Source organism: Plectropomus leopardus, chromosome 23 (assembly GCF_008729295.1).
Source record: "Plectropomus leopardus isolate mb chromosome 23, YSFRI_Pleo_2.0, whole genome shotgun sequence".
NCBI classification, from domain to species: Eukaryota; Metazoa; Chordata; class Actinopteri; order Perciformes; family Serranidae; genus Plectropomus; species Plectropomus leopardus.
The window spans coordinates 10082585-10370942 of NC_056485.1; the positions used below are offsets into that span (position 1 = coordinate 10082585).

Consider the following 288358-nt stretch of genomic DNA (forward strand, 5'->3'; position numbering starts at 1 on the left):
AAATTGCCCCTTGTTTGATGAGCTGAAAATAAGTGTATCCCCAGAGAAAATGAAAGTGACCTTACAACGTAAACCTGCTGATAGGCTATATTCCATTGTATGCTTCACTGCCACAGTGACACGCATCCTTACACCTAAGGTGTCCCAAATCCCTCTAGGTGCTTGTATAGTCACCAGCGCAGTGTCTCTGTACACGCTGACCGATAAAGAGCCACTGTTATCTTCAGATAGCAGGCGCTGCGGCTGAATAATTTATGGAGGCATTCCAACACACTGACTCAGAAAACGACACACACTCACAGAGGGCAAAAGTGGTAAAAGGTTTTGACGCGTGTCTCTGGAGGTGTATGTGTGGGTTTGTGTCAGGTTGTATGTGTTCAGAAGTGTGTGTCTTCAAAGATGTGTGTCTATACATACAACTTTCTCCTAGCAGTATGTGCCGTGTGTTTGATTTTCTACTTTTTTCATGTTTTTTTCCTGCTCTCAAACTAGCTGCTACATTGGCCCCACTGCCACAGTCCATTTAACAAGTGGAAGAGGAAGCAAGTCTTAGACAGACCACGGAAATGTGAACTGATGGACTGTCCGCACTATTCATTTTCATTATGCTGAGTTGCCTTCTTCCAAGAGCTTTGTCAATTACCCATTTAAAAAGTGCTGAACCCTTATTCGTGCAATAATTAATACTGGTGCATAATTGAAGCATGGTAATGAACAAATGCTGTGATTGACACATAATTGCATCAGCAAGATTGTTAGACTGGTATCACAGCCCATTTTTCATTATCTTGTGTGACCTTTGTAACCAAAGCTGTTGATAGCTGTAATTTGAATAAACCAGTTGCATTCTGGGCCTGCAGGACTCTGTACATACAACCAGACTGGGAAGGAAGCTTCTCTTAGTGCAAGGTTACAGAAAGAAGTTCTAGAGATCTTTTCTTCTGCAAATCTGACACTGATCTTGGTTTTCTAAAGGCCGGTATCGGACGACTATCAGATTACTCGGGCCATGGTTCAAGAGGTGATTGTATCGATTTCAGGTCAGATTAACTAAATAAAGGAACAACTACTGTTTCCGCAAGGACGTAGTTATGGAGCTCTCGTGTTTCAAAACGAGAAAGAAAATAGATCCGGGATATACTGTGACTTCACCAAGATGAGCCTACATTTCCCATCTTTAAATACTGCATTGCAGTTTGTTTAATCCACAGGGCTGTTTCCCCTCATGCTTTCTTCTAATTTTAGCCGTCACTTTGGAGGACAAGGTCACGGTGGGTGTGTGAGAAATTGGGAAGGGAAAGTGTGTGTTGGAGAGAGACAGCCTCGATGAACATAGCTCAATGCTGCCTGGCCCTGCTGTGACTACCAACTGACCGGCTAACACTGAACTGTAGGGTGTCTGACCACCATGACATTGGAGCTGGGAAGGAGAGATGCCATCGAAAGCAGCATTTCAAGCTATTGCAACAGAGAATAATGAGCACTGATTTATGGTTCTGACTTGTGGCAGCATCTTTTTATAGGGTTCTGCAGTGGCTGTTGTTATTGTGTGTGTGTAAAGTTTCTCTGGGGCAGACTCGGATGAGGCAATAGTTTTTAAAGGTTTAGAAATGCTAAAATGCAATGTTTCCCATCTTTGTTTTATTTATGTATTTATGCCATTGTGACAAAACAAAGCAAAACAGACAAAAAATGAGACTGACAGGGCAGAAAAGTCGTCATGCTTAGATTGTAATTTAGAGATGCATGATATAGATTTTTTTCTAGGCCATACCAAAAGAAAGATAATTATCTACTTCTCATGACTGATGTGATAACTAATAATTTCACATGTTTGTGAAATTCTGACCAGTTCTGACTCTTCCTACCTTCCAACAGTAGACTGTGGAAAAGAGGGAGATTTCCTGGGGTACTGACAAATCGCCTGCCCTCAATACCCCTGTCCCCATATAACCCTTCACAACAGATGAACAAAAGGTGTTAAAGTCATAGTAAATGGTAAATAAATGAAAAATCGGCTATAATTTAATTAACGGAATAAAATATCACAGTAAAAACGCCCCATTGTCATCCAATAACTTTTGGCCCAATATATATTGTGCATCTCTAGTGTAATTGTAGCATACAGCCTATTCATATACAGCAAATCAATCAAAAACAAAAGCAACAAAACAAAAAATTCAAGAAAGAACTAATATAACTAATATACATGACACAAAAAAAGGTTTTCACTCTATGAAGACATGGAAAATCTTGTGAGGAAAAGAATAATACTTTCTGGCTTCCATCCACTTCTTTTATTGGACCATAGCTTCATACTGGACACACAGGAATTAAAACAGGCGTATTTCCAAGTACAGTAGATTTCATTACAACCTTTTATAATGATTACATGTAGGCCTAAATTAATGTTTTAATTTCCATAAGATTTAACATATACGTAGGAGTCTCCACTCAGCTGCTGTACCCCTAAGAATTAACATTACACCTGAGTAGTGAAGGCAATTAAAGAACTCTACTTATTAATGTAGTGGTGAACGTAAAAAAAAATAAATAAATAAAGGGGTTGAATTCATGTTATGTTGCTGATGCTGCTGGGCAGCAACCTCCTTTGCTACGGTTAATGGCTTCTGTAATGGGCTATTGCGTTATCCTTGCAAGGTTTTATGGAAATGCAGGGCTTGGTTGAAATGAGCCTGTTGTCTTGAATGTGTGTCTTCCATCATTTTATACTGAGACAGCAAGGTTGTTAATATTCCTAAAGCTTTTCCAAAATCTCCTGCAACACTGAGACAAAAAGGCTGGAGTCACGGTCGGGCTTCAAGGGACAGGGGAAGTAAAAGTATGGGAAGTTCTGTGAATTACATTGATCACATTGATGCAATCTGACTGCATTGAACCTCTTCATTTAACACTGCAAACACACATTTAATTAAATGTTTCGCATGTTGGCTCCCTGAAATAGGCGTTTGAAGTGTTGATGCAGAAATCATAGCATCCTGATATTTTTTGTTTTAAATGGTGGAGACTTCCATTCTTTCAGGAACATGATGGTGTTCAAAGATTGTGGACGTTTAGTATAAGATGTATCTCATTTTAAGAAGTTTGTCTATCATCTCTTTAAATTATGATGACATCAGATGCTAATTAATAAATGCTAACATCTGGAAACACAGTTAAAGCTAAGTCTGATGGGGCAAGCAGCTCAGTCTTTTGGACATATGGATATGTTGGGAACAATCTGTTGACTGAGCGAAATCACAACAATAAAATCCAAGTTGTAAAAAACAGGAATTATCCTAAACTAAACTGCATTGTGTATCCACTGGAACACCGCTTACAGCAGAAGTTGAAATCCAGTAAAAAGTCTGTTGGAATGTCAAATATTTCATTTGTTTGCGGCTTGTAAAGGGCATCTTATTTTAATGCAGAAACACAGCTGAGTATGTAAATCCAAATGCATTTTTAAAAAATGAGACATGGGCAAGGGGCACACTCAGAAAGGACCTGAGGTAAAACACATGACATGATAATGCTCATAATTATTCAGTAAAAGGGGAAGCTGTTTGTGTGTGGCCTCAGGCTGTGACAGTGTCTTTGTTTACATGTGTATGAAGAAATACTGCATGCAATGTGAAGTTGTTTTCTGAAACATTTCTTTTAAGATGATTAACTAAATGAAGGGATAACATTAATAAATGTAGAAGTAACTCAGTGGAAAGAATTCAGTGTTTGATATCTTTCCACAAAACAGCATTGCATGGTATATTGTAAAGTTCAAATTACCCCGTGGCTTTCATGAAGTCCTACTTTTCCGGTCTGGAAGGTTACACATGCCCCTGCCTACATATACTCTCAATACATTTCTGTTTATACAGAGAGTATTTACCATGGGACAAGAAAAAAAACCTGAAAATGTATCCACTGCTGCAAAGTTTTGCTGATGAAACTGAAGCATATACTCTACATTTACTACCACTTCAATCAAAATGAAAAAGGACTTCTTTTTAGCAGCAGTTTCTCGTTGAGTTGCATCGTATCACATCAAATTGATGTACTGATCTGAACTTACTGACTTAATCATCTTGCTTCCACAAATATTCCCCATCTTCCAATTACTGACAGGTTATTGTGGTAATTAGCAATTGCCATTTAATGTCATGTCATGTAATGTCATGTATTGCGCAGTCCTAAATATCAGTAATACATGTTTTTTTCTCATTTGTAATAGTTTTTTGATGAGATTTTTCTTAAACTTCCAAAAAACACATAGGATTCCTATAAAACTCAAAATAATGACCTTTTATCAATGAAAACACAACAGACTTTTATTTAAAGTATTTACATGGCATTGCCATGCATATGCATGTCTAATTGAATGCCTGTGAAATCTTATTAGAGATTTCTGAGTCTGTTTCTTATGCATCTTGGAGGTTTAGGTTTCTTGGTGCAGCTGCAGTTGTTGTGTTCATCCTTGCAGGTCCAAACAGAGATGAAGCTGGAAGATGTATTGTCTGACATGTTGGCAGCACTGGTTTTAATGGCCGTTTTGATTGGTGGTATTTCTTTTTCCACTGATGCATTTTTCATCTGCATCATCAAGTCTGCCTCTTTGCTCAGAGTCTCCTGCATCTTCTTGATGTCTGACTTTTTTTGAATGTAGGCTTTTCTCATGTTTTCCATCTCTTCCTTTTCCATCTCAAACGCCTTCCTCTGCTCAAAGATAGCATCTTTTTCAGCATCAAAAGCCTTTCTCCTCCTACATTTTTCCTTCAGTTCTTTATTGAAGGCTTTTCTCTCCTTTTCTATGTTGTTCTTCTCCAGCTGGAGGGCATCTCTCATCCTCTGCATACCTGCTTTTTCCTTAATGTAGGCCTTTCTCATCATTGCCATCTCTTCCTTCTCAATCTTGAAGGACTCCCTATCATCAGCCATAGCATCACATTCAGCTTCAAAAGCCCTCTTTTTCATGCGACGTTCCCTGAGTTCTTTGTTGAAGGTTTCTCTTTCTTTTTTCATGTTCTCTTTCTCCAACTCAAAAGACTCTCTCGTCCTCTGCATGTCTGACTTTTCTTGAATGTAGGCCTCTCTTGCCATAGCCATCTCTTCCTTTTCCATCTTGAAGTCCTTCCTTTCCTCACATATAGCATTTTTTTCGGCATTGAATGCCTTCCTTCTCTTACAGTGTGCCTTGAGTTCTTTCTTGAAGGCTTTTCTTTCATCTTTCATTTTGTCCTTCTCCAACTGAAAGGCATTCCTCATCTCAGTCATGTGAGCACTCTCTTTTTGAAAGGCCTCTCTCTCTCTGGTCAGTCTTTGCCTTTCCATCTCCAGAGCCTCCTTCATCTTTTTAATGTGTGTCTCGTCACACAAAAGTTTTTTGGCTTCTGCCTTCATCTGCCCCTCCAGCATGTCTTCCTCCAGAGCAAGTTTCAAACATCCTGCTGCTTCATGCAACAGAGACCTTTCATCTCCGCTGCTCTGGATGTGATGCAAAGCTTGGCTCTCCATCACTCTGATAATCTCAGGCTGGAGGTGATCATATTTTTTACTATCACTGGTAAAGAGACAGTTAGCCTTGTTGTCCAGAGGGATCTTGTCTCTCTGAAGGTGCTGGGCATTTTGTGCCAGAAACTCTCCGCCCTGTGCTTGCTGGTGTTGCCAAAGCACAGAAGGGGCATGGAGATTCATCTAGAAACACAAAAATACAACATCAACTTGTTGTGTACTGATAATCAGTAGTGTAATGATATAACACTCTAGATCGATGTATCAATTCAGTTATCAATGATCATGTGTTTTTGATAAATAGTGAAAATATTGATACATATCTGTCCATGTCACCATTTTCGTCCAATCACACAACGCTCCCTTAACGTTTAAACTAGTGTTGCACCATATACTGACATCAGAAAGGCATTGCGATACCCCGTTTTTAACAATGATACAATACCCAGTTTTATCAGCATTGTTTTTTTAAGATTAGCAGTGTTTAATAAGAGCCCTATTTCCTATGAACTGCATTGGTATATGACAGCGGCTACGCAGGCCAAGAGAGATAACACATCCAACGTAGCAAAACATCTCACCGAAAGACATGCCAACTTGTTCAAAAAGCAACGGGTAATAAATGTGATTGAAAAAATAAATAGTACCCAGATATGACAAACTAGTGTGATTCATTTTTTGACAAGCAAACTTTTTTCACCATTGCAATGTGAGGAGAATATTAAGGGTCTTTAAAGGCTGTTTGGTTAATTAGGCATTAACTTTTCAGTTAGCTTAACAATGTGACAAACATCTTTATACGCAAACAAAACAATGGTAACATTAACTTCACCTTAATTTGAAAGTTGCTAAAATTATATTCACAGTTATGCAGATCAACAATACCAGTTATACATGATCCATTTAAACTCAATCAGTACTGCTAATTGTAATCACTACATACATATTTTTGTCAGTAATTATTTCATAGGAGGCCTATTGAGTCTTGTAAATGTTTAATAAGTGATACCTGGTTGCAGATATATAGTCCATCAAAGAAATCACACAAACTCAACTATAGGGGAATCAGATTACTGCACACAATGTAAAAGCTTTCATAACACTATGGCCTTGATCTAACTATTTACAGTAATCTCATTTCTTATATTATAAATGTACTAATTTATCATCAAAACACACCAACAAATATGGAAAAAAAAGAAAAAAAATGTAACAGCACAAAAAACAATTGTATTGAGCTTGAAAATAAAAATAATAATGCCAATAACTGTATGTCTTGCTAGGATTATTAGCCTGCAGTAATGCACTAAAGTAGATGACTTAATACACCTCCTTTGCGTGGGACTGTGCTTTACTCAGCACATTTCTAGTTTTCTATTTATATGTTCAAGGTTTTTGCCATGGCATCATTTCAGTGCCTTTATCGATACAAGTATCATATCAAAGTCATAATTTGGTATCATGACATTAATGATACCAACATTAATTCAAAAAGTGCTAATGGCCTAGCACCAGGCAGAAAATGGCTAGTAGCCGAGAAAAAGACAATGAGGATATTTTATGTCTTTCCTCAAAATCAATCAATTAAATCAAAATGAAATCTTACTGCACATTTAGGCAAAAGTACTTACCACCATAAAAGGTGGGTCTTGTGAAAGTTCCATCGGAAGTTTCAGAGTAATAATTGCAAGTGCAATTGGTATTTTGCTTCTCAATGTCTCAGTGTGTTCAATCCTCTGCGATCTCTCAACTGAAATGACTGCTTTTACCACAGTTCTCTTGAGGTAACTCTACCAAGAGAGTTCTTAGTTCTAAGTTCTAAATTCTAAATTCTATGCATCATAGTACAAGAAGTTTCCCAGGATATCTCAGCACAACAAACTATACTTCATACTATCAGAGCTCAATTTCAATTTAAATCAACTCAAACAACCTTGATCACTGTTAAATGAGGGCCAAACATATATTTTGATATTATAGAAAAAAAAAAAAAATATCAATAATCAAGTCTATTTTGTAAATAAACACCTGTGCTTCTTCAGATGATAAAATACCACAGTTTAATCTCTTTGATACACTCTTCACTGCGTTACAACTATATGTCATCAGCTTCAGCTGTCAGTTTCAGCTGTACTTTGTCATGTCACAAATTAACAACAGTGTGTCTGTTCAGAACAAGGTGGTTTATGTACACAACTGTCATCAAAGAAAATGTTGGAAATTCTACCTACTCTTCAATCAATCCATTGGTTAAAAAAATCTGCATGTTATCTCTGGATTAGCTAAATTGGCACTGAGTGCACTCCACCTGGTTTTGTTGTGTCCACCAAAGCGTTTCATTTACAATGGAAGTGCAGCATATTTACACTATCTGACAAATGCCAGCAGTTTGATGAGGCACAGTGTGTCTATTCTGCACTAAGCGCTGCACTTTTGGCTTTTTTTTTTCTTGTTGCTAACAGATGAAAAATGTTCAGCTTTGAGTAAAATGGTGTTCTTATCACTGTCACTTTTTACCCAGCCCTCCAGTCACAGTGGAGGAGAGAGAAATGCCACAAGGACCAGCTGTCACATCCTACGTGTACAGGTGAAGAATAACAACAACAATGGTGAAGAAATGAGTACTGCTGGCCATAAAGACCAGTGAGTCCGTCCTCTCTCCTTACGTGCTTCAGCCTTCCCTTTATGGAAAGCAAGGGCCAGAGCATATTTGATCTCGTGGCACCATTTTTAATTCTGCAGATGTTCTGTAACATAACAGCCAGACGCAACCAAAGCGTCTCAGCTGAAAAACCAAAAACACCCCCAGCTGGGTGTTGTTGGATGAGCACATGGCTTTTAAATGGGGAAAAAACGCTTTGTTGGACACACGGCCTAATGAAAGTAACACAAATTGTTTGACCAATGAGAATTTGCTTGCACAAGAGCATATCAAACAACCAATATTCCAAATAAGCTCTAGTAATAGCTTTTTGTCTGTCTTTTTTGGAGGAAAAATGTAGTATTACTCAATCTCCTCCATACTCAACCAAGCCTTGATGTCTAATACCAACTCTGTACTTATAATATAATATGATATTACTCTAAATCCATTCCACATGAGGTGGCTGTCTGAATTGATTTCTGAATGCCTTACAGCAAATTGCTTCTGACATAATCAATAGGTGTCTGTATTAGAGGAACAATGAAGATTTAAGTGCACAAGGAATCCACAGACTCAGTCGTACGTCTCATACACAAACTGTATAGCACCTAGAAGTCTGCATTTAGCAGCTAATGTATGTAGACTATATTTCAGTATTCATTTTTTATGGATTGACTTGAGCAGGACAGATAATCATAACCAAGTGTGATTGGGTCGGAAGACTCTTTCAACCATCCCCCGACAACAACAACAACAACAACAACAGCAAGCTGTAAACGCAACATGTTAGCAAACAGTTCCCTTTTTATACATCCAGCATATACTGAATAACATGGCATTCACTTGTAGTCATAATAAATCTAATAGCAGTATTCACTTTTCGTTTTGCTGTGATCTTGTCTCAACCAACTCACAAGAAATCTGTCTGGCACTTAAGCTGCTAAATGCTGTCCAACCTTTGTCTGTCACCTGCATGGTGCTTGACCATTTGTGTGTATTGGTTTAATCAGAGATTTCTGCCAAAAAAAGGTGTATGCTTCATCTCGAAAGGAAAGTGAAAGTGAAACTGAGAAAAAACAGTCAAATTTTGGGTCATAAAACCAAAGTAGTGCGTTGATTTGAAGGGACCTTCCCGATTCGGTGATAATCTTTTGTGGATATTTTTCTACCAGTGGTCTCTTTCACAAACATGGAGTCATTCACCTAACTGTTAATAGCAAAATATTGATTTGTAGCGGCTTTGAGAAATCTGGTTTTAACACAGAAGTCCACTTTACCCAGTCTTGGAGTTAACCAGTGCTCAGCTAAGGTCTTCTTGAATATCAATAAGCAGCAATGGCTTCTGAAATGTAAATTATTCAATATACTGGGGACAAAGCTTTCAAGCCCTCTCCCTCAGGGTGTGGACATACCTCAGGATGTGCTCACCTAACAAGTGTTAACACAGGATGGGTATATCATGCCTTAACACTGCAACCAATCTGTTCGCTCGTTCCATGCAGGCGTGTGTCTCGGCCTGCTGGGAAAGGATGGCTCTATTCCCAGCTCCCTGTCCAAGACCCCCCTTTGTCTTCTAAGGCACAGCACAGTATATGCTCTGCTCATCTCAGGGGAAGCAATTAGATTTAGCTTTGCTGTCTCCCCTTAAGCATAGCCATCCATCACTGCACGGCAATTAATGTTATGCGCATTTAAACGTAAGCTTATGCCCATTTGGCCGAAGACCGAGGACAACTCATTTGCATAAGGTGTATGTAAATTTCTGACACTTACTGTATGTCGCAGCATAAATAAAAGAATTGCTTTGAGCAGTGCTGACAAAAATCCTGCTGCCAATGTATTCTGGAAGACATCAGCACTGTGGTGATAAATTCAGGGCAGTAAAGTCTAATGACTGTGCTGTGGAATGCATCATCTTTAACCAAACTCCTATGGACAGAGTTTTGGTAGTGGGGCAAAAAATGCTTAGCTATGCTGTGAAGTTAGACTGATTTGCCCTATCATTTTTCTTATCTTTAATAATATTTTAAGTATCTGTCTTGTTAATTAAAATGATAAAAAAGAATTTGGCACACACTGAGATCAGAGGAAAGGGTCAGTTTCAGGGGAGTGGTCCTGGGAGTTGTAGGGATATTTCAGATTCACAGATATTCCAGCAGAGTATACAAATGCTGCTGCACTTCAACTATTGTAACATTTGTTTTCCTTTGTTGCCATCCATCTGTTGAAGCTGTGACAGTGAAAACATTATCTTCTCCTGCCTTGTTTTTCCCTTATTTCTTTTTTCTTCTAAATGATTTTCTTTCCCGTTGCTTTACTCAGAGACTTTCTCCTTGCTTTGTTTGAATAATTGAAGTCGTATCAGGGTTAGTCTGATTCCCGTTCCATATAATTTAAGACATAAAACTTCATTTTGGCTTTTTTGGAAACTGATTAACAGCTGTCACAATGTGGTCACAAAATTGATGGCGAAAACATGGCAGCTGCTGATTCTTCTTGAGGGCTGGGAATGCTTTACGACAGCATGGATCATAAATTGTAATTACTTGTTACAACTCATTATTTCCCTCCCATCAGTGTGTCAAATGTTTAATTTGTCAGCTACCTACAAAACTAGTGACATTTCTATAAACCTCAGCTGTACTTCAGGTTGTATGTCTAAAAGTTAGTGTAAATTAGTGCATGTTAGCTAAGCTAAGAAGGTGAATATCAGCATCAGTAAACACCAATTAGTCACATCAGGACACGGGACCTCTGAGCATCCTGTGGTGTGTGGCCCCAGGGCGTTGGCTGCGGATCCTTTGAGTTTTTTTATTTTAATAAAACTTTTTTTATGAAACAAAAGCCATAAGGTCACACTCAAATGTTCTCTACAAAAGCAGTCATTTAAAAAAAAAAAAAAAAAGTAATACGTGTGTGTCCCTTTCAATTATTCATTGTACCCTATCTAAATTCACATAGTTTTGTGTGTCCATAAACGAAGCACAGGAAGAGCTCTCCACAAGTTATTTATTAATTTATTTTTGACTCAGCTGTAGTTTGTGATTCGCAGGTTCGATAACTGATCTGTTTCCGGTCAGAGCTGACTTTTAAATATGCTTTTTTGCTTGTTGTTTTATCTGTATTTTTATGCTAGTATGCTGCGCTCTTAAAGGTGCAGTACATAATTAAACTGTATATATTTTTCAAAAGCACTCCTAATGAATGGTCCAGCTCCAAAAATAGAAAATGTATTTGCAGAGGCCCATGTTTTAATCTTGGTGGGCCACCACAAATAAATGAATGTGTGGGGAACCCTGGACTCATTCATACTTGTTGGAATAGATGCATTTTAGTCTAAAACAGAAAAGCGTTGTGGTACTGATAAATTGAAACTTTAGATTTTTCTGATGTGAGACTGATCTGTTGCAGGGAGTAGACGTGTGTGTGTGTGTGTGTGTGTGTGTATGTGTGTGTGTGTGAGAGTGTGAGAGTGTGAGTGAGTGTGTTGAAGGCTTTCATATGTTTTAAGGGGCTCAAGGAGGACCATCAAAGAGATTCAATGTGAATGCAGAGCCACCAGCATCTTTGACTCCCCCCTCTTCCTCTGATACTTGAACAAAAACACACATGGTCCTCTAACTTGAAGCCAAAGCTGTAGTGTCTCCCAGCAATTCCCTCTCTCACCCATTCACTCTCTCTGCTTCACAGAGCGGTCCTCGCTCTCCTCCACCTCATCCTCCTCCCCCTCCCACCCCCTTTCACACTCTGTTGATCAGCTCAGGAAAGGGAAAGTGCTCGTGTGAAACCTGAGGATCACTTGCAGACTGAGGAGGCAGAGAGAGCGTGCACATCGTGTTTTATCCTGCAAGGTAAGATGATGCTCAGAGGGACAATTGATAGCAGTTACCTCTCACACTGGACATCAATTTCAGTGCATTGAAGGATATGAATTTGCGATTTGAGAGCACACCAAAAGCCCTCCATTTAGAGCAGCTGATGATTTGATGATATTTGTAACTTTTTTTCTTGAAATGGGACCATCAGGAAGAGTGTAATCATAGTTCTGAGTGAGGTGGGGTATCGCTAGGGCATGTTTTATTTAGTAATGTTATAAAATCTTGTTTGTTTTACACTGGGATGATTATCTTGAGAAAATCAGGATGTTTACTGGTTTAATTTGAAAGCCTATTCGTGTTAGTCAGCAAAGGATCATTGCAGACCAGTGTGCATTAAAAAAATCTACTTTGTATATTTACTATTACCATCTCTAGTTCTGGAATATCTTGAAGAATAACTTACATTCTTTAAACAGCTAAGGATACATAAGAGAAGCATTTTCGGGCTGTAAAAGGGCATGCTGAAATGTCTTGCATTTCATTATGCCCATGCATTACTGGGGGCAAAGAACACACTAGATTAGCATATGTTCTCAGGTGTATTGCCTGAACTCGACAGTTTGTTTGCGTGGCTGTAGCTATTTGTGTTTGAATGTTTACCAGAGGCTGTTAAGGGGTCATTTGAATTATGAGGCTAATAATAATCACCTCCTTGCTACAATTTAGAATAACATGTATTGTGAACTCACAGCCCTTTCAGAAGTACCCAATTATTAGGTGTGTATCTGTGCAGAATTTACTCAGGCAAAGCAAATAATGCCAAACTATATTTAAAAAATAGAGACGATCCAGCCATGTGCTCACCAACCAAGAGGAACCAGTTGAGGGAGGACCTACAGCACTTGCGTAAAGACCATGGCTTCTCCAAGAAAGTCCTGCTCAACTGCTGCCTGGTGCGGCGCATCATCACCTGGGCCTCCCCAAACCCAAAAGGTACAAAACTCAAGATTTGGAAGGATAAATGTTTGTCATCTTCATAGTCTAGTCAGAGTTGTTCTAGATTTTTTGTTGTTGCCAGGTCACCTACCTGATAAAATGAATTTGCTAAAGTTGAACAAGAAAGAGACTAAGATGAATTGCTTTGGTTTGTGATTACATCTGATGTCTTTTGTATCAGAAAAAGTAGGATGCCTTGATATTTAGAGTGAAGGACTATGGGTTAATTTTTGTATGAAACAAATAGTGGGCTTAGAAGCAGAATCAACTGTAGTTTTGTACTGGGATCTGATCTGTTTTTTTATTTTAGATTTGTAGTTTTTTGGAGCAAAAAAGGAGAACAGCTGTTTTTAGGCCTGTGTGTTTCCTTTTGTTTGAATAGCAGTACTGAAGTACTGAAATTTTGGTGGTGGTCAGTGCCTGGTGAATTTTGGCTTTCTGTTGCAATATTGCCCTCTCAGTATCCCGATTCTGCTTTTGCTTTGCTTAAACTGTAAACTGTTTTTAGAGGCTACATAAATAGTTATTCACATAATAATAGTAATTTATTATAATTATTATATTATAATAAAAATTATTATGATAATGGAAATTTCAAAGAGAAAGAAGAATGTAGTGTTGTGTTGTTCATTTATTCATCCCATACTCACATAATTATTTATCACATTATGTATTTAAAAATAATAAAAACAACAAAAAGTTGCCCAAAACATAATTTTTCAAGGGAAAAAACTTTGTTATTAAAACTGGAGCTCAAAGTCCAGGAAATCTTAGAAGTAGAATGTGCACTTAAAGATGACTGCACGAACTAATGTGTGTAAACGAATTACAGATATTTGAGATTAGATTTAACTGTAACTCTATACAGGGCAGAATGTACTTGTCCAAAAAACACTCAGGCTGTCAACACCATTGAAAACATATTAATGCGGTATTGATCAGTCATCCTTTCACCTTTAGAGGAACACCAGAATTTATGATTTTTTTGGGGTGACAAATGGTCAGAACGCGCTGCACCATAAGTCACACTAGACAGCTTCAGTGAATTAACGCTTTTTGAACCTGGATCAGTATTGATTACTGCTTGGGTTATATATTTACAATGGCCTTATAAAACAGGATTTATGGCAACATTTCCTTGCTACTGGAACAAGCAATTTATCAGGTTGAAAGGAAAAGTTGTCATTGGCAAAGGCCAGTACATCACATTTAGATATATCGGGGATAGAATTAGCCCTCCTTTCTTAAATAAGAAACAATTAAAATTTTGCTTTGTCTTAACATGCCTAATACCTTTTTTTGTAAAATAATATGTTATTTAATTCAATATTCATGCACATAAACTGCAGTTATGGACTTATCTCAGATGATGAAAATGGGAAGGATCTTACATTTGGCTTTTTTTCTGGCACTAAATGATTTATGCGCTTCATTTTTCTAAAAGTGTTGCTAATGAGAACTAAGCTTTTTTAGTTTTTTGTGTTGTTTTGAGCGTTTATTTGGCTGCAGTAAAAGTTATGAGATTGCACTTTCTTTCCTCATTTGTTCTGCTGTTTATTAGTGACACTTGCTTAGTTCCCTTGATTGTTTTATAGCTCAGTGACATGTCAGAGCATTACCATAAAAACCTGGAGCTTTTTGTAATTGGCAGGTGTTGTTCCACATTGATATGGCTTGTCAGATAAATGTGTTGTGTTTGGGTATGATTTAGGATGCTATTAAACAGTCATGAATGTCACCGTAGGGACTAAATGACATCTGCAGTGAGGATTTTACTGCAGGGGGAAAAACAACAACAGAAGTACTCCCAAACAGCTGTTCTTCATGAATAACAGAAGCATATTCACCCTTTGCAGAGAAAGAGGAAACTTTTCTTATTTTGTATTGATTAGATTGGTGTCAATGGGGCAGGTGCAGTCTCTAGATCACATAATCAGTGTAGTCTCTTCTTGTGCTTAGCCTTGGGTTGGCCTCTGTCTCTCTGTGTGTGTGCACCTGCACAGTTGTCATTTGAATCTATCCCTTTTATAACACGCGAGCTGACGGCCACAGCTGGAACCACACCGGGACCCAGGTGTTTCTGTCAGGCACATTTGAATTAGACAGAATGTTTGTTTAGACTTTCATTCTTTTCACTGCTCCTTTTTCATTGGAAACATGCTGCCTTCATCCCAGGGCTGGCTGCTTTTTCATACCGACTTAAGTTTTAGCTCAAGGTGGATTAAACAGGAGCACAGCGGTACAAAGAAGGACAATAACTTTTTTACAATAGCACTGCAGCAACTGAGTTTTCTCCCTTTATTTAGGTAAAAGATTGAACTTTCACTTGCCAAACCACTGAGCACTGCCGTCACCTTTTCTGTATTTAACACAGACATCAATAAAACTATGACTAATAGAGCACAAATTAACACAGTAATAATAATAATTTAACATCTACAATGGATTTAAGCCTTCTTTTCTATCATATTTCTGTTTATAGGTGTTCCCGTCATTAGGTGACGTTAAAACTAATAATATAATCCCCTTGTGTTTCCCAGAATAACCTCCCAGCATGCAGATGATCATACTAAAAACCTGCCAGGTGGCAATCACACCCTCCGGATGTTGGAGCAGTCTCCTGAAATTGAGCATGCTCACTAAAGCAGGTGTTTCTAGAAATACACACGCCCCATGTTGTGCCCAAAGGAGAGACTTCTGCTCTGACAGAGCATGATACAAATCCCTGCTGTCTCTTTAAAGGAAATAATGACATATAGCACTGTCTGTCCCAAAATGGTGATTGCCTGTTTTTGGATTATACTCAGCCAGTTGATAATTTATTAATAGGTGTTGTTTAACAAAGATTAAATAAAGAAATATGGCATTTTTACTTGATATGAATGACCAGAGCAGCACTTTATTTATATTATTCCTATGTATCATACTCAAAGACAACTATTTCATGTTTAAATTGAGTTTTATTGTCAGTTTATTGCAAATATATGGCAATATGATGCCAGAATTGGAATTTGATTTTATTTATGCTCTTATTGTAGATACCTTAGTATGTCTTCTACCTCTGCATTATGGTCAAAATCCATCACTGTATCTCATCTTTACTGCCAGGAGAGGGCAGCATGCTACAGAATAAATGAATAAATAACATGATACATTGTTTGCTGCATCGAGAGCAGTTCAGTAGCAGTGCCTTGAATAGAATGCATTTGTACCAATTTCAGTCTGAAGTCATTTAAAGTAATCATTTTATTTGTTTTTGATTTTATAACCCAGCATGTGTCACTAACATGTAGATCACGTGCTGCAGCAGTGCCTGAAAACCTAGAAAAAAGAAAGAAAGAAATAGTCAGTCTGCAGGCCATTTAAAAATGACAATGCATATTCTTAATAATGCAGCATGCTGCAGTTGTTAAAGTGGCATACATACAAGCATTGGCATAATATTAATATGAGCACAGTCCAATATATTCCAATACAACAATCCTGCGTGACAATACTCCCCCTGAATACATCACGTGCCTTTCAGCACTCAGGTAGTGATGCGCTCATAAATTCTGTGAATGTCTGCACTGCAGTAGTCATTCAGTGGCCCCAAATGCACTCAACTCAGCTGAGAAGTGTTGCTCTGCCGATAGTGGCATGGTGGCACAATTTTATCATGATAACATATATATATGAATATGGATAACTGACTTGCATTATGCTTTATAATTTGACATAAGACATAGTGTGAAGCATATCAGCAGCAGCAAATATCACTCATGGGATTTGCCAGCTTATTCTTTGTTCTCTTTGGCTGCAGGGATTTTTGATTAAATTATGAACACTAGTATATTCTTTTGGTCTCCCCTTTTTTTTTTTACAGTCAAAGATGAATGTATTTCATTCTACATGTATTTATTCCAACAGAATATATTGCTCTATAAAAAAAATCAACAGCATAATGTCATTCAATACCCACCTCAACCAGTACACCTCTCCACTCTCTGGCTTTACTCAGATCTGTGTCAGATAAACATAGCTTTAGAGCTTCTCCTTATATATATATATATATATCCACATGCATACCCTGTGACTCTCCATAGCCTTACCTGTGCAGTATCCCACCACCTTCAGACTGCCTTTCAGGGTCATGTCCTTTACAATAGCAGAGAAATGGCCTGGAAATCAATTTACTTATGTTTTGGCTGATCCAACAACATTGAATCCTTATGAGGAAGTTGTAAATTCAAGGTTGCATATGTTCCAAGTCCATATGACTCTGCGTCGGCAATAGCTGTGCCTGCGGGCATCATGTTTTCAGGATGTCTGTCAGTCCGTTCCATACTTTTGAATGTGGTAGCTCAAGAATGCCCTGAGAGAATTTCTTTCTCTTTTCTCCATTTGGACTCAACGATGAACTGATTAGATTTTGGTGGTTAAAGGCCAATGTCACTGTAACTTTCCGTCTGTCTCGTTCTAATGAATGTGATGTCTCCAAAGGGGCCTTTAAGCAATTTAATCAAATTTGGCACAAGTTTCCACCAGGACGCATGGATGTACTGATTTGTATTTGTTGGTCCAAAGTTAAAGGCCAAGGTCACTTTGACCTCACAAAACATGTTTTGGCCATAACTCAAGAATGCAGCCACTAATTATGACAGAATTTAACACAAATGTCTAAAAAAGAGATGAGGAAGTTATGACATTTTATATCCAAAAAGTCAAGGGTAAACTTCACTTTGACATCATGATTTTCTGCATAATACATACATATATAACTTAGGAACAGAAGGGGGAGACATTTGTCAAATATTGCATTAGTGACATGAATCTGCCCACCTTGAAACTGTGCTGATTGTATAGATGCTGCCGGGTTGTGTGAAGCATCCATGTGTAAGAATATGTTGCTTCTTTGCAGCAAAATATGAAGTGTTGTTAACATGGTTTCATATAAGTGCAGACAGACATTTATTTAAACTGTATCTGCAGCTTGACTGGTGGTGGTGTAAGATGTATTTGTGATAACTCACATCTAAAACCCACAGTCTCCCTTAACTGATTTGAATGTAATTGCTGAGAGTTTGCTCACAGTGTGATGCCATATCCAACAGTGCAACAACATGATGAGAAGCTTTATTAAAAGGACCCTTAAACCTTGAGACATAATACCAGTCACCATGATGGTCTATTTTAGAGGAAATGTTAAATAGCAGAAAGAGAGTCCTGGGGTGCGTGTCCCTAATGAGTGTAATTCTCTCCAATGATACAGCACACAGATTTCTTTTGAATTAGGAGTCACAAATTTGTCACTAGCTTTAGGTCATATGTCTGCTTTCAGTAAAGCAACTTGCTTTCCATTTTAATCTATTTTCCCACTTGGTCAAGAGTGCAGGCGTCTGTGGATGTAAGGTGGAAATGGGAAAAGGCAATGATGGATTAGAGGGGAAGTTGAGGCAGCATGCAGCCTCTCAGATCGGAGGAGAAGGGAAGAAGAGCGATTGCCTGGGGACCGCTGGCTGGCTTGGACTAGACATGTCCTACTGTTGTCATTCATTTGATTCATATGTTGTGAAAATGGTTGTTGGAGAATGAGGGGGAAGGATCCAGGGATACCTTTCCATGACATTAATCTTATTCACAGCGCAAGCTAGTGCCGGTGACAGCTGGAGAGAAAATATTTTATGTTGTTTACAACTAATGGGCTCAGAGATGACGAGAGCAGATTTTTTTTAAACGCAGGGGCCACATGTTTTATATTTCTGCATACTCGTAAGCTGCATATATTTCACCTGCAGAGCTTCTGCTGCATTAGCAGGTTAGTTCTATTCTGTTATGTTTTTTTATTATCCTATCCACACTTTGCTATCAGTGCATTTTTGTTTGTATTAAAGTTTTTCAGCACATAAAATAAGTTAATAATCATCACTGCTTTGTTATGACCAGCAGAAAGCTCTCTGCTGGTCATTGTGCAATGCATTTAATACTCTCTCAAACAATTCTATAAATGGCTCAAATATCACCCAGTTGAAGCACTTTCCATTATGTCACACAATAGTGAGCCTGGCGTTCTCTTTCGCAGACTTGGCTCTGACCCTCAACCCTCTGTTGATAAACAGGGATTTGCAGCTAACAGCCAGGGATTAGTCGGAGAATAGACGACCCCAGCGAACCATGTTGTTTGCAAAACACCTTAAAGGAGCCTGTTGACAGACAATAACACTCACACTCCATTCTGTCAATTGGATACAGCTAACTGAGATGCCAGGCGGTGCAGCATGTGACTGTGCGCTGGTCATCGCTGTAACCAAGCCGGGTCCTTTTGTTGAAGCTATACCGGGAACTCCTACACATCATTAAATATGCATTTGTTGCCACATGCAGGTGTTTTTTTTTACAGACTTTGTTTCTAAGAGGAAGCCACCTGTGAGCATATGTACTTCTTGAAAATTAAAAGAATTAGCTGGTCAACAGAAAATCACTTTAGAGTCATTAAACTATCTTAACTGGGGTTTAAAGTTCATCCTTAACCTTAGAAACAGCAGCTGAGTTAATGCACGACCATTTATTGGCTGTTTCAAGATAACATTATTTTCATCAGAAAAAAAAAACGACTGGTAAAAAAAGAACAGATCATCTTAATTGTCTTCCAACAGGTGACTTTACTCCCTGTTTAATGGAGTAGGAAACACACCATAGAGAATTAATGGCTCCTAATCTACCTACAGTCTACAACATTAGTCTTGAAAAGGTTAGTGTGAAGTTGTGAATGTCATTAATCATCAACTACTTCTGCATAACTTATCCAACACCTGGCTTCCTTCTTTTCCTCACACGTCCTCCTTTGTCCTCCTGTCTGCTAGTGATACAGGCATTTGCCGGTAACCTACTTCAGTCAAGTGTTTGTATTCTAGCAGTGGACCAGGCCCTCTATAAATAGGCCCTCCTGATTGATACCCGGTACAGTGAAACCTCGTAAGCCTTGGGCTGCTGCGGGGCAGAAATGACTTTCTTGTGTCTGTGTCACTCGGCTTTAACACACCTGTCCCTGTCACGGTCTAATTTATCTCCCCTGCCTGTTTGTCAGGCACCATCCAAGCAGCAGGCAAAGGTTCATAGTCAGGCCTGAAAGACCATGCAATTTTATTCATATCCCTCCACTGAGATAGTGTGCGATAAGCTGTGATGTATTTAATGCTCAACATGTAGGATAAGTATCTTCAAGCTATTGTTGTTGGGTATTTCTGGATATATTACCACTTTGAGTTGAAGCATTTCAAAGTAAACTGTTGCATTTGTACATTAGGCTAATTCACATTTATCTAATCAAAATGACACAATGCATGTCATATCTATACCAGCCCATTTTGATTCTGAAGTTGTCAAATACCGCCGCTTTCTCAGTGATATTGGCGGAAGATATTGACACCAAAAGCCACTTTTTGTGGGGGTATGATATGACACTGGTCAGGCAGACAGCACCTGGTACAGCAGTATGATGCACAGACGGGCGGGGTTAGTTGATAAACCAACCAGACAGAACCAGTCACATCTGGATGATCGGTGACTGGACACACGTTGGGTTGAAACGCTGCTGGTAACAACTTAATATAAGCCACAGTCCCTATAGCGTGGACGTAAGGGCTGGTGGATAGGTCCAACAAACCCCGGGTGTTTGCTTCCTGCATGAATCTAAAGATGAATCTTTTTCCTAAAGCTTCTAATGCCGAAACCTAAATAACCGTGCCTTTGTAGACTAATCCTAACCATGTGTTTTTGTTGCCGAAACATAACCATGTGCTTTTGTTGACATCCAAGTGTTGGTTGCGGCATCCCAGAACATCACCAGCAGATGCGGGGGAATACTTAGAGCGTCACATGTAGACATGGAAGTCCACAAAGCTGAGATATGTGATGACCTGGGATGAGAACGTGTTGTCTAAGCACAGTTCATGGCATTTTAACGCAGCTTTTTTAATTTATTGCCTTTGTATTTGTCTTTGCTAAAAAAAAAAAACCCTCAAACACAGACAAAATAACATTTCCTGTAGCAGGAACAGCTGATTGGCATAAATTGAGGTACTGTAGTTAGCATAACGAGAAATCAAGCTTTAATCAGCTGAAAATCAAAGGAAAGCAGTGTCATAATGCATTGTTTTCAAGCTGGCATAGTCAGATCCCAATTTAAAAAAGAAAGATTGGCCAAATGCCCATGCTTAAGGTTTTTATTGCTGACTTACTCATTACAAACCTACTTTAATACTGCAGACTGACTTGCACTTCTATAATGAAACATTACTTTGACTCTAACACAGCATTTGACAAACATGTCACACGACATGTTAGTGACAAGTATAGCACAAAGTGTGGGCACTGTCCCAGATGGCTGCATCAACCTGTCACTGTGGGAAGAAACAGAAATAAGATTGATGTCCTACTGGGAGCATCCCAGTGAAACTGCCACCTGACAGTGTTTTTGTCTGCAGATTAGTCCCAAACGACAGGGTGCTTAGACTGTGTCTCAGGAGTATACAAAAGACAAATTTTGTCAATTACATGCCATTTTGTGTTGTTGCAAACAGATTGTAATGTTGGAGCAGTTTTGATAGTTTTACTGCAAATGTGATAGGCATGCTGTTTAGTTGGCATTTCACTGAGTAATATATCTTTAACGGAGTGTGCTTACTGTAGCACTTTTTAAGTAGGTCCTCAGGTTTTAGTTTTTGCCTTAAAAATAATTGTTTCTACCAACGTTTGCTGAAGCTCTAATGGTAGCTCTTTCTTTTAAGAATACATTTTTGCTCTGTTCTCATGAGTCAGACCAAGATGAATAAATGATGGTGTTTGCAACCTCATTAGGAAGGCAAATTACAACCTAGGTAATAGATGAGATGGGCTGGCCTGAGTGTACAGTATATCCTTACTCTCTGATGTACATAGGCTTTACTGTTGCCAGACTTCATTGGTAAAAAAAAAAAAAAAAAAGCAAATTCCCACAAACTGCGCAGGAATGACAAAAAGAAATGCAGTTAAAATATAAAATAAAATTCTGGGCAGCTTTGAGAGAGAGCAAGTCCTGCCTTCAAGGGGGTTTTCATGGTATTGCTATTTGAATTCTCTCACAGTTTTATGTGCCATTTTCCTGCAGTTGAGCCAGTGAGACTAGTAAACAGTTTTAGATATTGTTGAAGCGGAAGCAACATCTTAAGCCCAGAAATGCAGTCCAATGTAGCCAAAAGAGACATTTGTGAGCAGATACATGGTGAAAGGTGGAAACAGGAAGAGAGACATTTGAGACAATGGAGAAGTCACGAGAGAAAGGAAAGAATAATTAAGAGGAGAAACAGTTGGAGGAATAGAAAGGGACAGTGCACGTACAGGAATAGAGACAGAAACAGATGGCTGAAGGTGGAAGCTCTGTCCGAAATGCCAGAGAAAAGTTATTTTTTGCAGCTTGAATTTGGCAGCATGCAACAGAATGAAAACCTGCTCCTTTGAGACACGAGCAGAAATCTGTTGAACAAAGTGGAGCCTGCTGCAGCTGGACTGATAAACCTGGAAATATTTGACTGTAACTAAACCACTACAACACCCCTTATATTTGTGTTTACTGAAACATTACATTTCAGTCATAAAGTGTTTCTATTACACAAATTCAGCACAATGCAGATGCTTCCTCATATCCATACTTACAATGACAATGTAAAGATGCTGATGTTTAGAAGGTATAATGTTTGTCATGATCACCCTAGATTAGCATGTCAACATGCTAACATTATCTAGGTAGCAGTAAACACAGTACAGCTAGGGCTGATGGGAAGGTAGAGTTATGTTAGTATTTTATGTAAAATATTTTTAGAAGCAATTCTGCAAAAATCTTGACATTTATAGAGAACTGCTCCACATTAATACTCTATTTGCTTAAAATTATGAAATTTAAAAGAGAAAAAAGAAAGAGAAATGTGTGCTCAATTTGTTCATTGTTGAAGAAAAGAAAATAATAATGACTGATAAATTAATTTGTCTTTGGGTGCAATTTTTAAGTTAGTTTGACTGTGTCTTTAACAAACTTCAATGTGTTCTTTAGGGGCGGTCAATTTACTAAAAGTCTCCAATAATACTGAATTTGGCTCCAGTGGGATTTTAAGAAGATGCTGAATATATCATCCAAAGGCTTCTGTGCAGCACTGTCAGTTTAAGTTGCTTTTTGGGACCGACATCTGTCACAAAAATGGGAAATATTAGGAAATATTTCACATCTTTAAATATAAATATTTGTCCATTTGGGTGACAACACTATCTAAAGTAGAGGGTTTGAAAGACGAGTTGCAGTTGGAAGGAGAAGAGACATGTCTCATTTCAGGACCAAACTTTTCATTTTCCAGATACAAATGGTATCATGTATTACAGGATTGTAGTTGTATAGTTACTTACTTAGAGGTATTGGATTCAGGACAATGGTGCTTAGAAAGAAAGGTGAGCAATCCTCTCTTTTTATGTTCAGTCAATAGGCTTGCTGGTGTGAGTCATCACACCACACCAGTTCTTAATATTTGTTGCTCAGTTGTAACAGAGGAAATTAGTTGTGCAGGTATTTGACAATAAAGTCTTGGACTGATTAACATTTTGACCTGATGGCAGAACTGGATGGAGAGTGATTATTAAAATTTAGACTGAGGGGAACATGAATGTCTGGACTGTCTGGCAAAACATCACGTAATTGTTGATATTTCACTAGGTTTCTCAGTTTCTAGGAAACTCATGGTGGCGCAAGAGGAAAGGTCAGGAGATGATCAAAGTCATTAAGATTAGTAAGTGAACCAGAGTACTGAATTGTATTCAGTTCAACATTTTTGTGCCAAACCATCAAAGAGATACTGACATATTTCACTGGAAAAAATTAACCTGCTAGTGGCAGAAGGGTTTGAATTGCCAGTTGCTCAGAAGCGATCTGATCGGATTTCAGCCATCTTGAAATCTTGAATTGAAAAATTATTCTGAAATTCGATTAGACCATTTAATCCAATCTTAGCTTTGATCCCGATCAAACCTTCAGTATGTTTTGTTAATTCTTTTTAGTAGGATAGGAATTCCTTTGATCAAAAGAATCAGAAGTATCCCGATCCTAGCAGAAGGGTGAATTTCAGGAACAAAATGTCATGATTTTTTTTTAATTGGTTGAATATATACCATTCTTTCTGTTTGCACTTGATTTCTTTAACTGTTAAAGAAGTCACATAAAGTAGACATTAGCCTACCTAATACGCCTTTCAGTGCAGTAAAGTAATAGAGAAGAAGGATTTTGCCCATAATCCCCCAAATAAGTGTCAATAACAAACAAAAATTATTAAATTTTAACTTTCATGTACCAATTTGTCCAAAAGCTATGGCACTAACATTGCTAAAAGGGGTTTTAAAGAAAAACTTGATTATTTTTAGGTAGGGTGCTCAAAGAAATAATATTTTGGTGCCAGTGTGGAAATTAGAGAACAAATTGGCAGGATTGCTTAAAAACTCCAAACAATACTGAGCCCCATCTGTGAAATCCTGTTAAATGCACCTGATCAGTTTTCCTTTCAGTGCCTTTTGTCTCGATTGACCTTGGTGACCTTGACCTTGGTGAAGCTGTTCAACTGAAATTGGTGTCTTATTAGTTCACTGATAGCATAGACTCAATCCAGAGCATTCTTTTAAAATAGCACCTCAAGGTTTTTCTCACTTTCACGGAGAACAAGGTTGGGAATTTCTCACCCATGCAGCTACACATTAAGGGCAACCTCTATTTGCTGCTCCACTAATGGCACCAGTCCCATTTGTTCTCACTTGAGGGAGAAACCAGAAGTATCAGTGCTCCCAGTGGACAGGGCCTATCCTTCTTAAGTAACTGTTGTAGTTTGTTCTTGTCGGTCCATCGGCAGACGCGCACCCCACAGAAATTGGGTCAACAAACCACACCAGGCCTCCTGCAAGAAACCAAACAAAATGAGGTCATGGAAAAGCGAAGACTCTCAGCTGGCCTGCAGAGCTTTTTAGCATGGCACAATATACGCTTTGTTATGACAGTTAACTTTGTTTTAACACTAACTGAGTCACTGGCCAGAATAAATTGTCTGCTTGAGTTCTTGCTGTGTGTTTGTTTGACATTATGGGACTGCTTAAGTAACAGCACCTATTTTGGAGTAATAGTGCTAGGACATTACACTCAGACTGTTGTGCACTGGCCTGGATTGGTGCACAGATATATCTTTAAATTATTTAAGGATTGTTATATCATTGCATAGATCAGTAACATTTAGTCCATCATTCACACATGCAAACTCATGCAAACAGTGCTTGTTTACAAAGAAACATGGACTCTTTTCCAGGAATCACTTGTTGAGAGAATGGCACCTTTTTGTAAAACAGAGGACATTAGCCCACCACATAATCCCCTTGTGATGCATTTCCTCATACTTCTAGGAGTGCTTACTGGCAATCCACTTCCACTGATGAATTTCAAACATTATAGCCTTCCAATAATTACAGTGGTAATGATCATTTGTACTGCATGGTAGTGGGTGTAATTTGCCTATTCCCATGGCAGCAGCTGAGTTGTTTTATTTTTCTCATCTTCAGGGCAGTCATTCAGTAAATAGCTTTTTGCAAGAGAGAATAGTGCTGTGCCCCCCGGTGTTAAAAGGTTCAAGGAAAGCCTCATGTGTAGCTGCAGAATAAGTGAATTAAAAGTTTGTCAATTGGGTAACTATGTCATTTTTCTTTTAATGCAGTAGATCTGTCTTGTCTTTTTTCCTTTGTACAGTCTTCACAAGTCTTGAAGTGTCATTTTAGCTGTGGAATAATCTTACTTTCTGGAACACCTTATTGTTGATACATTTATGAAATTACATCTATATACGCTGACACAACTATGGAATACATTTCACATCTTCAAAACAGAAGAAACCAGAGCTGCTACCTGTGAGACATTTTTTAGGGAAAATGTCCCAGCTTGGGTTGCAGACTAAGGTAATTCTCCCTCAGCAGTGGGAGGTTGGTACTTTGATTTGCTCTGCTCTGTGTTTTTGCTTCGAGCTGGTTAATAATATAGGCGACTGTACGCCAAATTCTAATTGTTCCCTGAGGACTCTGAATGACTTTACTAGTGATGTAATGGTGACTGTGATTTGAATATTGAGCGAGGCTATTTCATGCCGCTCCTACTGTACACATCAGGTTCCTCATTTGATTACTGTAATAATGTGGAGCATACTTGGAACATATTTCCCTTGCAAATTCCATTTTGGATGTCATGCAGAATGTAAAGTATTTTCCCGGCCTCTGGGACATGAGTTCAACATGGCTGTGAGTCACTGTAAAAATGAAGTTTGAAAATTAACATTGGCTGAGCACAAATACTGCTAATGAAATCATTAAGATTAATTAACATGTTTTGGTCAGTAATGACAAAGATTTAAAAAGTTTTGTGATTATAAAAAGAACTTTAATCATCCCCTTAAGGTACCCTCTGCCCTGTTAGAAGGAGTTCCAATTAAATGGGCCTCATGAGATAACTGTGGGGAATATACCAAACAATTAGCTCCTTCTCTTTGATCCCATGCAATTGTGCAAGCACATGTAGGCTTTTTTGTTAATACATTTGTATTTTATATCATAGTTAATTAATCCACCTTTTATGCATTTATCAAATATTAACATCTACCAGATGGTTTGGCATAAAACGGCCAATATATTGAAATTACATTGAACTAATTTGACAGTTTTAGTCACTTTTTGAGCTGCTCCTTGAAAGGTGGAGATTGTAATCATCAGTGAGAGACTCTCAGTTGTCTGGGATTGCTTCAATTCCTGCAGTTGTTTTTTTCTGTGCAGTGCACTTTCAGGGACATATTGGTCCCCAGACTTTGCTGCAGAGTGAGTACTCTTGACATTCAGGCTACTTTTTGGTAAAGAGAGCTGCTGACATGCAGGCAGCAGCCCAAAGCAGGAGAGAGGACAGACCTTCTGCTTATAAGTGGTGAATTTACAGCTCACAGCAACTTAATATAAAAGAGTATCTGGCTTTTGTTAGATATCTAGTGTAGGCAAAAAATGTTGCACTCTTAGAATCAGTCATTAGCACAGTCATTTAACATCCCACTGAGCCTGCCCCCAAGCATTAAAACTATGTATGGAAAACAAAACGAGTATCATAAGCTGCAGCTGTTGTCGACCCTGGCTTGTTTTGGGAGACAGGCATCAGTCTTGTTTAGTTGTGGATCTATGTTCTGCTGTGTAATTCTGCATATCCTCCTTTTTAAGTGCTCCCTCAGTTGATACAGTCTCTGCATGGTCCATAACAACAGCAGTTAGTGGACCTTTGTGGGTTAGCACTGAATCATGGAAAATAAGGCAGCGACACGGCAGTAAACCCAGTCTCCCGCCTCATATTTTTTCTCACCTCCATCAAAGCTCAGGGCTACCTCTGCCACATTATTAGCAAGCCAAGTAAAGGTGGCCTTGGTGAATTTGCTCCAGCACACGCTCTTATCAATGATTTAGTGTGTTAGGATTAATGTTCACACCCCATCCAAATGTTCAGTCCATTCTTTGGTTCAGTGATTTCAGGTTTGTGGGGGAAAAAAATCTATTTTAAAGGACTTCAAATGGGGAAAAAAGGCAAATAATAGAGACAAAATTTTCCTGACTGTGCTCGAGGTGATATAAACACTGAACATGTACATTGGTCTTTACTAGCTTTCATCAGCGTGTTTACAAGGACTCTATCCCCTTATTGGCTCTGTTAAGCCTCACATTCAGTGCTCCTGAGAGATTGAGTAAAGGCCGATTGGCTTCGACTCAGAAAGATTTACATAACCGACTCCCCTATGATTACCATATTCGACAAGAGTTGCGCTATTATTTGAATATGTATCAAAGAAACTACGTTTAAAACAAGCATATTCAAATCGTGAGAGGATGAGACATTTGTGTTTCTCAGAGGAAAAGGTGTTTGATTCATAAACAGACTGATCTGCATGCAGAGTGCCCAGCTAGCATATCAAGATCGATGCCCTAGAAAAGATGCGATTTTATTCAAACCCAAGATTTGCATCTAATTCCACACTGTCAACAACATTTTGAGGCTTTCCAGGCTGGAAATGGAAATATGGAGCTGTGTCCCCTTGTGTCACAATTCATCACAATGTGAGTAATGGGCAAAACAAAGGCATCATTTCTTTGTGTCAATATGCAAGTCTTAAATTAGCCAGATTTAGGGGTCAGTCAGACATGGCATGAATTTTTCTAACATTGAAAGTGTTCTGTAATTCAGTTGATTGTGTCTGAATTTTCTTGTATTTTGGCATATTGTTTAATTATGTCTAGATGCTATTCATCATTGAAATAAAGGGCATTTTATATGTACATTTTATTCACTAAAATAGTATTTTACATTATGTGAGCATGTATTGCAGCTTGAAAATGAATTGCCATATTACCTTAATAGACTGTGTATAGACTGATAGACTGAATAGACTGATATTTTCCATGTGTGGCCAATAAATGTATGGAACAGTAGATTCAGCCAGTGTGTCCTAACAGAAAAGGTTTTGTTTAAAGAGGTGAGCCAATAAAAAATCTGATGTTCTGAGACATTACCTTAACATTCAATACTGGGTCTGTTTCAAATAGAAGCAACAGTCTACAGTATAAAACCATAATTTAAATGTCATCTACATTTCCCTGGTGCCATACTCTGCCCCCTTTTCCCTATTCAGTCACCTCCCAGAATAGAGGTTGAGATTCATGATGTCTGTGACTTTAGTGTGTCACCATATTTAAAGACCCGGCTGGCCTGTAACAGTAAATATGGAGGACTGACGCTCTCCAGATGATTATTGCTTTTGCTCTCAGTGAAAATGAACACTGACCCCTTTACTCAAACAAAGTGAGTGATGAGGTTGAGGAATTCATTACTGTTCCTGGACTTCATGAGTTCATTACTCAGATATATTGTGATTTCCTTCTTTTTTCCTTTTATCATTTTTTTCTCTTTGCCATTCATATCAGTCTCTCAGTGTCAGAAATATACTCAGGTAGATCTTAAATGTCACCAGAAATCCCACAACGTCCTGAAAATCTAAGGGATCAGGGCAAAATCTGCAACCAAGTTCCTCTGAGTTAGTAAAGATGAGAAACATTAAAAGATGGCATTAGTCATCTTATCGCTCTTGGTATGAGCTGTTATCTGAGGTTTTCCTTTACGCCTATGTTCACCTTCTCACTTACTGTGAAGCCTTGTGCTTTTCTGATCTAGTCCTCTTTCTCTGCTGTTAGGAAGTCTCTTTCCTTCCAATGCAATGTACAGTTTATAATTGTAAAAGCATGTGCTTTCTTGCTGCATGCATTGCTTGATCTCTAACTAGATTCCCTGCAGGATTATGGACTGTTTGGTTTCGGTTTCCAACAGAGAAAATGAAATTCAAAACATGAAAGGAATCAATATTGCACACTCAATAAACATATCATTCAAACAGGACCAAATGCAGGAACCAAAACACAGTAAATCTCACTTCCTGATGTGTTTTGACGGCTTAAATACCACTGTCATTCCCATTTTACATGCACAATAAAAAAAATTACGTGCTTGGGTTATGGGCCAAAAAACAGTGAATATCAGTTTGAATGTCAGTACTAGGCAATTGTTGAAGCATTTGACTCTAATGTGAGTGTGATTGGATCTGGATTCATTGTATGTATACATACATGTATTTGTATGTGGCAGTGTAGGACACTGCTATAGAGCCAGTTGGGATTCAAAACTTTGTATTTCCTATGTGGAATGAGAAGAAATTTAGGGATGCAGATTATTTACATTTTTTTTCAGAATAAAGTCATCAGAAAATCCCGAAATACTGTCTTAGGGACAGCAGTGTCATATTCAGATTAATTATGCTCTGTCTCAGAGTGTGGTGAAATATTATATATTGCATATATTGTATTGTATATATTCCAGTAGCGCTCCTAATGAATAGTCCAGCTCCAAAAATAACAAATCAACACGTGGGGGCAGGCGATTTAATGGTTGCGGCCCCCCACTAATAAATGGATGTGTGGAAAACTGTTTTTCTTTTGTGTGTTTGTTTTATTTGGATTTTAGGGAAAATCCTGCATTATATGCTTTCAAAGATCTAAAACTTACTATCATACAGACAAAGGAAACTGCACATTTCAGAATCTAGAACAAGACAATGTTTGGCATTTTAGCTTGAAATCTGACTAAGATGATTTATTTGGCATTCCAAGAATAACCTTAGTTTTGCCTCTTATGGCCCCTGTTTGTTTAATAATGTAGAGTTCCTGGTGGATGAAATGGGCTTTGGTGCATTGGGACAAACACCATTATATGTAAATCACGTGAAGCTGAATGATTTCACAGGCTCTTGGTTTCTTTAAGAATGCAGCTGCATTCATTGTCCTTTGAAACGTTTCTAGTGTGCTAACAAGACACCTCATATGTTAAAGAGTGCTCCCCAAACGACTAAACGTTGCTCTCTGTTGGGTGAAACTTTGCAGCGTTGGCATCACCAATCACTGATGCTCTCAGTCAGGTCACCTGCATGCATTAGCAAGCTATGGGGGTCCCATGAATTAACTTCTTTGCCCTCACGTTATAAGATAGAGTGCAGGCCTTTCTGTTTGATAAGCCCACCAATTACACAGAAGGTCACCTGCTCTGCTAACAAATGTCGGCAGCGCTTGCTTTGGTGCAGAGCCAGAGGTGAATAACTGCCTTAATGACGGCGCTTGAGACGCACCAGTATTTGTCTCTGTCCACTCTTAAAGCCTTGACACAACCAGCTGACGGTTGACTGTCGGTTACTTTTAGGCCGTTGGTAAACATCAGTTACCATACTCGCTGCAGTATGTCACGCACCATTGGTCCTCATCTGCTTTATTCCTGCTTATTCTGTATGATGAATCAGCTTCAGATATGGTGTAGCCTGTTGGTAAATAAAATCACTCTGACTGGCAGTTCAGTTAAACATGCGTGAAGAAAAACGAAAGTGAGGAAAGTAAACAAAAAGCTAAAGTCAAGAGGTACTGAGATTAAAACAAACTTTTTATATAAAGCAAGTCTGTTTTTCTTTAGCCATTGAGGTCTTTAGTAGAAACGTTACTGGCTCATGGTAAATTGTCCTTTCAGCATTGTATTGTGTTGTTAATTTGCAGACTGGCTAGCTAGAGTCAAAACCGCCTTCTGGTTTCCCTTTTTAAATGGTGATTACAGACTACTGCTGTCTGCTAGAGAGTTATTTCCTCTCATGCAGGTGCAGAACATACATGCCAGTTTGTTGTCTGTTGAAGTCTATGGTATGTTCTTGTGCAACTTTTTGGCCAAAACATGAGGCGACGAAATAGTCAGCTTCGTTGCTGCTAGCCCTTTGACAGTTTGGTGTGTCTGGGCCTTTACATGTGGTATGGGCAATCTATAACGTCTTTGAATTCGCACACTCCAGGAGTTTTAAAGTCCCATGGTGGTAGTCTAACATGCACACTGTTTGCAGAGCTAGTAAGCATGAAGGACATTGTTTAAAGGTGGTATAATGAGGTGTTGGACCTCCATAAGGATTTGAGAAATGCCTCGAACAAAATTCAAAGCACCTATCATAACTGGTTTGTGTTTGAACGTATATCAAAAGAAATGGCTGAACAGGATCACAGGTGAATGTTGCTGCAATGTCACTGCAAACTTAAGCCTTAGGGATCGGCTCCCACATCTGAGGAATTCAACAAAATAAGTGTTCGTGGTTGAGGTTTGGGGCATGTAACCTTTTCAGATTGGTATTAGATGTTGGCTACACTGAAATGATAATGTGTGTAACAAAAAATCTAATCTCACCAGTACATCAGAATTGAGCATTAGGGCTTGCAGTGTGGAAGCAGCTTTTGTCAGCAGGCATTAATACAAAACCTAATACCCCTTGAAAAAGAGCTAGAAGTCAATTTAACCATTTCAGAGACAAAAAATAAAATTCAAGCAGGAAGAATTTAAGCATTCATGTTTGAAGTGAAACTTGGCCAAGCTCATTCTCTTCAGGGCGAAAGTTTCTCAGAAAATACGAGTTTTCCATTACAGACCCCTTCTCAGCTGTATGTGAATGGACATACAAAGCGAGTCACCCTTATCAGTGTCTTGTTCGAGAGCCTTCATCTCCCCAAATAGCTCCAGCAAGATACCAGGGTGTAGATAAAACGTCGCCTGTGCATCCGAGGAGTAATGACAGAGATATACAGTGCTGTGTTCTTACCAGGAGGAAAGTGAGATTGCATTTCGGGTTTGTGCTGTTGTAAGTATCCCATCAGCAGATTTATAATGAAGGGGATTATATCAGTTTTCTGTAATGACCTTTTCAAAACAAGCCCCGCCTGGTTCTAAAGACTGGTAATGAATGCCAATGAAGAGTGACTGCAGTGGGCATCCTGATAAGCATTTAGACAGAGCGCAATTTCAAACCCGCCATATGTTCAAAACGACGATCCATTATTCTGAGTATCCGCACACTGTATCTGAGTGGTTCTTAAAGTGCATACATAGCAGGGGAATGGGTTTGAATGTGAGGAGGCATCCCATATGCTGTTCAGCAGCGCCCTGAGGGAGCAGTTGTGCTAACATTAGTACACTGATGTCATAAGCAATTCATTACTGTCCTCAGATATCGACCCGGCTCTTATCTGCAGCGACACCCGCATTGTCACTACCGCTAATGTTATGATTCAGAAAAGCATGGAATTGTTTTACTTGGCTCAAATGGATCTTACCAGCAGCTTTTCCCTCAATGAACGCTGATGGCCTCTTTCATCACTTTGTGTGGGGCACATTTCAGTGGGTTGTTGGGGTTTGAAGGTGACGTGCTGAACATAGAAGTGTCCAAGTATGTTTTCACATGCGCTTCATACCCTGTGCTATAGGACATGTGTAACACCAGATCAGAATTACACAATATGGGGTCATATTCAAATATTTGAACATCAGTAACTTTGGTTTAATTTCTAGTATTTGTTTGCAAATTAATGGATAGACCACTGATCCTTTAGAGCTGCTTTTATTATTTTGCTTTATGTTTGTATCAAAATTGAAACTACCGATCAATCATCAAGAAAATTCAAAACATATTTTCAACCACAATTGACAAACGTTTGCTGATCCCAGCCTCCTAAAGGTCTAGTGTGTAGGATTTAGGGGCATCCATGGCAGAAATGGTATACAATATTTTGAACTATGCTGTCATTAGTTTATAATCACCTGAAACTAAGAACAGTTGTGTTTTCATTTCTTTTATACCGTTTATATCTACATATGATAAATAAATCAAATACTGGCAGTAGACCATACATATTTTCACACCAGCCCCTGTAGATCCACTTGCCTGGCACATGGAAGAAGTTGTAGTTGTGCCATGTCACCACTAGATGCCACTAAATCCGACATACCAGACCTTTAAATGTAAAAAATTTAAACCAGTCATCATTTAATTGTGTTGTCGTTTGTTTTTAAATCTTGACCTCAAAAAAAGTGCTGATTTTCTTTGTTATATATAATATGAAACTGAGTATGTTTAAATTTTAGACTTTGGGGTGAAAAAAACAAGCAATATGGACTTATCACCTTGGTCTCAAGGAAATTATGACCTTTTTTTTAATATTTCATCATAATCATAATCAGGAAAAATCAGTAATTAACAGCTATATTTTGTATATTTATTTTTTTCTTCTCATATCTAAAGAAGAGTTATATAATGCAAATCAATTGAAAATACATAAACATGGTAATTTATCTTTAATTATTGGTTGTTCGAATTCAAAACACAAGCTAGTCTCCTTCTGCTGAGGTAGTCCTGGCCAGGAGAGTGATTATCCATCACTACTCCTTGATTGGTTGTTGGTACTTTACATATTTATATAGTATGGAGCCCAGACAGGCTCATACATAAATCCTCTTTTTCCTTCAATGCGATTCCAGCCTCCATCTTAATTCCCAGAATGCTAACTTGATCTGCTGAGCAAGATGCAGCATTAATCTTGTGTTTCATGGAGCACTTTATCATCACTAGGGTCAAAGATCCCCGCAGACATTGTTGTTGTCTTTTTTTTCCTCCTCCTCCTAATATGCTCTTAACAAATCGGCTAACCTTTTTCCTAATGACAGCTTAGCAAAATCGATCAACCTTTTTCCTAATGACAGCATCTGTGTGCTCTATCTCTCCATAAAGGTTGCTATAGCAGCCGTTTGGCTTGATAGCTTTAGAGTGCCTTGCATCTCCTGAGGCAGGGCTCGTCTCTTTGTTCCCTTTTGGTTACACAATTCAGACCTACTGTTTAAAGCCTGAAACCTTTACCTGTACATTTCTGACAGTAAGAAACCCCAACCAATTCTTCAGATGACTTGTTTTCCAACAATTTAGCATTTTTTAGACTTTGCTCGCCTTTAAGCAAAACTGTAAACTTCATGTGGTAAAGATAGCTGCATTGCACCCATCGCCTGATTTTATTGCGTTGACTCTGAAAGAAAGTACAAGCCAGACATAAAGTAAAAAACCCCACAGCTCTTTACACAAGGATTTTAAAAAAAGCTGTGCTTAATGTTGATAAAATATTACAGTCATTTTGGCCAGGTGCTGAAAAATATGTTTAATTTCATTTCGCTGCAAATGGAGGTTTTTACTGCATCTGTTGATATGGATTCAGAAATCGTTCCAAAAGCACATTTTGCCCATTTTCCAAGGTTTCTCTTTGATTTATTTATTATTTTCTTCTATGACTGCTGCCTCTCTGCTGTGAGAATGTCCCATTTTACTGTCATTGTGCGTGTTTGGCAGTGATGCATCATATTACCTTCTCATCTTTGAGTCTCATGAAATTGTGTATTCAGTAAGCAGTTCTGGGCCAAGAGCCCAGACTTAACTGTTCTATCTGAAATTGAATGCATCAACCTTAGTCTACAGTATATATCTACCATTTCCAGTTATTTCTCTCCGTACTCTTAAAATCAACTGCAGTAGGAATGTTTATGCAGGCAGTCTCTGTGGATTCATTCCTACAGAAAACGGTAAACAGAATTGTTATTGCGGTTATAGTCCCAGCTTTCTATGTACTCAGCAGAATGTCCTAGTGACTCATGTTGAAGAGCTTTTGTTTTATTGCTTCTTTTCAATGTTAATTTGCAATGCTCATTTGTGACAAAGGTATTAGTTTGCCATTTTAAGTATTTAAACTAGCAATTAAACAAAAAGTTGTTTTTTGTCAATAAATTGACAGAATTTGGCAATCAGTTAACCCTTACAGTCATCAACAAGTAAGTCACTGAATATTCTCAGTTTTGAGCTCCTAAACTGTGAGGATTTTCTGTTTTCTTTTCTTACAGTTCTGAACCATTGTGATCAACAATATGTTTGCTATTTTTTATAATTATTAATTAATTAATGTAATTTTACTGTAATTATTAGACTCAACAATTAATAATTCTATCATGAAAATATCACAAAATATCATATAACATTGATAGTGAAAAAAAATGTTAGTTGCAGCCCTAATTCAATGAAAATTGTAAAGCTTTAAAATTTAACCAGTTTCAAGGTTGTTGTGTGTGTACACAGTAGTCGAGTGGCAGAATAACAATATGAACCATATAGATAATTGAACTAAATGAGCTATATAGATAATTGATTAAGCATTAAAGCTCTATATTTAAATAGCATTTCAGTCTTCAAACCTGAAACTGAAAGGCTAAAAACCTAAAACCAACAGAATGTACTGGACCAATAAAAGCTCCCATTTGAGGATGACATATTTTGGGTTTTTGGACAGAACAAAACATCCAAAGATCAAGGAAAGTATGATGAGCATTTTTTCAGCTATTTTCTTACATTTCATAGACTAAACAGTTAATTAAGAAAATAACCAGCATATTAATCAAAAATTAAAATAATTGTCAGTTGCAGGTCAAATTATCTTCAAACAATGAATTTTTGCTTTGTATTCTTTAGCAAAGTTAGTGTTGAGGAGTTCTCCATTCACACATGTAAAAAGTTGTGAAGAAATTCACATTCTCTAGATCTAAACTCATATGTTAACTTGTAGGTTTGAGATTGTTTAGAGAATTAGAAAAAAAAAATAAAATAAAAAGCAAAGTGGGTGATTAACTCTTTGTTGTACATCCAGTGGCTGTTTGACATGTCTTCCCTCAGAGGTTCTCTAACTGTGCTGCTGGCATATTGGCATTTTCTGTGTTTACCACAGCCCAGCCAAGCTGGCTGTTGGTTCTGAATTCTGCAGATATTGCTCATCTACGGGCGTGCTGGTTTTCAGCGATACGTTCAGGTACTTGGAGGACATTCCACTCAGTGCTTGTCTAATGAGCCTGCAGATACTATTGCGCCTGCAGGGTTTGACAAGGCAGAGTTTTGTAGCCGTGCTGTTAATGAGTTTTCTTGTGTCGTGGGTTTAATGGAAACAACAGTTTAATCGTCTCCATTCATTTTTCATGTCTGCTTCTCCCATGGAGCAAATAACAGAAGTGCTGTGTGATAGAAAATGAATAAATGTTAAGTGGAAAGTAGAATCAATCCCCTTAAAATAAAGCACATTTAATAATTCACAAGTCTCCAGCAATATATCCAGCTAACTTGTATTAGCTGATCAATGGGAGTAAGTAAAACATTTAACTGCCTTATATCCATGCAGTACCTGCACAAGCTATTCGCATGCTCAGTCCTTTAGGTGCATGACCCTTTATTAGGGACAATAAACCCCAAAAAACATACACATTTAATTAATTTAGACACATCCTTTGGTACTTACAGTACAATCCTGTAAGAGGCTGTGGATGGCCAGCTGACAACAGACAATGTCCTGCTCCACTCCAACAACTCTCAGAACCCTTTTCTGGATATTGTCAAGCTTAGTAAGGTGAGTAGGTGGAGCACTTATCCTGCTGCAGTGAAGCACACTCCACTGCAGACGGGTTCTTTTTTAGATTTAGGCTCTGCTCCTGATGTTCAATTTAGTGGCCACATTCCCCGAAGCTTGCAGTTTTTGACCTGCCCTGATGGAGACGTATCGCACACTTTCATTTTAAAGATTCCAAGGTGCTTTTTTTTCCATTTGTATCTGCAGATGTGCTTTGTGTCACAGGAGAGCCAGTGTTCTTGTAACTTTCTGATTTCCATCTTGCGCTTTGTTTATTTAATGGCAGACATTTTACTGCTGTTTAGCATGCATACGTTTTCCAGAGGAAGTCTGCGGTAGTAAATCGCGCCGCAATGTTTGATGACAAGCTGCTCTCTGTAGTTTTACAGCCGATCAAGCTGCTTCCACACAGGAGGGGGAGAAAGCTCTCGGTGGTAATAGTGGCTCCAACCCTCGGGCACATGCAGTCACTGTTTTCTAGATGGATCAATAAATCTGTCAACTTCCCCCCTGAGTGGAGACTATTTCATGTTACTCCTGCATTGCTGCAGGGTTCAACATAACAAAGCTCATGTTCCATCAAAGTCTGGAAAGAAAGAAAAGTTTCTTTGGGACTTTATATTCTAGATGATGGGTAAGGCTTCAAAGAGGTTGTAGGGCCAAATCGACATTGTTAATAATATATGGTGCACTACTTTGTTTTTAGTCTTCTTTGCCAGAACAGAGGTGAAATCACTCCAGACATCACCCAGCAAACTCTTCTGGTAAATCCCAGGTGTGTCTGGAAGAGTTTATCCAAATCATTCTGCATCAAGTCTACAAATACTTACAATATACTTTTAGGCTTTAGCAATTACACTTTGGTTTGATTGCTTTCTTTTATTCAAATGAGTATCTTGTTGATTGGAAAAATCATAGGTAAATCAATGTACATCACATGTATGGCTTCTTAACAAAAAATATTACATTTTTTTGTTATAATTTGTGCCTTAACATAACCCTTCTTGTAGTATAAATCCTCTTTGTGCTGCAGATATACCTTGTACATATTTCTATTACACTGCAAAGGCGATAGCTTATGTTTTTTTTTTTGCATGTACACGTCTGTCAGTCTTATTTCCTTGAATGTGATATCTCAACACCTGGAGGGAATCAACATTTAACACAAATGTCCACTTGGGCTAAAGGAAGAATTGCCTGGATTTTGGTGGTCAAAGGTCAAAGTCACTGTGACTTTCTGTGTCTCATTCTCATGAACTTTATATCTCAAGGACACTGTGAGGGAATTTCTTCAAATTTGGCTCAAGTGTCCACTTTGAGTCACGGATGACTGGTCTGGCATTTGGTGGTCAAAGGTTAAGGTCACTGTGAGCTTATACCTGTCTCATTTTCAAGAGCATAATATTTCAAAAACACCTTGCACCTTCTTACAATTTGGCACAAAGGTCCACTTGGACCCAAGAATGCACTGATTAGAATTTGGTCAAAGTTCTAAAAAATATGTGTTCGGCCATAACTCAAGAATATATATGCTAATTATGACCAAATTTCACACAAATGTATAAGTGATGTATAAATTGATGACATGATGATATTATATATCCATAAAGTCAAAGGTAATCTTCACTGTGACGTCATAATGTTCTACAAAAACGTTTCTCTGGCCATAACTCAACATGATAACTGAGAAGGGGAGGCTCTGTGTGTGTGTTTGTGTGTGTGTGTGTGCGCGTGTGTGTGTAAATCTCCTTTGCTGCCGGGGGAGAGATGTGTGTGTATAGCATCCATGTTTTTACAGACATGATTGTCAGCTGTAAATAAAACTTGACTGGTTCATGGAGGCATACTGCTGCTCTACTACTCTAGTTTCTTTAAACTTGCTTGCACATCCCTCAAGATTTCAACATTTGTATTTGCACTGACCCCAGCTATCATATCACTTTATGTTTTGCCTTGACCATACTCATTAAGGTAAACATGAATCATGTTATGAGATTTTCCTGACTCTATATGGACTTGGAATGTGGTGATTTGCTCCATTCATCACACTTCACGCTCAACAGAGGGGCTGGGGAGGCCTTGAGAGTATAGACCTGCAGTACAAAATATGACTTTTAGTTAAATGATGAGTTTGCCAGCAACACAGTTCAACTGAATGATGTTGTTTTGGTCAAGGTTTGTCTGCCAATCACTCATGTAAGCTGCAGACCATCTGTTCACCTCAGAAATAGTGTGATAGCAAACCTCATTGTGCTCAGTTTGTCATGGACAGTCGTGTGACCTGTTAATACTCTGCTCCCAGGTGGCTGTATGGGAATCACTTCAGGGGCGTGTTTGTTTATGGGAAACACAGATAAAAAAGGAAACGAGGGGCTAGATGACAGGTGATGGAGTTGCACACATGTTGAAATTAAATGTCTGCAGGGGGTCAGTGGGTGCGCAGGGCTTGTGAAAAAGCTTACCAAATGCAAGTCTGTAAGTGTGCATGCACAGAAACAGACACAAACGTACACATGGAGATGGCACATGTTGTTGGTCTGTAAAGTTGTCTGAAGAGACAACTGTTGCATACATTCCCTTAGAAGAAAGAGATTGGGGATAACATTTGATAGTAGCTTAAGAAGCTTCGCAAAAATTTAGTTTAAAAGAAAGCAACATTTTTCTCTGGTAATGTGAGTGGTGAAGTGAATATACTGAAAAATATGAACAATAAGACCTAAGTCATGACCATTACAATCTCCGAAAGCATTGGCTATGGTGTAATGATGATACAGCCTCTGGGGACGACGACCAGTATTTCAAAAGCTTCCAGTATAGGCAGTGAAAATCTTGGCAACATCCTCCTCTGTGTGCTGGTCATTGTTTGCAGTTCGGCTTGCAACTTGAGACAGGTCCAGATAACATTTCAATCGATTTCAGCATATGAATGCAGATAAATTAGTAAAAAGCTCATGGAAAGCTTAATCTTAAGTAGACAGGCGATGGATCAGAGGTTACATTCTGCATACATATGTATTTGGTTATATAAGGTTGTTTCAAAAGAAATGAGCTGGACACAGAGTTTTTAGCCAGTTCATTAAGGTAAAGATCATTAGATTGTTGGCGTGATAAAACATGCTTTTATTAACAGCCATTAAAATAAACGGTCGCCGTCTGGAACTAAGAAGCCTGCTTTTGTAGCCTGTTAAAGAAGCATCTCCTGTTCTCTGAGCACCTGCTAGACAATTTTAAAAGTCATTGTCTGTTTCAATATCTCTGTCATGTCCTTTGCCAAAGTCTATGAAAGCAAGTAATTTCACAAAGGCACTGCTACACCACACAGATACTTTGTAAATTATTCACCTAATTGAGACACTGTACTAGTTCTCTGCGCCGCTCTGACCCAGTAAGAAGTTTCACACTATATTTCAAGTCCTTGAAATCTTTATTTTTCTCCAAGCACACTTTTTATTCCTGCCTGTGGATCCTCACCGCTCATTTCTGTGTGTGCGCTGGCATAACACGCCGACAAGAACTCCAAGGTCAGAGTCTGCAAACACTCTACACAGAGCGGGATTCACCAAAATAGACCTGCCTCTCTGTCAAGTGACCTGTGGAATATCAACTCAGAGCAAATGTGCACCTGATCTTATTTATTACCTGTCAGCCTGACAGATATGCAATAAGGAGAAAAAATGATCAAATAAGTGTTGTCTTAAGCAAATTCACTGCAGTCATACGAGTGGAGATGGTTAAAGGTTTGAGATAATGACAGGCGTTTCAGATGGGAGAGCTTGGCATTGATAGATGAGCGCAATTGAGGTACAGTGTGGGCTAATTAGTGGAGAAGATGATGCACTTGGCTGGTCCTAATGTCATCACAGATGCTGGGCGTAGCCTGTCAGTCATTATTAGTTCTGACCTTGACATTTGGTCGAGGGAAATCTTTCCAACCTGGGCTCCACAGCTTTTCTAACTAGCTGTCTTCTGTCTCTTGATTTTTTTTTTTATTTTTACAATGTGCTTGTCACTACCTCCATCACTTCTCTCTCAAGATCCCATGATGTGCCATTAACGCCATCCATTACTGCCACTCATTGTTTTAACCTTCAATTACACATGATGCAGCAGGCCCATAATGTACTGTCACTGCTGATTCATTGGTGGACACTTTCCCCTTAATTCTCCTTTATTTCTCTCCTCCTCCTCCTCCTGCCTGAGCGCCTTCTATCTCTCCTCTTCTTCTCCTCCTCCTCCTCTTCTCGGGCCAATCAGGCCACACCTCCATGGCAACCGTCAGTGAGTGTAAAACATCCACAGATGGTGCTGAGTAGAGCGAGCAGCAGGCACACTACGAGATCAAGTGTAGGAGTGTGTGTTTGTTTGTGTGTCTGAGAGAGACAGACACAGAGGGACTCGCTGGATAACCACTGTTTTGTGAAGCCAAGAGTAATTCTCTAGTAACACAAGAGGAAGAGTTGGTGCGTGTTTGCCTCAGAGGAGTTGCAGGGAAAAGTCTGAAGAGAAGGAGTGTGTGGAGGAAGGAAAAAAAAAAGAGACAAGACCCCTATCGTCCCCAGAGAGCAGGAGGTAAACTGCCGGTAAGCAAATATTAATGACCTGACAAAAAAGCGCACAACATCAGACAGCCTTACCCCGGAGCGGCGCAAAAGAGGAGCCTGGACAAGCCCCCCTTCACTGCTCTCCACTCACTCATGATCATCACTTCCCCCACACGCAGACACAAGGGCCACGCTGACACAACCAGAGAAGTGGAGGAGAGAAGAGGACACTCGCTCTGTCGTGGGACTTTGTCAAAGTGAAAAGTCTTTCTTGGATTTTTTTTTCTTTTTTTTTTTTCCAAACACTGAAGCCAGTGTTCTCCCTTTGTGCTGACCTTTCCAAGCCCCCCCTCCCCTCTCCGGAGCAAAGATGAGCTGCAGGAAAAGATGCAAGCGGGAAATCTTCAAGTTCGCTCAGTACCTGTTCAGACTTGTCACGGGCACCCTTAACACCGGTAAGGCTCCTGGTGGACTTTTGACAGGTGGATTTCCAACCCAAGTGTTTACATTTACGGCGATTCTCTTAAATCTACCGAGGTTTTGGTGTTATCCACTTGGCAGTTTGGTCAAACCTCTCCACTTGATTCACGTATTGATCAAAATAGTTAATTTCAAAGTTAACAGCTGACACATGGGGCTGTGGATACTTTCATACTATTAGTGCCTCAAAGTATTTAGGTTTTGTGTACATTTACGCCAGCAAACCTTGCTCGAGCTTTGTGAGGATTTCCAGAGTGGGCTTGGATTTATTACCTGCTCTGCATCATAATTTGTGTGCAAATGGCAAAGATCACCAGAGTCTGACTCAAAGTCATTTGTTCTGTCAGTTTAGTCTTGCAGTCATCATGCTATAACAACCAGAACAATTTTGACAAGGCATAGGGCAATTTCATGTCACGATTACCCTGGCCAAAATAAATACAATTCACATATTATCCTGATAATCATTGAAATATGCTGAAAAAAAAATGAATTCTGCTAAAACATACTGGAAATACTTAACCTAACATTTTGTTAAATATTTGTATTGCATCACAGAAAAGTCACATCTCATTTAAGAGAACGTCCTTTTTAGTGAAAAACAGTCTTAAAAAGCTAAGTTTTCAGTTATCTGAAATGGTATCATATTTTTCATCCTGAAATATTTTGATAATTGATTAAGATCTTTTGCATTTTTTGAGGTTGTTGCATAAGCAGACTGTTTTTGTGAGTATCTTGTTGTTGGTTGTCCAGCAGTCTCATTGGGTGATGCTAGAAATGTTAACCACGATTATCCTGAAAATGGAAATTCACCCGGATCGAGTTACTGTGAGTGTTTATTATCGGGATTCACAACAAAATCGTGCATCATCCCATCCCTAATATTGACCAAAGTATATACAGTCTGAAATCATCCCCCAAAAGCAGAAGTTGTTGCATACTTGGTACAGACACAACATTACTCATCACTATTTCTATATCCGTATCATGCTGCAAAGCCTAATAGATTGTAGTTTCCCTTTTGTCCTGCGCACACACACCAAGAGCTCTTCTAATAAGACAGATAGAATCAATGGTATTAACAAGATCAAATCTGGGATTATAGTGGATTACCAGCAGATTACTCCATGAGGAGTTCAATACAGGACAAAAGGTCAGCAGCAGTGCCATACGCTGATATCAGGTGCATATTACTTTGAACTGGTGCTAAGAGTTATTTACATGTGTCATTAGAACTGCGTTGCGTTTGCTTATCCTTGGATGATATAGTGCGCTGTGTACCTTTTTTACACTGGTGAGCTCTGCAGAGCTGGTGAGCTCTGCTCTTCGTGGCTCCTGATTTGTTCTTGCACTAACTGAGCTTCGAGCTGTCAAGTAAGTTGTTGATTATCACACTGCAAGGGTGAGATGGCGCAAAGCCCCAGAGAGGTGCTATATGAACATGTAAATGAATTCCAACATGCTTGAGAACATGGGAGACTTGCAGTGGCTCCTTCCTAGCTGTCAAATGTATGGCAAAAAGGGGGTATTTTCACATATAGTAGAGAATATTTTCATACAGCCTTGACCTACTTCCTTCGGTCTCCTTGACCTTAGAGACAGAGAGAACAAGTAGGGAAGGCAGCTATAGATGAGTGTCTCTGTCATGGGGATGCTCTATTAAAGATGGGTTTGGCTTCATGTTTCCAATCATGCCAATAAATATAGGTTTGTGTAGCTTGAAGCAATCCATCTACTGTATCTGCTCAAAGGAGTGCACTGATGGTTTCCATAGCTACCAGTAGGTCATTTAGGTCACATTGCAATTCACGTTTGGTGAAAACATGATGAATATATACAGTAGTAATTTCCTTTAGTGTCCGCAAAGGTTTGGTTGATAAAAATGGCCTTGCTTTATACTGAGCTATAGGTTACAGTGTCTGTTTGGGTGCAAAAATGTGGCCTTTAAAATCAGTGTCAGTACTTATTAATTATTGATCATGTTAAATACAAAGCTGGACATATTTCCCTGTGGACAGAGCTCGATTACTCTACGTGTGCTGAGTTGGAGAAACGTTTTTATTGACCAGTTTGTCTGAAGAATATTAGTTTAGTTGCTATTTTCTGAATCTGAGGACAAAAAACAACTGAACCGCTTGACTAATAGCCTATTTTCTGTCCTTGGAAACCATAAAGTGATGATCTCTAAAGCCACGGTGGTTAGACAGGCCAATCAACTGTCAGCATTTCAAACAAACTATGATGTTTGTGTATAAATCCAGTTTATCTTTAATAAGGATCCCTAACAGTTGCTACCCCAGTAACGACTACTCCTTGTGAGGGCCACACAATATGCAAAAACAAGACAAGAGATTAAATTATCCTATTTTAGATCATTTACAACAGCAACAAGATTAAATAAAACAAAAACAAGAGACAGCAGTAGTTATCTAACACAGTTTAGCCCTGATCAAACCAAGAAGTGCTGCAACATTTGTGGCCGGAAAAAAAAAGATCATGAAACTATCGCCACATGACATAATCCGTAGCTTTCTTGATGTCCAACAGCTAATTCGCTATCAAGCCTATTTATCGGCACAGAATCCAGCATTACACTCGCCAAAGACAGTCAACTAGCTGCTCATGCAACTCTGCATGCATTCGCCAAATAACATTTGAATAATAGGGTAAAGTTTCATTGGAATCAAATACCATTAATATAAATCTTTCATCTACATTTGCCATCATCCCACAGTTCCTACCACATTAGGAAGTATTGGTGTAGTATTCTGCCGCCTCATGCTTGATTTGATTGACTCCAGACCTTGTACTGAAAAGTTGAAAATATTTTAACTTTTATGCACGTCTAAATACCATTAGAAAAACATGACGCACAGTGCAAAAGAGAAGCAAATGCCAGGTGCACTATAAATGCCATAAGAAAAGAATGGTTTTGTTGGAAATGATGCGTCTTGATGTAATCGGGGCCATTGAGACACATCATACTATTACAACCTCTGTGACAAAAAAGAGGAAGACATTACACGTATACAATTCTGAAACCCATTATCATGTCATTCATTAGACGATTTCCGCTTGAGTGCATCCATTTCTCTATAAACCCACTGTATTAACTTATCTTACACAGCCTGTGCTGCAGATTAATATAAATGGAGTTTGACCACAGCGATGCCGGCTCTGCCATATTTGGGTGACCAGGGGAAGAGAATAATAGATGGAGTCAGTTAGCAGACCATGGGGTTTTAATTGAGATGTTCATTGTCCTAGAACAGCCTCACAGTCATTGCTTCATTGATCACTGAGATGCCAAGGCCAGCAAAAACACAGTGTAAGGTTGAGGGTAATGTGCAAGATGTAACAGAACGGGCCTGAGAAGACAGAGGTGTACCTCACATCTATAATATCAGAAATGATTTTTGTCTACATAAGTTTTCTCTCAGTATAGATTTATGGACAAGAAGTATGTTAAAGGTCCAATTTAGACATAACATTAAGATAAATATTAAGTAAATAAATAGTATTTTGATTAAGATTCATTTATAAGTAATGTATTTTTGACTATATAAATACATGACTAATTAATTTCTATCTTTGATAAGGATATTTTATCAATAATGACTTTATATTTTTTGTATGACAAAGATAAAAGGTAATAATTATTATATTTTAGGAAACTTAGAGTATAAAGCTTTACAACAATAAGAAAGCTGGTTAATGATAATTCAATGATTTATGGAGAAGGGGTGGGATTATTAAGTTTGTACTTCTTCTCACTCCTTTTCGAATATGTAAACCAAGTCATTTAGTCTTCTTTGTATGATCATTTGTCTCTCTCTCTCTCTTTTTTTTTTTTTTTTACATGTTTGAAATAATTTTCCAAATCATTATCCTTCATCAGTATTCCTCACACTTATGCAACAATATAATCCAAAAATGTATCTGATGTCTTTACTGGGGACAGGACAGCAACTGTATTTGAGATAAAGTGGAGACAGTAGACCATACTTTGTATTCATGCCACCATTGTTGCCCAGTAGGCCTTGACTTTTCCAGCTGTAGGGGTGGAAAAGATGGGAAACAAATCACAAATGCACATTCTTCCAGGTTATGACTCCAAACAGCTATGTCAGCATATATTCAATAAATTGAAAAAGCAGGAACTTGTTTGCTGCTCACACCAGCAGCAATCGTCATCTATTCCAACATTTCTAACACAGCCTGTGTGACGGACGAGCAGAGAGAGCTACCAGTCTACGAGCTTATCCATCAGGATCATTCCGACTTCCTTAAGCTGCTGCTTTCTTCTAAGTGACACGTTTTCAATGTTGTGCAGTGAGACGGCTTGAAATATGTCTTTTCCACCTCTATGAAGGCGAATTGCGTTGTGTTACACCATTTGTTCTGGATCACAGCGACACTTTTTTAAATATTTTACCACATCTTCATTGATTGCTTCCTGGCTGAGTGTTTGCCTGTCAGGCATCTCAGCTTTTGTAATGCATCATCGTCTTTTTCTCATCAGGACATACCCATAACTGATTCCAAGAATATTATGAGCACATACCCTTTCAACTTGCAAATTACTTCTTAGAACAGGACTGGTAAAAGTTTGATTGGCCTCTCTCTCTGCTGTCAAAGCTTTGATGAGCCTCTGAGCATTTTAACCTTCTCGTATTGATTTCTAGTAGTTCTTTTCTTCACTGGTGATGAATATTTTCTTGGCCGTGTTCTTCACAATGGAACAATGCTGAACGACCGTAATATCTTTGAACTTTCAAATGAATATATATCGGGTGCGCAGGGATGTAGTAAATGCCAAACAAGCATTTCTTTCTTTCCTCTCAAGGTGCTTTCATTTTTATTGCTAAATCAACTTAATGAGATGTTGGGGTTTGTTTCTCAACAGTGCCAATTATGTCATTTTAGTGTTTGTTTGTTGGATTGTATGTACTCCAGTTCATTATCAGAAAATCCATTCCTTAGTTGGGAAGCTTAACTGGGTCAGGATTTCATTGGTAGTAGGGTAAGCAGAGAGACACCTACATCCTTTCCCTTAGAATTTTTGCCAGCTTTGTCCAGCTTTTCTTTAGTACTCAAAGGTCAGCGTAGAGATGTTATTGTCTGAGCTTGTCCTGGGTCAGCCCAAGGTCTACTTTCAAAACAGTCTCAGTTCTAAATGGTTCCTTTCAGTCTGAAAGAGCTGTGGCTTGAGTTCAAGGTCCTTCCAGACAATGCAGTCAGAAAACGAAGAATAAAATCTGTCTGAGAAATTACTTTTGCACTAAACCTTTTCATGTGCTGCTGAGAATAATTTGTGGAATATTTATGTTGCAGACTTTTTAAGCTTCTGTAGTGCCACAGTAATTATAAGTTCAAAGACGGTCTTATCTAGCGCCAAAGAAACCAGAATCAAAGTACTCCTGCAAAGAAAAAGTCTGTTCTTTGTGAGTTAAGATGTGGAGGTGGATGCTGTTTTATGCACTCTGGCACCTTATGCATATTGAAAATACAGAAAAAAAATTCCCAGTGTGAATAACTGTATTTTTACTATGAATTAGAAAATGTTTTGGGGGCCACATGGCACCCTATATGATGGCCAGATTTGGCCCGCGGGCCGTAAATTGAGTATCACTGCTTTACAGCGTGCACTTGGTCGCACATGTGTGGGGGCCTGCCAATGACGCGAGGACCCGTCTTTGTTTCCCTCTCTTTGGTTTCCTGATGGCTATTAGCAGGTCATGTTCCACCTGTCCCACGAGGACAGCATGTTCAAAGCCCATAATCCCTGACCAAACACTGAATATTTGATACCCGCAGGCAGGTTGGGTTGGCATCACGTCTGTGGTGTCCCCAGTCTGAATGGCAGGAGAAAAGTCGCTGTGTAACACTGCTTGTTTTGACTGTGTTGGCTGTGGTTTAGAGTAGAATGTGTAGTTGTAATGTATAGTGTAAAGTGGGCTACGGCTTTAATATAGACAGTGATAAACCATTGCACATTTAGACATTAACTATGTGTTTGAAGTCCTTAGCTGCTTCGCTAATAGAGAAACCTAATAACCTTTGCATTGCAGATTAACTACCAGCCTTTGTGCCACTTCTCTAGTAATTTGCTAAAGTTTATGGACCTTTGCCACTTCTGCAGAGCTCACAGACATATTAAAGTGGTACAAAATTACTAAGAAAGCATCTAGTATATCATTTAGATTTTCGTTCTGCAGCTGGTTTATAGCTTTTCTCTTAAATTTAACAGAGTCCAAAAGCAGTTAATGTTTTATGTTCTTCAATAAAATAGTACGCTTTCTTGTTGTAGGAGAACATCTCTCCCATGATGTTTGGACAGGGACAGCAATAACAGATGGCCAACCATGTTGCATAATGTTTCCTTTCACACCCAGTGAGCTAACATGGCATCTGCTTGATTCACCTGACAAACATCAAATTTCAGAGTGTGACACACACAGATGCCTATCTTCATGCCGTGCAAGATGATTGCTCACTCAGAGTTGTTTACTATCCCATGATGCGTTCAACTCTATACAGAGAATATGATCTCAAAATGATCTGTACTGCAAGTTAAGTCTAACTGTTTCCTAATGCTCTACCTGGTAAGTGAGATTCTTACAGCAATCTTTGATGCTGAAATCCAAGAAGCCAAATAGACTGCAAGCAAAAGCAGGCAATAGATGATTGAAGATATCACCTTCAAATGCAGAGACAAAACTTGAAAAATGGTACCTTGAAAACACCACCATCCAAAGGGAGGTGTTTGTTTAACAGAACTTCCTCCAGGAATACTTTGAATAAAGCAGTTTTAGGTACATCTTGTATATCATTTAGGACTGGATTTTCATGTTGGTTTCACAAATATGTGAGGAGAGACAGAATCCACACTGTGTGGCTTCTGTCACTACAGAGCAGAGCTGTGGACTGACTGATGACTTGGAGTCGAGTCAGACTCAAGTCATAAATTTGATCACTTTAGACTCAACTTCAGTCCAGAAAGACTGGCAACTCTTGGATGTAACACCAGTAACTGATAACTTCACCTGGACTTGAGCCTTTTGACTTAAAATACGTAATACCTTTACCTAAATTCCCCAGATCAACTTGATTTGTACCCAATCCATCAGCATCAAGTCAAGTTGCAAGAGAGAACAATGAAGAGCTAATGTTGTGTTTTTGAGCACCAGTTGGAAAAAATATACCAAAATTGATTTTGTTCACATACAAAATCTATACAATGGTCAACAAAAAACTGATTGCTGTGAAAAAAATATGCAGATCAAAAATTGCAGATGAAGATTCAACAACTTCCAATTTCTTTGCCATTTGAAGATGCACAAACAACAGTGAGCAGAGGCTTGTTATTGAGCTAATGCTTAGCTAACATTGTAACAAACAAACAAATTTGAACTAACAAATGCAAATTTTAAAAAGCATTTATAGTATATATTTTTATTTAATAATGACATTGAATTAGTTGAAGAGCACATAATGACTTGTTTAGGACTCAAAACTCTTGGACCACTTCACAACACTTCCCTTGGACCTGCCAGTCTTGACTTTGGACTTGAGTGCAAAGACTACAGACTCACCTGTGACTTGCAAAACAATTACTTGGTCTCACCTCTGCTACAGAACATACAGTAGCTTAACAACATGTCTTGCACTGACGTGAAGCAACAGATTAAGATGTTTTACTGATCCAGAACATCAAAGCATCTCTGCTAAGCTTCTTGCATAATGGAAAAAAATAAGTATCAGTGTCATCTGGTAATGGCTTTCTTTTAACCTTTCACCATGACCCCTTTCCCAGGGTTCACTGCCTTTGGCAAGGGCAGAAAGGAGACATTTGACTGTGATATCTGTATCCATATCAGCTTCTTGGCAGGCCCAGCTCACTGTCTCTTTGTTTCACAGCGTCGCTGGTTTCTGGTTTCTGCTCGTGTGTTGTCGCACAGATTCGTTGGCTCGTTGGGCCAGTACACACGGTGCTTAGCTACATCACAAGCATTATCGGAGCTTGCTTTTGATGTTGTACCCCTGCTAAATCCCAGGCTGGTCCACTCAGATTTCCCTTTTCCTGACTCAAAATGAGTGACGGCTTGTCAGAGACTGTTCAAATAGTGTGAGACAATTTAGCCCAAAAGAGGAGAGCGAGGAGTGTACTCACTGTTGGGGAAAATGATGTTCGTTGTACACCTCTGAATGAAAGTGTTCTCTCACCTTTCTGTTGTTGAGGTGAGGTTTTGGGAAGTGTTTGCACATGAATAATGTGTGAGTTCCTGCAAGGTTAAAGCAACCCTTCCTCCATTATCACCTCTGCACTAGAATTCCCCCAAGGTCAATGCGGGCATTTAATCACCTTTGCTGCTGTGGTTGCAGAGAAATCCCTCTGTCACCCACCATCCCTGCAAGTACCTCAATATTAATTACTACTTATAAAGTGAATAATTAGGTAATGATGAGCTTGTTATAGAAATGTCGCACGCATAGTTTAAAGAGTGATTAAAGCTTTGTATATCAGGGGACTTTAGTGCACTACATGCTAGCATCCACAAATCTCTTTAAGTTTCCTGGATTTGATTCCCCTCATTTTTTTGTTTTTGCATTCTATGTTAGCCTGTGATAAGTGTGCCACTGTCCATTTAAATTTACCCTTGCCAGCGCATGAAATCAGTTCTCCCATTTGTGCTTATGTTTGTAAATGAGTGCCCTTCTGAGTGGAAAGAATGGCGAGGATATTTTTAGCTTTTTTTTAAGCATGGTTGAGTTACAAAGCTGCTTTGTATGAGGTATTGCTGTATTGAATCCAGCAGAAATTTGCCTTGATGGGTTGATATCAGTGATAAAAGAAAAACAAAGTTATTGGTACACTGTTTTCATGATGAAGTTAGATATTAGTCAGAAGAAAAAGGTAACCTCTGTGGACCAAAGCTAAAAAGCCCAAAAGAACTGCCAAAACAAGACTGTGCCCTTTAAGATCGTGGACGAGGCCATTAAGAGGAGTCTTCATTTGTTTGGTTTGGATTGTTTTCTTTACTCACATTGTTATCACCTTAGAGGATTGTTCTATTACCCCAGTGCTTTTGCTATCTGCTCCAACTCTCCCTCAAGTGATCATTACTATTGTTAACTTAAATTAAAAAGTTCCCCCCTCTGTTATGTCTTCTTTTTACTCGCTCTTCCTCTGTTAATATAATCCTGCTTGTCATTTCAACACTTTGTAATCGCTTCTTTTTAAGTTCCCGTGAAGGTTTCTTTGTTTTAATTGTGGCCCACTGTTGGTTGCAGGGGCTGTGTTTTTACAAAAATTCAACCCTCTGCCCCAGACACTGTGCAATACGAGAGACAATGTCCTCTCCATGCTCTGTTAGCTGGCAATTACAGGGACTGCAGCTTTGCTCCCTGCCAACAGAAGGAGAATCAATACACCTTTAAAGGGTCGAAGTGGAGAGGTAAACAAGAGGAACTTCATTAATATGCTCTTAAATATTCCCACATTTCAGCATGCAAAACCTGTTTTTTTAGCATTGTAGGTAATGTCCAAGAATGTGCTGTAAGTAAAAGTAGAAGCTCTCGTATTAAACACACCATGTTTTATTGAGACTTTTCTTGCTGCAGTCCCTCAGGAATCTGAGCTTTTGTATTTTTTTCTTTTTCATATTTCATTTTCCTTGGGCGCTGTGCAGATCCACTGATGAAAAGGGCTGTTCTCAAATGGTTTCCATGTCTTCTTTGATTGGTTCGAGATTGAAATTTCAAACAGATCATTCTCCCCTCACGGAAAGCGGAGGTTTGCGCGAAATGTCAAACGGTTGGATAAACTGAGGCAATGGAAAAAATGGACAAGAGGCAAGATGTAATTGACAGCCCATGCTTGAAAACTGAAGTTTTTGACATTTTTGGTTATGGAGTTATGTGCTGGCTCTTTTCTGTGTAATTCAGGGCCAGATTTGTGGTCAGGATGTGAAGTTTTCTTCTAATTATCACATAAAGGGCTGTTACTGTTCAGTGCGTTTTAGCAGCTTTGGACAAGTATTGATAATCTCGTACAAAAGCTATTATTTTCTGGGGAGTTTTGTAGCAGCAACGGAGTTAAATGCACTGCATCAGGAAAACAAAATGTGTGTTTGAGCATTGTATATCAAGGCAGGTAGCGTAAAAAGGGTTTTTCTTTTTAATTACACCCCCGTTAGCTTCTGTCGCTGTGGAGCAGGTTGTTTCTCGCATTGGAGTCTCATTGAGTAAGAGTCAGCTCTTCATGTGCTCAGCTTACCATGAAGAGCATCACATACACTTTCACACACTGAGAGAGAGTATGTGCAACTTGCAGTCCTTGCTGTTGCAAATACCACAGTGATAATTGGCATCTGAGGCACTGCGGAGTGAAACAGCTGCAGTATGTTGTCAAACAGGCTGATATGAGTCAAATTGTATGATATTTTGCTCAAACATTTCCTTGTTGTACTATCTTTCCACCTCAGGATACATTTTTGCATAATTCCTATTTAATTTGGTGCCTGTAATCTGGTCTGAGCTGCTGCAGAGGTCAGGCAAAGAAAATGAAGTTGCTCCATTGTGTTGTGGTTGTGCTGTCACGTTGTACCCAGCTCAGGTTTTTGGGCGTTGCGGGGTGCAGAGGATAAAGTGCCGTTGTGTGACCGGAATGTTACTGCCCATCCTTAGCACTCAATCCATATATAAGCTCCAAGTCAAGGACGCTACAACCTAGCCACACAGTACAGCCGGGTCTGCAGGAGTCATGACCAAGATTAAGCCCAGATACATTTCCCCCCCATCAACTCCCACCTCACACCTCTGCTGTAAACCGATGTAATCACTCACTCTGTGCCAAGCAGCTCGTTGTGGACGGCCATGCAGAAAATGGAGCTCCATCGCCATCATTCTGCAGACAGATCCACCCTTGGTCCCATTACTTACCTGGCTAACTCTGTGTCAACAGCGGGCAGGTGTAAACAAGAGGGATGTTTCCCATCTGACATCACTGTTAGTGTGCAATGATGGAGCTCGAAATGCCTCCATTAAAAGGCACAAATTAATTGATGAATTAGCTGGAGCGAGCTAAATATGTCGTGGTTTAACCTTTTTCTGCTTAATTGGTACCTTTAAGGTTAATGTAGTGTCAGTATGCAAGTTTATATGTGTCTTAACATGAGAGCACTGAGTTAACTCTTTATCTTGTTCTTCAATAACACTTAAGATTACAGTGGGGCAAATAAAGATATCCTGACTTTTAGTCCCTCGTATGGATCAAGCTCCAAATACCCTTAATCATACATTTCTCATAATGACACCAAATAGCATCTTTGATTAAATTCTCCCTGCTTGATAATAAATGCCCCAGTCTTTAAGACTCTATACAACAGTTTTATGGTGTAGGTTTTTCTGACAAATATTTAAAGTCCTAAGCCTAATGCGAACCAATCTATGTTTATATGGACAACAACTAACAGTTATAATAATATTACAAATAACTTGTGAGCAAAACATCACCATGCAATATGTGAATAAAACTTTATTACCATCAACTAAACTTTTACTTTCATCTGCCATGTTTCTGCATTTATGACATCAACTCAGTAACTCATGTACCAAAGTATTTGCCAATTTTCTAAGTTGTTGTTTTGACTTAAGGGGGCGTTTATGAGAATTTTCCCAGTGGGGAAGTCATTTTTCTGAATATTCTGTCACCACTCAGACTAAAAAGCTCCTTCAGAGATATTTAGTGGGTTAAATGGGGTGTTTTGCTCAGGCTTCCTGTAACAATTTTACTTAAAGCTCCCCTGTGAGAGAAAAAGGCAAATTCCTGTAACTGTATTTCCTTTTTTGTTGAACTTTATTCCCCTCTATATATTTTATTTATTTTGGAAGAAAATAAACCAGTTGCCTGAGAGCAGTGACTCATTCAATCCTTTTCTATCCAGTTACACAGCTCAAAATCAGCATTTGCATGCTTATAATCATCAAATTTTGGACAGGTCTCCCTCCTCTGCACGGCTCTCAGAATTATCTCAGCTTGAATAATTAAATTATATTCCAAATGGCCATTTTCCATCAATCAGACTTCTAGTAAATGTATTTGACCTTAAAATGATAATGTTACATGTTGCAACTCATGATTTTGCCTGGAAAGCTACCTTGAATCTGTGCAGTGTTGAACTGGAGGAGAAGCTCCCACAAAATCCTTGCGTTATGCATTAGTTCAATCATTTTGCTGATTTGCGACCAATAGTGTCTTTGGCATTGATTAATGGCCAATTCCAATCAGTTCCTTTTGCTGCAACTTTGGCTCAACTTCCTTGAAGAGTGCAGCACAGATCACATTTTGAAGACAGGTTGCTGATCTGTTTCCTCTAGGAATGACACTGCAAAGCACTTCCAACAGATTAAATGCTTGCAGCTCATCGTGTGAATGAAGCAAAAAGCCGAGGGTGTGATGTATGACACACTGAGCAACAGAGCATCCTCCGAGGCAGCAAGGTGTCATTTTGAACGTCTCTTCAGTCTCCTGCGTTTTCCACGCACCACTGAGACTGTTGCAAATTCAATTTAAATGCAAAGCAACAGAGGAAAAAGTATTTGTGTTTGCCATTTACAGTACTTCGGCTTCAGCAATCACAGAGCTTTGGCCAATAAGGTTAAGGGTTTCTCCTCGTGGCCCCCGCACGGATCACACTGACCATTCTATTGGCTCTGACAGTCTGCTTGATACATTAGATTTGTGCCTAATGAGGATGGATCACCTTTTTGTGTTTGTCTCTCCTTTCTGGTGCTTTGCCCTATTTTTCCTCATGCTGTCGTTTTTTTCTTTCTCTGTAATTTAACTGTGGCCCCCGAAGGAAATCTGTGCCTGTTCCTCTGATCTGTTATTCTATTTAAACTGATTATAGTGTAACATATATGAACAGATGTACACTTAGCTTTATCAAATAGTAAAACTGTATTATTGTCTGCGAATTAGTGCTATTTATTTTCCAGATAATTGGTTGAATGGATTCAGTGATGGCAGAAATTTGTTTGATGGATTAGAGCTGATTGAAATGGTCTCATGCTTTTACCGTAAGGATTTTTATAGGTCTCTATAGAAGGAGAAGCTCGGGGACAAAGCAAACGGGTATATATCTGTGGCTTATTCCATGACAATAGCCTTGCTTTCGTGTTGGTGGGCATTCAGATAAAAAATCTATGAAAAATGTGCTTCATGTATTGGTGAGATAAATGCTATCCAGGAGTACTAATTTCAGTAATAGATCCTGAAAGGATATTCAGATGCTCAAGAACTGCACAACACTTTAATGAAGGTTTTTATGATGTTCATTAAAACAAGGCAAACAGAACCTTCACAGCAAAAACAGTGCAGTAGTAGACTTCCTCCTGGACTCTCTTGTTGTTCAGCTTGGGGATTTCTGTCTTGTAGCGTTCAGTTGTAATCTCTTACAAACAATAGAAAAACAGCTTCCTGTTTGTGGGGAAAGAGAAAAAGTGTAATCTGAGCTTTGCTTGAGTAAATAGAGTGGAGTCAGTGGAATGGAGATGGAAACACTGAGGGAGTAAATAGAGATGCAGACAAAGCAATATTTACTTCCTGTATTTCCATTCTTGTCCTTTGTGAAAAGTATCACTTGATGCCAGGGAATGAGCTGAAAAAGCAATTCTCTGAGGTGGCAGTTTTACTGGAGAAGCCAAGCATTCTTTCATGCCAACGTCAACTGACAAGAAAGAAAGAAACCAAAAAACAGTACTTTTAATTAGTTTTAATCTCTTTAAAGTGCCTCTCTTGGCAATTCTAATAAAGACAATACACTTGAAATATCCTTGTTAAATGAAAATTGCACCTTAATATAGCCACAGTGTAAAAATATCTATTCGAGCCCAGTATGTTGAGTCATGCACAAAAACTGGACCAAATTATGTGAAGAGATACAATCTTAAACATAATCTTGTGATGCTTTGACAGACAGAAATACAGAAATATGCAAGGTCACATTACATTTCCAGATCTATGTGGTCGATGCCCCATTTGCAGTGCATCATTTACATGGAAATAGTTCCTAAGTGTCCCCATCTTGAGATTAAACTGTTTATCTACTGAGGCAGATGATAAGTTTGAACTCAGACTTCTGCCTCTGCAAAATTCAGAGCTTTGGCATAAACAGGCCTGCAGGGTCAGTTCAAGAGAGCTGCCTTATAATCATGTTATGTGACTGTGACTACTCACAACTCCAAATCACAGTTAAGAGGCTAATGAAATATTGTCCTATATTCATTTGCAGTAAATCAGTCCTCTCTCGAGGTTTAATGAACATTTATGAATTTCTGTCATATCATAGAACAAACTATTGGCCAACCACTATAAGAGTCAAATCTGGATACATTTTTTTTAAAAAAACATCTCCATCAACAGACTTTAGGACCTATGCACATTCTTTTCTTGCACAGAAATTTTGCTGATCCACATACACACTCAGTGAAGGAACTGAAGCACACGAGTTAGATGGTATCACAAAGCAATTAATGGAGATTAGTTTTTGGCTCTAGTTAGAAAATAGTATAGTCAAAATAACCAATACCAATACTCTGTCGCCTCTTGAAATTAATTTGTATATAAACTGTACTGTTAATAAATCCAAATCTTTTGACTCCTGTTGTCTTAATATCGCATAATTGTTACAATTGTAATGTGTTGCGAAGTGAGGTTAAAGCGTTTTTGCGTGTCAGTAAACAATGTGCAGGCCGAACTCATCATGAGTTAATTTTTTCCTCAGCAGCAGTTTGAGGAGTTTAACTCACAGGGGTGGACTGATTATTCGAGAAAGCAAACTTTTAGACCAAACAAATTGAACGCTTAAGTTTTACTTTCATTGTGTCTTATGCTCTGTGCCTAGAATACACTCTGCACTTTAAAGTTTGATGTAGTAAATTGCTGAATGGTATATGTATTCCAATAGCACCTCTATTGGATAAGACAGAGTCAGTGTGAAAGGGGGAGAGAGAGGGGGCAACATGCAGCAAAAGGGCCAACGCTGGAATCGAACTCGCGGCCGCTGCAGCAAGGACATAGCCTCTGTGGCTATTTATATCTATATATCTATGTATTATTCCAATGAAATAAATATGTGGGGTCAGGTGTTTTAAATGTGGTTGGTCACCTGAAATAAATGAACGTTGGAAACCCTGCATTAAGCTTTTCCACCATGTTTTGACACCAAAAAAGCAAACGTTTAACTGGCTTCTTTACTAAATCATTTGATAACATTAAGTCTTTGGAAAGAGGGGATAATCATCAAACAAACTCCATGACATTACCATTAAGTCTATTTTTTTACAGTAAATGGCTGGGTATATGCATCAGGCTTAGTGAAATGAAACAGAGGATGAATGACGTTGATGTTCCCATGACAAAAATGAAGGTCATACGAAGCCCTTTATGAGTAATTGCATAATTTTTGTGAATACTCACCATTGCAAGTATGCATGTGCTGATAGCAGCATGTGTAGATTTCCTTATTAGCCTCATATAAAATATATATAACCCCTGCTTTGATGTTGGGGGGGGGGTATGTGGTCTACTGTGGTGTTTGTATTCTGCCATTAAAGAGAAATTTAAAAGACATTTGAATTAGGTTTGAGCAGTGGGGTATCAGCCAAGCAGCAAATAGGGTACTTTTTCAAACCAAGTGTATTCCTCATTACTATCACATCACAGCATGTAGTTTTACCAATCTATCTTTGAGATTACATTTCACTTACGATGCAATGTATTATAAGTTCCCTTTTTTGAATATAGAACAGCCTGCCGCAGGCAACTTGCGTACTTGAGTATTGCATACATTTATGCATGTGTCCCTATGTAACTATCTGCCTAGCGGCAATAATATCAGGATTGGGAAAATGTGTAACGGCAATGTCTTATTGTGAAATTCTTAATGGGTAAAGTGGAATCACGATTCAATTAAATTACTTGATAACCGCTTTTAACTTCTCCCACCTCAGATTGGCCTTTCATGAATTTTTACTAGAGTGCTGCTTTAACTTTTCATTGGCTTTCTGATTTACAGTCTGTCATTTCACTTAGGCTGTCTGATGAGCTATGACTTAATACGTAAAGGGCAAATACGGTTTGCCAGTGTTCTCTCAGTGGCTGCCAATGGAACAGTGTACTTCACAATGTGCGGATGGAAAGTGCCATCAAAGACAAGGCCCTCTCTGGGAGGCTGATATTGTCTGTCATTCAGGGATAGCGGTGTGGGGTTTCAGTGTGGTACAGTAGGAGGCTAGATTTCTCTGCCATGTTTCACACTGGTATTGTCTGTGTAATCAGACACTCATGGGCTTTGATAAGGTATTATGAAAAGGATTCATCACAAGTAACCTCTTGTTCTTAAATCTCTGTTATTATCTGATTTTATACTACACCACATAGATTTGGATCTTAGCAAAGTATTATCTACTGGTAAAAGAGATTTGCAAATTTTGTTTGTTGCAGTTTCATGATTTCACTTAAATGTCATTTCTGGGTAATAAGGACTATCATATTTCAGAAACACTATTTTATGGATTATTACACCTGCATTCATTTTTTTGGCCACTTTGGAGGTAACACAATATGCTTAAAAAGTCCAAATTGTGCTTTTTTGGTTAATGTTTGTAAAATACATTTTCTCATACTTTTTGCCTGAATATTTCTATATTCACTGTGTGTCTGAAACGATCCGTTTTAGCAGCTGTCTCTATAAGTCCCCCTCCTCCTGAAAAAGCCAAGTCTGCTACTAGCTTTGTATCAAGACAATGTGGGAGGTATGTGAACATGAACTGCGTTAAATTACCTAATTTTCTGGTATTTCGCTGCCTCTTGGGGCTGTTGCTGAAACTATTGGCTGTACCTCAATATTTTCATATTGCCCACCAACTGCCACCACCATGTACTCAAAAAGTATGCAGTTGATCAAGACACACACCAGCCCCTCTCTCTGTCACTCAAACTTGGACTGAAATCCAATCAAGTAGTAATGCTGATCAATTATAAATCAAGATTGTGCCCATTTCTTGCATCAAATGTTTTCAGAACTGTATTTTAACGCCCCGTTTCACCATAATGGTGTGAGGTTGTGAACAGGAAAGGGCCACTTAACTGTAATACTAGATTCGTCCAGCCACTACGGTTTCATACAAACCATTCAACATTGAGTCAGTCACATAGCATACTGGTAGTTGTAGGTTTATTACTTTCTTGAGCAAAAACCTCTACTGCACGGACAGCCTGGTTTTATGTGAGGGCCTTCATTATATCGGTGAAAAACATCTTTAATGCCAATGGAAATTAACCCACAACAGTATTTCAAAATGCATCACATTACTTATCATCATTTCTCAACAAATGCTTACATATATTTAGAAAACTACAAAGGTCAGTACCCATTTACTTTCACACAATTCATCAGAACAAAAGACACAGAGCATTTGAGGCCTAGAATGAAGTGTGTCCTAACATGTCACCTTGACAAAGCCATGGGGGAGAGTAATTAGGATCCCTTGAGGTAAATTTACCCTTGTAGCTGCAGGATAGCAGAGGTTAAATGTGAACCGTTTTACATCTGTTCTTTGTTCTGTTTCTATTCATTCTTCTTCCCTCTAAAGCTTTACATTTCAGTTTGTCTCATCTCTCCTTGTATCTGGAGCTAGTTTGTGAAAGTGATGGCGTCAAGCTAAATGATAGTACCTCCAGGTTCATGTGTAATGGAGGACCCCATTACACATGAAAAATGGGCTTTGTTCTGTAATGGCTGGCTAAATCCAGAGCCTGGAGCAACCACAGGGAAAATGCTCTAAAGATGGAAGAAACAGCAGAGGTGATGATTTCTCAGCTAAAGATGCTACGTGATATTTTGTGGCAAGGTTTTCTGAGAATGTATTTGTAGGTGCTGCGACACTGAAGAATACATTCACAGCATGTCGTTTTTTATTGGAGAAAGACGTCGACGGGATGTGTGAAATTCCATTTAGCTTGACACAGATGGGCTTGTTATAGATTGTTCACGGTGATGCAGTGTTGTTTGAGAGGATAGTATCGGCATATTGAATGATGCTTTCAGGAGGTTATGCTGATTAAGAGATTTGCTCGGCCGAATGAAGGTGTTAATTCTGGATCATGGAGAGTAAATAAAGCTTTTGCAGGAGAGGACCTATTGATGTTTGTTTTCTTAGTGTTTAAACTGGGAAACCTACTGTTTGATGTGTTCTGGCTGCATGATAAAAATATCTTCAGCACACATTTGAAACTCACATTCCCACCTGCAAAATTAATTTGCTTGATTATAAAAGAAATAAACATTTTTTTCCCTGTAAAGCTTGGTGAGTCACATCTGAAATACTACGCTTTAAAGCAACAACACCCAGCTACACTTCAAACCAAGGGGACTCATTATCGACTGTTAAGTGTTGCACGGTGTCCAGTAGCACACACAGGAAAACTCACTTTCCGCAGCAAGCAAACTTGCACAAAAAGACGAGGAGGGAGCACTCGACACGTCGTATGGAGATCACATTTCCCATCAGACTCCTTCCCTGCCCCACACTAAGCCAATAGCCCTCAAGTGACAACCAGACAAATTGGTCTTGAAGAAGCCCAGAGGCAATCAGAGTACACTACTCGCCCACAATTACTCGTCCTTTTAACAAAAGATCAATGTGCTCAGCAAATCTGACCGTTCCAAGCTGGGACATACTAAAATAGACTCTAGTTTGGTGAGTAAATGTCTGGAATAATGAAAAGGACAAAAAAATTTGGATATGATAAGGCAGTCAGAGCCTTCACCTTGAATATCATCTGGTTATGTTCATGAAAGCTGTAGGTAAAGTGTAATTTCACCTATTTTGCTCATTACCAAAAACTAGCAGTTCTCATTTCAGTCCCTGATGAATAAAAATAAGAAAGAAACACCAATTACATACATAAGCGGATTAGCTGAATTTGGGCAGTTAGACAATTAAAGCAGACCATATATGCAGTTTTAGTCCCATAATGACTGACCGAGACAAGAGTAGAAGAACATTACTTTGCTGCAGCTTCACTAAGCAGTCACCTCACGTGCTGCGGCTCTGATTGCCTACCACTGTTTTATAACCCTTGCATGGGCATAACCTATGCTAATACTGTTTGCCCCCGCTTTGCAAGTCTGATTAGTCAACCATAGTACGGTAATGGGCTATCAAAATAAATGATTAGAGGGGCACTGCAAGTTTATTTACATTGATGTTCTGTTGTGTAAACATACAGCACACGCATATTTGTTGACTTGTATTGAATTTTTATGAAATCCAAGGTTTTTCTTTCCTTAGTTAACCCAGAACTGCCAGGGTTTTCTCTCCATAGCAGGTGGTCACTGAGACTTTAGAGCGCAAGTTTGAGATTGTAAGTGGGCTATGTGACTATGGTGAGGGTGCTAGTGGTGCTAGTGCATCTGCTTTGACAGAACAGTACAAAAAAATACTTGTACATTTGAAGGGGACTTGTGCATGTGTGGGCTGTCACGATGCATCTGCGTGGCGCCATCAACACTGGAAATGTTAGGCTTTGTGAATACAGATACAATTTGTTTCATGAGGTTCAAGAGCAAATTTAGACAAAAACTTCCTTTTATATTAATGAGAGAGTAATGCATTCAGTTTGGGGATGTCAGGATGAAGAGGCTGTGCCATAATTGCGGTTGCGTAACGTCAAAGTTTCATAAGGGAAAGAGTGGATGAAGCTATGATATCTAGTGTCCTGATTCTTGTCCTGAGTCATGTTGTTTGTGTGTGCGGTGAAATCTCCTCTTGTGAGTCACATAACTCGTGTGTGAGCCGGTTTGTTTTGTGTGTGAGAGTCGTACCACTCACCCAAAGTGTTGAGAAGAGGAGCTGTGAAAAGTGTCAAAAGGGAACTCACATTCTAGCCTTAAATGTTAGTCAAAAAGCGCCTTATATCGGCAGTGCTGTAGCATATGGAATATCTTCAAAATGACCAAGAGTAGGAGTTTCACAGAATAGTACACTAGTTGACTTATGGGCAAAAATCACTTGTTCACACTGCATTATTGTCGACTAATCTTTCATCTGTGGTTCAGTGATAAAGCAGTGACATTGCATGTACAGTGCATTTGCAGTTGACTGGGGGCTGTTGATAGACAAGACACAGGAAGCTTTTGCTTGTCTTGTTGAGCTGCGGCTTTTACTAATGCTAATAGCTAATGTACTTAGCTGGACCAAACAGTTTATACTCACAGGAGTAGTTCTCAACATGTTACAGTTTACTTTGGTTATTTTGCTGGAATATCATTTTACAAACTAGAGGACTATGGGAGGGGCCGTCCTCTCTTTCTCTCTCTCTCTCAATTCAATTTAAATTCAGATAGCTTTTTTTTAAAGATATTTTTTGGGCTTTTTTGCCTCTATTGGATAAGACAGAGTCAGTGTGAAAGGGGGAGAGAGAGGGGGCAACATGCAGCAAAAGGGCCGAGGCTGGAATCGAACTTGCGGCCGCTGCAGCAAGGACATAGTCTCTGTGGCTATTTATATCTATATATCTATGTATTTTTTTTCTCTGTCTGTCTGTCAGTCCATTGATGTAGATAGATGGATATCAACAGAGAAACAATTAACAACATAATAATTAAAAATCAGTAATGAACTAAAGTAATAGTAGTAATATCTACTAATAGTAATAATATCTAATAATGTAATAAGTATGAATACAACATTATATATGATAATATAAAATAAATAATAATATATTGAGAAATAATATATATCTTTCTATGTCTCTCTTCCTCTCTCTCATTACAAATGTTACACTATAAATACTAACTGGATATAGTTGATAATAAATATATTACAATATTATTATTACATCTAATAATACATTCCCTGATTTATCATAATGAAAACTGTAAAACCGTGATATTGTGCCATCAAAATCTCATACCGTGACCTCCCTAGTTTGGCCGTTCAGTCAGTCAGTGAGTCAGTCGGGCTCACTCTGCAGTTGAACCCATACCCATCTATTTAGTAGGTTAGATTTATGTGTAAGATCATTGAAAGTACCTCTGCTGATCTCTTATTCACAACCTCAGCATGACTCCACTCATCCGACACACAGCAAGCTACGCATACAAAACACACAGGCTTCATGTTCTCTGTCAAGGCAGTTGTGTTGTCATTGTTATTTTATATTTTCCCCTCCATTGTTTTGTGAAAGCAAACAAGAACATGTACAGTAGGGAAACGTGGCCTTCGCCTTTTTACACTTACTCTTTACACAGTGCACAACTTCACCCTTGAATCACCAGTGATTTGTGTTGTATCAGGAATTTATTGGGTTTAAATTCAATTCCCCTCTTCTGGCAAACAGAGGAACATGAATAATTGATGTGGAAGCCATGTCTGAGGGCAGGAATAAAGGGGAGCGTGTTCTTGGTTGGGCTTGAAGGTTTACGATACTACAGGCAATAACGGAGATCTTGCTATGAAAAGATCTCTCTGAGATGGGAATTTCGGTCCTTACTGTGAAATAGTTTGGCTCTGTTAAAACTCAGCTCTATAAAGTTAGATTAAATATGTTTCAGAGACACAAAACTATAGCGTCAAATTCAGGTATTAAAGATTTTAACCCTTTAAAATTGGATCCCTTGGGGGTGGCCACAAAGGTAGTTGTTTACATGATCCAGTTTAAAAGGATCTAAAATAAAGCTAAGGCTTTCATGTCATCACTTCATTACTCTATGTTTTGTTACTTTACATACGGTGCATACATAGTATTTCATTGTAATTACAGGGAAATTTCCCTGTAATGGCTGCGGGAGATCGTTTTTGGCAATGAGCAAAATGGGGGAATATGTGCTTATAATTGTGGCAATACAGTATTTCTAGAAGCAGGCAACTCTGCAAAGTGTTGCAGCGACACTGTTGCCTGTGTAAATGCCACAAGTGTACAAGATGCTGCAGTTTGGCAAGCACATGCAGTGTGTTCAGGCATTATTACACATACAAACATGCTAATTATAAAGTTGTTATCCCAAATATGTGGCACACATTTTTCCATGATTTTAAAAATGCTAAAATGCCTGCCATGCCATCATGAACCTTATCTGCTCAGTTCTTCCATGTCCCCAGGTGAATTTGGTCAATTTCTGTTGCTGAGCTATGAAGATGGGAAATGAAATTCATCGATTGCCTATTGACCCCCAGCTCAGATACAGAGCAGCGCTGTGACGCCACAGCTTGACCACAAAATGGGATTTTATGATGCCTGCAGAGGCTGCCCTGTGTGATGCAGACTTTAACCTTTTCTGTGCTGTCTCAGCACAAACAGGCGATTGAGAGATTATGAAACGTTTATCACAGTTAGGAATGCGAGTAACTGTAGTGCTTTACTGTCAGCATAGCTATAGTGTAGCATGGCTGCAGCTGGTGGGGATTCAGTGCTTTCCTCAAGGATATTTCAGCATTGCAGACACCTGCCATAACAGGGACCCCTCCAGTTGAGTGGCTATCTGCTTACAGCTCTAATATACTAGAATAATGTTATCGAACTAAAAATTCAAATTGCCGTTGTCAAACTGTGTTGCGAGCAAATGTCTCTGTACTCACTGTGACTTGAGGTCTGTGTTTCTATTTCCTGACACCCCACACCAGATGGGGGGAGCTTGCAGATTGCGGTTTTAAGTATGAAATATGAGGAGACACTCTGTCTTGCTTGTAAGCCTGTGCGCTCATGTAAATACACAAATTGTCTCACAAATTCAGCAAGACTACCCTGACGTAATTCATCCTAGAAATGAGCAGAGGAAGGAGAAACAAAGGAAATTAAATGGAAATACACTGTTCGAGGGAAACAAGTGAAAAGACTTAAGTATACTGTTGACTATATGCAGGCTATGCTTTATCTGCATATTTGATTAATTTAGCACACACAGCAGCATTCTAAGTCAGTCAATACTCTGACTTTGTATAGCTTAGGTTTTTAATAGTTTAATTGAAAAAAATATTCAAACGATCATTAGCTGAAGCCTCTTGAACTCTTTTGGTGTAAAGAATATCGACACAGGTGTCCGGCATCCATGAACTCAAACATGCAGTTTCTTCCTGTGTCTAAACTTTGGTTGTTGCCTGTCCCTCTGGTTGTTCCTAGAGAGCAGGGAAGATGATTGGCTCTGTGCACAGACCATGGTAGAGTCTTACACAGAGCTGCACTGTGTCCTCCACCAGAGATAGATGACATGGTGCAGCAGCCACTAACTGCATTAAAAGACCCCCATTTCGCCTTTTCCCTCTTCCCTAGAGCACATACAAGTCTGAGCTCTAGGTGGAAAACTCACCTTGGGTTGGTGTGTATTCTTGTGTGTAAGTGATGTTCCTCGACATCAGTGTGTACGCCTTTATGCTGCTGCTCACTGCCGCAGGAAATTTTGCCTAACTTAATTTTCCTCTTCCCTGAAAATGAACATATTAACACTTGAACGCCCTTTGCTTGTACCACTGTGACGAATGCAGGCTGAACAGCACTCCTTGCAATTTGAGGTGGCCTCACATGAAAACTGCAATGAGGCTTGTAAACCTGCAGAGTGAGTTACCATGGCCTAATTGACTCCTGCAAACAGAGTAATCGAAATTACTTGCATAATTGCAGAGAAACAGGCTGCTCTCTAACAACGTGTTTGGATGTAAAACTGAGAGCATGAAAAGCAAGTGTGATCTCACCCTGCTCTGGTGTGTAGCTCGGAAAATGAATCCCTCCCTCAGGTGAGGGGAGAAATGCAGGAATGTATTCACCTGCTGTATTTGTCATATAGTCGGTGGGTGGAAGAAGACAAGGAATACAGTGAATCTGAAGCAGAGTACACTGAAGACATCCCTGCTTGTGTCAGTCTGTGTGTGTGTGTGTGTGTGTGTGTGTATGTGTGTTTTTTTGCATTAATTTGATGGCACCACATAGGCAGACCGCACGATTTAGAAACTGCACCAGCCTGACAAGCATCAGTGGAAGGGAATATGGCAGGGGGAGAGATTGGCATGCCATGAAGAAAAACAGTTGACTCAGTGGACAGATTATTAGAAAACTGGCCCCTGGGCACAGGCATGGAGAAGACCTACACCCCTCCTACACAGGAGCAAGACCCCCTGACTGAAAGAGTTGCAAAACTGTGTCCTGTTAGTTTTGCATCTCTTTGTATTTGTTTTACATCTACATGTTGTTTTGCATAGTTGATTTATGTCTATTTTGGGTCATTTTGTATGTTTTAAATGTGGGTTGGCATCTCTTTAGTCATTTTGTGTGTCATTGCGGTCTTTTTGTAGCTATATGTAGAGATTTTGTGTTTGAATATTGTTGTTTTGTGTCTCTTCAAAGTCATTTTACAAGTGTTTAAAATAATGTTCGTGTCTTTGTAGTTAATTCTAGTCTCTTTGTAAACATGTTAATGTCTTTGTAATTATTTTGAGTCTTAATACTGCTTTGTGTCTCTTTGTAGTCATTTTGTCTAAATATTGTTGTTTTCTGTCTCTTCAGTCATTTTGCAAATATTTGTAGCCATTTTTGTCCCTTTGTAGACATTACGAGTCTCTGTGGTCATTTTGTGTGTCTTTCAGTTACATTTATCAGTGAATTAGATTTCCCAGCTGCTGGTGTTGGCTAAAAAAACTGCAGGAAAACTTCTGTGTTGTGTTCAAGCTGGAGAGATTGTCTTTCTGTCTGTCTTTCTGTCTGTCAGTCTGCCTGCGTTTTGATTTAATGTTACTGTAACGCCAGTACGCTGTGCAGCTGTAATGTGAAGGAAAAAGTCAACAAAGATTGGACTGGATATGGTTGGCAACGTTAAAAGACTCTTGACAGGAAAAAACACCCAGACATTCCTCCTTTTTAACCAAGCTCTCTCACTTAACAAGAAATGCTAACCAGTCAGTTACAATGGAGGGTCTGACCTAAGGGCCCCAGATCCCTTGGGCCCCTGGGTCTGTGCCCAGTAGGCTTGTTCAGTAATCTATCTATGCTTGACTTTTACAACCCTGGTCATTTTCATAATCCCTCTCAATACACGCTCCCTCACATCCACATATGGTTTGTCAATGAGCCATTACTGCATCACTTAAAAACGGGCCCAAACTCATAATAACACACCTTTAACAACCATAGCTGCCAGCATCAATATGGAAATGCTGTTGTCCACCAGACTTTTCTCTTCTTCAAATGATTTCTGCATCGTTAACTGCCATGCCTTAGGGAGACATTGAGTGTTTTATGTTCACCTTTTAACAAGCTGAAACGTCTCAGGAAGGGGTGCACCGTCAGAGCTCAGTATTTACCATGCAATGCATAATTCAGTCAGACATTTCTGCATGTCAGGTTAACTCCATGTAATTTTTATGAGTGGGAACTCAACCTTGTTCTGTGAGGTACACCATAGATCCGCTGGTTCTGGAAATAACTTGGATAGTGTGAAAGGTCAGTTGCTATAGTATCATGTGGGAGTGGATTTAAAGGTTATGGAGTTATCTTGACTTTTTCTATGGCTGATGAGAGTGACTGTGTGTACAGTAGCAGTTACACAGCAGAGGATTTCTGCGTTATTAATTCATAGATTTGTGCACTCAGTTATGCATGGCTTAAATTGTATGGCATGCTCACATACGTAGGCGGTTTATCTACTGTATCATCTTACACACTGTAGTGAAGTCTGTGGTGTTGTAACTAAGTCAAGCATAATGAAAAGTAATTGGATTTTCATCCTTTTGTAGTTACCTAATTGCCTAAAATGTGTACACCGAATTGTTACTTTTTTTTGAGCACATCTCTCCTATTACATTAACTGCCCCCTATCATTTTCCATTAAGTAGCTTTTGGGCTGAAAAGATCATCTTATTACACTCCAATAGTGTCTTATTCTTTATCAACTTGTTCCAACTCTTCATTCAAGCTGCAGCACATGATGTTGTTGCTGAGTAAAATATTCAAGACTTGCTATTTTTTATGCCTGCACCAATCCATCAAATAGAAATATGCAAGATGTCTTGTGCATCATTATACGCACATTTCAAGTTCAGCCTGACACATTCGGTATCATTGGGATAGCCACCAGAATTTAAAAGAAGTCCTGTGGGTTCCAACAGTGTTTTGCTACACAGTGCAAGTTTGTATTACATTATTTCTTACTGTGGGGGTTGTGACCCTCAAGCAGTGGCAAGATTTAAGTTTAAGGTTAGTGAATATCTGTTTTATTTAATAATTTTTTTTGGACTTTTGTCAATCTTCTTGTATGCTTTACTGTTGTGAGACACTGAGTAGTTTTTTCTCTTCCGGCATCTAAAAATGAGTCAAATGAACAGAGCATCACAGTGGCTGGGTATTAAATGTCAGTGACCATACAGTATAGTGCCAATTTTAGACCGTTTTTCTATCTTTCTATCCATGTATACATCCATCCATCCATCGAACAGACCCACAAGCATTAAAGCAAGCAAATATATTCCAGCTGGAAACCCAAAATACAAGTATGAACCTGAATATTAGCATAATATATGGAAAATATTCATATTTTTTTAAGTAGAATATTGAATAAATATCCATTTAAGTATCAATATCAAAACTTAGGGATTTTAGAGGCTCTAATATTGAAAAAAAATTCAAGTGATACTCAGCCCTAACATCACTCATTGCTTATACATGACCTTTGACAAGGGAGTAGACTCTGCTTTGCTTGGAAGGGTCAGAAGCCAAAATCGTCAGGAATAAGAGGAATCTGCCATTTTTCTAATTATTGCCCTCTCCACATCCACCTCCATCAGTGCTGAGATACCTACGGTGTACTTGCTTGGGAAGCATTTCTCTTTTCTTTGTCTCAGCATGTGAAGAGACACCAACAGCAATAATCACAGTGTGTGTGCCCTGCCATCGGTGAGAAGTGTATGCAACTGAATTAGCCTGGCCGGGTATGTACTGTAGCATTCACTTGGAAGAAGATCCGTGTCCAGCAGTGCTTCTGCCATTGCAGAGAAGACACATTAGTTTCACGACAATGGAACATAAAGGCATCAGAAAGTAAGAGAAGAAGAGAGCATTAGCGGTGCAGTCTTCCAGCATGCATATACTATACATCTTGGTCCTTACTGTAAATTAAAGTGCATGCCTCTGTGAGTTGAACACTTTGTGTGAGGTTGGTTGATACTTTAGACAGCTTGTAGGTCAGACATATTGATCAGCTCCTAGTTTCAGATCAAAGATTCACCGCAGACAATCCACAAGCAGGTGCAAGCAGACTTAAGTGATTTGGAGAGGCATGAAACAGACACAATCTTGTATCCCCTCCCAATCTACGAGGATTAATGACCAAAAGCTTTTGGCTTGAGTTCAGCTTTTAAATTAGATAGTAAACACATCTATTCAAGGAATGCTACTCTAATCTCATTTTCCACAGCTGCTATTCACATTTTAATCATTTGCTTGCCTTCCTACAGTATCTCCGATAAGACTGATAATACCGAAGTAAATCGACTGTTTCCACCATGCGTCATCATCACTTTTTCTCAGCCCCACAAAGTGAACTGAGTGGCATAACACAATGAAACGAATGCTGCAGCTTCCCAGCACTGACACGTAATCTGGCCTTGATGTGGGAAACATAGCCGCTGGCACAGATACTGTTTGGTTTCGGGCTGCAATTCTGTGTGTGAAGATGGCTTGAAACATGTCTCGCCATTTACTCTGGGAAAAGGGTTCCCCCTCTCTCTGGTTTATTAATAGAGAGCTGATGCATGTCAGGCGGGGCTTGACTGACGCCACAGTGTTAGCATCATTGACACGGTTAGTGTTTCACTCGTCACTGTATGATGATGGCCTGTCATCAGAACCAGCCTAATAGATTTTAGATGAGAACGTGGCCCGAGGCGGTTGATGAATGTGTCATTCATGGGACTGTTTGTGACCGCAGCACAGCCAAGGGCTGCTCAAGGTCTGTCCATCCAAGGATATACAATTGCAATTCCCAGCTGGTATTTAAACTTGTTTTTGAATGTTACAGCAAAAACACCAATAGACCATACGCTCTCACAGGTGCGACTCATAAAGCAACTCCAACTTGACATGTTAAAAGCATCACCTACCACTACACTGAATTATTTATTTATGACAAACTGTTGCATATACAACTTAGTGTGTTGTGAATAGACTTTAAATCACTTAACATCTGAAGGACCATAAGTGGATGTTTTGTAATGTACTCAAATACATTGCATGGTGTCTTGGCACACTGTTTGTGAAGCACTTAACCCACTAAACCCCCACCTTGACTCTCCTAAACCTAACCTTTGTAACTTTATGTTAATTACGTATCTGTAATGTCAATCGTGGGGTGCATATTTGTAGGATTTCATACACTTTAACACCATAAAGTTGTGGAACTAGAAAAAAAGTGTTCAGAGTTGAAACAGCAGAGATAGAGATATTGTGACTATTAAGCCTCAGTTATGCTTTCCACACAGATTTGGATGCACACACTCGTTGAAGGTGTAGGGGGTAGTGTATCGAAAAATCTACAGCATAGTGTTTTCATTTTTTTTCGCACAACCATCTCCCCGTATGTAGAAAATGTCAAATATGCAGCTAAAACCCCAACACAAGCGACCCCTCGTCTGAACTTAAACTGCAGATACTCGTGAACCTCATGGATTTGTCAAGCATACAGTTAAGCATTAGCCCTGCCTTGCCAAATGCAGTAAACTACATTTCCCATATTGCAGCCAATAATAACTTTACTATAGACTCTCCCTGCTGGTAAATGCATATTTCTCAAACTTCTCTAGTCTGATATTCATGTATTTCTTTAATAAAACAAAGACCAAGCTGAGATCTTAGCTTAGTAACCCTGATGATGTCATCATAGTTACTAAGCTCCTAAAGAGCAGAATAACACAGGACATAAAAGACACAATACCACTGCTTTTGCAGGCTGTACTTCTACTAGTTGCATATTTGCATAATGCCAAGATACTAGCTAATGCTTTCAATCAATCAAGAAGAACATCTTATTGGTAATTGTTTTTGCTTGTTTTTTTTTTTTGTTGTTGTTGTCCAGTGGAGCTTAAGAACCATAAAAGCCTCATTACCAATTCTTCATGCGCAGAAACCACTGCTATGCTGATTCTCCTACATGAACTTACATTCAATGTAAATTGAATGAAATTTAGCTGAACAAGACATGTGACTGAAACAAAGTAGGCTGATTAAACTGAATATGCTTTAGTGCTGAGTATAATTTCTCATGCAGAGGACTAAACTGCTCCGGCGCTCTCTCAAGCGGAGCACAATATAGTGTGTATAGATTGGGTGTTGAACGATAATGTACAGTACACAACATTGCTGAAATAAAATGGAATGAGGAGTAATGCTTATTGCTGTTGGGATTTGGGAGTGCTCACATTCAAAGGAGCATTAAATTATGTTTTCATCTCGCTTCTGGGTTGCTTATTTAGCGATATTTGTGCCCCCAAATGACTGCGGCACGGACTGTACCACAGAAGGTTTTTATTGGGTTCATCTTCACACTTCAGGATGAGTTTCATAGCTTTTTTATTCAGAGATGAATCGGGTGTGAGGTGTTATGATTCAGTGAGTGAACGCTGCTCATTACACTGCTGTAATGCAATATCCACTGTGTTAAGACATGATGAAGGGGTTCGGTGAGGGAAAACAAAACCAGAATTTTGATGTCCTTGCCACCATCTGTGCAAATTCATCATTTTGATTCTGATATGCCTTGGCTTGACCTGATGCATTTTGTACCTGGTTGAATAGGAAAGGACTAGTCTTGGAGCTCTACTGTAATTTTTAGTTGTCAGTTTGGACACTTTTCGATGTCCTGCATGGCTGGGTGAGCACTGATCTGTAACAGTGGGCTCATATCACATGGACAGCAGCTACGTGTCACAGTGTAATAAAAGAATGTGACACAGGCCGAGCCTACAGGGTGCACAATGGCAGCAGGTGGGGCCGCGCTAATGACAGATCAACTCGAGCAGGTGCTACTGAGACTTGTGCCAAACTCTGACTACTTGGCCTGCGTTCATGTTGGACAGCCTCATATAACTACTGATGCAGGATGTGAGATAGTTAAAAATCTGGGTTGTCTCATCTGCAGTCATACTGCTGGAAAGAGAAGTTATTTGTTTCACTGTTTCTCTGTTATACTGAAAATGCTGGATGCACTTCATGGTGTGTCAGAACAACTTGATTATGACTCTGGCCAGCTCTTTTATTATGGCTTGAGGAAAGTTCTGTCCTTGGATGCGTCACTAAACAGTTTGCTGAGTCATACACCTCGTTCTGTTCACAGACAGTAATCGTTAAGAAGAAAAAGGTGAAGAAAAGAGAAGAAAATGTATACTTGTGTAAGCACATATGTTAAAGGTCCCATATGATGCTTGTTTTTAGGTTCATACTTGTTTTAGTTTTTTTTTTACTAGAACGTGTTTACATGCTTTAATGCACACAAAAAAAACATTTTCTTTCATACTGTTGGCCTGAATATATCTGTAGTCACACTCTGTCTGAAACATTTTAGTGCCTGTCTCTTTAACATCCCCTCCTGGAAAGCCTTCCCGATCTTCCACATTGGCGCTCTCGGCATCTGTGCATTGTCAATGCAGCCAAGTAGTGACTATAACATCACTGTAGCGACACACTTGACCTTTATATAGTATAGCTGTGACATCACAGAAGTCTTTGCAGCTTGTTTAAAGACAAAGTTATACTTTCACAGTATTTAAAAAACCTGTGCCTTTTTGATAATAAAAAAGACATGGGAATCTGACTTTTTACGACATGGGACCTGTAATACAGAAAAGAGAATAGTTATTTGTGTCTTCAAAACGAATGGTGCACATCAAAGCCCCACAAAATCAAGCTTGCCAAGGATTCTTCATTATTATTGTATTTCAGATTTCCTCAAATAGCTGTGCTACCTCATTGGACATTATGGGCAAGGGAGATATTTTATTAGCTAAGATATAGTGCCAAACACAGTGGATTCACTTGGGCTCAATAAACATGAGAGTGGCTGAGCTGCCATGCTTGGCCCAGTTGCGGCTTTTGTTTTTGTGCCACCATTTGAAGGGAAATAACCTTTTCACCGGACCATATTTGTGTGTGATTGATGGCAGTTGGATTCAGCGCGCACCACGCGGGCCGATACCCACTGATTCAGACCATCTGGGCAGGTAGTGTAGCCTGGTGTCACTGCAACAACATATTATGGTTAAACCAGGCTCAGGATGATAGTAGCTTTGCAGATGCAGATGGAGATGTAGTGGTGACTGTTCTGTAAAAATATAATGCTGAGTGGGAATATACTGACAGACATTTTTATTGTTGCATCATTATTGCTGTGATTTTTTTTTTGGCTTGCAGCCCAGCCATCCTTCATATATAACTATACTGCACAGAAGCTTGTATGTCTCTCACTCATCATCCCTGACTGCTGCAGTGTGGCTTCGAAAATCTGCCTCTTGACAACCTCTGCGCCCACTGCGTGCCTTATGTCCTCTAAAGACCGTTCTTAATTGATCCCTAATTAGAAACAGCAGGCTGCAGATTCTTTCCAAAGTGAGCATCTGGATGTAGAGCTTTCCCTTGCCAACTGCTGCTTAAATACTCTTGTTTTGGACAGACAAGTGAGCCTTAAAAACTGCTTTTATGTCAGTCTTTTTGAGGGTGCACTGCGGTCTGTGACTGCTTTTCTGCACGTCCATTATTAGCATTCAAAATGTGCTTAGAGCATAATGGAGGATAACCGCAAAGGCATCTTTCTGTTTTTCCAATATCTTCTAGCAGACAGTGCCATTTCCTGTATTGTTGCTTCCAGCATCTTACTGCCTATGTAGGGAAAAAAGCTGTGTTATTCATTAACAGTTTTCACATTTTGTCTCATGTTGATGACTTGCTACTGAAAAGGTTAATGTGACCCATTCTCCCACACTGTCTTTATTTCATTTCTTCTCCAAAGTGTGCTGCTTTGCTTGCAGTTCTTTGAGACACTCAAGAAAATGTTGCAGTAATAGTAGTATTAGTAGTAGTTTTCCTCAACTCTCAGTAGCCATTAAACAAACTGGATCAGTGATTTTTGCATTTGGAGTCCAACCCCAAAGCTGACAGAAAAATTCTAATGTGGGAAATAAAAGATTGATAGTTTGTTTTAGAAAGAGTCCTGACACCTTGCAGTGTGCTTTTGGCAGGCTGTGTGTTACGTCATGGAAAGAAAAGGCACGTCTGCTCTGTGTTATTTACATTGTTCGTTTTCTCAAGGGCCCCTAATCTTTGTTGTAAAATCTACGTTGCATGTTCAAAGGCAGAGTGGTTTTGCTCTAAATACTGTTTAGATGGGAAAAATGGGATCACAGCAAGCTTTTAGCAAGGCAACACGAGTCTGTTCACAACTCAGAATTAAAGTGGATATGTATTTGGAGACATAGAAGGCTGTAGTAATGCTGCTTTGGTTTGTCAAGATAAATCAATTGCACCCTCTGCTGTCCAAAATGTGAGCACTTGCTGCAATTATAATGCAATTTACTTTCTTTGTTTTTTCTTGCATGCAAGGCTTCTAAACAATGCATTTTAATAATGTAATGGGAGAATGTATTTTTCAAATCAGATCTAGAAAAATACAATAGCTTTAAATATGTGGCATCTGATCACCTGTTTTATTCAAGTACACCCTCAATTTGATAATATTTTTTGAAACTAGATCATTTTTTGCATCCAGTTAGGGGTGTACTGTTAATAATAAAATTAAATGATTAATGAGTGCAGCAAACTGTATTGAGTTGAAGGGATATGAGTTTAGATATGTGCAGTGCAATATTGAAATATGTCATAACCACCTTTTTCCTGGTGTGTGCTTTATTGTACTGATGATATGTGAAGAGAAAGGCATGTACACATTAATATCCAGAACTGATTTAATAACCAAGCAAAAATCTGCTCTTATTTGGTCATTTGTCTGGCTTAGTTTTTTTTTCTAGTTTGAATTAAGGGAGGACAGTATGGAGGGCATGCCGGGGTAATGGGTTGGCAGCCATAAGCTGGACATCAATGTCAACTTGCTTCAGGAGAATAATGTGACACAAATGAATCAAACCTTGTGTGTAAGCACCTGGTACTTAATTTATCAATGGAGAGGAGCTACTCCTGTCTCAAAAGGACGCTCCTACACTAGTTTTATTGATCAAATCATGTCGGCTCTTTCGCTTGTATGTATCAATCTATAAGCACTGATGTATCATCGAGATACAGTAACTTATGATGTGAAGCAGGGAAATAAGCTTTCCCATGCAGATTTTCCATGATTATTGATTTATTTATTGATTTATGTATTCATATATTGACAACATCACATGGATAAGTTTACAATGATTGTCAGCTGAATAGATATAGCTGTAAAATCTTCCGGTGTTTATTGATAAACTGCCTGATCCTATCAGGATCATGTTGAGATTTCTTTCATATGCAAAAGCTCAGAGATATACAGTACAATTCACATTGTTTTGCTGCCACTTAGTGGACATTATAAATAGTGTACCTCTAGAGATTTTACTATTCATCCCTATGGAGAAACTGGACCATTGCAGAAACAATTACTTATTCATAGTTTTACATTAACATACACAGTCAACAAATGAATATGAAAAACATTTAGTATACCAGTAAAATAAAACATTCACAATATGAAAAAAAGTAAAACTACTTACAGTCAGTGCACATAATACACATAATTTATATATATGATGTCTGGAAAAGGAGAACATAAGCTCATTATTAGTTAATTAAATTACTGAATTATTATATCTTGATTATAACCTTCTGCCTATAGTGCATGGTTTGGACTATCATAAATTAAAGTTACTTGTGTGATGATTTGTACTTCAGCAGCTGCAGAAAATGCAAATAGTAAAGGACAAAATGCAAAATGCAATTCAGTTTAGGGCTGCAAGTGCTGATTTTTTACAGGACTGTCTGATCTGTTAATTATTTTCTTGATTAATCATCGAGTTTAAAAATTCACAAAATAGTGAAAAAATGGCCTTTTACACTGTAGTTTGTCACGCCAGCAGTCCAAAACCCCCAAATTTGAACTGACTATTATATGAGATGCAAAAAGTCAAACACGTGAAGGTTTCTCTCTTCTTTTTTTCATAAAAAATATTTAAACAATTAATCCATGATCAAAGTTGTTGATAACTTTCCTGTCAATCGACTAAATAGTAAATCTCCTAATATTTCAGCTCTTGCTCATAAAGATATACACAGCTAAGAGATGTGGAAAAAATCTAATACCTCTGTCAATTTTGCAACAATATGGTTGACTAGTGGTGCTTTTCTGAATATTTACGCAGTGAAATTTTTAATAAGTAATAATCAGTAATGCGGTTATAATGACTACGTGGATAAAGGCAAATAATGGAATAGATTAAACAGTCTGGTAAATTAAGAAAATGACATAATTTTACTGTAATGCAACCTTTCAAAACGGGAAAAGACAACATTTTCAAAACTAGCGAAAATCTGAGACCATATCTAGTATCATGTCACAATATTAACATATTGACATATACTCCTACACAGAAGACAATATAAATGTAATTCTGTGTCACTGATTCAGTTTAGGATTAATCTTTATGCTTTACTCTAAATTTACATGCTCCTTGTACACTGGACTCACTCAAAGTATTTGTGATAATGATAGTGTTATTTACTTGGGATTAGTTAAGAACATGTTTGAATTAGGAATGTGTTGCATGTCACCACTTGTCAACATTTACAGCCCTGTAGTAGTGTCACTCATGCCACTGCCTTAGACCAATTTTAATGTAAGTATAGAGATTGTATCTATGTATGTATCAATCTGCCAATGTCTCTCCTTTCACTGATGTACTGTGGTCACTGCTGCACTCACTGATGAGATTTGATAGAAACATCTAGTGAATAGGTGATAGAACAGGTAAACTGATAAAGCAATTCATTGTTGTGGTAAATTGCACCTATGTACTGAGACTAAAAGATCTTGCAGTGCCTCTAAAGGTGTTTAAAATGGCTTTGCACTCTTTTCCATGTATTACTCTGCTACCTCAGCTTATAAGAAAGTGGACAATGACTTTATAAAAGGTTTGTTTCAAGAGTATAAATATCACCAATGTCTTATGTAAGCCACTTGTTCTGGTCTTCAACTAGAGTCACCTTTGGGCACCTAAACTTGTCTGATTCATCGCTCTGCTTTTGCATCCACTGCTGTTCACAAGCTTCCTGTGGCGATATCTAGACTACAATTATTTTTGTCTTTGCAAATCGTTAGTTCAAAAGACACTGAGGGCAACTACAGGCCAGTCAGACCATATCTGAGTCACAAACACCCACAGAGTACCAGAGGTCCTTCTAACGAAGCGCTGTATATGGCATTACATTGATTAACAGCAAAAATAGGAGGAAGAAATGTTGTGGGGTGGTAGAAAAAAAAGACTTGAATCCCACCACTTAGGATAATGGACAGCCATCTCAAGTATGTAGGTGATCTGTGGTCAGCAGAGCACCTACATACTTGAGATGTAAATTATTTACATTTTCAAGCCTGTTCACTTGATGTGTTGAACATTGGTCCTTGAAATGACCAGGCCTAATTGCTATTGGCGTGTGATTATATTGATGTTCTCTATGCACTCAAACTCAACTTCATTTCAATTATAAAACACTTGTGCTGCTGTTGCAATTTCTTTCTCACATCCCATACAGTTAATCAGATTGTTTTCCTGAAGTGGTGTTGAATAATCCTCAGTATGTGTGGAGACGATTTACCCCAGAGACATTTGATTATTCCACTCTATTCTCTAGAGTGCCTAATTTAATGAAAACTCATTACTTCTCCAACATAATTAGGCCCCCCTTTGAAAAGCCATGCTCAGCTGATTTGGTCCGATCCTCAAACAGGGGATACATTCTTAAGAGTTCATGCTAAGTGGCAATGCTTTTGTAACCTCCTCACATTGCCACTTCTATACACTTCTGTAAACTTCATTTAATTTGGATCTCTAACAGGGATTCCCTTTTATGTGCATATGTCCATGCACATGACTGGATGAAGATGCTGTGTATATATATATATATATATATATATTATCTATTGTTTCTTTACACCTACAACATAATTTTAATTTACTGTCCAACATGATATTGAACACGTCTGCAACATAACTTTCTGTCAAAGTTGTCTTCCTCAGCTCTTGGAATCTGCAGCATTGTATAGGTACACATCTTTTGAGCAAAGTTTTACTATGAATTTTGTCTCCAGAAACATAAATTTAGGATTATTAAGGCTATTATTGGTTGGATTAATCAGATTAATCATTGAATTGTGAAGAGATGTAATGACTTGTTCATTCTCAGTTTACTGGATGAATTTTAGTCACTTTGGTGTTCCCCTGACTTTTCATCTAGCGTTGCATCCGGTCAAATTTTGAGTGCTGTATCCAGTTGTAACATAAACCAGAACTGAAGATTTCTCTTGGATGAAAGGTGAAATGTCTTCAAGAAACTCAAGCAAGTCCAGTTGCCTACAACAAAGCACTTAAAAGTCCTAGTCTTTACTTTTTTTAACTAATGACATTCCCGTGAGCCTCAGCTTTACTTTGTGTTTAGTGCTAATAGCAGCAGTGGCATACTAATACACTAAACTAATATGTTCAACTAGCGTATACCACAGCTCAAATGATATTTTACAAATTAATGTCTCTACTGGTGAGCTTTAGAAAAAAGTCATGTTTTAAAATTAATTCTAACTCAAGTGAATGGTTAAGCCCACAGCACAACCATAACGACGTGGCAAACGATTTCGTTGGGATCACTTTCAGAGCTGTTCGATGAATGATAGAAACATTTTACTTAAGCTGCCAACACAGCTGAAGTGCACAGCACTTGCTTGGTGCCAATGTTTACCAAGGTGCCAAAGTTCTCAACCAGGGATCCAGGAACCCCAGCTGGCCCTTGAGGGAGATCCATGGGGTCCACAGAAAAAAGAATAGTTTATATTTAGTTCACTATAGAGGTGAGCTGAATGCAAGTAACAGTCATAAGAAAGACTATTCTGATTATAGGTTTCACTTCCTTCACAGTTATCTCCTCAACTGTGTTTTTTTAATTTAGTAATTTCTGGTGTTATTCATATCTAACAACCAAAATCTTTTCCAATGGAGGTCCCTGAAGTGAAATCTCATCAAATGTGGACTCATGATCAATTTAGGGGTCCTTGACACAAAAAGGCTGAGAACCACAGGTTTACAGAGCATTGTTCATCTTTGTGTGTGCTCACATTACTATCATTATTGTTAACTTTACCTTCACTATTATAATCATTGTTCTTTGTGTACATGGCCCTGTAGTCTTGTTTGTTTGACCTAACTACTTAGAGTCACCATGTGATCAGGTATAGGAAAGGTTCATATTTCAATAAATGTTTTTATCTATCACTACTGAGCCTTGTCTGCTTGTCTGACCTCAGTAATAGCATAGAAATTGTTGGCTGGTGTGAAGACAGATGTCCCAAAGTAAGACAAATAGCATATAAAGTAAACAGCTTACTGAGGTCAGGAGTCATATAGCTTCAGTCATTAGACTGAATCAAAACCAAGGTAACATGTTACAGCTAGAAAGCAGCAGTGTGCAGGCAAACAGAGGGCATTTTTTTCAAGATGGTTGTTAGTATGATAAGGTGGGAGTCGTGCTGAAGTAAGTGGACAGGTTGCTGGTCAGACTTTTTTTGGTGAACCCAATTACAAAAGAAATAGGGTGCACAGTGGTGATTGCAGGGTCCTTCAGGATGACCACGGTCACTCCTTTTTGTGTGTTTGTGTTTACACAGTTTATGTTTGTACACAGTCAACAGAGCCTGGCCTACAGTATGCACCTTCAGCCTGACATACGTGGAAGGCGTCAGAGCAACAAAGTACATGTGGCCAACAGGAAGCAGGTTAATGGAGTGGTTACAAATTGACACTTGATTGCTGTGGTTGGCTTTTGAATTGGACTGCCGTCACACTGTTCATGAAATGAATTGCTCGTGGGTGGCACAGGGAGCGGAAGTATTTTTTCTTCTAATTTACTCTTTTGATGTGTCACATCAGTCGAGTATCTCTGTGGCAGTTTTACCTCTGAGCAAAAGGACGGAAAAGGGAAAAGATATGGGCCCTAACATGATTCTGACCTTCAGACCTTCACCATAATCCTGAGGATCTTTCTCAAAGGATCAGCTCTGAAGAGGCAATCACACTTTCATAGGTTGTATCATAATGAGATGGGAACTAACTCTGTGTGTGTTTATTGAGACTGAATCAATTTTGCATAAGTACACATTCTTTCTTACTTAAAATACAGTGTTGCTGGATTTTTCCGGAGGGTGTAGGGGTCGAACTGTCATGCTTATTTCTTTTTATTGTGCATTTTCTCTTTGTTGTGTATATGACTGCCAGCATTTACGTCATAGATCAGGGAGTTTACATTTTTCAGCCCTGCCAGGATTTCTTCAGCTGTTTTTGGGATTGTTTTGGCCTGAAATGGCTGATTTCAGCTTTCCAAAAAAAAAAATGTGTTGCATGTTGTAATGTTTAAATGCATTTTTGCAATGAAATTGTAGGGGAAAGTAAAAATTGAAAAAAATAGCCATGATGTCTCCAATTCTGTGATGTCATTTGGAATCTGTGTGGTCGAGATGTCGGTGGTATCAAGTTCCTCGCCCGAACACCTGTCCAATCATTCAGAGCAGGACTATTGAAGGAGAAAACACTGATTAGCACACACAGCTGTCAATCATGTCGTCAATCCCCTTTTTATAACATCAAATAACCAATTTAAACCAAATTTATCAGAAAAACGAGCACTTGAACAAACATCAGGGTGACGAGGAATGCTCAATATGACAGAAATCATCTTTGGGGGGAAAAAAAAACGAATTTATCTTTGAATCTATAGGTACTTTGAGTTTTTAATTTGGCCCTTGACCCATTCACTAACATGGAGGAGGCAGGGATTATGACCTATACGGCAGCCAGGGGTGCTTGAGATGATTTGACTTCACTTTTTGGGAGATGTTATGTCGTCCATCTTTATATAAAGTCTATGTTATGAGCCTGAAGTGTTGTTTGCAGCTCTACAATGTAGTAGTACAATGTAGAGTTGTGGTGACTGGACAAATTGCAAGGTTGCACAGAATTTATTGGTACTATCTGAATTTGCATTAATTACTGCCGTGGTAACATCCTGGAGGGCCTGATTATTGTTGAGTCAAACTAAAATGTCATTTGGGACGTCACAGGAAGCCTGTCGCAAAACTTCATCTCGTGATTTGAAGATGTTTCCATTACAGTGGATGGATCTAATAATGTTGACATTACCACAAGAATGTCCCTCTTTCATTAATCTGTTTATACAATGGCTAGTCAGCATTAGAAGGCAGAAGAGGCACTCACTGACAAAGCTCATCAGTGATTGCTTGTACATAATTTAAATATTTACACCAGCCACTGGCAGGTAGCATGAGCTCTCAGCTCGTGCTCAGTTTCGTGGACGCAGCATGGTTTTTTCCTCCTTTCCCCAGCAGGAGATGTAGTTAAAAGGCAGCTAGTAAGGACTAATGGTTATCTCTTCAGCATGAGCTCTCTCGCCTTATTCCAATCTCTCCCTCCCCGTGTGAGCAGAGATCTGCTGAAAAGGGCGGCAGTACCACTCTCCCCAGCACGCTACTGGCTCCCTTTCCGAGCGCTCAATTAATCTAGGTGCTCAACTGGTACAAAGTAGCTTTTGCAGAGCAGAGATCAGCCAGCAAGCTCTCACTTCAGAGCAGGAAAACAGAGGAAGGGAGGGGGGCTGCGCGTCAAAATTCAAAACTCAACGGAGGCACGCATGTTTTACTCCCACTCCTATTGCTTTTCATGCTGCCCACCTAACCGACGTGAATATAAAGGGAAGTTTGGAGCGGAGACTTCATTTTTTCATGTAAGGCTTGCCGTCATCTCTTTGTGTTGTTTTTCTACATTTTCACTCTCAAGCCATCGTAGTGTGGGAGTGAAAGTCTGTGAAATCTAGCAGGACTTCCAGATCACTAAGCGAGAAAGTCTGGAGGGCATCATGGGGGCTTTAATGGTCATCTTCTCTCTTCAGCCGAAACAGAGGCGCAAGACGACAGGTAGGCTTGATCAGATACGGAGGATACGGTTTAATTTAATACATTTTTAATGAATAACCAGCTGAAGTAATTGCCTAAGAAGAAAATCACTTTTCTTTTGTCTTTGCCTTGTGCTTTATCTTATTGTCAAAATACTCAGAGATAGATCCGTCTTCTTGGGTTTGAGAATGTCCTGCATCAGTCCCTGTGTGTTTTGGAATTCAGTGTCCAGAAAGTTCATTAATTTGCTGTTTTCTCTGTAATCCCATCTGAATTTATGTTGCCACACCAGCAGTCCGTGAAATTGACTCGAAATCGCCCGCCCTTTGGTAAACATTTCAGTCCGAACTCCACAAACTTGCTTGACTTTTTCCCTTTGCTTTTCCCAATATTGATTTTTACAGTGGCAGCACGCACACACACACACGCAGCATGCCACATCGACTCTCTGCCAACGCAGTCGCAAGAGCTTATGTTACATCTCTGTCTCCCTGCAATAATGTGCTGATCAGCATCACCGTCACAGCTTGTCACTGTAACAAAAGACAAGGAAGTCCGGTCTTTATTAAAAAACAATGAAATATTTAGTGGGTGGCCAGCGGACAATAACCGTCAGAGGTTATATTTAGTGGTGTAGTGGGAGACAGACAGAATGGATGACACTTTAAGTCCAGTAAGCCATATTTCATTGGGATATTGTGAGAGAGCTTGAAAGCAAAATGAATGAGGGACTCTTTGTAAGTCTCTCAAGCAATAGATCACAGAGCAGGCACTTGTGTGCACTGTAAGCACATTTCACAGGGACCTAGAAAGAAGAACATGGGATCCAGATACACACACAATAAATGATGGATGGTACTATGTATTGTTTGCAGCTAAAATCAAGCTGGTAAAGGGACATTTTAAAACAGATTGCTCTTGAGAATTATAGGACAATACAGCAGTTGGTTGATTGTTGCCCAAGAATGGTTGTTAGTCATCAGAAAATTGACTGTAGCTACGCCTGTCAAAATTTCTGCTCTCACACAAAGCATATGCAGCTTACAATGATAAGAGCGGCAAATTAACCAGACAAAGATTTTTTGTTTTTTGAAAGAAGGGTCCTTGATTTGAGGCAGAGAAAGACAAAAAGAAAGATTTCTTTTTTCGACTTGTTGGATTTCAGTGGCTGAATCGACATCTGTTGCTGCAGATTTTTTAGCAGCTGTCGCTATCTTGCTAATAACCTAACATTAGCTTTATTGCTGTGTTTCAACTCGAGTCCCCCCCATACTTAACACTGCATGGGTTTTTTAATTACAGATTTGTGCAAAAATTAAGCAATATTTTCAAAGTGTCAACAAAACACAATTGCAAGATGTCTGCATGTCCATTGAATAATTCAGATTACTTTTTAGTTAAAATAAAAACTCTCTGCCGGAGATTCACTGATACTTCTAAATAGTGTCTTTTTTTTTTTTTTTTTTACAAACTTCTCACGTTCTCAAGTTACTTGCTGTCTACTCAGAAATGCCATGCAACCCTCCGGTTGGGAACCACTGATATACACAGTGTACTTTATAGAAGTGTACTAAAGGAAGTTTCGACTTGAGACACAGCACATGAATTGGTTGAAAATGCTGTCTTCAGCTGACTTTTTAAAATTTCCAGCAAGCTTGTTTGAAAAGGCAGACTGTTATTTCATCCCAACATAACCCAGTTTGCAAAAGTTTAGATTCACACATCAAACTGTATGTTTTACTTTCAGGAGGAGAATGAGCTATTAGTATTCAAACTAACAATACGTATGGCTAAAGCAGCACTATTCAACCTCATGATATAGATTCAATAAAGAGCTTTAGGGCTATTTGTATGTACCCTGTAGTCCCATAAAATGTGGTTGGCAAAGAAGAAACTTCTTGGCCTTGGTTGAAATGCTGTACCTGCTGTAGCCTAGCATGGTAGTATTTGTTGACATATATTAGAGCAGATAAGTACACTGTTTAATCCTATTTTTCCTTTGGAAAAGCTATTCCATGCATTCCATGCATGCATGCATATTGCTTCAGCATGTTAAAAAATACAACGCTTGAAAAGGCCTGCTGTTCCTAGTTACAGGCCTTTTTCAGATAATTGAGCCTTTACTCAACCCTTCGAGGGAAGAGTTGAGTAAAGGCTCAATAATCTGAAAAACTGATTAGTTAGCTGTGGATTAATTGAAAGACAAGTCAATTGAAAAAAAACAAGCAAAGCCTAACATTGGTGGTTCCAGTTTTCACTTTTCACTTTTTTCATTTCAAGATGGATATTTTTAAGTATTGAACTTTGGGCTTGTTGAAATTTTGATGGAGATTTCTCACAGAAAGTACCTAAAAATTAATGAATAATCAAAAAACCTGTTAGCAAGCCTTTTTAGTGTTTGCATTTTAAAACTCTTAACACTTACACTCTCAACAAGGGTCAACTTAAATTAGTTTGTTGCCCAAACCCAGCTCAAAGTAGCTTAATTAAAATTTCTGCAAAATCTTTTGTCACATCATGTAACAGACTGATTCACACTTTGAAGTGCTCTTTAAATGAGGACGAAATAATAAAACATGCACTGTCTGAGAGACCTCAGCGCTACTCCACTACCCACTCTAATACCCTGCATTAATTCTCATAGCTGCACTTATCTACATGACAAGAGATGATGGTCCAATAAGCACCCACAGGAACTTTGCCCTCCAGCTCCTTTTCAAACTCGCGCAGCTCGGCTTTGAGTGTTCCTGCAGTGTTCCAAATGTCCCCAGGACAAGAGACGTGCCAGCCCCATTATGGTGGCTCTCGCTGATGTGTTTGGCCTTGTCGAGCTTTCTGTCAATATTATTTTAAATGTCTTGCCTGTTTGTGTTGTCGGGAGCTGTTCTGAGTACAGTTTGTGTGGGAGTGAAATAGGTACACTCAGAAGCTGTTCAATTGGAAGCAGCAAAACATTAACTGTGACTCAGCTACCAACTGGAAAATTAATGTTGATGCTGTTTCTGGTGGCTCTCAGTCACTGAGAGGAGTACAAAGCCTTGATGAAATCGTTTCCTGGGTTTTAGAGTAAAAGCAAAACTGTATATTGACATGAAGATGAACAAATAAGTAATGTAAACTAAGTTAAAACATGCTGAGGTGTGTTTTCTTGAGCTTTTTTTGTCGTGACATCAACACAAGGCGTGACGGAGATGTCCACTGTGGTTCTTGTTGCTGGCCCAGTCTCCTTCCAGGCCTTCTGGTGTTTACAGAACAGAGTGGAGACTTGAGCCGACCACAGGGAGAGCAGCTGTCATGTTTGGGAGTAGCCACGCCACCAATCACCATGCTCGCTGATCATATAAAAAACACATTCAGAGCTGACGTCCTTACTCTTAAAATAAGTCACCTGTGAGCTCTAGATGCCCTAGTTGACTAGAGTGGCAACAAAGAAATGTATAAACGTGTAGATTCAGTTGATGGGTGTAGTTCAATAGAGAGAAAATAGTTCCAACATGAAACTGCCCACATTAAGGTACGTGTATTATTTTGAGTTCTGGATCATGATTTTTTTAGAAAGACATTGCTGCTGGGTTTTCCGATATATTTTTTTCTTGGCACAACACAGGCCAAGTGCCAAATCTTTGACAAATATTTTTCGGTTTCAGTTTAGAAAGCCCAAGAGTAATAGTTTCCGCTGCACAAAATGTATTCAGACTCTTCGCCAGTCACATAATTACAGTAAAAATGATCCATATGCCCAAATCACTTCAAATTGATCTCATCAAATTTTCCCGACCCATCTGTCACATGCAGCATTTTTCACAGAGCTACTTTTCTTTCTCAGAAGCGTCGGGTTGGATGTCACAATGTGACCAAGATTTGAGAGAACATTTGGTATGCACATGGTTCTTTAGCACTCCCATCTCACCTCAGGTGCAAGTCTATCGATCCATGTCACACTATTAACTCCAAGCCAATGAAAAGTCCTCTCAGGATTCTGGTGAATGCCCAGTGGTCATTAATATATGGTACATGATGTTCAGAGCATAATTGTCTTTTATGAATTACTCTGAGCTGCTATAGAGTGCAGAGCGGCTCTTTGTTCAGGATCAGGCATATCTTGCATTTTAAAAAGGCATATGGATTAATATATGGTCTCCCACTGGGAGCCAATAGATTTTTTTCTCTAAACTGTTGAAAAATGTCATCGGTGATATTAAGGCCTATGGCATGTAAAATCAGATATCCCATATTCTCTGATATGCAAATGTGCAAAGACCCATGAGGAAATGAAGAGTGGTCACCTCTGCAGCTTCTGCCTCTAACTAGCCTTTCTTTGTTATCAGCAACATGTAATCTCAGACCTTTTCAAAGTCACTGTGTCATTATTCTGTACTGGTTTTTCACTTCTTTAAATTAGCATTTAAATTGAAAAAGAAGCCACATCAGTTGGCTTTTTCAGCTGCAAGCTTGTTTTTTGATTTTCAGTCGTGGCATGGCACTCAGTGTAGCAGTTTGTTCTATGAAATTAATCACTCTATTCCCGAAGGGCGCGCTGACCAGAATTAAGAGGGCTCTCTTAGAGCTGGATTAATGACCAGCATCCTGTTCGGAGAAGCTCCGCAGGTGCAGAGAAGTGGGCTTAGTCATGTACAGACAGTGATGCGGCTCACTGGGGGTCATACTGACATCTGCAGAGCACACACAGTTATTTAGTCACCCCAGGGTGCAGTCCTGGTTTGCTTTTACACCTCCTTTCCCTCAATAATGTGGACAGGTTCTAGCTGTAGAACATTTCTGTCATGGACCTCCATCAGGCAACAGATCCTTTTACTAAAGCTAGAGGCAGTATGCTGTATATTTAAAAATATGCAAAAATACAAGTGAAAATAGAAACATGTTTTTTTTTTCTGTAAATGAATGAATATACGATGCAAAGTAAGTATACAATAACAAGTTCAAGCCTCAAATCCAATCTGGGAATATTCGTAACCCTGAAGAAGCACAAATTATACATCTAAAGTGAAGACAAGGGAAGCATAATTAATTACTATTAGGGGAATATGAAGTAAATTGTTGAATGAATTGTTGAATGAAATGAAGTCAATTATTTCCCACAAATTGAGTCAATTTTTCCATAATACTTCTCAGTAAACAGTTTAGTGTTACACACATTTGGCAAATTTATTTTAATCTGCTCTCTACTTGCACTAAAGCATTTTGGCCTCTTAATCAGCCAGTTTCCTACCCCATGTTCAGAACTTTGAGTTGTTCAGTCTTTTGCTTTCCACTTGATGGCAGCAAAATCAAATAAACAAGCTTTTTGCAGTCAGAGGAGGTGAAAGAGAAAGTGCATTTTAATTGCTGACTGAAATGCAATGCATTTCATAATACATTTTTGCAAAGTATGGTAAGAGAAAAACCTGGATCATTAATCTGGATAACTTCAAGCTGTCATTTATCAAACCTCATTAGTTTTCTCAGATTATTTGAAGCTCTTAGCAAGATTTCACTCTTCATCTTGGGCCTGTCTTTCACAGCAGAACCCTGAACGCCCTTCAATATTGCTGTCTACTAAAACAAAGAGCATGTTTGAGTTTATTGGATGTGAGTATTGTCTATTGGGTTATCTTCTTCTTTCTGAGAAAATGTCCCTCAAAACAAATTTGACTGCAAACTCATTGCACTGCCATCCATTACTGGGAATTCAACAAGACCCAGATCACATTAATTTGCAATTAACCATTTTATTTGAAGGTTACAGGCCACTGGGGCCTTCCTGTGTAATTTCTCCAAACAAATGGAAGACATTAATTTGTTTTAATGCCACATTGCAGCGTTGCGCTTTCTCTAGAGATAGGGGTTCAATTGTAATTGAATTTAAGTAAACATAAGGACATGAGAGGAGGTTTTACTTGCAGGCCCACCAATCACAGTTGCAATAACTTGGAATTTAAAGACAGCCTATTATGCTGATTTTCAGGTTCATACTTGTATTTTCGGTTTACCAGAACATGTTTATATGCTTGTGCCTGATATACTTAATGCTGAGAAAAAAAAAAAAAAACAACTTTATGGTCCTCATGCTGTCTGTGCTAGAACACCTGTATTTCCTGCTCCATTCAAGCCCCCCGCTTACTCTGATTGGTCAACATTTGCAGGTCTTGCCGTATCTCAGCGTCTTGATTTTTGCTTGGTCCTGCCCTATTGTGCTGTAATTGGCTAGTTCTAAGTGCTGTGATTGGCTGACACTCATCACATTGATGCATAAAAGGATAGTAGTAGCCAATCATAGCACACTGTGGTACAAGGTGAATCAAGCTTGGTAAAAAAAAATAAAAATAAAAAAGGCTTGCATCTCTATACCATCTTTGCAGCTGGGGAATGGCAAACCGAATATAACGGCACAATGAAAAATCACCAATAAAAGCTTCTTAACCGAAATCGCCACAACCAGACATGTTCCAGCGGTAATATGATCCAAAATTAGGGAGATATTAACAAAATTGGCAACCAAGATGAAATGTTTTCCCGATCATAACATGTAGCAGTGTAGGCTACGTAATGTAAACACTTGCAGTAGCATGACTGAAGCAGAGGACCATATAAAGGAATCTGTCTGTTATTTTCGACAGTAAAAAATAAAATTAGACGCAACTGAATAATTGAATATATATTTATGAATATCTGAGAACTTCTTACCCACATGGAATACTTTTAAATACGCTTGCCATTTGAAACGTTGGCAACATTTTAAATGAACATCAGACATTGTAAAATTATATTTTTATATGACAGCAAATAAAGACAAGCATGACAGGTCCCTTTTGAATAAGCCTAGATGTAGAGATGGGCTATTGAAATGACTAATGGCTCATATAGTGAATACTTGAGGAATTGTCCACAACCAGGAAATTCTAGTGGATTTTGTGGTTTGTGCTGATGATACACACTAGTAACGTAGTCTCCATAGACAAGAAGGCCTCTTGAAAATCAGCTGAGTGAATTGTGTAAAGGAAGAAGTGCTTTCAGCTGCAGGCTGAGTTTTAGTGCATCCATAAGTTGAATATATTAAAAAGGGTTCGGCCTCGCAGTGCTCTGTATTTTTAGTATTGTCAGCAATTCCCATGAAAAGAAAGACCAACAATGCATTAGCCTGTCTCTCAATTCTTTCCTACTTAACCAGTTTGTTTATGGCTCTGAGTCCCAGTTTGTTCCTGAAGATGTAAATTGGGTCATGCATGTATACTCTCAATTTAAAAGAACACTGAATAATTTCCTGAAACAGCTTGGCACTATAGTTTATAGGGAATTTTAATTAGACAGGAGGAAATAGTGCATTTGGGACTAATCTCAACTGCGGTTTGATACAAAAAGGGTGCTCTGTTGAGTACAGGTTCAGGTTCATGTTGTTGGCATCGAGTAAAAAAAGAAACCCTCAGTGCCCATGTTTAACAGGGTGCAACAGGGTGGATCATTTTCTTAGTTTTTTGTAATTCTCTTTTCATTGGTTTTGTGTGAACATACAAAACAAAATACACAACCAAATTAACATGAAGACCTTTCAATAATGTAAAAAGGGAAATCAAATACACAAATAAATAGAATAAACGTATTAATAGGTGGGGGGAAAGAAAAAAGGGGGTAATTAAATAAATAAAAACAATAAAATAAAATAGACGTAGAAAAAAAGTAGAGAGGCTGGATGGATCATTATCATCATTTTTGGACAATAAAGATGAAGTAGGAATAAGAGATAATAGACTTTTGCTATAATAGCAATCCTATATAGTTTGTAAGTAATGCATAGATGTAGAAAAATTAAAAAATATCAATTGCCTTACCGTTTAAAAAGATAGGAAAGTCATCTAGGGACAGCATAAGCAATATGGTATCTGGTTTTGTTTTCAAATATGAATATGCAATAAACTCTTATCCACTTTACATTGTTTGCATATTATCATGATAATAATCACAATTCCCAGTGGCTAACAATGAATTACCAACTTATTTTAATTTTGAACTCTGTTCAAGTGACAGTTTTATAACCCAATGCATTTCTCATGCAGCAGTTTGCATGTGCTGCAGATGTTTTCAGCCATCTACAGTACAGTGCATGCTCCCAGCTTTAACCAACACATCACAATGCTCCACACTGCCAATTACCTTCATCACCAATCACACACTGATTGATAGAGCATACTGTGTGCTGATGATATGCACAAACCTTGATTATTTTCATTACCATTAGCCAAGGGCCTTGATTACACCCTATGCAAAGTTGTGAGGTGATTGGAGTGCAAATGTTGGAGAGTGCAGAAAGTGTCTATGAGATCAGGTCATGCTCTGATATTAGTGATGAATAGAAACGCAACTCAGGAAAAAAATTAATTAAAACAAACCTGGAGTTTCTTTTCTTTTGCCCACAAGCCTTCTATCACACCTTATCACCCTTACAACCCATGTTCTCTGGAGGCGTACTACGCAGTTGCCTGCCCTGTCATGTCCAGAGCGTCTAACTTACACACAAACACACACTCTCTTGGGGCCTGGGAGTTATATTTGGCTCTTGTTCAGCTGCCACAAATAAAGAAAAGTGACTGATAGTGGGATAAATGAGCTGCCCAATAGCATGCACAGCACAGAGGTTGTTTCCATGGTAAATCGCTGTCCGAACAATTCCCTTTGAGTTGACGGGCTGTGAACATGAATAGAGGATCATCTTCATGTGTTTTCAAACCAGGCTGTGGTGGATGCAGTGCGCTGCATGAAAGAAATATTTACTCTTTTTGGCTTATTTTGAAAATTTGATAAAAGCTTGAATCTCCTTTCATCTGCCTTTTGCATCTAGATGTAATAACTTTATATGGCCTATTTTGGAGACACATCCAGGTCACACTGTAAAACACTGAGATGTCTGTTTTACAATCGCGAGGATGAGATACAGTGAACGAAACAGTAATTCCTAAATTTAAAGGTGGACTGAAAGCTATCTGATTATTTTATATGTTGACATATAAATATACCCTGTGATGTTTATTACTGGATGTTAAAAAATACAAAACAACAATCCTCTGACAGAATCAGGAGACACCGGGTGAATTATTTTCCTTTGTCTCCAGCAGCCACCTGCTGCTGACCGCAGCCACATTTCATCTCCCTAACCTCTGAGTCCTTTCTTTTCTGTCGTGTTGTCTTTCTCTCTGACCTCTCCCTTGTCATCTCTCCCTTAAGGTTTCCTGCTTTATTTTAAGTCCAGGTGATGGTGAGGTCACACATGTGTGGTATTTCTCGGGCTGACATTTTGCACTGATCAGTCTGTCCACAGCATCTTTTTTGAGCCATAGCTCAATCACACCTGTTATTAGTTCCTTAACAGAGTAAATATCAAAAAAGGTGGAAAAAAATGAAAATCTTTTCACATCATTGGTTTGGGGGAGATGGCAATGTGTTTTTCCTGCAGCAAATGTGCCCTGATTTGCGGTTGTTATTCAGACGGAAATTAGTGTTTGTGATAAGCTGTGTTTCTTGCTATATTTAACCTGTCTTTTGTTCTCTTGGGATTTATGGATAATCTAGGGGTTATTCTATCTTCACACATTGTCTGTTTGTCTGATGACATTTTATTTTGAAATGTATATTGAGAATTGTGGATGTATAGTACATAGAGTGAACATCTAATTCTTACATATTGTTCCCACTAATGAGTACATTTATTTTGTATGCCACTTTAGGATTTTCCTTTAAGGACAAGTGGTCTCCCGTTAAATCAAGAGTGAAGCATAAGGTTCTGGTTTATTGTCAGGCAAGAAAAGAGAAAAAAAAAAAAGCTATACAGAAAGACATTCCAGTATTGAATCCGAGCATATAAAATAGAGGAAGGTGAAGAGTCTACAGCAATGCTAATAGCTCACACTTACACTTACTTGCACATAATATTCTATTTTTTTCTCTTTTTCCAAAAAAAAGACAATATTCCTACTAAGCTGTTCACATGGTTAATATAAAATAATATTCCACTAATACTCCTGTTTACATGCAGTCCTGAATACTTCGATCAGTGTACCCTTACATAATTTTATTACGTCAAAATATGGAACAGCGGAATGGCTGGAGCTGCTTGTCATTTTGCTTCTTTGCATCAAAATAATTTTTTTTTGCTTCAACTTTTCTATCCAGTGTTGTTGGACCATGTGAGCACAGTTTCTCTCTTTCATTCCTCCAACAACCCTCTTGAAAAAGTTGGCATTGAGATATTTGTGCATATCCAAAAACCTGTTAATATCAAAGTCTTTGATAATGCACAAAAGTAGGTGTGTTTCTCCTTCTGACCAGAAATGTGTGCTTTTCTTTTGGGCATGCATCTCTACCCAGGCCTTGTAAGCTGTTGGTAAGTTGGTTTGTGTACATTCTGTCTAATACAATGTACAATGGGCTGTCTGCATTTCCAAATATTGCTCCTAAAACCTGATATGGGCATATCCCACGTCTTATTTGGGAAATGCCAAATTAGGAATAAGTTCTTATTTGGACAGTTGAAACAGAACATGCTTTGCATGACCTGTATCAAATTCAGAATATTGTCACAGTTGGAATAATAGTGGAATAAAACTGTGAAACCCAAACTACAGCTCATAGAAATGTTATTAGGTTTGCAGGTTTTTGGACATGTCAAAGATTTGACCTGATGAAGGTGCTAAAAAGGCTCCAGAGGATCATATAAATGTGTGTGCTTATTTCCACGGCAGTTCAACAAACAGTGTAGAAAATTTTCCCTCCAAATTACAAGTGGCTGGTTACAACAAGTCACAACAGTTAAAGGTCAATCAATGGTTGCATGAGAGGAAAAGTCAGGGGAGCACCAAAGTCAGTAAGGTTCATCTTCCAGGTACCATTCATATCTTGACAAAATTTCATGGCAATGCCCCAGATAGTGGAGATATTTCAGTCTGGACCAAAAATACCCCGTTTAGCTCACATTTTTTGTCAGATGATATATTATAAATTGTAGAATTATAGTGTGTTGGTGATGGTAAGGGTTTTCCATCTTTCCTTCTTGCTATGGTGAACAAAAAAATGTAAAAAATTGTCTTTTGTGCTTTTGACCTTTACACACTCCCAAGCAGTACTCTGTGTGCCCCGGCAACAGATGAACACCATCTCCTTTTTTTAGCATTCTGTCCATCATTTCTCTTTCTCTCTGTTACAATGATCAGTTTCATCCCTCCTCTCTCCTCATTGCCTCTTTTTTTCCATTCTCTCCTCACGCCTCCTCGTCTCTATCCTCGCCACTCGGTCTCCCCCCTCCTTCCTCTCTCTATTTCACACACTTCTTGTCCCCCTCCCTCCCTCTCTGACTTGTACCGGTCTCTCATCACACCCTGAGATGCAGGGCTTTTAAGTGGAGTTTAATGGCCTGCAGACAGTGCTGCACGCTGAGCTCTGTGTCTCTGGCCATGGGCACACTGTGACCTGTCCGACATGTTGACTATGAACTTGGAGGGGCTGGAAATGATTGCTGTGCTGGTGGTTGTCGTCCTCTTTGTGAAGGTTCTGGAGCGCTTTGGTTTGTTAGCAGCTGGCTATGATGGTAAGGAAACAACAAACTCCTTTCATGTTGTTTTTTTCTTCTTTTAGTGTGACTCAACCACTTGTTGTTGCCAAAGTTTAAAACCAAAGAGTGTAGTCTGTTGGGACTGTGTGCTGACTGTGAGTTTGTTTAAAGCATCAGCAGTGGAAGTTTTCATCTGTTGTTTTTGTGTTACATTTGTGTTAAGACAAAGTGCCTCTTAAGATGTTCAGTCTTGATTCAGGGCTCTCAACTTCGTCTGTTCCTGATTAAAAAGTAATAGCCATCAACTAAAAAAAAAGTTTGACCCCTTTTACATGCTCCAAGTTGTGCGCAGCCTTAAAAATAGATGTGTTTATTAAAATGTCATCCATTTTTAGTTATGGAGACATTCTTATTTTCTTAATTCTGCAGCAGTCCGCCATGTTCTTTTAATTAAAGAAATTGCTTCTCTGCATACATGATTCACCTGACTTTGCGAATGTGATCAACAGTCATGATGACTCATGCGGGCCAAACATTATCATCTGACATTATGCATTTAAGCCTTTGTTTTTGACTTTTTACTGTATCTTAATATCATCTCAAGCTTTAATTTGACATCCAATAGTCTGTAGCATCTTGACACTTTGTTTCCACATTGATGGTTAGTTTATTAAATCTGAATTGAATTAGATTGGATGTGAAAGCTTGCATCATCTGTGGGTTGGCTAACATGTTTATTCAAATGAGAGGAAGACGGTTGAGGACTGAATTTGATTCTGCAGAAGGTGAAGCCTCGAGAACCTGGATGATAACCAGCGAGAGCTGGACAGTGGCATGATTGTTGAGTAATATGTTGCTTTTTCAGGAATTATCCTTTTGAAACTGGAGTGTCAATGAGACAGCTGTAAGGGAAGTTCTGTGTCATTGCTTTAAAGTTTGCACAAAATTCTGTCACTTTCAAGAAGTGTAGCAGTGATTTAGGTTCACATAGGTGCCTCAAATCGATATCAGTTAATAAAAAAGGCGACCTCTAATTCCTGATCAAACTATGTTTTTGTTTGCACTTTCTTTTCCATGTTTTTTCGTGCAGCTCAGCAGAGAACAATGGTTGAAGCTGTGCCCACTAGAGATTTGAGAGTGTGCCATACAATAACATGCCGATTCTTTCCCTCATATGTGTGAATGTAATATTCAGTTGTCAGGTCTCTCTGGTACTGACGACCACCTGTTATTTATATGCTGGACTCACTGCACAAGCTGCCAAGCTGTTTGCCTTATGGCTGGGCTTTCACAAGTGAGACTAAATGAAACGACTTTCAACCAGCCAGAGTAAAATAAGTTATTTAGATGATTAAGAATTGAAAGATATGTTTGCTGTTACTTACGTGAAGTGATGACTGTGCTTTTGTATTATTATTTTTTTTAATTATGCTGTTTTCTCTTTCTGTTTTCTGGTGAACAATTCCAAACAATGTTTTTGTATGAACGCCCACCAAAACATGCAAACAGCAACAAATAATATTCACACTTGGGATTGTGAAAATCCCAATAAAACCACTTTCCTCCATATTTGTCCCTACACTGTTTGTGTGAGGACAAACTTAGATGTGCCATTTGGTGTGATATGAAATGCATTAATCTGTACATATTTTAGATAAGAAATTATGTTTTAAAAACATTTTAGATTGACGGTTGAAAACAGAATATATTTCAGTTCAGTCGATACAGGCACCAGATCTTTTACAATGCCAAAAATTTACTCAGATGACACATGAGAAAAAATATTGGTTAAATCTTTAATTGCCTTTACAATTCATTAATCAATGCAACATTTTTTGATTGATGTTTGTCATTTGGCAATTTTGCCTCCTAATTTTTTAAAGCAGTCCATTATAATCACTCACTTGATTAAGCGTGCAGACTATTTTATAAATGAATATGTCACACCCTTGTTGGAACCATTGATCATTTTGAACTTGTATTAGAATATTTTAAAGAGAAAAGGACTCATTTTCGTAGTGTTTTCTCAAAAGTCATAAGCGTAGTGATGCAAAAAGGCATCCACATGCCACCCTATTTGTAGTTAAATTTTGCAAGGTTAAGATAACATAAGATGATTGTTTATTGCATTATGTCAGCAGCAAAGGGATATTAAAGCAAGGCATGTACAAGATAAATAAAGCAAAAAGAACATTATAAATAGTACAAACAAGATGCAAAACTCATCAATAAAAAATTAAATATTTACACCAATTGCACATCAATATATGTAGGATGATTGCCTTTTCAGAGGTTCAACTGAACATGTGATTCTCTTCATTTTATTGTAATAATAATAGATTTTTTCCAAAAACTAGTCCAACAGTCAAATTTATCGGGTGGCTCATTACTCTGTGGCTCTCTCTCTGGCTTTTGGTTAAAAATAGACCTGCAACACAGCCGGACGCAAATGGCTCTTTCAAATCTCTGTGCCACTCTTTAGTGGCGTGACAGTGAGTGACAGTGGTGTGCCATCAGCGTGCGGGGACGCGACAGCTGACAAGAGCAGTCTTTGATATTACAGGGTTTTTTTGCCAATTATTCCCTGGCCGAAGGTGTGCCGTTCATCAGCCAGGACGGGATGTAACAAGTGTGTCCAATTACAAATGGGCTAAACGGCACTGTGCAAATTGTCACGTGTAGTTTCAACTTTTTCCACTTGTAGGAGGGAAATTATTTTATTTTTTTCACTATGCTCACTGATTGCTAATTATTACATAGTGACTATTTGCTCTGTAACTGTACATTTTAGTCCACTTACAGCAAATATTTGGTGGAACAAAGCAATGCTTACATCCAATTATAAAATGCAGTTCACTCTCGATGCCACCAGCCTCACCTGTTACTCCACTGATTCAAGCAATTTGGGCCCCATGCTATTTGTTATGTTTATAGAGCTACAGCATATCTTGAGGCATGGCTGTGACACATTATCTGCCCATTGTTACAGGTTTTTCTCTAAATCCTTTCTGTCTTTAGGGATCAGGCTATACATTCTGTGTGCCTGAGGATGTGTTTTTTTCAAGCAGTGTACGGTACGTTGGTGTGATACAAAGCTGTGACTCAACATGGCAAATGTTTTTTATGTTGTTAAGTAGAGAACTGGACGTGAACAATAATATAAATGGATCCAGCCTGCTCAGAGAGACATGAGAGATGATTTGAAAGCGGTGCACGCCTTCAACAATTCTCCTAATTTCCACATTCCCCCTTTATCACAAAAAGCACATGGTTTGGATGCATAGAGGAACTAAATATTTTTCAGTGTGAATGAACAATTGTAGTTTGCATTATAATAGTATTGCTAAGAACATGTCTTGAATGAATGAATGAGATACTGGAGAAAGAGAAATGTGTAGCACTGAAGCGGAAAGAAATCACATAAAGGGGCTTAACATTTGGCATGCTGTGCCATGGCGTGGCTTTTAGACATGTTTTTTATTACATCCTCTTACTTTTTCAAATAACAATAGTTGTGTGAGCCAGAGAACCTGACAAAATTATAAAACACAAAGCTGTGAACCTTTCTTCTATCATCACACCAAAAATGCATGTTTTCTATTATTTTTACAAACATCTATGAGTGTTGGAGCACATTAAAAGGTCATTAGTATAAGCTTATAAGTATAAAAAAGTATTTTTAAAAAATGTCGTGCTTTGAGCTTATGGGCTGATTTTTTAGGTTGGCGATGAAGAAAAGGAAAATAAAAAATATACTATGGCTCTTGATAGCAATGCAGACGTTGTCTGTCATTGCAGCACATGTGAGAGTTAGCAGGTGTGCCAGCAGAGGGAGCCAAAGCGTCAGCATCACCCCTTCACACTTGCTGCTGTGGTGGTATTGTAATGAAGAGCTAATATTAGCAAAGCTGTTTTTTTCCCCCTCTTTTTTTTCTTTTTACATATAATAGCATAATCAAATAAATAAAAACAGTAACATGCAGATGAATCAGTTTAAATGTCCGGAATCCCAACAAAAAGTTGTGATCACTCTGACATTTATGCATATTTTATCATTTTATAGTCTTTGAGCAATGGAAAGAAGCCTCAAGTTCCCACTTTTTGCGCAAGGCTCTAAACATGTTTATTTCTATTTGAAAGTTTGGTATTTAAAGGTGGGAGTCTAAAGAGAGCCTGAGGACAGACTCCATAAACCCGCAAACGAGTGAGCTTTTCATCCCGCCTAGTTCCCTTGTATCAAAGTTGATGAGTTTTTTGAATGGGTTTTTGGTTGGATGCCTGAAATAACTTCAATCCTCAGAAAAACCCTGGGGTGCTCTATGAGGACTGACTCGATTCTGGAGCCTGCCTCAAGTGGTCTTTTGCAGGATTACAGTTTTTGGCACTTACGTGCTGACTTAATTTTTTGGCCTCAGAGGTAGCTGCTGGCTTTCAACCAATCATTTTACCGATTATTGTTTCCAGTTGGGTGATTTAGGAAAGTATTAACTTCATTTATGTTGAACTTTCAAAAACAATGAAACAGAGTGCTTTGCAACCAGATAGGAAACCAAAAACATAATACACATTAAAAATTCATAAAATATAGTGACATTAACTCGCAAAAAGGATGGCTGCCGAACTAAATGAGGCAGGCGTCTTAAAGTAGCTAAGGGCAAAAGTTCAATCTTTGTTCAGCACAGTTAAAAGGGGCATGCCCCTTCCTAATTGCTTGCTTATTATAAACATTTGTAAGCTGATGCATCCTTGTGATCTAGCTTGCTTCTCTCACGTGCTTTCAAAGGCCTTTTCGTACTGCGGAGGTTAAGGATGAGACACCCTGCCACAGTACAAACACAGTCAAAACTAATTTGGTTGAAGTTCCAACATTACAGTGATGGTGTGACAGTTATATACACTTTAGCAGTCATTAGTGTCTAGAATACAGAAATGGGAAGGAATCAGGAAAGTCAGTGTTAGAATAGAGCAATCTTGGCACGGTTCTTTTATTAAATAGTTCATTCATCTCTTGAGTTTGAAATCAAATCTGTCTCTTTTTTAATATTTGCACTACAATTACTATTCATGCTAGCATCACAAATGTGCTCTTTATTGCCTTATTTTGACAACTTAAATAAATTAGTTGGATGTTATTGAGTATGGGAGTATTAAAAATCTCCACAATTTATTATGATTTTTGATAATAGCCTGGAGTCTCAGACAGGTATTACAGGCATAATGCTGTGCCACTGAATTAAACAGCATTAGCTGTGTTTCCACAGGCATTAACTGTAGTCTGTCATCAATCACAACGACGATAAGGGAGCTACTAGTGACTGATTTTCAGAATCCACGTGTACAGCGCTGTAATCAGTTTCAGGCTCTCTCTGCAGGCAGGCCAGATTGTTTTCCGCCTTGATTGGAAAACACTTGAGTTGTTGAGCTGTTTGTGGTAAAGCATGGCTGATTGTGCATCTGTACAATCAGTACTGTTACAAGTGCGAGCTACTTTGCTTTGCATTTAGTGAAGCTGATTTCAGAGGCCACTGAATACATAAACTAATGAGTGAGCTAACAGATGCGCATCTTTGAAATGAATACTTTTAACCAAAAGCAAGCAGCTTTAAATCTTCTGTTTAAGTAACCTTAAACTCTTTACATATTGAAAAGAGAAAGTGTTGAGCCAGTTGTCTGGGTGAACTGATCTCTCCTTGTTTCTGCTGGCTTGGAAATGCTGAAATCTCTTTCAGCATGAATTCTTTTAATTGCAGTCAGAATTTGCAAGTTACGGTTATTTCTTTTAGGAAACTTGGATGAGTCCAAATAACAAGAGCTGTTTAACAATTTTTCAGCAGAGTGAACTTTTCTACAAACAGCACTGAACTTTAAGTCTGCAGTACTATCTCTTCTGTTTTCTAAAATCATGCAAAAAACCTAGTTGTTTTTCTTAAAAGTCCATGTACTGTCCTTGGTTAAGGCCTTATGTGAAGTAAAACGGAGAAGAATCCACTTTGTTTGTTACACTGATATGCATTGAGACTGTTTTCAATTTAACACATAACACATTTGAAACGGGTCACTTCGTATTTCCAGTCGGAATGTTTTGCAAATTATGTGATTGACATCAGCTAACAGGAAGTAAACATGGACCCAGGGTGTTGCTTAACAAGACTGAGCCACTGTGACGTCAATAACCATCACTTCCAGGTCGTCAACCGGCCATTGGTTTGGATTGCGGACATATGAAGTCGGCAAAATTTCAGTGTTTTTTGAATATATATAGTTAAACATGGAAGTCTGACCAATCTGACATGTCTGCTGTGTTTATTTAATGTACTCTGTTGCTTTGCTAGCATCTTTGACCAAATCTACGGACATTGAAGCTTATTTCAAGAAATGTGCTTTTTGCAAAATAAAGTGCCTGTTTTTGTCACTGGAGTCTTTTTGGTAGCTTTGAGATAACTTCAGTTCCCTGTTGGAAAAGGCTGTCTTATGGCAAGATAAAGCAATATAAAGCTTCTAAATATAGCATAGACTTAAACTGATATTGATTGAGGTGGCAAAAAAACTAACCAATTGAGGCAGCGTTTCTCCAGTGTCTGCCACATGGTTCATTCCATTAAAATAACATACTGGAATGATATTTTGTAACTCATAGTGCATAATTTAGTGTTTGTTTTATGTTAAATGTATGTGCTTCTCTTTAGGGTCATAAAACTTGTACTTTATTCTGCTCCCTGCTCTGCTGCTAATTTGTATTTGATCCGCTTCATAGATCGATGAACAAAATGATTCCCACAAATTATTTTCTCTCGTATAATATTGTTATGGCAAGGGATGTCTCTACACAATCAACTAGGAATGGAATACAGGAATATTTAGAAGTGGGAGATTATTAACACTTGGACCGAACTTGCCTTACATACAGCCCTTGCTTGTAATATTAGACATTATGAGTTCATAGTTTATTCTGGCTTAAGGAATACTAAATTGTTTTTTTTATAAGCGTAAATCAAAATTCAATTAAGTAGAATATTGTTTGCCACATAGCAAGTAGTAGTGTTAATTTTAGATTTGAGGTTAATTTTTTTATCATCATTTAAGATCAAGATTAAGAAAAGCCAAAAGTGGGATTGCTTGCCTGTTTGCAGTATGTTATTTTGCATGTTATTTTGGTGTTTATGCTGCACCTTTCTGCTTCTAGATGGAAATCTCACAGTACTGTTCTCATAGAATAGGGATGAAGATTCTCTAAGATTTAGTCGTAGATTGTGCCATTAACCCAATGAAGTTTTTCGACTGTTAATTTTGCTATGAAGTGATGTTTGAAGTGGGTCCCTGATTTTTTTGTTACTGCACATGCATGTGCAAAAGCGGTGACGCAATACACATTTCTGTAATTGATTCCAGACTACTCAACTGAAGTAGGGGTGGTAGTAAAGCATAAAAAAAAGTAGCAATGAGCCAATTAATGCAATGCAGAACAAGACAGCAAGTAAACAACACAGGTTTGACCTTTTTCAAAAAGTCTGCTTTGCAAATGTTTTTTAGCTCCATGAGGGAATTTTTACTTAAAGCTGCATGTAGTGTGCTTTAACCACTAAAGGACATAATATAGACTCTGAAACAAATACAGCAAAAAGCCCAACTATAACAGCTTAAAAATTGTTCTCGGCTTCATTAAAATTTTACTTTCTAAACTTAACTGAAAATCCAGACTCTATTACTTAGGTTTTTTGTTGTTTTTTTCTGGCAAAAATGTATGTATTTGGGAAGCACAGAGCATATGACTAAATAAAGTAGACTTGGATTATCTGCAGTAATTCAGAATTTGTAAATGGATGTTTTGACATAGTTGTGCTGTTGTAAAACATGGCCTTCAATCAAGCAATAAGTCAACATGTTTGCCATTTTCAGTGAAGTTTTCTTCACAACTTCAAGGTAACATGGCGTGACTTATTGATTTACATTCCTTTAATAGAGTTTCAACATGATCTGTGTTTACAATAAACCTGGAACTTGGACGAGGCTGTGTTATTGCCAGAGCCTCGACTCAACCCCAACCTGTTCACTTATTATTGTTTTTCATGGATGAACACACTACTCATAGTTCTGACATACTGCTTCAATAATCTTATACCCAAATTCATGATTGCCTTGGATGTAATGACCTGTATTGATTTCCTCTCAGTGTCCATTTCTCGCTGATGAACTATGCTCGTTATAGCTTATGCTCTGGACAGTGGCTCCAGCCGTCCTGTACTCCGTCTGCCATTTTATGTCTCCTTTCTCTTCTTTTTTTTTTTTTTTTTACTGCTCCCTGCTAATGCACAGTCTCCGCTTGACCTTTGCACTTGAAGTTTAGTTTGACTGGCACTTTGCTGCTGAAAGATGGCATGCCGTAAATCCGATGACAGGCTGGCTGTGCAGAGGCAATCCATGTCTTGCTCTTTGCTTCATGTTGTCCACAGTAAGCTGTCAGTTAGCCATGTCAGAGCTAATATGGCTAGACACAGAGAAAAGCAGGTCAATGTTATCAGCTCCAACACACTGCCCTAAGCTTTGTGGTACTGTCCATTTGCAGACAATGCCATTGACTTTTGCTTTTACACTAGAACTAATCATCTGGAATGAATTGGGATGTTGATACAAATCTCGTGGTCTCGCTTGCCAGAGAAGCCAGACATGTCTGTTGTGAAAATGAATGGCATTCAGTAAGGCTTACGTCTCCTAAAATAAAGCCACAGTGGGCTTTTACTGTAAAGCCCAGTGTGTACTGTAAACTGTACAAAACCTCTTAAAGGTGAACTATGCAGGAAGCTTTGGCTACTGCTTGTAAAAGTAAAAGTGAGAGCTAACCCCAGCTTTGTCCACTTGGTGTTTGGCCTTACTATTTGTGTTTTTCAGTTTTTGTAATTTCCTTTTGGATGTTAGTTGCTTACTGTCTTGTTACTTTTTTAAAAAGGTCTCATCTTTACCTGTATACTGCGCCCAAGATTGTCATGAACACAGCAAATAAGAAAATACAGGCAGAGGGTGGAGTCTCTGCAGATAAGTACACTATTACCCACTTCATAAGTGATGATAATAATATACATTGGTTTTTTTGGGGTTTTTTTTTTTTACAAAAAAAATGCCTAGTGTAGCTTTTAACCATTGATTTATGCTTTTGTCTAAGCTTCATTGTAACGAGAATGTGTTTGGTACTTACAATACGTCCTGGCACATTTTTTTTTTTTTACATAAAATTGAAGTCAACAGTCTTTTTTTCCAGTAAAATGTAGCACAGGTACAATTCTGTTTTCTCTCTTCTTATGTTACATATTTTCTTGTTTAACTTGGAAGTCCAAAATCTAGCATTATGTTGTGTCTATTGCTTTCGCTTGTGCAGTTGAAAACATGAGCATTTTCGCAGTTTCAACTGGCCCTCTTAGCACAATGGCATGGCTGCAATAAAAGCAGTTACATTCTGAACTAATTTCTTACTCCCTAAGTGTCAGAAAATAATGAAAAATGCTTTTCACAATTCCTTAAAACTCAAGTCACTCAACTCATGTCAATAAATAGCTTGTTAACTTAGGCCAAATTGAAGAAACAAAACAAAACAAAACAAAAAACACCAAGCAGAGGCTAAGCAAGCTTCAGTGTCTTTGGAAAGCTGCAGGGGCATCACTGTGCTCAGTAAGATGGTTTTTTGATTCTGCAGTGAATTGCAGCTAACCAGAAGTGAGGGATAGTCTCACTTTTTGAAGTAAATTGCAGCCAGAAAATTTTGGCAGACAGTTGGTAAGAGTCCTGTGACATTTGGACCTAGGTTACAATTTTTTTCCCCCCACCTGAAACACATGAACATGCCTCTGTGCCAAAGAAAAATCTAATTTTTGCAGCAAGCTGCACTTCTCCACTGCTGTGTTTTCGAGTAACAGTTTAAAACCAAAAGATATTCTCTTTTTTCCTAAAAAAAAGAAAAACAGCAAATCTGCACAGTGGAGAAGCTGGAACTAGATGTTTGTAGGACTTGCTAATATACTTAAAATCACAAAAATCTGATTGTTCATCTTAAATGCCATGCTCATGCATTTAGTGAGAAAGCCAAATTTAGGGAATGCAGTTTAAGTGTACATCTCTAATGGTTAAATTCTTTTTGAAATTTGGTTCTTTGACAGGACATATTCTTAACTTGCAAATATGTCAGCTCAATTGGATAAAATTAAATGAGTGTATGATATGCACGGAGAGGGCAGAAGTTCATGTTTACCATCCATCCAACCCTGAATGATGAGACGTCACTAAATGATTTGCAAATACATATTATATCCTTTGTTCACATTCAGTGCACATTCAAGTTAAAGTTGAAATGAAAACAGTTGAGTCATACTTGTTGATATCTTCTTTTTCATTTGATGGGTTGGGTTCTGTGTATATAGAGGTGTAAGGGTCAAAAATTGCAAATTCCCATAACTGCATGCATGCGCACGCATCTGCAGAGTGAGTGTGTGTAATACTGAGTCCCCAAAGCAAGTCTTCAATATCCAAGTCACCCCATGGCACTGCATGGTTGATTGCACATGCCACTTCGCTGAGGGTTGCCCTGGTTCACAGCTTATAATTGCCTTCCCCTTCACAGGTGCTGCTTCAGTAAATATGACAGCCTCATTTTAATGTGCCTTGGAAAACACAACCCAAACACTGATGCCGCTTTGCATGCCCGAGCATATCGCTGCAGGTGTCGCCTAATTATATCACCCGCTTGTACTCTAAGCTGATCTGTAAACAGTGGGACGATCTCATCTTCGCCTCCTTGCCCATCAACTCATCGACGTCGCTTTGATTGATGACAGTTACATAGAAAGCCAGCACCCCTCTCATGGTCCTAAAAGATAACACTTGTCCAATACTTAATGGAAATTTAGGTCTTCGGGGTTGTTTGGTAAGCGCCATTTGTCAGCATGAGGAAAAAACTAATAAAAATTCAGGAGTTTTTGCATCTTCAGGAAAATTATAATTTAAATTACCCCTGTACCTCTAGTGTTCATTCTGTTTAATCACAAATTATTGCTTTGAACTATTTACCTAATAGTTTAAGCAGTTTTGGAAAGAAATTATTAAAGTTTCCTCACCATCTTATGTGAATTAACAGTTTGTTTTTCCTTTCTCCCTATGTCATATTTAACATAACCACTGCTGGTGAGACTGATTCATTGACGCCGTCAGGTCATGTCCTCTGTGTCCACTCTGCCCAGACAAGAAACGATAAGATCCTCCCCTTGGGAATACTGAGGATGGAAAGTGACGGTGGCAGCGATGGGAAAATGTGTAATCTTTCCAAAGATCAATGCCAGTCAGTCGACAGAGGCAGATGAACAAAAAGGCTGTGAGGTTTCTCTCTCAGGCTTATCCTCGTCATTACAGTGATAAGGACTACAGAGATGGTGACATGTCAGACTTTAGTGCAGCTTGACATTTCAGGCTTGGATCAGTTAGAGATGCTGTCCGTCAGAGATAACATGGAGGATGGACGAAGCCTGTGTGAAACCTTTCACTGCAAACATGATGGCGCGTAGGTGGTGTCAGCTGTCATGGATGTTTTTTTGTAGCCTTTGAAAATCCCTAAAATAACTAGTTTGTGCATGTAAAAGGAACATTTCTCTGTAAACAGATATTAAGAAATATTGCAGATTGATAAAATTAAATTCCTGTCAAAATTGCATAGATTTTCCAGTCTCATTACAGCTACTTTGGTCCTTTTATCTGTGTTACTACTTTTTTAATTTCAGCTTCAACCCAAATATTTCAATATTATAAATATCAACCCAAAGTTATTTTTCTTGTCTGCATCCGGCCACAATTCTCCATAAGATCACAGTAGAAACAAAGACTTTCTCATAACTCAGTGGATGAACCAGATGCAATCAAAAGTAGAACAACTTGAATTTGATCTCGCTTTTCGCCTTTCAGTCATTAAAGGTAGAGATAGTTTATGTAATTATTGCAGTGTTAAAAACACTGGCTGAAAATAGTTAAGAAATTAAAAAAAAGGAAAATTTGAGTACTTTTTTAACAGCTTCTTCCAGTAGAAAACACATTTTGGCTGCAGTATTTAGATCCTTGAAACCACATTTATATTGCTTAAAATCACTGTGTTGAAAGTCAAATCCATTTAAGATATCATAATAAATCACACATAAATTGTTCTATACTTAAATGGTTTGTAGTACTCTTTCATCAAATATTTCATCAACTGCAGCACTGTGATGCTGTGACAGCGAGTCCTCAATTATCTAAATAGCCCTCCACAAAATTTCATTTAAGAGCCAGTTTTTCCTTAGATCTTTCTTTCGTATTGTAGTAAACACTCTTCAGCCTCTATTTCCTTTTCCTATTTAAATACAAAATCATTTTGCAATTCCAATCTTCCCAGACAAAATAGCCTTGTTGGGTCCATGAATGCTGATGTTTTAGGTTCTCCATCCGTCAGACCTGCCATGCTTTAACAGTGTTAAAGTGGCGATTGTCCAGAATTTGTGTGACATTAATGGAACAAGATGTGGGGTGCAATATTTACCTGTCAGCAGCGCTGATAGAATCACGGCTCCTCTGATAGTTGGATGGATGCTTCGTGGCACAAAAACACCACCCCCACTCGTTTTTTTCCCCTCATATATCTCACCTTCTCACCTCCACCCTCATTGCTTCAATAATTTATTTGGCAGATATAGTATCTCTGTGCTGGGGAAAGGTTATGATTGGTCAATCACTCCTACATGTTTTATTAACCATTGGTCTACCAGGGACTGTTTGGATTGTAAGGCATGGCAGACTAATGCCAGAGGCAATGCATCCCTCTGGCTTTGGGAAACTTGGCTGCATTCAGGAAACTGTGGCTTGAATGGCTATGTGATGTGACTGTGGCTTCATTGATGTAGTGCCAGTGGCCACATGTTGGCAGCACTGCTTTGAGCTGGATGTTGCAGCCCAGGAGTCACTGAAGCATCCGACATTTAGGTCAGCTTACATTAGATACACTGCACTGTACATGGCAGCTGGGTAATGCTTTGAACCAAACCAGCAATTGTTCCTCCTGGGAGGTTTTTTTTTTTACTTTGATCAACATAGTATTGTGCTAGAGTAACATTTGAAAATATGTTTTATTCTTTTTAGAATTTTGATACTTGTGGTACTTTCGAGTTGTACTCAACAGAGTGCAGTTTAAAAACATCTTTGCCAAATAAAAAAAGTTCTCTAGCTGCTTTCACAAGGAGTTCAGTCTGCAATAACTTCTTGTTGTTGCTGTTGAGTTTATAGAACTTTTTTTGCTCAAAACAGCTGCCTGCTTCAGCTGGAAATGCTGATGAGAACTGTGAGAGTGAACCAAAAAACTGAAGTGCAATTTATGGTCTTATACAATATTGCGCCCCACAAATGGCTTCATCCCATACGTATTTAACGTAAAGTTACACACTTAAAGCAAAGTTACGTAGTTTTAGATTCAGGCGTGTTAAGTTGTGGAAAAGAAATTGGCTCTGCAATCATTCTTTACTGGAATTAGCTAATTTCACAAACAGGAAGCATACATTAATACACTACTGTCTGAAAAAAACACGCTTTTCTCTGATTCAATTTCAGGAACAGTACACACACTCAAACTGTCTTTAGTACAAAATGACCCTTTAGCCCCAGTGTCATATTTCCCACAAATTCATTCAATCTTATTCTTTGTGTTTTTCACTTTCTATGGATGAGACTTGCATAGCAATGACTCCTCACACGGCCAGGGGCCATCCAGATTAAGTAGGATGTGTCTGCTGAATATTATTTTCTTTTGCAAACGGCATCATGCTGAATTATTCACAAAGATTTATTCTTTTAAAGCGGGATTACGTCTGTCATTTCCCATTCGGTGTCGTGCGGAAAAGAGCAACTGCTGATGAAGTAAATGTAAATGAATGCATGTGAGTTTTTCCATCAGTGGAATAAGCTGCTTCTTATTGAATATTTATCATCGAGCAAATGAGTAAGTGGTGAGTCACTCTTTCTGTCGCGGCGCTAAAATAATACACTGTCGTGATGATTGTAATTAAGGTGGCTTTACGCATTTACATCATTGATATACGGCTGACTTTATTATAGAAGGAATTAAAGCAGAGACAAACAGCAGAGGATGTTTCTGGGCCTCAAAATATTCCATTTTAGTTCTGAAAATGTGTTAGAATTGCAAATGAAGAAAAAATTCATGAGCTTTAACTAGTGTTTTTGGATGTTTTGAGCATGCAGTTATTGGGGTTAATCATGTGATGTTGAGCATAGTCATACATAGATTTTTTTAATCTAAAATCAGTTTTTTCAGACACGGTTTATTTTAAATTTTTGCAGAAATAATTCATCTGGTGGTGGATGATAATGACTATGACTGCACAGGGGCAGTAGATGGTGGTGTCCTCACTCATTTGCTGCAAACAACGACTGCATGAATCACCCTCACTCTTTCTCTCGCACTCACACACAATCAGTTTGTTCTCTTCATCCGTCCACCACATCCTGGTGGAATTAAACTCCTTTTTGAAAACAGTTAAACGGTTACATTTAATGAAGTGGTGGATCAATGCTATTTTTTTCCTCTCACTCTCCATCCCTTTACATCAGTGTGTGTAAACACCACTGAGACACACTAGCTTGCCTATTCCCCTTTCCCATCACACCTTCCTATATTCCACTTTAGAGGGCTGGAGAATTGGAACTCACATATGTGGACATTTTTAGCAATTTTCTCCTCAGTTGCAGTTTTTTACTGTATAATGTGTCGATTTTGTGTGTCCGGGTTTCCTTACAGCTTAAAAGCCTTTAAAACACTTTGTTTATATAACCAAATGAATGAGATTTCAAAAAGCCTTTTTCCAACAGTAGTTTGGCACATGGGAGATTTATTTTGTCTGTTTGATTAAAGTAGATTATAATGAAGGCATTATAAGAAAGCTATTGTTTTGGCTGTCTATCCTGCTTTTCTGAGTAGAATTATTTTTCCCTCTTTATTCCCCCTCATAATCTTCAACCTCAATCCTTCACATAGTGTAGAAGTAGTTTTAATGATATGGCTATACAGTGATGTCTATGCGCAGAATTTTAGACCAACTTGAACATTTTAGGATTTGTTTCTAGTATGTTTGAAGTTGCTGTGAACATGTATAGCTCATGAGAGGTTGTGCATCTTCCCCTGTAGCACCACACCTCCCCTGTGCCTCGGTCTCATCTCCCCTCCCTCCTCACTCCCTCACTCATATCCACTCCCTCTCATCTTCCCTCCCTTTACTTTGCAGTGAGGCAGTCAGTGCGTCTGAAAGAGCAAGAGAGAGCCACAAACTGTCAGAGAAGAGCAGAGTTTGCTCTGCGTGCCTTTCCACTGCTTTCACATGGGTCCGTATTTGGGAAGAGAGAAGAACAGGAAGGATTGAGATCAGCTTGTGTGGACTTTAATTTTTGAGTCCACTTTTGGAAATTCTCAGTTACCCCTCGAGATCAGAGAAATCCTTAATGACTTCAAGCTCCTCACAAACCTGAGGCCAACACTTCTTGCTCTCAATCTCATCCCATTTTAGCCTACCAAGACTGGATTTAGGGAGTGAGCGGGCAGTAGGTGGGTGCCAGGAGGCGCCCGGCCCGTGCGTGTGGGCCAGTGTAGAGCTGGAGTTGGTGGAGGGGAACTGGAGCGCAGGGCCGGGTGGCAGCGCTGGTCCTGGCGGCGTTCCCGAGGGCGAGGAGGCCGACTCGGGCTCCGGGTTCGGGTCGGGGTATGGTGGCGTGGAGTGGGCCGAGGGTGGAGCAATGCTGAGCGCGATTTGGGAAACCGAGGGGCTGCAGACGGTGGGCATTGTGGTGTTGGTGTTTGCTTCCATCAAGCTGCTGCATCTCCTGGGGCTCATCAGCTTCTCAGAGGGTAAGACACTGATGGAGATGGAGGGAAGAAAGGACATAAATGAGGAGAAAGATGGCACAGAAATGGAGAAATCATAGCTGAAATTGAAAAAAAAAAAACCAATTGCTAATGCATTTTCAGTACGAGTTGCTCTTTGGTTGCTCCTTTAAAATACACTAAAAGTTACTAAAACAGTTTTTGGAAAACTTGACAAGTTAATGGAGTTGATGCCAGAGCAGGACTCAGTGGCTCAGAAAAAAAACAAATAGACTGTCTTATCTTACAAGCTGAAGTTATGAGAGCGGAAAATGTGACAGAAATATGTGAGAGCTTGTGATGTGACAGGAGCGAGGAAGATCTCGCACAGGAAAGATGTGTCAGTTCAGACAGATCGAAAAGCGTGAGAGGCAAGGTCTGATTGCATTTCCTGAGTTGAGGAATGAGTTCATCTTCTCTCTGTTTATGGGGGTTGTCTCTTGTTTTAAATGTGTGTACAGTTGTGTTAATTAGCTCAAAATACACTCAAATTACAACTTCTTCATGTGTAAGCACCACATTGTGCACTCGAGGCAAACCTGTCATACTGTACGGGCACAGTGAGGCTCACTAAGCACAGAATGTCTCCAGCCTAAATAAACAGTTTAGTTTGGATCTACTGCAGTCGTCTCATTATATAAAGTAGAGCAGCATAGTAAGCAGTTTGAGCTCAAAACCAGCCCATCCATCAGACTACTGTTTAGTAAACACACCTTATTTTCTAATTAGAATAATCAATCAAGAGACTCCAAAGCTGTAAGCAGGGACATGAAAAAAAAGTGTAATAGCTGGAAAAAGCTGACCTGACCTGAGAGTAGTGTTTAGATGGACCTCAGAGGTGTTAGCGTCTGTGTATTGGCTGTGGTTTTGTTATTTCAAAGGCACATGGGAGCTGTGTTTTCATTTGGGATGACTGTGAGGCTCATGCGTAGTTTACATGCTTCACTAAACATCGGTGAGTTGAAACTTGCTTTCCCCTTCGCTCTGCATTTACAGATGCAGCCGACGTGATATTGATTGTTTTCCACGGTGAGATGAAACCAGCATGTTGTGCGCTGTTTGGCCCGATGGTTCGATATGTATTCCACACAGGTGTCTCAGAGTGTAATTACTTACAGAATATCTGCTATCTGAGCCTGTGGTATATGTGACGAATGGTCAATACAGGTATTGATGTTGTACTGAAGTCATGTTCAGGAGATGAATGGGAGCATGGAATATCAAAGAGAGGGTGATGGGTTTAAAATTGGTCTGAAATAGGGAAATACTGTTGAAAATGAGGTACCACAGAACTTATCCAACATATTAGCACTGGTGTTCACAGCTTTAGGCAACTTAGACACTGGAAATTTTGTGAGTTTTATGTTCTTTTGGAGTGGGAGGAAGCCAAACTCCATGTATAGGCAAAAACATCAGACAGAAAGGCAGTTACATTATTTTGTTTATCAGTTATTCTGTTTATCACTTTATTGATTATTGAATTAGTACGTAGTATGTTGCCTATTTCTATTTCCTAAGTTCCTTTTTTTATCCAACCAACAGTGCAAAACTCAACTTTGACCATCATATATGACAAAGAAAAGCATCTAATCCTCACACTGAAGAGGCTGAAACCAGCAAATCATTGATATCATTGCTTGACAAAGAAGAATAATCAATCGCAAAAAATGTATTTCAATAACTGACTTTTTAATCTGTCTTTGAGTCTATAAAATATCAGGAAATAGTGACTTAAACTATCCACAATTTCCCAGAACCTAAGGTGACATCTTCACATTGCTTTTTTTGCACAACCAACACTTTAAAATGAAACAACAATTCATTTTAAAGCAGTAAAAGAGCAAAAGAAAAGCAGCAAATGGTATTTCAAAATTTCTAGCCAACAAACATTCATAATTTTTGCTAGATAAGACTTAAAATATTAAATCTCTAAATTACAGCACTTATCTCAACTCCATATACTGTAGAAGGAGCAGTGCAGTGATCAGAATCCAGGATCTACTTGCTGTGCAGTGACAGTCCTAACCACTAAGCTACCGCGCTGCTTCCCTTAAAACCCAGCAGTCACAAGAATTACCTTTGTTGACTTTTTTGTAACACAAATCCCCTTTTGCAGCTGTCACCTCCTGCAATAACTAAAAATGTTTGTTTATCACCTTTTTATTTTTGTAAAACCTCTGGGGTAAATGTTTCACTGAGCGTACACGCTCTGCTTAACATTCATACAGTCAGACATGTCCGCAGCTGGGAGCTGCCCAGTACGATCACATCCCTCTGCTGCCGGCCACCTGAGCAGCTCCACTGAGGCATCTGAGGATAAAGGTCTTGCTTTAAAAGCCTATGTGTGGTAAATGCAGAGGGAGTTTCTCAGCTGGCCTGCAGATCTGAAGTGGCAACTTTCCAATGGCAGCAGAGAATGCGAGCTGAGAGTGTGGTCTGGATGTATTTTGCACCGTCTCACTCTTTACTGTAGCGTCAGCTGGTAGCAAAAAGAAACTGCAAGCTTAGTTACGATCAAGTTGCAGATCACATATTGCGAGCAGAGGGCCTCACGTATGGCCAGCAGGGACTGTACAACACTCTGATCATGTCTGCTGCAGATTTTAAGAACTTGAGAGCTCAAAAAATAGTTTATCAACACCCTTTCCCTGCCACTGGCATGCTTCCATGTTGGAGAAATATAACAAGATCATTGCATCAGCCAAAGCAAAATCACCAGAGCAGTGTACTGTGAATATGAGCAAGGCGGCGAACAGCGTATAGAGTTTAACAATGAATGTAGCTAGACTGATGTGTGCTTGTATTCCTGTTATTTATCCCAAGGCTAGAATTTAAATTTCACTGCAGCTGGCTAAATGTGACCCAGCTTGGTTACTAATATGACATAATAAGCCCTCTTGTTGCAAAATCTATTGCTTTTGTAAAAATTTGGACTTTGTCATTATCTATCACATTTCCTAGTCTGATTTGCTTGGATCCTTTGTGGCACACAAGAGACAAATTTCACTTCTTTCCCTCATAAACACACACATACACATTTCTACATACTCTCCTACAATGCACAGCCATTAGTGCAAAGTGCTGAGCACAGCCTCATAGGGTGCAAACTAATCAGCATGTCACACAATGATAAATACTTCTCTGGTTCAGCCGTACGCAGCAACACCCCCAACCCCATGTCCCCTCAATCACACACACACATTCACAACTACACCATTAGTTGAACAGGGATGGAACGCCATGTCAATTTGGACCCGCCGTCTGCTATTATGGAGTGGGAGCGCAGGGAGTGTCTTAGTGCTGATATCCATCTAACAAAGTTCTCGTGTTCTCTGTGTCCTTGATGGGGATTTATAGCCTGGCAATAGAGAGAGTTAGTGTCAGCACTGACCTGCGCTGGTTTTGCTGCCGATTGTGTGTTTTCACTTACAGTCATGAGCAGGTCACAGCAGCTGCTAGTGTTGGCAAAAAAAAAGAAGTTTTTGCAAATTTCTGATGTTTTTTCAGTTGTAGTTAGTCTGCATTAGCTTTAAAGGGCTAACTTGGCTAGTTTACCATATTATTTCACTGTCACCTCAAGCATCCTGCCAAACCCCTTTCAAACTCTCTATATGTAACAAAGGAACAACTAGTCAAATTTTCATAGTGAACAGCCAAATCTGATTTGACTGACATAATTCTGAGTCGGGTAAAGCCTCTTTATAAGACGTTGTCAAGAAGGGCATCTTGAATGTAATCGGGCTCACCCTCAAGATTAATGGTGGATGTTTTTTCATGATGAATAACAGAGATGAGGAGAAGATTATGCGATCAGGTCAGCAATATCCATTTTTTTTAGCTGCCAACACAGCTGGAACATGCAGCACGTGCTCGGCACCACTATTTACAGAACATTATCATTCATCAGTGTAAATGCCCACATCACTGTCGTGACCGTTGTCAATCTTGATGCGGACAGCCCTTTTATCTTATTTAATCAAGGCTACAGCAGATGTACTTAAGTTGTCATGAAGCATTTTAAACTTTAATTAGTTAGTGGTTAAGGGCCAACCATTGATCAGTCTTCATCTTGTTGTCCTGTATCAGATGCAGGAAGTGTTTCAGGTTTACTCTCATCTAGCACTTGAACAGTCACTGGAGGAATGTGAGAAAACATGCTGCTCCGTTTGTAGTAACAAAACTTTGAGTTTGTAGACTCAGACCTTTGAACATCAAACAAGCCTGTTGAATTTTTATGATACAAAATTATGAATGACCTTTTTGCTATTGTTTGGTGGCATTCAGCTGTGATCTAGCAGTTCTGACATGCTTGTCATTGATAATCACATCATGAGAGCTGAAAAGAGAATTACAGTTATGTTTGGGACTCAAAAACTGGTGGTGCTTGTCATAGTTATGTCTTCATTTCCTGTGCAGGTATTTGTGGTGTTTAAAGGCCACCAGTGAGCAATTTGAAACACTGTGAAATATTGAAGTGTGTTCTTCATTTGGTTAAGTGCAGAAGTGTGTACATCTCTCTCTTTCTTTCTCTCTCTCTCTCTCTCTCACACACACACACTGGCTTGTGGGTGTGATATAAATTTCATCTTTATGGGATTGTTTTCTTTGTCGAGTCACACATCCATCATCAAAGTTGAGTCAGCGGAAGTGTTTAGCATCTTTTTCATTATACCAGATCACAGCATTTTAAGATCTGCCCAGCTAATTTATTTGGCAATGTCCACTGGGGGAATAAATTGTATTATAACTCAAGAAAGGAAATAGGTTTTAAAAGATTAAAATATGGAAACACTGGACCAGTTGCAGGTGGTGAAATGTGAGATATTTTGCAAGCAACTCCCCTGCTAAATGTAATTGTTTCTCCATGTGCAAAGCAACAAAGCATTTTAAGGACAACAATCAACTGACCCAATTACCCTTTGGCTATTTTCCATGAGGCCTATTGAGAGCGTTGACATGATTGACTTAACCTTTACTTGAGTTTCCTAAGTTACCTGTCCCTCTGCTGTCTTTAGAAGAAGGGCACGATGGAGGAGCTTATTGAAAGCAAGCAGACTCTGCCTGTCAATTTGAGTTGGGAAAAGCAAGGACAAGTGTCACTCAAGCAATCGATTTTGATGAAAACATCGCAGATAATAAATTCTGATAGGACAAGGATGACAGATGCTTCTTAGCCATGATCTGATATGGATGATTGCTGTGCTTAAAGGCTCCCCATCCAAGGGAGCTGGAGGCAGATTGTATTCTTAAAGATGCATCTAATTAAATGACCTGTGTACCACAGCAGTGCAGGCATGCAGTATAATGTACAGTGCCTGTAAAGCACAAGCTTATCCTCAGATGTTATTAAACATGAATATGTATATAATATGACGTTGTGATATGAGCCACGTGGCCATTTGACGGTGCAGATTCTGAGGCTTTCATTTAAGTGATATGTTGCATAGTTAAAGTCATAAAAAGACAAAAATCACTCTTTCATAAACCCTGAAGTATCTCTAGAGCTTTGAAGCTACCCACGTGTTATTCATTTCTCAATCAAGGTTACTAACCAACATGATCATGACTTTAATTAGCCAACAAAATGAATAATCATGTTGCCACATGAATCCAGCAACAATATTTTCTATAATTAAACCAAGGACATATATTCTCATGCATAATGCAGTGGATCCTTGCCAACAATATAGCTAATTGCACCATTTTTTCAGCTGCAGTGAACATACCAGGCTTTATAGTCTCTTCTAATTTCCATAGATGGGAAAAAAAACTGTTTGAATGTTTCTTTTGTGAAGTCTGCATACTGTCTTCCTGGTTCAGATTGATCTGCTCTGTTTCTGACTCTACCCAGACTGAGTTCATAACTAAACGAGGATAACATTTCAGATGAAAGAAAAGTGGTGGAAATAGCCCAGTTTTCCTGCAAACTTTTCAGCTGGGTTCACTAATGTAAAGAGAACTGCATATTATACATCATCAGCTGTAAAGCCAGCCAGTCCCATCTTGCTAGATAATAATAAAACTTTTCTACCGAGTCATAGAAGATGTTTATTGAAAAGTAAAGACAAAATAGATCCACAGCAGTTCAGAAAATAACATCATGAATTTAGATCACTTCAATTGTGATTTTGATTGTGAATAACACTGCTTATTAAAAGCAAAGAGGTGGAAAAGGTATAGTCTTCCGGCAAACTTCTCAGTTGGGTACACTAATGTAAAGAGAAAATGTAAAATGTAAAAGTCCCTCCAGGAGTTTGCAGACTGTTTTTGTGATTTCACGGCAGCTTTTCTAAAAAAAAAATCAAAAATATTTTAAGGCTTGTTTTGCAATGAAAATGAAAGGGCAAGTTAAAACAGAAAAAAATAGTTGTGATGCTTGCTCAAATTTAGAGCTTATTATGATGAGTGTTCTGCTTTTTCCCATAGAATTATAAGCTGTTTTTGACTGTATGTGGGTGGATGGGACGGGGGCAGCAGCATCTGATCCTTGGCTACCAGCTATTGCTAATCAGTGCTAAAGGACCATCTCAATGTGAGCCACTCTCATCATGCTCTCTCTGCCCGGCACAAGCCAACACAACAGCAGCAGCCAAACATCGGACATTGAGCCGTTAAATGGCCTTGAACAGTCTCATACTGACAGCAAAACAATTTGACTCTGCCATCAATCCCGCTGATATTTGCTGGGTAACATCAGCTGTGTGATGCTAACAGTTATTCCTGTAAGTGTGTGTGACTGTCCCAGGCGCAGTGGCAGTCACATGATAAGTAGAGAGAGAAAGAGAGGGGCTGAGTGTATCAATACATGGCACACAGCTCTAAAGTGAAGTGAGATTTTACTTCTCTAAAATAGTAAAAATTGGGGTAAAGTTATGGTGATTGAAAAAAATTGCAAGGTTACTCAGAGTTCATGGTGACTGGCTGAATTCACGTGATTGTTGCAATTGCAGCATCACAAAATCCTGGAAAGGGACAGAAAGTGCTTACTTGGTTCTATAGTGAATCTCATTGCCATTGATTTCTATTGCATACTGAAACCATTAACTAGCCTGTAATTGCCAGACAATTGCAAAGTAAACTGGAACCTATTATCAATTTATTTGAGATTTCCAAGGGGTGTTATTAACAGAAATATCTGCCAAAGCAAATAAAACATGAGCTCAAAGATTCATCTGGTTTCCAGGCAAAGCATTAACTGCAAAGAGCTTGGGTATAATCTGATAAAATATCATACAGCATCAGCTGTAAAGTCAGTTAGTCCTTACAAAGACCATCCCACAGAATCTTAGCAGCAGGCTTCAGGTGTGCAATTAAGGGACTAACAGTTAGCCATATATTACAGACAAAATACTATAACTTCTCAACATACCAATAGAGGATCTACATTGCAAAGTTGAGAGGATATAGATGCACAAAAGATACACAGCAGTCCAGAGAAAAAAAAAAAAAACATGAAGATCACTTGACTTGTTTTAGCAAAATGAGCCTGGTGTTGCAGACCATAAATCATTCTGTCACAAAACTGGCCAGCACCTTTGCATCACAGTAGTGAGTAAAAGCCTCATTATCATATTAGTAATAAAGTTATTGAACAAAGTAATTGACCCTCAAGCCAAATGAGTTTCACTTTTGTTGACTTTCATGGGAAGTTTTTCCACAGTCTGAAATCTCAACAGACGCCATACTGCCTCAGTTGGGATATTTTGTTTGTCTTTTGGCTGAGCTACAGTATATAGAGAGAATTAGATTTTAGTTCAAAAGTGATATTTTTGGATCGCAGGCTGTTTATGTGAGATACAAACACTGAATATCTTGTCAGAGTAAAATCCATGAACTCACTGATGTACTTTTCGGAGTGACTGGTAGCACTGGTGTGAGTTTCCTGTTGGTGACTCAGATACAGATGACTCACTTGGCAGTGCTTCATACAGAATCTCTCCTCCTTTAGTACCTCGAATCCCTTGTCCCACCCAATCTTCTGCATGATTGGTGTGGAAAGGGCAGACCTTTTCTCTCAATGCTGGAGCAAGGTTTTCTTTAGATGGACACACTTCCAAGTGACAAACGATTGCTATAAAAAGCATAGACTGCACTTTCCCCCAGATTCCAATAAATGCCCCAGCCCTTGATGGTGTGTCATTATGGCCAGCGTGAGAGCATGCGCTCCCTCATAAAGAACCTTGACATTCAGTCCCCAGCGCTCCAGTCAGTGCAGTCAGTCACACTCAGTTCAGAACAACAAATGACAGCATTTTAGTTAATGTCCAGACACTGACATTTCATACCCTCAAACTTGCTTGTTTAAACTCATTCCAGCTCTTGTAAGTGCATGAAGCAAATCACACCGTAGCAAACTGCACTAATGGCAAAAAGCAATGGCTAATGCATTCTTTTTTGCCAGTAAAGAGCTACTGTACTCTGTGCTACTTTATCTTTTGTCTTGCAATTGCTAACCTGAGGGGAATAATCAAGGCTTCAGTCCATTTGGCTGTTTACACAGATCTATTCCCGCTTTGGTTGGATTTATTTGCATCTGCCTTTCATCATTGGCAGTAAAGCACACATCTTGATGTCACGTCCCAGGCTAAATTAATTCATATCTCAGCAGAAGGTTTTAAAATGAGCAGAGGGGTTTTTTAATTCAAGATTATTGGACAGACAGTTGGTCTTTGTGGTCTCAATAATGTGCCCAATTGGCTTTGGTTTTAAGACAGGCCATGCAGTGACCCTGCCTGCCTCTTTCTCTTTTTTCGTAAGTCGATTTCACAGCCATTTTTCCTGCTTGCCATAAGGAACTGGAGGCTGTTTTATTAAATAACAGCAATGACATATCGCTCTCCCCGACTCCAGTCTTAGGAGCTTATTTGTATTTGGGCACACCAAATGGGAACAAATGGCAGATCTGTATCCACCTCCCTCATCGTCCATGTGATTTATCTGATCTAAAATGAGGCTTTCTCATTACACAGTGGGGGCTGTGTTTGAATTACTTTTCTTTTATTGACTTGGATCCTCAGATCTAGCACTTGAAAAAGCAAAATTGTAATCAGCAGATGTCCACTGCTGGCAGCTCTGGTATTCTGGATGTTGGCTATAATTTGTTTTGGAGCATCAGAAAATATTTGGTGGTACAAAGGGGAAATCATTGCACCCAGGGAAAGGCAAAGTCAGCCATTGCAAAGGAGCTAGACGTTTAATCTTCTGTCCTGGGGCAGATTGGGATATGCATTTATTGTTGCACTTCCGCTCACCTTTTCACAGTTCACTCATTTGATAGCAGTTGGCATATTTCTATTGGGATTATTGTTCTGAGGGAAGGATGTAAACAGCCATATGTTTTCTTCACTGCACGTCGTACCACCAGCTTCTTTTTTGTAGCTTTAGATCCCACTCACCTCCAATGACCGTCTATATGCAAACATTTCTAAAATTTATTTCAGCATGTAAAGCTGAGAAGCTGAGGCAAATGATGCAAAGCTCAAAATATTACTCATTGCCAAAATTTCCCATTTCAGTAAAGCAATAAAATCATCCTCTGTGGAAGGTAGATGTAGCCTAATTATTCTTGCATCACATCACATAGAAAACTCACTTTCAATTAATTCTTTCCATCTAATTTTGCTTTTCTTCTATTCTTTAACATGCTTTAAGGAAAATGCATTTCCATTACCATGCTGTCAAATACAACAGCTTGGTCAGTGGCCGTCAGCGCCTGACCCTGATGCACAAGGCAACCTTTAGTATCCGTATGACACTCATGGGGCTTTCAACTAATTCAAATGACATAATATAAAAGTCTGTGTACAGCGGGTGGGACGGATAGTTGATGAGTCATACAAACACAGGACTTTCCTCCAGGAGACTGGTGTTTTTGTCATGTGTGAAACAAGTTTTTTTTCAACTATGGTTAACCTCACTTGACATAGAAGTCATATGTCATGCTCATTGACTTGCATATTTTGTAAGTTAAGTTCTGTAACTTACTAGCTTAACCAGTTCAAAGTTGTGCACCATCTTCCCTACTGATTACAGACTGCAGAAGCTCTAAACCCTTCTGTCTCACTACGTGAGAGATGTCAAGTGTCAAAAGGCACATTGTCGCACATTTTGTGGTACTGCCCTTCACTTCCTAGATTCTGGCCTTAAATGTGTGACTGGTACTCAAAGGCCTATGAAAGAAACATCCAATTGGAAGCTGGACTTGACTTGGACTTTCAGCAGCTCACATTCCACTGTGTGCTTTCCGACAGCCATGCGACAGTCCTTGATGCTGAGGATGAATGTCATCAAAAGACTCATTTTAAAGGAATAGAAATTAATGTCTCCTCCTTTTTCAAGAGATGGATGGCTGACATGATTTCAGTCATACAGATGAAAGGAGTCAGGTTCTTGAGATCCAACTCAATCAAAAAATTCTTGGTTATCAAGGACCCATTTCCTGCTTGTCAGGGAAGGATGAGTTACTCACTCAGCTCATTTCTCATGGCCACCGCTGGATTTCTGATGCACAGCACTTTTAGTAAGCACTTTGTACAACTGGTAGCCTTTTATTATAATTATTATTATATTTTATTTTCCTTTGCTTATATTTGTTTTCCTCTACACATTTGAGTTTGCTGTTAACTGTTGTTATTGGTTTGTCTCATTGTTTAAAAAAAAACGCATCACAACTATTTAAATTGATATAGCTAATTAACTGTGTAATTTATGGAAAAACATACTTTTCCAAAATGTGATCTTTTTTATCTTAACCTTTTAATCAAGAAGTTTTGTTACCTAAACCTAAAGAAGTTTTGATAACAAAGACTCAGATACCTGTGAACATGGAAGTTTGTTTTGAAAAGACACTAGCATTTAATGAGAGGAAATTGACATGGAAACTGGTACGTCCAAAACTGATGCTAGAGGGTTTCCTAGAGTGTTATTTGGACGCATAGGGCCACTGACGAAGCTGCCATATTTCATGATTTTGGAGTGACAACATGTGGATGTGTAAACATGCCATTATCAATTCTTCCTATGTTTTGAATTTTAAAAAAGAGACAGAGGGATCATATATATGCAAATGTGTTGACTGAGGCATCACTTTTGCAAAATATTTGAACAAAATAGCCACTCATTTAGTATTGTGCTGGGCAGTGACTCATGCCAATAACATTGGTGCAACTTTAAGCTGGCAGGTCAGATTGATATCACACTGTCCTTTTTTTTTCTATTTTTTTCTTGGAATCATGCCAACATGGATAAAATCCACCACTGGCCAGGCTGCCAGACACTGCTCATCTGCTGTCCTTGTTCATGTCTCGCTGGGTGTAATTTCAGTTGATTGCGAGTTACAAAGTGTCTGTCACATTTGTCCCTGTTTCACTTGAAAACAACATGCAACCTTGGGACTTCAACGCTGGAATGAGGTGTTAAAGTGACCGTGCTGTCTGCACACTGACCCAATAAATATTTGGCTTAGAAATGATCTCCTATCCCCCTGGCACTTGCTTATTGGCTTAGATTTAATTTGCCCATAAAGGCTTTTGCCTCTGGATTTGTGTTATTGACCTTATTTGACTTTCTGTGAATGTTCCATGTGTACACTGTTGCTAATACCGAGTTGACCTTTAGAAAGATGGGAGAGTTTAAATTCAAAGTCAAAAGAGGTATTGACCAGCCTGCATAGCATGTTGCTAATCATTAGCTTCAACCTAAATATCATTCAGTTAAACTCGCACTTTTTCCCAGATGTCATTATGAATTTTGGTTTCTCCATTGATGGAAGACGATTTTGTTTTAGTTTGAAACACCTGCAAATTATGAATCCTCAGAGTTTTTGTAAATGTTATTCATTTGAATGCAGTCTTATTTAAATCTCTGTGGATTTCAATCTGTCTGAATCATTGCTGTTGAAAGAGACAGTAGTTCCCTGATTCTGGTTTTGAAGCCATCTGTCTCGAGATCCACAGGTGTCAGATGAAGGTTTTAAGAGATTAACACCTGGGAGCCACTGACTTAAATACAGTGTGAGGACAGTAAACATGCCAAAATATTCCTTCGAAAGTGTTCGTCTTTCAATTCAGTCAAGTAATCTTACTTTAAGTGTCCATGTTCTTAGTCATTGCCATGTAAAACAAACAGTTTGAATAAATCAATAAAAAGAGGAGGCATTATCAAAAACAGTTTTTTAAATTATCATTGAAATGATTTTGAATTTCTATATTTGTCCAGCAAACAGCATCAAGGGTGGTTTGATAGGGAACCCCCCATGGAGTAAGACTTTTTCTTGGTCCCAGTTGAGATTCAGCTCCCTGCTTCTTGTAGCAATGAATTATTTCTGAACTAAACCAGTTTGAATGTCAACCAAAGAGTTACATTAAGATGAAGAAAGATGGGAGGGCAAGTGCTGGCGACCACCGCCAGATACAATCACTCGCAGAAGGGACTTGAAATGTCCCAGAAAATGACTGCTGATTATGCTGTGCCTAAAGCAATGATAAAATCAAACTGAAGCCCAAGAATTTAAATTTAAATTTAAATCCCCCTGATGTGTTAATATCAGCTTAAAGCCTGAAAGTAACTTTTAACACATCTAACTAATGCTGCTTCGGTCTGCAATCATCCATACCTGTTTGTGTCTATGTTTACATATTTAGCCCTTAAATGGACGACAGTAGACACAGTGCAGCCTTGTGATGAACTCGAAACCCTGAGATTGGTGGTTGATTATTCTGTGTTGTGCTGCCAGGAGATGGAGCAGGCTATATAAGGAGTGAGCTCAGGTTGAGATAAGATCGGTATTGAGTTTGGTTCAGGTGTTAGGTTTGTCAGGATGGCGTGTCATCAACAGTGGGAGGTTATTGATGGGAAGTTTCATTTGACAGTTTGGCATGTTCTGAGCCACACATCAACATCAGTTACTGCCTCTGTGAAAACCACAAACAGTTTGCTAATGTTTGGTGTAAAATTTCACATGCTGTACCTTTGCTTGTAAAGTGTCTGTTATCAGCGAGGAAAACTTTATTTAAACCTGCTGTACAAACATGGCACTTTTATAGGAAACACTTCTGCATTTGTTTCTGAAATTATACACTTATTAAGGGGCCGCTGAGCAAGCAGCTTCTAAATTGACTAAATGCTGATCTTCACTACAAAGTATTTGTGCTATCATAAACTTCTGTAGCAAATCAATGAAAGAGGCTATATATGAATCTGGTGACACTGATGTGTTGGTATACCAATATTTATTTATGTTATGTGTACATGTAAGACTGTACATACATCTGTTACACATTTTTGATCACAAAGAATACTAATGATGTTGAAGTGTGTTTGAATCAAAGAGCTCATCTTGTCCAACCTCCAGCTATTATGCTTCCCATCTAGAGTTTCTACTGACTATTTAAATGTTTAATGTCAGGCTCATTTTTAGCTTGGCATGATCCGCTACTTTTTAAAAAAAGCTCTTTGATTACAAACAAACAAGGCATAATTCAAGTATTGTTCATTTTAAAACATCTGCCTTAGGTTGAACATAACAGATAAAAAAGAATACAAACAGATTAAAAGCAGAGAAACAGAACAAAAATAAAATAATAAAACATATGATACATTCAGATTAAAAAAACAGGGCTATCTTAAATCACTGTAAACATATTTAGTTATGAAAAAAGAGCTTTCTTGTCTTTGACAAGCTTCACTTACATAGTCTTACATAGAATTGTAACTCTTTCTTTCATTGGTTCAGACTGGGTTTAGTCTTATTTATGTATAAAAAAAACTTCCTCCGTAACAAGACAATATTGAAAACAAATTCTACATCCTTCTTTATGTGATCTGATGCTGGCGTGTTTAATGCTGATAAGAAAAACTTAGCATGCTAATATGATTAAATGTTTTCTACTTGACCAATGGTTAAAACGTCCTTTTTTATTTTGTATTTTTTTAAAGAACGATACATTAGTTGTAGTAGATTTGGCTGGACCACAGAATGTGAGTCCAGCCAAATCTACTGAGTGAGTGAGTGAGTGAGTGAGTGAGTGAGTGAGTGACAGACACAACTGGTTGTGGTAACTGATGACATAAGTGTTGGTGTTTCCTCATTAGCCATTGTTGTTTTGTAACAGTTTTCCTCAGTGGAAATGGCATTTTTATATATTTTTTTTGTGTGTGTTTACAGAGAATAAACAATAATTTGTTTTGGGTGTGACTTATCCCGGCTTTATATCAGTAGAGGGAAAGTCCACTAGCTGCTCTGCCTTTTATGCAAAAAAAGGCCTATGCTAATAACATTATCATATTATATATGTGGGGCAAATGTGTCATCCTTGTGATTCATAATCGAGCCAGATTTTTGTAGCGTTACGTTTCTTACATGTTGTCACCAGCTTCATATGAGCAGAAGAATGCTGCCACTTCTTGTTTCAAATTAAAAGCCCTCCTTTCAAATTAAAAGTGTTTCAGACATGGTCCAGCCAAAAAATAGGCTTTGACCTCATCTTGTTTCATTATTTAAAGGGGCTTTCACATTACCTGTGTGGAAACAGTCCATTCAAGTCAAAGCATTAAGTGAAACCAAGAGAGGTCACTGACACTCATTCAATTAGACGAAGTCAGCTATTAACTGTAACACAGAGCCACTCTCCAGGCGTGGTCAAAGATCTTCAGACCACAACTGAAGCTGTATGGGCTCACATGCTTGGTGCTGCCGCCTGTAACACTATCATGTAAACTGTCAGAAGATAAGTTGTGCTCCCTTGGAGTCATGGCCTACTTTTGTGCGCCCCGCCTTCTTGGCGCCGTGGCGCTGAAGGGACGGCGAGGAGCTGGTGCTAAATTTTATAAGTTAAGACCTCGTCCTCCACACACACACACAGGAACACACAGGAGAAGCTCTTGAGAGAAGACACATAGCGCTGGTATCACACATAGAGATGTAACTGCACTATTTTAGTCTGATAACGTTTGGGGAAATAGGCTTGCAACAACTAAGCAAGAGAGGAAATAATATGCAAGGACTGATAAATGCTATCAATGCCTGAAATTAAAAAAACAATCTCTTCTAATTTCCCACAGATTAAACTTAGACATCCCCTATCATAGATTCATTTAATAATTTTAATTTGAACCATCAACTGAGGGGCTTTTGCAGTTACTGTATTAAATTCATCCATCCCATGTGGCCCTCCAGGGCATCATTAGCCTCCGTGTAGCTCTTACTGTACATACACCCTCATGCCACAACAAAGAAGCAGCAAGCTCAGCGGCTCTGTTCAACAAACTGCATGCTTCAGCGAAAGATTTGACCCAAGATTTATTGATATCACGCAGCCGTTCGTGGTCAGTTGAGGACATTTAAATTTGCAGATGATATAGATTTATCAAATATTTATTAACCACTCCTTTTCGCTTCATGGATCCAATTGATTTAGGACTTGCAAGGTTTTACCCTCCAGCTTGACTTTACCTTTGAAATAAATTACTCCTGAGTCACAAATCCTGAGGGAGTATAGCAGCTGAACTATGATTGATCAGTCTGGGCTCATTTTTGAGGGTAATATGCTCACATACATTTTTCAGAATTTAAGTATTTTGCAGCTTTGTTGGCTCATTGATGAAGAAGATACTATGCAATCGAGCATTTTATGGCTATAGTCTGCGAAGCAAGTAGCGCTGTGTCCCGTGGTAATTATACTTTGCTGAGGCATTTGTCTTTGTTTATAACCCTTGTAAGACATTCAATCTCATTTTCTTGTATAGCTGCAGGCTAAAATGGCTTGGGGAGCTTTGTTACCCAAAGGTGGCTTTGAATTACATTTCTGATGAGCTGCACAGTCAGCTGCAACCTTTCCTTTATATTGTAGCAGCAGGCACCCAACAATCCGCTGAAGTCAGGTCTTTTCTTTCAAGGAAGGCAAAAGTATGGCATGCCTTTATATGTACACACGTAATGTTAGAATCAATAAAATGTTTTGACTCAATTTTTTCTTGATATACTTGATTCTTCAGGACAACAACACCCATTTATGTTCTGTCTTTATCAGCAAAATATTAACCTTTGACCTTTGTGGTTACCAGAGCACAGCACGAGCCGTCCTCTCTACATTATCACACTCAAGCGTCTGATCCATTTTGTCAATAAACTAAAAGGGCAAACATTAATCAGACAGCCATGACTGCATGCTCTTTTCCTGCCTGATTAAGCGCTGTGTCACTCACACTCTGCTTTATTCCACTTTAAAGATTTTCATTGCCTTCATGTTCGTTTAGCTTTTCACCAACAGTCATGCTTTCAGTTCTATTAGCGATGGCACAGATCGTTCGCTCTTTAACTTTGCACTCTAAATCACTTATTGTTCAGGTGCTTAAGAATATACTGAGGTTATCAAACTCACCTTCAGCTTCAAACTAGGGAAGATGTCTTGGTGTGCAAATAAAGCCAGCTTGCTGTCGAGACCAATACCACAAACAAAGGCAACATCTGTCTAGTTAAAGCTCAGCGAGGGCACTCAGACATCTCCTTTCCACTCAGGAGGAAAGGTGTGTGTCAGGCAGGTAACAAGAACAGATGAGAGTTTCACTTTGTGTGTCTTTATCCTCTAAATCTCCAAGTTTTTGTGTCATTTTAGAGGGCAGAGCAATATGAACTGTTCATAAGCTAACAGCATGACTTAACAAAATCAACAGTGGGCTTTTTATAAGATTTGTTGTGCACCAAAATGCCAGTTACTTTATACAAGAGCTGTTGACCATCTGCTCATATGTGCTGTGTTTGATTTGGCACACTGTAATGGGTCAAAAGGCTGCAACCAAATGGGATTTTCACTTTACAACCTTCTGTCAGGGGTCCTTGCCAGCTTGGCAAAAAAGGTGTTTGGCAAGATTTTGAAATTAAAGGAAATCTGACTTAAGGTCAAGTTTGGTTAAACTCTCTTGAACGTTTTGCTGGGCACCTGAGCAGCCAAGTGTTGGATGGCCTGCCATAAAATTTTGTGCAGACATTTAGGGTGGCAAGAGAATGAATTGTAATGACTGACTGTTCCTCTATTGCCACCGGGTTGACATTTATGGTTTTTAGTGTAGAAACTGTTAAATGGATTGCCATGAAATTTGGTACAGTAATTCATACAGCACAGTATAAACTGTAATCTTTTTCTTGATCTGTTAAAGGTACAGTTAAGCTCCAAAATCAAACATCCATATCCATAGAGCACATAGTGCAAAAAAAGAAAAAAAGATTTGAATTCAGTTGTGTTTCATGTAGTCGTTATACGTTTCGATTTTGCAGATGGGTGAGGACATTCCGACTTAACTGACCCAAAACAACCTTGTTGTCATGTACCATTTTTCTCTTGCCCAGTAGTTTTACACTGAGCCATCCTACCACTCACCGCCAATTTTCCACTGGACCTCCATGATGTTGCCTGACCAGGTTGCAGATTTATGTTGCAATTTTCACAGCTTCTGTTAAAAGATGTAATTATTAATACTAGGTCCCTTTATACCCTTTATAGCCCAGGTTTATAATGGCCTCTTACAACTCCCACCCTCCGCCTTCATGTTAGTTTAACTTCTTCTACCTTTGCCATTACTTTTTTTGCTGTTGCTGTGATTGACAAATGGCTCGCTGCACTCGAGAGCTCACCCTAATGCCCACTGCTGCCATCAAACCTCACACTAAATTTTTCAGAATAGCCCAGAGCGGGAGGGGAAATGGGCTTGTGAGCTTTTAGGCAAGACTGTGAACTTATTACTGAATGACTTTCATACTCACAGAGTAGTGCTGCATAGGACATTTGCGTTTTTTGAGTTGTTTGTGTGTATTGTGGTCATCAATTGAAACCTTGGATAGACCACTTTAGTTTATTGATCATGCTGCTTTTGTAAAGCTGATAGGAGGAAAGGTCTTGTTAAGAAGCATGCTTGGCTATGTGTGAAAAGAGTTGACGCCTGAAGAGTTGTCACATTAGACCCTAATGTGAGGTCACAGGCTCCATATCATATTCAGAACCTGGCTTTTACACTGATGACCTACAGTGTGCTAAGGGACTTGTTAATAAGTAATGTAACCCAGTGAACTACTTGCTCGTGACTTGCAGCAATGCTATAATGAGGCAGCATTGAACTTGTGCTGCCACTGTATATGTTTACACAGAGAAACAAACAAGAAGCAAAAAAGGAAATTCCTTCTGCACTTTTCATCTAACTGCATTAGCATTTTGCCTGAAGCACCTCTGTGCTTACTGTATCTACAGATACACAGTCTCTAGCATAGCTGTCATAAGAGTCCACAGCCATGCTACATAGCAGCCAAATAGAGTGGTTATTTTGCCACCAACAGTCAGGATTGCCCTGGTTCCCTTGACAGAAAGCCAATAGCAATTTTGCATTGGATTTAGGATTAATGCAGGAAATAAGTTCCATCACAAGCAAAAGTTATCCAGGGTTACCCCGAATATTTGTTTATTTGAGGCAACCCACCACAATTAAAACATCTGCTGCCACGAATAGATTTTCTACTGTTAGAGCTGTACCGTTCATTAGGAGCGCTGTTGAAACATATACTGTTCAGTTACTAATTGCATCACTCTGTCAGAGCATACTCTTGCCACAGATGGAGAGGCAGAACATCAGGCGCATTCCAAGTGAAATGATTCTGTTGGGTTTAAAAGTTTGTGTTCACTTGTAGCAGCTGCACCGCTCCTCCATTCATTTGATCTGATCAAACCAGCTGTGAATGGATCAAAATATTAATACAATATACAATACAATATTATGATGATATGTAAGTCATGATTCAATACTATTGAGTTTTTAAATATTTAGCATTATGCTGCAGATTGCAAGAACATATATGTCATTATATTAAAATTTATTACTGTCTTTTTCCACTGAAAATTAAGTCCCCAAAAGAAAATTTGGTCAACATCTGGTTAACCTAATAAGACAAAGTTAACAGTCTGCTAATCTTTGTTAATCTACTAACCACAACATTTATTTCAGGCATCTAACCAAACCCCCATTCAAAAAAAAGCAAACAAACAAGCAAAAAAACACTGAATTTAAAGACACGGGAAATGGAAGTGATACAAAGCTGACTCATTTCTGGATTTTAGGACTCATTCCTGCAACACTCCATATCACCTTCCCACTTTTTTTGTACTTTTGCATAAATGCAAAAATAACAGCAAAGTAATTACTATAGGTTAGAGTACGCCACAGATATTGTTAAAATTCATGTTAATTTCAAACCAGTTGTTTGTGCTTGTGTTCGGATTTCTGTTCTTATTAAATTTACTTACCATAGGTCATAGCTCATTATATGATAATTACAATCATTTTCAAGTCTGACCTCTTCAAGAACACATCTCTTGCTGCCTTCTGAGGCTGCAGCTTTAATCTAATAAAAGCTCAAATACGTTGTTGTTGTCCTGAAGAACCAACCACACGGCAGACCTACGTATGTCTATATGAACTTTTGCCTCTTGCATGTCCAATTTCCCAGAATGTACTGAGGCTGTTAGTTGTCTGGGTAACCGTTAGACCTAACGTTGTATTTCCCAGATTACCCTCAGGTCGTCCACAAGCGCGGAGTGAGAGCTCGACTCATGAGGCTCTTTCCATGCTCCACAGCCAAAAAGCCATCCTCCAGTAATCAAAGCAAGTGGCTCTTCCAAGGCTTTCTTTCTGTTTGTGATAATTTTTTGTTGTTGTCTAAGACGCTTTTCCTTTCTTTGACTTTTCTTAGTATGGTGTGCACACACTCAGTAAAAGCTTTAGTCACACATGATTGTTCGAGCTGGAGTTGAGCAACAACATGCATTTTTAGTCTTGTGTCTCAGTCGTTCACAAAGGTTATTTTGGTTTTAAAATTGCATCGTTAAGAGGAATACCTGTTGAATGTGTGATTTGATATATTTTCAAATTTGAATGTAAAATGTTCTTTATTTTCGACATGCATTTTGTCACAACTGAAAAAAAATCATCAAACTCACACAGTGAACACACAAACAGGTTGTCTGATGTAAAACAAGAAAAAAAGAAAGAAAAAAATGCAACTAATTAGCTGATGAGAATGAGATCAAGGAGCTACTTTCTTTCTTTCTAATAAATTAGTGAACATCATCTGTGAATAAGGAGCATTAGTTCCATAGCAGCGGGTTAATTGTGGTCTCTTAGAAGACGTGGCCTTTTGGCTGTGGGCCACAACAGTACCCTTGAAGCTAATGAGGCATTTAGACACTGTGTCACACTTCAGGTATACGAGGGGCCCGGCGCCAACAAGACAAGTCAAACACTGTGCTGCGAGGACAGTGCGGTCAGTGACAGGACCCAGACAGCATCTGCCATCATTACAGGCCCATTAAAAAGTTTCACAGGGTTCATGAAGAGGCTCCCTGCCATGAGGACTTTGTTCTGAGGCCTCAATAGCACTAATTACCTCTGCTGTCGTATTTGGTGTAGAGGAAGAAAAGGGCATTTCATTTTTTTGCAAACAAAAGGACTTCATATAAAGGGCAGAAAATAGGTGTCTGAATGGAGTCAATTCAATGGATCTTCTTTGTTGTCAAGGTTATTGAATTTGTGTCCATTTCATGCCCAAATGTGACATTTTGGATAGAGAAGTTTCAAAAATAATTTGCTTATTTGTTAGCTGATATTTGGACGTGTGATGGGATATGTCAAATTCTAGCTTCAGTCATGCTTCTGTGCACAGCATCTGTTTACATCTGACCTTCCTCCTCCTCTCCAGACAGCGTTGAAGATGAGCTTGAACTATCTACAGTCCGCCATCGCCCAGAGGGCCTGGAACAGCTCGAAGCCCAGACACGGTTCTCCCGCAAGGAGCTGCAGATCCTGTACCGCGGCTTCAAGAATGTAAGTGATGGGACCACAATGAAGCCTCGGCATCATACATAATGTACAGCTCAGTTGGCTTTGTTCTCTCTTGGACATCGCTCTTTCTTTGACATCAAAAAACATGTTTTTCCTTTGATTTGATTTGATTTATTCTTTCTATAACTTTCTTTGGTTGACAGGAAGCTCGGACAGCTCCATGTCCTTACAGATGTCTTCATTATTTGGTATTCACTGGAACAGCACTAGAATAATAATCTGATTAATGCTATTTTACTGAATCGTCCATATCTTGCACTAAATGTTATCATGTCCACTTGTGCTTACCACCGAAAATTTAATTTTCCGTACGTTGTCACCGTGCCAAGAATAATTAGGTCATATCTCCAACACGTTGTGGAAGATTACTGATGAGTAATCAGGTCAAAGTCCTCCAGAGCAGCCCATATAAAACCACCTCACTTCATTGTCACCTCTAGTGTGAGGCGTAATGAGATGACCCAGAATTAACTCAACCCAAATTGTCTGGCGATGAAAGAGAGGAGGAAAAGTGAGAGTTCTGTGACAAAGGAAATCCCATGGAGCTTCAGTTTCCTGTTGAGCCTGCACTCTGCTCCAGCCAAGTCCCTGTAAAGCCTGCCCATTAGTCCACTTCCACTTGAGACAGAGTAAGAGGTAAGAAGTGTACTAATGAGGCCTTTAATTTGTGCCGCACAGACTGCCTGACTTCCTCTAACAGCAAGGGACAGAATCTTGCATATGTTTATGGACACCATCATTGGTTTTCTTACTGTAGCATTTATTTTTAGCCATTCTAGTGGCATTGCTCGAGGGATGGCAACATCAGCTGATCAGCGAATTCCACACTTTGAGGCCAACCTGATATAGCATAACAATGAAGAGTTTGTCTTATATGTTCATTTGAACAAATGCCTACAAAATTGATGACATTCCCATCAACCTCAGCAGTACTTTGTGTTTAGTGCTTACTAGGAAATGTTAGCAAGACTCCATTGACAAAATCAGTAATTTTACCTCACTCAAAACTAAAGCTGCTTGTCTATTGTTGCCTCGATTAGTTAGTTAGTGTTATTGTGTGACTTTGGTGGATCCAAACTAACCCTTTTGAACAACAAAGTCACATAACAGCACAAACAAACTAACCGACTGACGTAGTGATAAACCAGCAGCTGTTTGGGAAATACTGAGCAATATGACATACAACGTATAACATATAGCATAAATGAGACTTGGATTATACTGCAAAAGGTGTGTAAGAGTTTGCAAACAGATGTTGATATAGCTTTGCTGTTGTTACAATCAGTTGCCTATGACTTCAATTCCTCAAGATTTTTCTCTGTTTTTTCATTATTTGTTTTATGGAGGCATGCAAAAATGCATATGTTTTTTTAACAAAATTACAAAATTAATAACCGCAAGTGAATAACTGATATACCAGAAGTTTGGGGGATGAAGCAGTCCGTACAGAGACTGCTGTAGATTTATTTATTAACTGTTAATTTGTACTGAGGACAAATCTTTTCATTTTTATTCAGAGTTCATAACTGCTGTCGGATGTTGTTGCGGCAGGAGTCCAAACTCAACCAAGACAAAAAGGCATGGCACTTATAATGCAGCCATTAAACAGCTTTTGTCTACAACCAAGTCCAAAGTGTTGCTCATTTTTTAACGGCCAGGGTCAAACAGCTCATCTTTGTCTTGCCCCAACCCGGTGACATTGGCAGAGCTTTTAAGGCCAGCCAGACTAATAGAAGCTGGCATGGTTCCCATGATGAGAAATCTGGCCCTTTGTCCTTGTTATCCAGGGTTATACAGAAAATCAAGTGCCTGCGGGTGGCAGGATGAGGTCATTTGTCTTAACAACAAACTCTACGAGTCAGTCACTTGTAGCACAGATGGTCAAAGTGGAGCTTTGTCTTTGATTCAGCAATATGTCTAACAGAGACCAAAACAAGATCTCCAGCTCTGGATCTTGCTCTTAAGGTAGAATTCAAGCAAAGGTCACCTTAAAGGTATGAGAGCAGCCATTGTTTCATAAATCCTTTGACCGCAGACCACAGGAAATAACACAATATTGTCCTCATGTCTGGTTAAATCTGCTGGGCTTTCACAGTTCACAGTCCGGGGCACTGCCTCAAGCTTTAGATTAAGATCTCACAGTTTCCATCAGCGATGATGCCTCTGTTCACACATTTATTTCATTCCCCCCTCCGTTTATTGGCACATCGCTTCACGAGTCTCAGAGAAGAATTTCATGCATGGCCAGTTTTTCATTTCACAAATTGTATTTGTGATTTTATTATCATGGATGAGCTAATTTAACAAGGATATCAAATGAATACAAATACATTTTCTGACCTGTCGCTCCATCTAATGAGATTGGCACTGAATAATGTATACGGTGGAACGACATGCAAAGGCAACTGGAAGATTCTCTGATTTGTTATCTTACTACACAGCATAGTACTTATTCCAGTCCCTCTTTGCCCTTCACTTTTAATTTCGAGGCAAACATACAGATATGAAAAACTCCAATAAAAAAGAGAGAAAGAGAGATAGATACAGAAAAATAGTTTAATTTGATATAAATAAATTTCATTAATATCCATTTATACTAAGATGCTTAACTAAATTCCTAAAATTATGAATGAAAAAAATATCATAATATAATTATATTATGTCCTTAATGGGGTAATTTAGTCATCTGTCAGTGCCTCAGTGATGCAGAGAAAAATTCATTAAAAGAAAACTCAATATTAATGACTCATATAAAGAAGTGTGTGTGAATGAGGTCCTGACTTTTAGCTTAGCGATTTATCCGCGTTCATCCTGGCAGGACCTGAAGAAGTTCAAGCTTCAAGTAAGTGTAACTATTTTACTGAACTTTAGATTGAATTGCAGGAGCACTGTGTTGTACGTGATGATAACTAGATAACACACTGGCTTTATTCTCGATCGGAGAACTGCCTCCCTCATCGCCTGTGTCATGATGAGGCTGAAAAGACGAGATAAAATACACTTGGATGAATTGTGCTGTCAGTGTCAGACGCGGTTCAACAATCACAAAGTTTTACTGACCTTTAATTTTTGTCATGTTTGTGAGGAAGAGTTAGCAAGGTTAGAAGAAGCTGACTTGGAACACAGCCATTTGTATATTACTGTCCCGCTTAATCAGTGTGTTATTAGTGTTGACAGATGTAATTACCCATCTGTGTGCAGACACACACACAGGCTTACGCAGATGTGAAATTACATGTTTGAAAAATCTCCCCCTCCTCACTTTAAGTACTTAATTACATGACATTTCCTTGCACTTCCTCAACAGAAGTCTGACTGTTGACAAGCCATTCAATGCAGTGTTGTAGAACATAAACAATGCTCCAATTAACAGAAGCTCTGCTAAACAACAAAGGAATACTGTCTGTGTCAAATGTACAAAGATGCTGTGGAGCAACTTTGCTTTTAGAGTGGATATGTTTGATGTTCAAGGTTTTCTCCCAAGGCAGAACATCTTTGCTGTGTAATAGTAAACTGAGAAAATTTGGCGGAATACTTTGACTCATTTTCTTGTCAAGAGTTAGATGAGAAGATTGATACCACTGTCATATCTTTCTGTTAAAAGGAAGCTACAGCCAGGAGAAGGTTAGCTTAGCATAAAGCAAAGACTCCAAGGAGTCACTGCACCCTTAAAAGATGTTTTCACTTTTTTGCACAGTATTAATTCCCCAAAAGGCTAAATCAAGAATTTCATCTTGTATAGTTTTCTCCATTCATGCCACAATATGAGGATGTTGCTATGACGAAGCCAGCGCATGTAGATGCAGCAGCCAGTAACTCCTCAAATTCTTGCTACTTTTTTACTATATTTTTCTAGTTTTTCAACTTTATGGGCCTTTCTGCTGAGGCACAACTTTTCTATGACAGAGAAGCACTTATCAACATCAGAAAAATTTGTGTGGAGTTTGGACTGAATGCAGCACACTGTGAGAGGATCCCCACCAATAGTATACAGTACACCAACAGCGGCTTCTCAGACCCGAGGGGAGAAACCAATCTGAAAGAGAGGGAGGACAGCCAGCATCAGGGCGAGGCTGACCCAACTTTGATTGAGAGCTGTTCTTATACCAAGCGGTCTTCTGTCTACTTTCCGGTTGCAGGAGAATAAAATGGATGAGATGCAATTGAGGCTCACTCAACAATGGGAAATCAGAGACTGCTCTGCACACATCTTCATAGAGATATGGTTAAACCCTAACATCCCAGATCAAGCTGTTGCACTGCATGGGCGACCTTGATGACCACGATGCAAAATTCAAAAATGCACTGCAGGAATTGTATAATGCCATCAGCAGCAACATGCCCAAGCAACCAGATGGAATCTTCATAGTCGCTGGTGATTTTAATTAACTTGTCCTTCAACTACAAAGATGTGGCAGGATCAAGGACAAATTGTAATTTCATTTTTTAAACTTTGTTAAAAAAAATGACTACTAAATCTACCTTGTGCCTTGTATAAAATAGTTTTCCACATGCTGCATTATTTGGATTTATGCGCTGGTTCTTTGTAAAAAGAATCACACACTCCACAAACTCTCAGACTTCATTAAAGCAGGTCACAGACTTGCCAAACTACAATATGGAGACAGACTTGTGCTCATTCTGTCTCTCTGGCTTCCCCTAAATTCTTGACCTCACCTCACCCCACAAGATATGTAACTGGGTCTGTGAGACAACAGAACAAGGGTGTCAGGGGATTCATGCAGACAACCTCGCAGCATCCTCTTTGCTTGAAACACAAGGGACCCGTTTGAAGCGAGACAACAAGGATTCATCTTTATATTTTCAGCCCCATAGTTCTGTTTCCTGACGTGGCTGATCAAACATGGTCACAGGAAGGAGGAAACCCAGTTTGCCCTGTTATTCTTACGAGGTTGTTCACACTGAGAAAATCATTTCTCTCTCACATACCATATTCCTGTAGAGAAATGGAGGAAATAAGTGGCTGTAGCAAACTCTCTCGACTTATGTTTCTCCAACAAAATTTTGAATCTAAATGTTTGGATTAAGGTGTACAAAAGAATTATTCACAACTTCATTATTTTCTAGCTGTTTGATTTCAGCTGAATCTGTATTAGTGTGGAGTTCATGTTATTGTATCCACCCAATATATAGGTTGTTCCTTTGATTTGCTATTTTCTCATCCAGAAAACCTCAAACCACATGTGCCTCCTACTTTAGAAATTGTCTCTATAGATGGAACATTTACTCTGTTCCAAAGATTCATATCCTGCCAGAGTGCGCAGTGTTCAGCCTCACCAAACAGAAATTGAACCTGCAAAACTAGCTGTCTTTATCCCCACGCTGCTCTGAGCAAGGTCAGCCACCACATCTTTGGTTGGCCCTTTTCTTTAAAAAGAGACAAAAGCATCCTCCTTGAGGATGTTACGTAAGAGTATTCAGTCTTTTTCACTGAATGCTACCAGACAAGCACAGGTGGGTGACTATGAATGGCTGTGGATAAGATATTTTTTGAGGCTTGGATGGGATTGCAGTTTGAATTCCACCAAATTTAACAGAAGAAAAATTAAATGACTTATCTTTAATAGAATAAAATGTGGCCCTAAAAGCATCTACCCTCAATAGTCAGTCAAAAAATGAACTGGCAACAAATTTTTTTATCTGAGTGACTTAACATCCTCTCTGGATGATAATTTCAGGTGTGTTTCACCCAGCTGTGACGGTGTACTTGACACACTGCCAGAGTACACTTCTGCATCTCTGATGCAATGTAACAAGTTCAGCTTTGCTTGGGTCCAGACCTTGAAATTGTCCCACTCCACCAAGTTGTCTGGCATCATGACATGAAACAGCAGTTTCTCAGTTATGGACCACTGCATGAATGAGTCCTAAAACCAAGAAATTAGTTAACATTTTTGCACTACTGGTTCCCTCGACTTAGTCAGTGGGTTTCTTCAAGTGGTTTTTGGTTAGATCCCTGAAGTTTAAGAGATGTTCACATTTGCCTCTATGCCATCAAGTAAATAACGCACTTGTGAAGTTCGAAGCATTCAAGTATTTCAAAAATGGCAGTTGCTAACAAGTGCCTAAGTGAGACTACGCAACGTCATCACGCCTAACACAGCTTTACAGCCTTATTATGGTGGTGAAGTTAAGTCATGTTAACGTAGTGTAGTTTGTTTGTAGGCTAACATTAGCTTATTTTCAGCAATAATCCAAAATCCAATTGAAAAATTCTGTTTTTGCTGATGGAATCAGGGCAGTGCTAACTTTCCTGTTGGCCAACAAAAAACATCATCCCCAATGCACTCTATAGACAAGATAGTCGCTGCTATCAAGGTTGTTCTAAATCGATATGTCTTTACATGGCATCAAAGCTTGTTTTTACTACCCTTTGCTTCACTCTTAAAACCCCAGTAAAATCAGTACGTCTCCATGGCTGCGCATCATTGCAGACTAAAACTGACTGGTGATTGGTGAATGATTGGTTTTTCAGAATAGGTTAGAGTGAACCATAAACTTTAATAATTCTTTAGACAACAAACCAAAGATGGCACCTATTCATTCCTATATAGTTGCTCCCCTGGTGCAAACCGCAAAAAAGTTTCCAGCTTCCAGGTTTCCTTCCACAGTATATGGCCCAGAGTGTAATGAGTTGACACTTTTCAAGGATCTTCAGCTGCTCTTAAGTTGCTTGTTAAATATTAAATATTGTCATCAAGTAAGTCATTTTACTATGGTAATGTTTTGCCATGTTGGAAAGCTGCCTTTGGTTTAGAAAGGCTCCTAAAATCTCCTTTAGAAGTACTTTAAGGCATATAAAAATAATTTCTCAGATATGGTTAAAATGACAATAAATGTAAAAAATGACAAAAATCAAAAAGATAGACTTTTCCCCTCTTATTGAAAAATGTATAATGTATGAATACTCAATAACTGCTCATTTTAAAAGTTTAACCGCTGGATGCAAGATATCTCCTTCAAAACTGAGAATGCACTTTTCAGTGAAGTATGCTCACTTGAGGTTTCAAGTCTCAGTCACACACCCAGATTTTATGAAAGGACTCTTATATAGAATAGAGTCCTTAATGTAGATGCTAAATGACCTATGTGATTTTTTTTTGTCTTCCAGGAATGCCCCAGTGGAGTCGTCAATGAAGAAACTTTTAAAGACATCTACGCTCAGTTCTTCCCACAAGGAGGTTCGTGTCTGCTTTGTTTTTTGCAGCTTGTGTCGCTGTGTCTTATCTCCCCAGTGTGCTGGACCGACACAAATTGCCTTTCACTCATGTTGAGAAAAATTGCACCCGAGTACTTTAAGTTAAACCTCCATCCAAGAAAAAGTGACGGAGAGAGAAGGAGAAAGTCATTTGTTTGTATATATGCATGCTGCCGTTGCTCAGTTTGCTCTCATCATTATGCAAAGATTCTACCCGAGGAACAAGAGAGAAAACATTAGGAGGCTTTGATATATCTGTTCAGAGAGAAGAAAGGCAGACCAGTACATATAATGGCTCACCACACAGGAAACAATGATACAACTCTTAGCTCTGAGCAGGAAAAAATGCATTCTGATTCTTTGAAGTTGTCTAAAAAAGCTACAGCACTTCACTTTGAACCATTTTCTTGTTTGCAGTTGATGTTTCTGCTGGTGCTGATTAAGCTTTAATCACGGCAGATGGTTTTTTATTTTATGCGTATGTTTGTTCTCTCCATAGATGCTTCAACATACGCGCATTTCCTGTTCAATGCATTTGACACAGATCACAATGGCTCTGTGAGTTTTGAGGTAAGAAAAGTATCACTGCATTTCTGCTCCTAACCTAAAATAAATCTGTCCTTTATATCAATGACTGGTACTCTGTATGTGTCAGGAATTTAAGCTACAATATATCCAAAGAAATAAGCTCTGTCCACTGAAATCACATACCAAACTTCATAAAAGTTTCGACACTGTGAACCCCTAAGGCTTTACACTGGGGCATTACGTAACCTGCAACCCCAATCATTTTAAAGTAGCCCCTTCAAGTCTACTCGAGATGCTATCAGAATGTGATTAATATTTATGAAGGGCATATATTTGCTTATTAGGACAGAAACGCTGTCATTATGCCAAACCAGAGCTAATGTGCAGTCCTTTCAGCTCTAAAGTACGGGGATTCCCAGAGGGCCGCCACAGATTACCAGGCAGTTAATAACTTGAATAACGAGGTATTTTTGATTGATAGCGTATGCACTTTTGCTGTTTCATCATTTGCTTCTGATTAATACCTGACATAATATCCTTCCAGAAATTATGTGTAAAATCAGATGAAATGCTACACTGAATTTTGTTACTGTATGTTTTTGTTTATGTCATAGGTTTTTGAGTAATTGTTTACAAATGCAAGTTCTTACATTTGTATATTTTATACAGTTCTCAGTGAATCTTGTTTTCACTGTAGGATTTTGTTATGGGCCTTTCTATCCTCCTGCGAGGCACAATCCAGGAGAAGCTCAACTGGGCTTTCAACCTGTATGATATCAATAAAGATGGCTATATCACTAAAGAGGTATGTCCCTTTAAACAGTGTCAACTGTGAATCGCTGATATATCCGAATAGCGACCTTTTTGTTTGGAGTCGATTTCAAGAGTTTTTGTCAAAGGGTCCGATCACATCAGCATCTTGGATTTTTGGAGACAGAAGTGACCTTATTTGGATGAGAGGGTAGAGCTGTTGAGGAGTGAGAGGCAGATCTGACTCATAGCCCAAGGTGACACCTCACAGACTGCCAGTCACTCAAAATGACCACTCCCTCATTTATATATAACTTTAAGCCTAAAAAAATTATTGTTAATTAATGGTGCGATTGTATAAAAATTCACCCCCAACACAATTGTCATGAATAGGGAAATAAGCTATGTAGAACAAAAGTGTTTTGTTTACCAGGCTGTAAACTCACTTTTGGAGCCAGCCTCATGTGGCCATTAGCAGAACAGTTTTTGGCACTTCCACGCTGGCTTCATTTTTTAGCCTCAAAGGTTGCTGCTTGCACAGTGACAGTGCTTACATGTTGATGTTTAACAGGTGCCGACATGAGCTTATCAGCACTAAACACAAATTACAGATTGGCGGCATTGTCATAAGTTTTGCAGGTATTGGTATTGGCACCTCGGGATGAATTGTATTGTAATACAATTCATCCTGAGGTGGACCTGAATGTCAGTAACAAATTTAATAGAAATCCATCCAATAGCTGTGAAGAAGTTTTACTCAAAACAACCAAGGTGCTAGAAGAAATGTTATTAGAAAAAAGTCATTAGGATTCAGCGTCTTTGAATCATGGATGTTTGTGCAAAATTTCATGGCAATACATCAAATAGTCGTTGATATATTTTAGTCTGGATGTAAGTTTTGGACTGGCCAATTGTAATTACTATTCCTTGCCTGAGGATGAAGTGACATTGAAACAGTGTCCCTGTTACTCTGGATAATCCACAAACCCAACTCCCTCAGAGAAACTGACCGCTCCCCCAAGAACTGCATGTCTTCAAGGGCATTTTTTTTTCCGTTTGCATTTGCATCATCAATAGGAGCACTGAAGTGTAATACAGTAGACAGCAGTTGGTAGAGAAATGGCACTTTTGCTTTGACGAGTACAAATTACATTGTAATTCTACCATTGAATTTTATTCAGTCAGTCCATTTGTCCATTATTTTTGTCTCACTAATGTGCTGAGAAAGTGCTCTGAAATAGGAACAAAAAAATCCCTTAAGAAGGCATTCAAAGAACTGTGATCATTCCTAGTTCTTACAGTGCTGACATAATGAAAAGGGGGGTTCCTAAAACTATGAAAAAGTTCCTCTAGTCCAAAAACGCCTGATGAGCAGTTTTTATTGAATAATTCTGTTTTATTGGATAAGCCAGAGTAAAAGGGACATTTTCTTTCTTCGTTTACCAAATGTCATTCTTAAATCTTTAAACACCACAAATGAAAATCCACTCACCTGAATAATATTGGTGTCACAGCAAAAATCTCTATTGTACAAAATCGCAGGTCATTAAGGGGAATTGAGGAACACCTTTCTTTTTAATTTGGGTGATTTGACTCTCTTCTGTCTCGTAGGAAATGCTGGACATCATGAAGGCCATCTACGACATGATGGGAAAATGCACATATCCTGTCCTCAAAGAGGAGACGCCTCGTCAGCATGTAGAAGTATTCTTTCAGGCAAGTGTGTCGTTGGCAGTGCTCACTGCACTCTTAATGCCAGTCACATCACAGAGGCTGTTCTTCATCTTTTTTTTCTCTAACAGAAGATGGATAAGAACAAAGACGGAGTGGTAACCATCGACGAGTTTATCGACTGCTGCCAAAATGTAAGCTGGATATCCCGACACATCTCTTTCTCTACTGCTGGCACACTCGCGTTTTCTCATTACATTGTTTTCTTTTTGTGCCCAGGATGAAAACATCATGCGATCAATGCACCTCTTTGAAAATGTTCTTTAACTTATGGCTCATAGCGGAGGCTTTGGAAGAGGACATCATCTTTAGCTTGGCCCAATAACTGACTTGGACTCATACTGTGTACAGTGTGCTATGCAGACTTTTGATCATAGATAGAAATATTGTTCATTACTGTGGGCCACAAGTAGGAGTAGGCAATATGGTGCGAACACTCTGGAATGCCTTTTGAACATTTTGTTGAATAAATTGTAGAACTTTATTACAGAAAACAAAAAAATGAATAGAAAATTCAAGGTTGATTTCCACCATTTGTCTCTGGAGTGTCTTTCTATTTGACGAACGCCGAGTTCTGCAAACTGCATTAGCCTCCAACATAATAAACACACAGGGAATTTGTGATGAAGAGGTTTAGTCAGGATGCTTCTATCTCTGTTGCAGCCTTGAAATGTTTTATTTACTGCCAAGTGAAATCACTGTGACTTTTTACAGCGTCAAAAACAAATATCTGAGATAACTTCACACCCCTCCCTGTTTTTACATTCCAAACTCAATTCCAGAGTGTTCTTACCCCCCTGAACTTAGTTAACCATTGTGGTCTGTCTTTTTGCTCTTTCAAGGAAGCATTTAGAGAAAAAAAAAACACATTTTAAACTGTATATAATATAGATAAAGCATTAGATAACAACTCTGTGAGAAACTTTTCAACTTCGTGTTTACTTGCCAACTAGAAGGAGACAACACAAGGATTGTATTGATGTCAAAATCGGACCATACTCTCGATGGTTTGTCTACAGAAGCACACAGGTAGCTATATTTACCATGAGTATAACATTAGATATCTTTTATCATAAGATAAATGCTGCTTTCGGTGTTTTTCGTTTAACCCTATGTACTCCCTGTAAAGTAAATCATCTATCAGTATGTTTTTATTTTTGTTTTCAAAGCACTGTTTACACTTTGAGCAGTGTTTGCGGTTATTTATATGGTATCATGGTCATTGTACAAAAGGTTGTCGGTTGTACAGTATTAAATGAAAGTTTGCTCTCGGGTGAATTTCAGGTCTTAAGATTTGTTCATAGAATTCACTGTTTTTACCAGAAAAGGAAGTGGGGTTTAGCTGTTGATACAAACACTGTAACTTTGTTTTATACTTGTCATTTTTTGGGTTGTCAGCTAATTTGCTTCCTGCTGTTTCCCTCCTCCTTCCCCCTCGTCCTCCTGTGGGCCAGAGCCCAGCTGCCCGCACCTATCAGCCTGATTGGTTCCTGCTGTCTTTGATTAAAGCATTGCTTGGCCCCATATGTGAGCAAACACAAGGCATGCTGAGTAGAAGTCTCACTTATCGACTGCCTGTTGCTGGTTGGAAACTACTGGATCACTGAGAGAAGTGTCTGAACATTATGTGAGTAAGTTACTAACTGTTTCAGTCTGACTTTTTCCTCTCCTCTTTTTCTTTTTTCACAATGACTTGTATTTTGGATACAGGAAGTATCTGTCAAACCAGCCGGAAATCTGACATATGCTTGAGATTTGGTTGATTTTAGGTAAATACTTTGCAGCATTTGACGGTTTGCCATGTTGTTTTTCATTCAGATTATGTCACTACACTGTATAGTCACAAACGTAAACATTCTCAGTGAGGCATGTTAGTTTAGTAAAGAAAATGGCACATTTTTCTCAGTTGTGTTTATTTTTCCAGTGTTATTGGAGATAATGTGTATATTTCCATCAAGAATTTGCCATTTTTTTCCTTGATCTGTGTTTGCGTGCCTTACTAAAAAAAGTTTCTGTTTGATTGACAACTTTCATTCTCTAAAATAAGATTATGAAATGTAACTGATAAAACTGATAAAATGGGGGGGGCGGGATTGCGAGAGTACCCACTTCTAAACATGTCTACCATATATATCACAGTGGATGGAGACACATTCTGTCTAAAAACAATGAAGCATTTCTACATTTGTTGTGTAATTAATATCCAAAGCCAACTATCTAGACAAAAGTGAAAAAATAAATGATACAACTTAATCTTTAAAATCTGTGTTAAATTACTTACAACATTAAAGGATGTAGAATATAACATATTACTGTATGATTATCAAACCACGTTAGTATGCTAGAATAGTGTTATTTAGAAAAATGTTGAAGATTCTGTATTATTTTGGTGTCTACACCTTAATTTTCAGATAGTAAATTCTAAAATGTAGATTATAAAAATTGTTAATTATAAAATGTAGATTATTGGATGACTCATAACATAATGGATCTGTTAATATATTTGATTCTGTGATATCAACATAATAGGTCCCAAAATACTGATTTTAGTGATTTTCACACTGTAAGCTTGTAATATTGAGTCACAGACACTTAAATTTAGAACTGAAGTTAAATTTTTACATGAGAAATATAAAATCTAATGGTGCATGATTTATGATTAAATATAGACAAAATTAGTTTAATGTCCAACTTAATCAGATCATATTCCAAATCAAAAAGCATATTCATCTGAATTGTCTGACTGGAGAATAGTAATCTGACGCCCCCTTGTGGTGGCAAGAGGACAACGCACACAAGTTCAAAAAAAATTATTTCCTGGTTTTGATCAAATAATATTGTTGGTTGTTTGTGTAAAATGATTTTAGTGTTCATTTTGGACTTTGTACTTGTTAATTATGTGAAATTGAATCTCAGCAGAAGCAGAATTATTTTCAAAGGGCAAATGACCACCAATCAGCAAACTGAATGTAAACATTTAGATTAGTGCTACCTTATAAACAGAAGTGTAGTTCTGGCTTGCAATTAATACTGTCAGTTAATCTGCTTTTTTTTAATTTTTTTAAAAAAAAAGACAGAGTAGCAAGATTTATGTCAAGAATTTAATTCAGACAAAATTTGTTGAGGGTTTGGAATAAAATATTCATGGCACGCCAAGCCCGTGAACGTCCATAGGTCAACTCAGAAAACAACTGTCCATCTTTCCAGTTCAAATGAAATCACTTCTTCTGACGTAAAATAGTAAGGTACTCAAATTACCTGAGATAAGTTTGCATACAAACCAAAAAGACTGAAATCAGCCATTGACTTCTGGGACATACATACTCGGAACATATAACAACTATTTTATCAACTTAAGGCAGGTGGTCATATTTCTAAACACAAGTTGTGTATTTCATGTACAAAAAGACTTTTGCCGGCCACAAATACACTCAAATATTTATCAGATGTATACATGAATTACACAGAGGCAAAAACCTCTATTTAAACAAGCAAAGTAATACAATATGATGCTTGCTGCACTGACACCCAAGAATGAAATGTTACATATCAACATAGCAGACAGTTGTGCAAGATTTTACTGAACTCAGGTCAAACAAAGAGCTTTTCATACTAAAAATCTGATGATCCGGATTTTATTTTACTGACACTATGGGCACAAGTCAGATTTGCAGGGTGGCACTTTTACTCATAATATGGCATTGGTATAGGTTTTTGGGAAGTATTTCTCAAAATAATTCACTCCCAACAAAGAGCAGATCACTGTTTGACTGTTGTGTGAGTTTTATGGAACAGAATAATATCTGGGCCCTTTTTGCTCCCTCTGATGCCTCTATGCACCATTTGTAGTCCATTCTTTTTTTTTTTTTAAGTGTAGAAAAAATAAGTGGCATTTTTCATCCAGACACGAGTGTGTTCTTCATGTAGAGCAACAGCTGTGTTCATTTATTGTAATCTCCGCACACCAAAACAAAATGTTTTCTGCGTCACCGCACACAGCGAAAATCCAGTCTCTACTATAAATGGTCAAAGAATCTGATTTTTTTTTTTTTTTTTGTGGTGCAAATTAAATGCTTTGAATCACTTATGGTGTAATGACAGGAATAATTTTCAGTCTCGGCAGCAGCTGCATCGTTTCTGCTAAATTATGAATACCTAGTACTGTGTATACACTACTTGTGTGTATGCTTATTTTGGTAAATTTTCCACTAAGGAAAGCAACAATGTGAAAGTTAAAAGCCTCTACAAGTCTTATATTTTAAATTTTGAGTATTAATTTTTTAAAAAGAAATTTTTAAAGACGGTTTTAAAATGAGTTACTGGGACTCTACATATTCAGTCTTCATGGGAGAAAGTCACGTATAACAAAGACTGGCAGGCTTTATTGAGTTTCAAAGTGAACGTCTACAGTATTGCCCACAAATAACCCCTTGTCTTGATCCTGTAAATCTGCAAAATAAAATGTAAAACTCAATTGAGTGTTGAGAAATATGGTGTATTGCTTATGGACGTGGGCTTTATGCCAAAGTGCATTTCAGCCTCAGACGCTGATGTCATTCCCGTCTCCGCAGTCCATCACGCAGAGCATCTGTGCGGGAAATGCTGGATGTGTTGTCTGTGTTTTACTTGGAGGTTCCTCAGGTGACAAGTGGTTATTTGATGATCATACTGTGTGTACACTAAAGCATTTTGGAAAGGCAGCTTTGGACTCTCAAATCTCAAAAGGCTTTCCCGGTTCCTTCTTCTGTCTTCGTAAAACCCTTAAAGTTTCTTTCTGTCGACCGTCAAATGAAGCCAACTGAGACTGACCCTGTGAGGTTTGTGCGTGGTCCGTTAGATGCCGTGTTTCTCCCAGGCCAGAGAGGAAGAGGAAACAGTGATGAGGGGGTTAAGTGAGCAGCTGCCTGATCTCTCGGTGAACGTAGCAAAGGAAGTCCATGTAGGAAGCTCCACCGTGCAGGCCTTTATCCTCCACCAGGAACTGACGGAACAGCATCTCTGGTTTGTCTTTCTGCCTTACAATTTGGAGCTGAGAGGGACAAGGAAAAAAAGAAAGTCCGAATGCAGTTTAGGAGTCAATTTAACGCATTTTATGTTTTACATTGACCAGCTGAGTTCCACTGACCTCGATTCTTCAAAATGTGCTTAAAGATCTAGTGTGTAGGATTTAGACGAATATATTGGTATATTTTCTTACACGTATAATCTTCTAAAAATAAGAATTATCACATTTTTGTCAACTCATAATAAACCCTTTTATATCTACATAAGGAGCAGTTCCTCATCCACGGTGGTCACCATGTCACATCGTCATGTTTCTACAGTAGCCTAGTAGTCCATTCATGTTTTCCCATCAGCCACCCTATTAAGCTGCTTTAGAAAAACTCAAATTGTAATGTTAAACTGCTTTATACGGTGTTGTTACTGGTTTGAATCATTGGCTGAGTTTGTTACAGAGCAGATGACCAACGACCTCTGTTGACCCTCCTAATCAAAGAACATGAGAGGAATCCAAACTTGGACTTCACACTTTGCACGTGGGAGAAGTTTCAGCTGATTGATATCTTCGATCCTCACCGCAAGACGCCTCTAATTTCTGCACACTGCTCCTTAAACTCGCCATTGTTTCTTGGATGATACATTGTTGACGTGATCAGTGCTTGTTCTGGTTTTAAATATAACATGTTTCAAATCCATGTAAACCTGTCTCTGTGTTTTTTGATTTGTGTATGTTGTTTTGCTTCATTTGAAGAATTGGGATTGTAGCATCCAATGGATTTAATCATTTGTTATCTGAATTTGACCCATGCTAACCATTTTATAGCACTGGTGCTGCTGTGCAAGTGTACCAACATGATTTCAATTATATCAACGGTTGTGTTCTTTTTAACTTATAGTAAACCAAACATTTTAAACTATCCATTTATTTTACAAAATTCTGATTTGCATTCCTAACTTGTATTTTTATTAGCTGGTTTATAACAATTATTAAAACATTACATTTTGGAGCAGTTGTGGGGTAATGTATTTTCTCAATAGCTCCACTAGAGGGACGCAGAGATCATTCAAGGCTGTATGACAGTCAGTTTCACTGTTTAATTTTTCTTTGAAAAAATGTAATAAGAGAAGAGGCTTGCTTGTTTTTAATTAAAAATGTTTTTGGGAGCATGTTGCTGCTTTGAGTGTGTTACCTTCATAGAGTTTGGCCTGTTTTCAAGCAGGCCACTAATGATGGATCGGACCTTTTTTGACAATGGGTTGTCCAGTTCTGGCAGCGCACACTGAAAAACACAAAACGAGAAGGTTGGTTCAGTCTAAAATAAGGGTTAATAAGTTGCTGGGTAAATAAGTCACGACTTTAACACATTTATTATATGCACTGGTGTCCTTTCAGGATGGGAAGCGAACAGCCTTGATTTATTTATAAAGCTGAGATCACTGAGGTATTTAATGAATGTTACTTGTCATAGAAATACTCCATTTACACTGCCTACCATCTGCCATCTGAAACACATTCCTGCCATGTTCTTTTCCTCTTATGTAAAAAAAAAAAAAAAAAAACATGTTTAAAACATGTTTAAGTGTTGTTACTGTGTTAGGGTTAAAGTGTTTCATTGCGCTATTGTTGACTAAGTTTAGCTTATTTTAAAGGGTAAGCTTGTGGAGTTTATCCACTTTTGAATGTATCAAATGATTTCCTGATGGATCAAATCATGGTTACATGTAAGATTTTATTACAAATTTAATCTTTTCTGAGTTATGAAGTGTCTGTCTCAGAAGTGGACTTGTATTTCCAGGGCGTATTGCCTAACCAAACATCCAGACATTCTCTTCCTGTACTGTAATACCTTTAGGCTCAGCAGGGGTAAGAAAATATCTAATATTGCTAAGATCATACTGGTTTATAAATGTGTTGAGGTGGAAGTAAATGAATTCTGACCATGTGTCCTTGCAGGTGGGCGAGGGAGGGCAGGTTAAAGATGCTCTGGATGAGGTCCGGAGGGCTCGCTTGGCCCAGCCACAGAAACATGGAGTGGCCGTTTTCCAGCAGAAACATGCCAGAGTCTGTCAGACGCTCCTCCGAGCAGCGCACTTGAGCAGGCAGAGCCTCACTGCTGACATCAATGTTGTGCTGAAAAATTAGCAAATGTATCATTGCTACATTATCACTTTTCCTTCTATATGTAAAATGTAAAAAAAAATATGTCAAGATTTGTCTTTATTTTGACTTGAAAAATGGTTCAAAGATTCGAAATCCTCCTGAGCGTACTCTGTTTAACATGTATAAGTGGATTTATCTCAAAGTGTGTGTGAGCTTGTCCCGTACCAGTGGGGTGAGGCGTGGGTACAGCAGCAGCTGTGTGTCCTCCACCCCCATTGCCATGATCGACAGCCTTTGATGCGCTCTCTCATCTGTTGACAGCTCTGTGCTGCCGACCAGGGGAGCATTTTTCATCAGGCTGTTCATGTAGACCGGAAACACCTTCATGGCGTCAGGCAGGATCAGCTACATGTGGATACAGGTATAAAAACATTACTGTTACCTTCTGAGAGATGGATGTACCATCAAATCTTTAGTTACAAACACAAAATGTATCATATATGTATATAAAGGAGTTCTTTGCATCTTAAATCAAAGCCTAAATTCAAATATTTTATTTCCAGGTGTTGTCCTGCACTGACCTGGCTGGCAGCGGAGGGGCTGGCACAGTTCTTCCTGTAGCACGCCAGCATGTGGGCCGTCTGGTTGACCAGGATTTCCCTGACATTCTTTAGGGGCTGGTTTAATATGGCACGGCAAGCTGAATGGGCACAAGAAAAGGTTAGTTAAAAGACACAAAAGAGCGTGGAGAGGAACAGCAAGTCTAACTGGCAGCTAAGGATAAGTACAGGAATAAATCACAATGAATGAAAGATGAGAAAAATCAGGCAGGACAAGAGAGGGTGCACAGGGGAGCTGAAGAGCAGCCGGACCAATGAAAGAAGGCAACTGAAGGTCAGTAAAACCGCTGCACTTAAGGCTCACAATGTGCAGATAACAGAAAGGCTCAGTGTCATCTGTATTTTATGTGAAACATGTGGTTCTCATTTCCATAACTCATTCTTTTACTCATAAGTCTGAGTATTAGCAGATTATCAAGTGATGCATGGGGGAAATTCAGCAAAGGTCAGGATGATACATCAGCAGGCTACGTCTGCACGACACTACAAGCCTAAATCAAGAAAGCTGACTCCCTCCTAAAATACTGTACTTCTCCTAAATCATGGGAAGAAAAATACATCTCTTCTGCATCTGTGCTTTTAGTGCAAACTTGAAATTAAACATAAAATGAAGCTTTAAGTGTGGATGAGTCATGAAGAATATACAAGGACAGTCACCTGATTTGGCAAAGAAGTTGATGAGTGAGTCGGTCTCACAGCTCTTGTACAGCTCCGACAACTGCGAGCTGCAGTTCAGACTGAGATTGTGGATGCGGAGACGTCGCTGTCCGCTGATGGTGGTGTACAGCAAGGCACACTGGGAAACAGAGTCCAATCATAAGTTATGACTAAATCTTTGGGATTTAACTCCTGAAAAATCAGCAAATTGATATTTTTTCTCTTTAGATTTTTGTTCTGTGTGTGTGTGTGTGGAATCAGACAACTTTTTCAACATTTCGCAGAGGCAACTGCATCGATTTCCATTTCTCTAAAAGCCAAGCAACAATCATACCCTCTGCAGTTACTTAAATTGTTCCACTGTCTGCTATTTTTACTGCTGGGGAAATTAACTACAAAGAACTTCAGTGGTACTCTTATGTCAGTGGGGATAGCTACCAAAGTGATTGGGGACAACAAGGGTGCTATCCTCTTCCTGTTTTGGTTACACAAAGCGACTCTTTTTGTACTGTACATCAAACCTTAATTTTCCCATACCCAGTGGCAGACAGAATTTCATAGTAAAAGCAGGCTTATAGAGGGAGCCGATCTTAACACAAATGGTGTAATTATCCTGTAGACATTACATTGTGCAATCAAAATTTGCCTCATAATGATAAGTTAAGGAAAAAAAGTGTGTATTTCTTCTTTAAATGAGGCATATTTTCAAAAAGGACACATACCTGCATGAGTGCCCCAGTCTCCTCACTGAGTGTGTCGTCGTGCCTGAACTCTACGGTCACAGCCTTGTCACAGTCCACAGCTGCCATCTCTATATCTGTGGTGTTGTTCATATGGATGGCACCAAAGAACTCAGTGGCTCTGAAACCTGATGACAGAAACACACAATAGAGTAAAGCACTGAGAGGTAAATCCTTTGATACATCACATACCAGACACAAAGTCTCATATTCCTTACCTGTGCTGGTACGAACGCGCATGATGGCATCGAATCCGATGCTCTTCTGCACATCTTTTCTCAGATCTCTGAGGAAATGCTCTCCATCAGTCTCCACCTGAATCAGCAGCAAATATTATGTGCTTTAGTTTTAACCAGCAGATGGCAGTATTGTCCATTTAGTGCCATGCCAAGGACAATAAATTTACATTAACACAAGTAGTTTAGTCCAATATTAAGAGATGTGATTTTGTGACATGTCAGTTTGGGCAAAGTAAACAATAAAAAGAATGTTTATTCCACAAATAATTAGATTAAAGTAATTAAGTAGTTAAAGCCTGTACTGTTGCGTTACTACATTGCACTGTCACTATAAACTTGTCTATTATACATTTTGTCCTTGTGTGTGAAACTGCATTGTATTGCCTTTTTTGTGTGGTGTGTTAGTACAGTTTGGAGTAATTTCCCACGCTTGTTGCACTATTCCTATGGGACATTTTTATAATAGACTGTGGGTACTGTGCCAAAGTTGTTATGTGGAACAAACCAGCTTTTAAATGTCTTTTCCTATGTGTTAAATTCTGACTTCTCGGTGTAGTGACAAGAAATAAAAACTTCTTTCTTTGTTTTGCTTGCAGCATCTTGTGTATGTTTCAGAGGCCTATGAATACTTCAAACAAGTGTGCCTGCTGCATGTTGTACCTGGAAGTTGTTGTACTTGTAGACAGAGCCTCCGGTGTGCGAAGGCACATCAGCCATGGTTGCCACGTCCACATACTGGCTGGGAAAGAGGAAGAGATCCACACAGCAGCCCTGTGCCACACAGTCCTTAGACAGCTGCTCATACACTCCTTTCTGGGGCTGGAACAGGATCTAAGATAAAAACAGAATTTTGGGTAAGTCTCCTGTGGCAGAATCCTCAGATTTCAAACAAAGCTCAAAGATTGCATCCACCACATTGGACTCATGCAGATGAGTTCCTTTGCTTACTGACACTGAGCTCTGGCACTGTGTTTTTACTCCACAACTGCAAGCAGTCTAAATTTGGAGTTCTGAATAAGCTGTACAATATAAGTTCAAAAAGCAGCTCACTTTCTCTTTCTCCGTGTTGACCAGCTTTTTGTCATCTCTGTTCTTGAGTTTGCCAGGAGCCTCAGCAGTGGGCATGGAGGACTGGAAGATGAAGAGCTTTCCGCTACATTCTGCAGCCTGGAGCACAGACAGCGATGAGAGAGAAATGATTTCAAATGAAGACCAAACCGAGGTGTGGAGTGTGTTGATTGCTCATGCAGTTTTTTTTTGTTTTTTTTTCATGTCTTAACAATGAAACCATGAGGTCACAAGGTGCAAAATTCCACTCCCGCAGAGGATCAGATTATCCTAATAATAACAAACAATATATACAGAGTTCTCCCCTGTGTTTCAAAATAAACAGATAATGAAACCGATTAAGATGTAAGCAATAGCCAAAATAAAAATATGAAAAGGCATGAACAAACACAGAAAGTCACAGACTCATTTGCTGTTGTGTAACACCACAACTGCTTCCAATTAAACTTTTGTGAACTTTTCCTTCCGTGAGCGCCAAAAGACTGACCTCATCTCACTGGGAAAGTTTGTTGGACTTAAAAGTAAACACAAACATATCAGGAATAGAAAAGAGAAACTTCACTGAGTTGATAGGTTGAATGAGTTCAGATGTCAAAGTTGGGGTGAGCAGTACGTCTGAAATATTTTGACACATTAAAGCAATCTTGCGGGGGCGGGTGCAGTGCAATTTCTCTCTCTTTATATTTTAATTGGTTGACCGTTTTTAGAAAGACAGTATGTGTTTTGGCTACACTACATGTAATTGGAATCCATTAGCATTATGACAAAAATGACAAGTGTGTTAGACTGACTAACACTGATGCTAATCAAGTGTGGCTTGCAAAACTGGACGCTTCCAACTGTCCTAATGAGTTGGAAGACAATCGTTCACATGCAAAACTATAGCAAACACACATGACTGAGAGAGGTTGCAGCGGGCCCCTAGTCTCCCGCTACATGTCGACAGTTGTCACACTGTGACTAACCTTGAATGCCTCCACGCCGGCCTGGATGACAGGAGCAAAGACCGTTTCACTCTCGTTGGTGTCTGCAAACATATCAGGGATCTGGTCCAGGAGGCTAGAGAGAAGGATGACAGGATTAAGGCTGACATGTGACATTGTTCTCACTGCCTTGTTGAATGCCTTCCTATGACAATGCCTGGCTGAAATGTATCTTAAATAAAAAACTTGACATTGATTCAGTATTTGGTCTTTCCCACATATTGTTTTTTACTTCAAAAAGATTGTTTTGTAAATATTTGACTGAAGCAATGTTGATCTCTATACCAAATTAAACAGTTTCATATCTAGTGATACCAAAATAAACCTTTTTTGGGGGGGGGTTTAGCTGGATTACTTCAGAGAATTCTCAGGATAAACATGCCTCCCCCTACTACATGGGGCATCCAAGATAAACAGTTCTTCCACAAACTAATGAAAAGTTGTATCTTACTTGTAGATAACAGCCCTTGAGTCCTGATAGTTGACGAGGAAGCCATCGAGCAGTGGGACAAACATCTCAGCTGTGTCCGAAACCACCATCATCTGGGGCTGGGCCAAAGCGCTCTTCACGTTGTAGAAGTGGAGGACCTTGTTGTAGGTGACAAAGCCAACCTTGATGGCAGAGCTCTCCATACCTGCCTCACTGGTGAGGGAGAGAGAACAAGCCTCAGTGAGTTCCAGGATGTTTTCAGTAAGTCAGTTTGTGTGAAATGTATAAAATCTGTTTTGTCCAGGGCTTTAAAGATTATTTAGTTGAAGACATACTACTTGTGCTTTTTCCTCTCTTTAATAAGTATTTTTGCTAGAAAGATGATCTTTTCATGAAACTGGCCTGTCTGTATAGCAGAAAGACACAAATATTTTTGATATAGGTGCTATACTAACAGAGAAAATAGAGAAAAGGAGGCTGTGGCATTTGCCTTTTACTCAAGAGGTATACATCTACCACAATGCACTTTGCTACACCGGATCAATAAACACTCCTGCTGGTGAGCGGCATAATGCGAGCTTGGCCGTTTGGACAAAGGAAAACAATGTAAATAAAAGTGAATATTCATTCATTATTAATTTAATATTGGAAAATTCATTATTCAAATTATTCAAGTCTTTGCAGATTCAGCTGACCTGCTGTGCACTGACTAAAAGACTTTCTGTATTAATACATTTAGTTTGAATGAAATAATAAAATTAAATAAATGAATAATAATGAAGTGAAACAATTTAGCCCTGTCTAATTTCCCTTTAATAAGTACCAAAACACAGTCCTTCCTCAAAACTTTGTAGGGACTTTAAGAAGAAATAAATTATTGACTTATAAAATACATGATTACCAAAAACTGTTTTAAGAACTAAATAAATGCCACATAAAGAAATAAAAACATGAAAACACGTAACATTTACCAGAACTTTCTGAGGTGTGGTACCTATCCTGAACATAAAACCACACATCAAAACCTTTAACCATCATAGTGACTGAAAAGCATTCTTTACTGACAATGCCAACTCCAGTTTGTAGATGTCTCTCTCTCTCTCTACTGTAAAGAAAAAATCATTTGTCTTCTTTTCATACTGTGCCAGACAGTGATTAAAAAATGCCAGTGATGATTAAAAAAAGTCTGCCTACATCTGCGTTTACTTAAACTGCACTCTATCTTGAGTGAATTCAACATGCATTCAGCAAATAGTGCAGAATGACATCAACCAAATGTTTTAACATAGTGCCTTTTAAAACAAAAGTGAAGTTTCAAACACAGCTGAAGAGAGGGCTTATCAGAAGTACACTTCTACTAAGTGTTTTCAGGATGATGTCATGGCAGTGGACAAATGAGTATGTATTGCTGCTGGCACTAATGAAGTGGAGAGAAGAAAAAGACCATTTTTAAGTTATTTTAGGAATAAGCAGGTGAAGTACATCATTGACTCTAAATCAAAAACTTCCATAGTTATGCTTGACCAAAAAAACAATGTTTTCTGTCTGTCACTGCTTTTTGTTTTGTTTTTGGTTCCCTTTAGAGAGCAGAGTCTGCACTATAATATTTTCCATTTTTGGCAACCTCGGTGCCCACCCTGACCGATACCAGCCATCTGCAAAACTTCATGCAAGAATATTCAGCTGATGAGAACAGATAGTTGGCGTGGTGTTTAAGATTTGAGGTAAGTCCTTTTTTGGCATATGTCGGATGCAAACTGTAGTAGCAGACAGTGGTCTCTTGCACTGGGCTCTAGCAATCAGTATAGAAAATGTATAGCACCGAATGTAGCAAATGATAAATATTGCATTCCTACCTGTACTGTATGAGCGTGTGTGTGTGTGTGTGTGTGTGTGTGGTTTTCTGAAGTACTGTGCATACCTGGGCAGATGCTCCAGCAGAGTCTTTAGCTCATCACATATCAGTTTGACCAGTCCACTTTTAATGTTGTTATAGGACACGTCAATCATAAAGATGTAAGCAGGAGGATTTGGACGCTTGTTGTTCTGTGTGAGAAGAAGTCAGCAGGTGTAATTAATTAGCTGTTTTCAAATCTTTCCAAGCTAATGCAGCTTGACAGGCATGCAGCATAAAATACCTGATTTCAAAAGGAAATGAGAAAAAATGTTTTTTATGCAAATCTAAGCTCTTGAACACACAAGTCATATGCAAACATTATTCCACTTTTTAGTTCTGTATCCTCTAAGTTAAGGTCTTAATCATACCAACAATCATAATCAACAAAGGCACAAACCTGGGGTCATCCTGTGTGCTGTCCACCGTCTTTTCTATTATTAGTTCTAAATACCAGAGATTTGGTTCCCGTTGGTGCTTGTTTATGACTTAAGGTAGCTGTAAGGTAGCTGTGAGGAGACCCTGAGGAGGAGACCCCGATTGCAATGTGTGTGTGTGTGTGTGTGTGTGTGAGAGAGGGGGATTGTCAGTAAGACATTGCTATGTTTTCACAGTTACAATCCATGACAAGACAATCACCTTGCAGGCTTTTGTTTAATAGCTGTCCTGCAGAGGCTGTTTATGAATCTTAATAAACAGAGCAAAAGTAGGCCAGTGGAGTGACTCAGCTTTGCCAGCTTCCTCAAACCTTCTAATGTTGTTCTCAACAACCACAGCCTCCGTAGGGAGGTGCACCTCAATGGCATTGCTGTCTTTCTTGTGTTTGCGAAACAACTGAGCTGAACACTGTTTATCCTGCATTAAGTTTTGATAAAGTTCATGATAAATGTTAGTGTGCCAAAAGGTCCTTTGGAAAAATCAGTCGTGAAATCCTTTAGATTCAAGTATTTGCTGTTCTATGTTACATCTATGCATAAAGTCGGCTTTAAGCCAGCAAACAATCTTTGAATTATACAGCCCCAGTGTTTTCCACAGACTTAGAATTTAGGAGTTTGAATCATGGGATGACCAATTGATCTATTTATCTGTTCAGAACTGATCAGATCAACAGATGAAAGTAGCAGCTGCTGTAGAGGCAAGTGAAAGCAAACATTTAGACCCCAGGCAATGAACTTACACTTAACAGAATGAATGAATAACAGAATGGTATATATATTCCAATCGCGCTCCCACTGTACCTCTAAGCTCCAAAGATAAAAAACTAACATGTGGTGGTAGATGTTTTCAATTGTGGTCCCCCCCCCCCCACAAAAAAAATTACGTGTGTGAAACACTGAGCTTGTTTCTGTTGTTCAGCTTAATCCAATCTGCATGTATACTGAATGGTAGTCGATAGAGCTTAAGTAGTTGTACCTTGCAGTAGTCCAGAGTGGCTTCAAACTCGTAGGATCCCAGTGACAGCTCAGGTTTTTCATAGAAGTCCACCCTCCGGCCCATGTGGTCAAGATGTTGGAAATAGAAGACTGGCACTAGGGGACGATAAAGAAATAAAATTTGATATAGAACTGTGCCCAATGTATAAATGGTTTACCTGTTTTCCTGTTCTTTTAATTAAACAAATTTACTTTTAGACTTCAAAAAGTAACTTGATGTATCTTTTTTGGCTGCTTTACATGTTAGAGTTAGCCTCTTTCCCATTACACCGTACCTTCATTTACACAGTTGCAGAAACCACACTGGTAGCGTCGACCCCCGTCTATAAACTGCATGTAGGGACACATGTAGGCCTTGCATCGATTGCAGCGGATGGGGCCCGTCTCACCATGGTTCACAACATATAGAGGAGTCTAAACAGGGACAAACGAAAATACATTATGGTAAAGTTTTCCACAGCTGTTCTAAATTAAAGCAGGCCCTTGTATTTCAAAATCTGTCCCTTAAAAGGAAGTTGAATGACCGTGACAACTTAAAGATAAGGATCATGGTTTAATTCTTTTTTTATAGACTGACTTTTAAGTGTGTACATCCCCTGTTATGTTTCCCATGTTTTCAGCAGTATTTACCATTCTAAGACTATACTCTTTCACATACTACTGTACTATAACCCGTGTAAATTCAGCTCTGTTTAAAGCATCACTGATTCCATGGCACCCAAACAATACACACTGCACTTTTATATACAGAACATTTGTCTGACGTAGATTAAAAATGTCTTGCAAGAAGTTATTTAATAATACACATACCACAGCACTGTTACTAAGTACCATATGCAGACCTGCAGATGACAGAAACTGTCTGAACACTGTTTATTCAATACTCCCTGCAAACTAAATTGAAAATGGACTCAAATACCATAAAACACATGCAGACGAGATAGCAAGTAGGCTTTATTGTTATACTGGAGAATTTAAGGTGGAGAGTTAAGCTTTTACATTATCTATGAGTTGTTTACCCAATGCATAGAACAAAACCTGTTGGATGATAAAGCAAATTCAAACAACATCCAAGCACAACAGCATGCCATTTCCAGTCATGTCCAAACTCAGAGCATTGATAAAGTTTTACTATTTACTATAATTGTTAAGTGATTATGCTCCTTGTTGCACTCGATGGAGTCAAATCTGAGACTGCAAAACACTCAAGTTTGATTCCTTTTGTATAAACCTCCTTTCTTCTTCTGACTTTTGCTAATTAGCCTAAAGCCAGATGAGAGAAAGCTAACATTGCCTAAAAAGGCCAATGGGTTCCTGGGACAAGGCGAGTGGAGGGGGAGGGGTATCTACAGCAGGATTCTTGGACCACATATGATCCAAAAGGAGGTCATTTACAGGACAGCTTAACTTTTGTAGTACATGGAGGCATCTATCAAAGGAAAAGAACATTTGGTGGTTGTATACTCCTTTTTTCCCAAACTGACTTTTAGGTGTTCTATAAACTTTAAAAAATAAAGGTAGATGTATCAGTCTCTATCCTCCAAGTAAATGCTATGGTAGGAAATTATACATAAAAGCATGTGTCTTAATTGAGGCTTTAAATACCTAAAAATTTCCTTGACAACTAGATACAACAAAAAAACTTATAGAGGGAAATATCACAAAAAACTCAGTTTCATTAGTCATTCTAAAGATGGCAGTTTACAACATTTAAAAAACACAGCTCACTCTAAAGATATAATTACTTAAGTGTGTGATGACTGTTTTAGCGTACAATGTTTCCCGTATATAGAAGTTAGGCCCACCCAAGAAGTTTTTGTCCTTTCAAAACTAGGTATAGAAATGCAAAAGTGCATTCTGATTGTTAATATGTTGCATTTATATGTAAACATACAGAACTGGGGGAAAAAGTAATCAAAACTCTGGACACAATGCAGCATCACTGCCTATTTAAGTGATGAAGTGAGATGCTTTCCAACACAAGGCTGAGTGCCAAAAATGAATTCTCTATGGGCTACACTTATATATAAATGCATGTATCATTCCCTGAAAGAGTCGGACTTTACAACCATACTGGTAATCTACTCAATCTTACTCTCTTTGTTGGTTTATCTTAGTAGATGATAACATATTGTTGATATAATTTTTAGTTATGGAAACTGGCCATTAGTTATAACTAAAACCATGACTTACCTCATTCTTTGGCAAACTGGCAAAGGGTTTAATGATGGAGGCCAGGGGCACTTGGCACTGTTTGGCCAGATCGGCGGTGCAAGGTAGAGAGTAAGTGGTGCAGCGTATGAACCTCGGACTGGCGTTGCCTGGGTTTACCAAACAAAAAATACAAACAAAAAAAGGGTCAGTGACACTGATATCATGATAGAGCACATTTCTGTCACCGCTCTCAAAGAAACAAGTATAGACTATAATTCTGCATGTTAAATGTATCATTACCAGAAATGGTCAATAATTACAATTCTGAAGAAAATGTCTCCATGTTGAGTAAAAGCCTTTAAATTACATCTCACAAATGACATAGAAATGACTGGACTTGATGTGCACTACATGAACACGTGCACTGGCATACGTGTGTAGAAATTGTTTAAAAAAGGTTCAATATTCTTTCCAGAGAAAAAAAAAACTTGCTTGGAGAAAAGTTTAAATGTTGTTATGAGTTACCTTGGTCCTCGACTGTGAAGTCAGTGGTGACCAGAGGTGGAACCTGTCCTCTGATGTTTGTGCTGTAGACCTGCCCCCCTTGTTTGACTCGATCATCCTCAATGACTTGAGTCTAAAGCAGAAAAGTTATGAATTATAAACAATCTGACTCTTCTAGACATAAGTAAATACAATGTTTTTAAAAATAAATACTTCATCAAAACTAAATGGCAAACAAATAATGCAATGTTCATCAAGTTTGCTTTTGCTTGATTATATGCCCAAATATGAACATTAAGTAATTTTAACAAAAAAGATGTTCGATGCCTACATACACCAGAAATTAATAAGCTGTTGGTTCAGCATTTGGTATGTTGTAATGTGAAGGTATGCAGTCTCAGGAGGATTAGCTGTCTACTCACTATGCTGGGGATCGAGTCAGGGTCTAGTTTCTTCTGAGGTGGTCCTGCCAGTCCACCTGGTGATCCAGGGAAGGCCCCTGGCATGCCTGGCTGGGGCCCAGCCATGTGTCCCCCAAACTGACCTGTGCATGAAAGCGGGAAAGACTGGCCATTAAATCACACCTAATGTCAACAGTGTTAAACTAGAATCGTGTGCAGCAGAGCTGATGAGATGAGAGCCCATTGTTTTCATGTTTATCAAAAGGATACAGATTGATAACACTCCTGCCAAACTCTTCTGTACATTTGCTTATCTACAATATTACAAAAAAAAAAGAACTGGACAGAGAATCTCACCCTTATTTTAGTTGTTTTCAAAAGAGAGACTTTTAAAATATACTTACATAAAAAAATAGTTTCAAGTTTAAATTTTTGTAGTAAAATGCTTGTTCACCCACAACTTACATTTTCATTCCTTTAAAGGTCATTCTGACTTATAGTTACAAAAATTTGGTATTACCTTGATACCATGAAACCGCAATATTTTCGGAGACAGTAATCGTATCATAAAATCTCGTACTGTTGCAGCCCTACACACAAAATTACTGAATTAAACATTTTCTTGTGTGAATGGTGACTTTTTGTTTTACTGTGTTGTGGTGGTTAACTGTTATTAATTTCTGTCTTTCGAGCAGGTGATTTCTCTGACCACAAAATCCCTACTCTGAGCTGATGACAGTATTACTACCAATAAGTATCGAACACATTTTTTTGTTAAAAAGCTGTAATAGCTCTTTAACATTAACATTAACATTAACCTTTAACATTCTTTTGACTGGCGTGATCTCAACTCTTTTTGTTTACAGTGTCACAGTTACCTGTTTGCTGTGGATATCCTGGTGGACCAGCAGCTCCAGGACCAGGCTGCTGGAAACCTCCGGGGCCTGGAGGAGGTGGCCCCGGAAAGGGTCTGCCCATTCCTGCCATAGGTGGGCCTGCCATTGGAGAGCCTGCCATCGGCGGGCTTGACATCTGTGGGCCTGCCATCGGTGGACCAGCCATCGGTGGACCGGCCATCGGTGGGCCGGCCATCGGTGGGCCGGCCATCGGTGGGCCGGCCATTGGCATGCTTGCTGGGGGTGACTGTGGTGGAGACATCTGGGAAGACATTTGGGGGGACTGCGGGCCTGGAGGCATCTGTGGCTGGCCCATCGTTGGAGGAGGGGGTCTTTGGAAAGGCTGCTGGGCTACAGAGCTTGTTGGAGGAGGGCTCTGCATGGGACCTGAGGCTACACAAAGAAGTAAAATGAAGAAATACAATCTGGTCAGTACATTTTTAATTCCCTGTCTTATCCTGTCTGATAGATTATAATTAATTATGATAATAATAAAAGCTAATTACATGGCTTTTTTGTTATGTATGCCACACCCTACTGTATTATCTTCCAGAAGTATAAATCCTTAAATATCAAACTTACCATAGTTGCCTAAATTCATAGCACCCATCTGATTGGTGAGCTGCTGGGCAGGAGGTGGGGCTGCAGAGGCCATGTTGTTGTATGCAGACTGAGGAGGTTGTCCATAAGGAGCAGAAACAGCTGGTGGAGCAGGGTATCTGAGGAATTTAACAACACTAATTGATAATACAGCAGGTACAGTGTGGTTTCATGATGAGCTTAATACGCTTTAGTTTTTAAAATGCTGTATGAAACTTTGCAAATATAGTCAAAATAGATCTCTTGCATCTAATCCTTGTTGATTAAAAAAAACATTTTTTTATAGTGAGAGTTTAAAAATAAAGGGATGAGAAAAGAAAGATCTCTTTCCATGTATTTTAACATGCACATTCATGATATCCTTCTGCTGATTTCAGAGAGAAAATAAACCATGCCACACAGTTGCCATGTCATGAAGATTGCTACCTTTGCGGATGTGCGCCATTCTGCTGGACATTTGGGTTGTACTGACCGGACACTGGAGGCGGAGGCATACCAGCAGCAGAGGAAACTGGGGATTTCATCATACCTGCAGTAAGTAACAGACACCACGTGTACACGTGTACAGTTTATGGTATTCACACAGTATCATAGGTTGTTTAATTCTAGATAAAAAACTTTTATACAGTATATTCCACCAAAGCACGGCTTCTCAAAGCATCTGAAAAATGACCTCTGTGGTTTCTCATTTTTTTCAAATAAATCTTTAAGTGAGCTTAGGGTTCTTAAAGGGTCAGGGTGTATTCATCAGTGCGGACATGTGCAGACTAAAACCAGAGTTTTAAAGGAAAGCTATATACAGCTAAGTGTGTAGTTTGCCTGAACAGATCATATTGCCTGCAATGGTTGATCCAAACAGAAATTTGATTATAGTGCTTTCAACTGTGTCCACTGTGGTTGCAGTGGACCCCCATGCTTTTGTCAAGAAAGCATGACAGTTTCTTTGACGTTAGCTTAACCTTCTTTTCTTAAGACCCTAATGTCAGTAGTTCGACTGAGAGTCTAGGAACTGGGTTGCACTTCGGTCAAACAGAGCTTGCGTCAGTGTGCTGTGACATTTAGAATAAATTAATTGTATCCTGTAGCTTGTGCTGCTGGTACTTAACATGCATTCTATTGCAGTGGTTTAGTAGCACATGAATTATTTAAAGGCCAGATAAACAAACACTTAGTGACAGATAAGATAAGACAATGAACAAAACAAAACACCCCCAGCTCTGTACTGAGACATGTTAACTATAACTCATTTTCTGCATTTCAGGCCCCTATTAAAAATATTCATGTCAGCCTAAACACCTGAGCTTCTGTTGTTGTTGTTATGAAAAAAAGAGCTCTTGTTGCTACTGTTGATATAACTGAAGAATAAACGGGCTGATCATGCTAGGTAGGAACAAGATAGGACTTGTTAACAACCACGTTATTTGGGAAAACATCCAAAAACAAGAGCAGAGGTCCTTTACCTGTTGGTGGAGCGCTGAATGCCTGAGGCGGTCCCCCATAGTGCCCATAGAGGGACTGAGCAGGACCAGCTCCAAATCCACTTTGGTAGCCCCCCATCCCTGGCTGGGCCTGGGAGTATGGGGGTGCAGCAACATAACCCTGTTGACTCATGTTGATGGGATGTTACTGTCTTCTCATGCCAGAATGAATGAGTTCTGACAACCTGTTAAGCTGAAAGAATGAAATTTTAAGTTGATGGCTGATGATGTATATGTTTGATTTGGTGTTTCTACCTAATTTGTGACAAAGAGGAAAAAAATAATTAAGCCATAATAACAAATGTTAGTCTGCAAAATGTAAACACGGTATTTAGAAATATAGAGTGACATTTTCTGGTGCTACTCTTAAGTCTATTTCTCCTTTTTCATAAATCTAGCATGGTCCAGACAACAACTGATGTTTGACCTCGTGCAATCATGTACACCCATGTAACATGGACCTTTGAATTGCTCATTGAGAGATAAGGCAGGCCTACCCTTGCTAATATTATTTTTACTGACTGCATGGGTTTTCTGTTTCTGTTTTGCTGTCAGAGCTACTATTCAATAACCCTCACTTTTGCACAATTATGGGAATATCTATATAGTCCCTTAATTAAGGCCATTTCAAACACTCGCAGCAAGCAGCACCTTTTCACGATAAAAGTTATCAAAGCAACGGGCCTGAGGACTTTTTCTCCGGGTGTCAAACCTTTTAAAACAAGTTGAACTTCGGCACAGCTGGGTCAACAAAAATAACAGCTGCGCACTGACAAGTCCATGAAAGCCCTTTATTACAACATAATAAACCAATTTAACATATTCTACCCAAACGAAAAGCAGAAAGAACCGCAAATAATCGTTATTAATTGTTTAGTTCAATAAGTAATCGCGTCTGCCACTTCCGAGAATTGCCACGTCAAAGACCGTTATGATGGCTAATGATTTGAGCATCCCTCTCTTCTTCATTCACATCAAGCTGAACAGACACATATGTCCTCCGAGTATGACTAAAATATTTTGGCTATAACATACAGCTTAACATTTTTTCGAAAGAGCGCAGTATCATGACAGCGACGGCACCTCGTCCAGTGTTGATAACATATTGATAGAAAACGTCTTGCTAGCTACGCGGAAATTACTTCAAAGTTTTCCTTTGCACCAGAAGCGCATTTACTTAAAGCACATGTACCTTGACATAAAGAATAATACAAGAATTAATTTCAAATTTGCATCGGCTACGTGTGTAAATAATGTCGTAATGGTATTTACCTGACTATTGGGCAGAGTCCTCTTCACTGTCTATTGCTCTCAGTGAAAGCAGAGTGCCACGTCAAACTCCACCAAAGCACCGGTCCCTACGTTACTAACGCAATGACAAGCCCCAGTGTTAAAACAGGCAAGTGTTTCCGGTTATTTCTTTCAAAATAAAATATTAAGCGACGATTGAACATCCTTACACGATTTTAATGACGCGTATACAAAACTAGTTTCTTACTATCACAATTTTACGTCTTGATAAAATAAACGTAATGTTCTTTCCGCCACAATATTCGTATTGAAAAATTACATCATGCTTTTATTTTATAAGTAAACAGACGAACTTCCTGCCTTGGTCCATGTGAATTTGGCTGACTTGTGAGGGTGGCATGGTGACGGGCCGTGAGTCGTGTCTGGCGTTGTACGCATGCGTGAAAGAGAGGGAACCCATACACGTCAGCACAGGGGATGTGGACCTGTGCTATCCTTATAGTACACTGATCGAAACAGATTTAACTCTTTGTTATGATAAAAGCACACCCTGACCAAATTTCAACATATTAATGAGGACAAAAGAACAAAATGATGACAGATTTATTTACATGTATTGATTAGGCAAAGGATTCAGGTAATTTACTTTTTGGTATAAGCTTCTGAAGACTGTTAATCAGTCAAATGATGTTTCCAAAAAAAATCATTTTAGGCCTTGCTGACAATTTTTCCTTGGAATGAAATGTGAATACAACATTTTCTAGAGGGCACACACCTTTAAACATACCATGACCCCCTCTCCCACGCAGTCAGTTCAGGTACTGTGGGACAGCTTAATTGGTAAAGTGGGACAGTCATTTTTCTATTAAAAAACAGGCTACTCACCTATGTAGTAAACCAAAACCGTTATAAAAGACAAAACAACCCTATAATTCAATGAAGAAGGAAGAGCTATTCATTTAACATTCATTTGGCGAAATGTAGGCTACTACAAGCCATTTCAGTTAGAACAGTATAGTACAGTTATAAAGCAATGATAGCATGCAACTAACTGATGATCATTTTTGATCAACATTTAATTTCACTTCTGTCAACATGCTAATTATATTATCAAAATAATACAAATTTTAACAGGACAATGTCAAATTCAACTCATTTCAACCATGTAGCCTATCAAAAGTAGCTATTTCATATTTCCATGTTTATCACCATTTCAATTTAATCATGTTGTCTGTCTACGTAGCCTAAATGATGGGCCTTCCCATATACAGGTGAGCTAAACTAGATTTAGGCAACATGCACCGCGCCAGGCATGACCCCTCGAAAATGCCTTGGAAGTGCATCTGGAAAAAAAGCTGGGAGTGCCTTTTGGAGCAGGGCTGCGTACACATACAGTGTGTGCGTGACATTGATAACAGTGTGACTCTGAGCCTTGAGCGGAATAGTTGAAAATAATTTAACCTTTTGCTTGCCCAAAAAACACCTGAAAAATGTAATACAATAGGGTAAACAATGTTATTGCTGGCAACGCTTTTCAAACAATGCGTATTGGTGTGATCAGCCCTTAACTGTTGTTGATACAATGATGAGTGCAAAGGTATGGGATGGTGGTAAGAGTTATTCCCGGGGTGAGACTTATAGGCATGCTAACAACTGATTATATTGTAGTTTTAAAGCATAAATATGGCATAAAATGGTGTCCCACATTACCTGAACAATGCTGTCCCACATTACCTAACATGTTTACCTAATGTCCCACATCACCTGAACTCACTCTAATTCAAGTTGCAGGGCCACAAAACCCTTTTTCTAATAATCCCGTTCTACATTTACACCCAAATTATAGTGTTTTATTTTTTCTTTAAATTTTTGATAAGATCATGACAGGAAATAGGCTACAGAATATATGATTTAACAGTTATATAGAATTACTAAAGGTGTTGGTTGGACGCTGCAAACATGAGGGAGCCAAAGCATTCAAATTATGGTGATAACAAACAAGGACGACATAGGCATGTCATCCTTACTGCTGCATTCGGCTGGAAATAAGATAGGATTGTACAATTAGTGATGCATTGATACAGAATAAAATATGCTCGTGTTGCTATAATTGGTAATTAATGTTCCAGCTAAGTGATTTATCATTTTGGAGTATCAATGAAGGCTTTTATGGCTATTTTCTGCAGAGGCTGGGTGAAATTTAGTTAATAAAGTGTCGTGTAGAAGTCCTCTGATGTTTATTCGATAGCTATAGCTGGAGGCAGGTTGTAAAATTCAACTTCAAGATATCACCATGACAAACCACCAGTTGCATGCATCGCCTGAAGGCGGGTCCGTGCGCAGTGACGTCTCTTGCAGCGGGCTGGACTCAGGGAGAACTCAGATGATGGGGATTATACAGCGGTGTGGTGGAGGTGGTTTCTGCAAAGTGCTGTTAGTCAGGCTGACATCTCGATGGTCGCGCGGTGGAGGTTTGGCTGAGGAGCTGTGCGCAGCATGGGCATCGGGGATTACATCTGCGTTACGCTGCGTGGTGGTGCGCCCTGGGGATTCACCCTAAAAGAGGGAGAGGGGGACACCTACAGACCTTTCATAGTCTCCCAGGTATCTTTTTAAATATCTGTCTGTCAGTTTGATAGCTGTTTGATTTATTCAAGACATGGTATTAATTTGAGATAAAATAAGATGAGACAAATAGTTTAATGCAAGTTTTATGAGAAATATTCTATTCCCAAGTTTGGAGACAAGTACAGTATATATGGTATTCTTTTTGATTGGCTTTTATTTAATAATCCAGCGATAAAATATTGTTTTCAAAAGTTGAACAAAGCCTAGTGGGAGAGAATGTATTCGGAGCAGTGCGTGTCGCTGCATTTTTGTGCGCGTTGGCTGTGTTTTGGTGTGAGATTCCTCAGGATCCTTATATGGTCAAGGCCAAGAGAGAGTGTGAGGCTGAGGGCAGCGTGATCTGTTATCACTCAAAAAAGACTTCAGCAATAAAGAAAAACATTATACAGACAAGTAGCCAACCTGAAGAGTGAAGTGTACCTTATGCAGGAATGCAAAAAAAACAAAAAAACAACAGAAATAAGAAAACTCATCTGATGTCACTTTAAAACAAGATTGGAATAAATGACAGAAAGGAGGTTAGGCAAATTGTGGGTTATGCTGGAGCTGCTTTGGCTACATAATATTTGTTTAGGCTGATTATGTGGTAATAAACTTTAATGGTAACAATAGAGGATTTCATCTGCCCTCTGATGAAGCCTGTTTCCTTATGATGCTTAACTGGGATGTCAATTCTTCATACTTTTTTTCTGTCACATCTTATGTCCTACAATGTTCACGTATTCATTCATTTTATCTTGCCATTATACAACATTTTATCTTCCAGACAACAGTATCATTTATATCCCGTTCATTCTAAATCCTCATATAAAAATGTCAGATATAGACAGCTGGTATTTAGCTGTGATGTAAATGTACACCAAGAAAGGTACAGCCAGGTGTCTTTACTTTGAAGAGCTGCTTGGGCTCTATATATGGTATAGCAATGCATGTGCACAAGTGCTCAAGCTGTCCAGATCCCTCATCAAGTCGTCCTCAAGGTAGTGAACATGTAAATGTTTTTCTTAAGCTGCATTCCTGTGACATTAAAGCTCCAGGAGAGAGCAGATTGAAAGCATCAGTAGATCATTCTAATAACAGACGCTTAAAATGTCTCAAACAATCAAGACTACAATTATGATGTCCATTTATTGCTTTTGTTGTGATATTTTTATGAATATTGATATTATTTCCATGTCATTTGTTGGCATGAAATAGTCTCTTTTAATTGATCAGGTGGATAAATATCAACTGAAGCTTCAAACTAGCTTAAAAACATCTGGTTAGCTGAATTTAAGAAGCTAAAAAAAAACCTAATTTGTGTAATTATCACTTATTCTGGCATTTGGTAAGTGGCTTATATAAAAATAAAATCATATTATGAATGTGATTGTTTAATATTCCTATATTAAAGGTTCCAGTTTAAACTGTTTCTTTAAAAATAAAAACAAAAGGACACAGACAAAATCTCCAATATAGGCTCCAATCAAAATTTTTACAAAAACTAATTCTCGTAGACTGACAGCAACTTGTTAAGCATGTACATTTTCATATATACATACTCCACAAAGTCTTGCACATATGAAATTAGCAGTTTAGTACCCAAAATAATAGAGAAAGTCCTTTGCCCCTACCTCTAATGTTTCGGTGTTCATTTTCTCTTGAAACTTTACTGACTAATTATACACACAAATGTGGTGTTAAGAGTATTGTAGCCTCCAAAGAGTCTTGTAAATACACTAAGTGTTGGTCTATTAAAGTGAAGTAGCTACGTGTGATGCTGAGGCCTCAGTGTAAGGCATCTGGGGGGTTTAAGTCCACCTCATCTGGAAGGCATAACTCCAAACTCTTCTTGTGGGAAGGACAGAAAGCCAAGTCTGTTAGTTAAAAGTAGAAAAAAGCAAACATACCAAGATCATGACAAGTACTCTTAGGCTCACGGCTCTCCTGTGTCTGATAAAATGTGTGTGTTTTTTAATGCTTCTGTTGAATGTAGTGGAAACTGTGTTTTGTTTCCTTAGAGAAAGTGATTGTTCAGTGTACTGACAGGCAGTACAGTGCAGGGGCACAGGGTATCCACTCTTAAAAGGTTCTTTCCATATAAGGGAGGCAGTATTTTTCTTCTTCTTTGTAGTCCTGGCCTGAGTACAAAGTGGATGAGGTCACAATATTTTTAAAGCTACAGAAACTGCACAATGCAAGATTTTACAAGTCATGACCCACAAATACACCAACGCACCTTGAGGAAAACATGGAAAGAAATCACTTCGATCCTTCCAACCTGAACAGGAGACATTTTGGCCTCCTAATTGCTAAGGTATGCCATCTTGGTACATGGACTGTCAACATGCATCAGATCAGTTATGGAGCAATGAATGACAAAGCAAATGAAATTCAAATTTGAGACTCCTCAGAGTTTATTCTAATATGAACTTATCAGAATGTTATCCCCTTTTCTTCCATAGCTCGTAATAAAAGTTTAATTCCCCTGCCTGGTTTATCGTGCCCTTTCCAGAGCAAAGAGGGCTCTTGTTGCTGATTTCTCAGTCCTAACAGTGCACCATAGGAACCTTATTAAGCTGCCAAGCAATCAGCAAAAATGCCGTCGCCTCATTCATTCAGTGCCGTTTTCCCAGAGAAAACAAAAGAGTTCCTTCCAGTACTGGAGTTTTTGGCGTTGTGTTTTTGAGGAAAACATCTACATCTGGTCCCGGGAGAGAGCAGTGACCTCAGATGATGACTGTGCTAGTTTTACCCCATTTTCTGTTTCACATCATCTAAAAAAAATTAAGGCCAAAGCTTCAACTGCTTTATATTTTGATGATTTAGTTGTGACTTGCTGTGTTCCTAGCTCTCAATGCTCATATGGAGGCCCAGCTGGACTTCAATGCGACTCATTTATAGCCTTTTATTCAGCTTTGTGACAAAACATTTTTAGCAAAGTTTTTTTTGTGATATAATTGTCTTAAGAAGCCATAAAGGAACACCATTTCAGTTTATCTTAAAAAGTAAGAAAAAAATCAATACAGATAGAAGTAAATGTTGCAAAAATGTACACGTATGTACATTTTGTTTGATCCCCTGTTTGTCAAACTAAACATCCGTCCTTTTAGTCTTTAAAAAAATCATATTTAAAGGTCCAGTGTTTAAGATTTAGGGTACACATTGGCAGAAATGTAATGTGTGAGTGTTTTTGTGACCTCTGAATGAGCCGTTTATATCTTCTTACAATGTGCAACCTCACCTTTAGATGCCACTAAATCCTAGACACACCTTTAAGTTGTACTTTTATTGATAATGTATTGCCAGTATTGTTTACATAATATCCTTAGAAAATAGAAGTAATTCCCAAAGCCTGAATTATGAAACACTTTGGCAAAGTCGTCTTAACTTAAAGTAAAGAATAAATTAAGAGTACTTGAGCTTTGGTATAAACACTCTAATACAACATAATTCATCATAACACAATGTAATGTGTTTGTGAGAAATTGGAAATTGTTGGCAGGATGAAAAGAAATTAGCCAGAAACTTAATCTGGCACAATTTATCACTTTTTTGTATATAATCCCTGATAACTAAGTGGAATAAATTATCACAACTACTAAACCCTCTAACCCTGGAAATGCTGAAACACCTCTCCTCTAAGAAGAATAAATAAAATGTAACTATCCTCCCACATGGTGTGAGTGCTACCTGTAAAGCAGCTGGAAAATATTTCCCTAAATGTAAAAAACTTAATTACTTAAAGCTGTGAAGGGCAGTAACCGCCGGGAGCTGTGTGGATAGCATTATGCAGTCCTGTATTTCCTGTGATTTTCTGTTGTGTTGAAGCTTATTAAACAGATAATTTGAAAATGGGCAACCCCAGGGTAGCAGGGGCATATAATGTTGTCTAATTGTGGCCCCACATGATGTCAGTCTTAAATTCTGCTGATCATGGCAATTCTGGAAAGTACTTTATTTTAAAAACTGGCTAACGCTGTTCATGTTCTTCTCTTCTGACATCTACAACAGCATTTATTTGCCTTTTCTGCCCGCACCACAACTAGAGACTGTTTCTCTTTACAGGCAGCATATGACAAACAGGATTAAGACACTAGGTGCTATCTGCCTCCTTTGAACGTTGCTTGGCTTTCTGTGTATCTTTGTGTTGCAATAGAGACTACGACAAATGTTTCCCCTCCTTTTTTGGGAGCAGGAGTGGTTGCCGGGGCCTTCCACACAAACCATCTTCCCCGTAATGAGGTGTCCCAATAGACAGGCACACAGGAGGCCTTATAGGGCTTGCATGCACACCATTAACTCTTAAAAACTCAGCAATGGAGTCACGAGGAGTTTATTTGAAATTTACCTGCCCTATAAAGTAACTCATAAAATATGTGTGTATATATAGCAAAGTGGGCTAATGGCATTGCCTCAGGCTTGTACATTTAAGGTTAAGGTAGTGCTCCTTGTTGGAGCTAATACAGAGTGTGGGTTAGGGGTCAGGGTTTGATTTTTAATACTCCTTTTACATAAAAGTAATGAAGCAAAAGTTAACCAGCATCAGAAGTATGTCAGAAAGATGATGAACTGATTGTAGTATGGTTCATCTATGCTATGCCTTTGGTACAAATAATTTTCGTTTTTGGACAAGAACAGTCTTTCCTCTTGTTTATGTTACGTTCACAGTGAGATTCTCCTCTTCTTCCTCCAGTTGTAAAATATGTGTGTACACATTGCCACCTAGTGACAAAATTGTTTGACTGCAAGTATCTCATGTTGGATGAGTGTCAGTGATGAATGTACAGAACAGTTTGGTGTGTTATCTCCATGATTTCAACATTACACTCTTTTTTGTTGCCTTACTTTTTTGACTAACATATAAAAATCCTGCAGTGCTAGAGAACGCAACATTGGCTTTTTGTATGCTGTGCTGTTGAACTAAACAGGGAGATAGATGACCACAGTTTTACGTTTTCACATGCCTGAGCTCTGAGCTGTTAGCAGTTTCACAATTTATGTGGCTGCTGTTTGCCAAGAAGGTTTTCTGGGTACCAGCAACTTTAATAAAGCAAACATAGAAGGCTGGTTTTGTTTAGTGATGATGTGATGGAGTTAGCTGTGTTGCCATTGAAGCAGATGCCAAAATAGTATGGTCAGTTAGTCATTTTCAGTGTCAAACATTAACCATTATTAACTCTGTTGTAACAAACTTTAACATTACTTTTATGTTTCTATGTAAATTAGTTCTTTATGGAAATTAGCCAATACAAAGATAAGAATAATTTACTTTATTATGGTGAATAATTTAAGTATTTAAGTTTTTTAATTTAAGTATTATCAGTATTTAAGGTATTTTTAGATTATTTTTATGGAATTTTGCCATAGAAAGAGGGATTGTAAGCAACACAAATTAAACTTGAAATGGTACAAATGTTAAACACTCAAAAAACAAGTATTAATATGCTTTGAGGTGGTTATCAGTATCAAGAAATCAGTATACCATTGCAGGTATCAAAAATCTCTTTCACAAGCACTCGGTTTGTAGTATTTGCAAAATATCTGAACATATTTCCTGAGAGCATATCTTGTAATTGCGTGGTACGAAAGCAATCATTTATCCCTCTAGCTCTGTAAGTGGCCTTTTGTGCAAAATTTATGGGGTATTTCTCCTTATTAAATCCTCTTATTAATGAACCATTTTATAGGCCTCGGGAACAAATTACAAGCAAACGAAACCATCAGTCATTAGTTTAACTGTATAAAGAGGTGCCCTTTAAATAGGTCTGAGCAGAGCTGGCCTACAGCAATAAGATGCAGCTGCATGGTTAAAATACAATGTAGAATTGGCACTTTTATCATTGTGTATGTAGCCTATGTCTTTATTATCACTGGCAATGATTCTGCATTGTATTGTACAAATTGTTGCTTGATTCTATAGTTACTTTCTGATCATATACTTAATTTCAATATGTCTTGAATTCAGAAAAAAAACAACCCTGAACTTCCATATCCTCATTTGCTATCACTCAAATGTTAATGATCAAGTTGGAACTGTCTGATTCACATAGGATGTTCTTAATGAGGGACGTCACATGGAGATATTGCCCTCTACACACATCATCATCCATTGCCTGACTTGAACCTAATACATGTGTCAAGGGGATAACCAAGCATTCCTAGGAAGCCTTTTTGTATGTGTAGAGGCCGCCAGCATTGCACTTAGCTCAGTGCTAAACATAAACCAGTGTTTAGTTGTCTCTTTTTGCTGACGCGCATGCTCCATTTAGAAGCATTATTTTTATTAGAGTGTATGATGTATTTTTACTAAATTTTATAACAAAAAAATATTGCTTCAACACTATTGTCCTCTTTGCTTTCCCAGATAAAAATTAGTTTGTGACACTGACCTGGTGGAGAAGTTCTTGTGTTATGACCTTAGTAGCCACTGGCAACATTTCAAAGATGATTTATTTCAACTTCCTGTAAATAGCAGCACTGTCAGAGCCTGGCTGTGTGTGAAGGTTAGAGGGCAATTCTCACACTTGGGGCATTCCCACTTTACAGCTGGTCAACATACTTATCTGAGGGAGTACATTTGTGTTTTTTGAGGTCACTGGCAGCTATGTATACTGTTGCCTTGGATGATGTTATGATGTTGTTAGTGAAGAGTTCACCTATGCTGATGATAAACACTTTTACCTGTTATGTCCTCTAACTGAGTTTTTTTTTTTCCCACAGGTAGATGAAGGTGGTCGTGCCTTCCGAGCTGGAGTGAGAGAAGGTGATGAGGTGGTGTCACTCAACGGAGAGCCATGTGCTGATCTCACCCTCCTACGAGCCTTTGCACTCATTGACACATCGATCGACTGTCTGCAGCTGCTTGTCAAAAGGTAAGCCCACAAGAGATTAATGATCGTGAAGAGGAAAACACAAGCACAGCATCATGTTTGAAAATGTCTATGCATTCAGTAACACCACAATATCTGTGCATCATGACAGCTGAGCTGTGCAGTACAACAGTAATGGGATGTAACTACTGTCCCCCTGTATTAGCATTTAGATAGCATGTTGTTTTATGACCTGTGCCCTTTTGCATTGCTCAGTGAACCGCCGACTGCCTGTGTATAAATGTGCCTTCATGTCTGCATGTGAATTAGCGAGGTAATGTGTGTCAGTCATGCTGACCTTCCAACTGGCTCGGCCAAGGTGTTGCAGATTTGTGTGTCTGATTGACATGCAGCTGCTCAGCCATTACTCAGTGGGTCTTGCTGGCAATGTGTTTATCAGGCTGACATGTCCCTAGATATTGCAGCATGTGCCTTAATGTCCCCACATGTAAATTGCAGACGGATAGATGATTAAAGTTTAATCTAGTTCTTGAACCATGTAGTCTTGTTTGCTGCTATATAAGCACAGTACAGGATTTGTATCAAGATTGTCTCTATGACTGCATGACTGTAGAATCCTGTCTCTGTAGACTTGGAGAGCAGATGACCTCAGCTTGTAGCTATCAAAATGTATTATGATATGTCACTCCTTCCCATTTGGAGAAAATGATCAGTCACTGAGGTCTAATCAACTTAAACTCAATAGCTGCAGTCAGAAGTAATGAAGCTATTCCGTGTTGACCTTGAAAGCGGAAATTAGGCATGTTGAAACGTGATTACTTCCCTCTTCGGTGACCTGACCCTTTTTATTTAACTTGCCGCATGAAGATTAAATCTCCTTGATAACTTTGACAACTTCAGCAATGGGAGATGAGCTTTAGTTATTCAACAATAAAAAGGCTACATTCCAAAGTGATGATCTATTTCTTATACAGATGGTATTGTAAATTTGTTACACCTGTATTTTTGTGGAAGGAAAAAAGAAATTTGATGATCAGGGGCCGTCCTCACAAACATTAAGTTAATACACTCAGAGAGTTAACTTAGCCTAAAAACTTCTAGCAAGGAGTCCTCGCTTGGGAGTGATTTAGGAAAGGTCTCAAAGCAACTCTGAGCAAGAGACTGAGGTGTGGTCTGCCCTGTTGTGTGTGATGTGATGGTGTGGTGTGATGCATTCTTTTAACAAATGTGATTGGTTGTCACAGACAAGCCCTTTTGTAAGGTTGCAAGGTATGGACACCCAGTGGAAATAAAATGAACTGCATCACAATATGAGACTGGGAAAGTGCTGTTTGTGTGATCACACTGCCGCATTGTAACATTTTTCCAGTTTAAATAAATATCTCAGTGTTGTGATAACTATTTCTGGGGTTATATTGTTATTGTGTTGGGTGAGAGATAAAGGCATCTCTAATGACATTGACAACAAACATTATCCCTACATCATCTAATCTGTAGCATTTCATTTCTGCCCTTTTCTCCTCTACTTGAGAAACTAAAGTCCTTTTAAAAGTCTTCCTCCCTGCTCTTAACAGTTTTTCACCTCAGGAGCTCTCTTAAGGGATAAGACGCTTTGTGAATTTGTTTGTTATGTTTACCAGGATCTAGTCTTAACTTAAAGGGGACATTTTTAGAAAACTTCACAATTCGAAGAATTTTCTCCCTAGGAACAACTCTTTGTACTAGTAGGCTATATGAATACAGCCCCAGATTAATTTAAAGCATTATGAAGATATTGTATTTGTTGGAAAGTAACTTACTAATGCACAAGTCCAAAACCCTAATGCCCTCTTTAAAGAACCTTGAATATAAGAGGTGACACTGTCTTTTATTGATATTAATAATCAACAGTGTTTATTGAACTCGGAAACAGTTGCACCACCCACTCATTTCTGCTCTCCCCTTTCCTCTGAAAGATACTGCACCACCCCCTCAGAAGACTCTGAATCAGAAGAGACATACTGTGGTGAGAGGGACTCCTCTGGTCATGTTTTAGAGAGCACCACCCTCCACATCATCCCTTCACACCACAGGTCCCAAATCCCAAGAGAACTCTACATATCTGAGTCCCAGGACGAGGCCTACTGTGAGAAGTTGGACACAAAGTTCCCCAGAGAACCCCAGCTGCTTTACACTGAGCTACATGTTCCCTCATCTGGTGATCAGAGGGGCCGAGAAAATGACGGAGAAGCTCAGCGGTGCTTCTCCCCTGGGGACATGGTGGAGCTCCAGGTGTCCATGTCTGAGCAAACCTTGGATGATGTGGGGTGCACCTCTCTTGGGAGTGCTCTTGGGATTGAGGGGGTGCTCTCAAACAGAGAGGCCGCTGACACAATCAGCACCGCCACCGAGTCACACTATGTACCTTGTTCTGTCAGAGAGCCGCTTCGCCAGCGTGGAGTGGTGCTCTGCTCCCCTTCTATGCTGGGGCAGGTGGAGGTCATTTTGCAGCAGCCAGAAGCATCAGGAGCAGGGAGGGGCATCCTGAGTGTGGGTGGCTCCAGGGTCAGTGGAAGTGTTGGATCCCAAAGCGAAGGAGAAGAAGGAGGGCACTGCGAGGGAGTTCCTGGATCTTTCACTGTCTCATTTGGAATTCCCTCAGAAGAGGCAACACCTGCTGAGGAACAGGACTCTGATTCTGAGGGGGATCAAGACAAACCCAATAAGCATCGGGCAAGACACGCTAGTAAGTACTTATGGATCATTTCCATTTATACCAGGAAGTATTATCCTGGTGTGCATTCTATCGTTGTGTGTGAGTAATAAAAATCTACTCTTAAACGCGAAATCGTCTTACTAATAGGTCAACACTAAATTGCATTTGTCAACAGCATATGTGCATTCCAAAGCCTGATGTCCACTGTGTGTGCTCCTTAAAATAGCATCTGTGTCTCTCTGCAGTTGGAGGAGGGTGCTCATTCCTTCAAATGGAAGCACATACTTCCGGTTCTAACCTGAACTACAACAGAATCAAAGTGATAGTACACAGACACAGTGCAGATAGGATGTTGACCACCAACAAAAACTAAATTTAAAGATTCAAAAGAAGAAAAAACTTGGATTCTCACATGTGAGAAGCCACTGCACTCTATAAAGCATCTTAAACTATCTGTTTGAAGAGGCTTGATGATGATACTGAGGCGCTCCTCTGAGCTGTGTAGAAGACATAAATATAACCCCAGCACGCTGATGATGCCTGCAGAAGTGGCCCTTTGACAGACACCAGCATGTGCTCCCCTAGCCCGTTACCTGATCCTCTCAAACTGGGTGCTTTAACTGAGCTAAAAAAGTGAGTCTGTTGCTCACTCCCGCTGTCTCCTCCACCTTCAGGTTAGTCTTGCAGGAATATGGGAAAAAAACCTATACATTATTTAATTACAGCCTTGCATTGTTGTATTTTTTTGAGAGTGGCTTTTGTCGTGTGACGTCTGTTATCGGATTGGCTTAAGTGTTAGAAAATTTGATTTAAGTAGAACAGAAGGTTTTCAGTAGACAGCTTGTAAACTTAGAAATAACGACTGGTAAAGGCGGTCAGGTCTTGGTGAATTTATTGCATGCAGGCTATCTTTAATCTTTCTCAAGGACTATTCTGGGTTGCTTTATAGGGAAGAACAGCTGATATAGTGTAGTTTAGTGTCTGAACAAATAAGGATATTAGACATGGGTCAGGGGATTTCATAATAGCTTTATGGGCTGATCTTTTATGTTCCACTGAATGAGCAAATGAGATGAACGTGCATAACTATAAGTGGAAAGAGGTTATGTGTGGACTAAGAATGTAAAAGGTTTACCACGTATTAATTGTATGTTCAAATTAGTTCAACCACGGTGCATATTCATTGTTTATTAGTCTTGTTTCCTCTGCTTCTGCTTATAATATGAATATTGGATGTATTTTTAAAACTTACTTTTTACAGGAGGTTGATATCAGTGTGATGTTGTGCACTAAAAATAATTGCTTTGTGCCTTAATTAACTTTGCTCTTAAACTTAATTTCATAATCAATCACCATGTTGTGTGTGCAAGTTCTATTTTTACTCTTCAAATAAATGCACACCCAAAATGGGGTTTATATGATAAAATGATGATTATTTATTGCATACATTTATTTACATACATTTATACATTTATTATTTTCTGACTGACCTTAAGGATATGCATATTAGGAAAATTGCCATTCGCATTCATGATTTAAAGTAATAAAGTCAATGGCAATTACATGATGCTTGGGGATACAGTGTGCAAGGATGGCCTTGAAGTTGTTATGATAAAAAAGTTGAAAAGTAGAAAAAAAAAGTTTCTAATGGAGACATAGAAAAGCAAGCTGTTTTAAGAGAATTTTGTATTGTGGTGATCACATTCCACTGCATTTTATTTAGATCTATAAGGTCAGGTGAAGCATTTATTTTGACTGCCCTGTCGAGGACCATTCATTCTAAACACTGAATTCTCTTCTCTATTTAGGGCTCAGGCGCAGCGAGAGTCTGTCAGAGAAGCAGGTGAAGGAGGCCAAGTCCAAATGTAAACGTATTGCTCTCCTTCTTACGGCTGCTCCGCCCAACCCCAACAACAAGGGGGTGTTGATGTTCAAGAAACATCGGCAAAGGGCCAAGAAATACACACTTGTGAGCTACGGCACAGGAGAAGACGAACCAGAGTACAGCGACGAAGACGACGAGGAAAACGAAGACAACAAACAAGAAACCCACACTGTTGAATTAACCCTTGTGGCTCCAAACGGTTCTGAAATAGACAAGCATTTCCTTACTAATGCCCATAGTAGAAAAGGTGTGCTAACTATCAACTGGGACAAGGGTCTCCTTGAGATTGAAAGGAATCTAAACAACCGAGCAGAGATGGAATGCTTGCCTGAAACCAAGGGCAAGGGTGCCGTAATGTTTGCCCAACGGCGTCAGAGGATGGATGAGATTTCCGCTGAACACGAGGAGCTCAGGCGCCAGGGGATTCCTGTGGAAGCAGTGCCAATGGATACAAAGAAGATAGAGGAGCACTCCTACATGCAGTCCACAACTGAGGGCCATGCTTACATGGATGTAAATATGCACCAACAAAGCCAACAACAACAACAGTACCAGGAATATCAGGAACAGCAGTACTATGAGCAACAGCAGAACTACCAGCAACAACAATACCAACAACAGTATCAGCAGCAGCAGCAGCAGCAGTATGAACAACAGCATTATCAACAACAGCAAATGTATCAGCAGCAGCAAGAATATCATCAAGCACAGCAGCAAATGCAGCACTATTCTACAAACATCAACGGCACAGTCCAACATCAAACCAGTGAGATGCAGAGTTCTTTAAGCAATCGCACTGCAAAGCCTTTCTCTGTAGAGAACATGGCGGCTACCCCTTATTCTCCCGCAATGAGTGGGACCAATCAAGATTCTGTGGGCCAAGGAGAGCAGATAGCTTCCCGTGATGAGCGCATTTCTACCCCTGCAAGTCGGACTGGCCTTTTGACAGATGCAAGGAGAAGAACTGCTGGCAAGCCTATGTTCACATTTAAGGAAGCACCGAAAGTATCACCGAACCCAGCACTGCTAAACCTCCTCAACAAAAGTGATAAGAAGTTGGGTTTTGAGTCAGGACCTGAGGAAGACTACCTTAGCCTTGGGGCTGAGGCTTGTAATTTCCTGCAGTCTCAAGGAGTCAAACACAAGATTCCTCCTCCAGTGGCTCCAAAGCCTATGATCAACCCCAACTCTCCTCCTTGGTCCCCACAGATAGAAGTGACCAACCAGGACATGCCTCAACAAGCTGAAAATAGTGTATCCACACCTGCTGTAGCCCCCACCACTGAGTCTACCCCTGCTCCAGAACTGGAGCCAACCCCCGCACCTGCCCCTGAGCCCTCTCCCCCTCCAGCCCCCCAGGAGGTTCCTGCCAGAACCACCACAGAGGAACAGCACACATATACCCACCCGGAGCCTGAACCTCAACAACAGCCTATGCAAATGGCATCTCTGGAGGAAAATGGTCATATGAATTCAGCCCTGCAGCCTGAGCCAGCTCCTGTGACTAGCTGGGCTCCAGCACAAACACAAACACAGTCAGCTACCAATTCTTGGCATCCAGCTCAAGTGCAGCTCCAAGAGCCACCTTCAAGTCAATCTCCACCACAGCCACCTTGGGTGACACGTCAACCTACTCAGACACAAGCACAGCCTCAGCCCCACGCAAATACTTGGGCCCCTCAAATTCAGCCATCCTGGGCCCAGCCTCAAGAGCAACAACAGGTTCAGCCACCCTGGGCACACTCGCATGAGCAGCCAAATCTGCAGCAAATGCAATCAAATTGGGGTCAGCCTCAAGAACCAGTGCAGCAGCAGCCCCAAGCCCCATGGCAACAGCCATCACAAACAGACTCTCAGCCTCAACCACCATGGGTGCAACAAGCCCAGCAAAAACCCCAAGCACAACCTCCTTGGGCTCAGCAGGTTCAGCCAGAATCCCAGCCACAGCCACCATGGGTTCAGCAACCACAGCATCAGGCTTCACAACAAGCATGGCCACAGGCCCAAGCGTCAGGTCAGCCTCAAGCCCCTTGGGTTTCAGCTCAGCCTCAACAGCAACCCTCATGGCCTCCATCACAAAGTCAAGCTCAAGTTCAGCCACCTTGGATGCAAGCAGCTCCAGCACAACCTCCAGCACAGCCTCAACCCATGAATCAATGGCCACCAGTACCTCCCCAGGCTCAGTCCCAACCACCATGGGCCCAACACCCCTCAGAACATGGTCAACACCCAATGAATTCTTGGGCCCAAGAGCAAAATCAGGCCCAACCACCATGGGCTCAACCTGCTCCACCCCAGCCCACACCACAGCCAAACTGGCAACAGTCTGCTCCAAAGTCTCCACCACAGCCACCAATGAATACATGGCCTCCACCTCAGGCACAACCTCAGACATCTATGAATGCCTGGGCGCCACAGCCACAGCAACCACCTGTGAATGTATCAACATCAATGGTGAACACTCGTCCCTCTCCAAAGCCTTGGCAGCCACCACAGAGTGCCCCACAAAACCGGACCCCTCCTCCTCCACCACAGCGAATGCACTCTTTCACCATTGGTCAGCGAGTTTCATCACCCATCAACCCTATGGCAACTGTCTTAAACCCATCATCCCAGGGTCCAGCTTTTGAGATGCCAGCCGTCAGAGGGAAAGGAGCCGATATGTTTGCTAAGAGGCAGTCTCGTATGGAGAAATTTGTTGTGGACTCTGAGACTGTGCAAGCAAACAAGGCAAGCCGGTCAACATCGCCAGTTGCTTCCTTACCAAACGAGTGGAAATATACTCCCAACGTACGTGCTCCTCCCTCACGGGCATATAATCCTATTCAGTCCCCTTCTTATCCCCCAGCAGCAACAAAGCAGCCCCCTCCAGGTAGTCCTTCAACAAAATCTAAGAAAAAATCCACAAACAAATCAAAGCCTGCTCCTAAGCCCCTCAATGTTATAGATGTTATGAAGCATCAACCTTATCAACTTATTTCCTCACTCTTTACCTATGGTCCAGCAGCAGAGGCTGCCAAGGCTGCTGAACCTAAGCCTGACTGTCCACCTCCTAACCCACCTGTCGAAAACCAACAAATTAGATATGAGCAAATGGCCCCCGTCCAGTCAGGTGGACCATATAATGCCTCTTACCCCCAGCAACCATATGGGATGCCCATGCAACCTGTGATGCATGATGGCCATTATCAGCAAAACCAAATGAATGCTTATCCTCCCTCCAGTCCTTATCAACAACCCCCCGGTGGTCCGTACCAACAAACATATAACCAACAGTATCAGCAACCTGCCCCACCTGCTTATCCTCCCCAAGCTCCCCAGTCTCCAAACACTCCCTACCAACAGGCTCAGCAGGCCCCTTACCAGCCAGCCAATAGCCCTCCCTACCTGGCAGCCCCCGCAGTACCTTACCAGCCACAGCCTCCCAGTAGCTTTGTTGCTTCTAGTTTTTCTGTAGCTGCAAAGCCTGAATCTGCATCAGGTGGCAACCCTGGAACTGCTCCTAAACCTAAGTTTACCGCTAAAAAGAGCTCAGCTCAGGTGTGGAAGCCTACAGCAGTTGATAAAGAGTGATTCTGGTCAAATTGTGACATGTTTGGTGTCTGCTTGAGCCAAAAAGGGTTGGTGCTCTTGCTGTCCACTGCCAAGTGGACAATTTTGAGCACAAAAACTTGCTTTTGCAATGACTATCTTCACATCCACCTGCTCTTGTTATTCTCATAGGACAGAGCTTGGTGATTTTCAGTTTTGAGAGCTAATGTGAATGGCATTACAAAGAAATTAAGAGCATAAGAATAAGAGCGGGATGGAAGTATACCTTAACAGACACAAAGGAGCCAAAATTAACTTAACATGCGTATAAAGCATGTATATTTTTACATGATTATGGAAGATGATACATAAAGATTTTTTTTTTTTAAATCACCAGAAATTATTTGAATTTGATGTGAGAAAAATCTAAAGTGGTGGCAATTTAAGAATGTAGGGGTACATAATGCTCAGTAAGAAGTGAAAGAAAGGAGTGTGAGAAAAAAGAAATCAGATGTGAATGGCAGCAGACAGTGACAACAGGAATTGATTTTAGAAAAGAAGAAAATGTGTCAAATCCTATATGAGAAACAAATGATGAACAGAAAAAATAACAAAGAAAGCAATAAAGTTGAATAAAATAATAAAATAAATATAGAAATAACATAGTGAGGGAGAAGGGTCAGGTCCGTGAGGTGTAATGATACTAAGCAGAAGGCTAAATTTGCAATCTCAGTAATGTCAGAGTACAGAGATTATGTAACAGCTCTGGAGTTTTGGGTAAAGGCAGGAAAATATAGCAATACCCATTATAAAAAGTGACAGCTAGCACTGAATTACTAAAACTTTAAATGTTAAATTAGTTAATTTATTCTTTGTTGGCTCTCCCCAGTGTCTTTTCCATAGCACCTACTTAAGTGGGTTAGTTTTATTTTAAGTTTTTTACCAGCTGTTGCATCATGTTAGGTACTATATTTAAACTGCCTCATGAGAAGGAGTGCTGAGGTCCAGAGATAGTAGGCTTAAATTTCAACTTAAGCCAGTGAAAGCTACTATATCTCAAACCCTGATAGTATTTTTCTTGATAACAGAAAAATATTATAGTAATTCCCACTCTTCTACATATAGCATCACTCTTCCATTCATCATCTCCTGCTTTTGTATTATAAGTAGATGATAAATTATATACAAAAGAAGAATTACTGAAAGGATAACAAGCCCAGTAATGTTCACAAATATATTTTTGGTACAGGGCTGCTTTTGTTCTTTATGTTCTTTCCTTTTTCCTCTATATGTGTCTCTTCGTAGTGCACTTTCTGTATGATTCACTGCGGTGCCATTAAAATGTCTTTTATCCTTGGTTGGCTTTCCTTTCTTTTGTCCTTTGAGCATGCTTTGTTTTTTTTTTCATTTTCTAGTGTCTTTTCTCTTAATCTTCCTGAATTTCACCACTTCTCCACCTGTAGTATAAACACAGGGATAGTTTTTCTATATTAGCTTAGACTAACAGTCTTAGACTATCTTTTTGCAAAAGCAGTGTTTAGAAATCCATTTTTAACAATAAAACTAAACACAGTTGTACTCTATAAAGAGGTTAACATTAGTCAGAAACACCTCATCATCCAAATCACCGACTTTTATAGCAGCTGAGGTGAATGCTTGAAAAGCACATTCCTGCACAATGACTAACCGATGATGCATTCATGAAGGATATTATTAGACTGGTGACTTCAATGAATGCAGGCAACCTCATTGGACAGTTCTTGAGGTCATGTTAGTGGACCTCTGTTGAAATATATATCCATGTTGTGACATGCATTTTGATAGAGGGCAGTTATTTCTTCAGTGGAAGTTTAGATATCCAATGGTGTCTTTGGCTGGCAGGTTTCTGCATCTATATCCGCAGGAATTTGATTCCTATTCAGTTGGCTGGAGTTAACCCCCAACTCTTCTGGTCTTTATTTAGTCATTCAGTGCACCCTGAAGAAAATTTTACATTTAAATGTTGTATTGTTTGGACATAAATCTATTTATGCAATCAAATGGAAATAAAATAGAGACAACAACCCAAAATTTACACTAGGTTCAGAGACCACACAATAATATAGTTACTATGTTAAATGTATTTTGATACTACTCACCAGTGGTATCTCATACTGTGTATTACTTTTTATTCAGAATAAGGCAGGACAGATTTCTACATACCTCCTGCTCTCAAATGTACTTCTCAAAGACCTGCCGACCAAAGACAAACTTACTTTGGCATTTCCATAAATAAACATAAACAGACTAATTCAAACATCTGTCTCAAAACAAAAGCATCTGTCTGCACAACGTCATGGACACCAACTCTTGAGACCTGCTCTATTTCTAAGATATATGTTAAATCTGTAGAATAGCAGCATGATGGTAGAAATAGACAATATGAGGCAAATATATGGTTATTTCGTCAATGTACTTGAGTAGAATGAAAATATATCCATGGATCATCTACTAATCTACCCATTCCTTTTTGTGTCTGCTCTAATCCAGGTTAACACTGCCACAGGCAGTTTAGGCCAACCCGATACCTGAGTCAGCAGAGAATATATTCCCCCTTGACTCATTCAGCTACATTTTTCTTCTTTATGACTGCACTCTCTATTCTGTTCTTTCATTTTGCCTTCACTTGCTATCTTCTGGTCTTACACATGTTTCACCAGATGATGGCAGCACTGCCTTTTCTGCATGTCCACCATGTTCACCAGTTCAGCAGTACAGAGGTGCTTTACCACCTCACACAACCCCCAGATATCGAGACATCATGATGGAGATTTTAGCATTGAGCATTTAGAAGTTTCACCATCTCAAAGTAATACTTTCAAAGTGCTGCTGTACAACAAAGCAGATCCAATGAAAACAAAATGAATGTGGCATATTCTGGGAAGCCCATGTGCTCTCGTAAGCCAGTTGTTCTGAGAAACAAGTAGGCAATCTACTCTGTCGGGACAAATACTAAAGCACTGGACTGAGATGGCTCACTGTGGAATGGAAGATTAAGTCCGCAATAAGTTTAAAATAATACATTTACTAGAGCTTTTAACACCTTCAACAGTTAATTTATTTTGCTGGCCTTTTCAGATTTTCAGATGAAACTAAACAGTGAAGAAAATGAAACATGAAATACAATATTAGAGCATTACAGCACTTAAAAGAAATGTGTTGACAAAGAGCTACTCTGTTTTCCAGTGTTTTCCAAGCTGATTTGATTTGGCTGACGGGCCAGTCAGCCAAACAAAAATGAACCCTTACTAAAATAAACATGTCTGGATCTTTCTTTACAGGCACTTGGCAGGAGCTACTCCCTTTCCCCACCAGTCAGAGTACCATCCACGGGCCAGAAGTCTGCTTCAGCTTCTTCTTCCCCCAAGCCTCCTGCTAAGGCCTCCACAACCATCCCAACAAGACAGACATCCTGGCTAGAGAAGGGCCGCAAACCCCTCATGCCCTGGGAGGCTGCCTCCCGCCATCCCCTAGGCCTGGTGGATGAAGCCTTCGCTTTCCAGAACCTCCAGCAAAGCCTCGTCACAAATGTCCGCTTGGCAGCCCAGCGCAAAAGGCTGCCTGAGCCGCCAGCAGAGTGGAAGGCCAGGGTGTCTTACGAAGCTCCGCAGAAAACAGGCAGCCAGACTTGGAGCCAAAGTCAAAGCCGCAGCAGTCAGAGTCGAGCTCCGCTGCCATCATTTGGGTCCCTAACGAGGAGCAGTGTCTCGACCCCTTCCGGCCGTGCTGGTTACAGTTCCCTGCCCAGACAGTGGCAGCCTCAGAGGTCAGTCACACAGGCAAACCTGGGGCCCTCAGTGTCCTCGTCTGAGTTTAACAGGCCCTTGGGAAAGCAAACTTACAAGTCTGTGTACACCAGCAGCACTTGGAGCTGGAGACGGTAGGATAAAACTCAACCTGTGTGACATTTGATGAGTACAATCCCAAGTTTCGCTGATTCAATAATGTATTCAAGTGCATTTTCTTTTTTAATTCATTAATACCTAAACAAATAGTAATATGGGAAGTGGGAAGTTTGAGCTAACACACAATTAAATTGGCATTTTAAAGGTTACTAGACTTCTACCTGTTTTGATATACATTTTTTTTATTTCAGCTTTTGTTGCTGTTAAATATCTAGTATAAAAAGTTTTTAGAAATCTTTGCATGCCACAATCGAAGGTGAAAGATGATTAACAATATATGGAGACTTAAAAAATGATTTCTGCAACATTTAACTGACGATTTTGTAGATTAGTAAATACACTGAAGTAGGCTTGTAGATGAGGCAATAAGTATGTTTTTGAGAATGCATATAATGAGTGAAATGGGCATGTTTAGTACAAAATAAGTGAGAAGATTTGAGTGATTTTAAAGCAACAGTATATTTTCTAGAAAGCTGTAGCTGGATGTTAGGGTTAGAATATAGAAAACAAGCATTGATGGTGTCCTGAGAAAAGAGATATATGAGGATGCTAAGAAGAAGACAGAAACAGAGACCCCCACCCCATCATATAGGCAAGCGAGCTGCAAGATTGTCTGAATTGTTTTGAGCTTATGGATTTGCCATTTGTCCTAGTTTAATTTTCTTCAGTGGATGTATGTATTTAGCATGCAGTGATTATGCACTCTTTTTTTTGCTGGCTTTGTTTGATTTTCAATCCATGAAACTTGAGAATGATTACATTTGCGGCAGTGTCAGAATCCAATTAGTGAAGCATTAGAAGTCAGGCTTAAAAGTTGGGGGAAAGGTTATTGCTATAACTCAGTATGTTGTGTGTGGACATGTTGTTGTGTAAGCAGCAATAAGTGAGATTAATTCATTTATTTACCAGGTGCGTTTTAATTAGTGCATTAGCATTTGGCCATAAGAAGATGAGAAGCGATGAGGGAAGATGATAGTTCTCTAAGACTTTGTGCACCTGGAATAAATTGCTCTATTCTCGTTGTAATTGGGAGTGAATTAAGTAATGCTTTTGAGTCCTAATCATGACTACAAAAAAATATAATTTTTTTAGTTCATGGATAGGTTTGCTGGTGCTGGGAGAATTGCTTACAGTATGTTATGAATTAGTGGCTTGTGTTTGGTTTGGATTTTTGCTTTAGACTCCAGAGATTAAAGCTAGCTTCCACAGAGTGTACATAATGTCCCAATGTGATTCTCACCAAGCAATCTCATAAACATAAATATGATTTATCACACAGCATTGTGTCAACTGCCTCACTGAGCATCCTGACATACTGTAGTGTATCTGTGATAATTACACTGTGTTGCTTCCATTCAAACACTTACTGTAGTGATAATGCAATACCAGTAATCAATTTCTGCTCCAAACTAGTTTAGATATGGATTCACGTTAAACATCTTGCAAAATAAATACAACAGAATAGCACTATTTCACAAATTGCCCTGTGTGTTTGTGCTCTTATTCCATGCATTAAAACACTTGGCTACGGGCCATTTGTTACTTACTGTACCATCCCATGAAGCTTTTTGTATGATGTGTTGTCTTGAATAGCCACTTGCTCCGTATCCAGCGGAGGGGGGTTGGGAGATTGGTGGGGACTTGTTCCCATGGTGACCACCAGTTACATAATAACAGTGGGTACCTACTATAGCTGAAGCATCAGAGAATGAGTGATAAGGACACACAGAGAGGTGATAAACAGTAATTATTTCCCTACCAATTTAGATATTAAAAAAATGCAGCATGGAATTTAAATGCTAATAACAGGGTGGAGATAGTGCAGTATGAAAAACATTTTGTGTATAGGGTTCCTGGTGAGGAAGTTTTCTTTATGCTAGGCATTGCAGCTATGCCAATGAGCTTGCTGCTTTTAACATTCAACCTTATGCTTTTCCGCCCCCCTGGCTGCTGCAAACTCAACCTGCCTTGCTTTATTTGTCTCTTTTATCAAGTTAAAAATTATATAGGAGGTAGATTGAATTTAACAAGGTCAATTAAAACACAGTGACTGGATTATAAAGTGAGTGCACCCTATTAGGCCCTCGGTCCATCCTATATCACATGATGGCATTTAAAACAAATAGTATCTGATTGGCTTGGAGGCCCTGAGGGGGCCATGTTCCCACACTATATGTCTCAGAATGTATTTATTGTTAGCTGTGCGCTGCATTTCTGGAGCGCTGGTTAAAACAAATCCAGCAGAAGCAACTTTATTTTCAATGTTAAAGCCTTGTCAGTGGTTTCCCTTAGGGGCTTTTCAATCCATGGGGCTTTTCAATTCATGTATATTTGCAAAGTTACAAGACTGCAACAGATTATTGCCTTTTGTATAGGCAAGTTAGTGAAATGTTCTACAAATTCTGTTAACCTTTTCTTTTTCGCCACAGATAAGGTACATCCTCAGGCGGTCATGGAGACCATGGTCCTTTACCTGGATTGTCATTTTTCAAAATGTGTATTTTTGAGATACTTTTAAACTGGAGGTTATGTTTAAGTATTTTCCAAACTATATTTGTCCATTTCTCATTTACTAGCCATTGCAATAATTTTTCTATGGTAGCCGAGACATTTTGAACCAAACCACAAAGCCAAAATGCCTCACAAACTTGAAAAACACAAATGCAAAGGCCATAAATTGAAGATGACTTGAGTTTTAGAATGCCGGTCTGCAGCAACTTAAACACCACCCGCTCCCGCAAGATTTGGGTTGGGTCCAATGGGATCCTTGGGATCTACAACACTGCTCAATCACATAGTGATAGTTATCATAGTTGGTTAGAAAACAATGTTTCATTTACCTTACAAATGTACAAGTTTCATTGTCAGAATCCGTTGATGCCAACTTCCATTGTAGCTTTAGCATTTGAGATTTCCATCAATGTGCTTGCGTTTCTTTTATTTTATAAGCGTTTTGGATACGCAGTTTGTCTGACATGTCTCAACCACCATAGATATACAACACTTTTGGCTATCTTTTTCAACTATAAGACAGCTTTTTTTAATCCATAACTTTTACAACAACTGTTTCAACTTCTCTGCTGGCGAGCTTTTTCTTTTTAAATCTAATTATTTTGAAATGTTTACAAACTCTTAATGAGCTTCAGCAACTGCCTGTGGTACCAGTGCTGTTTGAAATCAGTGATATAGATCCTCTTGCTACTGTACACTGGCACTGGCAGAAATATAGATGGCTAGATGGAGGGCAAAGTTAGCTGTAGTGGCAGTGCTCTAAATTTAGTCTCCCCACCGGCCGTGGACTAAATACCAATGACAACAGTCAAACTGACACCCACCCACTCATTCAGTCAGTCAGTCAGTCAGTCAGTCAGGTCAGGCTGCAGCCCCCTTGGCCCACCCTCCCCACACGACAAGCCCCTCTGCCGGGGAGCGAGAGCACCCACACGGGTGGTACTCCTCAGTCTGACCCTCTTGCCTCTCACCTTTCTGACTTCCTGCTCTGAGGAGACAGGCACAGACTCCGCCCTGAGAGTCTTTTAGGACAGGTAAGCCATGACTCGGGCCTCTCCACAGGTGTCTAGTGCTAACATGACACTTGTACTTTAAATCAAGCATGGTTCTCACCACCGAGTTGTTTTCTCTTCATTTTCCAGCTTGCCTCATGCTATGATTGCATTTTATTCCATTCTTGAATTATTTCTCATAAATGTGTTGATCTTAAATGTTAATCCTTTTTTCTTATTGTTTGGTGTTTCATGCACAGAATATTTTTTACTGAACTGCTGCATATATGCATAATATATTTTTTTAAAAATGTATACAACTGATAAGATTGTGAAGTTTTACTTTATTGAAGCTAAAAGCAAACTTTGCAAACAAGCCTTTTATGTACTGTGCCAAAATCATTTTGCTCTGTGGACTGGAATGAAACATTTGTGTTGTGTTCACCGACACCATGGTGTAAACTTTCCACTGTACAATTTCATCCACTGTATCACATGTTTGCAGTGACAGCGGCATGTTCTCTGTCTGTGTCCTCTCAGCCCACTTGGGCAATTTCAAACATATTGATTCCCAGACCTCCTGACACAGCTGGTTGCTATGTCTGAAGAGCATGTGCTTGGCGTTTAACAGCCCAAGGTTATTTAAAGGGATGTGCTAACTTTGCCCTTTTCACTACCCCGATAAATTATATCTGCTTCGGTGAGTCTTTGTGCATGGTGTAGATGCTTGATGTCGGCTAATCGATGGTCAACATGTGGCCCTGTTGTCTCAGCTTTTGTGTCTTGTTCAGGTACAGGTTGTACTGATGTGCTTTGTCTCCTGTGACTTTTTGCCTCACCCCTGACTCCCCCAGGGGCAGCCATGTCGCAGTTCTCCACCATGACGACCAGGGAGAGGAAAATGCAGGCGGCAGCAATCTGCAGGGAGGTTCAAGCCCAGGAAGGTATCATTTCTTCTTCACTTCCTTGTTTTCCAATCCCTCTGACCTCTTAGTTTCTCTCTCTTTCTCTTGTTGCATCCTTTCTATGCTTCTGTCTCAATCTCACCTTCTCTCCTTCCCTTCACATCCTGCTCCTCCCAACCCCCTACGTTCTTTTTTATCGCACATACCAACGTAAACACAAATTTGACACCATCTTACATTATACTATTACAGTAAACTATTTGTTTTAACTTGGAAAGATAAATGTCCCGGCTGCCTTAAAAATATGAAACTGACTGAATTTGAGAAGACAAGTTGAGGTAATTTTGTAATGATTTAACCCTTCAGTTTAACCCCATCAGTTTTCTTGTGCTGCATTCAGATGCCCTTTTCAAGCATTTCTGTTTGATGTCCTTCGAAAAAAAAAAAGAAAAGAAATAGAAAACTATTTTTTTAAAAGAAATAGAAAACTATTTTTTAAAATATGGAAAAATGTCCAGAAAATTATTCCTATGATTATTCAATGGATATATTTTTTTGTTTTTAGCCCATTTTCAGGTAATTTCGTTGTTTTTTTTTTTTGTTTGTTTGTTTGTTTGTTTGTTTTATTTTTGTTTTTTTTTCTTTTCTTGCTAATTTCGAAGTGATTTTTCAAAGCTTTTTTTCTCTCTCCTTATTAAAATTTGCAGGTGTTTTTAGTAACTTTTTTTCTCTGTTTTTTATTATCAAATTTTTGGTTCATTTTTTGTCAAGTTGCTTGTTGTCTTCTTCCCATGTTTTTGAAAGAAATCAAGCCAATTTGTCTTCTCTAATTCAGTCAATGTAAAAAAATCAAGGCAGCCAGGACACCAACTTTTTTAACTGCCACATTCATTTTATAGAAGCCAGAGCAGCAGTTGCCAACCCCCTCGTCTGTGACCCTGACTATAAATAAGCAAATGAATACTTTTATGGGCCAAAGTAACTAATCCTTTTGTCGTTGTCCTTTGAACACGCTATTTCAGGGCGAGGACAACTGCATGTCCCGGTCTGAAGGCTACTGACAGCTGAAAGATATTCTGGCAAATTATGCACCTCACACTTGGATATAGGCCTGTGACATCTCCATGATCAGCATGCAGTAGCTAGCACATGGCGCTAACCACAAAACAAGCACTAGACATGAGTGGATTACGAGGGAAGATAATTGCTCATTCATCATATTGGCAGGAGTACCAAGTCAGCAATCCATGTAGAAGGTTTTTTTGCAGCACGGTTTTATTTCTGTGTGAATATAATTTGTGTTCAATGAGGTTTGATAGGTGGGAGTGAAGAAAATAGGAAAATAAATTTGTCTTGTCAAAATCAGATCAATATACAAGTATATATTGTATACACAAACTCTTTAGTCTTTTGTTTGTCTCCTTGTGTTATACAGATGTAGAGATGGATCTTGGGAGGAAAGTGAACGCGCCTAAGGAAATCATGCTGGAGGAGCTCTCTCTTGCCTCGAACCGGGGCTCCCGTCTCTTCAAAATGCGCCAGAAACGCTCAGAAAAATACACTTTTGAAAGCATTCAGAATGAAAACAACAAGCAGCCCAATGTAAGTAGAAACCTTGCAAGCAGGTCACATAATGCAGGAAAGGCAAAGGCTCAGTGTCTGAGGAAAATAGAGAGGGTGTTGGGGGATATCAATATTTTCCTCAGACATATTATGGAATTAAGAAGAACCGTCCTAAAAACCAAAAATATATTAACTTTCCATCCACCAAAAAAATTCAGTCCATTGTGTGTGCCATTTCTAAAAATGTCAGCAAACATGTTATGATGTGTGACCTCAGTTTCAGAGAATTTCCACTTATGAGGTCGTAAATACCACATGAGGGGGCAGTCATATGGACGTAGGTCATAAACATGATAAACATGACCCCAAATGAAAGCACCACAAGTGTTCATTAACTTTGGAGCGTGCAGAGGAAGAGATGGTTGGCTTAGATTAGGATAAAGGCTGGAAGCAGGGGGACAAAAAGTTACCATGGCTCTGTTAATTTCCAGCAAGAATGCAAACAATTTTATTTCCCTAAATGGACATTTTTTCAACCTGTCTTATTCCCAAGTAGTCAAATACCCATGCTTTGTCTTGCCCCTTTGCTTATGATAGCAGGGCATCCTTTATCGGATCTAATGTGATGCACAGCCAAAACACATTGTAATACATGGTTAATGTTGTGAAATGTTCATGGTCAGGGTTTAGACCACAAAACTAGTTGGTTAGGTTTAGAGAGAAGATTATAAGTCCATTCAGCCCCACTTCAGACACTGTATGTTTCCTTCTACGTCCATGGTTTACTTTGTGGTTAGTTGGAAGCCTAAAGACTTTGAAAGCTGTCTTAATATCGCAGGCTGAGGGGCTTGACAAAGTGATTGTATATGACGCGTTAAGAATGAGAATGGACTTCTTTTTAATAAACATAAATCCACTGTAGATAGTTATGCATTACTAAAACACACCTTGATAAAGCGGTTATTTTAACGCTGTCACACTGCCAGTGTGTTTTCTTCGAGCACAGTCGTCCATTTTCCCCACATCTTTTTCCTCCATCACTTGAAAAACATTCGCACAATACCTTACATCCTGTCAAAGTGTATGTTGAAAAGATTAAGCACTTGATGTGTTTATTTGACTTGTGTTACAGACATGGAGTGGTACAAAACAGCTGTTATGAAAGTCTTCCAGACGGTCATAAGTACCTTTATTAATGTCCTTTTGTGTATAGATGGGCAGTGTGCCAAGTGAGCTTTTTTTTTTTTTTTTCCCCCTGAGCAGTACTTATCTCAGCCTGACCTGGTCACACATAAAGCAATTAATGCACCAAAGCTCCAAGTAAAATTGAGAGATATACTAAGTTTCTCTTTGTTATATCAAATTAATTAGCTAGTTATATCGTCTTTCATTTAGTTGTGTGGTGCCCTTGTGTACTTTACATTGCCCCCATGAAGTCCATTGATAAAATAATTATTATGCTCCAGGGAAGTTTTTTGCCTCATCTTTGAAGTGAGAAGAGCTCACATATCTCTGGTTTGTTTATCGCTCGGGGCAACGGAGGGATTTTGTTTCAAGTTGTCAACATTTCCTGAGGAAGTCCTGGAGTAAATCATCATAAATATCTTTCAGAGGGATGAAAGCTGGATGCTTGGGCTGCAGTACATTTTGTCCCAGCCCACAAAACAATGTTTCTTGAGTAAAAATGGACACGCAGGCAGTTTCTTTGCCTCTTGTTGTTGTTAGAAAACATGTAAAATCGTGGTTTGTTAACTGCTTTCAGTCCATATAAAGAATAGAAGCAATAAATAAGTGGAGAGTTTGGGTTTTGATAAGAATAAACAATGCTACTGTGCCACTGATTTACTGTGCGTGCAAATCACATTTTCATTTTAATTCAGTAAATCTAACTTTGTCAGAAAAATTTAAGCTGATTATTTTTGCCATGTGCAATGAGATAGGAAATTGTTGAAAAACCAGTCACACCATATGGTTCTGTAAAAGCTGTTATAGAACTGTCAGATATATTACATGATCTTCCAAATAAATAAATGAGTAAATGCATGTTGAAAGTGCTCATAAAAATTAAAACTTTTTACTGTAGAGAAGAAGGTCAGAAGATTATTTGAACTACTATTCCAGATCAATCGTGAAATTTCAATCTCAGCAGATATGAGTTCATGCTTAACTTTTTTTAAAAGCTCAATTTGGCTCTTGGGTCTTTCTTTTAGAACACAACAGTTTCTCAAGCTGAAAATGGGAGTGCCACGGACGGCTACAGCGGCGATAACAACGGAGACGTCAACCAAAAACCTACTGTACCATCGGAGACACCAGATACAAGTATGGTGCCAAATCCAGACAGTATCGCACCAGGTAGGTAACAGTGGAACCAAAACAGATTAATGATACATTTCAAAGACCTAAAGCCACTACAATCGTGATAAACTGTAGTTTAGTTTGCATCAATAAACTGATTGACCTCTGTTTCAACTCAGTGACCATACTCACATACAGATACAATACAATACAATACTATATTGCATTATAATGCAATACATTACGATATGATAAATTGCAATACATAACGATGCAATACGACAGGTTATGAAACATTAAGATACGTTACAATACAATACAATATGATATAATACATTCTGATTGGATACTTTACAATACAATATGACCCGTTACAATATGTCATGTTAGGATTCAATATGATACAAGCGATATGATACTGTACATTACGTTACAGTACATTAGGATACATGATATATATATTGTACCTACAATTGTAGCTGTCGTATAGCTTTAAAGTTTTTGGCTTCATTAACATGTTTGGTACACTTTGGTGGAATGAACTTCCTCTTTGGTTGCTCTTTTGCTCCTTTTTTTAACTATTCTGAAAGAACAGTAGAGCTTATGAGAGATGGTACTTCTCGTGGTGAATAGACTGTGTGGCTGTGCTCTCCACAAAGCACTGGATGTGCTGTGTTTTGATAAGGATTCAACTGTTTCTCATTGTTTGTACTCACGCAGGCTTTGATCATGTAGGGAAACATTTTCTTCTTGCCTGGAATCTGCTGGCCACAGGCAGAATATGATTACACGTTTTCATTCTCCCTCTCTCCGCCTGTCTCCTTTCTTTCTCCGTCTTTCGATCTTCATCCCACTCCTTTGTTTCATATTCACTCCTCCACATTCGCATATTTCTCTCCCTAACCTTTTTTTTTTTTTTTTTTTTAGCCCTCCTTGTTACAATCAGCTTTAACAATCTTTGTAAAAATTGTTGAGTTTTACTCACGGGAAGTGTTTCCTGTTTGCCTCTCGTGCCACTGATAACATCAAGCTTGCGCTCATATCCTCCCTCGTGTCTGAATTCTGCCCAGTTGACACAAAACCAATACTGATTTAGGGATGAGGACATCTGCACAGGCGGATTTATTTCTGGAGCTCAGGACCAGACACCAACCTACAGTGTCTCAATGAAGTCACTCCAGCTGTAGCAAAAATCAGGCCAGAGTGCATTAGGTATCAAATGGTAAGAGCTCTTAAAATAGTACACTCATCCACCCAGGGGTGCATGTTCCATGCCCCTGTACAGCAAAATGACTTAAACAGGCTGTAGTTACATATAGGGGGATCTCTTTAGATCCTAATACTTAAAATAAATGACAAATTTACAGATAACATGCTGAAAGTGTGGAAAGTATTAACATTTTTTGATACCTTACCTGGATCCATAGCTGTTAACACTTAGCGCATTTTAATTGTTTTTGTGCCATTCTCAAAACTAATCATGAAGAATATCAAATATGATTTAGTTACATGACTTGTGGCCTTTCAGGGCTTCTAAGGCCCACCCTTTCATCTCCACATAGAGTACATAGAGCTGGGTATATGACTCCTCTCTCATAAAACAGCTCAACCACAAGAACAATATTTCATGGCCTCAGAAAATCTTTTACACAGTGTTTTATCATAGTTCCCCCCCGAAATCTGTAAACCCTCCCCACGGGTCTGTTTGGTCTCTCTTGCTTCCTCCTCAGGGCAAAACATAAACTCAGGAAGGGGGATTGTTCATTGTGAGAGGTTAGGACGTGAGATGACGCCCCGTGTTATGTAATGCCTGAGCTTGCAAGCCCCCCTGAGTGAAGCGCTGGGTTTGAAGGATAGTCCTTTGGATAGGCCTCTCCCATCAACACACATAGACAACGTGGGGAGGCATACATGCACTTACACACACACACACACACACACACACACACACACACACACACAGAGAGAGAGAGAGAGAGAGAGAGAGAGAGAGAGAATTACAGGGAGGGTGTCTCTTGATTTGTTTTGCTGTGAACTTTAACACAGACTAAAGGCTTCAGAAAAACTAGTGAGAGGTATTGCAATATTGCACAGTCAGGGTGGTATAAATGTTAATGTTAATTTAAAAAAAATAGATATTCTATGTTACTTAGTATTAAAAACAATACATTAGGCTTAATATAAAATTCGGGGTTTTTTTTGGATTTTATATATTTTTTAAAAAAAGTCATTTTGTGATTGGATTATTTAGTTCTCTTTGTGTGATTGCAAACACCTAAACAAGTTCAGTTCAACCCCCCCCCCCCCCCAAAAAAAAAAAAAAATCCCTGGCAATCATTGTTACAAAAGAGTTGCTTAAATATCTAATGCTTGAAGAAAAATCATAAAAATCATATGATGAGACATCAGCAGACTGTGCATGCACTCCTACTCAAGTTACCTCATCATCCGCTGACCACTTCTTGATTGTTTTCTAAAAAAGTAAATTCACTTTGGCCCCTTTTCACTGCATTACTGACCATACAGCACCCACAAAAGTAAGCTAATTATTAATTTGGGGAAGGAAAGCCCAATTTTTAATCACTTTCCATGTTGTAAACCCACCCAGGGTACGGAGGTCCTTTGAAAGATGTCCCCCCAGAGAAGTTCAACAGGACAGCTGTACCAAAGTCATACCACTCACCCTGGCAGCAGGCCATCATCAGTGACCCAGCCCTGGCTGACACTCTCATCACCCATATGCCCGAACCAGAGCCCCGACCAGAACTACCAGGGTACAAAAGTTTCAACAGGTAACTCACAGGAAGAAGGCAACTTTTTATTAGAATAAAATGTAAAATTTAAAGGTCCCATATTGTTAAAAGTCAGTTTCCCATGTCTTTTATTGTAATATTGAAATATGTTGCTATATAAATTCTGTACAATGTATCAGAATGCTTAATCCACAGGGAAATGCACATAGTCCATATTCAGAAACAGTGCCTGTAAACGAGCCATAAGGACTTCAGGGAGGTTGTGATGTCACAGCTATACTATTTAAAGGTAGAAACAGTCACTATAGTGTTATTACAGTCATTAGCTGGCTGCAATGATATGAAGAGACGCTGGAAGACCTGGAAACCTCGGTCGACATCACTATTCATGTGCTGCTTTCAGACTCCTTTCATATGTGTTTAAACCTTTGAACCCTGAGCAAACTGGTTTGATTTCTTTCCAAAACGTGAAAAACGTCAGCTTGAACGAAAAAAGATCAGCTTGGTAAGAAATGCTTCACAAATTGCAAGAAATTAGTAGATTTGGAAAATTATTATTTTTTAAAGCTTGGGAAAAAAGTAGAAGGGAAAAAGAAAAAATCTAGAGAAAATTATTATAACTGTAACTTAATTTAAGTTTGCCATAATTACATATTTTTTACGAAAAAATATTCTAATGTTAAGCACTTTTTTCAGGTAATTTCCTTGTTTGTTTGTTTTATTTAACTTTTTTTTTATTAATTTCTCATTAAATTTTGGGTCCTTTTTTCTTACATTGCTCATTGCCTTCTTCCCATATTTTTGAAAGAAATTAGCTCAGATTTCAGAGGGTTAAAGAAGCACACTCATATAAACTGTTATTTGTTATTTGTGAGCCTATGTGACTTTTGGTAGTGAGCAGCCACTGTGACCACAAGTGGCGACTATGGGATGACCTTAAATGTTTGACCATGGTATACAATAAAAAGTACACTCAGTAATATAACAGGTTAAATAAACATTAGCCACAATCAGCTTCTGGTCATACCAGACCAACTAAGGCTGCAACTGCAAACCCCTGAGTGTAGTGATAATGAGCTAGAGTGTGTTTTATTGCTTATAAATTCAACTATTTGCTCAAAAGATAAGCATTGTGATATTTTGTGATGCAAAAATAACATGGTCTTGCTGTAATTTATCATGCACACAAACGCTGAGTGAGTAAAACAAGTCTAGTCCTTCGTCTAACTCACAATGTATAAAAGTGTGCGTCTCACTCTCAGCAGCTATCTCTTCGTTTATACCCTCCGGTCAAAGTCTTTGCTTGGCTTTAATTAGTTGCATCACTTCAAATGTCACCACAGCCCCGTTCATTAGCACATGACCACCACTGTTAAAACACTGTCACTCCGTCACCTCCAGGGTGGCAACCCCATTCGGCGGCTTCGGCAATGCACCCAAACCTGCACCCATCAAGCCCCTCCAGCTGGAACCCCTCCCTGACTTCCCCGAGCTCCAGGGGGATGCTGCGGTGGATCGACCCTCCTTCAACAGATCTGCTCTGGGGTGGGTGTCAACGGGCGATCCAGCCCCACTCCCTGCTGTTTCCCTTGAGCCTATGCTCATCCCTGAGTCAGATGACCTTTGAACCTGTAATGAGGTCACACAGAGATGCTGTCTACTTAGTTGCAGCACCAGAGGTTATGGTGGGCAGAGGGGGCGTTTCGGTCAGAACAAAGGCGGGGTAAGAGAAAGCGTCAGGTTACCAGGTATACAGCATCCCATGGTTTTCCAGGGATGATAACTATTGCACTGTTCTTAAAAATTAATTCTGTACAGTAGGCAGAGACACTACTGCATTCAATAGATTTTAATGTATATTAATGTGCATAAGAGTATTTTATTGCAGAGTTTTTGCTCAATAAAATGGAATGCAACATGATTTTTTTTCTCTTTTGTTTATTTTGAATTTGATTTCCTGCCTGTGAAATTGTTAAAATTATTTTTCCTTCTGTTTTCCGACATGGGTGCAAATCACTAACATATTCTCCAACATGCCCCCTGGTAATAATTTCACAGTGAGATGATCCGAGCTACACTGAAAGATCACTTGAGTGAATGATGCTGTGCCTGTGTGCTATAACCGTATGCAAACCCATCACTTATCCCATCGTGCGAGAGTCCAAAGATACATGTGAGCCACTGTAACTCGCCTCAAGGTTACACTGGCTGACAGATCAAATCTGCTTCACTGACATGAGCGGCTCTCACCTTTTGGCTATGCCCAGTCAAAGGCGTGGGGATTGATGGAAGAGCTGCTTGATGAGCTGTGCCCGCTTCTTATCTGTCTGCCTGTTTATTACTACAGCACTTAGGAATTTATCAGAGACATAACAGGCGAAAGCAAACAGACTTGACTGATTGAAAGTTACCAGCAGCAAGAGTAGCAAAGACAGTATATTGTGAGTTAACCATGTGTTTACCCAGCTAAGAGGAGCAAGGTTCATTATTTAGCCTTGAATTTCATGTTTTTGGGTGCTTATGTTATATATCAGCAATATTTTCAATTGAAGTCAATTAATTAGAAATAGATCATGCTGGTGCTGGTGTAAATTTTATTTTCTGCCTATAGTGAGTAATGTTAAAAAGATGTTTTCTATTTGTTTATTTTGTTTTCATTTAATTCAATAAGTTGTGAGCAACAACATAAATGGAGAATACTAGTGTTTCTTTACTGTCTTTTGCACATATACCTCTGCTTCTTGACTGACAATGTTGTGAAATACCCGAAGTCAGTGGAGAAGGTCAGATATTTCACAGCCTTTTTCCAGCTTATTTTTCTGTTTACATACTTGTCCTCTGTATTCATTCGCCCTTTGAGTCCAAGCTTAAAGCCAGAAAAGAGCATGTCCACTACTTGTGACCACAAGTTGAAAGTTCTTGTACCTTTTAGACATTCAGACTGCTCCTCGTAACTAGGTTTGGTGTATGGTCAGTAAGTATGACCTCTGAATCAGGAAGAGGTCAGATCTCACTGCAGGTGTAGCTGTCAGTCACTGCAAACAGTGGGCTGTATGTAAAAAGACATGGCATGGTGATACATGGCTGACCTTTGACGTCAGATATGTAAGCTGTGGGTCTGGTTTGCAAACCGTGTGTTTAATACAGTCTTGTAAAGAATTTTTGTTGGTGTTAGTCAATAACCAGTATTTTATTATTGTTCCCGTCAAGCATAAACTTGGAGGGGATCATACATTTGGTGTATGTATGTGTGTGTCTGACTGTCCGTGTTTATCTTGCAAACTACTGGACCAATCAACCAGTATTCTGTGTGCACATTTATGACTGTTTGCTCAAGGGCCTCTTGTGGTTGCCGTGATTCACATACTGAAAAATGTGTTTTATTGACTGTTTATACTGTGACTGGCTGCTGGCTACTCGCTCCTCTTAACCGGCTGGTAGAAGCTGCAAGTTTCCCAGAATTTGGCTTGGCTAAAAACAGCAAACCTTTCTGTCCGTTGCAGGCACATTTTGGCGTTCGTCATGACATAAAAACTTTGGTCTCATTTAGAGCCAGAACATCTGCAGATTAAATCCATACCTGATATGTTATGCTCCATTAAAGTTAGAAATATATCACACTGGGAGCATTTCTGAAGTGGAGCATTTTGCTGCCTGATTTTGTAGATTTGCAGATTTTGTTGATTTGGTCATTTTCCCTTGATATTTGTGTTTCTACCACAAGTAAGCTAAGCCAGAGGGCTACCTAGTTAAATTGTTTAATCCTTTGTCTGTTTCGAGTGTGTTTATTGTTGTTATTTCCAAATGTGTTGTTCTGTGGCCTGTATTTAAAAACAAATCTGTTGTCATTCTTTTAAAATCACCTTCATTAAAATCTCTCCAGCTCTCATTTTACACCTCCACCCAGAGGGGTCTGATAAAAGAGATGCCACTTTATCCTGCAATGAAGAACCCGATCTTGTTTTCCTTTCTTTTTTAATGCTCACAATCTTTGCTTTTTGTGAGAACTGTGAGCAGGGCACATGCCTTTTCGAGGGTTTGACCAATTTGAAGAAAGGGGTGTGTTTAATTTTGCTAAACTTATTGACATCCTGTCTTTCTCTAAAAATTAGAATTAGGAAATGCCTCTCAGATTTTCCTCAGAAATGTGACTAAGTCCAGCATCAGCATTCCTCGCCTCAGTCGGGGACCCTCTGGAATGTGCCACTCCCTTTCTGAGTCCTACTGAATTCCTCCTGCTTGCCTCTTTAGGAGAACGGTGCGTGCAGAACAACCAGCATCCGACAGCGCCAGCAGCTCTGCCAAGTACCACAGAAAATATTGAGCAGTGTTTATCAAGGGCAGGCATGAACTCTCTTTGAACTTTGATTGTGGCCATTATCAAAATGCAGCAACGGAAATGTTATTGGTAGGGACTGAAGCGTAGGCTGAGGGTTGGGGGGAACCAGACGATTCAATTATTAGTCTCTAACTGCAACCAGTTTCCCCCTCAGGCGTGTTTGCTTTGACATGAGATGGCACAGTAGGCACTGGACAGTGGATTGTAAACTGTGCGGTCCACAGTTTGCTCGGGAGAATAGGGTGGCCTTGTGTTCGGAGTGACACTCCTATTCTGAAAGTTAGCAATCTGCTGTCCTTGAGCTTGTCATGCTAAGTCTTAAATCACTGTGGATAAGAGTATCAAGGAAAGTGAGGTGATAACATGGTGGAGCCTCAGTAATATCAAAAGCAGGACAATCCTTTTAGAAAGTGCTTTTAGAGAGGGAGAAACAGCACATAAACACCTGATAGGAATCTTGGACTGGAGTGACCACTTGTTTCAACTAAATTTCATAGTTTGTCTTTTGTACTTTGTGACCTAGATCAGTCTATAACTGAGCAGCTGGCCTTCAGCATCTTTCTCAGCAGTTAACAATGGACTCTGCTGCTGTTGCATTCACTGTCATGTTTTAGAGCTTAGGTCCCTCGGGTTTCCATCTGCGCACACAGCAACTGAACATTGAGTGTGCAGCATGCTGCTGACACAGACAACTGCTAAAAGGTTGAGCCACACGACCAGCCAATTTCTCAGAAGCTCATCTTTTGCTCTGAACAGGTAGAAAACAAAAGCTGTAAAATATAAACTGTAAGAGCATGAAGCAGTGCCTAGAGGGAGACATATGGTTTTGAAGAGTTACATTTTAGGTGTGAGTTTATGCTCAAATCTTCCTCCAGACATGATGGAAACCTGGGATTAACCTTGTTTTATTGTGTCAAAGTGAACCTCTGACAGAAAAAATCTGTAAATGTCTGAAAAGCACAGCTAATGGTGTGTCAACAGTTTAGTTTTCTCATCTGATGGCATGATGGATTTGCCCAGCCGGATGAATGTGCGCAGCAGGTGGTCATTCTCACAGGAAAGTGCAAAGCCCAATGGGATATCTAAAAATATGCATGAAAATAAAGCAACCCAGGGGTCAGTAGGGGGGTGTTGGGTTGCCGGTAAGGTGACAGGGTCGGGGTGTGCATTCCACCCCTGAAATGACGCAATGGGTTTAACGCTGTGAGAAAGTTCTAAATCCAAGAAGTATCAGCTGTGTGTGCGTATGTGTGTGTGTGAAAAGGTGGATGCCTGCGTATGTGCATGTTCTTCCATGAACTTACTGTTACTGTGCTTGTTTACAAGTGTGTGTTTGTGGTGAATATTTATCCCTTTTGAAACCTGGAGCGCTGTCACTTTTTTTGTGTTGTTTTCATATGCCTTTTACAAGTTTTTAAACCTTTGAACCTTAAACAAAGTGATGCAATTTCTTTCAAATGCATGGAATAGGAAATAAGCAACTTGTTAAGTAGTGTTCCACAAATTGCAAGAAATTAGTAGATTTAGTAAATTATATTTTTTTTAAAAAAAAACTAAATCTAGGGAAAAAAGTAGAAACTATATTTATAACCAATTACATACATTCATTCATTACAGTCATTTCTTTGTTTTTTTAATTTTCTCTCTATCTCGTTTTTTATTTTTTATTTTACCAGTTTTCTTGTACTTTTTACAAATTCCTTGCTCATTTCTTGTTTTATTGCTCATTGCCTCCTCTACATCTTTTTATAAGAGGTCAAGTCAATTTGATCATGTTTCAAGGGATTAATTTTATGGTATCACAAATTAAATGCTTGATCTCTTGTACAAACACAAAAAAATAATTTTAAGATATGTGCACTCATTTTCAAGACCATTTTATGGAAGGATGCTCACTGCTTGGCTAGTAATTAGCCTGTTTGGACAAATGAACATTAAAGACTGTGTTCCTGTTTACTTGCAAAAGCCCTCGAGACCAATTAGAGCTGTGTTCTCACACCATAATCTGGCCGCTGACTTTTTCCTCACGGGGCTCATCTATATTCCTGACTGGTCAATATTTGTTAACCTTTTCTTATTGGTTAATAGTCAGTGAAGACTTATTAACTTAAAAATGCTAACACAACCAGTAAGTAAAGTAACTAAAGTAGTGAAACTGAGGTCATCAGGTGATAAGTTAAAAGCTCTTTTCTCGTCTAATATAGCTGGGAAAGATCAGAACATTTTGCTTTAAATGTCCTTAATGTGAAGATAGAGAGGAAAAAGTCATTTTTATGATGATGTTGCCAGGGAGAAAATAATTAATGTGCCTTATCTTAGTCAATAAAGGGTATTACTTTTCCTACCAGACAGCACTGAGGTGAAAGCATGCTTTTCCTGTGTGCTGCAGCTACCGCGGATACGGCAAACACAGCAGTGAAATATATCACAGTCACTCCTTTGGCTGCACTCCAGAATTAATGTAACATGGTCAATTGCCAAAAAAATTATGCTTATGTCATCTACTTATCAGCAGTAAAACAATTCGGCAGTAAGAAAATGGAAATTGGTACAAATGAATAAAAAGTGAAATTAATGCAAATAGAAGAGTCTGAGATGAAAAAAATCTCTGACCTGCTCCTGCAGTACGACATATTATAAAACACACCCACGCTGGGAAATCATGCTATGTTTGTGGTCATGTAAAGTCATAATGACAGCACACAAATGCCATTCCAGTGAATGATATACAATGTAAACATGATGTACTTAAGGACACTTTGTGTAATCTTATCAATGATTATGTGAGCTATTTTTTCTGAAGGCCCTTATTTTAAAATTTGACTGCATTGAAATTAATTTCTAGATGTCAAAACCGAGAAAAGTGGCTGAACAAAGAGTCCTCACCAAGGAACATTACTGAATTGTTCTTGAGAAACGTGAGGAGCAGTTTCGTTCCAAAAAACTCATCATTACAGGATTTTAATCCCTGGTTAAATATAGCAGGAGTTGCTTCAGAGGCGTCGCCTCCCCGTGGCCCCCATTGTGGCGTTCGAGCATGTCTAATCTCTTATGTAACAACGGGGCTTTCACTACTGTGTGGTTCCTCATTAGTAGTAATTCAATAGCAATACAACGAATGGTGTTCACAGAAAACATTAAAAGCTTTGCTTTGTTTAGTCATTTCACTTATTGCAGTTTTTACAGAGAGTGATGAGGGCAAGTTTACGTTGAGTAACCTTGACTGACAGTTTGAACTCACACACAAATGTATTCTTGACAAATATCCCATATTTGTTTGTTTATTTGTGCCGTCAGGACAACTTGTGCCTCAGATTACTTTTCATTAGTACAAGCTGTTCTATTTGAATTATTTGCATTTCCCTTGATCCCGCACACATCCAGGTCTGCGTGCACATACTCAAACATGCACACAAACTAGGGCATTTATTATTACCCAGGCTGAGACAGGAGCAGATTAAGTTTATATTTTAATTAGACACTTAAATTTTGCAGCTGTAGATGAGAGCAGCATCACAAGAAGTTGTATCTGTATTCATTCAAATTTTTGTTTTCTTACACTACATGTCTGTCCCAGTAGAAAGTGTTTCAGGATATTTTTTTTTCTTGCTTTGAAATTAATCAGAATATTTCTTAATACATTTTAACATTGTGTGGTTGATTTTGTTTGGTCTAAAAAGGGACCACCCTGGATGCACAGACTTTTAAAAACAGTTGTCTGGTTTTGGAATTGTTGTCCTACTTTCCCTTTGTGTCTCAGGGCTATAGAGTACAGTAAGTATGGATTGAAAAGCCAGACAACAGTGCTAAAAATATCCCACTTCAACTGGCAGAGCACATTTGGGGTGAAATGGAATTTAGCTGCCCAGTGACCCAATGACGATCATCAATGAATCTATCTATAAGACAAAAAAGGCACTGACAAGCTGGTGGCTGTGTAGTGAAAGAGATGCAAAATAAAACAAATAATAATAATAACAACAGGCTGCATCCCTTTAAGGGAGTGGGACCCTAAACTGAGCGAGCAAGATTAAAATATCTAATATGTCTATAAAATCTATAGTAATAGGGCTGTACATGTATGTTAACAATCACCTAATATCAAGACTCTATCCAGTTATTCAAGTGAAAAAAAAGAGAGGATTTAAAATTAATATCATGATTTCTTGGACTTCAACCAAGTCTCAGTGAGCATAAAAAGTGTAATTGATTTGATTAAATCAAATCTTGTATTTGCCGTTGTTGGTGAATTCATAAAAAGGGCAACACAGGCAAAGAGAGGTTTGTCATTTGAGCAGTGTTCATCCACTGTGTTCAGCGGATCTCTTGCTGTTCACTGGGGCTTTCTCAAGGTGAGAAGTCAGGGCAATGGCACCAGCTCTCAGCAGGACATTTACAGTGTGCACTGTCCTCTTGCAGAGCTGGCAAAGTCTCGCTAATTAATCTTAAATTAAAATGCCCTTCACAATAGCATCAAACTTGTGTAGGATGGGTGGTTTGCTGTACACTGTAGTATAAGAACAATTTGATCTCACATTTGGTTAGTTTTACAGATAATAACTGAAATATTTCAAACAGTTGCAGATACAAGAAAAGTAGTGAAAACTTGGGACAAGGAGACATATCATGAGGCGAAAATGAATAAATCATGTCCAAAAACCAATGAGCCACGATTCTGCAGAAGTCATTCAAAGTGCATGCCAGCCAGGCAACGACGTGACAGTGCAAAGATACAGTCATTTTTAGACTTTTGGCTCAGAGTAAGGCAGCAGTGCTGACAGGGCACAAATTGTCAGATTCAGCAGCTGGATTGCGAGCTGGCCACCGAGGTCAGAAAAGAAAAGTTTACATTTGTGAAACTTGTTAAAGACCTGATCTGATGAGCCGTCTGATCCATAATTTATAGGGTGTATAAGATATTCAGTGGCAGCACATCAAAGCAGGGAGGCCCACTGTCAGGGCGGGAATGTCCAACATCATAATGTGAGCCCTCTCTATGTAAGCTCAAAGCACCCCCACTGACACCAAAATACTTTTTTATTTCTATCTAAAAAGTTGTTTAAAAGATGTATGTATTTTAACATCAGTCCTCAAGAATGGCTAACGGTTGGCTGGGTTATTTTATTATATTATGAGGTTTAAAGGTAAATTAAGTACTTTCACACCAAGATCGTTAAAGCTCACATCACTCAAAATGATTATTACCACACTCGAACTTTTTCATATTTTAAGAGGAAGCATTATATGTCCCTTGAGGAAATGTGTGAGAGGGGAAATGCCATTGTCCCCTCAATGGGCCCTTTCAAGTACTTCCTGGGGAAAGGCTGGACCGCGCTGATACATTGTGATCCCTCACCGCACACTTAATCACTGCGTACAGTTTCCTCTGCCTTAATGAGTGACTCTGCTGGTTTTTGGGGAAGAGAATTTATCCTCCAACACAAAGCTAGTTTGATATATGGCCTGATTTTACTGCTTTTATTGACAGTGACACAGAGCTCTTCTGAGGGGAAATTCGAAATTAAGGGACTGTTCGTTATTTATGAGGGAGGGGTTCGAAATGGGGGGAGCATTTCAATTGATTTTTTCAAACACTATGCAGGGAGTTTTGAACCTTTGAAATATTGTCATTAATGGTGAAGGGAGGGTCATGCATTTCACCAGACACTCAGGGACGATCATGGAAAAATATCTGTAGTTCCAGCAAGGGTCATGATATAAATATGTATACAGTCACCCCTTTACAGTACAAGCCTTAATTGCAAATTAATTAGCCAAACGTTTTTCAAAAAGTCAGTGAGAAATTTGCAAAAAATATCTCTAGATGGGCCTCTGAATTTGAGTGTTGGACACCTACAGTGAAGAGTATGATATGTTTCTCATTAATAAATAAGAATAAGCCAGAGTTAAAAGGTTACTACCGCAACTAGAAATGTTTTGGAAAAAAAATAATGGAACATCAAAAACATAGTTTATTCCCTTGTGATTATACATTTTATAGTATATTCCCTCTTGTGGAGTCAATCCAAAGTACTTATTTTAATTAATATAATCTCTCCAAATAAAAAAATATGGTCAGTTTGCTGGGGACCCTGAGCCTATGAAACATGATAGGGCTATTACACTCAGTAGTCCCTTGATTCAAAAAGGGGAAAAAAGCTTTAATTGCACATCTCTCTCAATGCTTTCTTTATATAACAGGATCAAGCAGATGGTGTTTGGGTAACAGGAGCCTTACATCACTCTCCTCTGCTCTCAGTTGTTGGTAATCATCAGTGTCATGACTGTCTTCACATTGTTGGGGTGTAACAAGGCAGGTAAATGTTTAACACCCCTACAAGCATGTTTATTCATTGCTCACCACACTGCTGCAGTGCATACTTGTTTTGCAAATGTATGCATGCAAATCTTCTACTTGTTCTGTATCCCTGGGTGCAGAAAACAACATATACTGACAATATCTACATGCATTTTGAATGGTTTTTCAGTTTTTAAAGCTTTTAAACAAATTCCAAAGTATGCATGTGATGCAATTTTGCAGTTTGGGAGTTGTAAATTACGCATTGTAGTGGGCTAACTGCAACCCCCTGCACCATAAAGCAACATTAACGAGCCTGCCAGTAGAGTTGGCGCTCTGCAAATGTTGGAGTGTGTCCGCGTCTGTGTGTGAGTGTGTGTGCGCTCTGTAGCTGTGGCAGTGGTGTACAGTAGCATGGCAGACTGCAGTAAATACACTGTTGAAGAGGCGGGGTTTGACATCTCAGCTCTGAAAACATCTCTAATCCAGTATTTCAGGTGCCGAAGTCGACCGAGCGACCATTGCTCACTACCGCTGCGCATCAGCGACCCGCAGCACGCCTCCCAAAAGCGGAATATATCGTCAAGTGGATTTTCCGAGAGAAAGAAACCACACTAAAGCAAGAGAGACTGAAGTTTCGGCGGCGTTAAGACAACACTTTGTTTTCTGCTTTGTGTTTTAGTTTTCAGCGTGCGGCTCTTGTGTCTTGAAGTACATTTTAACCAGCGACTCCTTCGGAGTCTCAGTCCCTCCCCCCGAAACTCAACCAAAATACTTCAACTCTTGCTCTAACCGGAGGATATTGCCACACTTCGGGTTATTTTTCCTCCTTCGGGTGAGTTGCTCTTTATTTGAGTTTGAAATTCTTCAAACTTTACTAGTTTATGTTTTGGCAGCGGTGCATGGGGCGGAAATGTAGCTCTACCTGGAGCTCAGGTAAGTAGGAAACCAGGTAGGCCTTGCAGTAGCTGCTTTTAGTCGGTCTTGTAGCTTTCGTTAGCACACTTCTTGTTAAATTAAAAAAACAAACATGGTGTGTCTATGTATAAAACACCAAAAGCCTTATTTTGTGATTTTGCAGCTCAGTTTGTCTCACTTGTTTACTTATTTTGGGTATTTTCTCTTAAAAGTCTGTCGCTTTGTTGTTGACAGCTAGCAATGTGTCGGTTTATCATTAACTATTTAAAATGTGCAGCTAGCGTCACGAAAATAAGGATTAAGTGGCTGCTCGTGTCGTATGTAGTTTTTCTTTCAACACAGCATTACCTACTTTTAGTCATATGTGTATTTGCTGGCATATAAATATGGTTTTAAGGTGATTTAATAACGTGACAGTGCCAGCTTTCCTCTCTTTTATGGTGTTTTGTCACCTCAGGATAAACAAGCACAGCCTAAGCGAAGTGCCAAGTCTCCTATGTTGATGTAGACTGAGAGGTTTCATATTGCGTAGTTTTTGCACACCCTCTTTTATATTTTAACCACACACAAGTCCACGTGAGCTCACCCAGGACTCATTTGCAGACCCTCATAGCCTAGTGTGTTTTCCCCTTATGATGTGGTTTCTCCCACTTTAATTCATTTTAGTGATTAGACCCCTGAGCAGCAGTCCCGTGAGCACAGTGGTGGTGATGAAGCAGTGAGATCACCAGCCCTGTAGATATCATGCACACTCATGCTTTATGTTGATGGTTGTGGAACATTTCCTTTAGGACCAAGATGGTGAACTAAATATGGAGGCATGCTGAAGAACCAGTTTTGACAGTCAGCCTTTAGTCACTTCTTTGTTTGCAAGCATGTTGAGCAAGAGTACTTGGAGTACTTTTATTAGGGATTGTTTGCTTCACTTACTATGCGTGGATCTGCTTCTGATAAAGATTGTGCCAGGTGATACACACTCAGGGGTTTGAGACTTTTAAAATGAGTGATTGTTCTTGGTCATCATCATCACCCTTGATATTTATTGGCAAGCTAGAGGGACATTAAGGAAGCAATTATAAAAGTGGAAAGGAGGATGTTATATTTCAATCAAATACTTTGCAGCATTGGATCCTGGAATATGTGCTTTTGTTCTCCCTTTTCCTCCGTAAGGAATAATGGGTGACTCAGCATGGCGTGGGTGACCTGTTCAGTTTCACAGGGTTGAACGCTGTGACCGTGTGCTGGAAAGTGGCAAGCCTTTGAGCAGGAAGCCCTTACAGGAAACGGCCAGTGCATTGTTGCCTGAAGGCTCAAACCATGTCTGCAGTCCATAGGGAATGTTACAGTCAAGTTTTATTGTTTTGTTTTGTTTTTTTGGGTTGTAGCATGCAGGGTCACATTTTATTGCTTCTTTTCGTACATGCAGTGGATACTGTGTATTTTCAGTCATTTGTGTGTTTGCCTCATCCCAACTCTTAATAAAATAAACAAACTGAAGGATTGTGGAAAGCCGATGCATTAAATCACAGAAAATTAGAACATTGTGTCGACAGTGGAGAGGAAATGTAGAGGAAAATGTTTATGTCCTGATGTCAGACACTTAGTTCACCACTTTATAAACAACTGCAGCTAAAGTGGAAGTCTGAGTGGGAGACTGTCATCTATGAGATTCTCTAGAAATGTGACTTTTTTTCCTGCATTTACCATATGAGTCAGACTTCTAAGAAGTTTGCATGACTGCATCTGAAATAGAGAGGTTATTTATTTCACCCAAGGCAAGCTCAAGACATGGAAAATGGCCACATTCTTATTGTCTCTGTGCACCACTAAATGATTTTAAATTCAGTGGGGATTAACACAACACTTAAGTGAAATTCAGATGTGTGCATCTGGCAATAGGAGTTTGAAACTGCAGTTTATAACCACAAATACAATGCAGTCTGTTACCTAGCTCAGCATTTTTTATTGTGTTCATTAGTAGCCTACTTCTTGCTTTTTCCCCTTGATTTCTGCACAACAAATCCCAGGTAATTTGCAGACGTGGCTGATGGCTTACAAATCATCTGTTAAAGCAACGGTTGCCCAAAGAATTTGTTCCTCTAGTAACAGCCTGGTTTTAAATACTGTGTAATTATGCTGTCAGTCAGCAGTTCAAGTTCATGTGTCTTTGGACAATTAAATTGTTGGTGTGAAAAACGTCAATTTTTCCCCCATTTTATGACTGTCATAGGACACAAACTCAACATAGTGCCAAAGTTATAAATCTGAAGGTAAAATTGAAGTATTAACACATTTCTTGTAAAGTACAAGATATGAGTGCACAAAGAAACACAAAAAATAGAGGAAAAAAGATGTATACTTCATTGACTCACTGTTGATGAATGACTCTCCTTACTGGGGATTACCTTAACAGCAAATTCAACTCCCATAGGAAGCAGAGTTGTGAAGTAACAAGAGGGAATGATCTCAGTTGTCATGCAGGTGAAAAATGCACCAGTTTGACGTAAAGATGTATTGATCTGCATTGAGAAAAAGGCAGAATGTACCTTAATTTATCTCATAGTATCTCAGAAGTTATGTAGAAGCTGAAAGTTGTACCATGCTGTGGGGCACATTGTGTTTTATCAGGGAAAAAGAGAATTCAAAATTAATTTAAAGGCAATGTATGACCGATGAGCAATTGTATGTGTTGTTGGTGTTTGACAGAACTGATGTAGAGAAAATGGTCTTTTATTCTTGTTTTACGTAGTGTTGTCATTGTTCCAACAACGGCCTCTCTACATGCATCAAATGCTTTGTCTCTCTTTGTGCTGGTCCCTCCACATGTGTCTATTTTTTACATCTTATAGACATTAAATTAGTGTGACTCAGTTTACCATGGATTGATTCATCAGCGGCGCTTTGCATTACCATGTGAAGGAGATCAATTGAATCATTCATAATGAGGCTATCCATCAACAGATAACTAATAGATAAATTATAGCATCCAACTCCCTGTGCCTTCACACCAGACGTGCCCACATCTAACCGATTCTCTCGGCTTGTCAAAGGTGCTGATGCACAACACGCTCTTTGGCTGATTGCTCCAAGGTGCTAGCCTTAGCATTTTCCCTATGACAAGAAGAAAGTCAATCCTGACTTTGCCTGACAAGTCTGAGCAAGCCTTTGTTTATAAGGAAGACTGGACTTCCTGTACTGCTGCTGCTGAGAGAAAAAGTGAAATTACTTCTATTGTTTGACTTCTTCTCTGATCTGTACAATATTTTTGGCAAGACTTCCACGATGCAGGAAGAGATATGCCTGTTTTGTTTTTACCAGTCTATAGTTGCAAATATATCTATCATCAGCACACTTCTCTTGACACCTTTTTAAAATAGTCCAGTTAGAAATGGCACACAGGTACATAAAGCAATGACATTAACAGCTCCTATCATTAAGGGTCATTAATTTTTTTATTAAGTTTCATTATACAATCATTCATTATTAATTTGGTCATTCAGTTATTAAGTTACATTAATAATAATAATATTTTCATGCTACTCAGCAGGTGTCTATTGTGTTGATTATTATTTTTATAATAATGGTTACTATTTTCTCAATTAGGCCGTATGTTATTTTGTCTATAAAATGTCAGAAAGTAGTGAAACATGTTAATCAGTGTTTCAGAGATATTCAGTTTATTGTCACAAAGTAGTAAAAAAAAATGTTAAAAAATAATGTGTAAGAAGCTGGAAGCTAATTTTGATTGAACAGATTAATCAGTTATTTAATTAATAAGAAAATTATTTAATAGTTAACCCCATCTTGATTTAATTATTGCAATTATTGCAAGTGAAATTCATGTGTTGCAGCCAGTGATTTTTTAAATATTAACCCCAGCATTTAGGTCATAATAAAGATAGGTTGAGTACATACTAAAAAATGCCAGCATAGACCAAACCAGCAAGCAACATTTTTTGAGACTTGCATTTTAAATAGCATATATAAAAACAAATGCCATATATAAAATAACTTCCTCCTCACCAACTATCTGTTAGGGGGAAATGCAGTCATTCTCACTGGATGACATCATGGACCAAAATATATCATTAGCAGCTGAAATTAAAGTGATAACATCACACAGAAAATTGTTACAAACAAGCACAAAGACTGCTTTCCATGATTTCATGTTTTATAAATGTTAGCATTACAAATTAGCTTTCCTCTGTAGTTGTCAAACAAATTGCAGGAAGACAGTTTTCAGCAGTATCAGCAATAACTGGAATATACAGTTTTTGTTTGATTCATGTTTTCATGCTAGTGTAGCCTGTTGCACTCGTTCTCTGGGGCTGCAGTGATAGAACTGAAGATGTTTCTGTGTATCGATACAGTAATTGTTTTATAGATTTAATAATAGATTATATTGGTACAAAGTACTCCACAGTGGTGTGGTTGTCTGGTTAATTTAGTTAAGGATACAATTCACGGCCCTATATAATGAAAATTAGTTTTGATATTTGAGGCTTGTCCTTCTCTCTGCTGATTCCAGTGGTGCTTTTTATATTTTAAGTGGTGTGCTTGGATTTTGTGTCTTGACCTCACTGAATATTACTGTTTTTGCTGCAGTCATGACCTCATTTCCCTGCAGGGATCAATAATTTCAGCTTGTCTCATATCAAATACACTGCTCTTTATCTGTGAATGTTGCATATGATTGAATCCGGCTTCTCTCATGCGGTCGAGCCCAGAGCTGAATTGGAAAAAAAAACATCTGTCATCTGGGTCATTTATCATCAAGGAATCACCAGTTTTCGCTTTACTGAAGTCAGATAAACCACCAGTGTTCAACAAAGAAATAACTATCAAAAAAATGTGAGGATCAACCCGAAATAGGAAATCAGCTTGAGGAGAATGGTTACATTCAACATTAAGATGTGAACCGGAAGGGTGTCAACAGCAGTCTTGGCTTACATTAGGTAATGACGTAAACCTGGCTTCTGGACAATATTGTGACCTGCCAGTTGAGTCATTTTCTCCACCTAGGTTTATAAACAAGGAGGCCAATCTATCACATGGCTGTTTTCGGTTGAAGTCAGTTATGAGGGATCCGTTCTCAATTTTGAGAATAGTTCTTTTATTAAAAAAAGCTCATAACACGGCTGCATATGAAATACATTTTTAATGTTCATGTCAGCATAGCCACCTGTTTAGACAATGTGCATCAATCTTTCCAACTCTACACGCTTTTATGTGCATGCCTGCTCACAGGTTAGGGGCAGTATGTGCCACTTTAACCTCTCTGGCTTGCAACTCAGCCAGTCCATGTCTAAAAATGTGCGCCTGTCCTGCAGTGCAAACACTACATGGTGCCAGTCACATGATGTTGTCAGATGAAAGGTGTCATGCTTAATCTGATAAGCCTGGAATGTTTTTCTAATTTCTTGTTGGGTGGGGAGACGGATGTGGCAGAAATGTTGGTTCTCCACAGTAAGGGCCTCATCGTTTCACAGAAGAAAATGAAATGACAGTGAATGTAATGTTTGTTAATAAGTGAGGGCTTGTTTAAAGGAAACGTAGCAGCTGAATGATACTTTTTGCCCTGAGGTACCAGAGCACAATCTTTGAAAAATGATGTCATTGAATTGTAGTCAGCAAGTGCCAATTCTGCTCAGAGTAAAAGATAGCTCAACATAAGTGAGGTTGGCAGCTTTCAAGCGGACCACCATAATGCAATAAAATCTGTAGGACCTGAAAGGCAGAGCCGTATTTCCTCTCGCTGTTGTCAGCAGTGTTACAATACAAAACATGCATTGACTTCATTCTCTGTGCCATTTAATGGACATTGAATAATGTGGACATGTGTATGTGTGGTATTGTTTGCTGGCAAATTGATTTGGAAGAGATGCTGCATGGTCACTTTGAATGTTTGTCTCAGATATGAAAATACACTAAATAAAAATGTGTTTACAACACTTTTGTTTTTGCTTCCATTTTTCTCAGTTAAAGATCAAAGATTTTTTTATGCACACAAGACTTATTCACCTCAAATATTGTTCAATTTTTAAAAAAAAAAAAAAAAGTCTTTGTGAGTAATTTCTCCTTTCTGTGCCATTTTATTTAGGGTAGAGTTAAAAAATAGATACAGCATAGTATCACTATATTTTGTGTACCAGTACAATACAATTAATTGCTCTTTCAGTCCACGAGATACATTTTACTGCATGCAAAATGGTTAAAATACAAAAACTTTATTTTAAAATTTTAATCTTGTTAGATAACATAGATAATGACTTCATTTGATGATTAAATTTACAGTTAAAAAGGTAAATAATCTCAATGTATGTTATTACAATATTCAGCAATATCACTAAATGTTTAAAATCACAAGAGTTTTGTATTGAACCTAATGTACCATGATAATATCATATTATGGGGCCTCTGGTGTTTTCCAACTCTAATGTTCATGTATGTGCCTGAATACAGCTTATATTTCAACATACAGATAGAACCAACATGCCAGGGCATGCTTTAGGTGGAGCGTATTGGTGGAGTTTTCCTCTCACACCTCCAGCTATGAACTAATCCGAAAAAAACAGTTCTTAAGCAACTGTGAGCTGATTGCTCTGGAATGGAATCCAGTTACTAAGTACAGAGGCCGAGATGTTATTAAGTTCAGTCATGAGTATGTAAATTCTACGTATAAATACTAAACTCCAGGTTGCACCGTTAACCTACTTTAAGGTTACATAGTTGCAACATCTTCATCCATTGAGGATTCCTGAAATGCCAGGGGTGAAAATGTTGTCCAGCTGGTTTTGGCTGAAACTTTTTGTGGTCCTGGAGACTGTCACAAGAGGGAAGTTTCATTGTGCAAAGTAGGGCAGTAGTTTTTGTCCTCACTCTGAATAACAAAATGTTTGAGGTTTATTCTTTGGGCTTATTTTTTTAGGTGTTGGGAACTAAAAGCATGAATCACCATGCATCATGCAAGGAACTATTACTCATTGTTGCTTTTTGTACTTTTTTGGTGTACATCTGCTTTTCCACAACTTCAGTTTTCCATAAAGGCACAGGAAAAGCTTTGCATGATTTAGCATGACGTGAAAGAGTATCCTATAAAAATCACAATAAACACATCAAAAATTACAGGCTGTTAATATACAGTATTTACCTCTTGGGGCATACACTATTGTAATAACCTAGACACAAATTCCACTACCTAACTCAGCACAAACATATTCATCCATCATACCTCTTAAAGTAGTCTTGTGTTAGGCGCTGCTTTCAAAGGTGCACACTGCACATCCACTGCAGGTTTTGTTGGTCTTACTCACTATGTTGTTGAAGCTGCATAGGTCGCAAGTTTCATAAATTGAACTGCATCTTCAGTGGTTTGTTATAATGTCCTCCACTGCTCATCTCGTGTTAAAAATAGGTCAGGCATTTTGTCGTTGAGTTTATGAAAGAATGACAATGCCCGGAAAGCTGACAAAATGGGACACAGAAGAAACTTGTGGCAGTGTTTTGTTGATGGAAATTTTTAAATCTTGCCACAAATTGCTGACCAACAGCTTCAGTGTGTGTTCTCATCTTGAGCCAGAATTGCAAACTTAAAGCACATGTAAGCATGGAGGTGTAAACCCATGCAATGCTATTTTACGAGGGACAAAGCTGTATAGTAAATCTTTGCGGAGGAAGATTTATCAGTGATGATTATAATACTTTTTTGAAGGTTTTCAATAAAAATGCTAGGAAAACACTTTACACTTTCTGGTTAAAATGTCTTGAACTCTGTTTCATACCTTCGTAAAATAACAATCTTTTAATATTCTAATTGTTGGTCAGCAAAATAAGCAATTTTAGAAAATTTAATCTTGGGTTATATATGACACATATTTTGATATAGTATACACTTGAGCTGGATGAAAAGTAGCAGATTCATAGATTATCATGTGTTGTTACTCTCTAGTCAAATGAATTTTGAGAGGTTGGAAAGACTGTAGTCAGCAGTTATCAATATTGAGAGATAGAGAAGACGTGCCAGTAGTGACAGTCGACTTTTATTGTCGTTAATGTTGGAGGTTGCCTCCTTTTTTCATTTTTTATATAATTCCTGTACACTTTCAAAATGAGTACGAGCTTATTTATAGTAAACATGCTAATACAAAGGCTGTTCAAGGTCAACATTATCTTTGTCCTTTTTAAATGTCTCTCGACTGTTGTCATTTGTTGTTTAGGAAATGTAAATAAATCTGTCTGAGTGTTAATATGCAACTTCATCTTGGGTAACTTCAGTTTGACACGCCTCCAGTGCAAAGGCTGTTTGTAAAAGTTAATATGTAAGCTTTGTTGACATGTCTAAAACATCCAGTTTAACATCTAACCTAGAATGAGCAGCGATATGAAGGCTGTAGTCTTAGATGCAGGGTGCAAAATGTTGTTCACTGGCCAAATGGCTAGTGAATGTTCAAATTGTAGCTGCCACACAATAGATGACCATTGTGTTTTTTGGCTGGTGAATGAGGCAAATCTAATGACCAGTCTAGCTACAATAATAGAATATCTGTTTTATGGCGGGTCATGATTTGAAATGCCAGAAGAAGATCTCTGTTCAATAGAAACGTTGCATAATTAAAAATTACTGGGAACTTTTAATACAGTGTGCTGATCTTTTGCTTGATTCTTTCCTTCGGTTGATTGTTTGATCGGATGTACGCGCCCTTGTTTTAATCATGGCAGGCTGCCATAAAAAATGAATATGAGGGAAGCCCTGCTTGATAATTGGACAAACTCTGTTACTGCAGAATCAGTCTGTTAAATGGTGACAAAATGTTGTCCTGTGAATGGAGCAAACATTTCAGAATTAAACATATAAGAAAACAATAGCGATCACATGCTAGAAGACACGGTATCTGATAATAAGCTCTAATTTCATCTAAAATCTCATTTAATCTCATTTTCTCTGTTTCTCTGACGCAGCCCGGCCCTGTTTGCTGTCCAGTCTCGATAAACCTCAATATGGATGGACCTCTGAGAGGGACAATAGACTGCAGCTAAAGATCTTCAACAGCATCACAACAATGTGGCAGAGTTTCTCTTAAAGGGGTCACTCATAAAGCTGTTTTGAAGCCATCAAGACTACAGGATGACTAAGGCTTTTTGCTCCGTAGTCAAAATACATCTAATCACAAGTATTAGACCGCAGATCATCAAAGGCTTACCAAAACAAAGACTTGGATTGTAATTTTGTGTGTTGACTTTATTTTTTTTTCTGTCTTTTTTTTTTCGACTTTTGAAAAAGTTGACAAAGCAAAAAGATTTTCTACATGACCTGCAGAAATGTACTAGAAGCCCATGTGTAGCAAGGCAGCTGCTGCAGCTTGTGGAATAACTTAGCCCGAGACTGTTGGGGAGTCACTCCGTCAGAGGCCGAGGATCCCAGCACCACTCTGCCCTGTCGCTGTCTGACTAACCCACCTGTCTAAAGGCAGACCCCACTATCCAATGGCATGGGTCAAGTTCTTCAGGAAGCCGGGGGGCAATCTGGGGAAATCGTACCAGCCGGGGAGCATGCTGTCTCTGGCCCCCACCAAAGGACTGCTGAACGAGCCGGGCCAGAACAGCTGCTTCCTCAACAGTGCTGTGCAGGTATGTCCTTTTTTTTTTGGTTGTTTTGGCTGCATTTATTTAAACATTTCTTTCAATTATTAATCTATCAAGTGTGTGCCTTTTGATAGAGTATGCAGTATTTAAAAGTGTGTCACGTGTGAACAGGAATCAAGGAAGCTTCTCGATCCTCCTGTGATGGTGCTAGAATTAGCTTTTTATCGATTAATGTCGACAAATAAGAATGTGTTGGCCTTTTTCGTTATGAACCATAATGTAAAAAGGGTTCTTGCTCATCCTTAAAAAGTCTTGAAATAGAGTGCAGAGATTTAAGATCATAAAATTTGATGTCAAGTTGCATGAGAAATATTTCTCAAAAGAATCCGCTTATTTAAATGTGGTTTGGTCTTCGGTTGTGACTCAGCCAAGCTTTTTTTTTTCTTGTATTGTTTCAATCTGTTATCCACGGGCCACTTACTCTTGGGAAGTTAAAAGGATCAAAAAAAGTACACAAAACATTAAAAATGATGCTAAGATTTAAGACTGTTGACCAGGGTGTTTCTGACAAGACACAGAGCCCTCTGTTGTTTCTGATATTTGCTAAAATCTGGATACTGAAAAGCGACTTTTTAATTTGACCTCGCTAGAGTTTCTGACTGTTAAAGTGTATGAAAGGTCACATATACTGTGACGTGTATGTGTCATAACAATTACATTTTTTTTTAAATAATGTGGAAAAATTTATTTTAACTTTTACTAGTGATCAACTTAAAAACGTGTGTTCTTTATTATGGTAACAGTACATAATACTTTCAGATTTCTTTTAAATAGTGTGAAAAACTTATTTTTTATGAGGAATCAACTTAAAAATGTGTAAATATTGTATTTGCATACTTAAGTTCTTTTAGTTAATAACCCACACGTTAATTTGCTCCAACTAAGTTTTCCACATTATCTAAAAGAAAGTAGAAGTCTTAATTACCATATTTATGAACACGTTACCCATAAAAATAAAGCTATTCCAACATTTTTTTTCATATTATTTAAAGGAATTTTTAAGTGTAAATATGCATAATTAACTATACTGTGAGTGCGAGAACAACTCAAAGAGCCTCATAGTATTACACAGTGTTATCAAAATTAAAAATTCTATCCAAAGTGTAATTAAAATTTGAATATATATATTTTTTAACAGTTTTATCACATCTAAAACATAACAGTGAGACAGAGTTAATTGTGTTTGCCAACAATGTTATTACTTTATGAAATGTTATTATGATTATTTTGTGGTGATACAAAACTATCCATATAAATATCGCAATTAATACTGTCAAGTTGATTTGAAACATAAAGCCAGTGTTTGATTCTTTCTTTATTAATTTCAAAAAGATACCATACATTATTTGCTAAGTAAAGTGAATAAGAATTGCTTAAAAACCCTCCTAACATGTATGTGTTTTGCTGTGGAAATAATATTAAAATCTATCTGTTAAAGTCTTGAAAGGCATTGAATGTGATATCCAAAAAATTTGCAGCAACCCTATATGGTCCTGGTTCTAATTTGATCTGTTCTTTTCATAAATTCATAAATTCAAGCATAATATTTATATTGGATAACAGATTATTTTAATATGCTTTTTACTTAAAAAATACTTTAATTTTGGTGCGTGCTCGTTTATTTATCCACTAGTTGCAGTCTTCCTCCACCATGTTCCACCCTCTTACAAAAGACCATCACTTGTTTGGAAATATCAAAGCTTAGTCACTGCCTAAATTTGTCAGAGCTTCCCAGCAACTTCTAAACCTACTTGGTGGTTGCTTTTGACTAGCTGGTGAGTTAGTGCATTATTGCAGTCAGCCCTTAAGTGAGGTCACTCTCAGAGACTGTGACTCAGAGGGTGAGGCAACCGATGAGCTGGTTGAAGATGATCACTACCTGCGGCTTTGTTTCTATGAGGGAGATGTTCCTCTCTCCCACTCCTCATCCTCATGACCTTGAGACCCTGTCCCTAATGTAAAATTGTCATATGTAACAAAGGGCCCAAGGTTGTCAAGATTTTGTACATATGATAGTTCCTACCTGTTGTCATGATGAGTGTAAAAAAAAGGTAACCTCCCCTCTCCCTTGTATAGGTACTATGGCAGCTGGACATCTTCAGACGCAGTTTGAGGCAGCTACCTGGACACTTCTGTCTGGGGGAATCCTGCATCTTTTGTGCATTAAAGGTAAAATACAATCAGTTGAAGTTCCTGTATGTCATTATGAATGTGCCAACTCTGTGGGTCACATATCCAGACTATGTATCGAGCAGTGAGGGTGACAGAGTTGCTTTTAATAAACAAAATGTCCCACAGTCCATGTGCTAACAAGTTCTTGCTCTCCTCTTCAGGGCATTTTCTCCCAGTTCCAGCACAGTCGAGAGCGCGCCCTGCCCTCTGACAACCTGCGTCACGCCTTGGCAGAGACCTTTAAGGACGAGCAGCGCTTCCAGCTGGGCTTCATGGATGATGCCGCAGAGTGCTTTGTAAGTTCCTGTGGCAACGCGGCTGTCCTGAGCGAGGGAGACTCGCGTACGGAGAGGGATGTGTGTATGCTTGTGTGTTACCCTGACACACAGTTCGGGTAATGCACTGCAACAAACTGTTTGGCGAGGTCACTGAAAGAGCTTCTGTCCCTCCCTTCCCCTCCCATCAACCCCTGCCACATAGCCGCTAAATATCATCATGACAGGTTATATAAGCGCCAGAGTTGTGTTTGGACCTCTCTGTTTTGTACTACCATATTATGTCGCATCATTTCTGTGGCTTTTTTTGAAGTCGACTTTATGTGTCCTTGAGCCTTTTTTTACACATCATTTTCAGTTTTTCTTTGCTCTTTTTGGCACAGAAATGTATTGTTAAGCCAGAACTTGTTCCATAACGGGAGTGTAGTTTTCAAGTAATTTTGTTTCAGGTTTATTTCGACTTCAACCATCTAATATAAAACAAATTCTGCTGCATTTTTTATTCTTCATTTTTGTTTTCTCTTTTCCATCAGGCTTAATTAGTTTCTTCTTAAGCTTTTGATCACTTCTCCTTGATAACTGTTTACCCAAACAGCACAGATGTATCCTGATTTTATCCTTCAATCATTGTTTTTCCGCTTAGGAAGTCCAATTATGCAGCAATGGATAAACAAGTGAGAGAACCTAGTGGCTCTGAAACAAAAGTGAAGAGGACTGTTCTATGGGTGAACACTGGGTTTTTAAAGTGTGGACATTAAGTTACTTTGCGTCTTAAAAAAGGGTTTACTCATATCAAAATGAGTCAGAAATAAGTCAGATGCAGAGAAAGAAAATCACGTCATACAAAAACTCAACAGCAACTTTTTTTTCATCGGAGACTGAACCTCACGCGGCAAAGTTGCTATCTTTTATAGACAATCTTAATTCTTAATCCCACAGATCTTTGCCCTTGAGAATTCACCATGTAACGTATTGGCAGCAGCACGCCGGTGCAGAATTTATTTGAGGACTTAGTCAGTGTCAGATTAAGAGGCTGTGAAGTTGTGCTTGTAACCTTTGAAGGCCTACCTTTGCAGTCTTAATATTTTATAAACTCACAGGCACTCCATAGAAACAGGTGGAAACTATACTGGAGCATAGCTCGCTCTTTAAATGTGTTCCTTCTGCTGTCAGGTTTACGACATGACTCCTAAAATTGAACTCATGATATGTAACGGTGTGTCCCACTGCACTGCAGTTTTGCTCTGGGAAATACCTGTATTGTAGTTAAAAAACAGCCCTTGGTGCTTGTAAAGAGGTGGCTTTACAATAGCAGTGTTGGAAATATTTTGTCCCTTTTTCTGATGGATGTGTTGTTGTGTCACAGGAGAACATACTGGACAGGATCCACCTGCACATTGTGCCTGAGGAGACAGATGCCTGCACTTCAAAGTCTTGCATCACGCATCAGAAGTTTGCTATGTCACTTTATGAACAGGTCAGTAAGAGGTTAGAAAACATCAGAAATGTTATGGTGATTAAAAAACAAGTGAGTGTTAAAATAAGTTAATTAAGGCTGTCTGAAGAGGAGATGTTAATTCTGTTTATTTATATTTTTTGCTGTTGACGTTTTAGTTTGTTTGTCTGCACAGCCTTTTTACAATAATGTGTGGACAAGCGAAACACACTAGCTAGTGTTAGGATTAAGCGGCACACACACACACAGACAGGTGCATGAATCACTGTCTGAGACGGTAGAAATCCAATCCGTCATGTTTTGATACTGGGTTGCCCCAGTGGAATACAGAGGGTGTTTCTGGTCAGATTCCACAGTGCAGCAGCAGCAGATAAATCACAGATGGTGTACACATAAATTCCGGCACAACACACAACAACACCCTCCCCTGTGGCTTCCAAAGCCCATCGATGACTCTGCCCCATCCCAAACCAGTACTATCTCGGAATCAAACAGATAATACGCCTTTGGACTAAATCCCTTCGGGGCACAGTCAGTGGATTTGGTTCCACCCCGACTTCAGGGCACCCAATCCGAGAAATATTATCAGGATTGAGGATTGCCTTCATCTAAGGTAGATTGATCACTTCATGTATTAAATTGAAAGCTTGATAATTTAGATCAGCAAGACAAGTCATGATGTCTTGCCGCAGTTTATACAAATTAAGGAGGTGTTTTTGTTGTTTTGTTTATTCTTACTGTGAGTATTTCTGTTGTCACTCTTTTGGAAGATGACATGCTGACTTGATAATTAGTCCTTGACAGTGGATATGCATGCTGAAATCACACCTGTGTATCTTTTCTTTGTACTTATCATCCCCTTGGTCTCCAACTCTCTCCACTCTGCAGTCTGTGTGCCATAGCTGTGGGGCATCCTCCGACCCACTGCCGTTTACAGAGCTGGTGCATTATGTCTCCATCACTGCACTCTGGTAAGGCACAGGCAATATGAAACTTTCTTTACTTCCCCCTGTTGTCCTCTGTCTGGCTCTGCTCTGTTTTCGCTTTTCATGTCTCCCCTCATTTGTCACAAGGCCATAACTTAACTTTTTAGCTGACATTTCACACACAACTTTCTCCACAAACCGTAATCTTTATTTGTCTCTGTCGCCCTTCCTCTCACTCACTGGCTCTTTCCCATGCTTCTGCTGACAATGCGTCTCATCTTTCTCAGTCAACAGACGCATCAGCATCAGCGCAGAGACGAGTCTTTTGGGGAGGTGTTACAAGCAGCGAGTAAGATAGGAGACCTTCGCAACTGTCCAGTAAGTGGACTATGCAGAGTGTTTTATTAAGCACATTGTTCCTTGAAAGACCAATGTGTAACAAATGCACCAGAGGCCTTTCATCAGCAATATAGATGTTAGTTGTCTCCATTATTTGTTGAATAAAGTTTCTTTGGGAGTGTAGTGACTCTCAAATATTTTGCCTTTGATGTTGACATTTTACTTTGTAATCAAGTGAAATTGCTTTTGGGTAAAACTGTAGTCTTTGTCCATGTCTTGGTCCTGCTTCTTCAGAGCAACTGTGGCCAGAGGATTGGGATCAGACGGGTCCTCATGAACTCTCCAGAGATTGTTACCATAGGCTTTGTCTGGGACTCTGAAAAGTCAGACCTCACAGAGGATGTTATTCGCTCACTGGGGCCTCATCTCAGTCTTTCTGAGGTAAGTGTATTTTTAACCAACAGTTAAGGCACATTTTATTCTTTAGTAGTTTGTGGAATTACAGCATGAAAATTGTCATACAGAATTTCATTGACATTTTCAATTAATTATCCAACAGAATATAAAATAACTCTCCAGACATGGTTCAGTTTGTCAGTATATTTTGGGAATCTGCTCATTCACACAGCTGTTAATTTTTTTTCTTTTTTTTCTGTTTTGGAGTCAGTTTATTGAGGTGCAATCGAACATATGTAGGAAATAAAGTGGGGATTTATTTCTCTGTAAGTTGGGCCGTTGCATAAGCAGTCAACGCCCAATGCCCAGTTGGCCAGCACCACTGATCAAAAAGCCCCTGCTGGCCTTGGTCAGCTTGTCAGAAAGCCCCTCCCCTTGTTTCTGTGTTTTCCTGAGCGTGTGTGTGCATGCCTGTCTCAGGGAACATGTGGGCTGAATAGACGTCACTGAGGCGAGGGGGGAAAAACGTGTTCAAGACTGCTTTTGTTGCAGAGTTTATTTTCACACATTCTTGATCATAAGTATGCGCAAACGTAGGCAACTGGAACTGGAACTTTTTCTGTCCGTAAAATCTTCACACACATGAATGTGGTTGTCTGCAGTGTTCACATGGAATGTGTATGTAGAAATTTGGCACACAACTTATTAAGTATTCCTCAGTCGCCTGGGCACATGAGTACACTGTGTTGGATGAGCTTCATAAGCAAATAAATCAATCGGTGTAGTTCAGATTCGCACAATACTCATACACTCCTCACATTACGTAACTTCTACACTTAAGTTGCAAACCGTTAGACAACTCCATCTTGCCCGTTTCAGAGGCATACCAACAGAAGACTCTGTCAGACCCCCTCCCACTAGTTTGCCACAAAGGACTTAATTCATTAAGGAGTGTTTCATGTGACTTATTGAGTGTTCAAGGGAGCCCTCCACCCCCATCGTTTGCTTTGAAATCTATTGTTTGAGAGAGTGAGAGGAGACAGAACTGGCAGTGCATGAAACGTTGGAGGAAGAAACAAGTGACTGTTGCACCAACACTTCCTCCATATGTCTTCTTAATTCTGTAAGCTTTTTACTTTATTTACATCTTTTATGAAAGAAATACAACTGAAAAATACCACTGTCTATCAGTATTTCAGCCATTAATAAAAATACTGTCAGAATTCATCTAGATATCAAGTGCCATGAAGGTGCTGATTTAAACCAGCCCTCATTCGTACTGATTGTCAAATCAATGTCGGTTCATTCCCTCAGACTTTAATCTATAAACAGATGGAGTAACTGATTCCACTAGCTATCAACATCACTCACTTGCCTGCCCACTTACTGAGTGTTGATGCCGATGAGTAATTGGTGTATATATTTATATATATTTGTGTGTGTGTGTGTGTGTGTGTGTGTGTGTGTGCGTGTGTGTGTGTGTGTGTGTGTGTGTGGACCCAGCTCTTCTACAGGGTGACAGATGAGCATGCCAAAAAGGGAGAGCTGCTGCTCGTGGGGATGATCTGCTACTCCAGCTACCATTACTGTGCCTTCACCTTCCACACCAAGTCCTCCAAATGGGTCTTCTTTGATGATGCTACAGTGAAAGAAGTGAGACAGTGCGCCCTAGTGCTTTTTTCGTGATTAACTGTGTCAGATATCAAGGGAACATACCAAACATTCAGTGGTTAAAGTTTCTTTAAATATAGAGCTCTGTTGCTTTTCTTTGTTTTTTATCTATACAAATGTTTTGGTTTTTTAAAAAAAAAACAAACGGACAGACTGTGTGTCAGACAATACAATCTGAAGGCATCATTTTGTGCTTTGGGAATATGTGATGTTGAATTTTAACATTTTCTGACATTTCACAGACTTGAAAAATAATTTGTTAATTGTAAAAAGAATATGTATACACAGCAGCACGATGATTATAAACAAGTAAAGCTCATTACAACACACAAATGTTATCCAACAAGCTTTATCTGATTTCTTCTCTTGCATCTTGCAAAAAAGGCTAACTTTTGTGAAAAAGTTTCTAATATATACTTGTTTTTCTCAGAATTTATTCATAGTTTAGTTTTCACGGGCCATTAGCGTACAGATGGGCCACAGTTTAAAAATGTGGAAATCTCCATGCATGAAAATGTGCTGTTCTGAGTTGATAAAATGTAGTCTTTTATATTCAGCAGCAAACAGTAGCAGTTTTCAGCTTTCTATCTGCCATCACCAAGTCTTTTTATCGCCCAATAAAGGCCACATCGATTGCCCTTCATGAGCCTCTGGGTTGATGAGCCTTTATGGCACTGAAGAGTCAGCTAACCCCCCCCCCCCCTATCTTTACTGCAGTTCCCCAACTCTGTCATCACAAAGTACTGCAGTAGTGAAGTGGAGCTTAACAAGTAAAGATTATTTTACAGATCCCTTCATTGGTTAAAGTTGAAGGGTCCCTGAGAAAGCTGAGTTGCAAGGTGCAGGTGAGCATACACACCTACACCTTGCAATCTGTATGTGAGAAAAAGGTTTTATTTGTGTCTCTGTTCTGTTGATAATGGCTGTGTGTGTATATAGTATAAAGGCTGTAAATCCTTTCATCCATTCCCCTCCTCTTTTTGATAAATATTGGCTTTATTTTCATGGCGTGCACATGGTTGAGCATGCCTTTTGTTTCACATCCTCACAATTTTCTCGGGGACTGTGGTGCAGCGGCTGGCTGGCTCTGCGTCAATCCATCAGCAGCTTGTGCTGTGTGTGCAGCCCCCCTCCGACTGAGATGGAGGAGCTACAGTGCTTAGTGCCTGCCAAGTCCATACCTAGGTCGAAACTTGCCAGTATTTCTGTGACTCCCCAAGTCCCAGCCGCTAAATGACTGCTGTAGCCTGATCGCTGCTTTTCCAGTACATAAAGCATTATTTGTTTAATGAGAATGATAAAATGCAGATGAAATACAGTTACTTGCTCATAGTAGCAAGATGGTGAGTTACAGTACTAGAGTCTATACTATGTCCATTCAGGACTCTCCATTCTGGCAGTGGCCTTGTTTAATTTTTTTTAAATCAGCCATTCAAGTCTAGTAAATGGTTTCTTTATGATGTTGCACTGTAAAATCTTGAAATAATTGGGAACTTTTTTGAAAGAAAAAGTTAAGCAAATCAGAACAGATTAATCGACAACACTTATATTGTGTTTTCCTGGCTGGGATGCTCAGAGCAGAGGACCTGCTGTCTGCTAGCTAGCTGTGACTGCACCCTGGCCAACATGGCGAAGCACAAACTCTGCTACTGTTTGCCATAAAACCAAGATTTTGCAGCATTGCTGAAATGGGTACAGGGCAGCGCATTCAAGGCTCAGTATATTTTATGCAAAAAGTTTTTCAGCCTTGATGGGAAATACACAAAACTGCCAAGAAAACCCTCTAACACATGCCAGGTGTTTCCAAGTTCTGCTGTACCCGCGTCTACGCCATGCCTGGATGAATGGAAAAAGTCATATTTTATGTTAAAATAGATATTCGGACAAAATTGTCCCAAACTCTGAGTAACTGATGTCGATTTATTTTGTACAATTTTGTTATTGTAAAAGCTGCCTTTAATTTCAGTCCTACTAGGCATTAACAAATTCTAAAAAAAGTATTAAATCTAACTTGCCTTAAGATGTAGAAACCATGTTGGACGTTGTGTCGTGGCTACACATTTAGTTTATGCAACCAATACAGCATTTAGACAAGAAGGTGCAAAGATCATTACAGCCTCATGGTACCCTTAGAGTGGTTGCTGATTTTTAGTCTGATTTTGACAAAGTACAGCACATGACAGGAGTAAGAGACTGCTGAGCATTCACAACCACAGCCCATTTCTTTGTCGTTTTTTTTTTTGTATTTTATATCTACCTCTGCAACATTCCTTTGTTTGTGTTGTCTTTGTTTTGCTTTGCATTCATTCTTCTTTACCTCATCTCTCCTCCTCCTACTTTCTCCTCTCCCTCCCTCTTCCACCGTCATTTGCTTAATTAAGGAGCACACAAGCATCTGTTAGCCTGCAGCCTGCCTTTGTGGTGCCTCTGTGGCGAGACACGCACCTTACACGGCTTAGCTAATGTGATTGTGCGATTTGGCCTGAGCGTGATATATTCACTCACAAATTAGACTATGCGCAATAAAGGTGAGGTTTTGTTTTGAGGTTTGACAGCTAATTTTATTAAAAAGCTGTCAGAGGATTTTCTGTCAGGCTAAGATTGACTTGGGTTGTGGCATTTTGGTGATGCCACTAAAGTGGTGCTCTGTTTGTAATAAGTTAAAATGCCTTCTGTCAGATCAGTTACACAACAAAACTTTTCTGATACCCCTTTGTCAAATGAAAACAGATGAGGTCGCAAGAAAGCAAATTATCCGGTTATGTGCACAATCTGTCTGCTTTTCCAAATTGAATTATTTCATGGTTGCTTTGTTTCCCATTAGGGGAATCTGACATTTTAAATCCTCTTTAATACATTTAAATTGATTGATTGACATATTTTCACACAAAAGAAAGTCTTATTTTGTTTGTTTCACTGTGTATTATCATGTAAATATGCAGAAATCCTGCAAAGACTGCAAGCACATGTGCATTGACCACCTTTCCTCTTGTTCTTTGCTATAGATCGGCTCTAGATGGAAAGATGTGGTCAGCAAATGTATCAAAGGTCACTTCCAACCTCTCCTCCTCTTTTACTCCAACCCTGACGGGAGTGCAATCACCGCAGACGATGCCTCAAGACAAAAAAGCAGCCAGTCTCATTACAAGACCCCTGTCAATGGAGAAGTGCAAGGTATGGCCTGTCCAAGGGGGGCTGTTTAAAAATAAGTCTGGTTCTGTATTTTCTTCATCAGCGATTTTGACTGTACTAACTTTTACTGTAAAAAGTGGCCTCAAAGAATGGGTCACAGGTCATCATGATGGTTTTTAAAAGTCCTCAACATAAATTATGTCACTGTGGAGGCTCTGTGGAAACATAGGTATTTTATATTGCTAAGATATAGTGTCCTTTTACGGAAATGACAACATCTAATTCCTTTGCGATGCATTTATCTTGGTTGTTAGTCCTGTTGAGTGTGTTTTCACTATTCATAATACCATCCCAAGTCCCCTGTTTAATTATAGTGCCCATTAATTTGAGGTAGAGGCGTGCAGCTATGGCTTATTCAGTATTTATAGTTCTCAGAATAATGCAGGATGTGGAGGTAATAAAAGGAAAGCCCATTTCCCTCCGTACACCCAGCTGGAGTTAAGTGTTTGATGAACAAATGCAATCTTACGAGTAGGTGGAAATTTGAAAAGACATGATGTTTTTATGCAAAGTAAAATTCTTGCAATGCTGTTGGTATACTGAAGTAGTGCTTTTACTCCCTCAGCACACATTTAATTAACCGCAAAATAAAAAAAAAGTCCCTTTTGTTTGCAGGTCGCTGTAAATGGAAATCAAATTCAGAGAAACATCAGCAAAAACTCTTAACCGGACGTGTAAAATCCCACATCATATTAGTTGCATTTGCAGGGTAGTAATGAAAATTTGTTGATGACAACAGCTGAACATCTCTGCTGTTTGGATTATATATCCCTGGATTTGTTTGGTTGGGGAGGTTTTTATCCCCTTTAAAGATCCTCCTCCAACTCTCCATGCTGGCCGTGCCCCAGGTGCAAGCTGTGGCAGCCGCTCACCGCCCATCAGAGCTGACAGGGCGCTGGACCAAACTGGATGATCCTGCAAAAACCGAGGAGAACATTATGTGGATTTTGTAATTTAAATTCTGTTTCTTAGTTTCAGGTGCAGTTGATGTATTTGTTGATATCAAATTTATGTTTTATTGTTAAATTTAAGTTAAAAAATGTGTTGTGTTTTTGTTGGAAAAAGACAGTCATGCACATATGGCCTTAGATTAATGTTTACATTTTTTGTTTTCTTTATGTCTTCCTCCACAGGCATTGAGTCTCCAGTTGTAGCCCACAAGAAGCTGGACCTCACCAGGGAGAATCTGAATGCTCTGCTGGGCCAAGGTTCTTTGAAACAGAAGACCTCTTCCACCTTCAGCAGGACCAGTAATCAGACCAATGGAGGACGGGGACCAGGTAAGAGGGAAATATGGAACGACTGAATATGGCCAGAATGCAAAGAGAGAGAGAGATTCCTAACCCAAGATGTGGAAAAACGTGCTGCACATAATTTATTCAAGTGTTTTTTTTTCTATTTTTTCCCCCAACATTACAAAACTTGGTTTAAATACACAATATGTGCTTGTGAAATTACTGCAGCTCAAGAGAGAAAAACATACCAGAGAGACATTAGCCAAATTGTACGGTGGTTAGACTTTTTAGCCTTGAAAGACTGCTTCATTTGTAAATATTTTTGTCTGCAGAGAGTGGCAACAAGCACAGATCTGGCATAGCAAGCAGTGGAAGAGATAATTAAATGTCTTCGCTGTAAAACTAAATCTGGCCGTGTTCGTAATACAGGAGGGGATTAGGGACCCTCATTGAGGGGAGAGGTCACAAAGAGCTGACAATTCTGCACATACTTAAGTGCAAGTGGGGAGAGGAGTGTAAATTGAGAAAAGGAGATTTGTGAAGATGAGTAATTGACCTTAGTGGAAAGACAATGAAACAAAAGGTTGTGGGAGCAGATCAGACTGGTGAAATTGCATCTCTTTTTATTTTATGGCATGTTCCATGTTTAGTATGTAGCTGTATGAAATTGTGATGGTCCTTGAGTTTTGTGTGTCACTCTTTGTCTGCACTTGAAAGCTCATTGCTTAAGATTTGGTGAAGAGAAGGAAGAAAAATGCTAGTCAAAGCTTTAAGAAGCATCACAGTCAAATTATTAAGTTCTGATTAATCAGCTTGTGAACTTTACACTTCTTTTTTGGTGCTGAAGAGAATATGGAATACCAAACAGTCTCTAAAAATACCTGGTGTTTTTTGAAACATCTTGTTCTCTTCACAGAGATTGCTGTTGAAATCTCTGACAGCTAACAGAACCACAGTATGATCATGTTTTCCAGTGCCATGACTAATCATTGCCTTTCAAAGTGAAAATCTGCCAGAGACAGAGCAGGGAAGCTTCTGCATGGACATGTTTCCACCCTGCTGCCTTTCCCCTCATGTGGCAGAAAATATACCGTATCCATCAGCACAATGATGTGCTGTAAAGTTTGCCTCTGTCTGCTCTGCAACTGCTCAGTGCCTCAGGGGTGCTGGCACTGAAAGATAGAAAACAGTGACATGGAGAAGGATGTAGTGACAATAGATACCTATACATACACTGAGATAGAAATAATTTTAATAGTGTCTGCAGTGGTAGTGGAAATCCCCACCTGATTCAGCAGAGGTACAACTGAGATTGAAAAAATATATATATTCAGCATTAATTACATAGTTATGCTTGACATCTCTTTTATTTTTAAAGTGAAAATTGGCAACAACGATCCCAAAAGTCGCCTCAGGGAGATTTCTCGAGAAGTTGCCCAGAGAGCAGGAGAGGTGCGTGGGATGCATCCATCCAGAAGAGAGCCCGATAGGAGCGGTCAACGGAGGCCAGAATCCCGCTACAGAGGTTGGTTGCAGTGTGTGGACGTATAGATGGGGACTGCACATGCAATGCAACATATAACAAACATACACATGAGAATTGTCAGGCTCTAAGATACAAAAGGCTAGCCCTCCACTTCCCTCCAGCCCTTATGTAACCGTCGGTTCGGGAGCAATGTGTCAGAAAGGGGATTAAGCGCTGACGTCTGTTGGAGCCTGCCTTCATCCTGCTCTCTCATATTCAGAGCTATTGGTTTCCCTCACTGTGGTCCCCATGGACATTTACAAACACATACTGTAACCCTGATCCAACAAAATAGTGATAAATACTGTATGATATAATTAGAGGGTGAATTTAACTAAAAAAAAATCACATTCCTGGTACTGTCTGTACCAGGAATGTGATTTTTGGAACTATATGTACCTGTTGCCTCACAAATTGAGTGTGCGTTAGTTCTCATCAGTACACTGATCGGTCTGCTCCTTTTAAGACTCTTTGTACATAACTGCTTTTAACTATCAGTTTAGAGATTATGAAGCACAATTCTAACACACTCCCAAATCGACTATATGAACAGCAGTAGCCTGCGTTAGCAGCGAGCTCACGTCCTGCTATGATTGAATGCAGTAAGCTAAAGGAGGCTAGTGTCGTCACCATGATGAATGGAGAGGCTGGAGGTGACACTACAGTTAATGTAAGTAGTATACATTTACAGCAGTGGGGCTCATACCCAGGCTGGGACTCTGCTAAAAAGTCTTCTCCAGAAAAAAAAATCACTCAAGAAAAGCTTAAGCCACTTTGCTGCTCAGTTCATATCAAACTGTGAGATAACTCCAAGGTATTAATAAATGATTTCTGGCTGTATTGATTTAGGCATGTTACCATTCTTCCAAAATGATCCACAGTCTTGTGTACTGTTGACAGCGCTGCAGAAACTCTTTGAAACACACCGGTATCCTATATACTGGCGAAAAATGTAGAGAGTGATGTTTGAAGTGATTTAACTCTGGCACACAGTCAGCAGAATCCGAAGCAATAGGGACTGTATCTCTTGCAGGCTTTCCAAGGACTGACAGTTATATGTAGTGTTAGATTCACTTTTTGTGCACTCAAACACGATGTTAGAGCAGATGAGATTTTCCTGGTTATTTAGATGACTCCAACACAAAGCATGCAGCCTCTGATTCAAGCTTTAAGTTCTGAAATAAGGACTAGTACACTAAAACTAAAATGTCACATTTTCCACACATTTTGAAATTATCTTTTTGATTTCATTTAAAAGATTAAATCAAAACTCGTGGCCAATGTAGTGCTGCTCAAAAAATGTCACCGCTGTGTCATAAAATAAATGTGTGTGTGTGTGTGTGTGTGTGTGTGTGTGTGTGTGTGTGTGTGTGTGTGTATGTATGTATGTATAGCTCAACACGAGTGAACTAGTTTCCAGGAAGGATGTCTGGCCGTATATTTTGAAAGTGGCTATTATTGCTGGAAGTGTCCTTGGAATAGCAGACACACATCCGTTACACACTATCATGTGAAGATGTGTCACATATGTATTTGAAAAACATGCTCATATATGCATGTGCACACAAAATTACACCCAAAGTGCTCCTTTTATCGTGTGTAGCTGCATGAATGTTTGTAAATAAGCTGGCCCCCGTCCGTGTACACACCACGGCTAGAAATCGACCGCTGTCTGCTGTAATTCACACCTCCCCGTCATCTGCACACATAAATGTCAGCAGCCCTGTTGTCGTCATGCTCTTCCCTCACTTTCTGCCCACCCTGCACATTGGCACAGTTTTGTGTCTTGGTGTCAAGGTGTCAATGAAAGTAAATTTTTTGGTCTTGAGAAAATTATTCATGACATCAGGTGCAGTTTAAAATTTTTGACAATCTACAGGGTTGCTGCAGATCCTCAAAGAGTCTTAAAATGAGTTAATTCATTTATCTTAAAATAAGGCCTTGTTTAGCATTAAGATGTCTAAAATCAATCTTTCAAAAGTCTTAAAAATAATTCGACATCAGGGATAGGATTTTTTTTAATTGAAAAGGATTGGTTTTTTTCAAAATCCCAAAATAATGGATTTAAAAAAACCAATAATTTACCAAATGCGTCGTGCATTAAAATCAAAGAAGATTTATGTTTTAAGTTTACAATAAATAGAAAAATAAAATATATTCCAATTTTTCTTAAGTAATTGATGTACATGTTTTTTCCTTCAATAATGGCTACTGTAAAATTACTCTTAAATTTCAATTAAAGTGGCATTAAAACAGTTTTAAAAAGTCTTAAATTCCACTTGTCTTAAAATTTAGGAATCCTGATCCATATATATAAAAGAAGCCAAAGTTGATGCATTATTTTTTCATATACGACAAAGGCATGTTTGGAGCTTAGAGAAGTTAAAAAGATATATTGTACAGTGTATCACATATTTTACTGTCTCAGTAGATTTGTTGGTTAACAGGTCTATAATGTTAGAATTTGAAAAAAGTTTTTTATTCTTAACTCATTTATTGAAAACATCTGTTTAGAATGTGTTTTGCTGTTCTCCTAGTTCAAGCTCTCATGAAACTTCTCCTGTTTTATATCAGATCCAGGTCAGGACAGGACCTACTCCCGCTCCGCCTCCCCTCCAGAGAATGGCTTCAGACAACACCTGGAAACTCGGCTGTACAGCAGTCAAGGAAAAGGTCCCACACGGACCGAGCGAACGCCCCACCTTGCCGGACGCTCCTCACATGAGCCCGCTCGCTCTCACTCTAGGGTCCAAGTGTTGCCCAATGTGCCCAGTATCAGCAGTAGTCATCACAGCCGGAGATTGGAACACGTCTCCAACGGATACGACACTGACAGCAGCCAAGACTCCAGAGAGCGCCCTGGAAGTCGCAGCAGGTCCAGCCGCCCCTGGAAGCCCATGCGCGAGGCGCTCAATGTGGACAGTGTTTTAAGTGGCGTTGGTAACTCGGGAAGTCAAGAACGAAGGCAGCACAGCCCGCGAAGGAGACCCAATAGTCAGTCTCCCTCCCGCGACCGAGAGCAAGACAGAGATTTCACGTGGGGAGGCCGAGAGGAACGCAAACCCAAAAGCCTAATGACCATCTATGAGGATGAGCAGAGGCATGAAACAGGTGGCAGCCGAAGCTCGCTGGACTCAGATGGCCGAGGTGGCTACAGTGACAAGGACAGGTCAAAGGGCTCAGCAACTCTAAAAGTGCGGAATGACAACTGGAAGATACAGCGAACTGAATCTGGATATGAGAGTAGTGACAGACTAAGCAATGGCTCAGCAAATCTCGACTCACCGGTGGTAGAGAACCTCTCTTCCAAAGATCTGCAGCCCATTCCTGAGCTGCATTTGTCAAGGTAAAATAGACTGTCTACGTCTTATCAGCCAGGTACACAAACTTGGCGCAGCTATGGCTATTACACAATTTTTGCTGTGTGGTGCCAGCGTCAGAATGTTGCTTTATCATCTCATGCCCTACTCACATAAGGATTTGAGACTCAAAAGTGCTTCCATCTTTAAATGATTAAATATTACAAACAAACTGTTCTAAGAATAGCAAGACCCATTTAACATAAATGCACACTAGGCAGATGTGCCAGCCTTATTATGCTGGGCTGTCATTTGTTGGCTTTGTGGTACAGGTCTTGTTTGGAGATAATTATCTCAACTAGCTGACAACTCCTGTACACAGAGGGAAGAGCCAGCAGATCGCTGACTTCCTCAACTGCTAGTGAATTATTCAAGCCCCTCTCTTGACAGTAACTTGGTAAAGGGCTCCTTTGATTATCAGTTCTTCAACATATTGTGAAGATGTTTTGGGACTGGTTTAAGACCTGAAGTCATTGAAAATGTATAAAGTTTGTAATTTTATTTTGGTTATAAGTCATGACTTTTTCTACTGCTAGTTTTCATTGGATTTATTATGACATCTTTCAGGGTTCCCACAGTCATTTAAGACCTGGAAAAGTCATGGAATTTCACAATCACATTTTCCAGGCCTGGAAAAATCACGAAATTCGTAAAAATCATTGAATGTTTTGGAAAAATCATGGAATTTTATAGCCTGTAATGAAACAGTTATCTTCAGTAGATAACCTTCCACATCATGTAACATAACGGCAAATTTATTTTCTGTAGTTGTCGGTGTCACTTAACCTCTAATAATAAAAAAAAAACAATAATAGAATTTAAAAAAAAAAAAGATATAAAGGGTCCTTGAAAAGTTATGAAAAAGCTTTGGAATTTTGTCAATGAAAACATGTGGCAACCCTGATCTTTAAACATTTAACAGCAAATACAAAGCATAGCACTTTTAAAAGGATATGTACAATAAAAGATAAAATAAAAGGATCAATAACAATAAAGGAAAAAAATACATTGAAAGAAATTATAATAATATCTTTGTAGGTGTCCTATTTAAGAAAAGAATGTAGCAGGAGTTAGTATCAAATTACACCATTGTAAATCAGTCATGATAAAGATGTATATTAAGGCTGAGGTTAAGAGGGTTTATTTCCCCGTTTTACTGCATGCAACCATGTTATTCATTTTAAGTGGCTGGTAAAAGATCATGCTCTGGAATATCTTGTGGCAATCCACAATGCATAAATAATTGAATTTATTTTGTATTTTAGGGATCACTTCCCTCCGAGAGGAAGCAATGATTTGAAGGCTGACATCTTGCATGCTGCGTTTTCCACTGGTAAGTGACTCTCACATGTGCATAATGTCATACTTCTGCATACAAATGACTTTATTTAAGCAACATTTGCTTACTCTGTATATTTCCAGCATGTGCACGTATTAAAAGAAGAGAGCATTTAATATATGCAGTGATTAAGAATTTTTATATATACTTTTTTTCATTAATTTTTTTCATTAAAATCATTTCTTTAGAATGTACACATATAAATCCCAAATAAATATACATTTTCTACTGTTTTATATTGTGGAAATAAATCACTCATGAAAGTATCAGTCGTTCACAAAGGCTTGGCCCTGGCATTAAAGAACTTTCCTCTGCCCGTAGACTTCCGTGTGTCTGAAACATTAAGATAGTACTCAGCAATTTCCTTGATTTATTGTTCCATCAGTACTGTAAGGTCACAGCCTGATTGAAGGGATACTGTATGGAAATATGTGTGCTCTGGTTGCTCGCCGCCTGGCCTTGACCTTTTTTCCTGAGTAAAGTTTATGTTATGCAGCACGCAGAGGAATGTACATGGGCTTAAAGGAAACCTCAATGCAAGTAGAAAACTCATAAAGATCCAGATTTTTTTGTTAATTAAGTATTAATGTCAGAAATAAAAATCCTGGTTTGTGTCAGGTCTTTTTCCTTCCTCACATATTACACAAAAAAGTTAAAGAGGAAATGGTGACAAAAGAACCTCAAGCACTTTGTTAACCTTTAACAGCAGTGAATAATGTGTTGCATCAGGAAGTACAGCAGTTTTTACATCCATGGGGATAAAAAATTCTGCAGGGGGAAATCAGTTTGGTTACAACTACTGTTAAAAAAAGTCTGTAAAACATGAAATATGATGAGCCTCAAATATGAGTCATGTTGCACAGTTGCAATAATGGTTATTTTTATCTTGGAGGAAGATTAGATGTGAATAGCACTCAGGGGTTTGTCGCCTGGACACCCTTCTCATTCTTTATCTAGCACATGCTTGTTTATGATACACAGTATCAGCAAAGAGAAAAAGGGAGGGAAATATCTTAAAAAATACCAAACTAATTCCCTCAACAGGAATACGCCGAGTTAATCCTGAATAAGAGGGGAAGATGAGTGAGCTTGTAGGAGCCACCCAACTGTGCCCAGCCACGCAGAAAATGCCATGACTGGGCCTGTCACAAGGTGGTATTCAAACATGAGGCAGTGGAAATGCCATTTAGTAGCACTGCAGTTGTTTCAAGGTCCCAAAGAGTTATGAAATGCAGCACAAAAACAGCAGCAACAATTTTATCCGCCTTAAGTTTTATTCAGAGTTGAAAATAGCTCTTACACAAGTGTGGTAAGGTTGGGGAAAGAAGCAGAAATGCATAGTGTTGTATGCTGGTCTTGTCATTTTGCCTGAGCATCTATACATGCAGAGTGATTCATGTGTAAGAATCCCTGCCAAAGAGACAAATAAGGCATGCTTATTTATTCACTGCTGCCATATCTTTTTTTGTTTTTCTTGTATTTCTCGAAAGATGTCCCATTAAATCATCATTAAGGCTAGTCTTTACCTGATAAAATTTGTGTTCATAGTTGATGGCACAAATGTACATTTTGCCCAAAGGTAAAAGTAGAATGTGTTAATTTTTTGTATGAAAAGCACATGTTAATGCCATTATTTACTCACTGAGGCTATTTGCCCCCCAGTGCCTCTGTTAATCACACACGAAACTCAGTTCAATTACTTGCCTCCTCTTTATTTAGTAAAATTTCATAATACTTTTGTATTTGGAAAGTGTCTACGGATGATTAATTTGATGTTTTAATGCTAAATTTGCTAATCTAATCCTTGTTTAAAATCTCTTTTAGGGCCTTTGAGTTCTACTCCTCAGGAGCTATTTTATCAGTATGGGATATTTATGCCCTACTGTCTGCAAATTGTATTGACAAGCTGCAGTTAATGTGTCCTAAGTCAATTTGGCCAGAGTTCAGTGGCCTGAGCTGCAGTTTCAGAGAAGGCTGAGCAGATTTCAGTTGTCCATTAAAGTCCAAAATCCTTTCTAAAAGCACACACATGTGGGTGGGCAGTTGTGAGGAGTTCAGTTAACATTTTCACCACAGGGATTCATTCTTGTGCTCGTTTGTTGTGTCAAAGGAGGGACCTAAAGTCAAAATCCGGGCCCCTCTTGGTCACCTTATTGACAGCCTTTTGTCCTTGTGAGAAAATCTCATTAAGTTACATTATACCAAAGCAGAAATGGTAGCAGAACATCCTGTCTGTAACAGCGTGAAAGGTCACGGCTGTCAGGAGATGGGTCCAATTTAACCTGCTATCTAGACAGAAAATCACACCTTTACTCGATTTTGTCCTGGTTGGCTCCGGTGGCTCCTGTAGACCTGATTAAAATCCAATAGAAAAGTTGTTACGACTCAGTTTGCTTAAAAAAAAAAAAAGAGTAATGGTGAATTTGATCCTTTATTGGATTCAATGGATTCATTGCCCATTGTGTGTGTTTATATACATTGTTTCAGTGAATGTGTGTTCGTGAGTTTGCGTGTGGTTTTAATGTGTTAATGCCATGAGATTAATGCATATTTACATTGTGGCATTTGGCTTACTGTTCCCATGTCTGTGCCACATAAAAACACACAGAAACAAAGGCTATTCCAAATGATTTATAAGAATGTGTGATGACCTTTTGGAGTTTTGGCCACTGACAGATAAAATAGTTGAAAGCTTGACATATTTCCAGGGTTCCCTCTTCTTCCCCACATAGCTCAGGTCTTAATGAAAAGCTGCACAGCAAATATGCATGCGAGCCTGATTGATGTTCAAGAATTTTAAGTACCCCAGACAGCAGAACGCACAGAACTACAAATCTCAACTTGACAGCCCTTAGAACTGAAATGTGTAGAGTTTTTTTGTTTTTTTGTCGCATCAACAAACTTCAAAGAGATGTCAGGAATTTCTGCATGTACAATTTCTCCAAACCGGGTTTGGGTTTGCTTTCATGGTCTGTATAGAGTCACATTTTCTATTTCCACTGGGAGTCTCTCACTGGCAGTTGGGATAATTGAAATGATGTCAGATCACTTCTCTGTTCCTCTCAGTTAAATATCCTAAATAACTTTTAGTGGATGACAAACAGGTGCCTCTCTTGAACTTTTCGCAGTTATCCTTTCTGTTAAAGACAGATTTGTGAGTGATTTACATGCTTCTCTATACTCACAGCTGTTAAAAAGACGAATGTAGAGCAGCACACAGCATGGCTCTTAATATGTCAACCACTGACATTTAGCAAGTGCAAAAAACATGTATGCATATGAGACAGCTTCACTTTCTTTAATCCTATTTTGACTTTACCCTTTTCCGTTAACATTGGAATGTCATGGAAATGCAGTTACACACCACTTGGTGCAGTTAAGATAGTACATAAAATTCTACTGAGTCACAGCCTAATCCATGCAATCACAGTACGTGGACGCTTTCCCAGGCAAGTGCAGTAGGCCATATAAACAGCAGGACACCTTGAGTACATCTGTTTTGCTGGCGTCCGCAGCTTAAGCAGTGCTCCCCAAATTCCGCCAAAATGAATGTTTTCTGGAGATCAGCCAGAGCTCGAACCTGAAGAAGTGATTTACATTCAATTCGGATGGAATAATATTGATTATTTGATAGCTGTTTTCTGCAAAATCTTTTGATTTCAACCGTAACAGACAGGCAACAACACAGCCGCCTTGCCCTTTTGTTATTCAGCTGCTTTCTCCTTCAAGCTTCCTCTTGGCAACCGTGCGTGTGACCATAAAGATGAAGGGATTTTCGAGGGAGAAAAGCATTGTAAACAGCATCCTTTTTTGTGTGTGTGTGTTTTTGCGAATGATATTGTTGCCGTTGCTTGCCAACATTGCAGATCAGCGTCATCAAATTGTGAATTGCCACATGGACTTAACGGCTTAAAAATGCAATAGTGTTGTGGAGGGGATCTGGAGTCTGGAGTCTGACCCCGGCGTAATTGCATGCCAGCACAAAGGATTTAGCCACTAATGCTTTGAGAGAGCACAGGAAAAAAAAAAAGAGGGTATGCTGACACATCACAGATGGTCCTCAGCCACTCACTCTCTTCCTTGTACTGTTAGTCAGCTGTTGTCTGTCTCAGGCCTTGTAAATCACACCCACCCTGCTAACTTGGCTAAGCTCCACACCGGCCCCCACCTGGGGACATGTTTCTAAACACTTTTGCTGTTCTATTGGGTGAAATCAGCTATTATCTCAAAATTATTGCAGCGTAATTCTTTGACATCACATTATGACGACTTTTACTGTCATCGGTTTGCATAACTTCTAAATCTGAGTTCATTCCAGGTCCTTATTGTTTCATTAGTACTGTTAGCACAAAGCTAACCAGGCCTGAATATGAACCCAAATTCCCTTTGAGGGGCCACGTTCTTTGGCTGGATCAGACAGCCACAGTGGTACACAGGGGGCCTGAGGGCGCTCTGCCAGACTAGCTGCTTTGATACTTCCTCTCACAGCACCAGGCAAAGGGCCTCACCATGACCCCTGTTAGATAACATGTCTTTGCTGGAGAGAGACAGGGAAAAAAAATACTGTAGCCATGTTCAAATAAAAACACATGACAGATGTTACCACTGACCATCTGGTAGAGATGACCATGAATTTAAAAATTGGTGTGTTGTGATATAAAATGCTCATGAGGCTTCATTGTTCTTTAGGTGAACAGGAAAGACAATCTCCAGATCTACAAGATGCAGACAGCCTCTCTGGTCTGCCAATACAAAGGTAAAAAAGAGCTTTAAAGGACATTTCAAGTAGTTCATGATTTGGCACAAGTAAAATACTGATGTTTGTGTATTGTAACAGAAGAAGAGCCTTCCGATACACTCCCGGAATCTTGGAAAAGAACAATGGTTTGGACAGCGAACAAGAGGAAAATGTTGATGGCAGCCCAGCGAGCCCAGTGCCTCCTTACTTAGCAAAGACCAGCAGCTCTGAGTGGAACAGCTCAGATGACCTTGCCGGACCATTCTCTGAACAAGAAGAAACTGGCACTGTTGCCCATATAGACTCTTTCTCGCACAACTATCCCCCACCTTTACCCCCCAAGACTTTTGGCAACAGTCACGCTGACCCATCTGGCATCCACTACCAACCGCCGGAGGTGCCAATGCGAACGAGCTCCCAAAATGAACCCAAAAATGGCTTGTCTCCACTCTCGCACACTACCCTCCGGCGACGGATTGAGACACCTGCCGAGTACAGGCTTTCGTCAGACGCCAGCTCCAAGTCAGGGTCATCGGACCAGGATAGGAACGATCTGTCGGCCAGCGAGAGTGACGAAAGGTTACCCAGTCCAAATCCCACACGCGACGATGGTACAGACTCCCCCGGTCCAACAGATATAGCTCTTCCCACCACTTACTTTTCTGTGGATAGCTGTATGACTGACACTTATCGGGCCAAATATCATAAGAGGCCTGCCTTGTACATGAAAGCAGAGGACCATATGTCATCAGGGGAGAGTGATGTGGAAGGGAGGGGGCTCCCTGTGCCAGATGTTCAGCCACTAGAGCTTTCCAAAAGCAGATCAGAATCAGGTACCATATGTTAATATTAATGCTATTCACGTAACTTTGTTAGCATTTTGTAAATGCATTTATTAAGTATCTCTACTTTTGTCTTGCAGGTTATGCTACCACAAAGACTACTGCAAAATGGAACCCAGTCACTCCAAAAGGACTTGATGAGCATGGTTTCCTATGATTTTAGCAAAAGCATCAATAGACCTTGATTGATCCAGCGACTGGATGCCAAAAAGAATAACATGCACTATGACTGCTCCACACTTTGACTGCTTCTAACTAAGATGTAAGCGTACACACCTTTCATAACAGAGGATTGGACATGAAACTGGATGCCAAAGAAATTGTTAAAAGAAAGGCAGGTGTCCTTAAACGCTGTCTTGCTATTTTTGGTATGAGCTACTAAAAGCTTTGAATGAACAGTGAATTTGCACAGTAGAAAGCACCAGAAAGGTACAGAGAAAGACACATGTCTAATTTAGCTGTTGATTATGTTTGAACTTTTCAAATGCAAAGGTTACTAAAGAATGTGTCACAAAAAGCCACTTTAACCACACAAGAGATTAAAAGATTTATTTTTCATGAAAAAATAAACAATTTCTTGCAGTTCTCTCACTCTATGAAATGCTTATTTCTTTGCTTAACTACTCCCATTTCAGTGTTATGAGGTGTCTGCCCGAATTCAATCTCTTTTACGTAATGTATCTGTCTTTCAGTTGTTTTTTTAAAGAACACAAGAGATTTGAGTAATATATAGAATATGTTTTTTGTGTAGATTTTTGGAAACATATTGGGCATTCTTTAAAAATGGATCCCAAGGATCCGTGTGAATATAAAGCTCCAGGACACTTTCAAAGGTTTTTGGCCAATGAAACCTCTTTACAGGACTGTTAAGGCAGGGAAACTTCCAACCTCAGATTCTTATTGGTACACGGAGTTTATTGATCTCTGCAAATAACGCGTAATTCTATCTTTTGTCTCTCCTTTTGTAAACCAAAGGAGGTCTTGTATACCAATATATCTCTGACCACCAGTGCTGGTGTCCAGGGGCGACAAGGTAATGGGTAAATATGTTAAATTGTTTGCATATTGTTAGGAAAGTATGTGGCACATAACTCAAGGCATATCCCTATCCTCTCACATGCACACCTTTACACTTTCTCACATATTGACTGTGTTTATGTCTTTGCACTGTATATCTATATGATTATATTTCTTTTCACACTCCATTTTTTGTTTTTATTCAGCTCTCTGTCCTTTTTCTTAAAACCTGTTCCTTCTTTGCAGCAAGTCTGCACTGGCAGGACATGGACATGTAAAATTGCCATCTAGAGATAGACAAGGTGTTTTTGTTTCTTTTTAAGGGGATTATTAATAATAATAACATGCTGTAAATCTGAGTAGTGGACTACTTTTTGGTTCAAAATGTTTTATATATGCAGCAGACTAATGCACAGTGCCTTTTGTATTTTTCTATGTCATGACCAGTTTAAATTGGAGCCATGGTTTGTACAATTGTTTGATTTTAAATAATTTTTTGTAACCTTTAATTTTATTTTTATTGATTGATAATTGTTGAATAAACAATTTTATTTAACCATATCAGTGTGTCAGGTCATGTTATGTTTAAGACCACAAACTTGAATGTAACAGTGTAAAAGCATACCTGGTCTATGACTCATGCCAATTTTGCAATGATTCCAACATAGAGTCCTGATGATAAACTCAGTCTTTACAGAGTAAATAGTTCATACCAACACAAAACTGCAGACCACTATCCTCAACAAATGCTAAAAAATATGGAGCTTTGCTGCCACCTGCTGTTGTGTGTCCTTAATGCACGTTTTAAAACGAGGTACTGGCTACCAAACTAATATTCTGAGGTCTGATGGTACATATTGCATAGAACTGGAGAGACTTGTGCCACCTCCATCTATATGTTTTGGTCAGTTTGGTAAATTTTGCTTTATTATACTATTTTGAACACTTATTTGCATTTAACTTACACTTACATTTTTTCTCTTTTCTGTGGTACGACCTCATAGTTTTCACCTACAAGTTTTCTTTGACACTCAATAAGCATGAGTAAACAATACAGTTCCTACTTTAATATAAGGAAGTGTCCAGCACACATCTTAGATCCAATAGTGGGTTACAGGGGCACTTCACACTTGCACAGCATTTAAAAAAAAAGTTTTGCATCAACAGAGGGCCTTATGTGAGTGTTCTAACATAATACAAATGTTGTTGTTTTTTAAAAAAATGATTTTATAAATGATTCGAGGCTTCCTGGAAGCTCTCCTGATCTTTCTGTTGTCTTGACAATTCAAAGCAAAAAACAAACAAGCATACTTTTTTCAACCTCAAGAGGGAAGTAGAGGACTTTGAAACCAAAAGAAAAGATGCAACTTGATCTTGATGTTAACAACAATGAACACTATAGCTTTGACTTAAATCACACATTAAATCAACACACAGACATTTGACAGGCCTTACTGCCAAACATATATATGTGCATTGATTTAATGGGTCACTCAATATCTCAGAGGGCCTTCATTGCAGATTTTTTTGGTGATCTAGTTATTCTGCTGTTGGAAAACGTGTGCTTCATTTAACATTTGTTTACAAAATAACAGACTGAGAAAACGTATGCCTGCAAGGCCAATATTTTAATTTTACTTTTGTGCATTATTATTTTCTTGCATTACCTCTGAATATCTTCATTTCCCAGCAGTAAAAATGAAGATGATTCATCAAACGTATTTCAGCATTTGACTAACTTCAACAATGCTGCAAATATTCCAAATAAATTCTTCAAAAATACATGAATAGTTGAATCAACTGCATAATTAATGTAGAAAAGAAGACTGCAGCTAAACTTTCACCCCAACTCATCTATTTGCTGTCACTACTAGGGCCATAACTCATAAATTTAATTAAGAAGGAATAGTTTTTTTTTTTTTAAATGCCAATCTCAGACTTGAAAATAATTTTTCCAGTGTCCACTGGAGGGAAAATGCACAACTAGGAAATGTATTCAGAAAATCCTGACAATGTTCTGCCATTCATTGCATGGCACGTCTATCATCGTTTTGGTGTGCTTAAATCTTAGCTGTCTTCTGCTGTGCGTGTCTTCTCCACCATCCGTCAGAGCGGGACTCGGCCTGTCAGCGTGGGCTCCTCCTCTGCAGCTGCCGTACTTCATTAGGGGCCATCAGCTGAGCTCAGTGCTCCACTGTCAGAGTCAGACTTCTGTTTTCTCATTTCTCCTTCTTTTTGCCCTCTCTCTCTCTCTCACACACACAAACTGTCCCTCAAGCTCACTCACATCCTTCATCCTCATATGATTTCTCACTCTGTCAACTCACCTCAGTCTTCCCCCCCGTGCTAAATTTCCCCCTGCCCTCGCTCTGCACCATCTCCTCTCTCCATGCTCCTTTATTCAGCAGACCTATTCCATCTTCAAATCAGCCTAACCCTTGTGTTTTAGAATCAACTCACACATAAAATCAACTTGCACATAAAACCACTAGAAAATTGTACATTTAAATTAAAGGTGTACATCAAAATATAGGTATAGTTACAAGTGTGCGAGTGTATTACTGCATGCTATGCCCATCTGTGTAAATTGGCTTACATTTAACTCCGGACAGAAAAATCTTACATTTAAGCCTAACACAACAAACAATGTAAAAAACAAAGAAATGTTGGTTTGTATTTTTTTAGAACAAACTTTATGCTGTTTACACAGTGTGATTGGAAGTCGTCAACCACCAGAAAGGTTACATTTATTCCATCCTATTAATTATATTGTGGCAATTTTTTAATTTTTCAAAGAAATTGCGTTTGCCTGTAAGTTAGGACTTTACGAGGGGTGCTTGAACGCAGCGCTGCAAACGCACCTGAGCTGCAGCCCTGCTAATTACGAACACCTGGTGACTGCGAGGATGCTGATACGCAGCCGATAGACGACCAAAAATCCCCAAAAAAAGGTCGTTTGAAAGTGCCAGCGCGGAATTATTGGTACCAAAAGAGAAGACGTATGTATTTTTAACTTTATCCCCGGGTAAAGCTGGAAAATCCATAGAAGTTTGTTTTAATTGCGGACGATGTCAAAAAGGCTCCCGAGTTCTTCAGCCATGAAGGGACACCGATGAAATGGAAGACACCCACACCGTCCTCAGGATGTCTGCAATGAGCACTACCAGCTCTTAAGTTGGTGAGTCATGTTTCTTTTGTTTTTGTCCTGAGAAAAACCATGCCTGTCGATACCCGAAAAAGCCTCTAGAACATTCATTTTGCCTATTTGGTGAAAGTAGGCCTTCAATTGGCAAGACTGAGCTAATGGTGGTTAAAAAAAGCTAACCTCGGGGAGAAACCTAGTTTGAAATATTGGGGAATTGAACGACAAAATGAACATGTAGCCGCACGCAGTGTGTAACGTTAATGTTAAACTAACTATGACAGTACCGGGATTAAAGGCACTAACGCTAACATTAGCCACAGGTCACAGGCCTGCACAGACCAAAATAAATACACCCACTGTTCATGGCACAGTGAAGTAATGTCAGTGGTGGTTTTATATAGCTTGCAATGTCCATAAATCCACTTTAATCCAGAGACAAGAGTCCAGGTTGGGGTATTGCACCACTCAGTTAACCAGTTAACCCCCCCCCCCCCAAAAAAAAAAAAAAAAACAAAAACAATTTGGTATATAGTCTTATTTTATTTTCTCATTCATTTAGATAAATACTTGAATTTAATTTATACAGATTTGTGTATTGTTTTAAGTTGCTTTTAGTTAAAACAAACAAACAAACAAATCAGGAACTACTTTTTATGGTGCACCTCGGTTTTGGGAGCAGGGACAGTTGAGCGGAGGAATATTCAGAGAGGCTCTTGTATATGTCTGTGTATGTGTAATCCAAAATGATAGTAGTTTCAGTTATTAACTACATAAATCACAACGGAAATATAAATGTAGCTGAATACATAATAAAGCATCAGTCAAAGATGTAAGAAGACTTAAAAATGATTAAATCAGTGTAAGTAAGTTCAAGGAGCTGATCAAATGCTATTTCACTGGAATTGTACCATGTATTGTTTCCATGTGACAAAAAAAGGATGATGATGATGCCTAGTAAATGGTACACAGGTAGAAGACATGAAAAAAAATCTTGAGCCTAGTTAACAAAGTACAAACATACTCATTTTGTTCCTGTAAAACATACGACAAACCACATGCCTCATATAGGCCTATATGCTGTAAAATCGGACAAGTTGATTTTGCTTTAAAAAGTCTAGAAAACCAATTACCTTGAGTGTAATTAAGTATAATTATTAGTCAGTAAAATCAGACTAACTTAGTTTACTGAAGATGGTGACATTTAGAAAGAACAAGGTAGTTTGTCACTGTCATTTTTAACTTGCAGCAACTTCACAAAATTAAGTAAATACAGCAAAAGTAAACTTAACCATTAGAAATAAAGTGTGCATAAATTAAAATTAATAGTTTTATTTACTTTCCTTTGTCAAGGCAATTGGTTTCTGTGATTATTTAAAGTGAGATCAAGTTGTCCGATTTTACAGTGTATTCTTGTATACATACAGGAATATCCTTGTGGTTTTTTTTGGATGTCCAATTGAAATTTCATCCCAGTCCAGTGTTAAATAAGCAATTGGTGAGGCTTAGAATAGACCTACAAAGAGCCGCAGAGATGAAGTTTTAGCTCAGATGGCCAACCTTGAAAAAATGAAAGTATTTGAAGCAAAGCTATGGAACTTTTCAAGGTCCCATGAATTTAATAGAAGTTTTGGCATTATTTTTTTCCCAAGAGAAACCATGACATGAACTTGTAGATGCCAGTTAAGTTGGTATGGAGTGACCAACATCATAGACCTTTTTCGGCATGTCATAGTAGGAAATGTACAAGTGTAATAAGTAACATTAAAAAAGACTGCAGTACATTTAGCAGAGCTCTTTCTAGGGTCATCAGAGTGTACTGTGCATGGCTCACTGGCAGACCTTAACCAGACACTTGATGGAATTGAGCACTCCGTTTCATCTGTGCTTTTTCCTCTCGCCAAGGTGTTTGCCTTGAAGTGCTCAAAAAATTTGAATTAAAAAAAAGAACAAGCTACCGTTTTTTAGGCGATAATTGCAGTCTTCTCAAATGTGCTGTTATTTCCAACAGGGAACAGGAATTGCGGAGCATTCTGGGGCAGTGGCAGCATCTGTGGAGGACAGAGGTACGTGGCTATGATCGCTGTCTTTTTCTATCATGTCAGAGGTCTTTTGTCATCTGTTAATTGCTCATTTTTTAGAAATGTATACATGGTGAAAGACAAATACCCATCTAAAGAGAAGCTCTCAACAGAGCCAACAGAGTTATACTGTATATTTAAGCTGTAAGCCACAAGAGACCATGGTTTACATTAGGGATGCTCGATATTGGATTTTTTGCTGATATCTGAAATGCCGATCTAAAACAACTAATTTGGCCGATAAATGATACAGATATTTATATATCCAATTTTGTCCCCAACAAATTTAATGATCATCAAGTCTCTAATAGAGTGAATTTAGCATTTTATTTCACATGCTATAATATGATGACTCACCAGCAGATGGAGATATAAAATACTTTGCTTTTCATTGTGCAAAATAAGTAAAATATTTTAACTTTGGGTTGCTTTTTTGTATACGTTCACTGGGTCCATAATAAAACAAAATATCAGTTTGTGATATTGGCAGAAATCAGCATGTTGGCCAATTACGGTATTTCACTTTAAAGTTAATATCTGCAGATACTGAAGACGTGCCATTATTATAGTGCATCCCCAGTTTGAAGTGATTTTAGAAAAGCTAAGTGGTGTTGTTAGGCATGATATGAATCCTAAATAAAGGTAAGGTGGTTAGTACTTGACATATTAATACATTCCTAGTCAGTGAGCTAGCAAGCTTCTGGTACTGCCCTATTTGCAAATAATCACAGAGTAACTTTTCAAAGTCCCATGAATTCAATAGAAGTTTCAACCTAATTGTTTTCCCAAGAAAAACCATTACATGAACTTGTATGTGCCAGGTAGGTTGGTATGGAGGGACCAACATCATAAACCTTTGTTTTGCATGTCCATAATAGGAAATGTACAGGTGTAATAAATAACATTAAAAAAGACTGCAGTACATTTAGCTGAGCTCTTTCCAGGGTCATCAGAGTGTACTGTGCATGGCTCACTGGCAGACATTAACCAGACACTTGATGGAACTCAACACAGTCTGTTACATTTGTGCTTTTCCTTCCAATCAAGATGTTTGCCTTGAAGTGGTCAAAAAATTAAACAAAAACATGGAACAAGCTGCTGTTTTAGGCAATAATTGCAGTCTTCTTAAATGTGCTGTTGTTTCCAACAGGAAATGGGCATTCCAGTGTATTCTGGCGCAACGGCAGCATCTTTGGAGGAGAGAGGTACGTGGCTATGGTAGCTGATTTTTTTCTGTCATTGTCAGCAGTCATTTGTCATCTGTCAATTTCTTAATATCAGAAATGTATATTTGGTAAAAGACAAAGAGAAGCTCTCGACAGAGGCAAAATAGTTATACTGTAAGTTATACTGCCGCAAGAGACCGTGGTTTGTAATAGGGATGCTCGATATTGGATTTGTTGCCGTTTCGGAAATGTCAATATATAATAACTCATTTGGTTGATAGCTGATAGATATCAATGTGATAACATTTTTCCACAACTAATTTTTGTTATCATCAAGTATCCTCTGTAGTGGAATTAACGTCATATCTCCAGCAGATGAAGACATGAAATACAATGTTTTTAATGTATGTAATATTCATTCGTTGTACAAAATAACAAAAATACTTCAACTTAGGGTTGATGTTTTGTACATATTCACTTGGTCAATAATTTAAAAAAAATCAGTTTGAGATACTGGCAGCTAATATTGGTGATATTAGTGAAATCAGCACGTTAGCGGATTCCAGTATTGCATTTTAAAGCTAATATCTGCAGATGCAGATGGTGCGCTGATATTGTTGTGCATTCCTAGTTTACAGTGATTTTAGAACAGCTAAGTGCTGTCTCTAGGCATGCTATGAAGCATTTTTTTTTAGCAGTTGAGAAAAAAAAAATTTTGGAGCTTAATGTCCAATTTACATCTACAGGCTATACTAACTACATTACATAATCACATATACAAAGATAAGCTAGCTAATGTAAGGGTAACTGAATGCTCACAAAATGTTGGCAAATCATGCATAATTATTTACTACTATCCTGAAAAACTAACAGCACATTATTTTCCGTATGTGTTCGACGGCAACATTTTTAATTTTGAAGCTATTTCCCCATGTAGTGTTTTGTGTTAGTTCAACTGTTCCTCTTGACCTTATAATAAACAGCCAGCAGATGGCACTCTTACTTTCTGTTGACGATGACACATTCCTTGTTGGTGAGATAACAAGCTTCTGGTACTACTCTTATTTGCATGAGATGCAAGAACAGCTCTGGCACATACATGTACTATGGTGAACTTTGACATGTGTAATTAGCATCCAAAATTAAATAATCTTTTTTGTCAGAAACTGCAAAAAATAGAAAACCCTGGTCAATCACATTGCATAGCCATCTTGCAGTATAGCATAAAGGAATTTTGCTCTTCCACTATCTGTTGTCACTGCGTCCTCGGGTGCATTCATTGTAAACATTTTTTTCCTCATTTTATTCTATGTAAAATACTATATTTTAAGACACGGACTACTGGAGTGTTTTTGCAGTACATGCTTTTCACCAAAAATCAAAAAAACTAATTTGATTAATTTAATTTAATTTAAAAATTAAAACTTCTAAAATTATGTCTTTACAATATTTTACATGACTTGAATGAATAGCATTATTCAATTGTCATTGTATGGAATTGCAGTATTGTTTTGTGTTAAATCCAGAATGGTGTAGGTTTTTTTGGATGCTGTAATGGTTATTGAGGAATTATAGCCATTTGATCTAGCTTTTGGTGATGGTGGTTATTGCTTGGGTTAAACTAGACAGTAGTAGAAAACTGAAAAGAAAAAAAAACAATTGTTTACCAGTGCTAGTGCAATGTTTAAGCAGTGGAAGCCCTGCTTCTGCTGTGTGGTGTGAAAGTTGTTGCCTGCTGTCTATAAATGTATTTGTTGATGCAATATATTTTTTAATGCTGAACTAACTTAGTTTGTTGCTGTAGGGGACAACAATATTTGTAAAGTAATGCATTTTCAGCTTTAAGCTGCAAGTTTATGATTTTCATCACTGACTAGATCTCTGGCTGTGAGGAGAAGGTTTTCACTGTGTCCCATTTAAAAAGGTGGATTGACAAAGTAGCTGGAGTTGAGAGTGATATATTTTTTAGTGTTGCATTTTTCTGTATAAAAGTTCAAATTGAATTTGAAGTGACACATTACTGGTTTAACATAGCTTTTCAAATTGTTAAGTTTAAAGATTTTTTGTTGTTGTTGCTGTGATTCAGTTAACAGTCTTTTTTCAAATGCATTATTTCCTTTTCCCCATTGTGTTTTTCTCCCTTTTCATTTTTCTGCTTTTCATGTCTTGTCTGCATTACTTCTTCAGCAGACCACCCCGTGCCCAGTTGTGTACATGTGTGTACACAAACACGCACACACAGCCCATGGGCTTCTGTTCTTGTTGTCATCCTGACAAGCAGTAGGAACAGGATTATGGGTAGAGGCCCTCTTACTTGGGGCAGAAGAAAGTGTGAAATCTGATTGCTTCGGAAGATTTAAAAAATAGGACCCCGTGAGGTCGGTGGAATCCTAAATATGAGCAAGCTGAAGAAGTATAGCAGTAGGGTGTAGTCTGTTCCGGGGATTTGCCAAATTTTCAGACTTGAGAGGGTGGCTTAATAGAGGACAGAGAGAAGAAGCTGCGGGGTGTATAGGTGGAAATACCTACTTTTCCCCAGCATCTCTTTTGCAAGTTAAGTTTTGTTAATGCAGTTCTGTTAACATGCTATGGGATGTTTTTGTGTTATCAAGATATTTTTCATTTAAAATACTTTGGAGCTGGATATCACAAAATATGGTATAGATATTTTTATTAAACAATGAAATATGGTCCTGTTGTTTTAAAGCTGCATGTAAAAAAATCTTCCTAAATGCAGCTCTGATATAAAAGTTATACGTGAAGTTCTGTGGTAGAATATTTGACACACGGGAGGTCTCCTGTGGCATTATCATAATTCATCACTAGGGGGCATTAAAGTATTGTGTCTTTGCTCCACTCAAGCCTGAGGCTGTTTGGCAAAACCCACTTGCCAGTTTGCACCACTTCCACTTTTGAACCTCTTCCACTTGCCTGCATGAAACCAAATCACTATAATGACTACATGGTGCAGAGAAACAGTTGCACAAGAGTGAGAGTGAAGAGCCATCTTTTGGGAAATATATAAACATAGCAGCATGATTTTTTTTTTTCTGGCAGTTGCGGAGTGGAGGAGGTGTGCTACACCAGCAGGACACACGCTGAGATTTGTCACATCATGCCAGTCTTATGTCTTATTGAAAGGCCCTACAAAAGTGGTCAGCATCATGATTTTCTTGTTGCTGTATGCTCCACTTGCTGTATGCCTTCCCATCTTTATATTTTCTGTTCTCTCCTTATAATTCATGTGTTATATTTCTGAATATTTTCACCTCCGCTGTATGTAAAATTCAACCCAAGATGGTATTCTTTGACAACATGGCCCTGCTGTTTGTTTTGGTTGCCTTCTCCAGGCATGTTGTTTGTTTCTCTGCACCTGCAACAAACTGCTATCGTCTTTCCTCACCTGCAACAAATCAATATCATGAAAGAAGGAAGCTTAGACTCTATAATACGCCTAAAGCTATTACAAGGATTAGAATGATGGAAAAATGTACAGAGCAAGAGAGAGACAACACTAAACTTGAAATGTGTCTTTCATTAATAAGTGCTCACTGGTAACTTTTTCTCCCTGTGACTTTTGAGTGTTTTTAATTGCAATTTGAAAATTTTAATCCTTTCTTTAGCTGGGAAAAGTTTTTCTTTGTGCCTGTGCCATAATCTTACTGCTTTTCAGAGAGGCCACGCTGATTGCATGTTAGTGCTTTGACCCCAGCAGATCGTTTTTGAAAACTAATTTAGAAAACTGTTCACATACTTTTTTAGCTTTGATCGCTAAGCCCCTGAAGTTGTTAACATTAAACTGTAAATATTCATATGAAAGTGACATCAACTGTCGTGCCTTTGAAACACGATGGTTCTGTGTGTGTCTGTGTGTGTGTGTGTGTGTGTGTGTGTGTGTTTTGTCGTCAGGACTCTGTGTTGTTGAGGTAGACTACTGCGACAATCTTCTTTTATTATTCGTTCTGACATGTCTTACTGTTGATTGTTGTTGGTTCATTTGGATTGGCTCAGTTAGGTTTCTATAAATATCTGTGTCAGTAGCTGACTGTTAAATGAATGCATCATTGTCCTGCTGTTAGATTTCCATTTTTATCAGCCACAGATATGTCCATTACGTTTGTTTTTTTTACCTTTTACTCCTCTTTCTTTATAAGCCAAATTAGCCCTTTTTGATAAAGGTACAAGTCTCTTAAAAATCTAGGCCTGTGTAGTCAATGTTTTGTTTTAAGGGAATTGCCCTTGATATACTTCAGATCATGGAAGTCAGTTATTTAATACATATATTTCTCACTTATGTGTTAACGCTTACAAAGATATGGTTGGTCATATTTACTTTTGATGATCATCAAGGCTGGAAGTTTAACTCATATTTTAAAAAAAAACAAAAACAAAAGATGCTTCTTTTGTATTTAAAACCATACAGTTTAACCTGGTGAGTTCTTAAAATTCAGTGCTTCTTAGAGTAATATTTTTTTAGGAATATTATGCTTCTTTTCAGTGCTTCTTAGAGTATTTTTTTTTTAATGAATGTTATGCTGTAACTTTATAGGGATATAAATATTAGAGCATAAAAGTCTTTTTGTAATTTTTTGCATCTTTAAAAGTTTTACATAATTGCCTGTTTCAGTTGTTCAGTTGCAATGGATTTATTTTGAAAATATCATCCAAACTAATTTGAAATATGTTTAAAAGGCTGCAAAATGGTAATTTAAGGTGGAATTATTCACACACGTATTGGTGGGTGGCAACAGCATCCTCAGTTCTTAGTGCCTGAGATGATGTGGTAAACACGGGTTCAAGCAGGAGCTTGCTGGATAGAGGACTCAGTGGCTTGTGCCTGGGAGCAGAAATGGGGCGTAACACATTGTATCCCTGTACATCTAGGAGCGTTGCTTTTGCTGTCTCCCTGGAAACCATTACCGCGCTGCCACTTGCAGCGGTCTGTCACGGATTCAGGTGGAAACACAAGCATCTTCGTGTGCCAGTAAAAAGGGAAGGCAATGTAGAAATGGAGGGGAGCGTTTGCAAATGGCTCTGAAGTCTGCAAGCTTAAAAGTGTTGATAACCACGGATTAGTTCTGCCTTCTCCCTCAAGCAGCTTTAACTGTGTGGTCTCTTTCTCTCAACCTTTCTTTTGTCTGTACATGTATTCTACAGAGTTGCATGTGTGCACAAAGAGCACGTGGGTGATGTGTTTTTGAGACTTCAGTTTTGATTGATGAATTTTATTTAGGTGAATAACTATTTTGTTGTCTTTGTGTGTGATAGCCTCTGCCAAGGTGGTCATGTTGCTGGTACTGTTAGATTGTTTGTCAGCAGGATTTCAAAAAATAAAAATTTACTGGCCCTATTTTTATTATATTTTTTCAGTGCGTTGTTGAAGTGTGGGCCAAGGAATAACCCATTAAATTATGGAGCATATTTCAAATCATTCAACTGATTATACTCTTTCTTACATCCACATGTGAATTGTCTGTAATAAACTCTACCAGAGAGGAAAAATGTCCGGACTTTATGCTTAAGGAGGACAGTTCGGACCACAATTAAGAATTACAGAATACATTCACAGATGAAATTCAGCTTCAGCTAGGCAACACCTTGTTTTGATGTAATTCTAATAGTTTTGGAAATATATCCAGGGTATATATAGTGGTTGCACTTGGGAATTTGCATATCAAAGAAGACTGAAATGTTTGCATGGCAGAGGTCTGTTCTCACTAAGTGCCCTTCTACCTTTGTATGTTCTCTGCATGTGTTGAACTGCTCATTCACATACACATACCATAAACATGTTTGGCTGTCTTGTATATCAAAATGGTTACCCTGAAATTATTTTGCATAGCTCAACGCAGTACAGCAAATGTCTTGTGCTAGAGTCCAACCTTGAATATGAGGTCAACAAGGTAATCTACCTCTCAGTAATTTAAAGTATGCTCAGTTTTGCTAAGCATGAAATGGCTTTGCAACTTTGTCATTTGTTTGATGCCAAGGAGGAAAAGCAACCTTATCTTTGACACTTGTTTAAACAGACCATGGATGCATATAATTTGTAATCTCCATCATCCACTCCTCATGTATTTGTGTGAACAGCTTTGGCTGCAAGGATCAGTTGATTGACATTGTGCAAGCAGACACAATTTAATGCTCCCAAAGACTTTTAGTATTCAGAGTGTTTATTGTTTTGTGGTTCCTTTGCATGCTGCAATTATCAAGTTTGATTCTTCTGTTCTTAGACGGTCAAAGCGCAAAGCATTATTTACCCTTTGACTGGGAATAGTGTTGCAGTCACTGCAGTTGTTAGACAGGTGCTATAGTGTGACTGTACTGACCAAAATTATTCTGATATGATCATTTATTATTTCATCCTAAATGAGAGTTAACACATGCCTTAATTCAAATGCTTAATAAAACAAATGTATGCACAGTTTCAATTAGGTTACAACTTGATCAGGGTTTCCGCAGATCCTTAAAAAGCATTGAATTCATTAATTTAAAAATAAGGCCTTAATTGGTATTAAATTGAAAAATGCTCAGACATGGGGAGTAGGATTTTATAAAAAAAATTTTCTGACATTGCTTTGTAAAATCTCAAAATATTTGGTAGTCCCTTTTCTTTGTTAAATAATTTAATCAATTCCTTTTCTTAAACTTGTCATGATTGGAATCCAAGCAGTGGAATCTCACATGCAGAACGAGAAACACAAAATCGCCCAGAAACCCGTCGAGAAATTTTAGATTTTTCCCATTTTTGTTGGTAAACCAAATAGATACTTTAATGATAATGATTAATGGTTCCATGTGTTCCACTCAAAAAAGGGTTAGTTTTCAACATTTGACATAGATAATCTGACTTTTTCACTTGCCAAAAAAGTCATGTTTTATGTTACAATAAACAACTGAGGCAAAAAAAGGGTCAATTTTAGTTATTAGAAAATTGATCATATACTTAAATCCAAGTGGCATTAAAAAAGTCTTAAAGTTTTAAATCTGTTTTGCCTGTAGCTGCAAGAACCCTGTTGATGTTTAGCAAGTACATGCAAATACAAAATACAGTACCATTCCATTGAACTTAACTTACCAAATAGCCATACCGTGATTGATTGTGCGTAAATACTTTGCTTGGGTGCTTTTGGGTGTCAACTGTGTGATCAAAGATTTCCGTTTCTAAATTGCTTGAATCCTATTGCTCATCTCAAGTACTTCCAGTAAAGAGAAGGTACCCTGGTAATCATGCACATGATAAACAACTTAATTTTCATTAAGCCTCTTATCGCTTTATGGTAAATTTAATTTAGACGATCTTATGATTAATGTTCTCAGCTGACTATACTTAAGAGGAGCAGCAGGGTAACATGTACAGCTCCATGCATAGTAGTGAACTTCACATAACAGGAGCCAGGTCTGGGCAACAATGCATAACATTGCAGAAGATAAGGGCGGCAGAAGATAGAATTGTAAATCAGTGTTAGGATAAACACAGGTAAAAGACACTGTAGTTGGGGAAAAGAGCATTGATTACCTGATAGATTACAATATTTTTCAGTCAAAGCGATTTCAGATTTTTTTAGACACTTAACTATGGAACTAGATCTTTATAGATTATAGCTGAAAAAAAAAAATGAACGAAATTAAAATTACTAGCCAATTTTAAGACGTTTAAGCCCAAATTTTAATCCCTTTGATATAAGGGATTGGCATGCCTTGTATCATCAATGCAACAAGCCGCTTACAGTGCACTGCTCATGGGTCCTCTCTTCTTCATCTAACAATGCTAATGTCATTCTCATATGCTTATTTCACAGGAAAGAGTACAAGTAAATATTCTTTGACATTTGACAAAACTGTCCACACAAACACGTGCGTACACAGAGACAGATCACAACCCCCACTGCTGTCATCAAATTAATTCATTTTGGATTTCACAAATATGACCTGTGATTGCTGGTTGTCAGTAGGGAGGGGGGGCAGTCGGCAGCTGATACATGAAATGATTGGGAGAGTGCAGCGTGTTCCCATTATCTTGTCCCTTGCATTGTAATTATCACTCCTGCTCTTTCTGCACCACTGCTCCCATCTCTCCTCGCCATTGTAATCGTGATTGACTGGTGCGGCGGCCAAAACAGCGCAGTCTGAAAAGGCATCAGACACACATCTCATAACCGCCCTGCCATTTGATCTTCTCCTCCTCCTCCTTCACACTGACTGCTCCTCCATCTCTCCATCCTTCTCGTTTTTTCAGGTTGAAGGGAAGTGGCAGCCAGACGATAAGAAAACATGCTTGTAGATGAGTACAGATTCGACATGCCAGAAGCATGCTATTCAGTGTTTTCTTATTGTTATGATTGAATATAATTACAGTTTGTTTGACCCATGCATGAATTGACATGCATTGAGTAGATACTGAGGGCTGTGCTGATATATGTGCGATGATGTATACACATTGCTCCACCTGCAGCTGTACAACTTACTGGTCAGGGAGAGATCATTTAGAAACACAAATGTGTTGTGAGCATACTTTCAGTGTGTGAACACTGTCTGCTTAGGTTCCCTCGTGAGAAATTCTGGCCTTCTGTTTCTTTGGTGCTTTGAAATGCCAGACAGAGTCTTGCTCTGCGACAGGTCTGAATGATACACCTTGTCAGAAGGGGAAGTTCATCAGCAGCCACTGAGAGTGCCATCGATTGAGCTGCCCTGAGCCCTGCCAGGTAATGGATTGGATTTATCCCTCTCTGGATAAAGCTTGTGCTCAGATGTGTACACACATGCATGCATGCTCCCACACACCCACATAGTGCTCTCTGCACATATCTGTGTGCATTTTACACAACCAGGCACCTCCACATCACATACCATACCACACAACACAACACACACTGACAACGTGTGTGAAAACTTGTGTGACATTCAGCAGACATTTAGACAGTTGGGATCAAAGGCAGTGATGTATTGTCAGCAGCTGCATGGATAGGGAAAAAACAAGACAAGGAGATAGTACTTTGATAGATATCAGGACATTTGTCAGGCATCTGTCTGCTTATTTTGGGAGTGAGAGATGAGTATCATCAAATCCATATTTTGAGGAGGAAAAACGACTCAAAGTTGATGGAAGATGTCTTTGATGTGAAAGAGTCAGAGTAGCTCAGCTGTTTCTTGAGTATTTCTTGTGTTTTTGTGGCCAACCTTTCTCAAACAAATATTAAGTAAATCGTCATCAATAAATCGTTTCGAGAGCCATTTAAGCATTTCAAGTCTCATTATGATGACAAGGGTAAACAGATTGGAAGATGTAAAACACTCGATTAAAGTGGCATTCTACTTGCTTCTCTAAATTTTAAGGAGGCAATACATCATGAATGTGTCCAACCAAAGATGAGCATAGTTGAAGAGCGAACTAATTAGACTAATCTTTTTGCCAGGAGGTTTACCTATAATGGTTATAATCTATGGACTGTAATATGATTCAGAAAACACTTAGTGGCAATTCATCTTCCCCTGTGCCTCAAGGCAATGGTGTGCACGTTTGTGTGTATGCATGCATATGAACAGATTTGCAAGGTCTGAATTTGCACACCCGTTGCAACTACCATCGTTAATGTTAAACTGCAGAACCATACGTTCAAAAGTCTTGTAGATCGTGTTTATTGATGAGCAGAGCGATGTGTGTTGATGTTATGAGGTGTAACTCTTGGGCAATGGCTGTCCAGTAAATTCATGCTTTTTGAAATTACCTCATTTATCATATATATTTTACTAGCAGAAAAACACCATGCTTGTATTTCTGGTGTAATATGTAAAAGAAAAAAATCATTTGAAGAAAAGAACATTTCAGAGTGTCAATTAACAGTAAATCTGACTTAATAATGGTCTTTAAATGGATGTACAATGTTTTCGGAATACAGATGGCTGTGGTCAAAGTTTTAGTTACTGGTTCAAAACCTTGATGGCCCTTGCTAATGAGTCTGCGTGGCTGAAGCATCTGTCTGGATATCTAATATAGCTCACCATGTGGAGAATGTCATCCATCGTCTGGCCTCTAACCGCAGTCAAGTCTCTACCGGCAGGGTTAACATTATAATTAGTCTACAATCATCTTCGTCAGGGGTTTAGTTTACTTTGTACTGACCATGACCTATTGAAACTACCCTTTTCTTTTCAATGGAAGTTTCTGTTATAATTTAACCCGCGAGAGGCAAAATTGTGGTTGTGGGTAAGATTGGTGCTGCCTTGTTATGGAAGAATGTAAAAAAAATAGTTAGCATAGTTTCTGCAGGGATAATCACAGTGTGGTTGTATAAGGTTTTATGAGTGCAGTAAAGTGTCTGTAATGCTCGAGCTGCAGGATGGTCATTTATGCTTTACTGAAGTTGTCCTGCCATCTCAATAACTCTAAGGTGTATTACTTGTCATGCTATTCTCCACAATTTCAAAGTGTATTATGTACATTTATTAGGGCTGAAATGGATGGTTTTGGTGAAAAAAAGAAATCGCCCCTCCATTTCTCGCTTGGAGTGAGACCATGAAACTTGCATTTACAACAGTTTGAGACTTTCTTGGTACCACATTACCAACATACAGACTTCAAACTGTTACAGTCAAGGGCTCTTTGGGCGCCTTTTCGCTCTACGGATATCAGAAAAACTATGAGCAAATACAGGCAACTCGGCATAAAAGCTAATGAAGCACCCACGTACCCGCTGTCGCAAGGTAATGAGTGTACTTAGCTCTAAGGGAAAGGACATCTCCAAAGGATTTTCAGTGTGTGCCCACTTCCCCAAGTGCTTAATCATGGTGCTTGATTATGAGCAGCCATTGGAAGCCTGTGAGTCAGCCCCACTCATACACTGCAAGGAATTATGGTGTGCTTGATTGAATTCAGCATTCTTTGCCCCTGGTCTATGAGAGCTTGCCAAAAGATGGCAAAAAAGCCTACAAAAGCTTCTGTGAATTGGTGTATCACTTCAAGCAAGCAGACAGGCCTTGTTTGGACTGTGCTTTTTTTATTAGAAACACCTCGTGAAACTGGCTTACAACTCACTATTTTAATCAGTCAGATTTAGGCTGCTGCATTTTTCCCACAAGTGGGAGCTGTTCAGTCATTGTCAGTTCAGTTCTACTCATTTCAACCCATGGTACCATTAGAAAAGTAAATCAATAGCAGCAGCAGAAGAGCTCTGCAAATATTTGTTATATTAATAATGTTAGCTACAGAGTAGGAAATTAATAGCTGTAATAACAATTTGAACACCGTCACCACCTGCAGATAGTGAGTATTATGACAATATCTTTTTCTAGGTGTGTGTGTTTACAGTCACCTGCGTGCTAAAACAAAATGAAATGCATCATAAGTACTTGAACAAAAATTAGGGATGCACTGATCTGACTTTTTTTCTCCTGATAACTGCTCAGATGCTATAATATTCAGGTTCTCAAAAGATACAAAGTACTAATCCAATACTAGCCCTTTGTTTTCCTTTACTTAAAATCTGTATACCTTACTGCATTGAGGTCATCGGCCCACCATTGCTGAATAAATTCAACTGGGAGGAGAGACAATGAATTTTATAATGACATTGATGATGAAACAGTTATTGTGGCTTAGTTACGTAATGACTGGTATCCCATCCCTTTAGGATCATCTGAGCCGATACTGATCAGGTGCATTGGATTAGTGCAACCCACGCTGCTAATTTTCATTTACTACTTTACTACTTACTTTCACTACTTAGCTGATACTTCTTTGGAATTAGTGTCACTTTGATTTTTGCGAAATTCTTGCAAAGGAAAAACAGGACCTTTCTCTGTCCATCTCCAGAGCCTTAAATATTGGTGCCAAGGTAAAAATTTCCCTCTGCCTTTTTTAATCCATTGTCACTCCAGTTTCCCCATCCCATCTTGTGATCTCTCTGTCCCTTTCTCCTTTGTCTCTCTCATCGCGCCACTGTGTCACTGGGCACACCTGCTTCATCCAGCTGTCAATTACAGCGCAGAATTACAGACTGGCACACAATTAGGGTCCGCCTCACGCACTGGCCCACGCTGGTAATGAGTTTCCCCAGTCATTGATCAAAGTCACAATCACACACTTGCCCAGAGTTTCCCAATTAATTTTCTTTTTTTTTTTTTTTTTTTTTTTACTATCCAGAGAGCATCTATGTTGAGTGGCCTGAGAGTGTTTTTCTTTATATATATGCCAAAGCAGCAGAATTTTCCACCCAAGAAAAAAAAAGAGATAATCCAATTCCAAGTCAGGTTATGAATGTTTTTAGGTGGGCACCCAGAGAGGGAATTTAAATTTGCTTGTGAAAAGTTTTGCCCTCAATTTTGAAGTTGGAGAAGAGGGTGGCTAGCATGCTAACCAAGTAATCCATGAGACAGTTGTAAAGATGTGTACAACCACTTAATTCTTCCACACTTTAAAAAGTGGATTGTCAAGTCGTCATGTGAAAAGTTTTTTAAAAGCACATAAAATACAGCTGCAGAGGATTTATTTACCATTGTTATGGAGCAAATGTCTGTATGTTTTACTTCCATGTTTTCTTCCTTAGCCAACAAACTCATCCAACTCCTTGGGCTGTTGCTGCAGATCATTTAATAAAGCTTTCATCTGAGAAGGGGCTGCATGTACATCTACTTCTCATTATGCAAGTGTCAAGACTTGAGTAGTGGGCTTCCTGGCAAGTAATAGAGGAATGACATTGCTTGTTTGTTTTCCTTTAGATGTGAAATGCGCTGAAGCAGGAGGGAAATAGGTGGCGGGAGGGGTGGAGTGAAGACGAGAGTAAAAGAACAAGCTGAGCATGGTCGCACACAGTGTTCAAAGCCGCTAGGCACAGGTTTCTGTGACTGACAACCTGCTGTAGATGGGAACCCCCCAGTCACACTTTGCTGTCTCAATGAAATTGCCTCAGTGATACTGAGACAGTCTGTAGTCTTATTCTTCTTTGCCATATTCACTCGAGCAGTTATATTGTGCCCTGTCTCTTCTCTGTTTCAGCTAAGTTATTCTAATTAATCTAGCAAGGTTTTGTGAGAAAATATAGAAAACGTCAAATGTTTGAGTTTGAAATGAGGACTCAAATCCAGCTAAGATAGCAATCTTGTGGTGAAGACAGGGTAATGAATTAATTTTGGTTCATGGCTCAGTAGTGAGGAGAACTAGGTTGAGTAATGAGAAGAGGAAGCGGTGATAATGGAAATCTAAATGATTAAAGTGTGTGTTTGCGTGGGTCGGGGTTGGGATAGGATGGTGGGGCCTTGCAAGAGAGTTAGGGTGGTATGAGAGTGTGCAAAAGCATTTCTGCATTGGAGTCTGTATACAGTCATTGTTTGCTGTCCTGCCTGTAGCCACTGACCCAAGCTGCAGAAAAAGACATGAATTTACCTTCAAATGTTTGAGATATACTGAGGTTATTTAACAGCAGCTACATTTAGTATGATTCACAGAATATATTAAAATTGCCTGTCTTTATTACAGAGACCAAACATGAGAGAAAAAAAAACTAAACTTAAACAGTGAAGACAAAGGAAAATGTGTCACACAGTGTAAAGGACAACATACTTGAGCAAATATGTGCTGAAGCAAAAGACCTTTAAATTATAATTCAACACCCAATTGTAATTTAGGCCATACCTAAGACATTAGTCTTGATTGTATACTATGCAAACCTTTTTGTTAAAGTATTGTGTGATGTAGAGACAGCATAAAGGCAATGAACCAGTTTGTCAAGAGTGCACAGTATTGTTTATAATAAAATAAACAGTGCATTGATTTGGCATTCTAGGGTACAAGAGCCATAACCCTTGAGAGTACTGTGCTGGCAAAGTATGAGCCAGTAGCTGAGTTTTTCATGTTACAAAGAAGTTTATCTTTTAACCTGGCTAGATCACCATGATAACTTGGTTAACCTGGTCTGGACTGTATCATTACCATGGTAATTGCATAGCTTTTTTTAATAATAAAAAAGCGATGCAATGACAGTAGCACTTTATATATTGCGTGGCTTTTTTTTTGCCATGCAAACCTACACTTTACACAGAGATTGAGCTATAGGGATACTACAAAGTACCTTCATTACATTGCTTTAGCTTTTTTTCATATGTGAATTTTGATAACATGCATTTATAATAGGAACATTTTCCATTATCAAAAATCAATTACAGTGGAAGCTAATAGTTGTCTTTTTGAGCAGACAAAAACCTGGAGCCTCAGTATCTATAGTCATCAGCAGAAAAAGCCCAAGCACAAAAATGTCACGATTTTAGCACAATTACAAGTTGTATTTGGTAGGTGCACAACCAAATCCTAATTGCAGTCATTGCTAAAGATATTGTCAAACCAAAAAAATGAAACTCTTAAAATAAGGGTTTTTATGGGTAACACTCAATCACCCTATTTACTTGTTGCGGCTCATATTATCATCATGTCTATTATCAGTGATGCAGTTTTACGTATGTACTTATTTGTTTGTCATAACACCATATGACTCTGACAAGGCTTTGGCTTAACATCAGAATTCCATTGGTGTCTTTAAGGTGCCATGTGATGTGATTCAGTACACATGCTCATTAAAAAGAAGATTTTCTGATAGTGTTTATTTGCCTTTAAAGTGCAATCCATCATGCAGGTTCCGAAGTAATAGGTCCTGGCGATGAGTTATGACTTATTAAATTAAATGGTTAAAGTGGCACTTGTCTAACTGGAAATGACCTCACTCACCATACTTGCTTCCTCTCTGCAGCTGTGATGTATGTAGACTACACATTGGCATATACACATGCACACACATAAACACATACATTACATACACACCCATTCAGCACCTCTGTGGATGTGTAGACTTGGAGTAGATATTTCCCTAATGGAAAAGCTCATTGCAAAAAAATAACTGTAAAACCAGCCTGTGCTCTGTCAAACTATTTTACAGTGTCAGCACAAATGCTGCAGTCTCTCTTCACTCGGCAATGAAATTTATGGCCATTGATGACTGATTGCATTTCTCCCCCTCACAGTACTCTGAGCCTTTTGAAAGTAACCCAGCAGCACATTAATTTCTCCAAAGTCATCATTTCAAGTGCAGTGACTTGCTGGAAAAATAAAAACTCAGATGAAGAGAGAGCCTAATTTTAGTGGTTCTTATCAGTGCTTGCAATAAAAATGTCCCTAAGTCATAATTCAGACATTTAAAAATGAGTGTTTTCTATAGATGTGCGGAAGTGTGAGCATGTGTAGGCTTTCATTTCTCTGTAGACACTACATCTGTGACGTCTACATGTGAATACTTTTCTCATTATTGAATCAACCAATGTCATCTCAAATTAAAGGTCCAGTTATGTCATCATGCTTGGAAGACCAAGAACAATCGGAAATGCCTCAGAGCATTCTCAAGACCATCAATATGCAGCACACATTTAGTGGGCCCACTGAGGTAGACACAGTGGCTCAAAAGTGTGTCTCTAATTAAAGGTCTAATGTCTCATCTTTTGCATGTCTTTTCCATTTCTTCTCTTGCTGTTCCTGTTGAAGGTAAGAAACACTCAAGCAGAGATGGACAAAAAGCTTTATGAAAAGACACTGATTAACCTGTCAACTTCCAGGCAGGTATCCATTAGGCTCTTTAATCAGAGTCTATATGGCATGAAATTGACATTTTCAACCCACCATAATGCCTTTGGAGAAGCATTGAACTGAACTGATGCTGCCTTATACGTCAGTGCACATGTAGCTGTTCCAACCTGTACTTTCATTTGCCGCTTTCACACATCAAAGCCTGGGAAAGATCTTTTGTTTTCTCAGTCGGCATTGAAAATAAACAAAGGATCTTGGAGGGAGATGCATCATAGGGTCAACAGACAGGTCCCATGTAGTGTCAGCCAAACTGGTAGCTCAGTTGTGAGACATTAGCGAGTCTTTGGCACTTTCCTTTCCTATTTTTGTAATGTTGATGTGTATATATACTGTACACAACCATTTATTTTTTAGCCCTTCGTTTTGACTGTTTTCCCCTTACTAGAGAGAAATGTGTCAGTGTATAAGACATGATCCCAGGAGCACTAATTTGCTCTCACTTCATCAAACAGAGTTTGCAGTTATCCAGAATTGGAGCCAAAGGGCTTCCTTGCTGAAGGCTTTCCTGAAGTCAGCAGGTTGGGTCATACATCTAGCACTGTTCTGCATTCCTCCCTTTCCTTTCACCACCACTTGTACTCCTCCCTCGCTTCTCTCTTCTGCTATGTCTGTGTCCTTAAGTCACAGGGAGAGAGAGCACGGTTGTTTTGATGTAGGATTTGATAGATTTGTTTGCTGCTGCATTCATTTGCTCTGTATCAGGGAGCTGACGGGCCGTAAAATGAAAATTTGCCTTAGATTTTCAGCATGACTGTTTGGGGGCAAATGTGAAAGAACTCCCCGTGCATTCCAGATACATATTTTTCTATATCTTAAAGTGTGTGCGTGCATGCTATGCATTGTAATTAATAGTGAGGATTGTGAGGTTCTTTACTGAATTGAAATGATGGGCTTCATATCTGTTAAAGAACAAGTTTTATTTATTTATTTATTTATTTTGTTGTATAAATCTCCAAAACAGCATTTATATTGCTCAAGAGGTTGTGATACTGTGTTGAGAAACTCTTCCAGTTTCACTTATTTTGTTGCTCTTGTAAAGAAACCTCATGATTAAAAAGTGACAGTTATGGATAGAGTCCTGCTTTTCAGGTAATTAGATTAAATTAAAATGCATGTGCCTCTTGCGAGGCCCACAATCTCTAATTAAAATGAATGTGATGCAAACAACAGGAAGCGTTTTCCTGTTAGAAAACAAGTTGAAGGAGAGAAAGTCAAGCGGCAGGCTCGCCTTTTGTTAGGTTTAACAAGAAACCAGTTGCTGTAATGTCTTGTTACTCGTGAAATTATGTTATTGATGTGTATATAGTGGTGATGCTGGTGCACATGAGGAAACTTCCCGTTATCTTGATAAAAATTGAAGCCTGGTCATATATTTAATTTTGTGGTAACTTTATCTTGCATGAAAAACAAAACATGTTGGTTTTTTACTTTGGACAGTGGGAATGGCCTTGATCACCAAGGTGCTTCCTCCTTGTTCATGTGCAGTTGATGCGTGAGGTGAAACCAAAGCAGGCCTGGTCGTGCCACAAGGAAGGTGCTTGTGGAGAGCACGACACCCCATTGCTCTTTCCCCCCGTGTGCCCAGCCGGTGTCACAGAGCACGCTGGATGATGGAGCACTCTCATTCCGAGTTGAGAGAGCGCTGAAGGTGAGAGTCGGCCAGAGACCCAGTTCTTTAATCCTGGCTGGCTTCTGCCACCTTGTTCAGCAAGATAAATGGACTTTTGACACACAGTCAGATCACACACTGGCCCAGCTTTGATAAACAAACACTTGTTTGTTTGCACTTTCCCATCTCCTGAAACCCCCATGTGGCCATCGGTGAGTCTCAACCAGTGTTAGAAATGAACTTTTTCCTTCACCAGCCAAAGTGACTTGTGGAATCTAAATTCTACCAACAACAAATTAAGAAAACATTTTTTTTTTTTTTTTACCATCAGCCTTTTGATTACTGCATGTTTGTGTGCTTTAACAAGAAAACAAATCAAAAAAGGAACTACTGCACATTTTTCCCCACAAATGTGGGAACAGCAGTGCACTGAGGATCCATTTTAAGTTAGAAAATTAACAGTCCTTCAAAATTTAACTCAGAAATATCTAACACACACAAACGGCAGTCTCTCTTTCCATCTCCTGGGCTCTCAAAATCCCTCCTCATAAGAATCTTATTCAGATTCCTAGTATGTTATCATTTACTCCTGAACCCTCTTAACCTTCATGAAATCAGGCAGCCTTGTTATGACATGAATGCCCAACTGAATATCCAAAACACATTTTTGAATGCACAACTGTGCATGTTTTATACGTCACTGTATATGTAACTCTTGACGATAGCAACAGAAATGCTAAAAATAGTAATTTCAAAGCAATAATATATTTAATTGACTTAAAAAGTTTAGAGAATTCTACAGTTTGTTTAAAAAACAAATCTGTTCTTCATAACAGGACATGTCCAAACATGCTTTCGTGACAGTCACCACTGTTGGTGTGCTTTGCTGAAGTCCAGGTGTCCTCAGACAGGCAAACCATGGGGGGCAATTAGACAGGATGTCCAACACCTGGGTCCACAACTGAGATGGGAGTTTGAGAACATCTCAAATGACATATCCTACAAGAATGCTCAAATTCACAAGTATATTTCTTACACTCTACACTCTGAGGTATTTATCAGAGATAAACCAGCAGTAGTCATTTTTTCACAGCTGAAACACCAAGAATTAGTCTCCCATTTCATAGAAAAGTTCCTCATATAGCATAGACAAGACGCTATAAGTGCAAAAAGAATTCATGTACAAAAAAGTTTCATGTACAAAAAGGTGACAGAATGTGAGAAAAAGTCAATGCTTCAGTCAAAGCACATCACATAGACTATGTCATTCTAGAAAGTTAAAAAGGCTATCGGACAAACAGTAACGACAAATCAGGAGGAGAGAAGTAAGATGCAAATGATGATTTACATGAACTTATTAGTTACACTAAAAATTGATTAAAAAAAAAAAAAAGGTGTCCTATTTGTTTTGCAATGTGCACTGTATCAAGTGCCACCCCAAACCAATTGACAGGAAGTGGAAGTGGCTTATAAAACTCACTAACAGCAAGTTTTTAAGTTCTATTTGTGTGTATTAATTTTAAGGATTTATTTGAAAGACTCAAAGATTAAAATACAAAAATTCATGTAAATAATGGCAGCACATATACAGAGACATACTGCTCCGTATGTAGATATAAACACACTATTCTTTGTTTCAGATGATTTTACACTAAAGAAAACATAGTTCTGAATATTATATTCCGTTTCTATCAATATATCCCCCTAAGTCTTGCACTTTGGACCTTAAAAGAAGGTTTCCTAATTGTTAGTGTGAGCTTTCTGAGTTCTCTTCATTACTTGAGTGGGAGGTTGTATGGGCCGTATTGGAACTGTGACTACTTCTGTTAATGTGGCATGGCAGCAAGTAAGTGCATAAAAGTCAATTTTTACTCAAGCACCTTGTGATAGGTTGTAAGGTCCAATTCATGAAGAGCAACTCTCATGCCCACACTCCCCTGGGCACTGTGTAAGCACTAACGACAGATCTGCTCAACCCCCCCCCCTTATATGTGGGGTTAAATATTAGCTATTAAGAGCTATGTATAATTAGAAGGACATATGTGCAACAAGCTACTATTTAATTAGAAGTATAGGGTGGTAAATTAAATTTAACTTTTAAACTCACAAAGGGATTATTTATCACTACATGTTGTTTTGTCCATTGTATTGAGCTGAGTTTACAATGGTTTCACAAAGTGTTGTGTTTTTTACCGTTTCAAGGTAAATTTTATATTATTTTTTATATCTATATTTATTATTATTTTATATTAATATTATTTTATAAAGCATACAGTGTATACAATTTATAGAATTTAATGTGTTCAACATATGGTAGTTACAAAAAAATACATTTTTGAAAATCACCATAGGTTAGTGTAGTGTTTCTGATAGAAGTTCAGATATAAGGTGATTTAAGGAGGCTATGCCAATAACCAAGTTGCATCAATAAGGCTGCATACATGTGAATATATTTACATCACAGATTAAAATTACAATTTAAGCATGTTGTCACTTCGAATACATTTGAAAACAACCCATGTAGCATAATTTTATATTGTTAAGTAGACTTGGTTCTGTTCCATCACAGTGCCTCCACTCCTCTCAAGCAGCCTGTCTTCATGACAAGTGAACAGGTAACTTCAGATATGTCATGGTGTTGGCACTGAAACGGTTTAAATTTTGGTTTTCAACCACTGTGAAGGAAAAACAAGCAAAGATCTTGGGGGTCTAGGATGTGATTTTCTGACATTTTGTAGACTGCACAGGAGGCGTAGTATAAAAATTATGCTTCGTGAGTGAAATGCAAGCATATATGCAGCATATGTAGACGGGTGATTGATTAAAATAGTTTATTTATTGTGTCAGACATAGACAGACAACCGAAAAACATGGCTGAAACTAGACACTCCAAAAATGACTTATTTGCTGATTTTTTTTTCTTTGATTAAGTAATTGATAATCAATTATTTTAATCTTAATTGATAATCAGGGTATTCATCAGTTGCAACCCATGTGCTGATGACTGAGTTGTAAGTGACTGTGTACACCATATCCGTGCGAAAATGAAATTTCAAGATCACGTGAGGTCTCCCGGTCATGCTGTCTTAAGATTTTAATCACTTTTAAACAAAGCGGCCCAAAAACAGTGGCTGAAAAACACAGTTGAGATAAATGCCTAACATTTCTAATATATATATATATATATATATATATATATATATATAACCTTGAAACAGCAGACTATGCCATGAATCTATTCAAATCATATTTGTAATTTTACCTATTATCATGACAGTGGAAGATCTAAATGCCAGAGACCACAACTGAATCGTTGACACCATCTGTGAAATGTGACTTGCTCAGTGGTACCATTGGTTTTGGCTGTGCAAAACCAGTAGATATGGATCTATTTTTCCATCCATCCATTGTATCTCTCTCCCTCTTTCTCTGTGTTGTCTTCCCTCCCGGCTTGTAGCATAAATGGATTTTCATGCATCATCTGAGCGGGTGTATTGGAGTTGATGGAGTGAGGAGGATGACGCGGATTCCAGTCACATAGCTCCTGTCCTGTACCTTTCTGCCAATTCCCTCTTCTTCTGTCAGCCCACCCCCCCTTTTTTCTGATCTTTTTTTCTAACTCCTCCTTGTTTGGATTGTTCCCATCCTGTGTGGAGTAAACACAGTATTGTTTTAAGGCATGTATGTGCCAAGTGTTGGCTCTAAATAGTACTAAACTGAGGGAATGTAACCTGTTGTTGTACATGTATTTGGCTTATATACCTAATTTATAAGAAATCAGTATTTAAATACATGTGCATAGATGCATTACATTTATTTTATTGTCACAAAATACCTTTGCCCTTGCACTGTATGTACAGCAATGTTTTATCTATATTCCAAAGGCATTAAATTCTGGCCACGACAGGAAGAACTGAGGAATTATCTATGCACTTTTCCAAAACATGAGACAAACAGAGACTGCAATCAGACACCTCCTTGTAAAGCACATGCAGACTATATTATTCCAAAGGCTTTTCACATATTAATAAATAAAACACAATGTATGTAGGAACCGCTGAGGCTTCTACTTTATGTCATGCCTGCTAGCCAAGACCTCTTTGTCTCAATGTTATTGATTTTAATTAGTTTTTAGTTTGAAGTTTGCTGATATTTTGAAAAGACTTTCTTTTAATCTGGGTTACTCCAGCTATGAAAAGCCCTCCTCCCTCCGTGCCATCAGAAAGAATGAGAACTGATATTGTTCCCTTTACCGCAAGTCAGCTTCCCATTTGATTGCTTATCTCTTTTATTAGCTTGATGCTATTACTGGCATGGCTTCTTGGCTTTCATTATCCATTTTTATGCTGCAATATTCTCTTGGAATTGTTATCGTAGGCGAGTTCATCTTGTCGCGTTGTTTATGCGTGATTGATTTGTGGGTTGCTGATCTCGCCCTCCACCTCTTTGCACAGTGCCAACTTGCCGGGTCGACAAGGTTACTTATTCTCAGATGATAGACATCTTTATTAGGAGAAGAGAATGCTTTAAAACCTTAAGCGCAGGCATTTATCTGGAGCACGGCATCTTACCGCCCAGCACCCGACATGCCCAAACTCATCCGTCATGGGTCGGCCGACGGCCCAAGTTCAGCCTGTTTGCCCTCTCCGTCAGCCTGAAGGACAGATGAGGGCCGAAGATGGCAGCAAGAGACTGAGAAAAGCAAGGAGTGTTTGCCATGACAGGACTAGGCCAGGGGGTAGGGCAGTACCCCCTTTGTGTTGACCATTGCCATTACCATTTTTCTGCCAATCAGCATGATGCTTTAGGTTTTGCTAGAGGTCAAAGTTTGCTGGATTCTCAGCAGAGAATAGTTTTTGCTATAGCATCTTGGAATTTGAATAAATGAGGTAGTTTTTCTTTGTGATTTTGTTTTAATGTATGAAGCAAAAGTAGATGACTTTGAAAATACTCATTATGGATTCTATTGGAAAAAGTGCCAGCCTTGTTTACCCAGCGGCCCTAGTTTGAGTCTTTATGGATATATGCCTGTGTAATGAAGTTTTTGCCCAGTAGTGATGGCAAATGTCATTAATGCTTGCAAAGATGATGACTTGGTGTACTCACATTAAGCCAAAAGTGTGGATGCTACTTGTTTTCCTTAAGACCTATCATTCTCTCCTCCCGCTGTGTGTAATGGCACTTGGCATCAACGCTCGATGACAAGGCGATTTAATTTATCTCTCACTATTTAGTCTTTTCAAAAGTGTGGCTTTACTCTGCCAAAGCTATAGTTATCACAATGATCCTTCTCCAGTCAGACTGAAGTGCACATGCACGCACACACACATACACACACACACACACACACACACACACACACACACACACACACACATTCTGACACGCTTGGCTTCTGTAGTTGCTGAGATAGCTTGCTCAGCAAAGGCATAGCCTTTCAGGCTCTGTCTCATTCTGGAGCTCTGTAATCCTGTTGGTACTACAGAGGCTTTATAAAGCTCAAACAAGCTCATGAGTTAAGTAAATATTATTAGTTAGGGCAGGTGGCTCTCAATTGAGAATAGCATGTTGTATATGGTGTGTTTTAGATAATCTGGGGGGTTTTCTTCCCCATTACTTAGTGGCTCTGGTGGCTTTTAACCTTATTGTCCAAAAAAGTGAATCAGTGTAATGTAATGCTTTCCAAATGAGGGCTATTCAGGGCCTATTCAGAATTTCAGCATTTAACATGGCAGTTCCCTTCATCTTTATTGGCCAGCTAAATGCTCTTTTCCCAGAGCTTTAATTATTCATAGATATTAAAGTTTAAATCCACTGGCTCTTGGGTATGCAGTCGTACTGCTTTGAAATAAAGGTCATTAACATTAGATGATATTAGCTTAACTGTTCAGAGATACTTTATATCTTTGTCTTGTGGTGCTTAAAATGTACCCATTGTTTTTCACGGGATGAAAATCTATTTGTGGTTGGTTCAGTGCTCAAAATGAACTTCTTAGTAAGAAAATGTATTTATCTGGGATTCTACAAATTCGGTAACATCAGAAATTTTTCTGTTAACACAAACACAATTAGTCACAAATATATATTGTATATAATGTAAAGACACAATTAAAAGAAAACATAACATCCCAGAATGTGCTAGTATGTAATTATATAGAACCAAGCAGTTCAGAGTCACAAATGTCATACCCTCAAGGAAAAGAAGTCCTTTTCTTTAGCTTGAGGCAAACTTCAGTAGTTGAACCTGCTTCTATTGTTGGGATTCTGCTCTCCATTTTTAAACTTGACACTGGTCATGTAATAAGAGGAGGTCATCATTGAGAGAATTAACAGTTGAAATGAAGAGGGCTAGTGTGATGCCTGATTATTTTTTTTCCTGTGGAAATTTTGGCAAATTGATTATTCATGCTTGGCTGCCATTTTACATTAGGGCCCCCGATGCCCCTAAGATGATTGCTTACATGTGCTCAACTGATCTATATTTGAAGTTTAATTAGCATTACAGAACCATTAGCCTCTTTGACATCATAACAGAATGGGAGCTGGAGTGGCCGTCTTGACAGTGGTAATTGGTCATTGTTGATTAGATACAGTCCAAACATTTGGCCTGACTATTTGTGTTAAGATCGGGAAATGGTCAGCACACTGGTCTGTAAATAATAGCCAGTTAACTCCAGTCACGGGCAAAGATACTCTGTTTGTAGCAGGCAATTTTTTTGGACACAGGAGCAGAAAAAAGAAATATGATACAAGAGCACAAAATAATTGACCAGATCAAAACTAGCCAAACAAAGACCAAGAGTTTCTGCAGCGAGCTGATCAGATGAAAAGTTCCACACAATAGGCTCTTGCTGGGTTTGGATGAGCGTCAACCCTCCAAGACATAACTAAGACAAGTGAAGCCCATTGATTGTGCTGTTCCTGTTGTGTGGAAAAGCATGTGCACCATGCATCACAAACTCTGGCCGTCGGCTATCACAAGAATGCCAACAGTATGAAAATCTGGCACATTTGGGGTTACGCTAATAAACTGTCAGCACTCTAAAGCAAACATTTGCGCGTCTCTCACTTAGGTTCAGTAATCCAGTGTGCGGCGGGTTGTTTGAAAACCGCCCGAGTGCTGGGCTACGCTGTTCTACCACTGCAGTGAGAAATTATCAGTAGCGCCACAGCCCTGGAGCAGATTCATTTTATTAGATACAGTATGATGGTTCACACGCTGCTCCATGTGACTGCAGTCCAAAGATGACTCACAAATCTTTGTGGGTTTTGATTAGTGAAAACCATGATTGACTTTTCAGGGTGTGATCGATGAGAGCCCTCACTGCTGATGGTTCAAAATGGCACGCCTTCAGTATTGATAAGCACTCATTGGGGAGAAAAAAGTCTACTTGTTGGATTGCAGGCAGCATCTGCGACTCTCAGGTAATGGAACTGTCATTCTTCCTCTTTCAGATAAAAATCGTCTTCCCCCCTTTCCTCTTTCCTTCCTGCCATCTTCTGCTATATTAAAAGGGTTATAAATTCAGCAAGGTGGCGACACCATTACTGAAATAACTTGGCTGTTTCTTTTTTTTCCATTGCACCTTCAGACTAAAACAGACAACTGCATGAATGGCCAAAAGATAATTTATTTGAATGACAAAATCTGCCTCCTTACTATAATGTCATCACCGAGGGAAGCCACCCGTTAATAAATCAGACAACACTGCTGTTACCAATTACAAAAGGTGGGAATCATCATAGGCCACTATGACACGATATTATCACAATATTTAATCCACAAAACAATATTATTGCTATTTTGAACATTATGGTATGTACTGAGTATTGCAATAACATATTGCAATATAGATCGAGATTAGCAGCCTTTTTTTTAGTTGCAAATTATATCCCCAAAGGAAAGCTTTGTCAGTATCTGGTTATCTAATATGATAAAATTTTCACTCTGTTTATTACCCCCCACCCCCCACCCCTTTTACAAGTAAAGATATTCATTGATGATGCTTATTATATGTCGAGTGCTTTGTTCTTTAGCATTAGAGCTTTACATTTTACTTTGAACAAAACAGAACAAGAACGGTTGGTGTGGCTGTGGCAGCGCTTTCTTTCCGCTGACCGAGGATGACCGCTTCATCCGATATCATCATCTTGATCTCCTCAACATTCAGGTTGTAGTCACACTGGTAGATCAGGTCAGCTGTGACCACAATCTGAGCTCTGTGCTCTGACTCTGCTGCTATATGGCGCAAATATTTTCAGTTTATAATTGCAGTGTCTGTCATCCTAATAAAACTTGACACATAAGCTTTTTTATTTGTTGATTGTATCTGCTGTTATGGGAATGTTAACTAAATAGGTTACCTTTCTAAACCATGGCAAGCCAATGATAAACTAGTGTTTGTGTTACTGCTTTGTGGCATCTCTTCCTGCTGCCAATGAAAGAAGACCAGTGCCGCCATCTATCTGGCAGTTGACTTAGGGTGCTTTTATTCTTGTTGAGCATATAGTAAAACAGGTAAGCACTAATGTTTTTGCTTCTCAATTTTGCTTTTGAATTTGGCAACATTAAAAGGTTGACATTTATTGCAGCTTTGCACAATGTCCTATAATTTCCTGAATGATAGTCTTGTGGATGCTGACAATGTTTCCTGTAAAGAACCTACTGGCTTGCTACATTGAGAATTAAAATGGAGTGGGAATAATAAATAAAATAAAACTTTTTCCATCTGCATCATTGTAGCTCTAATTGTATTTAAAGGTTGAGAGCTGTAGGTGACTAACTGCTCTGATACCCTTGTTGTTTTGCAGTGGGGTCAGCAGGACATGTCACATGACTCACACTGTATTTCTGTGTTCCTTCCTACAGTTATACTATTTCAAGCACAAGATGTGTGGGATTTTTCAGGTAGTTCACTGTGTGTGTGTGTGTGTGTGTGTGTGTATGTGTGTGCGTGTGTGTCAGAGAAAGAAATGTAAAAGTAGGAAGAAAAGTAGAAAGGGAAACAGAGTTAGGAAGAGAAGTCTTATGAGATTCTTTTTGACTGCTGTGTTCTCTGGGATGACTGCCAGGTATACAGTTGATAGAGAGAGAGACAGAGAGAATGAGGGAGGGAAAGTGAATGAAAATTGCAAGCAGTAGAGTAGAGCATATGGTCATTGAGTCCAAATGAAACCAGCAGTGCCCCAGTGGACTGAAGGGATGTGCTTTATCATTGAACCCATCAAGTTTCGTGACAATGTCATCAGCAAGATGTGTGAGGCAAGTCTGTGATTACAGTATTCTATGTCTCATAATGTTTGAGCATCTGTGATCATATATTAAGAGATTAATAAGTTGTAAAGACTGTGTGCTGCAAGCTTCTAATTAGACTAAATATGACTAAATATGATTTTTATTAACTGCACATTCAATTTACAAAAATTTCCTAAAATGTTTCAGGTCAAGTAACCACATTCTGATTGTCAGTGCTCCATATTCAGGTGGGTGTTTGTTAGCGCAGTTTTCATCAATCAGGTTGTTATCTGATTTGGCACCTGGCTTGATCAGTTGGTACAACATACTGCCGACATCCCTGATAAATAAACCTGGAAGAGCTATCCATCCCATCTGCCCCTACATATGTCATCTGATGTAACTCACTGGGATGGAAGCTTACACCTTACTGAGACAGAATCAGCACATGCTTGGCTGCCAGGTGGTTGTAATACATTCACTCAGAGGCTAATGTATGAATCCTTTTATTAAAAGAGAATGCCAATTAATTTGACGTTTTAAAGCTCCAATGCACTCCTCAATAGCAGAACTGCATGGACCTGCTTGTTTGGTAGAATAGAACTTTGCTGGCTAAGAAGATATTTAATTTGTAAACTGAACTGCCTTTTCTCTTTACTTATATAAATACAAAAAATGCACATTTCTTCTGTCACACAGCTTCTGCATTTTCAGTTTTACTCTGGGGATGGTGCTGTCTGTATTTTAGTGTGGCTTCAGTGATTAAAATTGAGGAAGTCCGCTCATTGGTGACGGAAATTGGACAATAGTAGATCTTTTCTGGAGCCCTGTTTGAATAGCGTAGCTTTTACTGACTTAGTGTGGGTAATATAGTCTTGTCTATTCAGTGCCAGTAGCCCAATAAAACATTTTAGAGCCGTTTGTAAAACATGCAGTTAAAATAAATCTAGTGCTGTCTGAAGTGATTTCCCTGAGATTGTTCAGGTTGCTATCATGTTACACAGTTCAATGGGGGCTCAAATGCAGCACACCAGGCAGATTTGAAAGGCAAGGCAGCTTTATTTGTATAGTACATTTCATACAACAGGGCAATTCAAAATGCTTTACAGAGCAATAAAATATAAACACATGATAAAAGATAGAGATTTACAATGAAAGAGATAGATATAAAAGGTAAAATCATTTACTAAATGATTAGAAAAAAATCACTAAAAATAGTAAAAGTGCAGACAAGAGGTGCAAAAATAAAAAATAAAAAGTAAATATTATTGAAAATCAAGTTTAAGATAAGTTTGTAGTCATGAGCGGGTGGAGTAGGCAGTGTAAAAAGAGGAATGTTTTTAGCTTTGAATTAAAAGTGGTCAGACAGGTCTCGTCGAACATCATCTGGGAGGTTATTCCAGGTCTGTGCTGCATGATTACAAAATGCTGCTTCACCGTGTTTAGCTCTAACTCTTGGGACAGTCAGTAGGCCGGCCCTTGATGTCCTGAAGGTCCTTGAAGATTCATATGTCACAAGCATGTTGTGTATATATAGTTTGGCATTGAGCCAGAGTGATTTATAGACAAGCAGCGAGATTTTAAAATCGATTCTCTGAGTGACAGGTAGCCAGTGTAAGGGTTTTAGAACTGGAGTAATGTGGTCATATTTTCTAGTTTTTGTCAGGACATTAACAGTGGCATTCTGAATAAGTTGGAGTTGTTGAACAGCTTGTTTCAAAAAGCCTACAAACAGACCGTTGCAGCAATCTAACTTACTGGAAATAAAGGCGTGGGTGAGCCTTTCAAGGTCTTGCTGTGACATTATTTCTCTGACTCAAGCAATTTTTTTTTTAATGATATAGGCAGATGAAGTTTTTGATTTGATGTGGATGTGGAAATTAAAGTTTGAGTTCAGCATAATCCTGAGATTTCTTGCTTGGCTCTTGGTTATAAGAGAGAGGGATTCAACTAGAACTAGCACTCTTTCTTTCTGTGGCCCAAAAACAATGATATTAGTGTTTTCTCTGTTAAGCTGGAGAAAATTTTGATGCATCCAGTCATTTATTTGCTCAATACGGTGACACAGACGTTCTACAGGTTCATAATCACCTGGTGAAAGTGATATATTTGCATGTCATCTGCATAATTGTGGTAGCCTACTATGTTATTTTGCATGGTTTAGCCTTGTGGAAGAAAAAGTAGATAATCCTCATCCAGAAATTGTCAAAGATTATCCTCCCAATGATTTAGTTGTTGTAGTAAACCTCCTTAAATGTGTTGGAGTTTGTGAGAAGAAGAAAAAAAAAAAGAAAAACTAGAAATATAAAAGCTAAGCAGAGAGCAAGCAAGCAGAGCATCTGCACTGTAGCGAAGCATGAAGTAGTAACAACAAAAAGCAAGCTTTTTTGACATGAAGTTAATTTCAAAAGACCAAAACAAACATGCACAAAACTGACGGAGCAGGCTGGAACAAAGTACAAATAAAAAACACAAACTTAACTGGGAACAAAGCGGTAATCGAGGAAGGCACGGAGGGAATTCTGGAGGGAGCACAGAAGACCAATGCAGGTGAACTGACAAAAGACAAGGGGAGCACAAAGACTAAATACACAACAAAAGAAGGGTGATAATGAGACACAAGTGACAGCAGGGTACATGACAAAAAGGTGACAAATAAAGGCGGTGCAGACAGTCACAAAGGTGGGAAAAACACACAAAGACAAAGTAAAACCAGACATTATGCATGAGGAGTGAACCTTTTAAGTAAAATAGGAAGCAGATTAATGATTAACATGAAACAAGGAAAAACACACCAAATAGAAAAGCCCAAACCCAGAAAACAAAGTTGGCAAGATAACTATTGATCTGCAACACAGTCCAGACAAAAAGTCAGAGGGCATTAGAGAGCCGTAATGTGATACTTGCCTTGAATTTGTTGTCAAACAACCAGTCCAATCTAGACTCTGCCCTCTCGGATCCTGTTGTGATTATTCTCTGCACTTGCAGTCATTCTGTATTTATTGGTGAAGTATATTAAAATAATGTGTTACTTGTGGTTAGTGGGCAGTATGGTTTGGCGATCAGTGCAAAATTATCAACAGGAGAGATGCAGCTGAATGAAAATGATGAGCTGTTTGGATTGTCCTCATTACTAGCCAAATCAACTACTATGCACATCTTGATAAATGAACAGAACTCTATCCTTCAGAGTTTTTAGATTTTTGTTCACCACTGAAATCCCTCAGCCTGAAGCCAAACATACAGTATAATCATAAAAAAATATAAATAAATAAATCAGAGAATGCCTCACCTACACCATAATTTCCATGTGGGTAGAAAAATAACTTGTAAACTGTATAAAAATATATTAGTTATTATACCTATCATATTTCTGTCTCATGAAATCTGACAGAGATGTATTATTCACCAAGACTGCATGAAAAATGTAAGCAGTTGGGGAACTGCTATCAATAAGTATTGAACCATGGAAACAATGTAGCACTTGTTCACTAATTTCAGCCCGATATAATATTGATTAAAATCTCTATAAGGACTATGAACATATCTGACAGGGTTTAGTGACTACAGTGAACTTAACATACAATATGTAATATCAATCAAATGTATTTCTCTACGGCAACTTATGATATTTCTCGCTCATACATTATATAGCAGCTGCTCAACAGTGGCTTTATATGTTTCTTTGATATAATCAAAAATATAGGGATGGACTGCTGTGACCCTGTCTGCTGTTATGCTAGGTTATCGTGTGACAAAAACCATCGACACTTGGGAGTCTGCGGTTTGAAGATCCTATGGCTGATAAGGATAGTTACAACCTTTAAAGTTTAATTATCACTGAATTATGCAACTGATAATGTGGTGATTAATGATTACTTTGAAGTAAGAATTTAATAACATATGTTTTATCATACCTTAACTTGCTGTCATTTTGAAAAGTACAATAAAAGCACATTGCAAGATGCAAACAGTTCACAGTGAGACTCAGAAGTACGTGTTGCTAACAGCTTATACAAATAGCTGACTGTATCGTATAAAATGTTCTCTATGTTTAATATTTCTGATTCAGTTTAGTTTACATATCTCCTCCCAACTTCGATTCTATTTAATGCCAGCTGACATGACTTTCCTTATAGGTAAATTCAGATATTCCTTTTTTTTATCTTCGTGCAGTGATTTTCAATTATATCCTCATTTTCCACTTCACCTCAGGGGATGGGGAGGACTCCATTATGTGTCCCCTCACACAAAGAAAGTTCCATTTTCCACCAGACTTTCAATACGTCTTAAGCTATGATGGCCTACACATCCTTATTTCTTTTCTGTATGGAAAATAGGGATGATAAAAGTGCAGAGGAAATCCTTTCCTTTTTCATTATTTATTCTCACAATATGTGCTCATTACTTATTATCTACCGTGCTGGCAGTTATTATTATATATATTTTTGAATAAACAAGAGATAACTGAAATCCCCCATCTCTTTCCGCAACCTTGGCCCAGACCTGGAGCTTTAGATAATGAATGCAATTAAGGGCTTGCTGTATTAAACCTGCTGGTAAACAGTGGGTTTAGAGCTGCACAATGTTAGACTTATTGTCTGTTTTTAGGGCAGAAAAAGGGGAGATAGGAGACTGTATCCATAAAGGAGAAGACATTCTGACAGAATAGAAATTGCTGCCACATGAAGCAGTAAAAGCAAGTTTTAGAAAGAGGAACTGATTGTTACTGTAAAAGACTAAGTACATTAGCTGTATTTGTATGATTATATTAATTATACAAAACAGGGAACTTCTAAAGAGTTTCATTAATTAATATTATTAATTGGGGATGCATAGTAGTGAATTGGTCACTTATATCCAACAACTAATAATTCATCAGATTCTTGCACATTTTTGTTATTTTTTAAATTTGAAAACCACTCTTTCCATTTGAAAACCGATAAAACTAGTCAGTACACTTTTGCCATGGTACTGTGCTGTAACTGATGCTTTTGCCAAATGTATATATAAAAAAAGACACAGTTTTATTGGTATTTGTCCTGATTATTCTAATTACTACAAAAGTGCCTGCTTTGTTTTGTGCAAGGACATTGTTCCCCAAATGATTTGAAAACAAATGCAAAATGCAGTGCAGCATTTATTTTTCCTCAGCATGTTTAAACAACTTTACTGTTGAACTTAGCCCCTTTAACACTGCTTGTACAAGATGCGAATATTGTGCTGTAATGCTGACTTGCAGTTTGGTCTAAAAGGTATGATCGCAGAATGGAGGGGGCAAAGTTGTCTCGCCTTAAAGCTGGCAAGGGAGGTAGAAATAGTGCTGATTCGGCATCTGTGTAAAAGACACAGCCGGCAGGTGGTGACCATAGCAAGGACGGGTGTGATGTATTGACGACGTGTTATGCGTGCGACCCACTGCCAGAGATTTAAAAAGTAGCTGGCAGCAGTTAACTAATAGCAGCAGAAAAAATGCCTGCAAAGTGGGAAAACAATGAGATTCAGGAGTTCCTTACCCTCTAAGCAGTGGGCGAGATTAGCCGGCATATAACAGGGATGGTAAATAATTGTTTCTGCAATGTTATGCCATTGTTATTGTTTATAAACCAGATGCTTATTTTCTGTCCCACCACAGGCTGAATATGTTGTGGTAAATGTCACACCTGTCAGGCATCTTTTGTGTCCAGGATGCCGGCATGCTGTCAGAAATGCCACACTGGAGCAGCATGATCCCGCTGTTGGTTGGTTCTTTGTAAAAATGCAGACTGTGTACAGATTGTATTCGTAGGGACTTTTCTACAGCGATCTCTGTGTAAAAAGGGCTTTTGTCTACAGCAAGTGGATCTATAAACCTTCCCTGTGATACACTGATGGCCGTAGTTAAGAACACAAAAATATTTGGATATTGAAAATGGGGACAACAGCCTTTAAAAATGTCACAGAAAATATGATGTTAAGTTTTTGTTAATCAAAATGGACTGAGTCCTTGAAGTTATACACAAACCACCTTATGCAGGTGAGGTCAGGTACAGTTCATTGGTTTGCACCCATGTTTGAAAAGGTCTCATGTCAGAGTTTGATGTGGACTGCACTGAACTGTCAGTGTGAAAGCCCCCTAAGGTATCTATTTTGTCTCCAAAACTGTGCAGCCACTGAAGGTGCTCCACAAATCTTTACTTTATGACATGCCTTCTGCCTTTTTGACAGCAAATAACTTAACTTGTATGTGAACATTTTCAGAAGAAGACAAATAACACACCAGTTTAAGCCTCGGGCTAGACAGACCTGAGCTAAACCATCATAGCTGGAGAGCAGCAGGAAAGCAAAGTTTGTGTTTTTGAGATTGCAGTGCAGCTTTAGAAAGGTGCGTGAAGTCGATATGGTTGACATGTGACTGTAGTGGCACACTGCGAGGCCATTTTATCTGCCATGGATAGAAGCAGTCCTGTGGCATTTTTCTAATCTGTTTTCATTTTCTAATTTCCTGAGTGTACCAACAAGGTCTCCAGAGAGTGAGAACTTGTCAATCACAGAGTGTGCAGATATTGTGCTCTACTAGAGTCCAGCAGTTATGCCATAATGCACTGCCATGCACAATAGATATATTCTTAGTTGCTAGTTGGATTGATGTTTTGACTCATTTTTTTAAATGGACTGTGTCCTTTTTCTGAATCCACATTTCATATTTGCTATCAGTTCTACTCTCTACTTCAGGTCACTTACACCATAACATACCTTGAGTAATGACATTTTTTTAAGTGCATCTTGAAACAAACCACCAAGAGGTTATTCACACTAATAGAAGCTACGATCTTGTGCTGAAAAATGGCCAGCCGTTTCCTGGAATGTGTGCACACAAACACATGCACGCTGTCTCATTTACACCCATTTGTGTAAAAATGTAAGTTAAAAGAACTGCTCCGTGACCCACGACACATCAGGAAGTGATAATTGGCCAACACTATAATGACATTAGATCACAACACGACTTGGAAACCTCCCCCCAACAAGAAGTATAGTGCAGGCTGGGAGCAGTCAGACCTTATTAAAATAAGAGGTTGTAGCTATGAATTATGTGTTTATTATCAGAAGGCAGTGCTGACAGTTGTAAGCGCTAAGCTGTCCTAAATCTTGGCACAGTTTGCTACTGTAACTTACTACCTGCTACAAGCCATTTGATGGACAGAAGAAAAGGACAGAAGGGAATGTTTTTACAGTAACTATGATAGTTGTTTATGATAGTTTTCACATGTCCACTTGGGTGGACAGCATGTGGAAAAATTTAAATATATTATGTAAAGCTGTAAAAGATATATAATTAATGTCCGTAAACTAGTTTAACATATTTAAACGTATTTCTCCCTCACTTTTTCTACTCCTCCCTCCTGTACCCCCCTTCCTCCCTCATTCAGCTCCTTCCTCCTGACTCCTCAGCCCCTACACATACCTCCCGCTATGGAACTATATAATTTTTTTTTTTCTTCTCAATGAACATTTTTCTACAAAAATATTGTAAAAAATTTGTTTTGTTTTTTTTTTTTTTAACAAAAACTGCAAGTAACATTTTAATAACATATCAATTGTTCAGAAACCCCAAAAGTCACTGCAGATATTATATTATAAAGTATTTTTAAGAGCTACAAAGTTTCAGTAATACTATTTGTAGTAGTGAAAATATAGCCAGGGATTCCTGATATCCAGTTTAGTGGAAAGATGATTTATCAGTTTCCTCCCAACATTACATCAATACTTTCCTCCCAACTTAAAATCAATTACTCATGTTACCTTTTTTTTCCTGGAAGAGCTCTTTACCATGGTAGGATTGGCAAGATATAACTGAACAGCACAACATCTTTTGCATTCCAACTGCCATCTTGGTTTTGATAAATTTGTGATGAACTTAGATAACCCTGGGTGACAGTGTGTGGGATGATGCTCCCGGATCCTTTGCAGTTGCTTATATGCAACTAAAGCTTCAAAACCCATGCATATACAAGAAAATTGCTTTTTAATAGCTGTCCACTGTAGTAAACACACTACTTGGTATGATAATTGTCAACTTTCATATCACAGTATAACTTAATACTAGTGTGTCACTGCAACCCTACTGAATTACCGACCAAAACTGAGGGGATTAGGAATTTGTATTTGTCAATTGCAAACTGTTGTAAAGTTACCTTAAAATTGTAAAGTAGAGTGTACATAGTAGGTGTATGGAATAAAAAATAAAAAGTTAACTAAAAGGTATCTCTGCTCAATATCCATATTCAGATTCTTCTCTGTATAGAAGCTTATGCTGGAGATGATCATTATAGTTGTGAAAACGTTGCATATAAATACAGTGCTCTCAAATATCTCTGAATAGTAAACAGTCTAAAAGGATCTGCATGCAGGTACATATAAGCCTATTTGCCGAAGGGCAGACTGAGGAAGATCCGCAGGTGGGCCAAATAAAAGCCATATTATTGGCCACCAAAAAACAATCAAATTAAAGCAAATGACACCTTTTCAGAAAGCCGGCGAGGGGTCTGTCAGCCTGATGGAATCCTCATTTCTCTGGACCATTTGGCAGCGAGTTGCACCCCTCTCTCCCTCGTTCTGCCTTAATGGCCATGCTGACAGTGACATGATATTCCACATAAAAGGAGCCAAGAGGAGCGAGACGGGGTGCAAAACTTCCATTAACGTGATCAGAAGTTGTGTTGCTTCAAGGCCTTGTCAGGGTTGCCCATTATCGCCTTGTCTGTTTTCGCCAGTTTAAATTGTGCTAATGCTGTTACTGAGGTCTGGTGTTGAAGTGCTCAGTGCATGTTGCTGTGAGGTGTGCCTCTTTTTGTTTTTTTGTTTTTTTTTTTTTGTATCAAAAAAGTTTTTGTTTGGAAAATCTCCACTAATAATTGCAACACTAAAGAGCATGTGTTTACTAATGACACCCTATCATGGACCACTTGTTTGTATTCATATTAAAATCTTTTCTTTTTCAATCAATTTTGATTCTATACAAGCAGAGAAAAATTAGGAAAACTCTTTGCCCCCCCAAAAAGTGTGCGGGTTTACAAACCCATGCATTATGTTGTATATTGAAATGCATGGCAGCAGTGCATATTTCTATGCCCATACATCGTGACACTTGTTTGCATAAAAACGTGTGAGTTTGTGTGTAACCAAGTGTACTAGATGCTCTCCGAACACCCCAGCTCCTCCCCTCGGCCTCGTTCCGTCGGCACAACTTCAGCAGGCTAATTATAGCCGTCAATCACTGCTGTCTCCCCACAGTTTTTACCCAGCAGCCCCTTTGTGCCCTTGCCCGCTGCCGCCCACACTGCTTAGAGCCAGATTAGCTACAGCCAGGCGCAACGAGTTGAGCTGCATATGAGAGACAGAGTGAAAAGAAGAGAAGGGGATTCAAGGGCTGTTGATGGGCTCACTGCTTGCTTTGATGGAGATGGTTGTCTAGCTCCAATTTGGAGCACTGATGATATTCTGTTGAGCTTGACTAAATTAATGAAAGGTACAGAGTGCCTTACCTATAAAGATACAGACTCAGAGGAAGCTCTGGAAATGTAAGAATTTTTTTTTAAGTCGCTCCATCTGGTTATAGCACCTTTTTTCTGTCTGTCTCCTATTTCCTTCTATTAGTTTCACTTGCACACATACAGCTGTTTTTCTGTAGTTATGTCTTACAAGATTTATTTTTATTTTTAATTCCTCCCCCTTGTGTTAAGCTGCCAAAATGAAATATTTGCAGTTATTTAAATGTGAGATCAAGTTAGGAAAAGACCTCAAGAACATTAATCAACATTAATGAAACACTTTGATTGCAAAACCAAGGCAACAGAAGCAGCTTATTATGGGCTTCTGCAGGTATGGGACTATACTTGCTGATGAAATGGCATCCCCTTCTTTTTTACCCCTTACGTTGCCTTTCTGGATATTGTTACACTTTCTGTACCTAGGGGGCAGTATTGTCTTTCCTTGTCTCAAGTCTCAACTACTGTTGCAGTAATATTCAAGGATGTGGCTGGACTTGATGTCCCTCTTACCATTTTAGTTGCCGCTTTGGGTTGGGGTGAGTTTACCGTCAGCCCAACAGCCTTTGGTAGATGTGGGAAGAGAGGCGTGAGGTATGAAAACAGACAGAGGGAGTGGAGGGCAAAATACGTGCATATTGAGAACGTATACTCACTCTTTACTGCTGTCACACAGTGCAGGTATAAGCAGTTGTTAAAGGCTGAGATTACTCTCTGATATCTATTATTTTAGATATGCTTGCATTTTTAAATTGTTTTAGGGATCCAAAAAAACACCACACATGAGAACTTAGCAAAACATATTTTCCAACCTCCAAAGGACATCTGGAACTTACAAGGTTAGGGAATAAGGGATGAACATAATTATGTCGAATTTTCTGAAAAGTCTAAAAACACAATCCCATTTGTGTTCATGTCTTTTGAGCGATGAATTGCTTCAGTCCTAAGTTGCCCTAGAAGAGAGCAAGATGAAGGTCCAAAAAATGTCTCTCCATCTTTAATCATAGCAACAACCATTATGACTGCTGGAACAGAACTGATCTGAAAACAGCAGCTTGCTATCTGCGCCCTGCAGTGGCTCCACTGTGGATACCATTACATGATAAACACCTTTCACTATCAGAGCCGAGTGCAGTGCAGCACTTGGAGTCCAAGAAAGTTGGATTTAGAAATGGCAACAGTAAACTTGTTGGCCTGATTCTCTAACTAACTCAAATGTACTCGCTTTTTTTGTGATCATAAAAAAGACAAATTGAAGACCAAACTCTACTTCATTTAAGACTCTGACTGTGAATGTATTATACTTTTTTTCCCTGCCTGTCCCACAGTTTATAAATTTACTCTTGCAGCCAAATATCAGTCAAGCGTTTTACTGATAGAGGGGCTCTTAATGATCGAATCACGCCAATTTGGTGCGGCAACATATAAAAGTCCCCAGATTATTCGCCTGAAATATACACCAGGCCATTTCCAAATACAGCTTTTACATGACATGCATATCTCATTACTCCCTGAGAGAGGCCAGCACTTTAGTGTGATTGGTTCTTCAACTTTGCCCAACAAGGAGACCATTTTACTATTCCGACTGGCTAGCTCACAGCAGGCCCAAGACCTTGTGTGAATGAATAGAGGCACATGTCAGTGATGTGCTGCTTACCTGCTGGGCAAACAACTTCCACCATCAGCAATTCTACTTGGCTCTACTTGTACCTGCTGTGAAATTAACTATGCATTCAATTTCTATCAGACAAGAAAATGATCCCTGCTGTCCACGTGTTTTGAGTGCAGAAAACCTACAAAGGTGTGCAAAGCAGGAAATGATTCAGTTGGAGGTAATATTGGCTTTTCTGTGAAGTATAATATGCATTCTGAGGTTGATGAACACAATATATCAGAGTCGACACTGTAAGCGAGAGGGAGGATAGCAGCTAATCATGTTGATTTTGTGTGTTATCAAATCCTTGTATGAAAATTTGGATTCACATCCACCCTCTGCTTTACCTGCCCAAGGTAGCATCAAGCTTTTTAATCTAAGCCCGCGTTGCCTGCAGTCATATGAATCACACTCTCTTGCCCTCTTTGTGGCTTAGCCTTTTTACGTATTGATGATGTCACCATACTGCAGATATTTTACACTGTGACTGTGGTGTGTGCATATGCATTTCCAAGATTGTGTCAGAAACCTGTTACATGGACCACACCACACAGAAGGGCAGGATTTCCTTTAAGTTATACTCAAAGCTCAGTCTTTCATCATCAGTACCCAGGTGTGGGCCAAAAACAACAAGAAAAAAAGTCATTCTACTACATAATGATCCTATTAAATCTGTTTACATTAAAAGCAAATATTAACCCTTTGAAACCTGAACAAAATGCAATGAGAAACCTAACAAGAAATGGCTCCAAAATGAGCAAGAAAATTACCTTATGTAATATGTAAAAAATAGCATAAATTCAATTCAATTCCAATATCAAAGGGTTAAAGGTTTATTATGCAGGATTATAATGTAAAATAATGTATAGACTCATCCTTGTCCTATTAAGTATCACTTATGACCCACAAGAAGTGTATTTATGTATTTATTAGAGTCTCTACTCTCTGCCTGTATTTTCTTGTTTTCTAGTTGCTTTGCTGTGTTTGGGGTGTTTCTGGGTGTGTATTCCAACAGCAAGCAGGTGAGGTTGGGGTTTATGGAAAAGGTAGTGACCAGAAGCCAGCCTGTAGGCAGCATGCATCTAAATTCTAATTTGTGGATTTTATTGACTTTATTTTGCAGCAGTTGTGTGCATAGTAAGAGTCTGCAAATGCATCCAGAGTGCCTCATAATGCCTAAAACTGATGCCCCTGTTGGTGTGGCCTGTTGGGCAGGCAGGTGGGCAGACAAGCTGACATTCAGGAACGACACCACAGTGTAGTCTTGTTGTCAGGTTTGTGTGATGCTTTTATGGATCTACAGGCTAATGGAGGAGCCAGGGTTGAGCTCCTGAAGGTAAAATGGTGGTTTTATCCAGATGAACCCCGAAGAAGCTCAGCCACAAGATGTGTACTGTTGCAAAAAGTGACATTTTTGTATGGAGGGTTTGTTCTTCAGCTTTCCTTACATCTCTCTCTCTCTCTCCTTTCTGTCTTTGTCTCAGTGTTTTTTTTTCTGTCTGTCCCTCTTGCAGGCTCTAGTGAACACAAACAGCTTTTGCCAAGGGATTTGTGGATGTGTATGAATCGAGACTGAGACTTGGGAGCACTGGGCGTGCCTTTTGTTAATAGAAAACGCATGGTTGGGTCTCCCTGGGGCTGTTAGCGATGAGAGGAGAATGAAAATGTTAATGTTTGTGGAGCTGTCGTGGATTCTCAAAGACCTCTTCAGTTTACTCATGTACCCAACAACAGTCCATAGGAGGAAGAACATATTGCTTCAGGGGTAGAATACCTGCATTTCACCCCACATTTCACTCTACAACTGTAAAACTAAGTTACCTTATCTCCAGAAGTTATACTTTGAAATAGAAGTTATCTGAAATGTTTTTAACGTCTAGTTACTTCCACTAAGGAGGTCATGTATTCAGCTCAATTTGTGCGTTTGTCTGTTTGTCAGCAAGATGACGGAAAAACTACCTGCCCGATTTTCATCTGACTTTAAAGAGGGGGTTTAGCACATGCCAAGAAGAATATTTTGGAGTGCATTGGTGTCACAGAGAAGATACAGAAATAATTATTTCACTTTGCAAACTACAACAGTCTTAGTCTGTGTCAGGATTGCACAAGGCTTTCACTTCGGACATCACAAGCAGACATGGAGGTGACTGAATGGAAATGATGGCTGCTAGCACTTTAATGCTAACAACAGTAACAGTGCTGACAGAGCTAATATCTGAGTGGTGCTATGAGCACTGTTCTCCTCTACACGCCCAGCCTGTGTAGTGAGCAGTGCAGAGCAGTGGCATGTAGCTAACCAGTAGGGCCATGAATGATAGTAGTTGGCTGCTTAATTAGTGTTCTGAATGCCATATATTGCAGGGCTGTACCAGACACCGAATTATGTCACTTGAATCAGATTCGGCCATCAAATACAAAGATATTACACCCAGTTTATTGCACCTTAGAGATTGTGAGACAGCGCATTGGGCCTTGGCGGATGTCAGGGCTCTCCTTGCGCACTTCTATTAATGATTGAAATAGTGGTGTAATAGAATAGTAATTATGCATACATATGCTTCATTTCCCCTGTACAGATGTAGGATAACAACTTTTTTTTATTCCAGAGAGTGTTTGGTGAGTGCAGATACTCCTTTTCAGCAATGCCATTTCACACTCAGTTACCCACAACTTGGACCTGACCAGCTTCACTGGAGCAGCTGAGACATGAGGACATTTCAGAGGGGCAGTAGTCTCAGAGTAAGAGAAGCACGTTGCCAGGTCAATCTCTTTCCCCAAGTTTTCCATGGTGGTCAGTTGTCGTTGCTATGCCTTCAGCTCAATAATAAGCTTGCACAGACACACAGTGGACTCTTGCCCTCATAGTTTTACCTTTTGTTTATGGTGTAATAAACTTTATCAGAAGTGGCCTGGGCAGATAAGCAAGCGGTGTTGGGTTCCTC

General features: G+C 38.9%; 5 protein-coding genes across 11 annotated transcripts; 4 read left to right on the forward strand and 1 right to left on the reverse strand.

The window, feature by feature from the left end:
- The first annotated feature begins 11919 nt into the window (after window positions 1-11919).
- Window positions 11920-146430, forward strand: kcnip4a (potassium voltage-gated channel interacting protein 4a). Of its 6 annotated transcripts, XM_042511814.1 has the most exons (11): window positions 11920-12003; window positions 12812-12963; window positions 130358-130482; window positions 137633-137702; window positions 138219-138289; window positions 138945-139052; window positions 140609-140713; window positions 140800-140862; window positions 140948-141757; window positions 142183-142355; window positions 146185-146430. In XM_042511814.1, exons 2-9 carry the CDS (start codon window positions 12825-12827, stop codon window positions 140993-140995), a joined length of 729 nt encoding a protein of 242 aa, XP_042367748.1. In that variant the 5' UTR covers window positions 11920-12003; window positions 12812-12824; the 3' UTR covers window positions 140996-141757; window positions 142183-142355; window positions 146185-146430. The 6 variants fall into 6 exon arrangements, with proteins under 6 accessions (XP_042367748.1, XP_042367746.1, XP_042367747.1 ...); XM_042511812.1 differs by having other exon boundaries at window positions 140948-142355; XM_042511813.1 differs by having other exon boundaries at window positions 140948-142355; window positions 146190-146430.
- On the reverse strand, window positions 143816-163279 carry sec24d (SEC24 homolog D, COPII coat complex component). Its single transcript, XM_042511811.1, has 23 exons — window positions 163200-163279; window positions 161910-162120; window positions 160876-160978; window positions 160432-160568; window positions 159832-160242; window positions 158975-159096; window positions 158574-158685; window positions 158088-158215; window positions 156170-156308; window positions 155875-155990; window positions 154489-154613; window positions 152589-152780; window positions 152120-152213; window positions 151137-151253; window positions 150747-150917; window positions 150066-150162; window positions 149830-149975; window positions 149108-149246; window positions 148412-148530; window positions 148056-148235; window positions 147669-147860; window positions 146920-147009; window positions 143816-145757 (listed from the first exon to the last, which is right to left on the reverse strand). Exons 2-23 carry the CDS (start codon window positions 162058-162060, stop codon window positions 145617-145619), a joined length of 3222 nt encoding a protein of 1073 aa, XP_042367745.1. The 5' UTR covers window positions 162061-162120; window positions 163200-163279; the 3' UTR covers window positions 143816-145616.
- A 2348-nt stretch (window positions 163280-165627) lies between these two features.
- LOC121961961 (synaptopodin-2) lies at window positions 165628-186152 on the forward strand. Of its 2 annotated transcripts, XM_042512096.1 has the most exons (5): window positions 165628-165782; window positions 172509-172660; window positions 174574-175343; window positions 177122-179988; window positions 184050-186152. In XM_042512096.1, exons 1-5 carry the CDS (start codon window positions 165675-165677, stop codon window positions 184650-184652), a joined length of 4500 nt encoding a protein of 1499 aa, XP_042368030.1. In that variant the 5' UTR covers window positions 165628-165674; the 3' UTR covers window positions 184653-186152. The 2 variants fall into 2 exon arrangements, with proteins under 2 accessions (XP_042368030.1, XP_042368029.1); XM_042512095.1 differs by lacking the exon at window positions 184050-186152 and having other exon boundaries at window positions 165640-165782; window positions 177122-182086.
- An 853-nt stretch (window positions 186153-187005) lies between these two features.
- On the forward strand, window positions 187006-197616 carry LOC121962367 (myozenin-2-like). Its single transcript, XM_042512622.1, has 6 exons — window positions 187006-188218; window positions 189031-189120; window positions 190517-190683; window positions 192855-192999; window positions 195551-195734; window positions 197097-197616. The coding sequence occupies exons 2-6, from the start codon at window positions 189039-189041 to the stop codon at window positions 197320-197322; spliced, it is 804 nt and encodes a 267-aa protein (XP_042368556.1). The 5' UTR covers window positions 187006-188218; window positions 189031-189038; the 3' UTR covers window positions 197323-197616.
- A 9198-nt stretch (window positions 197617-206814) lies between these two features.
- LOC121962033 (inactive ubiquitin carboxyl-terminal hydrolase 53-like) lies at window positions 206815-240939 on the forward strand. The gene is made up of 17 exons (XM_042512215.1): window positions 206815-207167; window positions 216209-216877; window positions 218969-219061; window positions 219226-219360; window positions 220706-220816; window positions 221684-221766; window positions 222009-222099; window positions 222355-222501; window positions 223960-224109; window positions 227133-227301; window positions 228453-228599; window positions 229933-230079; window positions 232654-233425; window positions 234704-234771; window positions 239467-239533; window positions 239615-240348; window positions 240438-240939. Exons 2-17 carry the CDS (start codon window positions 216734-216736, stop codon window positions 240512-240514), a joined length of 3135 nt encoding a protein of 1044 aa, XP_042368149.1. The 5' UTR covers window positions 206815-207167; window positions 216209-216733; the 3' UTR covers window positions 240515-240939.
- Window positions 240940-288358: the final 47419 nt, after the last annotated feature.

Excerpts from the sequence above, each read along its gene's own strand:
- sec24d (XM_042511811.1), bottom strand. The coding sequence starts at position 162,060 with ATGAGTCAACAGGGTTATGTTGCTGCACCCCCATACTCCCAGGCCCAG. Across the intron at positions 159,097-159,831 it reads AGGATATCCACAGCAAACAG|GTCAGTTTGGGGGACACATG; the intron begins GTAACTGTGACA and ends TTTCATGCACAG. Across the intron at positions 152,781-154,488 it reads CTGCTGGAGCATCTGCCCAG|TGAGGCAGGTATGGAGAGCT; the intron begins GTATGCACAGTA and ends CTCCCTCACCAG.
- LOC121962033 (XM_042512215.1), top strand. The coding sequence starts at position 216,734 with ATGGCATGGGTCAAGTTCTTCAGGAAGCCGGGGGGCAATCTGGGGAAA. Across the intron at positions 221,767-222,008 it reads GTCTCCATCACTGCACTCTG|TCAACAGACGCATCAGCATC; the intron begins GTAAGGCACAGG and ends CATCTTTCTCAG. Across the intron at positions 240,349-240,437 it reads CAAAAGCAGATCAGAATCAG|GTTATGCTACCACAAAGACT; the intron begins GTACCATATGTT and ends TTTGTCTTGCAG.
- LOC121961961 (XM_042512095.1), top strand. The coding sequence starts at position 165,675 with ATGGGCATCGGGGATTACATCTGCGTTACGCTGCGTGGTGGTGCGCCC. Across the intron at positions 165,783-172,508 it reads GACCTTTCATAGTCTCCCAG|GTAGATGAAGGTGGTCGTGC; the intron begins GTATCTTTTTAA and ends TTTTTCCCACAG. Across the intron at positions 175,344-177,121 it reads GCATCGGGCAAGACACGCTA|GGCTCAGGCGCAGCGAGAGT; the intron begins GTAAGTACTTAT and ends TTCTCTATTTAG.
- kcnip4a (XM_042511812.1), top strand. The coding sequence starts at position 12,825 with ATGTGCTCACCAACCAAGAGGAACCAGTTGAGGGAGGACCTACAGCAC. Across the intron at positions 139,053-140,608 it reads ATGGCTATATCACTAAAGAG|GAAATGCTGGACATCATGAA; the intron begins GTATGTCCCTTT and ends TCTGTCTCGTAG. Across the intron at positions 140,863-140,947 it reads TTATCGACTGCTGCCAAAAT|GATGAAAACATCATGCGATC; the intron begins GTAAGCTGGATA and ends TTTTGTGCCCAG.
- LOC121962367 (XM_042512622.1), top strand. The coding sequence starts at position 189,039 with ATGTCGCAGTTCTCCACCATGACGACCAGGGAGAGGAAAATGCAGGCG. Across the intron at positions 189,121-190,516 it reads GGAGGTTCAAGCCCAGGAAG|ATGTAGAGATGGATCTTGGG; the intron begins GTATCATTTCTT and ends TGTGTTATACAG. Across the intron at positions 193,000-195,550 it reads TCCAGACAGTATCGCACCAG|GGTACGGAGGTCCTTTGAAA; the intron begins GTAGGTAACAGT and ends AAACCCACCCAG.